The following is a 234,789-nucleotide window of genomic DNA, read 5'->3' as shown; positions in this document are numbered from 1 at the left end:
ACTGGTGGCCGCTTCAGGTTGCTATCTGGAAACTTAACAATTTTGACAGATGGGTCTTCTAAGGTGTCATCATTTGTGTAGAGGGAGAAGACTTATTGCAGCGTAACTAAGGGAATCCTTCCTCATGCTGCTGGGAGATTCCCATGATGCACTGGGTGTTTCTCCTTCAGTCACCTTTCTTGCTATGTGTTAACAGACCTCTCTGCAGTGAATCATACTTGTTATTAATCTCTGTCTCTCTTCCACAGCATGTCTTTTGTCCTGTCTTCCTTCTCTCACCCCAACTGGTCGCAGCAGATGGCCCCGCCCCTCCCTGAGCCTGGTCCTGCTCCAGGTTTCTTCCTGTTAAAAGTGATTTTTTCCTTCCCACTATCACCAAAGCGATTGCTCGTAGGGGGTCATATGATTGTTGGGGTTTTCTCGGTTTTCTTTGTATTATTGTAGGGCCTTTACAATATAAAGCATTTTAAAGGCAACTCTTGTTGTGATTTGTTGCTATAGAAATAACAACGAATTAAACTGAATAGAAGAGACGAGGAGGGAGGACACAGTCCTGAAATGTGATTCTCCCCAGTCTCACCTGCTGCTTCCTGTCATTCAGAAAGTTTGTGATCCACTGACAGACGGAGGCTGGGACAATGAGCCGAGTGAGTTTGGAGCGGAGGACTCCAGGACATGTAACAGTGCAGTCGAGGTGTTGCAGTGTTGAGGTGCACTCTATGTTGACACCATCATCCACTGAACTATTTGACCAGTAGGTAAACTAAAGGAGTGGAGCAGGGGACATGTGATGTCTTGCAGGTAGGTCAACATCAATCTCTCAAAGGATTTCATGACTACAGACGTGAGGGGCACAGGCCTGTAGTCATTAACCCAGTGATAGAGGGTTCCTTGGGGACTGGGATAATTGTGGATCGTTTGAAACAGCAGGGGACTTCACACAGCTCCAGGGATCTGTCGAAGATCAGTGTGAAGATGGGAGGCAGCTGATCAGCACAGCCTGGTAATATCATGATCTTCTGTCTCCTGAAGAGTTGCCTCACATCTTTTTCACAGAAAGTGGGGTGTGGGTGGGTGTGGACTTGGCTATGTCTTGTGGCTGGAGAGGCTGAAGGGTGTGAAATAATAAGAGTAATAAATAAAAACAATATGATATTTGGTTTTATACAAGTGTTTAGCGCTATTTAGTGTTTGGCTTGCACTCACGTTTATTCAAGAAATCTGTCATTTCAGAAATCTTTGACTGAATTTATAGTTTAGGAAATAATCAAACTGATGTTTAGCTACAGTCTTACTTCAGATTTCCTCTTAATCACATTTGGAGGCCATAATAATGTGCAGGAAAATAATAAACTGTATGCAACAGTGTGCAGCTCAGGCACTAAAACACTGTTTTGCACTCATCATGCATCATGCATGGAGTGAAGGAGCTGATTATTCCAGAGAAAAACACCTTCAGCCCCACATTCAGCCCAACAGGCTGCTGTGAGCTGTTATCCTGCTTGGGTAATTATGGCACATTATCCTGCTCACGTGTGATATTCTTCTTGCTTTTAGCCATAATTAGACTCATTCATCTGCAGCAGAAGATTTGTTCTGTAGCTTCACAGGAGAAAACTGCTGCTCTTGGGATCACTTCAGAAAAAAAGAAGAAGAAGATTAAAACAATATCCTGCAGGTGTGTTTATTGTTTTTGTTGACAGCTAATTAAAAATTCTAGCCTGAAGCAATATGTCCCAAACTGGCAAATGTGGACTGTATTAAATGTGGAGAAGTGTTTTCCCCACGAGTCTGACCTCAAACATGATTGTTTTTGGCAGCAAATATTTTCAGATAGATTTTCAAATGATCTTTTTATGTGTGTGGGTTGTTCAGCAGCAGCTAAAGCTAAAGATCCATATCGTTACACATCTCTAATGCGCAATAACTTTGTGTATAAACCTCACAGAGCAACAGCTGAGGCAGACACATGTAGTAAAATACAAATATTAAATGCGTTCATTTAAATGACATCAGAGGACAGTAAATAAATATTTTTAAAGTTAAACCATGGCTCCGATTCCTGATGTTCATGCACAGAAAAAAGGAAATAGAGGAAGTTTGGATTATATTTTATATTTTTATTGATAATAACAAAGCTACAGTAGCACTTCCGACCTTTCTGCACTGCATTAAAATGCCTCCACACCAGGGGGCGCTGCAGGCTCAACTACAGTAGGGTGAAAGGAGTTTGCAAGCTCCTTTGACTACGATGACCTGGATGACTGAGAACCTTCACAGACATACAGTAGGGTGATTTGAACTCAAAACATTATTTATTTATTTACGTATTTATTAATTTATGTATTTATTGTGACAACAATAATAAAGCTTATACAAATGGATTTAATATAAATGCAGTAGTCATGTAGTTAAGAAAGAAAGACAGAAACATTGTTTTATGGTCTTGATGTTTTCGTACTGGCGACAGTTACACCCATAAACCGTTTGAAAGCACCATTCGATGAAGACATTTTATAGCAATACAGCTGAGTTTTACTGCATTATTATTTACCGCTTGCTGGCACACAAACTTCCTCTCATGGCTGTCCACATGAGGCCACATCATGGTTAGTGATGAAAGTTCATTACAAGAATATGTGGCCCTTAAATGTGCCAAAAAGCGGACTCTGTAAAAACACGATGTCTGAGCAATAAAAAAGAAAACGTTTTTTTTTAATGTTTATGAAAACGCCTAAAAATCTTTCCATTCAAAGACGGAGAGGTGGATCGATGCTTCCTCGGATGTTTTTCTATACAGGAAGATAAATATATCAAAGATGGTGCACACTTTGAAACAGGGCTCACATCCTGTTTCTTTGTATTTTCTTCACTTCGTTGTAAAACACATGCAGTGGATATAATGCATCGCTCTGTTTCTTTAACCGCTTATCCACCTTTCGATCATAGAGAGAGCTGGAGCCTTTCCCAGCTGTCACACCCCGGACAGGTCACCAGTCCATCGTGCACTCACACCCACACTCACGGTTTAGAAACATTTAACCTGGCACGCATGTCTCCGGATTGAGGGAGGAAGTCCGGAGAGAATCCACGCAGGGACAGGCAGAAAATGCAAACCATGCAGAAAGGCCCCGGCTCGCCAGGATGTTCCAAAGAAAAACCTCGCTGTGAGAGGACAGTGTTAACCTCTGCACCATGTGCACTGATATAATGCACCACATCTAAAGCACTGTCAGTGATTGCTCTTTCTTTACGCTATCAGAAATGTGCATCTTTTAAAATGTAAAAAATAATTCAGACTGACACATCAAAAAGCTATTTTCCTTTTATTTTAGTCCAAAATGGGTGAGGGATAGAAGCGAGGGCTGAGGTTGTCACACACTTAAATGCCAAACCTATAAAACATCCACTTTCAGTAACGACACACTCAATCATTCAACTCGTAAAAAAGAGAGAAAATAAAATTGTTCCTCAGTTAGCTTCTAAATATTCAGTCAAGGACTTTTTAAAAGTTATTTTTGTGTGTACTTTGTCTCTGTACTGCACCACGATGGTCCTGTGTGGTCATTTTTGTTACTCAGCTGGGGCTGCTGGGGCTCAGGAGGTAGAGCGGCTTGTCCACTAATTGGAAGGTCCACTTTATCCCCTGATGCCTGGAAGGTAGATGGTTGAATGAAGCTTACAGTATGAAAGTGCTTTGAGTGCTCAAATAGAGTAGTGTTAAGTACCAGTCCACTTTACCAGCCCATGTTGGAGGGCCTGATGGAACCACTGTATTAAATCAATATCGTAGTAATTTATGCTTAACACATGTCATCTACACATACATGTTAACATTAAGTGTGCGCTAAAGACGCGGGTCTGTCTGTCATTCTCCTTTAAGAGCGCAGCCACATTTTTACGCCACACGTTTAATGTAAATGTTGGAGGATTACAGATGAACATTCCTTCCACCTCATGCGGGATCTGCAGGAACGTTCGGCTTCCCTGGAATGTGACATCACCTGCATCGCCCGCACCACCTGCGTCCGTGAGCCGTGGGATCGCTAACATCTGTGATAAGTGATGCTGAAAAAAGACACTGAAGCAGGAAGTTGTTGAATGATAAGCTCTGCAGAGATCTTTCTCTGTCTTGTGTCATTCATGTAAAACAGGACAGACACAATAACAGAAACAGCTTGGTGTAACATTTTATACTTTCTACTACTTTCTTTCTGCAGTTATCTGACAGCTGTTGCCACTTTTTAGTTAAAAAACACATACAGAACACAAACAAACATAAACACATAAAGAACCCACAAACACAAAGATATGAGCTGTACTCTTTTCTTTTTTATCAATTCAACATGCCATCATGCTATTCCAATACAACCCCAACGCAACAATCTTATCAGCTTTCAGTTTTCAGTTGTATTTGTCACATGCAGGTTAGCACACGGTCAGCATTGCAATGAAATGTATTTGACGAGCAGAAGACAGTCACTCAGCAGAATGCTACAGTAGAAAAGAAAATAGTAAAGAGCAAAATATTAATAAAATATAGTAAAAGAAATCTACCGATATACAAGTGTTTGATATCCAGTCAACAACATGTGAAAACTGTAAGCAGACGTGCTGCAGCGGCAGACGACCACAGTGGGTGCCACTCCTGTCAGCTGAGAACAGGAGCTGAGGCTGCAGCTCACACGGGTTCACCAAACGTTCACAACAGAGGGCTGGAAAATGTCTCCTGGACTGATGAGTCTCAAGTTCTGCTGCAAGTCCAGATTTTAGGGTCAGAATTTGGTGCATGAAAGCATGAATCCATCATTTCTTGTATCAGCAGTTCAGACTGTTGGAGGTGTAATGGTGTGGGATTATTTTCTTGGCACTCTTTGGGCCCTTCCTGCATCTTTTTGAGTCTATGGCAAGTTCAGGGACTTCTGAGGGAAAACGATTCCTTTCCTGTCGTAGGAGCTGTGGTGTACAGGCTGTGATCAGCTGAGCTGCGCAGCTGCTTCTGCTCCCTTCCTTGATCATTGTGGATTTAGCCAACTGAATTCAATATGAGCAGAAGTGACACGAGCTGTCACAGCTGCTGCCTGCAGACAGTAGAAAGCTAGTTTAAAGACAGAAATCAGTGAGTGAATGAGCATCATCACATTAAGTTTCATTTGATTTCTGCTTCTACTGAGCATGATCCGCACAGCTGCTCTGCACCAGCCCAACATTACCGTAAACTATATCACAGTACTGCACAGTAACCAGCTTATCCTGCACTAAACTCACCAGTTTTTAATGCAACCTTTGAATACCACAAAGTTAATATACCTGTATTTGTCACGGTCCTGGGTCATTTTGACCCAGCATTTTCAGTTCTTATATTCCTTTGTGTTATGGTTTGTATTCTGATCACTTTGTCATGCTTTGTTTATTAGTATTATTCTATGTTTCAGTTATTCTTTGTGAGGGATTAGTTCTTAGGTTGTGTCTCTCGTTTAGTACAAGTTCAGTTCAGTGTCAAGTCTGTGTCTGTTTCTTGTTTCCCATTTTATTGTGAAAGGTTGTGCCTCATCTCAGTGTGTCTAGCGTTGCTCCCCGTGTCTCGTTAGCCTGAACCCTCCCAGCTGTGTCTCCCTCCTGTTTTCCATTCCAATTTTCATCCAATTGGTTCACCCCAGCGCAAAGCTTCTTGAAGCTTCATTTGCTCTAGTAGGACACCTACTGGACGTAAAAATATTAGTTGGCATGAATTTGAAGAGTGTGGCATTTTGCACACAGCCTGTAAATGTCAACAACAAAAGGAGTGTGTAAAACATGTATATTGTAGTGATGGCAGTATACTGTGTATATTTATACTGGCAGTATGGAAAATGATTATTTGGAAATGCTTAAAATGGAAATGATCATTTACTGTGAGGTGAGGTGTGGTTGGGGTGTGGACAGTAGTTGTGCTTTTGTAACGTTGAGGTATGGACAGCTACACACTGAGGCTTTAGTCCTGCCTGTTCACATTTTATTCTGTAAAAACTAAATTTTCACTGCTTTTATAACCTTTAGTGGGGAGAACATAGCTAGGATTTAATGATTTAACAACTCTTTTAAATCCTTTGTCCTCCACAATGCTAAATGGCTGGGAGTCCTCAATCACCATGCTGACCAGGTCTTCATCTATTTGAGATTGTTCTGCTGAGGAGAGCTCACCTGGTCTTGCTCCATAATCGGTGTCCCCCTTATTCTCATGCAAAGCTCTGTAGTGCCTAAGCATGGATGAGGTGTTGTTGTTATATCCCAGCTCCCTGGCACATAGCAAACACTTCACCTTGTACAAAAGTAAAGACAGCTTAACATAAATTGTATTGCACCATCAGTATTATGAAAATACATCTTCTGTAGAAATTTACATACCTTGTTGGGAGGAATAAGATCAAAATGTTCCCACACAGGGGAGGACATCCTCCTCTTCTTAGCTGGCTCCATTCTCTCCTGACTTTCTCTCCTCACTCTCATAAACCTCCAAACTGTCTCCAAACTCTCACTAACCGCAACTCTCCATCAAACACCCACATTTTGATTGAAGTCTGAGGGGTTTATATCGCTGTCATATCTCGCGGCAAAGTTCGAACCACTTCCTGAACCAGTCACGTGGTACAGCCGAGTTCTGCATTTTGGGTCCGTCACTCCTGCTTGCCTGCCTGCCACACAGCCAACCATGACAATATTTGCTTTGCAAGACGTTTCACAATATGAACGTTCATGTAAGCAATAGATCGAATGTAAGGAAAACAACAACTCTAAAAAAAGTGGGGATATTAAAATGAATGAGGATATTACATGCAAACTTTACATTTCTAGTTAATCAGACATCACTGAGCAGTCCTTACCTTTGAATAAAATCTTCTTCCTCTTCCTCTCCTGTCCTTCCTTTCTTACATCATTCTCTATCTCTATTTTGACTTAAATATGAATATGAAAGATAGAAATTGTAAACTCTTCAGTTAAAAAAGGTCCTCGAGATCACCTCGCTAGGTTAGGAAAAGTCATGCATGGGAGATATTACACTTTACAATAGTCCAGGAGGAGATAGCATCCTGTTTTATGTGTTACTGTTGCCTCCAGTTTATGTTCAAATTAGTTTGATGTCCAGGAGGTGAACAGTGATATGAAATAACTCTCCTCAAATTGATCGTCAGAAAAAGAAAGACTCAAGCAAAGCACACATGCCTAAAAGCTCTACTCAAGTAAACAATAAAGTAATTGACAAAATATTTATGAAAGGCAAAAGGAAAAGAAGAAACTGCTCGTGGTGGAGAATAAACGTCTTTCCAGTAACAAGATACATTCAGGCTGTCTTAGAGATAATGTTCTTCATTTGATGTGAATGTTAATGCAGTTAGAAAATGATAGTTGCCTAGCAGGTGAGTGTCCATTTGGCAAAATCAATTTCCTCAACTGGAGGAATGAATAAGTGATAATTATTGATCTCTACGTGCAGCAGATAGACGAGTCGGTCAGTCTCATTTTGATCTGACTGACGCTTCTCTCTTAACAATTCAGTTCAAAGTTTTCTTGTATCATCACTGCAAAGCACTCAAAATGTATTTATCAGCTACACACGATGTACAGTGGAGGTAAGTGTGCCTAGAAGGTAACCAACTTAAATAACAGCATGAGTAGGAAAATGTAATTTGCATTATTTGATGGGTTATCAGTCCCTGCAGTTGCGGTGTTTGAGTTGCAAATGCGAACGAGGGACTCGAGTGAGGCTGGACACGAAAGAGAAATATTTCAGCAGCTGGTCCAGAAATCATGACACTGTCCGGTAAATAAACACAGCACAGGCTCGCTATGAAGGAAGAATCCAATGTGCTTTAATTCACTGTGTGTTTGCATGAGCCTGTGCATAACAGGCCCCGGTGTTTGCACAGCACAGCAAATAAACGCCTTCAGGTCAATGTGTGTGTTATTAATGAGCACACAGAGGGAGAGTTTGAATGTGAGATAGCTCAGGGTTTATAGTGCAGCCATAACAGTGGCTTTGTGTGAGACAGGAGGCTGCTGATGTGGAGCCATGTGGCAGGTCTGTCCACAGACCGCAGGGCTGGAACCAGGATTTTATAGACGCAGAGGCTGGGAATCCTGCTGCAGTGGGAAGAGGAAGCAGTGTTTGAATATTACAGTGCAAATAGATACACGCCTATTGTTTCCAGGGTTTGTTGTTATGGAGATCAGATTGGGATCTAAGACCAACTTGCAGAGTCTTCTAATAAATAAGGATCTGAGGAATTTCTTTTCAGGGGGAGCCCGGCATCTTTTCAGAAGGGACAAGACTACCTCCCTGCACAGACTGCCGAACAAGCCGGTCCTCGCCTGCACACAGAAACGAGATCATGTAACAGCATTGTTTGCAGTCTGGAGCATAAACAGAAGAGGCAGGAAGCACAATAAAACACACCTGCCATCAGTTATCCTGATCCAAGCACAGCACCAGAGCCACTGGCTCACTGCAACCCTACTCTCAAACCAGTGCAAATGAATCCAAAGAGATGTAGAGGTGAGCTTTTACCAAACTCCTCTATTACTAACAAATACGCAGGCATCAACGGGACAAACTGTCTGACAGGCTGGAAAACCAGTTTAGAAATCAGAGGAAAGAATAAATGGGCACACAAGGACCGGCAAAGAAACGTTAAGACAACGGCTCCAGTCAGTAGTCGAGAAATCACCTCCTGGGTCTCCTCCTAATCGCTTTAGCTCACATCATGAGGTCAAGGACAGACTCCTCTTACACCAGGCTCCTCATTCACCCGAGCTCTAAATCAGCACTGGTGTTAATCTTACATTGTTATATTTCGGAGAGTAGCAAAAGGATGTTTTGGATGAAAGTGTAATGTTAGTTAGAGTCATGGTTAGGACCTACCACACAGACCTCAGAAGGTTAAGAATGTGACGGAGGGTTGAAGCTGCGTACAGTTTTTTTCCTGTCACATGGTCATTGTTTTTCAAGCTGGGCAACTTTTCTTCTTCAGAGCAAAGAGCTGCAAAGGTTCAGATGTGGTTTTGCAGAGGAAGCCACTCAACTACATCAAAGCAGAGACAGAAAATATCCTGATCAGAAGCTGTGCAGCCTGCATTTGAGATACATGAATTTGAATTATTGTCATGTGCATAAATAATAGAATTAAAGAATGTTACCAACTTGGCTCAAGAAGAGGAGGCTACACAGAGGAGACTTAGCTTGCTCAGTCAATGCAAAGTGGCTTGCAGCCCACTACCACTTGAGGTCCTTATGCTCTTTTCTGTGACTCAAGCAATGTCACACCTTTATGCCAAAACTTAATTATGATGATTCCCCCCCCCCCCCCCCCCCCCCCGGAAATATGAGGTTGATAGATGAAATCTATTTTAGTCAGACTGTGATATATATTAAAACAGCTTAGAAAGGGAAACAAATGGAAAACAACTGTACAGTGGGCACAGTTGTTGTGAATTCTTGCTGTGTTATTTCATGCAGTTCATAACACAGAGCACCACTGAAAAATATAAATTCACAACCAAATTGGTCAAACCAAATATGAGACTTACTTTAAGCATTTTTTAAAATAGCTAATAATCTTTATTCACACAAAACAACACTGAGAAGCTGATTTCAAAGTTCATCCATCTAAAGTTCAGCAGCAGGTCAATGCATGAAATGGGAAACAGATGGTTAATTAACATTTTATTGATCCGTGTGACTTATCAGGTGTGGGTCGATCCAGTCTGTCCTCTGCTAAAGGAGGTAATAAAAAAAGCACTGACCTGCCCATCTGTAGTAATTAGAGAAGTCAACCGGCTCCTATTTTGACTGCAGATACTACATTTCATTAGCAAACTCCCCGTGCAGAAGCGACTGACATACTCAGAGATGACTGACAGGGAAACAGAGGTGGAAAAGCAGGCAAAAACAAAACAGGAAATGAAGAGTAACAAAGGTCAACTTCATGACAGAAACAATGCAGGAAGCATCCAAACTGTGAACGGATCCAGCATAGCCTTAGTCAGGAGGGCAAATGGTCTGTATTTGTATAGCACTTTACTAGTCCCTAAGGACCCCAAAGCGCTTTACACATCCAGTCATCCACCCATTCACGCACTGGTGAAGCTACATTGTAGCCACCCTGGGGCCCACTGACAGAGGCGAGGCTGCCGGACACTGGCGCCACCGGGCCTTGGACACAACGACCCAGACTGTCGGAGCCGGGGCTCAAACCGGCAACCTTCCGATTACAAGGCGAACTCCCAACTCTTGAGCCACGATCGCCGAGCCAAATCTCATATGGGTACAATATTTCAGGTGCTTTAGCCTACACCTACCATTGCTCCACACATTTCAGCCATTTATTAAGTCACCTCCACCCGAGCTCCTCCTTCATAAACAGTTTCTGGCTGAGCCTGCGCTCCCTTTGTTATTTTACTCCAGTTTTCTGATGTTAATCAGTTAATCGCTTTCCATGATATCTACGCCCCTGTTTGCCCCCCCAAACACCTACGGGAGTTTTCAGGCATTTCCTTAAGTTTGCCTATTTTCTTACTTTTTGTTTGTTCGTGTTTCTGGAGGTTTTTCTCCTGCCTTGTTTTGGGGCCTCGTCTTGTGGCCCGTTAATGATCTTTTATGTTTGTGGTATTATCTGTAAACAGAATCAATGAGGTTAAATATAAGATGAATGATAAATATGAGATTTGTCATCTGAATGTGTAGAAAGATTTGACGTGTGCAGATGCACGTAGGCACCTTGACATCACCATGGAAGAGTTTACTGAGATCACAGAACAGGTGAAGAGTAGCTCCAGCCCACCATAGAGTGAAATCTAACTTTTACTTGAATCCAGCAGAGTTTCCACAGCTGGGCTTTAGAAAGAATACATGTCCAAATTTTAATTACAGTATACACATTTTTATGCCTCTCCCATGTCGGATGGGAGCACTTTCAGGGGAACAGTGGCCCCTTAAATGCTTTCTTCCCTTATGCAATATAAAGGGGTCCAGGGCTTTCTCCAGAATGAGGACCATCTGATGTGGTCTGGACATATTAACAAAACACATCAGATGTTTTGGTCAGATAATACCGCTGGCCAGAAAGCTGAGGGGAGCACGAGAGGGTTTTCAGGGACACCCTCAGGTCTGAGGGTGCGTCTCTCGGCTGGGTTGGAGTTCCCCTGGAGGAGCTGGAGGAAGTGGTCAGGGAAAGTCCAGTTTCTGCTTAGACTTCTGCCCCCTGTGGCCATGTATAAACAGACATGTTTATGATTCTTTTAATTTGGTTCTACACTTAGTAAAACTGTAAACATCTGTCCAAATCTTTGCCCCCAACTACATATGAGTGCAACAAATGTGGCATTGCACCACAAAATGATGATATCAGTTTCTTTTTTACCCAGAAACTCTGGTCTCAAACCCTCTAATTAGGTGCAGTAATCTCTCACTTTCCCGTGGGAGTATTTGCATATTTGATTACCATCAGAGACTGAACTTCTCCCATATCCTACAGATAAAGGGACGTAACCAAAAAAGGGAAGGAACGACACAGTTACCCAGAAATGAGTACTGTGTTTCTGTGCTATCCTCCTCCTCTTCTCCCACATAAACACAGATCATGTGGCCCAGCTGCAGAGTGCATGTGTGGCAATCAGCCTGAATAAGTCAGCATTTCAGTTTGTGAGTAACTCTTCATTGTTTCTATATTTCAGTCTTTACATGAAGTTTGTCTGTTTTTTTTCTAAATTCATGGCAAGTAACTTTTGTTCTTGAGTGCAATGAGCTACAGAGGTTTTCAGGCGTGGTTTCACAGAGGAAGCCACTGTGTCTTATCAACTTCATCAAGGTAAAGACAGAAAAACTGTGTGATCCGGAAGTATCGCAGTGTGCTCTTCAAAGTAAAGTCAGAAATAAATTTGAACGTTGTTTCCTTGACGTCATTCCACAAAACTGAAAACACAAAAAAGGGAACAACTCGACATATTCTTATTTTAAGCAGGAAAATCTCATATAGGATATGCTAATTAATTTCCTTTAGCCTTTGTTATAATTTGTGCACACTTGCAAGCCACCTAAACCCAAAGTCCCTTTTAATGCTCTCTCTGACTGAGTCTGTGCCACTCCTGTTGCCAAAAAATGTATTTCTCAATCATAAACACCAGACTGGCATTTTAAAACAGCACAAACTGAAATATAGAAGTGAATGGATGGATGGATGAATGTGACCCAAACATACTCATCAGTACGCAGACATATGTCTGAGTATATTTAGGTAACCTTTGTAAATTCAGTTTAATAGAGTGATTTAAATTAAGTAAAGTTCTTGTAAACACCTTCAGTGTGGCACTTTAAATTGTGTCTATTACTGTTTACACTGTTTTACTCCAGTGTCTTCAGAGATCTTAATACGTGCTGACAAACTGAAGACTGGAAGTTGAGTGAAAGGCAACACTGTGTGTAGCTTTTTAAAATACTCAACAATTGGAGATAAAATGACATTATTCTTAATTACTAACTACTTTTAAAAGGAAAAGAAAGTAATCAAAATGACAGCACACTGGTGTTTTGTCCTTCTTTCCTGCCAGTGGGTCATCTCAGGACTCACATTTACCTTCTTACCTTTTTACATTCAATACCGGCTGTAAAGTATGCAGACTGACAAACAGTCAGATTCATGTGTGATGAGTCAAAACAAACCCCTCAGCTTGATCATGTTACTGTTTATTTTATTTTATTTTTAATAAAACATAATCGATTATTCATTTAATTATAGTCTTTTAATTGTGCTTTGCTAATTATTTTTTTTTATTTGTATTTATTTGAAATGTTATTAAAACAAGCTTTAGTTGTATTCTGTGAGTTCGTATTTTATTTTAGATGTATTTATTTTTTAATAGAACTACCATAGTAGCTTTATGTCACCAAGTTGGAAATACATGGAAGAAAGCTCACCGTCCTGCCTGTGCGGATTTTATTTTGACAGGAACTGAACAGGAAGTCTTGTAAGTCTTTGCACTTTGGTGGTTTTTGGTCACCGGCTCGCGGCACCACAGCAGATCTCCGGCTGCCGTCGCTTCACATCACATCACATCACATCAGGAGGTAAGACGAACACTCAGCCTTCGTTTTGGGGTCCAGCTGTGCCGTTTGTGGCTCATCCAGATGTTTGTGTGTAAGATTAAATCTGTGACTGTCGGCAAAGTTTACTCCTGATGTGGTCGCGCAGGTGCGTAAACGCGTAAAGACTGGAACCGTGGCTTTGCGCGTAAAATGTGATGTGGTGGAAGCGCGGGGTAGACGTGGGTGGATGCGCTGTTTTGTTTTGGGATTTTTTGGCATGTCTTGGCATCCGTCCTCCTCACCGCAGTGCCCGTGCACATCATCAGCAGTTTGCCCTGGGAGGCAGCGAGCACTTATGAGCCATGTGTTGCTCTCAGTGTCGCTTGAATCGAATGAGGAGATCCACAGAGCGTAACGTTGGCCCGGAGGAGGGCTCAGGCAACGTTTTCAGGGAAGCACGGGGAACGGGTCAGACCAGTACCGAGGAGCGACTCAGCTGCTGCAGCTGCGGCGTGTCGGTGCGTCACTCCGCCGACCTGTCACTGCGCACTTCTTCCTTTTTCAGCCGTCGATCTATTTTGCAGCGAAACACTTCCTCCATACCAGTCAGTGTGTAACACAACTCACCATCCTCACCCAGCACCTTGTAATAAGCAAAATTACCTTTCAGTCGCCTTTAGGGCCAATTTTCCTGGTTAAAGCGCGACAGTTTACGCTCTCTGCTTCTTGTTTGCGTGTCTGTTTCCACAGCTTATGTGGCACTGTAACACAACATTACACACACACTCAGCCGGTGCTTCAGGTACCCTAAGGGACAGCTTCCACACTTTAAACACACATGCTCAGAGAAATCAAACCGGTTAGGTTGTGTAAACTTAGAGATTTCTTTTTCTTTTTGGGGTTGAGCCAGCCTCTGTCGTGTTAGATAACGCCTGCTTAAATGTGAGTATCTGCTTGTTAACATTTTAACCATTTCCAGTCCAAATGCTCAATTAGCCCTCAAAATCTATCAAACGCTGAGGTGCCTGAGCGTTAAAAATGTTCAGCTATAATAAAATAATGAGTGTGGCTTTGCTCCCTGGTGTTTAACATCCAGAGATGCATGAAAACGAGGATTTATGAGCTTTAGCTAAGCAAGAAGGTCGATTTTAAAGATGATATGCTGTGTTCTGACTGAAGTATGTAACGCTGGATGGACACAGAGGCAGAAGGGCTCTGGGTATGGTAGTTGGCAGATTATGATGTGTGCGTGATGCAGCTAACAGGGCTACATTTAGGCTTAGATAAACATATTAGCACAGCTAAGGCAGAGGAGGTTAAAGGTCCCTGAAAAATGACCAAACTCGAGTCAAGAGAGTGTCTGAGTGTCTGCAACATGAGCTCAGACATTAATATGTTGCTGCATGATTTGAATTATGAAAAAGTCCTGATCCTAAGCTTAATGTCCACACTGAAAGCGTTCAAACATTTGATGCTGTCATATAAACGATGAGTTTTTAGAAACTTAAAGACATCCTGCTCATAAATAATCCCATCCCATAATAATCATAAAAAATGCTTAAAACACAGAGAATAGCTAAACAGGTTTTGGAAGTTCATGTTTGCTCAGAAAAATGAGACACACGACGAAAGGCTCATCCAAAGCAGGAAACGGGGTCGATACGTCATCACTTTACAGATTGCATGTCTGATATAGTCCGCACTTTTTCAGCAGTGTTGCTGTGTCCAGAGTGAGTGTGTCACAGCATTGTGAGTGTATAGTATCTAAACTAAGCAGAATATCAGGTGAAACCATTTGAGTTGAGATAATAAGCTTTTTTCTCTTTAACCTGCAAGTGGGTTAATATATGAGGCCAGCTGTAAGGTACTTTTATAGGGAATTGGATCATTAGTGTTCCAAAAATATCTATATGTAAAGAAGTTTGACATTATACACTCAGATTGCTTTAAAGTTTCCACTTTTCACGACTGCATTGTGATAGTTTGCTGTGACCTGTGGATCAGAGGTGTGGACTCGAGTCACATGACTTGGACTCGAGTCAGACTCGAGTCATTAATTTTATGACTTTAGACTTGACTTGAAAAAATGTTCTAAGACTTGTGACTTGACTTGGACTTTTACACCAATGACTTGGGACTTGAATTGGACTTGAACCGGTTTACTTGAAAAGACTTGATATTTCACCCCAAATATAAAATTTAACATGCATATTATATAGAGATTGAAAATGTGACGTCATTCACGGGTAGAACCGCAAAGGATTCTGGGAACTCGTGGCAAGAAGTACTAGCGCACGCAGGCTTTCAATTAAAATCAGTTACACAGCGATAAAAAGAAACACAAAAATGTCAAGAAGCTGTTGTATTATTAACTGCAATAGCCGGTCGCATGACAGCCACGGGAAGCCGACGGGTAAAGAGATCGGTTGTTATCGGATTATGACGTTGAAGAGAAATTGTTCGAGCCATGTTTCCGAAGTGACAAAGAGGCGACGGGTGGCCTGGATTGCAGCCATTCAAAGACCAAATATAACGTCCCAGAACCCTCCAGCTCACAGGTTAGTCTGCTCCAAGCATTTACACAAAGGTCAGTCTGCTGTTGTAGTTAATGCGTCATTTTCATAACATAATTAGTGATATAGGTTACAAGCAAGTCTGGCGCTGAACAGAAATGGTCGCGCTATGCTCCTTTGTTTATTGTGCATAAATAGTGAATTGTCCTGACACAATATTGCGTTTCGCCTCTGTTATTATGGTACATTGACAAAAACATATACTTTTATTCACAGGATAAAACAGGTTTTTTGTATCACTAATTGCCCAGTACGATTACAGCATACAATATTGTTGTCACTGCTACATTTCTGTGATGCTACCAGAAATTATTTCCACTGCTAATTAATTACCGTTGAGCTCAAAGGTCCTATTAATAAACGGTTAACGAATGTGTATTTATGACAACGATTTGTGAGACTGGTAAACTTATGATACGTACGATGGTCTTTCGTTCTACACGGTGCATTTCAAGGTCCTGCACCCATCCGTCGGTAAACTGTACCTGGGCTTGTTGCAGTGACCTGAAGTTACTAAACTTCATGAGTGTATGCACTCACTCCAAGAACCGTATGATTATTAATATGCATATAAATATGCTACGATGAGATAGCTGACTTCATCTAACTAGCAAATGTTTTCCAGGCTACGTTGGTGATGCAGTTTTTTTTAATGTGTATGATATTTTTGTCATGCGGTTTTAAAGCCGGTCCTACAACCGCATCCAAGAATAACATGCAGCTTATCTCAGAACTGTCGGTGAAAATTATTCTTGGAGCTAGGTTTAATTGAGCTGCATTCTAAAGAGGTGCAATTTCACAATTTGTGTATATTTTCTAAGTTCACTATTTTGTCATGTGTTGAGAAAAACACAGATTTAAAAATTACATGGTCTAATATTTACATTTAGCATAACTGCAACATTCTTTTTTTCGTTTTTTTTAATGACTCGAAAGGACTTGAAATTCAAAATTTCAGACTTGTGACTTGACTCGGACTTTTACACCAGTGACTTGAGACTCGACTCTGACTTGCCTGACATTACTTGAGACTTGACTTGAGACTTGAGGATAAAGACTTGAGACTTACTTGAGACTTGCAAAACAATGACTTGGTCCCACCTCTGCTGTGGATGATGGACCTGGAATAGAAAGATTTACTGCTGCAGAACGTGACTGATGCATAAATGACCTTCAGTGTTAAACAAACAGAACCATCAAAAAGTCACAAATGACTCCACCTGGTTATTTAAGCGTATTTAAACAGTACCTGTAGTTCGTAATCAAAATAGTTAATTCAACGTTTAAGTTCACCATCACCTTCCTGTTTTTAAAAGATTCCAGTGTTTAAGGTTTCACAGTTCAGAAAGCCTGCAGAGAGTTCCTTTTAACAGAGTTGCATCATCGCTGCTGCTGCAAGATTGTTGTGGGGCAACAAAATTACAGTTCAGGTCAGTGATGAAGTTTGTTGAGACACTGCTAGGATGCGATGAGATGGACAGGAAGTGTAAGCAGGAAGTCTGAAGACAAGTGCGGGAAAAGTGACACGTGGTGTCTGTTCTTGTGTTGTTTCACACAGACCTGCTTCTCCAGTGTGTCGGAGGGTTTTATTTTTGTTGGTCTGATTTAAACGGAGCAGAGTTGACTCGCTCGCTTCCATGGAGACTGTCGAGGCTGATTAATAGGACCGGCTTGTACGCAGGTAGGATATGCTGTGTTTATTGGCGCTTCCAGCAAAACACAGGCCACAGCGTGGGGAGTGCTTAATTGACTTTGTGGGCGTGGGCGTGTGTGCTTTTCCAGCCAACACACACACATGCTGATAGAGAGCTCAAGGGGCACTGGGAGCGGTGGGTTTGGTCCAGCCTTTAATCAATATTATCAGTAGCTAAATGTCATGACTTTGCAGAACTGAAGACCGATACAGTAAAGTGCAGTAAGATACAGCTGCTGAAGTTCAAATACATCTGGCTCATAAAACAACTGATAACACGGAGCAAAATATACACACATGGATCAGCTGATTAGCCAATAAACAATCTTTCTCATTTTTCAGTTTATTAAATGTTTTGTATTATTTTGTTAATACAACCCCCCAGGTGTGTTTTAAAGGGAGGCTTTGTATTATGTTTTTCTTTTTAGTTTATTCAATGAAACCCACAACTTAACAATATTCTGATTTATTTCTAATTAAATGAAAAAATGTACATTTATTTTTAAAATTCTGTCTTTAATTATTTTTTTTAGATAAATTAAAATAATTTTAATTTAATTTTATGCTTTTCTTTAAATATCTTGCAAAATAGCTGACAAACCTTTGAGTGTAATTTAAATATTTGAAAAATCCATCAGTGATATTAAAAAATGAGTTTGTGCTGCTGCAACGTGTCGGCTCCTCTGTTTGCAAAAAGAAGTCAGATCCTATAGAAGTCAATGATAAAATGACCCGACTTCTCACTTGATTTATGACACCAGGACACATGTTCCTTATGGGTTTATGGCCTCAGTTGCTATTTTAAAGTCTTATTAAGATATCGTGATGCTTGTTTTGGTAGTTAAGGTCTCCTTAGAGTTATGGAGCAGGATAAAGCGGGGTATGATTTACAGCGTGGCTGCCCTGTGAGCCCTTTCTCAGCACATTTGGTTTGAGAACAACCACATGACAAAGCTCAAAGTGATCCAAGGCTTCAGTATAAGATATGATGGTGGGTAAAGTGACAGTGGCTGCAGCCATCTATTATATACAGTCTTTGGTCACAGCTCTACTACACTCCTTCGCACCAAACTGGGCAAAGCCTTTCTTTAAGGAGCTGGCTGTGCGCTTGATGGCCGCACAGGGCAGACTGTCGATGCAGAGCTGGAAGCACTCTTGTCTCAAGTAACGTCATGTTGTCTCTTCACTGGAACAAAAGGCCCTGAACAAATACAGAAGTGAATATGCTTCAAGTATTAAAATCCCCGGATTTATGTCAGTACTGCTGCATCTGTTTGAGGTAGAGCTAGTTTAGTCTTTGTGTCTTTGTTACGGATATGATAATGAGGAAAGACGATTCATTTAGATCGAAGCTTCAAATAGCCGCCCAGAGATGTTTTAAACAAGTGTTGAGACTTTCATCTAGAGGGACTTGGCGATCAGTCAAGATATCCCTGAAGGAGAGCTGCCCGTCAAGTCACAGTTAGTCACGTCTCTTTTTGAATAAAGCACACTGAATTTGCTGAGACGGGAGCAAAACAAATTCTGATTTATTAATGTGACTTGACTGTGTCTCGGAGTTAAAGAGATGATCTTGTAGCTGAAAGGTCGCAAGCTTGAGCTTCACCTCAGGAGCACGTCAACTTGAATTAAGTCTGCTCCCATCAGTGCCATCGAGTCGAATCTGAATAGCCAGGAGTCGCACAAACTGCAGTTATTTGGTGTTTTCAGGAGAATCTAATCACCGTGAAGGAAAATGTGGCCTGTGTCTGTTTGCAGTCGAGACAGCCATCAGAGGAAGATTTAATCAACGCCGTGAGCAAACCTGTTAGAAATCAGAGACTCGCCTGAAGCTCCTGACATTAATCTGCTGCTGAGCTTTTCGGTAAAGCTGAAGGTGTTAAACAAACCAGCAGCAGTCTATGATTCTGGAAACGAGAGGAAAGTGGGACAGGGCCATTAAAACATTTAAAATCCCTTCTTTATATTAATGTGTTTAAGCCGTATGAGTTTAAAAAAGCAGTATAAGTTACACTAGCATATATTTAACAGATTAATTTAAAGGGACTTTATTTCAGAATCAATTGAACCCTTTTTTAATCTTCTGGCCTGTAAGCAACGAACATGCAGAAAACCTTCTAACCTACCATTGAGTTAGACTGGGAGAGGAGGCTAACACAAAGGTCACCCGGAGGATCTCCTTTTAAAAAGGTTCACTCCTTAATGAGTACTTTTATTTTAGATGCATATCATACAGAAAATAAAAGATTTGGGGTTATTGGCAGCAGTTCGTCTTGTAATCGGAAGGTTGCCGGTTCGAGTCCCAGCTCGGAAATTGTGTCTGAGCAACAGACGGGTGGAGCGTTACAGCCTGAGTTTACCATATACAGGATAACCTCCCTCGCTGACATCATTCAGAGCTCAGACAAGGAAAAAGTTTTCAGAGGATGCTGAAAAATGAGCTTTTGGCTCCCAGGGAGTATTTGTACATGCACTGACCTCGTTATTAGAAACTGTAGCTGTTGGCTGACTAAAAGAATAACTCAAGCTGGGAATCTGACTCCATCCCAGGCAGACCAACAGATTGTTGATTTTGTGTTCATGTTGTATCTGCAGGTGTAACAGTAAACCTCACTCTGACTATTTACCTATACAAAGACAAGACGCACAAACTAACTGGTCCATGCTAAGCAGCTAGTTCTTCATATGTGCCCGAACCAGCTCGCTGAAGAGTCCAATCTGAGCCACTAGATTAAAAACATTTTTTTCACTGTATTCTGTTCTTCAGAAAGGACGAAGTAATGCTTAAACCATTAAATAACAAAGTGAGATATATTTTCATCGTCAGTATTCAATTACTTGACTGAAAAGTTCCTGCACAGCAAATCCAGCATGTCCAAATTAACACTGTCGGATTTGATTTCAACACTATTAAAGTGTCTATATGGGTCCACACCAGAGAGTGTTAATTTAACTCTTTTTGGAGAGTTGGTACGTTAACTCTGATTTAGTGTTAAACACCAAATCTGTCTGGAGTTGATAATTTAACACTTGGTGTTAAGAGTTTATATATTAACTCTCAAAGAGTATTTTAGTTTAACTACGTAAGAGTTATCTTCTAATTCATTCTAAAAAGCGGGAATTTTACTGTTCTGAACTTCTAGAAATTTCTTTTGGAAATAAACATTTACTAAAAAGATGCAATGGTTTTTGAAAAACATTTATTCTGAACTGTGCACCACAATTTCAAAACATTTTCTGAAAGATGTAACAGTATACATGTTCTCACTTTCATTAGAATTTTGTTTATCAAAAGGTCTGACATGGTAAATGCAAATAACAGCATTCTCATCACTTATTTCTTCAATACAATATGCATGTCCTTCATTCATCCCTTTGTGGAACTTCAACGCACTTCTGCTCTCCCCCATATTCCATCTTCACAAGCATATCCTGTGCGGAGATTGAATAAAAATTAGTTGACACTAATTAATGGCACAAATAATCCAGTAAACAATTGCAGCACAGTAAAAGAAAAAAAAAAAAAGGAATCCTCTTTGAGCCATTACTTGTGTAAAGTATTTTCCCAAAAGACAAGGACACAGGCAACAGGTAATACTGAACTAAATGTAAAACCTCAACCTTTTTTATTTTTACCTAAACCGTGTGCACAAAACTCTGGAGGGATCTAAATGCTACCGTAGAATCGAGTCAGGACGCCTGCTACTGCTGTTTGCTCGTTTTTTTTTTATGGGCGATCGTTTTCAGGCTTCAAGTAGCACCATTATACCAACATTTCACATTCTAGACATTGTTTTAGGTGTATTTGACCAAACGTTTGACTGAAAATTCACATGCAAGCTTTTTTTCAAGGCTGTGGTATTTGCCCGCAAACAATACCTTTCAGCTAGCTAAAACAGAATATTATGCTATCAGCGAGCAACATGGCTAATGCCTTTCACACAGCTTTGTCTCAACTCCAAAGAGCCACAGAAGTAAAAGCTAATAACAATTGAAACAATCTTTGAAAAAATGACTTACCAAGCATGGCAAACAACTCAAATATGTAGAGCAAAATGTTCTGAAACAGCTTCACTTCAGCTTCGATTGGAGCCGTGCTGGGGGCGGAGTCTGCGAATTTACTCTGTTGGTGTCATAGCCCCTGTAGGAGTTCAGAGTTAAGAGGTCAAGAGTTAATGTTTCCATTGTAACACCTCCAGATTTGAAATAGAAACACTCATTTTTAACACTCGATTTTAACTACTATCATTTTACACCTCAGAGTTTAATTAAAAGAATGTGACTCTGCTTAGAGTAAAATTAACTCTACTTTTGCAAGGAGACTATTAACACCAAAACATTTAACACTTTTGAATTTGCTGTGTGTTTTTCCATCTACAGATGCAGCATTAAATCTCCATTTATTTATTTTCATTTTTTTAAATAATGCAAGACATTTGCTGTGGTGCAACAAATAACTTCTGCTTTTACTTGTTCTGTGCTTGTTCTCTAATTTCACTGATTGATTCTTTGCTGAGTGTGAGGTGAAAGAAAGGTGCAGCAGGATTTCTTTGTAATGGGACAAAACTGTGAGATCTTTTAGGCTTTTGATTTATAAAATGATGGGTTAGAGGATGAGCTTGGGCCACATGTGTTTTACTAACATGACTTTAACTCCTGTGAATCAAGCCAAACTCAGAAACTGCACACGTTTCCTGAACCTGCACATGCATCAAGCGTTTCATTGCGCAAACAGGAAAAGTATGCATGTTTCAGCTGGTGCTTTTTGTTGGCCTGGTGATTTCTTTCTATTTTTGGACCTTTATCTTCGACATCACTCCTTCTATAGCTAACTAAAAATAACTGGAGAAGCTTGAAGACGTTACACGCATCTGTTAACTATTATTCTATTGCTGATTTTATAGTCTCGCTGCTCTTAACCGGCATTTTAATATGAGCATCTGTAACAGTGCAACAGAAAATGCAGAATAAGTCCTCTTTAAATGTTTGGTGGTGTCATAAAAAGAATCACTGGCCTCAAAAAATTACTCAGGCTTGTAGTTTCTGAGCAGTTTTCTGTCAAATGGATACATTTGCTGGATATCCTGATGAAATCCAGTTATTTCACTTCAGTTCTGACTGGAAATGTGTTTTTTTTTTTTTATCCTTTTCATGACGGTGACTCAGTTTGCTGTGGGAGTGTCAGCTGGATGCCTGACATCTCTTAGTAAATCGAGTTGTACACAGAGTCCGTTGTGCCACTGGTTTGGCTGGTGAGCTCTCATGATCTGTGTCAGGAGATTATGATCATGTGATAGTGGTGAAAGATGGCGTCAAGAAATGTTATCGAGAACGAAATGCTGAGTGTTCTGATGCTGAAAGAGACGGATACAAATCGGGCGTCTTTCCTACTCGTTCTTACTTCAGCGATAAGACTCACACACACACAAACACACACACTCTCAGCGACACATTTCTACTGCGAGAAAAAGGAAGTGTGTTGCAACCTTGAGCCCAGATGCAGTTCGTCTTCATCTGAGCTCTCCAATGTTGCTCAAACAATCTACGCTACAGTTCAAAAAATATTTACTCCACCCATCCAAATAGTTGAATTCAGGTGTTCCCATTACTCTCATGGCCACAGGTGTATAAAAGCCAGCATGTAGGCGTGCAGACTGCTTCTACAAACATCTGGGACAGAAGTCACGAAGTGCTGGGCTACGTGAAATCACAGAGTGGGGTCGAGGTCGCCAACTTTCTGCAGTCAACCACTACAGACCTCCAAGCTTCACAATTAGCTCAAGAGTTTCCACGACCGAGCAGCTGCACCCAAGTCTTACATCACCAACGGCAACGCAAAGTGTCCGATGCAGTGATGTAAAACGTGCTGCTACAGGACTCTGGAGCAGCGGAGACGCGTTCTCTGACGTGATGAATCACACTTTTCTGTCTGGCAGTCTGATGGATGAGTCTGGGTTTGGCGGTTGCCAGGAGACCGGTACATGTAAAGTTTGGTTGAGGGGGGAGTTTAGCGTGAGGGGTTTGTTTTCACATGTTGGGCTTAGCCCCTTAGATTCAGCCAAACAAACTCTTAATGCTTCAGCATATCAAGACAATTTGGACAGTTCCACGCTCCCAACTTTGTAGGAGATAAAGAAAGAGAAATCACTTTCTATATATCAAGTCCTCGGTTGGAGATGTTCAAAAATCAGACTTCAGTAGAGCGAGCTGGATCTGATGCTGCGTGCTGTGAAGCATGCCCTGCTTTAACATGCTTTTTGCATCTAATGGGACCACATTTTGCAAAATAAACAACACGCTGATTAATAAGACTCAAATCTAGTGACAGCGATCATAAACTCACCAGGAAATAGTTTAGTGAGGTCGTAAACCAGCCCAGAGGAAACGCTAAACCAGACAGTCTGCTGTTTGTTTGTGTGTTTGTTTTCTGGCTCTAAGCATTTAGCATTTATCAAACAGTGATAGTTATTTAAGTAATAATGGTGATCAGATGGTGCACACCTTCCAGTGTGTTCTGTTAAATCAGCTCAAACAGGCGCACGTTCACTCGTTTTTTAGCGTTTAGCAGGAAAAGAGGACGACCCGTGATAAATAAAAGGGAGCGACGTGTTAATAAAACTAGTCGACTGATGGACTCTGGCTCTGTGCTGCTGTTTAACTCAACTCTATCAGAAGATTAACAGGTTATCCTGCTTTATATGTGAGTGTTGTCTTCCTTGTCCAATTTGATTGACTTTAGTTTACAGAAGAACGACAGGACTGACACGTTTCTAAAGTCTGGCTTTTAGCCGATGGCTGTGAAGAAAGCAGGGTTAACATGTCGCTGTCTTTGGCTGCCTAAGAGGGGGAATTGAGTCAGCAGACAGTCATAAGCTGCGCAGATTTCTGTGGAAAATGATGGAAACTACAGACGGATAGAAAAAAAGGACTCTCTTCACCTAGAGAGAGAGATTGGACAGATAACCTGTAACCTGCATAGTTTGTGGTTTTAAATCTGACCTCCTTTGAGACAAACGTCCACAATATCACTTCCTCCTATTCTGTCAAGCCCGGTTAAAACAGTCTGTTATTCTGATAAAAGCTGCAACATTTAAGGGTCATTAAGATAATCGGAGAATTCAGATCCATTATTTCATGCTGGCTGCAGGCTAATAAGACATGTTTCTTTTCCCAGCGATGTTTTCCAGCTCCTCCCAGGGATCCCGAGTTGTTCCTTTCAGACCAAAAAAGAAGAGCATAGAAACTCATGCATGGGTGGCAGATAAAAATGAGTGAAGTGCTCAGTGGGGGACTTGATGAGAGTTCATCAACAGTCTGAACCTATAGGAGAATTACTAAGGGTTAAAGTCACCTGACCCAGGCCTAACTTGAAGAGGAAAACCTAATCTTTAAAGGTGTCTGTCTCCTGATTGACGAAGAGTTTAAATTCAGTTCTGAGTCTAATGGGAGGCAGTGAAGAGAAGCTTATATGGAAGAAATTCGATCTCTCTTTGTAGTTCCTGTTAATACTCTTTACGCTTTGTAGAACTACTGACGGGTTTTCATGCCGTGTTTGGAACATGCTGATAATAACAGAGCAGTGCAGTCCTGGACATGTGAGCAATGATGTGCGGCCCCGTGTTTATGCCATCTTTGCCTCTTTGTCCTTCCAGAAGGAAATGTTGCCCAGGTGTGTGTGCAGACCTGATCGGTGTGACAGGTGATGCAGCTGTCAGAGCTGACCACTAAGTGTCACTGTCGTGTTGTCTTCATTGTCATCGCATTTAGTGAACAGTTATGTTTCTCCTGCACTTTAAAGGCTTTCAGTAAAGTGTAATTATCACCATGTCCTGGGTCTGTGTATGTTAACAGTGTGATTTTATTACCTTGTGTGTTTTGTGTCTGAGTCATGGAGGAGCTGAGCTTCCTGCAACAGCTCTACCCAGTAATTACAGGATGACATGTGCATTGTGGAAGGAAATCACTTAAGCAGGTCATTGTTTTAGACCGCTGAGAGGCTCTGATTCCTAAAACGGAACTTTCCACATGCATGCTGGGAAGTCAGTGAAAGAACCGCTGCCTTATTTCAACATTTTGTTCTTTAAAACCATTAAAAGCAATAAAAAACAAAGAGAGAAATACAGAAACCAAAGGCAGCTGCAGCACATGAAATACCGTTATTGTCTTATTGTTAATTCAAAAGGAGTGACAAACCAAACCCTGCATGGTACACAGCCGTGAATTATTAAAGCCCCGTTGGAATTATCATTATTATTACATGCCCATGCATATGTGATGAGTTTTCCGGATTTTGGATATAAAAGAGATTTTATTGTCTTTAAATTAAAATAATATGATCCTTAAAAAAAAATGTAGGGTCATTGTAGCCTGTTGGTAGTCTTGATGGCCGTCTGTGCTTCCTAATATCTGTCAAAGTTAACCCCGGCCTGTTCGTACAGTTGCTGGTGGGAATTATGAGAGTGTGACACATTAATGGCTCTATGTGACAGTGAACATGTTAATAAGGGGAAAATGTGTAACTTCCTTGTGTGTAGCTAACCACCAGTGCAGACTGTCCACCACCTAAAAAACAAACAAGAACTGCCTTATTGTCTGGAAACCCCACATGCTGACATTTCTTTCATCTTGCAATAACAAATTGAACTGTCAAATTAGAAGCGGCTGTTTTTGCTCAGATATGAATTCAGGTATGCTTTGGCCTCTCTACAAGTTAAGGCTGTGTTTCATCAAAGTGTTTCAGGGCGGAGCTGGGTGTCTTTAATGGCCTGTAAGATCAGCCAGGAACATCATCACCGTGTCAGCTAAGAGGAATAGTGGAGCCGGTTGTCGCCTAATGATCGTCTTTTACAAGGACGAGCTGTCAGAGCATTGAGCTGCATCAGAAAATAGCAGCATGCGGTGCAGGGGCTGCTCTACACGCAGACCTGTTATCGTGCCAGGTGTTTGCCTTTGATGTAACTTGTTAATGACCTTTTTAAGGCAGATTGTGTTCAGTCGGTTTCTTATTTTAGGACCTTGTAGTTGGTTCATAAACATTCAAACATTCTTCTGTTTTCAGAGGCCTGGGTTTCACAAGATCATTTCACAGGATCCTGTGACTTTTCTCACTTTCTTCTTCTTCTTCTTTTTTCAGCAGCTGACATGACACCTCTGCAAGAGAGTGTTTCAGTGCAACGGCCGCCCTACATGCTTATTAAAAAGACGAGATTAAAATAGCTGCACGCTTTCCAGCGTTCAACATCATCCTATTAATACTGCAGCTGATTTTCTTTTTTTTTTAAAATTAATTTCAAAGCTACTTTCATAAGAATGTTTTTATCTGTCACCAAAATTACAATTCATGAAAAACAGATGGTTTGACTTTGAAGTCATGGTTTACTAATTCAGGGCTTAAAGTCAACATTTTCTGTTTAAAATACTTTGCTAAATCTACATTACCTAAAATACCATTAGAGTGTGAAGAAACAGCGGCTGTGATGTTATGTGTTGCTGAGATATCGACTAAAGTTGAACTGGGACGGGGCTGTAATCTCATGTAATACCATTTTAATCCACAAGATGGTACAGCGAGTCAGTGTAGCGTCCATCTTGCCCTGAGTTCAACCTGAGATATTCAAACATGGATATGGACCACGTTTGTTATTCATGTTAGCTGTGTTTTCATAGCGTTGTAACTTAAAAACTCCCCAAAAACAAACAGAATAATTAGAGACTGCAATAATCAACCTTGTGTGCAGCTGGTGGCGTCCTTCATAATCATTCTGCGATGGAAAATGCTTATCGGGCTGCACAGGAATCATTTTGTTGCAGTACCACTTAGGGCAGGGCGATATGGCCAAAAATATTTATCACGATGTACATTTGAAAATTTGCGATAACGATATAACTGACGATATAATTGACCAGACAAAATGCTTTACAACTCCACAACTTTATTAGTGCAAGAAAAACCCCATCAATGTATTTTCACTTAAACAAGCAGCTTTTTTATGTTCATTAAAGTTATATAAAAACGTAACAGTGCAAATTCCTCGCTGACAGTTTAACCAAAAGGCATTTCCAGTGGAAACTGGCCGACATATCCTCAACATAACCATGTAGAATATCCACAAAACGTATCCACACACAGTACGGTAATATTATGTTGAAGCACGTATCACTCCACGAGGCTCCCGACTACGGCAGCCATAATGTTTCAACAATCCATCAAGCGGTGCGGGTTCGTAGCTTAGCAAAGTCGTACGAAAACATTTTTTGGCAGATTTTTGAGCGCAGTGTGCCACATAAAATCGGTTTGGTAATAATGACGGCCGCTTGCATGCTCTACCAAAAATAGTGCTTTGTTGTGTATCTGAGGGACGAAAGCTAAACCGGCTCCACATCACTGAAGTTGCAGCATTTTTACAAACCAGTTCTGGTTCATCTGTTTCATTCAACGATCTGCTTTCGCTCTTCTCATACTGCGTCACCGAAATGCTTTTTCCACCATGTGCGTATGAAAACAAAGGCACTGCGCATGCGCGTTTTACCCACATTCTTTCGCGATATTTCATTCTCTTATCATTGCCTAACATTATACTGATATTACCTGAATGGTATGATATGGCCCAGCCCTAGTACCACTACTTTTAGATTACCTCTATGTCACTGTATAAACTCAGAATATTGTGTCATTGAGTCATTAGTTTGCTGTCAGCTATGTTTTATGTGCCCTTGATTCTCTAATTCTCTTAAGATAATCTATGAATGTCTTTTGGGTTATAAACTCTTAATCATTAACTTTAATCTGGATAAAACATTGTTTCTCATTCGGGCTTAAATAAATATTGATCAGCTCATAAAAAAACTCAGGACTAAAATATATTAATTAGTGATGTGAGATTATAAAATACAGCGGGCAGGAAATGAATAACAAGCACCGTAATTTTAAGGACTAGTTTGTACATTTGGGGGTGGAAGTGACAGGCACCAGACTCCATAGAGAAATGCTGCAATTTAGGCTCAGGCTTCATACATCTTCCTGCCCAGCTTTGTGTGTGTGTGTGTGCGTCTGCGTGCGTGCGTGTGTTGCAGTGGCTCACATGTGGGTGGGAGTCTGAATGTTTTGGTCCTTTTCTGGAATGTCAAAAATGAGTCACTGCTTGTTCCGGTTGAAAGCTGCTCCGGCTTTCAACTTTACTCTCACTTAGTTCAAGAATTTTTATTATTTTTTAGCCTGAAACAATTTCTCATTCACTCAGAGAAAAATGTGACCGTGCAGGTGTCTGTGCTATCTTCTGAAGATGTCAAAAAAACAGATTTTTTTACAAACTCACACACATATTTCATTCACAATGGAAGAATACAGTGAAGCTGGTGTCATCCAAAAAATACTAGCATGTCCTACTAATGCACGCTCATTGACTGGCAGAGGTTTTGGAAAAGGACACACACACTACCCTAAGATGTATTTACAGCACAAACATCCACGTGTGTTGTGTAGCCATCGCCTTTAACATGACAGTTAATGCTTTGTAAAGCAGCAGAACTACAGCTTCAACCTAAACTGGTTCATTTCTCTGAAAGCTCAGTGTTCTGGTATAAACTGGGTTTTTCAGGTCAAAAGGGTGGAGCTGGATGTTATATTATAACCTGTGTTAACAAGGTGTGTCTTAACACAATAATAGGCTGTGCAGTGCAGATTTAGGTGTGGTGATTTTAGGCGTTCAGACTTTAAAGAACTACATATGACAAAGAAAACCTTCATAAGCACCCTTCCTGGTTCAGGGGTGTCGAACTACAGGCCTCGAGAGCCGGTGTCCTGCAGGTTTTAGATGACACCCTGGTTCAACACACCTGAATCAAATGATTAGTTCATTACCAGGCCTCTGGAGAACTTCAAGAAATGTTGAGGAGGTAATTTCGCCATTTATCAGCTGTGATGGATCAAGGACACATCTAGAACCTGCAGGACACCGGCTCTCGAGGCCTGGAGTTCAACACCTGCACTGGTTCATTTTCATTACCACTCATGTGAGAAGAGTACAGAGAGTTGGCTCTCATCAAACGCTGCGTTGTTGAATTATGATTGAATTTTGTTTTTCTTTTAAAAAAGGCTTAGAGAGCTAACAATTAATTAATTGTCAACGATTTAAAACTTTCTGATTAAAAACTGATGGGCTTTTTCAGCTGTAGCCTGAATTGAAAAGGCAAAACGTGAAAATTATGTAATTTGGTTCTCATGTTAACTGTTTGGCCCTTTAATGCAAACTGGAATAAGAGCAGCCCTCTCATTGGCTACCAAGTGTCCCCCTGGCCAATACGATCTCTTCCCTCCCCCCTTTGTCCCACCCTCTTGAATCTCTCCCTTGTCCGTCTGCCTGGTTGTGGCACTCTGCTCTCAACCTGCAGACTGGCTGTCAGGATCGTGTGGAGGTGTGTGTGTGTGTGTGTGTGTGTACTGCACACCGCAGCGAGCGTGTGCATGAACGTGTGAACAGATTTAGAAGTGAAGTGGCAGCTTCTTTTTTCTTCTTCTGAGAGGAAGTGTATTTTCTCGCTGGGAAGAAAAGACATGATGATGATGATGGTTATAAAGACGTTAAAGATGATGATGGGTGTCCCTCGACCTCCGCGGGCTCAGGTCAGTGGATGCTGATACTCTGTAGAGCTGTTTTGTGGCATTTATGTGTGCGTGCTCCTCAGGATCCTCCTATTGTCACAAACAGCCTGTTTCTGGTTCCCAGTTTCCTCTCCATTTTTTGTTTGTTGCATGTTTTGTATGAGTTTTACACCCGGATGCAGCAGTGTTGTACTTCACTTCTAGTGCACCAGATTTGGTTGAGTAGCAGCTGAGGTTAAATGGCATCAGTGTATGTGTGCATCTGCGCTGTAAGAGGCTGCCAAACAGTCAATCCAAGAGTTTTTCATAGAGATCCACTCACATGTTGGCCGAATGTCAATAACTGGCTCATAAAGCTTTGTTAACTAATATCAGAGGCTAAAGTCTTCTTAGAATGTCGTTTCCTAATCGGAAAGTCAACAGTTCAGTGTTCGGCTTCTTTAGTCTGCATGGAGATGTATCCTTTAACAAGATACTGAACTGAATGCATTCATTAGAGTGTGTGAATGTTACAGAAGGTGCTTAATCAGGGAATAAAGTGCAGTATGAATGTGTGTGTGAACTTAAAGTGTGTATGCAAAATTACCACTGGGTTTATGAACCAGCAGGCTTCTGCAGCTCCATTTCTCTATTTAAGGAGACACGTTTACTTCCAGGTGAAGCAGTGAAAGTAGTGATGAGCTTGCACAAGCAGGAGAAAGTCAGACTGAAGAAGCTGAAACAATTGTGTCCAAAGAGGAAACCAGGTGCAGCTTCTGAAATGTTTCTACCGGTGTGATGATATATTTGGGTTTATCTTTAGTCTGTGCAGCTGTGCTTTTTGGGCTGACAGAGACATCAATCTAAATAGAAAGAAAAAATGTGGAGGGACTGGACTTGTGATAGAAAAGTGAGAAAAGCTGTGAAGTTCGTGTTGGTGTTTGAATCCAGTTTGATCAGCAGTGTGACTCTGGTGGATAATTAGTGTATCCAGACCACCCAGCTCATCACTTACTGAACAGGCAGTTGACTCCTTGTCTTCTCCAACATATAATCTAAAAATAATATCATCCCCAATTACCTGCATTCATTTTACATTTAAGGTCCTTATTTTATACTATTTAGTTATTGAATCGTTTTCTCATTATTAAGTGTTTTTCTTCTCTTCTGACTTTAAGATAAGGTGAGCAATCACTCATTTCATTAAACTGAGTTTGTGAAAGCAGGATTAAAGCACATTTAAACTCCCCAGAGACTATTGTTTATCATGACTTGGCACAACAGAAACATGCTGTGTTTGTTTAGATTTGGTCCGATGGCTTATTTTCATCCTAATGCAAACCGTGATGAAGGTTAGGACTGAACTCAGTCCCTGCCTTTGTACAGACATCATGCATCTCACTGTCTGAAGCTGTCAGTCTACCAACTTTGTATTCATTCAACTTAAAGTAACTTTATTTGAATTGTTATGAAATTCCTTTAAGTTCAGGCTAGTTTCTGAGTGCAGATAACAAATATTTTAGGCAATCCTGACATTATTTTTTTCTTTAGCATAAGAGCTCTGATACATTCTAATATCATTTTAAATAACAAAGAACACTCTTATATTATCTGAGTAAAGTGTGTTTGTGTGAGAGAGGGCTCAGCATCCTGCCACCTGGCTGGCGAGTGATGCTGTGTGGGGGTAATGGGCCACACTGTACCCAATTAATGTGAGTGCTCAGTGGGCCAGACATAATGTATACACACATCCACACACACACTGTCTGCATTAATCAATTTAAAATACTCTTTTGTTATTTCCAAGGTCAACAGTGGGCCTTCAAGCCCAGTTTCCTCCCCTGATTCTGAGATTTATTACAATGCAGCTCCGGGCATGTCCTCACAAAACAGCCTTAAATGGAGAGGATTTATTCTGCAAGCCCCATTAATCTATAGTCTTATATTAACACAGAGCTCACTTTTAGTTCTAACCTACAGAGAGAAAACCTATAAATCTGCAGGTGGAGGCAGGTACAGACAAGCTGGGGAAGAAAGCAGCCAGTCTTATTGGTAATGTTGTTTTTAGGAGGTGGAGGAGACCAAAATTGGAGCAAAAACTGAGGAATTATAATAGTCAGATGGCCATAACTAGCACTACATATTAAAGATAAGATTGCTCTCGAACTGCTGAATATGTTTGCATGAAATAAAATACTCAGATCTTTTTAAAGTATTAATACAAAGAAAATGTAATGTGTCACTTCTTCAATAAACTGTATTTAAAACATTAAAATTTTATGAAAAACAAAGAGGTTAAGGTGGGTCTTCTTAGATATATTAATATCATAGGAATCATTATTAAAAGTAATCTGATACTTGTCTTTAATTTAGAAATGATCTAATATCTAAAAAATTATCCATCCATTCGTTTCCACTTATCCTTTTCAGGGTCGCGGGGGGCGCTGGAGCCTATCCCAGCTGTCATAGGGCGAAAGGCGGGGTACACCCTGGACAGGTCGCCAGTCTGTCGCAGGGCTAACACACAGGGACAGACAACCATTCACACTCACATTCACACCTAGTGACAATTTGGATTAATCAATTAACCTATCCCCACAAGCTGCATGTCTTTGGACGGTGGGAGGAAGCCGGAGTACCCGGAGAGAACCCACGCAAACACGGGGAGAACATGTAAACTCCACACAGAAAGACCCCGGCCTGATGGTGGAATTGAACTCAGGACCTTCTTGCTGTGAGGCAACAGTGCTAACCACCGTGCCACCGTGCTGCCCCTGTTCAAGTTTATTTCAAGTATATTTCAACAGATTTGCCGTAACTTTTTCCTTGTGTGCTGAGTATTATTTTCAGATGAAGATTGTTAAATGGCTCCATAGTCAAAGTTGAACCAAAACTTTTTAAAATTCTGATATGGAAAAATTAGGGTTTAAACATCATAAAATAAAACGTTTTAATATTCTTGAAACCAGCGCAGCGAGTTAATTAGATGTTGATTGTTTTACTGGATATTTCAAACCCAGAACATGTCAGATTCAGTTCATATAGAAACTGAAAAGAAATGGCACACAGTACAAGTTTCAGCTCCTCTTTAATTTTTAGAAGTGAAGATTGTGTTATTCCTGCACAGACATGAGAGTGGATGAAAAATTTAGCAGAACTGAAGCCATTTCTGATTTTATTAAGTGTAAAAACTCTAGGCTAAAATTTTCTTTTATGCTATCACACCTCAGATTATTGATTTAATCTGACTGTAGGCCACTTTTCCTCACTTTAGTTAACCTCTCCTTTATTTCTTCCCCTCTTGTTCCATCCCTGCACCACCGGTTCCACCAGCAGCTATTGTTATTGAGACACACCTCAGATACACACTTTCAATCCGACTCTGATGGAGGAAAAAAACCCAGAAACACTCACGATCTTTGTTCCGTAGCTAGTTTGCATAATACATGCAGTGTACTGCGCGTGTGTATCTTTCTGTGAGGACTGTGTAACTTTCTTTGTTTGTGGTGTTATGGTTCAGTAAAGGCCACAGTATTTGCGTGAAATTTGCTTTTAGTTTGCAACTGAACATATAATCAAGCGTGTGTACTTTTTAACTCAGTAGTGTACTAAGGGGAAAGTCTAATATGCAGGATGTACTAGTAGAATCATGATGCTCTACCTTCTTAAGCTTTTTAAATTATTGGGGTGAAAGGTTAGTATCTAATAGCTAAATATAAGTGGTGACAAGGAAACATTGTATATGGACGTTTTGTTTACGTTGGTTTTAAACCAGTTTATCAAACAGCTCAGAGGCCTACTGATTGGTTGTCAACCCTCTGGCAACCTCTGTTGTCTGTAGGTATTCCCTAAGCAGTTGACAAGTTGTTGCTGTAGTCTGCTGGGTGAATTTAGCAGGGTCCTGTGGTTGGTAGTTTGCTTGGAAGATGTTGACTTGTCTGCTTGTCGGCATCTTCCACTTAAAAAGATTGTAAGAAGATTTTTGGGGCAGCACCTTTTTGCAACCCAGCGACTGCTAAACCCCCAGGTACACTTTCTCTACTAACCCATGGTTGCCAAATGGTTGCAGACCAGTCTCCAGGCCTGTGTGACTGGTGCTAAATGAATAGGGATGGGTATCGTTTAGGTTTTATCCGATACCGGTGCCAAATCGGTATTTTTGAAACAGTGCTCGTGCTTAACGAATGGAGAACACAAACGTTGTCGTCTTATGTTTTTTTTTTTTTTTTTTTTTTTAGCCGTCTTTTTTCTTTTTTTTTGACTCCACCGTTGAAAATGGATGGAGATCTTTGACTTTAAATTTTGTCACTGCCCTATGAATTTCGACCACTTTTTCTTTGGTCATTTTAGCCTTTTTGGCCAGAGTGAAGGATGTATCTGCCATCAAACATGAAGACAGCCGCATATAACTGCGACGGTGTTTGCTAGTTCACCCTACATGCATTAATTTAATAACATAGTTGGCCTACTCAACGTAAATTACACACGAACAACATTAAGCTACTCGCCCGAGAAGAATGACGGCCCGGATACCGGTACCCATTCCTATAAATGAACCAAGCTTTTCAGCCTGTGCAAGCTGTGCGTGAGCTTTTTATGGCTCCTGAAGTGGGGCTTCAGGGGGGTAAGGGTAAACAAAAGATTTGAGAACCATTGCTTTAAATGAGCAAAATTAAATACTTATTTTGGGGCTGAGTAAACAAAGTTTTTCAGCATCTTTTTAATGAGATTTGACAAGTGAGAGGTGATTCTGTACATGACTGCTAAAGGGAAAGCTAATTAACTTATTAGTACATAATTAGTACATAATATCTCAACATGCATACAGTTTATTAGACGTCTTCTCTTGAGACGGAAGTCACTGATTGCATTTCCATGTTCATAAAATTTGACTTCTGACTTCGTGTTGGAAGCCATTAGACGATAGTAAACTGTGGCAATAAAGAAAACTGTACAGAGTCGGCAGAAACACTCATGTCGTGGCAGTCAAACCACGATTTACTGGTAAATTAAGTGTTCAAAGTGTGCCAAGAAAACATTCCCCAGTCTATCTGTATTGTTGGCAACAGCATGGAGTCATCTTTTTAAAGCCCAATGACCCTGAAGTTTTTCTGTCCAGATTTAGTGAACTGATGCTCTTCACAACCTCCAGTTTCAGAAACCTGACACGGCCCTTTATTGTAGTCCATCCACCTCAAAGTTGGTGTGTTTGTGTGACGTGAATCAGTCAGGATTGTTTGATAACTATATAACGCTATAATATTTTTTTCTTTACAACATATTTTCAAACTGGAGATGAAATGTTTGGGTGGATGAAACCGACAAATTAGAAACAAAAATCTGCAACTACAGTAGAAATTCACAGCAGCAGAGGACCATAAACACCCACAAAACTCCATTCAATCTTAGTAATTAGAAAAAAGCTATTTTCACATTGAGAATGCACTGATGATCCACGATGATCTCAGTGTCCTTAAAAACTTTATGTGGGCGATCATAAATGCTCCAATAGTGGATCTTTATTTACCTCAGAGATCGACTGGAGACATGTTTATAACAAACATTATTGACAATATTTCTTTTTATATTTGCTCAGTTTCATTAATAATGGTTAATATCTGTCAGTTAAGCTGTTTTGACGGCTCTAACTGTGCAGCTGGTTGTTGTTCAGCGATATTAGTAAGTTACTGCTCAACATGTTGCATTTACAAAACATACTCTGGAAGCAGAAAAAATAGGATTTCGCTCAAATTTGGCACTTTGGGGTGATTTTTAAACCAAAATCAAATGAAACCTGCTCCAGTCTGGGATATGTGTACAGCATAAGTTACCATAGTGATCTAGCTCGATAAAAACAGAGCCAGCAACTTTGTGACACTAACCAGTCTGACTGTAAACTGGACATATCTCATTAACCCATAAATCTAGCTTTATAGTTGCACCCCTCCAGGCTCATGCATGACCCAACTTGGTAACTTCAAAGTTGGTTACTTAATCTGCACTTCTCCTTTAGTAAGTTAGTGCTTAGTGACGGACAGTACAGTTTTTTCTGTTTGTGTGTGTGTGTGTGTTCGTGTTCGTGTTCCTTCTGACTCTGCAAATGACACTTCAGTGAGTCGTCGTCTTTCCTTCCCTTTCCTACTAGACTTTCAGTATGAAACAAGAAGCTTTGCTCATATTTCTCCTAATATTGCAAAGCAGCTGTTCAGACAGTTTTTCTAACTAAAAATGCAAAGGTCAGGGCTGGAGTGATAATTCCAACGTACTGATGGAGTTTGAATAGCAAATCATTATGTAACTCCTTCATGCTTTAGTTCTGTACTTGGCTGCTGTTTATTTTTTGTTATTGTTTATTTGTGGATAGTTTAATAGGGGGCTTTGTGTGAAATCCTCAAATTTAATAAAAAAGGATTTGGATTAAATCATTTATTTTAAAATGCATGATTTGTGTGTGTGTGTGTGTGTGTGTGTGTGTGCGTGTGTGTGTGTGCGTGTGTGTGTGTAAACTGTGATGGCTTGCGTGGCTGTGGGAGAGTTGGATTAACGGTTATTTAGCCAGATTTTTTATCTGTGAATAAACATTGCAAGCAAAGAAATGCTCTTTGGGGTTCAGCGGGGTGCGGTTTTCCTGCTTGTGTGGTTGTTCTTGGTGTTTTGTTGGCGCAGGAAGTGAAAGCAGACAGACCACAGTGAAACCAGTTCTGACTAAACCCAAACATAACCCATGTTCTTCCTAAGAATGAGCTGTTAGACTTTGTCCGGCAGGAATTGCATCATAATGTCAGAAATCTGACTCCTGCGTGGTTTATTTTTTTAAATAGAGAACAGTAATGAAGCACAATCTTATTATCGACTGTATTTCTGCTGCCTCTTAGAATGTGCTACCTTTAGATAGACGTGTTTTTAGTCAAACATGATGACAGTTTTACAAATAAGCTTCACACCAGAGACCTTGACGGACCTAAATGTGTGATATCACTGGTTTAATGTTTCTGTTAAAATATAAGCAGAGATGAGGTGAAAGTGAATTAAAAATATTTTTCTTTCTTTGGGTTAAATTTAAAAGGGGAAGTCCTCTGCAATCTGAAGGTATCCAATTAATAAACATATCGTAAATCTAAGATCAATCTTTGTTAGATTTGACTATTAAAATTGTTGTTTATGAACAGAGAAAAAAGAAGAAAGAAAAAAGAAGGAAATCATGGACCCGGAATTCTTTGCAGTTTATTTAATGTTTTGTTTTGTTTTGTTTTTTGTTTTTTTTGTTTTTTTTTGAAGGCCAGCCAGGAAGTTGGTTAGCATTGCCTTGGTTCCTTTGATTGAAAGAAAATACCTTTTTTGCAATAATAAAGAAGTTTATCAGTAACATATTATTTGCAACTTAACTGAGATCTTCCTAAAAGCAAAGCACTAACGTTAAACTATAAACTACACCGCATGATGTCAGCATAACCACGAATAACTTCCTATTTTTAGCGTGATGACACTGAAAATGTCTCACAATATAAAAGCTTCATAATTGACAGCTGAGATTTTTACTTAAGCTTCATATTTTTAAGCTCGTCTTAACCCCAGACCTTATTTCAGATGAGTCGGCGTCAAACTTGTCCATTAAAACACATTAAAAACAAGGAAGCTGTGTAGTTATTTCCTGCTTTTAAGCCTCCTCTGCATCACCCTGGAGATGCCCACAAAATGTAATGACGTACAGCATTGAGTTTGAAGTAGAAGCTGGTTCAGGATGATCAATAAAAATGATGGACAGTAAATCAAGCCGTCCATTTTCTTCAAGTTATCTATTTAACAGCCACATTTAACAGGGTGAGAGGTTGGCTGCACCCTGGGCACGTCTGTAGCCTGTCACAGGGCCACCACAGAGACGACTATTCATGCTGAGAAAACAGGAAAATATAAATCAATGAATCTCCAAAAAGTTGATTCTGTTCATCTGGACGCAGCGTTCTGTGGGAGAAACGTTTCGTCACTCATCCAAGTGACTTCTTCAGTCTCAGCTGACTGCAGGTTTCCCCAACCTTATAAACAGTACATTTGCATAATGACTTAAACCAGCCCACTGAGGGAACAATGGACCGGGAGGTCAGTTCCTTAATCATAATTATGCAAACACCGGGTCTCTGTGGCTTTTAAACCCCAAAACACGCTGCGCCAAAAACTCTGTTACTCTGTTAAGTACCAGGAGAATTGCCAGGATTTATACATCGGGGAAACCAAACAACCTCTGGCGAAGCGGATGGCACAACACAGAAGAGCTACCTCGTCAGGCCAGGACTCTGCAGTCTATTCACACCTACAGGCCAGTGGACACTAGAGCTGGGCGATATGAGATTTTTTCATATCACGATATGTTTTTTTCATTTCAGGCGATAACGATATCTATCACGATATAAGCCAAATAACTATATTTGTAAGATTTAAATGTGCCGTTGCTCACAAGTAAAATGTGAAATAATCAGCAGCTTGTTTTTATTTAAATATTTATTTCCCATAATAAGTTCAACAGGGTAGATGTACTTAAGGAACATGAGACTTTTTCAGATAAATAAGGGCAAATATTGCAAACTACACAAAAGGTAGCCGCTAAAGCGTTTAAGTTTCAAAATAGAACAAACGAAACAGACTAAATTGTCAATTCCACTTAGAAACAAAATATTAATTCTAAAAATAAATCTTAGTTTGTTTTACAGAAGAACAGACAAAACTGACTAACCTTTGTCAATATCAAATAAACTGAGAACTAAAAGGAAATTCTCAATCTCTCCTTGTTGTATAGCTTAGCTTTTCAAACAGTTTTAACAGTTACTTTAGTCTGACAAAAGCCGAATGACGAATTAGCGCTTCCAGTCAGAGACTGAGGCTACGTCCACACGTACACGGGTATTATTGAAAACGGAGATTTTCCGTTTTCGTTTTAAAAAATAATCCCGTCCACACATAAAGGCAGAAATGAAGGAAACGCTGCTATGAACATGCCAAAGCAGCAGGTGGCGCTAGATTCCTAACCGTGCAGAAATGTTGGCCAATCAGAAGTCTAGAAGCCTCGGTGGGAAAAAGTAAACAAAGCTGGGGCATAGAAGCAGAACCGAGTCGTATGTGTGGAGGGACAGTAACTGTGTGTATATGTAAGCATTTAAACACTGCAGAGAGTAGAATTAACAGTAACAGTATTGTAGAAATTCATTTCACCGAAACAATAACGTGGCGCACAGTGTGACGCATGCACCAGTTTATTGTATTTCCAGACTTGCTTTCGGCACAATTTACAGTGCACGCTACTCTGTTTTTGTCAGACTTGAAATAGCCGAAATACCTTCACACTACGGAACTTCTATGGCTCTTCCGTTCGACAATCTCTCCGGCATTGGAACCATCATCTGTTTTCTCTTCGGTCACGCTCGGTTGATTTTTCTAGTAGGCACACTCATTTCCTCCATTACCCGCTGGCTCCATTACCCGCTGGCTGTTTCCCAAACAAACACACGTGCGGCTTGGCACTTGTGCTGTACGTAACAAGTCACGCGACGTGACGCTGCGGCTGTGATTGGTTCGGCTCTGCGCTGCTTAATTTGGATTGGCTGACCTTTTTTTTTTTTTTTTTTTTTTTAAGAGGACAAGAGCGGCGAGGTCTATCGCGATAGCTTAATTTCTCTATCGAGTAAAAGTTATATCGCGATACATATCGTTATCGTTCTATCGCCCAGCTCTAGTGGACACTCAAGGATGAGGATGTACACATCCTGGGAGGGAGCCTAAGGGTACATCTTTCGCCATCTTACAATGCTGTGATTGCAGCCATTCCCCAACTCTCTGTGAATGGTACTCATGGCCATTGATCAGTGAGTTTTGGTCAGTGATTGTTGATCAATGGTCATGAGAATTTGCATAATTATGATTAAGGAACTGACCCCCCAGCCCATTGTTCCCTCAGTGGGCTGGTTTCAGTCATTATGCAAATGTAGTGTTTATAATATTTGGGGAAACCTGCAGTCAGCTGAGACTGAAGAAGTCACTTGGATGAGTGACGAAACGTTTCTCCCACAGAACGCTACGTCCAGATGAACAGAATCAACTTTTGGAGATTCCTGGATGATTGAGAATGCATCAAGATGATAAATCAATGAAAGCATATAAAGAGCTAACTTGAGTTTTTTGAGCCCGTTTTCGCCGTCTGACTAAGATGTGTCCGGGACACCACCTTGTTATTTCAGGAGGCACCGGGGCAGACCCAGAACACACGGGGAGATCATGTTTCTCTGCTGCCTTGGGAACACCTCTGCCTCCTCCCCTCCCCCCCCGCCTGGAAGAGCTGGAGGAGGGGCTGGTAATAGGGAGGTCTTGGCATCTCTGCTTGGACTGCTGCCTCCAAAACCTGGACCCATTAAGCATCAGAAAATGGATGGATGTCATATGTATCATAGTAAAGCAAGGTGCTGGGTATATTAAAAGCTATGGAGACTGTGAGAATTCATTAGGGGCTCCTGTGGTGGTTCTGGAGGTCAATGTCAACTAGTGTTTAATTCTTATTTGCTCACATGAAAACTGTATACAATTCAGCACACATCAAGATATTTATAGAATTACAGCATGCTGAAAGATTTACGGCATCTTTCAGTTCAATGTTTGAGTTTTATAGCCCACAACGATACTATTTTTCATTCTTATTGAACAAATCTCATTTTAGGCAGCAAGCAGACACAGTTGGAACATGAGTTGGGGGTCAGTGTTCAGCCTGAGGATGTGGTGGAGACCAAAAGTTGAGCTAAAAGAGAGAAAATATCTGATTTTGATTCGTGTGACCTAAACCCAACAGTTAATCTGTCATCATTGCTAAAATGTTTGCAAAAAAATCTGTGGGACAATCCCAAAAGGTTGATTCTGTTCATCTGGACGTAGCATTACATCCAAATGCACAGAATCAACTTTTCGGGATGTCCTTCCCTGGATAATTGAGCATGCATCAAGACTGTGGAACAATCCTCTGACCACAGGCTGATCACCTGATAAAATAAAGTTCACACTTCACCTGAAAGATCTTTAAACATTACAGCTTTAATCTAAGTGGGCTTTACTCAGCTCCAAACGGCAGATAGATGGAACCTGGATATGATAATGTGGATGTTTATATCAGTGATGTCAGTCAGGATTTCAGGATTGCCACACGGTAAAGCATTGCTTTACTTCAGAAACCTTTTCTCGTGCTTTCTTATAAGCGCTCTTATCCATTTTTTAACCTCTATACACATCTTTTCTTTTCCTGGATTCCTCTTTAATCCCCTTTCTTGTACTACAGCCTACCGGTCCATTCTCCTCCTCCTTTATTCTCCCGCAGCGGCAGTTAACCTCACATAAGACACTAATCCAAAGATCAGGATTAACAGAGGAGAAGCACAGGAAGCACATATTCCCCTGTACAATTGTATGTCTTAGCATGCGGAGCAAGAGTTGGGGAAAAAAAGGAAAAACAAACAAAAAGGGGTCAGTGGTGTTCACGTGTGCACTCATGAATGAAGAGGATTCACTGGAGAGGATTTTCACACAAACTGACCCAGAAACATGAATGTGAAGAGAAATGCTGTGCGTGGGTGAAACACACCAGTGAGCTTGTCATGTTGGCTGGATGACTCATCCAAAATTTGGGATGTGGACCGGGAATTTTGCATAATTCCAATTAAGAAATTCACCTGAAGTTCTTTTCAGGCAACATGAAATGATCCATTTAATGAACTGAACTGACCGTCAGACAGGAACTGTAATGGGTTTAGAGCGCTCTGATGTTGGTCGCTGTGCTGCCGTTAATGATACCCTGACATTTCTTTTCAGTGCACAAGCAGCGAGTGGTTACATGTTGACTCTGAGATCAAATGTTTCTCTGTTGGTTTAGACCAGACTCAAGGCTTCCTGATTATTTTTCCCCCCACAGCAACTGAACCTGAAGTCTGTAATAAGCAATTAATGTCAGATAAAGAGTTTTAAAAACACATCAGAACAGGATTCTTAGAGCTAGTTTTATCCACAGAGACGGTTGCTTTTAAAATCTAAAAGTTTAATTGGCACATTCTGATCTGTTTTACTCTAGATGACCACATCCAGTTTTGTTCCTTATCTTTGACTTAACCACCATATTCCCTCATTACCTGCCAGGTGAGCCCCGGGCTCCAGACTGAGTGCTAGCCATGCTGCAGCAGATTGAGCCATCGTCCAGCACCCTGCAGCTGGTTGCCAGTGATATGAGCGACATCATGGACAATCTGGACACCCGCGATCTCGATTTAGGCGATGGAGATTATGACACCACAGACACCAATGCACCTGGTACCTGCCATCACTGCACTCTGTACAGGTGTTTCTCTACTTGTTGTGTAAGCGATTTGTTTGTGTAACTGTTTATATTTTTTCAATAGCAGAGGGTTTGCCTTTTAAAGAGATTTACAACACAGTGGGTTTCAAGGAGACAGAGGCCAAAGTCTACCTTTCCTCTCCCATCACTGTCAAAATCCTGGAGGTGGAGCGTTTCACCTCAGTTCAGGACCGCTTCAACCTCACCACGCAGAGGAGCGTCAACAAGGTGAAGAGCTTTTTGTCACTGTAGGGAAGAAAATGCATTTAGCCGTACACTATACATGAAACATGGAGGTAGCCACTGTGACGTCACAGTTTGAGCCAGAAGGGACTATATTTGTAGAAGAGGATGGGGTGCTAAGCTGCAGCTAGATGGTTAGCAAGCTGCATCTGTATATTGTGTGGATGCAACACAGGCACAGATACCTGCTGATTAGGGCTAAGCAAGAAACTGGGTACCAGAGTTTTACTTACCAATACTGTAACATAGGTGATGGGTGAATATCTGTCCATTAAAATGCTCTTAAAAGCACCAGCAGTAAAAATGCACTGAAAAGGTCCATTTTAGTAACTTGATGTAGCTGAGGTTGGGTGTAGCAGCAGCTGAGATGGCATCTACAGTCATGGATAAAGCAGAAGAAGTCATTATTCCAGTTCCAGGGAAACTTTTAGCTGCTTAGGAAAACCAGGTGACTCGATTACTTAAAGATTCCAACAACGTAGTAAAAGTTGGCAGTTTATCAACCAGAAACAAAAGAAATGATGTCAAAATTTTAGACTAAATCCCAAACTTTATTCTAATCCCATTTATTTGATGAGCTTTTTGAAATGATAAACACTGAATGTAAATAACTGGAGGCCCTGCTGTGTGTGCAGTCAATGCCAGCTGTGTATAAAATTGAGATGAAACATGGAGAGTTTACATGGTTGGTGAAGAGGAAGGAGAAGCACTTCATCGATCTCCACAGAGAACTGAGAACATACAAGACCTTCATGAAGATTCCACTTCCACGCAGGTACCTCAGTGCCTCCTGTGCCTATTCACAGTTCATATTTTATCTTCACTGTGCTTTGCAGAGCTCATTTTTCTGCCTGTATTTCCACTGCATGTTCTTGGATTTGAACACACAGCCTCCTAACAAAACTTTATTTTATTTCTCTCTCTGCAGTCACACGGTGAAGAGGAACATACCGTTGAGGAGTGAGGTGAGCCAGATCCCAGAACTCCCCAGAGGAGGCGATGGCGAACTGGACAGAGGAGTTTCCAGTCGAAGGGTAAATTGCTCCTGATGGCCGATATTTAATTTTATGGTACCAGATTTATGTACTACGTATATTAAATTGTACTGAATATTTCTCATTGTTTCCTTGATCTAGAAACAACTGGAAGATTACTTGAATACTGTGCTAGCGATGCAGATGTATAGGAACTACCACGCTACGGTAAGGACACAAAAGTTACAAAGTAACTACATTCTGCTCATTTTCAGCTCCATGTTTTTGTTTTTGGATTCTATCAGAGTCACTTTGCATAATTCACAGTTCCAAATAATCCTTCTTACCTTAAACTTGGCCCCTCAGTTTTAGGTCCAACCCCCTCTAAGCCAACTTCTGATTGGCTACATCTTGCAAACAGGTTTAAGTAAGAAGTGGGCAGGGCTTCTTTATCTAACATGACCGGGTTAAAAAAGAGAGAAAGAAACTGAGTGTTTAGAGTATTCTGGAATCCGAGCTTCATTTTTAAAAACTTTGGCAATGCTTAATATGAACATCCACTGTAGTAACACTGTACATAATAGAGAAAAGCATAACAGTTAACCTTGAAAGGTTTCAATATATTTTGGAAAACACTGACGACCTTTTCAGGTCAACTTAGAAGATGATAAGTAGACAACAATCTTGTGAAAGTGAGTTTATAAATATTTTTGCTTGATTTTCAGATGGAGTTCATTGATGTTAGTCAATTGTCTTTCATTCACGACCTGGGACCAAAAGGACTGTAAGAATCATTTGTTATCAATGTGTCAATTTTTCACTGAAATCTTGCACTTTAAGAAATATATCCAGTGAAATTCTGAAATTTCTACTCAAAGATGGTGTAGGTGGGGAGTGCAGGTTAAAGTTGATGGCAAAATATTTAATCTTGTCTTGCTTTGTATAATAAGGTTCTCCTAACCAGTCCTTTCTAAGTATTTTTCTATATTATGAACTGTCCTTTTGTCTTTTAGAGAGGGAATGGTGCTGAAGAGATCCGGCGGCCATCGGATCCCCGGCATGAACTGCTGTGGTCGCAGCAGAATGTGCTACCGCTGGTCCAAACGGTCAGTAAATAATCAGGATTCTTACAGGATGTTTGCTTAGCCTTAATAGTCTTGGTCATTTTCAATGTGAGCTTGTGATATGTCACAAATACACAGCAGCTTGGGTAAAACAGGAAATGACGGGGAAGCTTAGAGACATCTTACCGGTGCATCACCTCGTCTATGCAGAAGATGCAATGCTGTATTTATTGGCTGTTTAATCTGAGGAAAGGGTTCAATTCTTGGGGGTTCTGAAGTGAAAAGTTAGTACTCGATTTAAGAAAAACATTTGAATCTATCTATGTAGCTGACAAACCAAACGTCCTGAAGATGAGATTTAAATATAAAGCATTTAAAGCAATGTTTTATGTTATGCTATCTTATCTGGAACCTTATCTGTACAAACCTTCCTTAGATTTATACTTGAAATTAGTGTTAAAATCACTGTAACGGTCTGCAAATTGTACAACTGCAGTTCAGAATCGTTAACGCCTTGGATACGGAGTAAAATGCTGACACGTCATTTTAACAGAGCCTCTTATTAATGGCAGGAAAGAAGGGTTAACAGGTAAGTCCACTAAACAACAAGAGGAAACTTTGATTAGGATCGTCAGTGTTGCCACAGCTGACTGACTCAAAAACAGTAAAGTTCTTTCCATTTAGCTTTAGATTCATTTTCTTTAGCAAACAGTAGAATTCACCTTTTGATTCTTTTTATTTAAATCCTTCATCTTATTCCCAGGATGTGCATCATAAGTTAAATGCAAATCCACACTCAATCACGCAAGGATAGGAACTAATTGCATGAACTCCTGGGTGTGAAATGGTGAACAGAAGAATATTAATATTAGAAACATTGCTCTGTGTATTTGTTGCGCTTCATAGGGGGTTTCCTGAACCATCCTGCTTGGTTCATTACAAGTAGGAAGAGTTGACATTTAACCAGTTAAATATGTGGCACGCCAAATGGGGTATTTAACCTTTTTAAAATGCCGTGATCCATCATAACAGATAAACATTTTGAATCTAAGAAGCTCGTCAGCTTTATTTATTTATGTATTTATTTTAAAGGGGAGCCATTATGTTTACATAAGCCAAATGGTGTTTAAGGAAGTATATGACAATAAAAAACTTTTACTTAAAATACTGCCTGTGTGTGTGTGTGTGTGTGTGCAGCTGGTTGGTGGTGAAGGACTCGTTTCTGCTGTACATGAAGATGGATTCAGGCGCCATCTCCTTTGTAATGCTGTTTGACAAAGAGTTTGGCATCAAGATGGACTCCAAGGACACGGATACCAAACACGGCGTCCGTGTGGACAGTCTCTCCAGGTCTGCGATGGCTATTTTTACTGCTTATGTTCAATATTTTAAGGCTTGAAGAAAATCAGAAACTGAAGTAGTGTTTGTGCAGGTCTTTGGTGCTCAAGTGCAACAGCTACAGACATGCCCGCTGGTGGGGTCAGTCCATTGAAGGCTTTGTCCAGAAGAATGGCTCAGCCTTCCTCAAAGATCACCGCTTTGGATCTTTCGCTAGAGTGGAAGTGAACATCCCTGCCAAATGGTAACCACACTTACTCTTTCTGCTGTAGTTACACTCACATTTGACATCTTAAAACCCGTTATTTAACATTCAGATCACTTCTAGTCAAAGTAGTTTCAGTTCCTGAGTCACATTAGACCGAGTTAGGGATACACCGATCTACATTTGTGGACTGTGCATCGGGCCGATCTTGTTGACAGACTCTTAGACGATTTCTTTATTTCAGTTCTTTGTTGTTCTGTGTTTACTTCAGTTTAAAAGCAGCAAAACAATATAAGAGAACCTCAGTAATGGATACCTCCAAAACACACATCACTATTCTGCTGCAATAGGTAAATGCATCATAACTGGAAAGCTCTCAGCGCCTGATACAGAAAGTGAATGCAGAGCTGTTAAAATGCTATTTAATGATGCTCTCAAGTGAAAGAGTGAGTGAAGGCTGCAAAGTTCAGCTGCAAGTGAACACATCACCATTTAAACTGAACTTCTGGATAACAGCGGGTAAAATCCACTGCCATTATAAAGCATTACAGTACAGTTTCCATAAAAGCAAGCGAACAAGATGTGGATACAGGTCAGTTTTTTCTTCACTGCTGTGACGCTGATGCTTCAGGCAACTTAAAACTCGGCAGCAAGCAGACACAGTTGGAACTTAGAGATTTAAACTTAAATGGATACGAGCTGATCTGTGTATGAACTGAGCTTCTTTTATTTATTAACAAGCAGTAAAAAACAGCCTCACATCTTCCTCTTAACCTTAAACTGAAGCACTTTAGTGCCAATCACCAGACCCAGGATCACTTTAAAAAAAAAGTCTAGACAATACCCGGTCCAGCTGGCACAGTGTGCAGGTTAGTGTGTGTTTGTGTACTTCTGCCTTTGTGGGAACTGCTTTGAGGTTTAGACTTTAAACATGAGGACATTTATAGAAAGTGATGAGCCACTTTTAGAGATTTAAAGACTGTAGCTGCGAGGTTACACAAAGAAAAAGCATTATGTAAGAGGCAATCCTCACAAGGTAGATGCACAAATGTGTGTCTCGCGCTGGAGTAACCCGACACAAAGCAAGGGAAAGTGAGACTCACCTGCTCATCACCTGTCCTCCCGCTGGGGAACCCTATACCATCTGTGAGACACACTGTGAGTGAGTGTGTGCCTGCTGTCAAGAGCATAAGGATTCAACAGGCAATGGACAGATTGAAAAGTGAGAGGAGAAGTGTTCGTTTCATTTTTCTTTCTGTCCAAACAAGAGCAAAAAGCATCAAACACTGCAATGAAACCAGAGGACGGCTAAAGCTGAAACCTCGGAGGCTGAAAAATGAACCTAGTGCTCAAGTTCCAATAACTGCAGGTCCTCTAATGTCCACTGGGGCTGGCTTCAAAAGTGAGTCAGTTCCCTACAGACTCCCATGTTAAAATGCCTAATTTTACAGCAGAAGTAAACATGTTTACAGCCTCCTGCAGAAACTGTTTTGTCTCTTAGACAGGATCAAAGGTCAGGGAAAGCTGGAACAGCTGGGTTTGAGGAGGGATGAGAACACGCTCCCATTCTCTGTTAAACAGAAGACAGAGCAATCAGCAAGTTTTCCCACCTGGTGCACGAGAGAGAGAAAAACGAAGAAGTGAAGGTGGAGGAAGGACATGAGGAAGGGTGTGACAGGGAGAGGGAACAAAGAGGAGGGAGGGCAAGAAGTGCACGTCAGGCTACGTCGCAGGTTATAATTCAAATAGCACAAGAAAAAACTATTCCTACTCTGATTCACTCCTCCTACATAAATAAAAAAGTTAGCACTCCACTCACGAGTCAAATAGAAATAAAAGCAACTTAAATAAGAGTCAATCTCAGCGAGTTAAAGCAGCAGACACATCACAACCTCCGCAGCTGTGTCTTTGTCAGAGAAGGTGGACAGATGGTAATTACATGCAGGAGGAGATGTGAGGATAGTGTTGCAGTTTAATTCAGCATGCATGGCTTCCACAACATCCTACAGCAGGGGTGGGGAACTCCAGGCCTCGAGGGCCAGCGTCCTGCAGGTTTTAGATGTGTCCTTGATCCCACACAGCTGATCTAAATGGCTAAATTACCTCTTCACCATGTCTTGAAGTTCTCCAGAGGCCGGATAATGAACTAATCATTTGATTCAGGTGTGCTGACCCAGGCTGATATCTAAAACCTGCAGGACACCGGCCCTCGAGGCCTGGAGTTGCCCCACCCCTGTCCTACAGCAACATGATGACCAGTCAGGTTATAGATAAGTGGGACCCTTCATCAGGACCCTGATTAGAAACCCCTCCAGGCTCGACTCATAACTCATAATCCCCCAGGTTAAAATCAGCTGAGACAGTTTGGAATGAGTTGGAGTGCAAAGTAAAGGAAGGACAATTCCGTTTATGAAGGGCACACCTTCAAAATAAAAGAATCCAGAATATTTTATAATTTTATATGTGGTGAACTAGTTCTGATGCCTTCTGTGTTGTTGTTCACAGTAGGAAAGAAAATAAACAAAGTGTTGAATGGGAGAAAAAAAACAGATTTCATGGACGTCTTGTCTTGTGCTCCTTCGATTATTTCTTTTTTTTGTACTTTTTAATATGAAATTGAAAAAAAAAACTGTTTTGGACTGATTTTCCCATTTTGAGAAGGCGATGATTGAAGTGTAATTTGTGGGTTTGTTTGTGGTTCTTCTGAAGGTACGTGAACGGGAAAACATACATGGAGGATGTGGCCAATGCTCTCGAAGAAGCCAAGGAGGAAATCTTTATCACCGACTGGTGGTGAGTGTTCAGCGCACACAGAGCTGTGAGTGTGTCTGTGTGTGTGTTTCATAGTGCACTGAGTGCATGTGGCGGTCACCTCTAAGAGAGGTTTCTGGTCAAATAGATCAGTTACAGTCTAGCTACTGTTACTTACACACACACACACACACACACACACACACACGTATTTGTTTTTATAAATCAGTCTTACCACTAAACAAAAATACTACATTTTACTTGCATATATATATATATATTAGGGGTGCAACAATATTGAACCGTTCGATACAGTGCTTTCGGTTCGGTACGCATATGTATCGAACAATACAACATTTGTAATTTATTTTATCAATTTTCCTTCTGACGATGCTGTCTGTGTTGAGCGCTCAGTGAATCTGTGTTCGACTACTCCGCCTAGGCTGCACTGTCGAGCGCAGATCCACTGAGCGCTCCACACAGACAGCATAGTCAGAAGGAAGAGCGCAGGGCAAGCTAGCGAGACAGAAGTTAAGCTCTCAGCAACATGGACCTCCCCCACTCTCATTCAGATCTGGCGTTTGGAATTATTTTGGTTTTCATGTGATGTATGACCCTGAAGGTAAGCGAGTCATGGACTAAAGTAAAACAGTATGTTGGATGTGCCACACAATGCTTAATTACATGGGTGGGAACTAGTGTGTTAGCGCAGTTAGCTCGTTAACGTGTTGGCCGTCTAGCCCCATGCACGGAGCGATTGGCGGTAGCTCGTTAACGGAGATTTGCCGTGTTGTGGCGTTAAGGTCATTTCAACGAGATTAACCTGAAAGCACTAGTGGGAACACAACGAATATGACTGCACATTTACGCCGACATCATCCTAGTGCAAAGACAAAAACAACAAGCATGCTACTAACTTTAGCCGAGTCATTTAGACAGCTGTTAGCACATGATTCTCCTTATGCTGCTGAGAATATAGCCCAGAAGAAGCGGATAGTATAGCTTTTATTTTGGAAAGAGACATTTCTCTGTAATAAACTCTCTTTTCCAAAGATGAGTGATAGCCCGACGTCCCGGAGCTAGCGATTTTTTCAGTCGGGCTACCAAAATCTATCTCTTCCCTGCCCGTCGGGCTATTGTAGGAAAAATATATGTCAATGCTTTTGCATTCTTTCGGAAATGTAGCTGGGTAATTATGTCATTGGCATCGGTGAGCCACTGTCAATATGTGACATATTGAAATCGCGTTTGAATTTGCGCTTGTTTTTTTGCTTTCACTTTGCAATCGTGCGAACTGTGTATAGAGAGCGACAGCACTGATCTGTGAGTGATGATAATTTGCGCACCAATTCCTCTGACATCGTCTTATTAATCGTTAGCTTACTATGCAAACATGACAAGTGAAATCTCCCGCAGCTTAAACATGTGAGAGGTTGATCGCGCAGAGAATCGCTGAGCTTATGTGAGTGCGTGTGTAAAAGCAGCAGGAGAAGTTATGACAAATCAGACTATAAGGCAAAAAGAAAGTGCAGCTTTATGGTTTCATGGACAAAATAATTTCTGTGGCTGCAATATGACGAGCTAAATAACCAGGGCTGCACATAAGTGGTCCGCAGGTGCGCATTCGCTGTCAAAATAAAAAACACGCACAAGGGTTAGCGTTAAATTTAAAAACTGTACTTTTGAGTTAAAATATATATTTATAATTTTAATAAATGACAAATTAAAAAGGCATGAACATTTTTTTTGTATCGAAAAAATATCGAACCGTGACACCAAAGTATCGAACCGAACCGAACCGTGAATTTTGTGTATCGTTGCACCCCTAATATATATGTGTATATAAAAAAATAAGTGTGTGTAAGTGTAATCAAGTATCCTGGAGGCCGGAGTCCGCAGTTTTAAGTCTACTGGTATGCTTCCGGATTAGCTAGAGAGGAAGTAAAGGGAAAGAGAAAAGGGAAACCAGAAAACAAGCAAAGTAAGGAACAGAAAATATGAATGAAAGGAAAGGAGGAGGAAGCGTAACAGTGAGAGTGAACTGAGGGGAAAAACCTTTTTGGCCTGTTTCGTCCCGCAGGCTGAGTCCAGAGATCTTTTTGAAAAGGCCAGTTGTTGAAGGAAACCGATGGCGTCTCGACTGCATACTAAAACGCAAAGCGGTAAGAAGGACGTTTTTCTTAGTTTTTATAGCAAAAGTAAAGCTGTCATGTCAATTTCTCCATATTGATATAATACAAAGTATTTTTCCCTCTTATTTCATCCGAAAGCTAAATTTAAGGTTGTGTCCTGATTCATTGTTTCCCTGCTCTCCTCCACAGCAACAAGGAGTTCGAATCTTTGTGATGCTCTACAAGGAGGTGGAGTTAGCTCTGGGCATTAACTCAGGATACAGCAAGAGAACACTGCTGCGCCTCCACCCCAACATCAAGGCAAGTACACAAGTGTAAAGGCCTTCTGCAGGTTCATAATGGCTGAAACGTTGCATTTCTTCTCTAAATTTTGGGATATTTTGTTCACCAGGTGATGCGCCACCCAGACCACGTCTCCTCCGCTGTGTACCTGTGGGCACATCATGAGAAGATCATCGTCATTGATCAGTCGGTGGCCTTTGTGGGTGGGATTGACCTTGCTTATGGACGTTGGGATGACAGGGAACACCGGCTCACCGATGTTGGGAGTGTGACGCTCTCTCACTTGGAGCAGGTTACTTCTTCAATTTAGTGTCACTTTGTGCAAGAATCAAAACATTTTATAGACCTATTTTCCCATCATCACTCTCCACAGATACTTATCTCGTTTCTTTCAAATAGACTAAAGGATTTAATGCTCTGCTCACATTGAGAAAACCCTGCACAGAAACATACCCAGACAGGTGTTTAGAACCCTCCTCCCATGTTCTGATATTAGGTGCTAACTAACCTCCTTATAACCAAGGGTGTTCCCCAGGGAACCATTCTAGGGCCTCTCAAATTAATAACACTCTTAGCCACAATATCACAAATGCCTACTCCAACTTTTATGTTTCTGATAGAGTGATCTGCTGCTCAAAGTCTTCTTCTAACCAAGCTTTCTATCAACTGAATAACTTTTTAAAAACTTTTCTTAGTAAAAAATATTAAAAACCCAAAAAGAACAGAGGGAAAATGATCTAAAAATGAACCCAATAGTCATAATTAATATAAATTAACTGAATTAACTGGATCAGACTTACATTAAAGAAAGCAGCACAAGAGTGATAATACATCTGTTTTATTACTGTTTATTAGGCTGCAGCTGCCTCTCCCAGCATGGCTGCCCAAGCCAACAGCAGTGGTACGTTTTCCCAGAGCAACGGAAAAGGCGTATTCACTGTGGCAGACTCGATGGACCAGCCAAGGCTAAAGAGTCACGGGAGGTTGAGGAGGACCAGGATGAGCATCAGAAGACACCTGCAGAAACACGGGCTGGCCCATCCCGATAGCGACAGTGACCTGGAGCACGAAGAGTGTGAGTTTTGCAAAAGTGCATGCACAACACAGCAGATGCACAGAACACGCTTATGTCAGGGTGCATGGGTGTACTTTCACTTTAAAAAAACAAAAACTGCTTAGTCGACTTTATGTGCAGAGTGTGTGTCTCTGCAAAAATAAAAGATTTTTGCTCACCGGCGCTTAAATTATGTTGTGTTTTCATCCTTGCCTTCAGTATTTTCACATGGTTTTGATGAAACAGATGCAATTTGTTTAGGTTAGCTTAGGCATGGTAAGACAGACTGTGAGCCACATGGGACTCTATCGGCTAATGATATTGGTATCTGCTGCCTCCATGTCTCCATCACATGCTGCTCTTTTTAAATGTAGTTTCATAGGATGATCTAAAGTGGCTCTTTTGATGTTGGAGGTTGCCGACACATGGGTTAGGTAAACAGTACTGTGTGTTACTGGTGTACGATTCATGCCATTTTGGGAATGACAGTGCTATGGAAGATGATAGGTGACAGAGTGAGGTAATCATCAATAATCAAAGCATCAGCTTTGCCCCCATAAAACTTTGCAAAGATTAATGAAATAGAAAACAGGAATTAAAGACAAATGAATCTAAAACTATTAGTTTAGGTTGTTTTTTGTCTTTCTATGTTAATCTCTCTTAAATACATTTCATCTTAAAATGTAAATTTTTACTAGGTTTATTTATTCCTTGCTTTTATTTTATTTATTTTTTTATTTCCTTTCTTTCTATTACTTTAATAAGAACATTTATTATTATCTGTTTATCTTTATTAAATCAATACATGCATTCTTTCTTGTTAGCTATTTCTTTACTCTCTTTTTGTTAAATTAAAACATTTCTTCCATTGTTTTCATCATATTTGATGGTGGCGTTCGTGCTGATGCTTTTTTATCTGCCTCGGTCTCGTCAGTCTCTCGTATTATGTGGCCGTCAGAACTGCATCAAGAACAGCTGAAATGAACCTGTAATTAATGAGGTGTTATTAATTAACATGAACTCAAATGCTCCTGCTTAGAGGGAAGAAGGTGATTTGATGTGTGTTTTCATGGGCGCTGCGTTTAGGTTGGTCTGACAGCATCAGCAGCCATCAGGCTCTGATCCCCGGCAGGCTGTCAGAGCCGAGGGTGGCCATACCGCTCGGCCTGTGCCAGGCTGGTGAGTTGGAGGCAGGGTGGCTGCTAGATCGCCTGTTTTGCAGTGTGCTTTGCTGTGGTTTCAGCTTGACTGACATTTGATTCTGTTTGTCAAAGGTCAATCTAAGCTTCTATTTTTTTATTTAACTTTAATTAAGACACGACATTTAATCAAAAGAATAAATGTTATACCAGGAAAACAATTAGTAGAAATTTTTGTGTGCCAATGCAGTCGCTACTGTATGAGTTATCACTAACAAGCAAGCATTAACAGACCTGATTTAATGCTTCCACCTAACGGGCCTCTATGTGAACCATAAGTCCCGTTGATTTTCTAAACAAAACTAAAATCTCACTCAAAAGTCACAGTTTAATGTTCCCGATCGACTGACTTAGAGAGACTTGGAGCTTTTTATTGTCACTGTGCAGTTTCTTGCACAGCGAAATTGGGTAGCTGGACTACAAAGGTGCAAAAGTAAAAAAAAAAAAAAAGAGAAAACAATATACAACGAGGGAAAAATAAAAAGCAATATGTATGTGTACATATATACATATATGTGAGTGAACTATATACATGGTGTATGCATTGGAGACATTGAAACAGAAACATTGTGGGGCTGTATACAAGGGCATGCAATAACACGTTTTGATCAAACGACCAAAGGTTCTCGGTGCTGTTATCTAGTCCATTGCACCTGCACACGCAGTGAGCTGAGAGCATGAATACATTCATAAACGTCAAAAAAAGCTAAGAAATGGGGGAGTAAGGGGAAAAAACGCACACACAGAGGGTGAAAACGTGTATTTGTGAGTTTAATGATAAGGAATCAACCAGCCTTCTCTTAAATAACTCACAGCTCAGTCTGATTGTGGCCTGTTTCAGATTTTCCCTTTAATGATATACCACAGCCTGTAATCACTTTCACTCCATTTATTTATTTTTTTAAACAAACACGTTTCTGAGCGTGTTTCGTTCCTGCAGTAAAACAGCTGCTGCAGGCTTTGTGTTTTTAGCTGCAGGAGGCATTTTGTTTGTTTGCCACGTTCATCTACGTTAATCCTGCTGATGTCATATCACAGGGAACGTGATGCAAATTAAACAATAAGGGCAGAAAAATCACCCCTGCTGTTGCTTCTTCTCTTTGTTTGCACATCTGATACAGTTGACCGTATGAATATGTTTTTGAAATGAGCCTCCAGCCTGGCGGGTAGGTGAAGTGATTGTAGTGCAAACAGGGTGAGTGGAGTTCAGTCTGCTTGCAGCCTCTATGTCCTGTCCTCCTTCCAGCTGCTGTTTCATGTCTTTAAAATGGCTGTTGAAGCATTTTCAACACCCATATATCACTGACAGAGTCTCCATGGCTCTCTAAGATAAGCTGCACTGTAAAATTGAATTAGTTCCCAGAACTTAAAAAGACTATGCAAACTCATTGCCTCAAAAAACAAAGTGAAGTTTACTTAAGATAACGTTCATTGCAGGTATACAGTACTAAGAATAGCCAGGTGTTTCTGGCACAATACTAAATGTTTACCCTCTGATAATCATTTCAAGTTCTACTAAATTAAAAAATAATTTGTGCTAACTTACTTAAAAAAATCACATTATTTTTTTATCATCCTTGAAATTTCTAGTACAGCATTTATATTAATATAACACTGAATACAAGTATCATTCAAAAAGAACTCATTTGCTTTCTTAAACATTTTTTTTCCTGCATTTGCTGTAGAACAGACCTCAAAGTAGACAATCTCAGGCTCCCTCCCCACCGGAGAGGTGACATTCAATGTCCCACCTGTCAGTCTGGATAGCCCTGACCACCACCCAACACACATTAATGTCAGGAAAGCATATTTTTAAAAAGAGCTATGTTCAAGAACTTTTCATTGTGATTATTTGTATAATAATTTGGACACAAAGCAAATTTAACTGTTCAAAAACTTGCAGACTTCATTATATATTGTGCAGACAGTGTGGACCCTCTAAACCAGGGCTGGGTAACTCCAGGCCTCGAGGGCCGGTGTCCTGCAGGTTTTAGATCTCACCCAGAGTCAACACACCTGAATCCAGTGATTAGTTCATTATCAGGCCTCTGGTGTAGACACCTCTGCTCTAAACTAAGTTTGTGCGATATGATTTTTCAAGAAATGCAGATTAAACTGTCGTTGTTTGTATTTACTTACACAGGATGTCTTGTGGAATTAACTCATCAGTGACTGCATAGTGCAGTCATAACGCAACTCTAATATCAGAAGGCAGGAAACGATCAATAAAGAAACAAGTTCCCCAAAGCAAAGAACAAATGAAACAAGAAGTAAAACGGGTTGATCTGCAGTATAATTACAGTTGCAGTTATTAGCAATTGTCACTGACAATTACTAATATATTGGAAAACCAAAATACTTCCCACTCAGGTTATGTCTCTCTGTCCAGCAGCTGCTTTTCTAGACTCAGTTTGATAAGTAAGAGTTTGATGTAATGTGTGCTGTGCTGGTCCTGAGCCTCAAAGACTGTAAGAAGCAAGCAGAGGGAGAAAAACCATTTAGAAGCTGATTTGATCCTTAATAGCTGTGCAGACCCCATACAACCACATTAGACTAACACATTTAGTATTAAAAACATCATCTATTGCTGTGTCTGAATGTGTGTTATTGGCACTGTCAGTTTAGGCCTAAAGAGATATGTGTGTTAAATTAGGTGGTTTTATTTTTTAATGTAATGATTACATGCTTGTTAAAAGAGTCCATGTCCAACTTGTGGGATCTTTATCCCACATAAAAATGTATAAAACGACTTCAGGTGACTGTTGTCTAAGGAGCTTGGAAAGAACTGTTGTTGTTAATTGGCGCTACATAAACAACATTTAATAATTTAATAAAAAGCCAATGCTCATGTAAAGGTATTAAACCTATTTTTAAATGGCAGGCTTTTTTTTTGTTTGATTGTATGAAAGTGTACTTTTCATTTGATCTATGACCTCAGTAAACACTTTCCAGATCAGTTTATGGCCTCTATTGATCCACGGCCACTATTAAAATATGGTCCTTATTTGTATCACTTTGGACAATAAATCTCACGTACCGTGCTGACTCCATCCATCTCTGATATACAGTTTAACTGTGGTGTGTGCTTGGATGTGTATTTTTGTCAGCAGCAGTATCTTTGAAAATCCCACCATGAAAATGGTGCGTTGTTTAAACAGCACAGGTGCAACATCAGGAAAACTGAAATGCTCAAAGAAGAGACCGTTGTTATCATTGTATATTGACCATATAATGGTTTCAAATAAGTATAATAAGAACTGGTCAAAAATGAACTCCCCAGGTTGGGTGAACTCACTGAAATAGCTTTTATAAGAATAGTTCATTGTCTTCTTTTGATGATAGATAATTGATCAATATCAATTGTTTTTTAGCCTCTGACCCAGTGCAAAATGAGCCTGCGGGGGTCAGAGAGTTGCATGGGAACACGCGATTCTGGCACGGGAAAGACTACTGCAACTTTGTGCACAAGGACTGGATTCAGCTAGATAAGCCTTTCGATGGTAAGCACATCATTGATGGTCTCACTCTTGATGCAGGATGCTTTTCTTTAGGTCTGAACTTCCTGTTTCTGCTTCTTTAGATTTCATAGACAGGCACAAAACTCCCAGAATGCCTTGGCATGACATCGCCTCAGTGGTTCATGGGAAAGCAGCTCGGGATGTGGCCAGACACTTCATCCAGCGGTGGAATTTCACTAAGGTTGGGGGTCATGCTGCTGCTGCTTCAGTCTGAATAAAAATGACAGAACTGGGAAAGTTGTGATCAAAAATTATGTGATCCCTGGTTGAACTGACTTGCACTAAACAAAGTCTGCTTGATTTTCATGACTGTAGAAGAAAAAGTTGATGAGATCTCTTTTCTGTTGCATTACCAGCTTGTGAAGCCAAAGTACCGCTCCCTGTCATACCCATATCTGCTGCCCAAGTCTCACACCACTGCTGGAGAACAGCGATACCAAGTCCCCAACTGCATCCCCACCAAAGTACAGGTTAGTAGAGGTACTAACCCCCAAGTAGGCTATTTTGGGGTTGTTGTTATTTTTGCTGGCTTAGCTAATAGTCATCTGGTGTCAGTTATGTGCCTTAATCTTCGGTGAATTAATTAGTTTTACATTAATTGTAAAAAGTTGAAGCTACAAACATTGGTTTATATACTGTAATATACATTATTATGTAGTTTGTTGTGTCCGGATCAGCCGGTTTCTCACTTTTCAGACAGGAGCTTTATAATTATTAGGCCAGAACTTTGCCACTTGAACTGACGTGGCGTCCCCCAGAGCTCTGCCTTAGGTCCAATTATGTTTCTATTCAAGTCAATTCAGTTTTATGTATATAGCGCCAAATCACAACAGCAGTCGCCTCAAAGCGCTTCATATTGTACAGTAGATCGTACAATTGTACACGATTCCTTTTGCACACACATCCTTTCATTTCCATGAAGATAATATTCAGTGATTCATATCAAATAACCTTCGTAGAGTTTGACTGCATTGTCTTGTGGTCAGTTTAGGATCACATCAGTTGTGAATAAGATCTTTATTGTCCTTGCTTGGGGTTCTTCCCCAACTCAGAGGTAGAAATCCACTGTTTTCTGGCAGAGAACCAAGACCTCGTACTTGGAAACTGTACAAGGTCAGACTTGGAGGTGCTGACTCTCATTCCAGCTGCTTCACGTTCAACTGCAAAATACCTGCTGAAGATCACACTGAAATCAAACCAACAAAACATCATCTGAGATACAGTTCAGAGGTTCCCAAAACATAAAAAAGGAATGTTAAAAATGTTATAAATTTTCTACATAGTTATTTGTTTGTAATTTATTTGCTAACCCACATCAGGTTATTCAGCATGGAAAAATTGAGCAGAATAAAATCAAAATATGGGAATAAATGGGAATGCCAACTAGCTGATAACCAAATATAGAAACATGTTCACAAGGAACAGTTTCCAACTTTTTTGTAAAAGCTGAAATAAACATAAAAAGGTAATAAATCTTGTCTGTGAAGTTTCCTCTGAGTGACAGGAAACAGAGTCTGTGACTTATTCCCATCGCTAATCTGTGTTCCCTCAGATCCTGCGCTCAGCTTCAGATTGGTCTGCTGGCATCAAATACCATGAAGAGTCCATCCACAATGCCTACGTCCACGTCATCAAGAACAGCCAGCACTTCATCTACATAGAGGTTTTCATTTTTACACATATAACACCTTCCTGTAGTAGAAGTATACAACAAAAGTAGAAATTGTTTCTAAACGCTGCAACATAGAAAGATACCAACTTGATTTTTAAAGCTTCAGCCTTATTTTGGCTTCATGTTCTTGCAGAATCAGGTCTGCGTATGCAGCATGAAGCTTTGATATCCATAGGAGCACTTCGCTTTTCTTCACTGTGCAGAAAATATTTGTGACCTTTGTACAGGATATAAGAATGTTTCTGTTTTTATCTCCCAGAATCAGTTCTTCATCAGCTGTGCCGACAACAAATATGTTTTCAACCAGATAGGAGACGCGATTGCAGAGCGCATCATTCGTGCGTACAGGTAAAACACAGATGCACACGCACACAGCGTAACGCTGAAAGAACACACAGTTTGTCGATGTTTGTGTGGCTGCTGTGTGTTTAGAGTAAAAACACTCCAATGGACTCGACACTCGCTCTGGTTTATTGTGACATTATTTCCTAGAAACACAGTGTTTGTGTTGCTCTGTGTACCTTCCACATGTTTAACAGATGAACTCGGTCTGACACAGTCAAAGAGCTCTTTGGATACTTTCCTTTTGGTTCTCCTCTCTGTGATGTTTTGCTGGCGGGAAGTTTATTCTATCCTGCAGAAACACAAACCTGCCCCGACGTCTCTGTGGCTTCAGTTTATAAACAGTCCAGGATGGGTTTTTGATGAACCTTCCAGCTTTAGTGGATGCATACGCAGGAAAACATGTGTAGCATAATTAATGCATAATTCATTTAAAGATCTTTAAAATGGCCACACTCTGAAGTTCAAATTCTTAATCAAATCTTTTTATTTACACTATAGCAGATGTGGTTTTTTTTACCCGCATAGATACGTTTTTATCTGAGTTTATGCTTCACATCCGTTTTTGCACCAACTTCCTGGGCTCAAAGTCAAAGTTGTGCACAAGAACAATGTCCATTCTGGAAAATTCACGGACTGCTTGTTGTTGTTCAGTTATTTAGAGGATTGTTTTGATTTTATAGTCATGTTTAGAAGGACTGAAGTACCTCTTCCTCCTCTCAAGTTACTGAGCTCGTTAAAATAGCCTTTAATGAGTGAAGCGCGAATATAACCCTCTACCAAACTATTGGATATTTCGGATGTTCTGGTCCTGGAGGCACTGATCTTTGTTTGATGGCATCTTGGATAAGGTTGCCAAACGGATGGACAGTTAATGGATGTTTAATCACCACCTGAAGTGTCAAGCCTGGTAGTGAACTCTGCAGTTGAGGGAAAAGCTGCCAATCATTGGATGTCATCAAATAAAGACAAACGAGTCTAAAATATTGTGAAAAGCTTCATAAATACACTGAAATGTTGTGATTTTCTATGTGTGATTTTTAGGGCGGGTAAAACGTATCGTGTTTATGTGGTGACGCCGCTGTTGCCGGGCTTTGAAGGAGACATCAACACTGGAGGCGGCAGCGCCATCCAGGCTGTCATGCACTTCAACTACAGGTGTGTGTGTGTTTGTAAGTAACAAAGAATGAGCCACGTTAAACCACTGCCACACCTTACCTTTTAACACACACACCTGTTAGATCTGCCGTGTGTGTGGGTGCTGTGTGCCTTCACTCCGTTCCTTTTTTTGTTGAAGCATTTTTTTCTCGCCCACATTCTTGAGTAAACAGGCAGCGCTTCCTGTTCAAACATGCTGACACACACAGAGCCTTGTGTTGTGTGGAATGTGGACTTGCTGCTAATCCTCCTCTGTCTCTCTGTCCCTGCAGGACCATGAACAGAGGAGACCACTCCATCATTTCCCAGCTCAAGAAAGAGAGTAAGTCAGCACTAACTGCAACACCCTGATGGTTACAGGGTGTCACGTAGCCGCTCTGGTTGGGACTATGAGCTCTCTTTGCACTGTATGCACTGTATTTTCCATCATTGTGTCACAGCCTTTAACATATGTAGGGTTAAGTTAATAAATTAGTTCTGAAAAAAGCAGTTTATTTACAGTCAGCTGAATCTTAGATAGACTTTTAATCTCAAATCCTGTTTATCGTGTATATTTGTGCAGTAATGCCTAAAGCTTGGTTTATACTTCTGCGGGAAATCTACGTCCTAACTTGTGTAGTAACCAGAAACTCCTTTTATCCCTAAAATGACACCGTCCATGCCATTCAAGTCATTGCAGCGCAGTGTTAAAATGGGATTCCAGTTACAGTGTAGATTGTTACAGTAACTTCAGCAATGTTTTCCTGTAAATTGTAGTTGTAGCAATGAAGCTCTTACCTGAGTCGGTTTGAACATTTTATTCGTAGTTCCCTCGCTCACTTCGGTTTCATTTGTATATCACCAACTCACACTTTTATATTGTAAGATAAATAATCGATAGTATTAGCCAGAGAAGCGCATCAGTCAGTTCCTTATGAGCAAACACTAGGTGACGGTGTGGATTTTCTGCTCTTTCTATACAATTTCAATGATCAAAACCCCCAAACTGCTAAAATACTGATGTGATTGTAACTGTGTGGTGTTTGCTTGCAGTGGGAGATAACTGGATAAACTACATCTCCATCGCTGGTCTGAGGACTCACACTGATCTGGAGGGGAAGCTCGTCACTGAGCTCATCTATGTCCACAGCAAGATGCTCATCGCGGACGACAACACCGTCGTCATCGGTGAGCAGCTTCAACTGAGTATAGGAATTAAATTCCACCCTGAACATGTATAATAGAGAAGCGAGAAATGAGAGCTGCAGAGTGAGACGTGTCAGAAGATTTTAGATGTTTTTAAAATGGTTCAAAACAAAGTCACGACTCAGTTTCCACAAGATAAGACCGTTTTCAAAGATGGAGAGAGATGAAATCAAACACCTGTTTCTGATGAGAGTTTGTCTTTTGTGCAGATTAGTGGAAGATGCTGTGCTTTACAGGAAGCTGATGATCTATTCGGTTTATAAGTTCATTTAAAGACGCGTGCTTCCACAACTCTGGTTTTATTTGGAAATTGCTATAAGAGTTTTAATAATTTAATTCAGAATTACAGAATTTCCAATAAATAGTATAATTTATACATTATTTTGATCACTGATGTCATAGTAGCTGTAAAAGACAATAAGTTTTCTTATTTTTGCAAATAAATGTTTGAAGTAAAAGACAAAAATGAGTGAATCTAAGGAAATTACTGAAGTGGATTCCTTAGATTTGACTTCTTGGTTTGTGTGTTATAAAATCATCAGGATCATTTCATGTAAACAACCAAACGCAGGGTATTACATTTTTGTTTGTTTGTTTTAATATTAAATGATGCTGTTTAAAAATGTTACCTTCTTACTGTGGACAGTTTCAGAGTTTCAGGCGCTTGAATTAAAATCTCGAGGTTTTTAGTTCAGGTTTTAAACCCACTGTGGGAGGGCACCACTTGTGGCCACAAGTGGCGTCATCTAAAGCCACTTTTTTATATATCGAGATATAAAATGAGACTGATGGGTTAATTTGGGAGGCAATGATTGAGTTTCTCAGATGTTTTCATAAGAAAGGCCCAGAGTGTTGTGTACGGATAATCTGAGAGTCGTTGACACCCGGACGGATGTGGTGGTGATGGGGAGGAGAGTTAGTACAGTAGATTTCAAAGGCAGAATTATCTGATAATGTGGTGACATCAGTATTATAAATATTGGTTGACAATGTGGGGAAGTGATGGTTAAAATAACAAAAATACTCGGCCAGAATAAAGAGATAATCTGAGGGAGCAGAACTTCCTCCTCCAAACTTCATCTCAAGATCTCTTTTCTGTGAATCATCTCTAAGCTTAGGTGATAGTTGGCAGTAACTCTTGACCACTGAACAGTGTCAGCATCCTATAATACTGTCAGGATATGTTGCTGATGTCTTGACTGTTTTGTTGCTGTTTGCATCGTAAGTAAATTTAGGAATAAATGCGTTTTTCTCTGTTTTTAAATGGAAAGTTGGTGCTTTTATTTTGCCCGCACCCACAAAGACAAGTTTAAAAGAAAAACATTTCCCTAAAAAGCTGAATTAGCACAAGAAAGTAAAAGTAAACTTTTATTTAACAAAAACTCTCCTGTTGAATTAATTGTAATTAAGTCTTTTAGTGTCTCGTGGTAGTTTTAGTGAAATGTATTTGTTTAGCTGCAGGTCTTATGATTAGGATGTGATTCTAACATAAAGTGAAGTGAAAACCTCCAGTACACTCAAACTGGCTGTGAGAGAGCTGCAAACAGCCTGAACAGCAGAAACCTAAACAGTCTAAAATCCAGTGTTGCAGCGCCCCCTGCTGGTGCTTTCTGTCCCCTGACGCCTGGTTTGATCCTCGGTTTCTTCAGGTTCTGCCAACATCAACGACCGGAGCATGCTGGGAAAGCGGGACAGTGAGGTGGCGGTGATCGTGGAGGACTCGGAGATGGTGGACTCGGTGATGGACGGAGAGCCGTACAAGGCGGGAAAATACGCCCTGCAGCTCCGGCTCGAGTGCTTCAAGTACTGAAAAATGTGCAATTACACATTAGAAAGGCTTATTTGATTATTTAATGATGATGATAACTGGAAACATACATTCTCAAATCAGCTGTCCAACGCTAACGTGGTGAAAGAATGGGAGGTTCAGTCCCAGCCTGAAGGAGCGTGTTTGAGGCAAAACCCTTCTTTCAGATTCATTTAATATTAGTGCATTACTGCTCTCTTAACCTCCTTGTTTTCTGACATGGATTCTGCTCTTCACCACCTCTCACTGGGTGCAGATTTCAAACTTCTCAGACTTTCAAACAGTCTCAGACTGCACACCTCTGCCAGTTTGGAAATTTCCCTTCACATCACGCACGACTTGAGTTTCTGCATCCATACTGACATCTAGATCCTGATTAGTTAGTTACATTGTTGTCTTTCAAAAAGAAAAAAAGAAACCAGAGAACAGATAAAAAGAGGTGTGATAGTGCAAACATCCACACAGTCACTGCTTCTTAATATGTGGTTCAATCCATGAAATTAAACAATCCAGATGTGACTGAAGTGCAGCCTTTAAGCTTTAAGTTATGCTATATTGTATCCATTTTTATACATAGTCCTTATTTGCCTTTTAAATTCTTTTCAAGTTTGTCTCGAAGTAAATGTGTAATTTTTGTATGACTATTATATTCATTTTCTACCCTTTAAGTCTCTTGGTTGTTTAATGTTATGATGAAATGTAAAGATTTTAAAGCAGGTTGTTGCTCTGTTTTTACTTATTATATTGTTCAGTATATCTTTGTGTGTCTCACCCTCCTCCTGTGTCCATCAGGACGATCCTCGGCACTTACACAGATCCCACCATCGATGTTTCGGATCCAATCAGCGATCACTTCTACAAGGAGGTCTGGATGTCCACCAGCGCTCGCAACGCCTCCATCTACCAGCGAGTGAGTGTACTCCTTTGTATTCAGCTCAACTTTTTCTTTCTTTTTCTAAAATATATTTTTTACATGAGTTTTCTATTATTTAATGGATGATTTAGTCAATATTAAAACTACAAGCATATCAGCTGAAGGTAAAGCTGAACTTTTCCACTTGCTGTCACACAGTCATGGAGGAATACTATAACTACATAATCAGTCATAGATCCTGAATAATGACATGAAAAAATTGCTCCAAGCTCCTGTTTCTCTCCTGCTCCTCCAGGTTTTCCGCTGTCTGCCATCCAGCGACGTCCGTAACATAATGGAGTTGGAGGGCTACCTGGCCAAGGCCGGCCTGGACAAGGAGGACCCGGCTCGGGCTCAGGAGGAGCTGAAGAAGATCCGTGGCTTCCTCGTTCAGTTTCCTCTTCAGTTCCTGTCTGAACAAAACCTGCTTCCACCCATCGGCTCCAAGGAGGCTATGGTGCCCATGGAGGTCTGGACCTGAGGCAGAGGGGGCACGTTTGTGTTCGTTGAGTGGAAGGTGGATAGAAAACACTCTGACGCCATTCTGGAGGTCTGACGGGGCTCTGACCAAAAACAGATGAGGTCATGCTGGAGCTTTTTAAATGTTATGATCTCTGTTTCACATCATAGATTATAGCTCATGATTGCATGTTAAGAAGACAGCATCTCCCTGAGTTGAGACTCTCCACAAACACACAGACCGATGTCAAAAATGCTGACATGTTCACAGAGAGCAGAGACTGGAAAAATGAAGTAATCATAGATAAAATCATACATGAAGTTTAAATGATAAATAAATGATTTGACAACAGGCAATTTATGTGATTTAAATAGATTACCTGGCAGCCTCAACAGGCGTGCCACAGGAAAACAGGTGTGGTCAAAACCGTTTAAAATGGTTGTGTCACACAAGGAAATCACAGAAATCGGAGATTATTTAGAAACACCTACTAATTACTGTGATGAGCTTTAAGCTGCAGCTTTAGAGGAATGTCTGCCCTTAAGGCAGAAATATTTCTGGATACTCATGTCAATAAAGCAGGAACTAAAATGCGGTCAGTTCCCCAAATTTTGTCCAAGCAGGCTTTTGTGTGTTTGTTCAAACCCACATTTGTTTGAGTTACACTAATCTGAAAAAACTCTAATAAGCTCCAGTTTCTAAACGAATATACGAGACCACACCTGAACATACATCAAGCAGCCACAACATTAAACCTTCTGACAGGTCTTGTGAAAAAACAGTGCTTTGCTGAGAAGCTTTGAGTCCTGGCATCCCATCAAAAGATAGTTGCAGACTAAATGCATACACCCTTTTATGTTACCAACACTCCCTGACAGCAGCGGTCTCGTCCCAGCATGATGAAACATGACGCAAAACCTTCCCGGGAACACGATCTCCACCTAGAGGCCAAAACTTCTAAACTCCACTAAAATCTGGTCGACCATCAGCAGGATGAGCCAGAGCAGGCAGAGCAATCAATGCAGCCCACATTATTAAAGGACAGTCATTAGGGTCGGGCATGGACCTCAAGTCCTGGGCAGTTTTTGCTTTGTGGAGGAGACCACTGCTGTTGCAACGGGTGGTAGCATGTAGATGTGCATGAGCTTGGTCTGCAGAAATCGTGATACATACCAGGGCCCTGGGGCAGAATCTTTAATTGCATCAAAATTACAAATGTTATTCATTTAAACTGCCAGGACTTCTGTTCTCACAGCCTGGGGTGACCACATTATGACTGTCCCCACTTTGTGACATCATACAGAGCCAATAGTGGAAACATTTTTATAAACGGAGGGTTTGGAGCAGTGTGAGTTTTGGGCTCAGCCATGTTTAACATGACTATCCACCATCTGATTTATGACAGAAGGTGGACAGACCTAAATGTTGTGGCTCTTTGGTGTGTGTTACTTTCTGTGTTTAGTAGCTCCAAAAACCAGAATTGACTCTTTGTTACAGACATACAGCAGTTTTGATTACAGCCTTGTAAACGTCACCTCCAGCATGGCGTCAGCTGTGATGTAACATCTATGAACCTAACCTTACAATGTTCAAAGACTGAGAGAGACTCCACAGCTTCCCAGAGCTCATATGTGCACACAGGTTGCTTCTGAACAGAAGCAACAGACATGGGCGTACAAACCAGCAACAGAGGGAGCGATGGACTCTACAGTGCCTGAAAATCTAGGCCTCGTGTTTACAGGAAAAAATGAAATTCCCCTGTCACCGTGAAGCTATTACTCTACCTTTTTTGTTTGTTTTTTAAGTACAGCTTGAGCCTCCGTTCTCTAACAACACTATGCAACGTCCAGCTCTGACTCTTCTGCTTTCAAAAGACACTAAATCGTTAAATCCAGCAGAGCAGAGGCGGGGATGAAGAGCCGGATCGAGCTGTCGGGCGTCTCTGCACATGTTTTCCTTTTAAACTTGTCTCATGTGGCTGCTTTTAATATTTATGTCAAACAGGAAATCAAACGTGCCAAAGATGACGGACTGTACGCTGATGTTAACACACATTCCTCATACTGTGGATTCTGCATGACTTAAGCCTCAAGTGACCTACGTTTATACCAGCTGTACTGATATAGCTCTATGTTGCTGGTTTCTAATTTCCTAATAATAATTTTCTGGAAACCACTACTGTAACTTGGTGATTGGGGGATTTAAATAATAATAAATATTTATTTATTACTTGTGTGTAATTGGGAACATTTTTCTAGATGTAATAAATTATTTTCATTGGTTGACTTTTAGAAAGACTCCAGTTATTGAGATCAATTCATACAACGTGTCACTATTTCCAGGAAACTATTAGGAAATTATAGACTTGTACAAAGCTATTTTATTTTGGAGAAGCATGCATGAAGAGTTTATTAAATTGCTGCATTTTCTTTTGTGTCAGAAAGCGGAAATTTCCCACAATGGCTAACTTTGCATTAAAAGGTAATACTGGTTTGTCACTGGTATAATGGATGTTTTATGTCCACCAGGGGGCGGTAGAACATGTTACCACTTTAGTAAGTTGTTGTGATGACTGTGTCTGCAAACTGTTGCCAGTTTAGACAAGCAGCAGGAATAAAGACACGTGACTGTCCATTACTGCGTTCACCTGCTGAATATCCATCAAATCTAATTCGGAAAGTTATGATGCCAAAGTCTGTCACTGTTCCAGATGGTGATTCCCAATGTTTGGTTGACTGAACGATTGAACTGTGGTGCTTGGATAGATCTCCCCTTGGTGAACTTGTGTGTGCAGCGTTGCTACCATGAGACACTGCAGTCACATGTTTTTGCTACCATGAAGTCAATCAAAGCTCTCTTATCTTAGATCAGGACGTCTGCCTGTGATACTTGTGATACTATTTGCATTCTGCCTTTTAGTCATTTTAAATTATCCGGTGTTAACAGTCATGGGGGATCTAAAAGAGTAGCTTCTGTCACATTTTCACAATCCTGAATCAACTATTCACCCCAAAAGTCAAACTTTCACTCTTTCAGCTGCATATTTGGTCTCCACCTACTCTAAGAATTGCCTCTTACAGTTCAGCTGCTACATGTAACACTATACTGATCGGCTACTTGGATAGTCTGTGTAGAGTTGAGGAGAATCAAACAAACAAAAGCCTTCAATGCTTGTGGCGTTCCTTTGAAATTGGATTAAGTGTTGGTCCTATTTGGAACAGAACTGCACTTTGGTGTAAAGTGCGACGAAGTCAGACCACAAGACTTTCATGATTTCATATTGACTTTGTGGACTTTGACTGATTTATGTCAAAATTTGGGTAAATATCACCGTGACCATGTCCATGTCAAAATAGACAATTTCAGTTTTAACCTTTTTATTGCTCAAATCAGCCCTAACTTCTGGTGATTAAAAGAGGACTTTTGTGGATGCAAACATGGCTTCACCTTGTGGAAAATATGTCTTTAAGTGCGTTATCAAGAAGATATTACACCAGCTTTGTCTTTGTACTTTGTTTCTGCTCCCCTCAAGTTGCCAAAAGATATTATTGCAGGTTTGGAATATTTACAGTTAAATACCTTCTGATTAACCAGATTCTGATGCATGAAGCCTCATGCATCAGAATCTTCTGATCTTCTAACACATCTGGAACGCAGCATCACTATTAGTGTCTTCCTCGTTGGTCTGTTCCTCTGCATGATGCTGTTTTGTGCTGTAAATTTGAAATGTAAGGATCTTTACTGACTGCAGATGACAGCAGCTCGTTGCCATTAAACCGTCACGGACAAACGTGTGAACTTTATAAGCTGAACAGTTTTCTTTAAAGCCATTGTTGAAGCTAATCGTGTGTCTGTCTGTAAGATAGACCTGATACTTTAATGTTGTTGGAAATTGGACCTTAAGTGTGCTCTTTCTGTTTAGTCTTCCTCTCTACCTCCCTGTGTTTCTACCTCCTGGTCCAGCGCTTTCTCAGCTCCTCACCTTTTCAGCTTTTGTGATATCAGATTAAATCTAAATCAGAAGCTTAAAATATAAAAGGCTGAGCTCAAATCAATCAACTTAAACACAGAAATATATCTGAAATCTGACTGTTTGCTCGTGTTCTTTGAATCTCAGCTTTTCTCTCGTCTGCCTTTGTTTTTGCTGTATCTCTATAAAAATGCACTATTTGCACAGTTTGTTTCTTTGTGGCAGCCCCTTAAAGTGATCTGCACATCATGTGTTGCTTTTTGAAATGATGGATTAAATAAATGAGGTGTTAACAAGTCATTGAAAAGCATCTGATCATGTTGTTCAGTGATTCCTTAGTTCAGTTCAACTCAGACTTATACTGAGACGCTCAGTAGCATCTTCTTTAGAGTTTTCTGTCAATCTACACAGAGGCACAAGCACTCACTGTGCTGGATCTATATGGGCTGTTCAGCACCTACGATGTTAAATATTAAAATGTTTTCATTATCAAAGTCTAATTCTTTAGGATTTAAACCCTTGTATGGAAATACATATTTTTTCATGATATCACAATTGTTCTTTTTTGTTGAATGAAATTCAAAATTTCTTTTTATTCATAAAAGATTAACATTTTTTTTCCTGTAATTAAAATGGAAAGTTTAAAGTTTGTGAAATAGGAACGTCCAGCTAAGAATCCACTGTAGAAAAATACATTTTAAATAAATTTTAAAAACACCTTTTATTTCTTAATAACATGGTATACATTTTTAAATTCTCATCATCTATTTCTCAAAGTTATAAAATGCATAAATGTCTTTAAAACTGACAAAAATGCTAAATTCATAACATGAAATGCTGAAATTAATGTGATTAATGTGAGTAGTTTTATGGCTTCATTTATTGGTAAATGTTTGGAAACTTGTTTAAATATTAATCATTTCATTCTGTTTCCCTGCCTTTCTTTTGTCACATGATGGAAGTGTTACTTAAAAAAAAAAATCCTTTCTTTCAAACCAGGGGTCTGAAACTCCAGCTAGACGCCGGTTAGCTTAGCATTGCACAAAATTTGAAAGCACCAGGAAAACACACAAGTTCAGTTCAGTACAGGTTTATTTATACAGCACTAAATCACAACAGGACTTTCTACTGAAAGGTAATTTATCCTAAAGAAAATCACCCCTACTTGTGGCTCGTGTATGTGAAGGAATACAATGCAATCTGGCCCTTGAAGCTGCTTTTTTTGTTAGGGGGATTTGTTTGTTGTTCTTCTTTAAAAAGCAAAAAATGATTTAATATGAAGGCAAAATACAAGTTTACATTTGCAGTTTAAAATGAAAGAAACGGCGAAAAGAAAAAAACAAACACTACATTTTTGGATTTCTGGATGTTTTCTTATTTATTTGTACTACTTTAGCACTAAAGTGGCCAGCAGGGACCCACAGCTCATTTAAGATTGAGTCCCTGTTACAAACCAATGCTTTAGTTTCTTTTTACTCAAATCTACTGTGACACACACCAGTTTAAATGTTTTTATTTACACGACTACTTTTTAAAAATCTCCCGTCAAATGGAACAAAACTGTGATGCGCAATACAAACATCAGTTGAACTGAATCCACAACAAGAACAAACAAACTCTATGAAAGAAAAACGGCATATCAGTGAAATCGAGTGGAAACGTTCAGATGGCTACAATTTAAATTCCATAAGAAGCCCATAAACACAGTCACTCCTCTGTGACGCTGGGCTGATCATTGTCAAAAAACTCAGATGTGGATTACTCCAGATGTGAAAGTGAGCACTGACAAATTCTCCCTGTTTGATAAAACTCACAGCAATCACCTGAAGTATTAAAGAAATCTTCTTATGGAATTTGTTGACATGAAATGAAAAACACATAACAAACAAACATCCAACACTGCCTTATAAGGAAAGATGATGGAAATCAATCTGTTGGTAGGAAACCGTGACCCTGGTATCAAAGACTATCCACCATAAAGAGACACCTGCAGTACTTCACAGGTTTTTACATATTTTATGGAAATAAACCACAGAGGCTTTAAATAACCACAGGTCATCTGCATGTTGGTCCAGTTCTATCTTTGCATTCGCAGTGTTAAATAAACCTTTAAGGCCCAATTCTTGGATGTGTTTCAAATGCACGTTTGACACTTGAGAATACAGATGTAGAAAAATACAATCTACACAATCAAAACTGAACAGCATCACCTCTGTTTTTGTTGGCATTTACGTCTTTTTCTAGTTACTTTTTACAGCAACTGTAACGGCAGTCTCGCTTTTCATGCCCCTCTGAGTTTGGCAGGAGATTTACAAGAATCGATCGAGCTTCTCAAGGATTTCATTCCTCATCTTAGGCATGACCTGTGAAATATATTTCCATTATGCATATATGATTAAAAAGACAACATGGTTTAATGTGATCAGGAGGAAGTAAACTTACGTGTCTTTTCAAAGGTTCAGGTTGGACTCTATAAATCGGGGGGAAAACATCTACTGTTTGTCCTCACACACGGAGTTCTGTAAAAAGAAGAAGTCATGCATTTATAAACAGTGCACTGAAACTGTTACACAACTCAGTTTGTCAATATGACGTTCCAGCTAGAAGCCGGTTAGCTTAGCATTGCACAAAATCTGAAAACAACAGGGAAACACGTGAACTAAGCAAACAGTGAAGAAAGTTCAGTTCAGTACAGGTTTATTTATACAGCGCTAAATCACAACAGGACTTTCTACTAAAAGGTAATTTATCCTAAAGAAAATCACAGCAAGCACTTGGCGACAGCGGGGAAGGAAAAACTGCCTTTTAACAGGAAGAAACCTCCAATAGAACCAGGCTCAGGGAGGAGCAGCCATCAGCACTGAGTTGTTGTATTAGTTAAGAGTGGTTGAGATTTGTATTTATATCTCTTTCTTTGTATTATGTTTTAGTCTCCCCACAGAGTCACACTGAATCTTGTCCTCAAACCCTTTTTAGGTCACGTCCTATTTTACTTTGACTTTGTGCCTGTTTGATCCTGGTGTTTGCTGGAGTTTGGTTGTTGTTTTGCTTCATGAACTTTGTACACTTGGAGTTACCTCTAATTTTAGACCAGCTAGCATTTTCTTAATAAAGGTATCAGAAAGCAAGACAAAGACAGGGAATTAAGGCACCTTTAATCATGCTTACTTCACATTTTCATTCTCCAATTTAGATCCGATCAGCTCCTGGTTGCAGTTGTGTTTCATCAGCAGAAACTTGGCTGTGGGAAACTTCGGTGCGTCCATCTGTAGCTCATCACTGAAAGACAGATTCACTCAGTCACTTTGGCTAAAAGAGAAAAATGTAGCCTGGCTGCAGTAAAAGTACAGAAGATCAATAAAGTCAGTCATTCGAGGGTTGAGGATTTAGCAGCTGCCCTCGGAGTGTGCTGAACTGAAACAAGTTTGTGTTTTATTACTTAGAAGTTATAAGCTATATTTAACAGTTTGCACCATGTTACTTCTTTGGGACATTTTCTACATACAGCTGGCATCAATCTATAGTCAGTTGCAGATAGTTTCAAATAGAAAGTCAAGAATATCGTTCACGGGCACTGTGACCACCAGCTCTTAATCATCCTTTACATTTAGTGCATTTATTCTCAAGACTGGTTGGTATTAAGTGATTTTACACATGTACGGATCCACGTTCGGAACAGCCAGCTTCTCGTGTCACTGTAACAGCTGAATGTTAAATGTTGTCTCACTCTGTATGTTTGTGGTAATAACTGAAGCACCGACTGATGGGACGCTTTGTGAATGTGGACCAGCTGGTCGCTCCAGTCTCTGCTATGTGCTTCTCTGCGATGTTTCCATCCTGGTATCCTTCACGGGGCGCCATTTTGACTGGTTCAAAACACCTGAATGAGATCAGGAAGATAAACAACTGAGCAAAACTGTTCACTGTTAGAGAAAGTAGGCAGATGGTTTAGTCTGTAAGAATGTGGAACCACTTCAAACATTCATTACATCTTATGAGCTCCACGAATAATTATAGTTACAGCATAGCATCTAAGTATTTCTGAGATAAAGCTGCGTCCGTCGCATAGAAAGAGACAACCATTCATTCTCATCCATGTAGTTATTCATTTAAAAAAAATACATTTTGTTGGTTTATTAATAATATTTTTTATATGCATGCCCTTTCATTATTATTTAGAATCACCAATTAACCTAACCCCACTAAATGCATGTTTTTGGACACATGGGGAGAACATGCCATCTCCACACAGGAGGACCCAGCCAGTGGAGTCACACTCAGGACATTCCTGCTGTGAGACAACAGTGCTAACCACCACAGCACTGTGCTGCCTGCCGAAACAACAACTGTATTTTTTATCTTCTTTTTTCTTCTTCTATTTTTTGCATTTAACATATTAAATGTAAAAAATAGAAAAAAAACAGAGGAGTAACTGAGTAAAGGCAGCTAAGTACTTCACACTGATAGCGTCACACTCACTGACTGCAATGATTCAGAGCAGGGGTGTTAAATATGGGCTGCGGAGGCCAGAACTGCTCTACGAGAGACTACAAGCAAACTAAACAAACAAACGAAAAAAACATTAAAAAAAAAAGTCAACACACAAAATGTCCGTTTCATTTTACACAGATGAATGAAGAGCAGAGTTCTTTGGTCATGCATCAGGTAGAAACAAGTAGAAACTGTTTCATTTTCACTGACAGCACAATTAAGTTCCCACACCTGCTTTCACCCTGGACAACGTTTTCTTCAGACACAAAATTTAAACAGGTGGTCGGAAACATGACTGTCAGTAAACACGAGCCCATACAAAAGCAATTTTATATTCATTTGATATTTTTATATTTATACTTTTATATTTTCATCAGTTGCAAATTGTTATTTCTTAGATGCTCCATTTTTCTCCGTTACATTTATAATTAAAGCTGCAAGAGGCGTTATGAGGGCCCTCGCACCCCGGCGCATCGAGCCACACCCAACACCTACACCCATCACGTCTGATCTGATGTCACATTGATGGAATTCATGCGTAGAACCACGAGCTAAAATTTCATCTTGTTCAATGATGATTATAGTCGTCCCACTAGGTGGCGCTCTAACTATTACTGAGAAATCGAGAAATCAGCCTGCGATGTCTGGGAGATACTGGGCATTGTGTTTTTGAGTGACAGCAGATTACTGCTCTTTGGCGAGTGATTGAAACTCCACGTGCCGCCATGACCACCCCGTTTCCCTAAACGTAAAAAGCGTCGCAATTTAATATCACAAAGGTCTTTAGAGTCCCTGCACCGGAGATCACGTCATTTTGATGAAATCCCTTGGAGGAGTTCGTCTAAGTATGAGGCCTGAAAAGAGGGGAAAATGTCGCGAAAATGACACTTTAATTTTAAAATGGCTGACTTCCTGTTGGATTTGGGATATTGCTCCAAGAGACTTTTTTGTACATCTTGATATCTTCAATAAGCTTACCAGGTCTCAGACTCATAGATGAAACACAGAGCAGGGGCTGATGTTTTGAAATTTTGTAAGGGGCGCTGTGGAGCCATTTTCCAATATTCCATGAAAATGATCACATAACAAGGAAGACTTCATCACATTGGAGGTGTGCGTCAAATTTCAAGAGCTTTTAAACTTTCCAAGCCCCTCTAAAGCTACTTCATCTTTCATCATGAACCGCGTTGCCACCAGGGTGCGTTGTTCAGTTTAAAGTCACAATTTTCTCACTGAAGCATCACGAGGAACTGATGTTAATATCCACCGCTTTTGAGGTGGACCTGATGAACCTGTAAAAATCAGTGCAACAAAATAAAAGACATGATATTTCCTGTTGCCACTAGGTGGCGTTCTGCGTATTCCTGACAATGGGCACATCAATCTGTTCAGGGCGGGTCTGACATCATGCCTGTAAAGTCTGGTACTGATCAGACTGGATTTTATTGAGTTATACTAATTTGTTTTTCATGGCGTGACATCAAAGTTCGCCATGCTGCAGGGTTCACACCCTTTCACAAAAACTCACAGTTTTCATTGTAACCCAAGACCAACTCCTTAAGGCTTTCCTGGAAAAATTTGAGGCTGCAGATGTTACCCATCAATATACTGTACCCCAAAGTGTAAAACATGACACTTCCTGTTCCCAATAGGTGGCGCTCTACTTGATGTCAAATATGGCAGTTGAAATTTGTTCAGGGCTGGAGCCTTATCATATGTGTGCTCTTTGGTCCAGATCGCACAATGTATGAAAGAATGAGAGGCAATAAGATTTTGATGGCAAATCATCGAAATTCGCTGTGGCGCCACGATCACGCCGTATCCCAAAAACTCAAAAGCTCCGCAATTTAACATGGCCCAGGTGTGTAGTTGACACTGACCAAATATGAAGCTTATACGAACAAATCCCAAGGAGGAGTTCGCAAAAGTACGAGACGTGGAAATGGGAAAAACGGAGCCAAAATGTCACCTTCAATCCAACATGGCGGACTTCCTGTTGTGTTTGCGTCAGTGGTCCCACTGACTTTTTGTCCGTCACAGCATGATACACGTGTGTGCCAAAATACATTCATGTAGCTCAATCAATGTTTTCGTAGGGCTGCATTTAACAATGCATAGGTGGCGCTCCAGAGCCATTTTCCAATGCTCATATGTAAAACCATTAAAATACAAAATATTTCACCAGACCTGACATGTGTGCAAAATTCGCACTCTCACTGCTCGGGCCCTAATAAACTAAAAGATCACATTAAAAAGGTGCCAGTCCAGGTCTGGTTAGGACAAGTGTTAATCCAATTGGCCACGCCCCTAACTTCACTTTCCAGACAGAGAAGTAAAAAAAAAAGAACAAAACAAAACAAATAATACTCTTAAAGCGAAGGCTGTCACGGAAACTCAAGCCTAAACTGTCACATAAATTCCATCCATCCAATTCGTGCTTCTTCTAGATAAGATCATTATTTTCCACCTCAGGTTATGTAAAGAATGTCGAGCTCGTGTCTGAAAGGTGCTGAATAATTAAGCGCAGCTTGCCTTTCTTTCCTCTGCTCTCATTTGAATTCCTCATGTTTGTCCAGCTTTAGAAATCAATAATGATTTTCCTATAGCCACAAGAATTTCTACTTTTTTCCCAGCATTTATATTTTCCAATCGCATTGCTGGAAAAAGTTGTCGTCACCATCTTTTGCACAGGTAACACGAACGCCTGGTTGTAGGTTTTTGTCTTTCACCGATACAAAACTCTCTTAGAAGCAACTTTATTCCTAAGTACAAATTTTGAGTGGATGTGCACCTGTGTAGGTTTTACTTTTAAAGAAATAAGAGAAGCGTGGGAGTGCACCACAGGTCACGAAAAGCTCGTTGAACTGCTGTAATTTAGTGTTCCCACTGAGCAGCAGACAAAACTGAGTTAGCTAGATTACAAAAGGAGCTGCACAGCAAAACTAAGGTAGGTCAGTAAAGCCATCTATGGAAAAGTGGTTCAGGGGTTGATATGCTCCTCTTGTAACCAGAATGTTGCTGGTTCGATCCCCAGCTGTGTTTGTCTTGGTTGTTGTGTCCTTGGGCAAGACATTTCACCTACTACCCACTGGTGTTGGCCAGAGGGGCTGATGGTGTGATATGGCAGCCTCGCTTCTGTCAATTTGTCCTGTGGCAACTGTAACTTACCTCCACCAGTGTGTGAATGAATAGTGCAACTGTAAAGTGCTTTTAGGGTCTCGAAAAGTGCTATATAAATGCAATCCATTATTATTATTAAAAGAAACCTTGGAAAAGTTGAATTTGCTTCATTGTACTCTGGACTCTGAAAGTGGGATCAGGCTATAAAGAGCCAGAGATAAAGAGATTTGATCTTATTTAAGCAAAGAGGGCAGGTGCTGATCCACAATGCCCAACACAAATAACGGCAAAACAGACAAAGCAAAACTGTGGTTCACAAACTTCACCCATTTGTTGCACCACAGAAACTGATGCACATTAGTGCGTAAGATGTTAAAAGTCACAGATTTAGCTGGAAAACATGAGATTTGCAGAAATTATTACTTTCTTTCTTCCTCACACCATCCAGCTCACCCTCTGCTCCGACACAAAAACGGCACATACAACGTGAGACACAACAGATCGGTCAGCATTGTCACACACAGAACAAGGTTTTTCAGCTTCCTCCCCGGCACTGTACGACTGATGGCAAAACAAAAAACACTGAACACTTAAAATAACACAACACTACCTCACTTCAAATGTACATTGGGATTAAGTCACTGACTGATGTTGCAGTATACTCACTGAAACAGATTTGTGTAAATGTGCAATGTTATGTTTGCAGTACTAAGAAGTGCATTACCATCCTCTCTGTACAGTGTTTTTGTCTATAGTAAACATGATGATTGATATGATTGATCCATTAGTTGCTTTGTTTTTATCTTGTAAAAATGTAACTTGACCCGGAGAGCTCTGCGCAAATGGCAAATAAAAATCTTGAATCTCTGATCCTGTAATTTAACTATAGAACATTTTGATACTCCAAAGTCTGTTTCAGTAGGTTTGAACTTTGCCAGTTTCAAATTGTGTAACATAAACCATCTCATACATACTTATGAGCTCAGGCTTTTGGGCCTTTCTGGGATTTGAAGTGTGGCTGATGATAGAGTTTTAGTAAATCTGGCAATAAAACTAATAATAACAGTTTCATTCTTCTTTCAAAAATGGTTCCTGATAAAGAAGAGAATCACAGGAAGCAAACTTTACACAAACACACTGTGATACCGCTCTGACTGCACTATTGTCAGCACTTACCCTCAGTTGTAGTTTGGATTTCAGCTTCTCCTCCGACATCCCAAAGCCAAATCAGAAATGTCCTCAGTTTTCTGCTCTTTTCAACTGGTTCTTTGACACTTGAGATTTTTGATCATTTGCCAAGTTAACTTTGCCACTCCTATAGAACACCTGCACGAAGAGGAATTTCAATCTGGAAAATAGCCAAGTCGCCTCATTTGATAAACCTCACCCTGCGTCACTGAAAACAGGTATGCTGAGTTAGGTAACGAAGTTGTTTGCATCTAATCCTTCAGGCTCATAATAGTGGTGGAAAATGTTACAAATTCTGTTATTTGATATTTAAGCAGTGGAAAATTCATTGTGCACACCAAAATAAATCACAGTTATGATGCAAGCAACTCTATAATATAGTAAATTATTATAATAGATGATAAGGTTATGGCATGGTACTGAGGGTGACCCAGTGTTTGTACTTATTTAGAAGTTACAAACTACATAAATTACTTACATTTACAATGTAATTTAATGTGTTTTTATAAGGTGCTGTCAATTTTTTTTTAGCTTCTTTGCCTCTGAAACACTTTTTAATGAGACGACCTTACAAAGATTTTAAAATGCAATTGAAGGCCCAATTTTCAGGATTTGAACCTCAAAACAAAACTGGTATGAACAACAAAATATCAATTTATGCTGTTAAGTAATGGAAAACTATAAAGAAATTATGTTCCTACATGCATATGTATACATGCATGTATGGAGTATACAAGCATTCAAATGTATGCATTAGAGATGGACCGATGCGATATTACGTATCGGTATCGGTCCGATACTGACCTAAATTACTGGATCGGATATCGGAGAAAAATAAAAAATGTAATCCGATCCATTAAATATCACGAAAGCACCTCACAAAACTTGCAACACGCCGTAACTCACCTCAGAACGTTAGCACGTCGGAGCAGTATGCATCACGTGATAGAGCGGCTGTGGCATGCGGGACCTGTCGGTGGTCTGGATAGCATTTGGAGCTTCGCTAGCAACCCGGCATTTCATCTCCGACAAAGTTATCCCCGAGAGAAGTAAAGCAAGTGTGTAAGTCCATCTCTGAATGTTTGTAAAGCATTCCTGCGTTAAGCTTAACCCTATTAGTTAGGTTGCTTAATATTTACGCTAAGTGCTCTTTAAAATTCCAGAATAGGGAGGATGGTGTAGGTTTAAGTTTATTAGATTGATCAGTATTGCTGAACTATGAAATATTTTTTTTTGCATACAGGTATAACAGAATAGCTTTAGTGTTGTTGTTGTTTTAAACTTGAGTATGAACTTATACAAAATGCAGCAAGATATTTAAAAAAACAGTTTTGTTGATTAAAAAACACTATATCGGATTCATATCGGTATCGGTAGATATCCAAATTTATGATATCGGTATCGGACATAAAAAAGTGGTATCGTGCCATCTCTAGTTTGAACCAAGACTTACAAGTTTAAGTACAATAATGGCAACATTTAACAATTTGACTGCAACAGTGTATAGCTGTTAAATCAGAGATTAAGTTACTGAAATTTTGTTTGCTCAGTGTGTATGAGCATTACCTTTTTTCTTTGTTCTATAGTCTAAAACTAAATTAAAAAGTGATGATTTTAAAGATCTTATTTTAGGTCAGATTTTTAATAAGCTGCAGGAACCCTGTTCAGTGCGAGTAGAGAACAGCCAAGTCTCCTCTAATAAACCTCCATCTGTGCTAGTGAAAACAGTTCATCTGACTGTAAACATGTTTCCATTTGTCAATTCAGTCTTCACTCTGAAATACAGGAAGTGAAATCACGGCTCAAACAGTTTATTTTAATTTTTTATTTTACCGTTCCAGAATTTCAGAGCACAGCCTGAACAAGAAAACATCTGCAGAACATGTTTTAAAACACATGCAATAAAAACTTGATAACATGACAACAGTTTTGTTCATCCAACTGCTGGAACAAAGCTAACCATTCGCCACGAACACTGACGCAGAACAGTGTAGAAAGCTTAAAATTTAAGTAGCAGAACATTTTCATTCAAAGTTACCTGATTAGATCTTTACAGGAGATTCCATCTGAACTCTGTGGAGCCTGATCTCAAGGGTTTTGAGTCTGACCCTGAAACCAGAGGATCTTTCTGTCTTTGCAGATTCATTGTGATCCAGTGATGGGAGTGATTTCAGCCCTGAGTGATCACGCTGATGTTTGCACAGAGCAGATAATGAAGTGAATGTTTTGGCACATTGGTAACAGTGAAACAGTTTATTAGTAACGTGGGATCGTTTGTGTTTGGAGTATGAACTGAGATTCCTGAAGCTCTTGTCACACTGGTCACAGCTGTAGTTTCCTTCCATGTGTGTACGTTCATGATAGTTACAAGCAGATGAACATGAGAAGCTTCTGTCACAGTGTCTGCACTTGTATGGTTTCTCTCCTGTGTGGACACGTTTGTGTATTTTAAGGCTACTGGCACTAATGAAGGATGACCCACACTGATCACAGAGGTGATTTTTAACCCCACTGTGAATCAGTTCATGTTGTTTTAAGTCACTTGGTTTGGGGAAGCCTCTCCCACATTCTTTGCAGTAGTTCAGTTTTTCTCCAGTGTGTCTACGTTGATGTAGTATTAGGCTTCGCTGAAGAATGAAAGTTCTCCCACAAAGGTCACAGAGGAAGTCTTTCCCACCACCACAGTGATGACAGGGTTGAGAACTGGATCCACCTGTGTCGCTCTGCTTCTAAACAAAGACACAAAGACAGTGTAAGTCAGTACGAAGCCACATCCTTGATGGATTGTTGGAGCACTACGGGCTACTGTAGTCAGGAGCCTTGCAGAGTGATACGTACAGTGCTTTAACATAATATTGCCATATGTTGTGTGTATAAGGACCCCAAAATGGCACCTGTTAAGAGACATGCTTATGAAACTGATTTCAAAGTCAAGGCTGTCAGCCACGCATTAGAACATGGGAATAGAGCAGCTGCAAGAGAATTCAACATTAATGAATCAATGGTACGGAAGTGGAGGAAGCAAGAAGAATGAGTTGAGTAAAGCTTGACTTATCTGACCGTTTTGTTTTGCTTAATGCACCTTATGGTCCAGAGAATACGGGACACTTCAGTTTTATGATACAAAGTTTTGTGGATATTATACATGGTTATGCTGAGGATATGTCAGCCAATTTCCACTAGAAATGCCATTTGGTTAAAATGTTAGCAAGGAATTTGCATTTGCACTGTTAAATTTTTATATACAAAATAAATTCATGTCTTTTTTTTTCACTAATAATGTTGTGGAGTTGTAAAGTATTTTGTCTCACGTCAATTATATCATCAGTTATGTTGCTATTAGAGATGGACCGATCCGATATTACGTATCGGTCCAATACTGACCTAAATTACTGGATCGGATATCGGAGAAAAATAAAAAATGTAATCCGATCCATTAAATATCATGAAAGCACCTCACAAAACTTGCAACACGCCGTAACTCACCTCAGAACGTTAGCACTCGGAGCAGTATGCATCACGTGATAGAGCGGCTGTGGCATGCGGGACCTGTCGGTGGTCTGGATAGCATTTGGAGCTTCGCTAGCAACCCGGCATTTCATCTCCGACAAAGTTATCCCGAGAGAAGTAAAGCAAGTGTGTAAGTCCATCTCTGAATGTTTGTAAAGCATTCCCACGTTAAGCTTAACAAGCGACTGCCTCTTCTTGCTGCTACTTCAATCATGAAACTGCTTAATGATCAGCTGATTGGCTTTTCTGTCGCGAGTCCGTGTCTCTAGTTTGCTTTTGGCCCACTTTGCACCAGAAAGAGGAAACCAGCGGCTGAACAACAGCAGCACGTTTAAGCTTGATCAGCTGTTGTTTGAATGTATTTAATATTACTTTCTACACCAGGATCTTTTTCTACATAGCTGACGCTGGTAACTGTGCAGGGGCGGATCTAGCAAAGTTTAGCCAGGGGGGCCGATAGGGCATTAACAGGGAAAAGGGGGCACAAAGACATACTTTTCTTTCTTATTCTCATTTAAAATGTCTAGCTTTTAATAAATAATTATCTGACACCCAAAGTTTTAATTTGATGCAAAATGAATAGAAGTCCATTACTGTATAGAGTAACTATTAAGTCTAATATATATACTCTAGTAAGCTATAGTACTTTTTCCTTTGGGAAGGTACCATCTGTGCAGTCTGCAATTTTGTTGAAGAAAGATGTTGAATCTATTTAATATTTCTTGAAAAATAATTGATTTCTGTGTATTTTTTTTCACACTGCATCAAATTAAGGTTGATTACGTTGATTAAGCATCATGAGGTGGAGCGTGAGAGGTGGTTCCCTATTTTTTATTTATTTATTTTTGTTGTTGCTGGGAGTTGGAACCCTATTAGTTAGGTTGCTTAATATTTATGCTAAGTACTCTTTAAAATTCCAGAATAGGGAGGATGGTGTAGGTTTAAGTTTATTAGATTGATCAGTATTGCTGAACTATGAAATTTTTTTTTTTTGCATACAGGTATAACAGAATAGCTTTAGTGTAGTTGTTGTTTTAAACTTGAGTATGAACTTATACAAAATGCAGCAAGATATTTAAAAAACAGTTTTGTTGATTAAAAAACACTATATCGGATTCATATCGGTATCGGCAGATATCCAAATTTATGATATCGGTATCGGACATAAAAAAGTGGTATCGTGCCATCTCTAGTTGCTATTGCAAATTTTCAAATATATATATATATATATATATCGTGAAAAATATTTTTGGGCCATATTGTCCCGCCCTAATGCCACGATAAGGCACGAAACTACCTGAACATTAAATAACGCCATCATATCAATTTTCAGCACTTTTAGTTTTTCATGATCGTGTAAACAAAAATCATAACTGAAATGAAAATCTGAATAATCACTCAGAGCTGCTTTTCCATGCAGTAGAATTGCTAACATGCTAACACAGTTTAATGAGCAGAGTTGTTCCAAACAGTCAGGCTAAAATGACAAGACAACAATATAAATACATACCTCACAGTAACTGCACTTGGAGAGTCTCTTTCTGGTGTGGATCTGTTGGTGTCGTCTCAGGTAATGTATAGTTTTAAAAGTCTTCGCACACAGGTCACATTTATGAGGTCTCTCCTCAGTGTGGGTAAACATGTGGCCATGTAATTGTGTGTCTGTTATAAACTGTTTGCCACACTGATCACACCAGTACACATCATGTCTGGTGTGAATGCGTAGGTGTATGGTTCGGCTGAACGGCCGGCTGAAGGTTTTTCCACAAATCTCACAGCTGTATACCTTAATTCCAGAGTGACTAACTAGATGCCGCTGTAAGCTGCTCTTGCGAGAAAAAGCTCTGCCACACTGATCACAGCTGTACGCTTTAACTCCACTGTGGATGAGTTGGTGATTTTTCAGGGAACGCTTCCAGGAAAAAGACTTTCCACACAACTCACAGCTGAACGGTTTCTCTCCAGTGTGGATGACCTGATGACGTTTTAGTGTAGACTTCTCAGTAAAATCCTTCCCACACTCGTCACAGGTGTATGTTTTCTCTCCCTTTCTTCTGTGAGGTTTGTCGGCCTCCTGAGAGCGCTGACTTCTCGCTCCATGTTGGTCCTGCAGTGACAGAGATACAAACAGAGGCAGTGAGTGAAATGCAGTCGTGGAACAAACTCAACCTTCAAACTCCCTCCATTAACACTAGTTTTAAACCTGTGGCACCAAACACCTTAAAGGCATCTTATCCCCACCTGCTGGTAGTTCTAACACATTACATCCAACCTGGTGTTAAAAATAATTAAGACCAGGTTGGATGACTGTTCAAACAGTAAAATCATCCCCATCCCTCCTACTTATACACAAATATTAATGCTAACATGCTAAAACACTCATAATAGTAAAAAATGTTTACAGGTCTATGCTTTTTTTTAATATTTCCCGTTCCTGATATTAGTTTGTTCAATGACAACAGATCCATTGTAATAGTTAACAGGTTCTTAGTCATTCAGGTCATCGTACTCTAAGGAGCTTGGAAGGCAAGCATGTTCAAGCTTGCTTGAAGACGTTTCATCTCTCATCCCAGAATCTTCTTCAGTGCTAGGGTCAAATGGTGGAGAGTCCCAGATTTTAAACTTAATGGGAGTTTCCCCCAAAAAGGGTCATGGACCCCTATTGATCCTCTACCTGATCACACCAGCCATGGTGTAAAAACAGGTGTGGGTCACAGTCAGCCAAGGTTTCAGGTGAATCTATTATGAAACTTAACTCCACCCTATCATGTGATTTCCTGAGGGTTTTTTCCCCCTGTCCAGTTTGGCACCGTAACAATAAGATTTATTGTCTGAAGGCCAAAGAAAATGTTTGGAAGGGGCTCGACTGAGCCACAGGTGCCAGGCACCACCAAGCAGCCACCAGGAGTGAGCCAGTACACAGCTGAGCGCCTAAACCGCCACACCTGGGGGGGGTCTGAGATGTTCCCAGAGAGGTGGAGTTAAGACCAGACTTGAAATATAAGCATAGACAAACAGGCACAATCATGCATCCCCACCTTCATGCACACCCATAAAAATACTCAGCACTCGCCCAACGTGGAGACAAACACAAATATACACTGTGCACACACTAACACTCCCCCACTCTGTATCCCCAGGTCCAGGTGCCATCACCCACGGAGGGGCAATCTGCTCCCAGACCCAGGAGATGCTGCCCTGTGCTCTGGGGTGGAGACAAGCAGACCGTCCCCAGTCCTGCAGCAGCAGAGAGGCCCAGCATCCCAGACCCCGACTAGATGGGCGACTCCTCCTGGCCCCTCATGGTGAACAGAGAACAGGAGTGTGAAGACCCCATACCTCTCGCCACCCACTCATATGTAGTGTTTCTGTGTGCTGTTCATTAAAATCATGGGAGGGGCTGTGATTCTTTTCCCCACGCTGAGCCACTACAGCTGATTTTAGGGTTCCCACCTGCTCAATCCCACTTTAACCTCTTCCCTGCTCATGTTCCTGTTTAGAGGCAAAGTCACCCTCTACAGTGTAGGCAACAGAAAATACACATATGTTTTATTTTCCTTCATTTTCTACTTAACTGATTCAAACAGAGAACCTTTATTAGAAATAAATAGTTCTTATTTCATCTACTAATCTTATTTTATTATTACATTAATGTAGCACATGGTTCAGTTAGCTTTGGAGAAAAACAGGTGGTAAAAATGTTCTTCAAGGAGCTACTTTTACTTTCTTACTCTGATTACATTTCAGAGCCTGTACTTTTTCACTTTATCTTGAGTAAAGAAGTTAAATCAGTACTTCAACTTTTACTAATAAACTTATATGTGTTCTTTAGGCGAGAAGACATCACATATTTACAAAAGTGCTCAGATGTTTTCGAACACGTCTGTTACCCACCAGCTCGATAGCAGACGAGGATCATTTGAGCCCGGCAAGAACAGCGGACTCCCACAAACCATTTTCAGACCCCCGCAGGTTAAACATAATATATAAGTGTCTAGATTTATTTCATTGTTTTATTGTTCCTGAGTAAATCAGTTTGGCTGAGATTAAAGTTAAGCCTCATAACATATTATAGCACAGTTACATAATAGGGGACCTATTATTATGTATTATGTAATAGGGGACCTATTATGTAACTGCTATAATGGTAAAAACTCAGTAAAAATCGCATCAAGTACACTGGTGTTCCAATTGTACAAATCATACTTGAGATTTGAGAAAGGGCCATAGATTCCTCACCTTCTGTGTTGAGCTCATTGTTTCCTCTGTAGTGACTCAGCTGAGTCCAGATGGCTGAAAATGTTCCTCTGCTGCTCCGTCAGACTCTTCTCCTCCTGCTGATCAGCTGGGACACAAAACAGATCTTTGTTAGGCTCCACACTGCACTGAAGAGTCAAAGTGTCTCATATGTTCATCTGACAACACAAAGTACAAATTTCACTCTGATTGCTTGTAGAAATCTTGTGAGACGTGTTGTGCTGCAAAGTGAGGAAACTCTCTCACTCACTTATACTTCAGGAGGAACTTTGTGACATTGGCTCTAATATTCTAAGCAGCCCTTTACTATGACAGGGCCAGAAAGTCCTATTCTTCTACCAAATCACCAGGAGCTGCACATTAACCACCACAATATATTTTATTCTCTGTGCTTTCAAATATGAACACTGTTTACTTTCATCTGTTTCATTAGTTTTTGTTAACATCTTCCTGTGCATCACTTTACAGCAGCCAGACTCATTAAAATGAGACTTTGTAGGAGTTCACTTCCTCTCATGTGTTCATCCACAGCAGCTGGACAATAAAGTTTATTGTGACCCTGATACTGCAGCAGATCGCTCTCATCCATTTCCTGTTATCACTTCAAATAGAAATGAGGCTGTAGAGGTTTGGTGCAGGCAGAAAAACAGCTGCAGGGACAATGAAAAGACTTTTCTGCTCCAACTTCTCCCAGCATGCTGAGCTAATGATTAGCTGGTGTTTTTCTCCAAACACTCTCTCACTCTTCTCTCAACGTGTTCACAATAAACTGTGAACAGACACCGAGGAGAGCAGCAGAAGACCTCATTCAGGAGCTAAACTCAACATGAACTGAACTCACAGTAAAGTTAGCTCGGTGCTTACCTTTAGATGAGCCCACAAACCGAGAGAAACTCCGCGATGAAGCTGCAACTCTTTCCAAACACAGGAAACAGATCAGGGAGCAGAGACCCACGTGGTTCACGCTGATCTCAGCTACGATCCAGGAGACAAGGGTGGGCAGATCGATGCAGATATCGATCCAAACGTTGGTTTAGTTTGTTTTATCATCCAAAATCAGGATTTTACTCGCTTAGGATGAAACGGTAACTCCGTCTGCGTAAACTGTGTCCAGCATGTGATCCCGGAACAGACTTCTTCTTCTTTTTATTGGTTATTGGCGGTTGTCAAACACCAAAATGGTGCCTTACCGCCACCAACTGGTGTGGAGTGAAACGTCGATACCAGAATCCTCCCTCAATGTATACTCTGTTTTAAAAACTGGAATAAGGCCTGACAACTTTCACTTCTTGAACCCTTTTGCAGTAAACTTACGTTTTGAACAGCGGGCGCGTCAACATTATCCCCCTATTCAGCTTCTCGGCGACTCAAAGGTTTGACAGTCACCAATAGTGGTGATCAAACCAGTATGTCCAAATCTTATTCCAGATATGACCACCTCCTCTCTCCTACTCCTTCCTGTGCTTCTCATTTCTCCTACCCTCCTTAAATTTTTATACAACCATCGTCCCCTCCTTTCTTCCTCCCACTGTTTTTGTCATGTTTCCTTTATTTCTTGCCTTATTATACTCATTATCTCTGTCTGACAGAAGTTAATAGCCAGTTCAGTTAACCCATGTTTTGTGGCTTTTTTCACAACTCTGTCGTTTCATTTCCTCTGACTCCATAGTGAGCTGGAATCCATAAAAAGCCAACTATAAGTCCCATCATGTGTATTTCGTTAAATGTTTGCTGAACCTCTGTTAGTACATCTGCTCTACTTTCTGAGTGGCTACACTGTAAACTGGCCAATGAAGAGCTTCAGTCTGAACAAATGCCTGATTGTAACGGTCACATGTCTTCTACCCACTGAACAGCTGACAGTACTGGAAGCATTTCTCCAGTGTGTACTGACGGTCCACCATTGATCCTTTTCAGGGACCACAAATGCTACCCCGGTTTGACTGGCTGTATTCTTTGATGCCAGCCCCCAGGCCTCTGGTAGAGGATCTGAGCTTGAATGATGACCGTGGCTCAGGGGGTTGGGAAGCGTATCTGTAACCGGAAGGTCGCCGGTTCGATCCCTGGGCTCTCTGTCCTGGTCGTTGTGTCCTTGGGCAAGGCACTCTACCCTACTGGTGTTGGCCAGAGGGGCCGATGGCGCAATATGGCAACCTCGCTTCTGCCAGTCTGCCCCAGGGCAGCTGTGGCTACAACCGTAGCTTGCCTCCACCAGTGTGTGAATGTGAGAGTGAATGAATAGTGGCATTGTAAAGCGCTTTGGGTGCCTTGAAAAGCGCTATATAAATCCAATCCATTATTATTAAAAACCACCTGTACGGGCGAGAGGGGAATTTATCATCTTTCTGTCTGGTTGGGTTTTTTTTTTAGCATCTATTTTTTTATTATTTGGTAAGAGTGAATTCTGGTCCACACTAGTTAGTGGTGGCAATGCCCCACCTCCTTATTTGCAAACCACCAAAAAAAGTGAGCATGCACCAGGAGAGGAAGACTGTGTCCAAATTCAGGGGATTGATACTTCAAATGCCGTATTTGTAGGCAGCGTGTTGGGCGACCCAGGCAGTGGCGAAGTTTTACCATGAGGCGGGGATGCAGTCTTAGCAGCAAGCCGCAAGTTTGACTGAGAGGTGTTTGCGCTCTTATTAACCTTACGCGACATTCTAAACGCAAAAAGCAAAAACATTCTTGTCTCGGAACTATACAAAACAGTTGATATATATTAAAAAAAAAAACACGTCAAAAATGTGCTTGGAAATACTCGTTAATAACTAGACTCTGTAGGAACTACTAGGGGAGGTAGGATCTAGATTCTGTGTTTTTAACAGAGGGGTTACCTCAGCATGTTTAAAATAGGACGGAACACAGCCTTGCCTCAGTGAATTGTTGATGATGGATAGTAGTGTGGGACCATTGCTGGTGAGAGTCCCAGACAGGACAGAGGGAGGTAATATATCTAAGGAGCATGATGAGGATTTCATTTTACCTATTACTGCAATTAAGTCATTGAGTGTGATTGGAGAAAAAGAAGTAAATGACCCGGGACAACAAGGGGCATCTTCATAAGGGGAGGCACTTGAGGAGATTTTGGATCTCAAGTCCATCACCTTATTTACAAAGTAATTGAGGAAAGTGCTACAGTCTTCGTCAGAAAGAAACACAGCATGCTGAGTTGGAGGAGAAACAATACAATTGATAGTATCAAATAGAATTCTTGGGTTATTTTTAATGACGATTTATGAGATTATTGAAGTAAGTGGATCTGGCCTCTTTAACTGACTCATTATATAAGTGAAGAAGTTCTTTGAAGTGTTCCCGATGGACAACCAGCCCAGTGGACTTCCAGAGACGCTCTGCTTTTCGACAGGAGCATCGAAGACCACGGGTTTGATTATTTAACCATGGTGTGCAGGAACTAACAGTGCAATGACTAGTTTTCAAAGGAGCAATCTGATTAAGAATGGCAAGACAGTGTTCATTAAAAGAATTAATAAGAATGTCAACCTCGTCAGAAGAAGGTTTAAAATTAAAAAAGGTCTCTACATTTCTGGTTTATGACTTCCAATCGCTACTAAATATCAGAGCCACTGTTGTAGAGCAATCCCGACTGGCCCAAGGACGTGAAGATTTTCATATCCCACCTGTGTTCGAGACTGTACCACTGTTCCTCCGGTGCGATCCACAATGCCATCCCACCAGGAAGAAATGCCAAAGAAGGCGAGAGAAACGGGGCAGTGTATTGGTAAAATTCAAAAATTTCATGGCTGCTTCACCAACGGCTAATCCTTACGCTCTTCTGAACAAATTTGCCCATGAAGTTGTTCATCTCCGGGCGATCCCTGGAATTGGTGCACCTATTGGAATTGGCCAGCAACCCTGTGTTAGCTAGATTGGCTCTGGTTAATGCGAGGTGCTAAAAAATATAAAACCTTTATTTTGAATGACTTCTTCACCACTCGTCGCTTTAATTTTCTTCTTATGACAGCAACTTGGCTAAACTTGGGTGAGTTAAGCTCGCTATAGACCATCTCTCCCTTCTGTAATCATTGGAAACATAAGATCTTCACGCAATAAGATAGATGAGTTCACGTCGCTAACCTGGTCACAGAGGGGATACCAGCAATGTAGTATCATGATTCTAATGGATTCTTGGCTAACACCGCTAACTCCAGACACGAGCGTGACGTTACCGAGATTCCAGCTACTGCGAGTGGACAGGACAAGAGACAACGGTAAGAGGAAAGGACGGGGGCTGGCAGTGTTTGTGAATGACAGATGGTGTAAACCCGGGCACATCACTGTAAAAGAACCACTCTGCAGCAGAGACATTGAGCCTTTAGCCGTTTAATATCAGGAGACTTTAATCATGTCTCTCTGAACTCCACACTGCCCACCTTCACACAGTATGTGACATGCTCAACCAGAGACAATAAAACACTGGACTTACTGTACGTCAGTGCAGAAGAGGCATACAGTTCATCACTTCTCCCTTCCCTGGGTAGATCTGATCACAACCTGGTGCACCTTGTCCCTGTGTATAAGCCCTTAGTGCACAGGGAGCCACCAGCCACCCGCACAGTGCAGAGATGGTCAGAGGAAAGCGAGGAGGCTCTTAATGACTGTTTTGAGTCTACTGTGTGGGAGGTGGTCTGTGAAACCACGGAGAGGACATCGACAGCCTGGGGACATGCATTACAACAAAACAATGTTGGCAAAGTCTGGAGAGGCCTCAGAACCATCTCAGGGCACAAACGTCAGAACTCTCTGCCTGGCAGGGATGTGAGGTGGGCAAATGAACTGCATCATTTCTTCAACAGGTTTGATTCATCCATGAGGCAGTCTCCCAACATCGGCTGCAGACTCACCCACACCCACTGCTGCTGTTCCACCTCTGACACCTCAGATACTTAACACCTCCTCTACTCACCCTGGTCACTCCTCCCCACCCCCAACAACAGCATCCAATACACACTTAACACAAGGCTCCAGCCTGCCTCTCTCAACCACCCAGCTTAGGAGGGAAGTGAGGAGGATTAAAGCCAGGAAAGCTGCAGGTCTAGATGGCATCAGCTCAAGGGTTGTCATGTCCTGCGCAGACCAACTGTGTGGGGTGATGGAGCACCTCCTCAACCAGAGCCTGAGGCAGCTCTGGAAAACCTCCTGTGTTGTACCAGTGCCAAAGACCTCAACAGCTATGGGCCGGTGGCTCTGACATCCCACTTGATGAAGACCCTGGAGCGGCTGGTCCTGGCTCAGCTTCGGCGCCTGGTGAGCTCATCACTGGACCCACTTCAGTTTGCCTAGCAGCAAAAACTGGTTTGCAAAAAGGCTGCAACTTCAGTGGTGTGGCTTTGTTCCGTCAGATACACAACAAAGCACTATTTTTGGTAGCACATGCTAGCAGGCCGTCGTTATTACCGTGTTTTTTTGGAAAATACGGCACACTTAAAATCAATCCTTTGATTTTTCTGAAAATCAACAGTGCCACTTATAATCCTGTGTGTCTTATGTATGAATTCTGGTTGTGTTTACTGACCTGGAAACGATTTTATGTAGTACACGGCGCTCGAAAAGGTTTTAGTATGACTTTTCTAAGCTACGAATCCGCACCGCTTGATGGATTGTTGGAGCATTACGGCTATCGTAGGCAGGAGCCTCGCGGGGTGATAAAAACTGTGCTTCAACATAATATTACCGTATTGTGTGTGTATAACCTCCTTTTAAGTTTTGTGGATATTCTACATGGTTATGCTGAAGATATGTTGGCCATTTTCCACTGGAAATGCCTTTTGGTTAAACTGTCAGCAAGGAATTAGCATTTGCACTGTTAATTTTTATATAACTGTAATGCACATAAAAACAGCTGCTTGTTTATGTGAAAATACATTGATGGGGTTTTTTGCACTAATAAAGTTGTAAAGTATTTTGTCTCGTGTCAATGATATCGTCAGTCACCTGGATTTTAGACTACCTCACTGACCGACCACAGTATGTGAGAACTCAGGGCTGTGTGTCGGAGAGGGTCGTCTGCAGTACGGGGGCCCCACAGGGAACCGTTCTGGCTCTGTTCCTCTTCACCATCTACACTGCAGACTTCTCCCACAACTCCACCCAGTGCTTCCTGCAGAAGTTCTCTGACGACTCTGCAATAGTCGGCCTCATCACTGATGGGGACGACAAGGAGTACAGTACAAAAGTGCATCACCCCATCACTAGGAGTCCCAGGCTTCTACCTTTCTACCTTTAAAACCCGCCTTCCAGCCAAATGGCTGGTAGGCTTTTAGCTAAGCTTTAGCTTCAGCCAAGTGGAAGCTAAATTGGCTAGTCATTCATATGTAAATTAGGTTGTTACCTGGGAATTCTGGAGGGAGGGGAGTGGGGGTGTGTGATTGAGGGGGTGGGGGAGCTGCTAAAAGCTGTGAACTTCCTTTTGTGTTCGCTTTGATGCATTCTCAATCATCCAGGGAAATAAATCTCCAAAAGTCACCAACTTGGAGTGTTTCAGTTTGCCATCTTAGGGAGAAATCAACACACATGGGTGTATTTCCTTTGTTGCTGCGATTTATTGATAAAAACAGTACCAAAAACCAACCATTTGTACACATATTTACAAATAATAATAAAAAGTGAGTGAGTACATTTCAACATTTTCAACATTATACCAGTGGTCTGATTGATGCCACAATGGATTGCCCTGAAGAATTCTGTGGTGTACGGACCTCCTCTCCAAGGAAAGAAAATGCAGAGAAGACTCACCACTCAGCAGGCCTTGGAAATGATCCTGAGGGAAGTCGACCCTTGTGACTCGGATGGAGAAGACCTAGAAGTTCAGCCGGATTCGGACTCAGAGCTGTCTGATCAGTCTTCCGGTTAGTTTCATTTCATGTTATTTCCTAATACATTTCAAACAAGTAAGTGGATGTAGTTAGTAAGTAAGATATTTCAGACATTATTCTGATACAGAGGAGGAGGAGATCATGCAACACCTACGCTTTGATGACAAGTCCACCCGCAGTGATCGAGCAAAGACTGATAAGTTCGCTGCAATTTCCAGTGTGTGGGGATCATTTGTCACCAACAGCATCACGTGCTGCAACCCTGGTCTACATATCACTGTTGATGAACAGCTTTTCCCATCAAAGACCTGGTGCTGTTTCCTGCAGTATATTGCAAGTAAACCTGACAAGTTTGGGATCAAGTTTTGGGTGGCTTGCGACCTAAAATCCAAGTACATTTGCAATGTCTTCCCATATCTTGGCAAGGACCCCAATCGTCCCACTGGGGAGAGACTTTCTGAAAATGTAGTAATGAGGCTGATGGAACTATTCCTAGACAAGGGCAGAAATGTTACCACGCACAATTTCTTCACATCGCTTTCACTTGCGCAAAAACTTCTTAGACGGAAAACCACCATCCTCGGCACAGTCAACAAGATTCGCAGGGAAATTCCTCAATCCACTAGACAGACAGATCGCAATGAATTCCCCACTCAGGTATGTTGCAGGTCTTTTGTGGTTCTATGTTTATGTGTTTCATTGTGTGTAAAAGGGCTATGGAAATAACAATTTATCTTATTTCTTAGGTGTTTTCAACCTCTGCTGCCACGCTGACGGCGTATGCGGCCAAACGGAAGAAGACAGTCTATATTCTTAGCAGCATGCACAGCGTGGTTCAGACTGATAACACTACCAAAAGGAAGCCAAACACTGTCACCCTTTACAACAAAACAAAGTGTGGCGTGGATGTGATGGACCAGATGGTTCGGGAGTACACTGTCCGCAGAGGAACACGGCGCTGGCCAGTTGCCGTGTTTTATAACATGATTGACATGGCAGCACTGAATGCACATGTGCTGTATCAAGCATGCACCGGGACGAAGGAAAGACGGGTGGACTTCCTGGTGGAGCTTGCAAGAGAGTTGGCTCACTCTCATGTAGCTGAGAAGAAGGCAAGAAAAGAACAGTTGCTTTGGACACAACCCTCCACACCTAGCCCTGGAAAAACTATCTCTATCTCTACTTTTAAGATTAGGCTTAAAACTTTCCTTTTTGCTAAAGCATATAGTTAGGGCTGGACCTGGTGACCCTGAATCCTCCCTTAGTTATGCTGCAATAGATGTAGGCTGCCGGGGGATTCCCATGATGCATTGAGTGTTTCCTTTCCAGTCACCTTTCTCACTCACTATGTATTAACAGACCTCTCTGCATTGAATCATATCTGTTATTAACCTCTGTCTCTCTTCCACAGCATGTCTTTATCCTGTCTTCCTTCTCTCACCCCAACCGGTCGCAGCAGATGGCCCCGCCCCTCCCTGAGCCTGGTTCTGCCGGAGGTTTCTTCCTGTTAAAAGGGAGTTTTTCCTTCCCACTGTCGCCAAAGTGCTTGCTCATAGGGGGTCATATGATTTTTGGGTTTTTCTCTGTATCTATGAAGCGCCTTGAGGCGACTTTTGTTGTGATTTGGCGCTATATAAATAAAATTGAATTGAATTGAAAAAGAGCCATGTGTCAGGTCAAACACAAATGCAAGAATAGTCATGCCACTGTGCGATGTGTTCACTGCTACAGATACACATGTGGTAAATGCAGACTACAGATACCATGGCAGTGCCAGAATTGTGAGTGATTGCTGAAAATGTTGAAATGTACTCACTCACTTTTTATTATTATTTGTAAATATGTGTACAAATGGTTGGTTTTTTGTACTGTTTTTATCAATAAATCTCAGCAACAAAGGAAATACACCCATGTGTGTTGATTTCTCCCTAAGATGGCAAACTGAAACACTCCAAGTTGGTGACTTTTGGAGATTTATTTCCCTGGATGATTGAGAATGCATCAAAGTGAACACAAAAGGAAGTTCACAGCTTTTAGCAGCTCCCCCACCCCCTCATTCACACACCCCCACTCCCCTCCCTCCAGAATTCCCAGGTAACAACCTAATTTACATATGAATGACTAGCCAATTTAGCTTCCACTTGGCTGAAGCTAAAGCCTAGCTAAAAGCCATTTGGCTGGTAGGAGGGTTTTAAAGGTAGAAAAGCCAACTGGCTGCTCTTCGGGGCCCTAGTGAAGGGCCCACTCCTGAAGACCTTCTATGACTCTATGGTCGCCTCAGCCATCTTTTACAGTGTGATCTGCTGGGGCGGCAGCATCTCTGCTGGGGACAGGAAGAGACTGAACAGGTTGATCAGAAGGGCCAGCTCTGTTCTAGGATGCCCTCTGGACCCAGTGGAGGTGGTGAGTGACAGGAGAATGGTGGCTAAGCTGTCATCCCTGTTGGACAACATCTCCCACCCAATGCAGGAGACTCTGACGGCACTGAGGAGCTCCTTCAGTGGCTGCGGCACCTACGATGTGGGACGGAGAGATTTCGCAGGTCTTTCCTCCCCACTGCTGTCAGACTCCACAACAAAGACTTCAACTGACTAAGCACACACATCCACACATGTGCAATACTCTTTCTGGCATCGTTGTATTATACTCAATTGTAAATAGTATTTGTATTCTATTTTATTCAATTGCATGTATTATTTCATTCTATTCTATTGTGTACAGTATCTCATGGATATATTATTCCAGTGTTTTTTCTTAAAATTTTCTATGCAACTTTGCACTGTCTACTGCTGTAACAAAACAAATTTCCTTTTTTTTTTTTTTTTTTTTTTTTAATAAATAGGACAGGGGGAATGAATGAGAGAGAGGGGGAGAGAAAGAAAGAAAACCAAAGGGGAGAAGAGACGGTGAGAAGGGGGGAAGAGAGACAAAAAAAAAACAAAAACTCCTGGGTCACCTGTATGGAGAAAAAAAACAAACAAACAAACAAACAAAAACAAACAGAGGAGACAGCAAACAACAAAGAGCAACATAATAATAGAGAAAACAAAGCACCATCACAATAAACTAGCTAGTCATAGATATCAGTATTTACTAAGTAATAAACGATATTGTGCAGCACGCAAGATAGACAGCGCACAGTGTGCTTTGAGGCAGCAGCCAAGAAAGCTTTAGTCCGCGTCTGTGAATACCCATGTGTGCATACCTGTGTGGATCAGCATGCTTGCATTCCAAAGGTTTCTCCATGTAATGATCTGCTAGGGAGTGTGGGGGGGCCACAGCCCCGTCCTCCAGGGTGTGAAGCGGGTATGGAGGAGATCAAAACTCCAGACATCCAGAGGCCCCCAGAACACAAGAGACCATGGAAGACCAACAGAGGGGCAGCCGCGCCACTGTCCCAGTAAGAGCTGAGGAGAGTCCCAGATGAGGGCTCGCCCAGCAGCCGCGGAGCAGAAGTCAGGGGGAGTTGCAGTGACGCGCCCGTGAGCTCCGCCGGCCCCCAGCTGCGCCTGAGTGACCGAGCCCTAGGCCGAGAGGCCGGGGGCACCCCACCTCCAAAGGGGCCCGAGCGAGCCCCAGGCCCCAGGCCCCGACAAGCGGCCGCCAAGGAGTGAGCCAGTGTGTACCCGGACGCCCACCCCCAGACACAAAGAACCACCAACACACCGACACCTGAGGGAGTCCGCCACCGGCAGGGGAAGTGGTGGTGGGTGGAGATAGGCCTCCAAACCTTGGAGGGCCTGAGGTGTCCCCAGAGAGGTGGCGTCTGATACCCAACCTGACATATAGACACAGACATACAGGCACACACAGACACAAACATCCATTCCCACCCTCATGCTCTCATATGCACTTACTCCACACTCAACCAACGTGGAGACAGACATAAAGAGACGCTGTACACACAATCACACTCCCCAAGCGTACTCTACAAACCGGGTCTAGGTACCCTTGCCCCTGGAGGGGGGAATTGCACCCAGACCCAGGTGGTGTTACCCTTTTCCCTGCGGTGGGGAGAGGCAGACCACCCCGACTCCGCAGCAGCAGGGAGGCCCCACACCCCAGACCGCAGTCGGACGGCCAACTCCTCCTACTAGCCCTCCCGCTCCAGCAGGCCGCAGAGAATGGGGGTGGGAGAAGACTCCAAACCTCCCTCCACCCGCTCATTGTAGTGTTGATGCATATGTGTTCTAAGGTGCAATTAAAACCCAGGAGGGCATGGAGCTACCTGCCAAGGAGCAGCAGGTAAGCGCATAGTCCCTCCTGATAGCCCTCAATGACTAAGTGTATTTAAAATTGAGAGGTGGGCAACGACGTCAGGGGTGAGGTATACACCCTGATGGTGATTTGGACTCCGTGATTGTGCCCACCCCCAAGATCCTATATGTATGTGTAATGAGAGTGTGAATAATGTGAATGTCTAAGTTGTGGGATAAAATTGAGGCAGAGGCAGCCAGAAGGGGACAGGGGGGGGGGGGGGTTAGCCTCCTCTGCACCCTGGTGACATACCCCCACTCCAAGGCCCTGCATGTGTGGGTGGTTGTGGAGGAGCGGGAAGAGGGAGGCAGCTGGAGATGGGGAGGGAAGGAAGGGAGGGGCAGGTAACCCCTCCCTGGGGCCAGCTCCCCCGCTGACCCCAGTAGGCACTCCCACCCTCCGCGACCCGCCAGGGAAGGGGGGCCCAGGCCCATCAGACCGGGGCCCAGTGCAGTAGCGCCCCCCGGCTCCACAGAGCCCTGGACAGTCCACCCAACCCCACCACAGAGAAAACTGCACCCACCCCACCAACCACACATCTTCCAGACTACATAAGACGGTAAACGCCCAGGCTGAGATCTTCCTCCACCTCTCCTGTATCTCCCCCTCCTGCAGAGAGTTCCTGAGAGAAGAAAGCTCCTGCAAGATGTGACCATCCCCCCCACCAGTTGAAGAGCCCCCCAGGCGGCTCGATGCACCGGCGGCACCCTGCTCCAGGGGCGGGCCCCCATGCACCCACCCGCCCACAACCCCGGCAACACACCAACCAGGACCCGAGCCCCCGAGGCCCGGCCCGGGCCCCAGCCCAGAGACGGAGCGCCCCCAGAACCTCACGCCCATCCCGGACCCACCCAGGGGCAGCCAGGTTGCCAGGTCAGTAACCCGCGTCCGTCAGCACAGACCCTCCCCTAGCCCCGCTGCACGCAGCCGCGAGGAAACAGTCACCTGAGAGCCAACAGAGCCCTCAACCGGACGTGACCGCTACCCCGGGTTGAGCCCCCCAAGGAAGATGCCTCCGGGGAACCCCCCGACGCCCTAAGCCTGTCCCTACCCTACAAAACAAATTTCCTACGCTCGGGACTAATAAAGGTTAGAGATGGCACGATACCACTTTTTTATGTCCAATACCGATACCGATATCATAAATTTGGATATCTGCCGATACCGATATGAATCCGATATAGTGTTTTTTAATCAACAAAACTGTTTTTTAAAATATCTTGCTGCATTTTGCAAGTCTGCAAGTTCATACTCAAGTTTAAAACAACAACTACACTAAAGCTATTCTGTTATACCTGTATACAAAAAAAATATTTCATAGTTCAGCAATACTGATCAATCTAATAAACTTAGACCTACACCATCCTCCCTATTCTGGTATTTTAAAGAGTACTTAGCATAAATATTAAGCAACCTAACTAATAGGGTTCCAACTCCCAGCAACAACAAAAATAAATAAATAAAAAATAGGGAACCACCCCTCACGCGCCACCTCATGATGCTTAATCGACGTAATCAACCTTAATTTGATGCAGTGTGAAAAAAAATGCACGGAAATCAATTATTTTTCAAGAAATATTAAATAGATTCAACATCTTTCTTCAACAAAATTGCAGACTGCACAGATGGTACCTTCCCAAAGTAAAAAGTACTATAGCTTACTAGGGTATATATTAGACTTAATAGTCACTATATACAGTAATTGACTTCTATTCATTTTACATCAGATTAAAACTTTGGGTGTCAGATAATTATTTATTAAAAGCTTGACATTTTAAATGAGAATAAGAAAGAAAAGTATGTCTTTGTGCCCCCTTTTCCCTGTTCATGCCCTATCGGCCCCCCTGGCTAAACTTTGCTAGATCCGCCCCTGCACAGTTACCAGCGTCAGCTACGTAGAAAAAGATCCTGGTGTAGAAAGAAATATTAAATAAATTCTAACAACAGCTTATCAAGCTTAAACGTTCTGCTGTTGTTCAGCCGCTGGTTTCCTCTTTCTGGTGCAAAGTGGGCCAAAAACAAACAAGAGAGACGGACTCGCGACAGAAAAGCCGATCAGCTGATCATTTAAGCAGTTTCATGATTGAAGTAGCAGCCGGAGAGCGAGAGGCAGTCGCTTGTTAAGCTTAACGCAGGAATGCTTTACAAACATTCAGAGATGGACTTACACACTTGCTTTACTTCTCTCGGGGATAACTTTGTCGGAGATGAAATGCCGGGTTGCTAGCGAAGCTCCACATGCTATCCAGACCACCAACAGGTCCGGCATGCCACAGCTGCTCTATCATGTGATGCATACTGCTCCGACTGCTAACGTTCTGAGGTGAGTTACGGCGTGTTGCAAGTTTTGTGTGGTGCTTTCGTGATATTTAATGGATCGGATTACATTTTTTATTTTTCTCCGATATCCGATCCAGTAATTTAGGTCATTATCGGACCGATACCGATACGTAATATCGGATCGGTCCATCTCTAATAAAGGTTATCTTATTTTATGCAACCAAGACTATATATCTCCCGTACTGGCATCCTTACACTGGCTGCGAGTTAGGTTTTGAATTCATTTTAAGATTTTATTATGTGTTTTTAAGGCGTTGCATGGGTTAGGACCCTCAAACCTTTCTGATCTTTTAAATTTGTTCACTCCTATAAGATCACTGAAGTCTGTGGTTTAAAAGCTCTTAGCTGTCCCAAGGTCCAGATTAAACACAGAGGATAAGAAAGGTCTGGCCTCTCTTATCTGGAAACAAAATTAACAAAATTGATTGAAAAACCTGTTGCAAAAATTCCTTTTTATTTTGTTTTGTGAAGCTACAAACTGATGAACTAGATTACTGGTAGAATGATGTATAAATAAAACATGATTTGCCGTCTTATGCATATTGTATTGATGTATCATGACCAGTGATGTGCAATACCACTGATTTCCTTTCTGATCCAATACCAAGTAAAATTCAGGGTGGTATCGACGATACTGAACCAATACCTAGTAGAAAAATGTATATATTTTTTATTGTATCTCAAATTTTAGCGTCATCATGATTACAGGACATCAGACTACTTGTTCTTAGCACATAATAAAGCTGAATTCATCATGGCTCCTTTAAGTTCAGTAATTACTATGTCCTCTGCCTCATGTAATTAGGAGTTGGTGTGTAGGAGCCATTTTTCTTATTTCCCTGTCTTTAACACTACTAGAAGGTTGTATTTCATTTTATGTACTGGTTATGGCAGTGGTAGGTACAGGGTTATTTAAGGACAGGTAATTCTGTCCAGGTGTTGCTGATGAGAAGGGGAAAACCATTTCCTACTGTGCTTAGTCCAGTTACTTGTCTGTGTTTAAATGGATGTTGCAAAGGAAATAAAAGTCCCCTTAGGCCCCCTCCTTGATTCAGTCTTTCCCTTTTGACGTAAATGGTCTCCTTGACTCTGGTCTCAAACAGGCGTTCCTCCCTGTCCAGGATGTGTACCTGTGTTCCTGGAGGACAGGCGGGTCCATGGACCAGTCCACAGCTGGACACCGTACTTGGGTTAAACTTCCAGTGAAACTGAGGCCACAGCTCAGGACAATAGAAGATTGAAAAATGCTGCCTGGTCTAATGGGTCTCAATCTCTGCAACGTTCAGCTTTCAGAATTTGTCTTAAACAGCATAAAAGCATGGATCCATCCCACCTTGCATCAGGAAAACATTGATGAACTTTGAGCAAATGAAACCACAACTTTAAAAAATGAATTCACAAAATTAATTGTTTCGACATCTTAAACACAAAATCATAAGTTTTAATACCTACAACAAGTTTAAGGAAAAATAAAAGATTTTAAAGATGTTTCAACCTTTTTTCTCAAATATAAAACAGCTGATGACACTGACATGCATCTTACTATGATGGGAGTGATTTCAGCCCTGAGTGATCACGCTGATGTTTGCACAGAGCAGACAATGAAGTGAATGTTTTGGCACATTGGTAACAGTGAAAGAGTTTATTAGTAACGTGGGATCGTTTGTGGTCGGAGTATGAACTGAGATTCCTGAAGCTCTTGTCACACTGGTCACAGCTGTAGTTTCCTTCCATGTGTGTACGTTCATGCTTATTTTGATTACCTGATTGTGAGAAGCTTTTGTCACAGTGTCTGCACTTGTATGGTTTCTCTCCTGTGTGGACTCGTTTGTGTCTTTTAAGGTCGACTGCAGTAATGAAAGATGACCCACACTGATCACAGAGGTGCTTTTTTGTCCCACTGTGAATCCGTTCATGTTGTTTTAATCCACTTAATGTGGGGAAGCTTCTCCCACATTCTTTGCAGTATTTCAGTTCCTCTCCAGTGTGTCTACGTTGATGTGTTTTTAGGGTGTATTGGTGACTGAAAGTTTTTCCACAAAGGTCACAAACAAAGTCTTTCCCACCACCACAGTGATGACAGGGTTGAGAACTGGATCCATCTGTGTCGCTCTGCTTCTAAACAAAGACACAAAGACGGTGTAAGTCAGTCCTTCAACATTTTTATCCTGAACGTCGCCTGAAATAAAGAGCAAATAAAAAACAAACAAAAATCATAACTGAAATGAAAATCTGAATAATCACTCAGAGCTGCTTTTTCATGCAGTAGAATTGCCAAAACATCAGAATCAGTGAGCTGCAAACTTTCAGCCCCGACTGTGTCCGTGCTGTCAGGTGAGAAAGGCGACAACTCACTGATTCTAATCGGCAGGTCTGCGGTTTGTGCATAATCCGTGTACCTCCTCTAGTTTACTGTTTGAGCTGTTTGGTGGTTGTCAAAATTTTGTGAGGTTTCACCTGAGATTCGGGCGTTTTGGGAAAAATAAAATTATATTAAAAAACTCAATTCAGGATTTTAATGAATTGATGTCACGTTATCCAAGCCAGACTCGATTTTAATCGGTAAATCGATTATCAAAACCCACCTCTAGCTGAGACAGTTTAACCCTTTAAGACCTACCATAGAACCAAGTCCGCCAGAGCTTATATTATATTTTTACATGCTGTGGAGCCATTTTTGGGAGCATTTCAAGTTGCTATACATCAATACAACCATTATAGCCCAGATTTTAATAATATGTATTCATTAAGTGCATAGTAATTACATAAATTGCAAAAAAGTGCAATAAACTACAAAAAAATTGAAAATTGTTTTTGATTTTTTAACATATATTTGTAGTTAGAGAAATTTAAGAGGCTTATCCCTCAAAACTGTAAATACAAAAAAGTTGCACAAAATAGTTTCCCACCACAGGAAATTTATTTTGAGTGTCTTCATAGTTTTATTTTTGAAATACACCAATTTTTATACACTGCAGGAAAAACGAAAATAAATATTATAGTGCAAATTTGCAAAAAAGCAGCATATGCATCAAAATAAACTATTTCCAGCAGTGCAATATGAGTCCTAAGCATCCCAGAAACGACACAGAAAGCCATAAAGTCAAAGATAACTTTTAAAAAGAGCAGTATAGGCCCTGAGGCCCTGATCGCAAAAAAGACTACATTTCCGTGAAAATGATGTCACTTCCGGTTTCGGCCAGGTAATGGCGGAAATGCAAAAGTTCGCGCTGACGTCTATTCCAACGTAGGAAGTGTTTTGAATAGCTGATCGGACCGGCAAAGCGTGTTTCTGGAATATTATGTTTTTGTTCCTGCAAGCGCTTTTTATGCAGTTTTTGCAAAGCTTTATGTGGAAGGAAACCGTGACCTAGGACAAGCTGATGGCATCAGATGTAAGTACAACTCCTCCGGTTTCATATGCAAAAAAAATTTTTGCTCCGATCGGCTCTAAAGGGTTAATGAGCAGAGTTCTTCCAAACAGTCAGGCTAAAATGACAAGATAAAAATATAAACACATACCTCACAGTAACTGCACTTGGAGAGTCTCTTTCTGGTGTGGATCTGTTGGTGTCGTCTCAGGTGATATGGAGATTTAAAAGTCTTCTCACACAGGTCACATTTATAAGGTCTCTCCTCAGTGTGGGTCAACATGTGTTGTTGTAACTGCGTGTTGGTTATAAACTGTTTGCCACACTGTTCACAGCAGTATACATCATGTCTGGTGTGAATGCGTAGGTGTGTATTTCTGCTCTCAATCCGGCTGAAAGTTTTCCCACAGATGTCACAGCTGTATGCCTTAATTCCAGAGTGGGTAACTAGATGCCTCTGTAAGTTGCTACTGTGAGTAAAAGCTCTGCCACACTGATCACAGTTGTACACTTTAACTCCACTGTGGATGAGTTGGTGTCTTTTTAGAGCATCCTTCCAGGAAAAAGTCTTTCCACACAAGTCACAGCTGAACGGTCTCTCTCCAGTGTGGATGACCTGATGATGTTTTAGTGACTCCTTCAGAGTAAACTTCTTCCCACACTTGTCACAGCTGTATGTTTTCTCTCCCTTTCTTCTGTGAGGTTTGTCGGCCTCCTGAGAGTGCTGACTTCTCGCTCCATGTTGGTCCTGCAGTGACAGAGATACAAACAGAGGCAGTGAGTGAAATGCAGTCGTGGAACAAACTCAACCTTCAAACTCCCTCCATTAACACTAGTTTTAAACATGAAGGTGGAGTGTGGCACCAAACACCTTAAAGGTCTCTTATCACCACCTGCTGGTAGTTCTAACACATTACATCCAACCTGCTGTTAAAAATAATTCATGACTGTTCAAACACTCTAAAATATTTTTCCTTTTTTTCCTTACTTTTACTCCCCACAGAAAAAAAAGACTTTCTACTCATTACATTTTCAAAACAGACTTTTTACTTTTGGTTTGAGGAATTTGAGGGGAGTTATTTCATCACTAAAGGCATCAAACTGATTTGAGCCTGAAAAGTAACACATGAAAGAATCCTGATCGTGTACTAATCACCAGGGTATGAAACATAAAAAGAGATGAAAGAGGCAAAACTGTGAGTCATAGTCAGGAGTTAAAGTGAGACGTTGTTCTTCTTTCTTTTTTGCACAGCACCTGAACAAACAGGTAATTTCAAATGCAGCGTTTCTATCAACAAACATCAGCAAACACACAAACTGTTTGTGTGCAGTTTGTCTCACAGTGTGTTGCTGGCTAAAGGTCCAGCTGCTGTACATCACAGGGAGAGAAAAGAAAGAGAGCTAACTTCACTCAGAGATGGAGAAAGATAAGACACACAGGACAGGAGAGGAAGAAGAGAGGTTAGATTTAAAGGGAAGGACTGCTCAGTGGGATTTGATCAACTGGAGATTAAAGCTTACATGCAAGTCCTCATGTGTTGAAATCAGATATTGGGTCTGTACATGTGACATTGTGTTTTTCCAGATAGTGAAAGATGCTGCAAAACAATCTGAGGCAGATTAACTGTGTTATTTAAAGACTGCATGAAGATCCTCTGCAGGTTAGTGCAGGATAAACAGGTTAGTTTGCTGAACTGTGATGGATTTAAAGTAAAGAACAGTGTGTGACTGGTGCACAGTGACTGTGGTGCTCATGTCACAGTTAGATTACATCAAGTGTAGCAGAGATTCATTTAAACTGAAGCTCATGATGCTGACATTCATTCACTGAGTTCCACCTTCATACCAACAGTATAGTGTCTAATATAAAGACAGTGTACTGTCAGTGTAGAGGATGGAAATCAGCCAGGACAGCTCATGAAACATCTGCTGACATCTGGTTGAATTCAGTTGTGTACATCCACAGAGAGCAGGAGCCTGTACTTTAACAGGGCTCTAGAGTGCGACCAATTTGGTCGCAAATGCGACCAAATTTTTCAGTGGTGCGACTAAAAAAAAAAAATTTGGTTGCACCTGTGCGACCAACTGTTCGGGTAACAAAAATAAAATAAAAATCTCTGCAACCTTCCCTGTGGTCAACAACAGACACATTATGCCCCTATCGTGGACTAAACCAATCAGAGATAGTAAGGGGCGGGACCTCTCTGATTGGCCATGGTCCAGTTGAAAGTGCAGGTGGAAGTGGGAGGTGAGTAGCTTGAATAAAGCGATATCAATTCATTAAATCCTGAATCGACTTTTAAATATAACTGTGTTTTGCCAGAAACACCAGATTCTCAGATTAAAGCTCACAAAACCATTTCAACAACAACCAAACAGCAAATGAGAGCAGGTACACGGATTCCACACAAAGACGTAAACACAGAGCGGACCGACGCATCAGAATCAGCTTTGTCTTTCTCAGCTTTCTCACCCGACGACCCGTAGATGGACACGCTGTCAGAGCTCTGTGTTTACGTCTTTTGCGCCGATTCTGAGCTGCAGGTTTTGTCTCTCTCCAACCAAAATTCACCGAGCCAGCAGCAAAAGAAGCAGCAAACTGCGCTTCACATTTGATCAATGTCGTCATGAATTTTGCTGTTTTGCTTCCACGACTAGGGATGGGTATTGATAAGATTTTAACGATTCCGATTCCATTTTCGATTCTGTTTAACGATTCGATTCCTTATCGATTCTTATTTTTAAAAAGGAGAACACTAAAGTCGATTAGCTTAGAACTGTGTTTTATATGTTCTCTTTGAACAAGATAGAAATTTAGGAGTAACATGGCCTTACAAACCCAACAGTGAGATCTTAAGAGATCCAGCCTACGGCTCTTCAATGGGGTGTCACAGGGTCCCCAGGAAAAAAAATGTATATGTAAAATAATAAAATAAATATTCTCCTGTAGCAATAACAAAGTTTAACATAAATTATTCTGTAGCAATTACACAAGAATATCCAGTAATGTCCCTGCCTACAATTAAACACATTCACTTACCAAAGTGAAATCGGGGGCATCTGCTGTGGCAAATGGGTTAAAGCCTTTGACCACAAACTTAGTCACTGCTCGGTGACATTCGTCTATCCTGGCCTGAAAGGAGACGCTACCGGTAGACTGCAGCGAGAACTGCCAGCATCTGAGCCAGCCAGACTCTGTCTGTATCATCATGGTTATCTAAATGCAACGCACAGTAATAGCAGGTTTTGTAATAAGGTAAATCGCGCTAACATAATATGCAATCCTAATTGATTAGTTACCTGCAGTATTAACGGGAGAGGACGTGGAAACGCTACCGCTGCTGCTGGGTTGAGCTTCGCTAGTCCGGAGCGGATCAAAAACACGACATTCGTTGAACGCAATCGCGTGTTTTTTGAGCAAATGCTTTTGCATATTCGTAGTGTTTCCTCCCTTTGATGAAATCTCTACTTTGCAAGTATTGCACGTTGCCCTGTTGTCATCCTTTCTCATAAAGTGTAACCAAACTTTTGAGCGTTTGTGCCGCTCAGGCGCCGTGTTTCCTACTGGGTAAAAGACGCTACTCAACGTGATGACGTCATTCGGGGCGACTGGAATCGATAAGGGAATCGTTTATAAAAGTGGCAAACGATTCCAAGGAATTGAAACAGTGGGAACCGGTTCTCAACAAGAACCGGTTTTCGATACCCATCCCTATCCACGTCTATTAAAATCACACTTCATGCACAGCTCTCTCTCTCTCTCTCTCTCTGTACTTCAAGAACAGTTTCCCGTCTCCAATCTCTGTTTTCTGTATTATTCATTCGTTTATTACCCAGCAGTCTACCGTTGTTTACAGCGCTGTCTTTTTCTTTTTTTTCACTTAAATGACCTCGGACAAGAAAGCCTAATTTTTCTGTTGTTCAATACTGAAGTAATTTAAACTTTATATGCAGAATATTGCAGAATGTTTTTAAGGTTATCTGCTATAAAAAGCCAGACCAGAAAAATCTCCTTCATGTTTTTCTGTGTTTTATTCTCAGTTACTTTGACACAAAGGCATCTGCTGTGATGTTCACAATTCTGATGAAGTCTCACATGTATCAGTACTGATAAATGATCAGAATTATAATATTTCTGACTGTCTGAGGCTAAGTTGAACCGAATCGGGACTTTGAAAACCGGAATCGATTGGATTATAGAAATCAGTGATGATACCCAGCCATAGTGAGCAGCCTAGGCACGACAGAAGTGGATGTAGCTGTAATAGGAAAAGAACTATTGATAACTCTTCTGTGAAGTTAAGGCCTGATCCTTCTGAAATTCATAGCCAGTGCTCTGACACGGTGTCATCAATCTTTGAAAGCTGAAAAAGCACAGTGTATCCAGAAAAACACATTATATTATATCAATTATTATAAAATTTGTGTGCGCCTAACTTTTGTGCCGGTACGCCTAACTTTTTAAAGTTAGGCGTACCGGTACGCCCATGGCAAAAAGTTAGTCTAGAGCCTGTACTTGAAGAAAATCTACTGGAGCTCTCAACAGAAATTATTGTGAGCTGTGATTCTTTTCCCCACGCTGAGCCACTACAGCTGATTTTAGGGTTCCCACCTGCTCAATCCCACTTTAACCTCTTCCCTGCTCATGTTCCTGTTTAGAGGCAAAGTCACCCTCTACAGTGTAGGCAACAGAAAATACACATATGTTTTATTTTCCTTCATTTTCTAATTAACTGATTCAAACAGAGAACCTTTATTAGAAATAAATAGTTTGTACTTCATTTACTAATCTTATTTTATTATTACATTAATAAAGCACAAGGTTCAGTTAACTTTGGATAAAAACATGTGGTTAAAAAGTTCTTCAAGGAGCAATTTTACTTTTTTACTCTGATTACATTTCAGAGCCTGTACTTTTTCACTGTTACTTAAGTAAAGAAGGTGAATGAATACTTTTACTGAAGTATTTATAACACTAATATCTGTACTTCTACTTAAGTATAGAGTAAATGTACGTTTGCCTCCTCTGATCATTTCTATAATATTATTTATATCAGTGATGGCCAAATGAAGCTTTCTGAAACACTGAAGCTTGTATTGAAAAAAGGTTCATTACTCGAAGCTTTTCAACACAGTCCTCTTTGGTGACATCTGCTGGCCAAAAATGTGAAGAGCAGCTTGAATCTACAAATTATAATATAGAGCTTCATAATAATTTCCCACTCTACAGAGCTCAGCTGACAGCTTCTGTCTGATGTTGGGCTGCTGTTGTGGTGCTTTGAACGTGTATTTTTGGGGATGATGAAAAAAATGTTTTGTCTATTTGATTATTAATAATTTTGATGAATAAACCTTCCTTATTTTAACATGTGCTGTGGTCTGTAAAAAACAACATAATATACAACACAGTCATATAACAGGTTGGGAGGATGAGAGTTTTAGACGTGACTGATTATTTGGTGAAACTGTGATATTTTCCTCACCTCCTGTGTTGAGCTCATTGTTTCCTCTGTAGTGACTCAGCTGAGTCCAGATGGCTGAAAATGTTCCTCTGCTGCTCCGTCAGACTCTTCTCCTCCTGCTGATCAGCTGGGACACAAAACAGATCTTTGTTAGGCTCCACACTGCACTGAAGAGTCAAAGTGTCTCATATGTTCATCTGACAACACAAAGTACAAATTTCACTCTGATTGCTTGTAGAAATCTTGTGAGACGTGTTGTGCTGCAAAGTGAGGAAACTCTCTCACTCACTTATACTTCAGGAGGAACTTTGTGACATTGGCTCTAATATTCTAAGCAGCCCTTTACTATGACAGGGCCAGAAAGTCCTATTTGAAGGTTTGGGAGAAGGACCATGTTAAAGGTGGATTGGGGTTTATACACTTTGTTATGATACAGGTAAGGCTGTAAGAGCCTGAGAAGGTGTCCTGAATGAAGCTCTAAAACCAGTTTTCAGCTAACGACTCTGCTTCAGTCTGGAAAACAGCAACTACAAGTTTAAAGACTCCATCAACAATTCACACCCAGCAACAGCCTGAACAGCTCCTCCTGTGGTTTCCACAAACAGGGACAGACCTGTTACTCCCCCACCCCACACTTTCAACTCCTTCAGCCCCCCAGTCCCACCACCTCCACCATTCCCCAAACTTTGATTCTGTTCATCTTGACGTAGCTTTTGCAGTAGGAAAAACGTTTCGGCCCTCATCTACGTGACTTCTTCAGTTTCAGCTGACTGCAGCTTTCCCCAATCTTCAACAGTGCATTTGCATAATGACTGAAACGAGCACCACTGAAGGAACAATGGGCTGGGAGGTCAGTTATTGAGCATTAATATGCAAATTCTCATGATCATTGATCAACAACCACTGATCAAATGCTGTGATTGCAGCGACTCCCCAACTCTCTGAATGGTACTCATGGCCATTGATCAGCGGTCTTTGATTAATGAGCTTTGATCAGTGGTTTCAGTGCTTTCCTTCCTGCTTTGACTGCAGCTGTGTTTGACACAGGAAGACATTATTACATTCTTCACACTCTCCTGCACATTAACCACCACAATATATTTTTAGTCTCTGTGCTTTCAAATATGAACACTGTTTACTTTCATCTGTTTCATTAGTTTTTGTTAACATCTTCCTGTGCATCACTTTACAGCAGCCAGACTCATTAAAATGAGACTTTGTAGGAGTTCATTTCCTCTCATGTGTTCATCCACAGCAGCTGGACAATAAAGTTTATTGTGACCCTGATACTGCAGCAGATCGCTCTCATCCATTTCCTGTTATCACTTCAAATAGAAATGAGGCTGTAGAGGTTTGGTGCAGGCAGAAAAACAGCTGCAGGGACAATGAAAAGACTTTTCTGCTCCAACTTCTCCCAGCATGCTGAGCTAATGATTAGTTGGTGTTTTTCTCCAAACACTCTCTCACTCTTCTCTCAACGTGTTCACAATAAACTGTGAACAGACACCGAGGAGAGCAGCAGAAGACCTCATTCAGGAGCTAAACTCAACATGAACTGAACTCACAGTAAAGTTAGCTCGGTGCTTACCTTTAGATGAGCCCACAAACCGAGAGAAACTCCGCGATGAAGCTGCAACTCTTTCCAAACACAGGAAACAGATCAGGGAGCAGAGACCCACGTGGTTCACGCTGATCTCAGCTACGATCCAGGAGACAAGGGTGGGCAGATCGATGCAGATATCGATCCAAACGTTGGTTTAGTTTGTTTTATCATCCAAATTCACTCTTTTACTCGCTTAGGAAGAAACGGTAACTCCGTCTGAGTTATCACTACCCGATCCGTACCGGAAACCCGATCGGTAGTGATGGGACGTTCTGTATCGAGGCTTCGGAGCGTGTGTCGAGTAATGGAGGGGGCGTTTCCGTGATGCGCGTATCGAGGCTTGCTTCATTTATGGGAGGAGCTGAAAATGATGACGTCCGAAGCCTCGCTGCCCGGCTGTACCACGTGACTGGTTCATGAAGTGGTTCGAACTTTGCCGCGAGATATGACAGCGATATAAACCCCTCAGACTTCATTCAAAATGTGGGTGTTTGATGGAGAGTTGCGGTTAGTGAGAGTTTGGAGACAGTTTGGAGGTTTATGAGAGTGAGGAGAGAAAGTCAGGAGAGAATGGAGCCAGCTAAGAAGAGGAGGATGTCCTCCCCTGTGTGGGAACATTTTGATCTTATTCCTCCCAACAAGGTATGTAAATTTCTACAGAAGATGTATTGTCATGATACTGATGGTGCAATACAATTTATGTTGAGCTGTCTTGACTTTTGTACAAGGTGAAGTGTTTGCTATGTGCCAGGGAGCTGGGATATAACAACAACACCTCATCCATGCTTAGGCACTACAGAGCTTTGCATGAGAATAAGGGGAACACCGATTGTGGAGCAAGACCAGGTGAGCCATCAAATGCAATGATAATATAGCATGCAGTAATGTTACTAAATGATATAACAATATTATACAACTGTTATAAGTTACGTGTGTGATATTTATATTTGTGCTTTATCTTTATTGTCTTTCCTCAGGAGAACAATCTCAAATAGATGAAGACCTGGTCAGCATGGTGATTGAGGACTCACAGCCATTTAGCATTGTGGAGGACAAAGGATTTAAAAGATTTGTTAAATCATTAAATCCCAGCTATGTTCTCCCCACTAAAAAGGTCGTAAAAGCAGTGAAAATTTAGTTTTTACAGAATAAAATGTGAACAGGCAGGACTGAGGCCTCAGTGTGTAGCTGTCCATACCTCAACGTTACAAAAGCACAACTACTGTCCACACCCCAACCACACCTCACCTCACAGTAAATGATCATTTCCATTTCAAGCATTTCCAAATAATCATTTCCCATACTGCCACTATAAATATACACAGTATACTGCCATCACTACAATATACATGTTTTACACACTCCTTTTGTTGTTGACATTTACAGGCTGTGTGCAAAATGCCACACTCTTCAAATTCATGCCAGCTATTATTTTTTACGTCCAGTAGGTGTCCTACTAGAGCAAATGAAGCTTCATGAAGCTTCGCGTTGGGGTGAACCAATTGGATGAAAAGCTTCAGTGCTTCATGGGGCTTCATCTGCCCATCACTACCGATCGGTACCCCGCATGCGCGAAAGGTGTCTACTTCCGGTCGAAGCGTTTTACGATAGTTACGGGTCAGAGTATCTTTTTTTTAAAACTTTATTTAACAAACAATGAGTATACAACATACGAACAGATGAAGTATACAAAACAACAGAACATGAACACACAAAGCCAGGGGTAAAAGACGAAGGTAACAATTATAAGAATACACGCAAAAATTCACATACATATATTGTTTTGAGAGCCTTTTTGTTGGTGGAGTCTGATATTGATTGTATGTACAGTTCCACATCCTTAAAATAATGACAGAAATATGGTGTTTTGTTAGTAAACTTACATTTATGGATAAAGAATTTCGCTAAAGGTATTAACAAATTTATCATAAAAAAAACATTTATCATACTTCTTGGGGAACTTAAAGAAACAGAATAAAACATTTTCCCATCGTAAAGAAAACTCCCTTAAAATATGGACAATAACAAAGCTGCTAAATTCCTTCCAGAATCTCTGTGTAAAAGAACAGCACCAAAAAAGATGTGTCACAGTTTCTGGATGATCCCCACAGAAGTACAATTAGTATTTATGTCCCTTTTAAATTTTACCATGTAGTGACTGGCTGGATAACATTTATGTAGAATTTTAAATGAGACTTCTTTCACCTTATTTACAATCAAATATTTATGGGGGACCATCCAGACTGTCTTCCACTTGATATCTGGAACAAATCGGTTCCAATAAGATATTATATATGGGAGAGAGACGATATCTTCTTGGAATAAACTACGTATTCTCTTATTGCTGTTACCAAGTTCCTGTGAAAAGCAGATTTTTCCTATTGGTGACTCAGCTGGATCAGGGAGAGTGACTGAGGTAGAGATCGAGCTGTCAGTGTTTTTATATAACATTAAAGTCCCTGAGGGTATGGCACCAAGCACCATTGAGAATTCCTGAACACTGATTGGAAAATTATATAGTGCAAGAAAGTCGTCGTATGTAAGTAGTTGTCCCTCTTTACTAACCAGCTGAGCCACCAATAGGATCCCATTTTGGACCCAAGTTTCCAGGAAAAGTGATTTATTTTTTTATAAAATATCTCTGTTGTTCCAGATGAGGTATTTGTGAGGTGAGAAGTTGTGTTTATAAATGAGGGTCCACGCTAAGAGGACCTGCTTATGGAAGGATGAAAGCTTTACAGGGAGTTTCTCAACATTGTAATTACAATTTAAAATAAAATTAAAGCCACCAAAACGAGAGAAAATATGATATGGTATAAAGTTCCAGATAGAGATAGGGTTTTAAGAAAATGTTTAGCCCAGTTAATTTTGAAAGTGTTATTTAAAGTAGAAAAGTCTAAGACGTTAAGCCCACCTGATTCGTACGTATTCATCACAACAGTTTTTCTAATATAGTGCGTACGGTTTTTCCATATAAAATTAAAGAGCATACGGTCAACATCTTTACTAATTTTCTTATCCAGATGTAAGGAGAGAGCAGCATATGTTCATCGGGATATCCCTTCAGCTTTAGTAAGTAACACTCTACCTTTCAAAGACAAGTCCCTTTGCAGCCACTGGTTGAACCTTTTTAGGGTTAATTGGAGTGAAGTTTGACGAGCATCTTGATTTTTGGTCTTTGGATATTAACAGTCCCAAGTATGTGACTTCTTGTTTAACAGAGATATTACAGATAGTATTTGCAGGACAGTCTTTAATTGCTAGTAACTCACACTTTTTAAGATTTAGGCATAAACCAGAGGCCTCAGAGAAATCACTAATCACAGTAAGAGCTGGTGGGATTTGGTTTGCATTCTTCAAGAAGAGTGTGGTGTCATCGGCTAACTGGCTGATGACGAGCTCCTTATCAGCTATGGTGATTCCTTGTACAACACTGTTTGAAATATTAGTTGCAAGAATTTGTGTACAAAGTAAAAATAAATATGGTGAAATAGGACATCCTTGGCGAATACCACGTTTCAGGTCAAATCTCGGGGTGGAGCCGTTAATCATTTTAATAGAACTATTGCCATTTGTGTATAAGGTTTTGACAGCTTTACAGAAAAACTTGCCGAAGCCAAATTTTTCCAAAGAGTGGAAAATAAATTGATGTTCAATTGTATCAAAAGCCTTATAAAAATCCAGGAAGAGAATGAAGCTATTGTCAGGTACCAAATCAGAGTAATCAAGTAAATCCAAAACCAGTCTAATGTTATTAGAAATGTGTCTGTTTCTCATAAAGCCTGATTGTGTCTCATCAATAATTGTTTCCAAGACCTCTTTAATTCTGTTAGCAAGTATTAAAGCCATAACCTTATAGTCATTATTAAGCAGGGAGATGGGTCTCCAATTATCAATAAAGAGTAAGTCTTTGTTTGGTTTTGGAATAAGTGTTATGAGACCCTGAGTAAGAGTAGGAGGGAGGATGTTATTCTCTATACTTTCTGTAAAAACCTGCAGTAAAAATGGAGCCAGGAGATTAGAAAATGATTTATAAAACTCTGCAGTCAAACCATCTGTGCCGGGAGATTTATTGGCCTTAAGTGCAGAAATGGAATTACAAACTTCCTCCACAGTCAGAGGGCTGTCACAATAACTTCTATCTTCCACAACAATAGATTTTAGGTTTTTAATATTATTGAAAAATCCTGTTGAGACAGCCTCATTATATTTTGAGTCGTATAGTTTAGTATAGAATTCGGCACAGAAATGTGAAATTTCTCTAGGATTGTCAGAGACAATGCCATTAATATTTAGTTGATGAATAGAGTTTGTTTTTGATCTGTATTTTTCAAGTCTGAAAAAGTAAGCAGAATTTTGTTCGCCCTCCTCCAGCCACCTCTTCCTGGATCTTATGAAAGCACCCTCAGCCTTGCGTCGATATAAACCGTCCAGTTTATTTTGAAGTTCTAGTAAACTTAATTTATCTTCCTCTGAGATTTCTTCTGGGGACTTCTAGTAATAAGAGGCAATTCTGCTTATTACTTCTTGTTCTTCAGCTTTCCTTAATTTAGCAATTTGACTCCCGTATCTTCTCAAGAATTTGCATGCTTCAAATTTAAAAAGTTCCCAATTGGTACAAAAGGACTTCTCTCTGTTAGCTTTGTTCCAATAATAAACAATTACTTTATTAATCTGCATGTTAACTATTTTATCTTTTAGTAAAGAATTATTTAACTTCCAATAAGAGAATTTATGAGGTATATTATCCAGTGTAAACATTTGGACGTTAATGTGAATTGCTCTATGATCAGTGAGGGGGGTGGCAAGTATATTAACGGTAATATTATCTTTATCAATACAGTCAGAAACAAGCCAAAAGTCAACACGTGATTGCCTGGATCCTGTCTTATTGCTCCAAGTAAAGAGTCTATCATCTGGAAATTTTTCTCTCCAAATATCCACAAGATTAAAGTTTGCACTGTATGAAGACTGCTGCCCTGGAGGCCACCTATCAACCGTATTGTCTAAAGCAATGTTAAAGTCTCCACCAATTAAGAGGACTGAATTTGGGTATTTGGAGAGCCAGAAATTAATTCTTTCTTCTAAGGAGTCAAGTAATTTATCATTTTCAGTTTTATTATTGTAACCATATATATTTACTGCAATGAAAGTACTGTTATTGTGTCTGATTAGTGAGCAGAGGTAGTGTCCTAAGGTGTCACAGTCAGAGTGTAACACATCTCCAGAAAAATAATTTTTAAGCGTGGCAACTCCAGCAGAACGCTCAGAGCCATGGGACAACCAGACTTCATTACCCCATTGTGATTTCCAAAAATTTGTATCAGCAGGTGTGGAATGACTCTCTTGGAAAAAGCAAAAATCTGTTTTAAATTGTTTGGCAAATAAAAACAAAGCTTTGCGTTTACATGTTTGTCTTAAACCCCTGGTATTAAGAGAAACAAATGAAAAAGACAAAGTTATTAGAAAAAAGAAAGAGAAAAAGTAAGTTCTAAACTTCTACAGCTAAGAACAGATCTATAGGATAAGGGGACCGGGTGCTGCACAATTTAGGTAGTAGAACAGTAAAAACCCTGAGTGACTAAGCTTATAAAAACACAGTATTTAACTATCTACTGTACTATGGTTTAAATATAGCTTTTCATAGATAAACACACTCTTCAACACAAAATAAAGCTTTAACCTGAGGGTGAAAATATCAAGTTCACCATGTAAACAAGCTTACAGAAATGTCATTTCGGAGACTGAATAAGCGTCTCTATGAAGGAGGGAAAACTTCTGATCCACTGATGAATCCTCGGCCTCCCACGAAATAAGCCGGCTTACCCTCCTTACGGGCTTTGTCTATCCATCAGCCACAGTTTGTCACGACGTTCTCTGTCCTCCCTGGACAGATCTTCAGCGAACCTCAAATGATTGTCCTGCAGGTAGGAGGATGTCTTGGCTGCTTTCCATACAGCATCTCTGTAGATTCGGGAGGTGAACTGCACGATGATGCCTCTAGGTCTGGTGCTACCTTGTCGCTTGGCTCCGAGTCGGTGTACGGTGTCGATGACGTCAGGCAGCCTATGATTTTGTTCTGGCAGAACAGACTGGCATATCACAGTCACCTTTCCCCTTACGTCTTCTTTCTCAGCCTGCCAACTGTGGCACGCGTGCCTAGGGTTGCCGACCCCTGGTGTACAGTATCTTATGGATATATTACTCCAGTGTTTTTTCTCAAAGTTTTCTATGAAACTTTGCTGTTGAGGAGTACTTGGTGAGGGCTAGTTCTTTTAGGTTCAGCAGCTAACAAGATGGTGTATCGGTCAGGATACAGGAGGACAACAGGCTTCCACTTTGCTGGATTGTCACCGCCAGCTATTTTATTGCCACACAATATTGCAGAACATAGACATAAAACCCCAGAGCCTTTTATACATTTGCACTGTCTACTGCTGTAACAAAATAAATTTCCCACGCTCGGGACTAATAAAGGTTATCTTATCTTATGCAACCGAGTCTCCCATACTGGCATCCTTACACTGGCTGCGAGTTAGGTTTTGAATTCATTTTAAGATTTTATTATGTGTTTTTAAGGCGTTGCATGGGTTAGGACCCTCAAACCTTTCTGATCTTTTAAATTGGTTCGCTCCTGCAAGATCACTGAAGTCTGTGGTTTAAAAGCTCTTAGCTGTCCCAACGTCCAGATTAAACACAGAGGATAAGAAAGGTCTGGCCTCTCTTATCTGGAAACAAAATTAACAAAATTGATTGAAAAACCTGTTGCAAAAATTCCTTTTTGTTTAGTTTTGTGAAGCTACTAACTGATGAACTAGATTACTGGTAGAATGATGTATAAATTAAACATGGTTTGCCCTCTTATGCATATTGTATTGATGTATCATGACTAGTGATGTGCAATACCACTGATTTCCTTTCTGATCCGATACCAAGTAAAATTCAGGGTGGTATTGACGATACCTAGTACAAAAACTTATTTTATTTATTGTATCTCAAATTTTAGTGTCATCATGATAACAGGACATCAGACTACTTGTTCTTATCACATAATAAAGCTGAATTCATCATGGCACCTTTAAGTTCAAGAATTGCTATAATCTCTGCAACGTTCAGCTTTCAGAATTTGTCTTAAACAGCATAAAAGCATGGATCCATCACACCTTGTATCAGGAAAACGTTGATGAACTCTGAACAAATGAAACCACAACTTTAAAAAAATGAGCTCCCAAAATTAATTGTTTCGACATCTTAAACACAAAATCATAAGTTTTAATACCTACAGCAAGTTTAAGGAAAAATAAAAGATTTTAAAGATGTTTCAAATTTTTCTCAAATATAAAACAGCAGATGGAACTTACATGCATCTTCTATGGGATTGTCTAAAAATATCTAAATTCTGGCTCTGCATCAACAAGAAAATGAACTTGATACTAAACTTTAAGATATATAAACATCCGGGTCAATTCTTACCACAGTTGCTGCCTCTGAATAAAAATCTGGACAAAAAGGGATCCACATTATTAAATAAGCTTATGTTTAATGTCAGGAGATGTGTTATTGAACTGGATTATGGAGCAGCCCCCCTACTGTAACTCAGTGTTACAAGGAAACTTCATAACTTTCAGGTCAGATTTTTAATAAGCTGCAGGAACCCTGTTCAGTGTGAGTGGAGAGCAGCCAAGTCTCCTCCTCTGATAAACCTCCATCTGTGCCACTGAAAATAGTTCATCTGACTTTGACTGTAAACATGTTTCCATTTGTCACTTCAGCCTTTACTCTGAAATACAGGAAATGAAATCACAGCTCAAACTTCTTCATCCAACTGCTGGAACAAAGCGAACCACTCGACATGAACACTGAAGCAGAACAGTTTAGAAAGCTTAAAATGAGACTAGGGAACCATTTTCATTCATAATTGCCTCATCAGATCTTTATAGGAGATTCACTCTGAACTCTGTGGAGCCTGATCTCAAGAGTTTTGAGTCTGACCCTGAAACCAGAAGAGGATCTTTCTGTCTCTTCATATTCACTGTGATGGGAGTGATTTCAGCCCTGAGTGATCACGCTGATGTTTGCACAGAGCAGATAATTTAGTGAATGTTTTGGGACATTGGTAACAGTGAAACAGTTTATTAGTAACGTGGGATCGTTTGTGTTTGGAGTATGAACTGAGATTCCTGAAGCTCTTGTCACACTGGTCACAGCTGTAGTTTCCTTCCATGTGTGCACATTCATGCTTGTTACGATTAGCTGATTGTGAGAATCTTTTGTCACAGTGTCTGCACTTGTATGGTTTCTCCCCTGTGTGGACTCGTTTGTGTCTTTTAAGCTCACCTGCAGTAATGAAAGATGACCCACACTGATCACAGAGGTGCTTTTTTGTCCCACTGTGAATGAGTTCATGTCGTTTTAATCCCCTTAATGTGGTGAAGCTTCTCCCACATTCTTTGCAGTATTTCAGTTCTTCTCCAGTGTGTCTACGTTGATGTGTTTTTAGGTCAGCTTTCCAACTGAAAGTTTTTCCAGAGAGGTCACAATGAAAGTCTTTCCCACCACCACAGTGATGACAGGGTTGAGAACTGGATCCATCTGTGTCGCTCTGCTTCTAAACAAAGACACAAAGACAGTGTAAGTCAGTCCTTCACCATTTTTATCCTGAATGTCGCCTGAAATAAAGAGCAAATAAAAAACAAACAAAATCATAACTGAAATGAAAATCTGAATAATCACTCAGAGCTGCTGAGATTCGGGCATTTCGAGCAAAATAAAATTATATTAAAAAACTCGATTCAGGATTTTAATGAATTGATGTCATGTTATCCAAGCCAGAATCGATTTTAATCGTAAATCGATTATCAAAACCCACCCCTAGCTGAGACAATTTAATGAGCAGAGTTGTTCCAAACAGTCAGGCTAAAATGACAAGATAACAATATAAATACATACCTCACAGTAACTGCACTTGTTGAGTCTCTTTCTGGTGTGGATCTGTTGGTGTCGTCTCAGGTAACGTGGAGATTTAAAAGTCTTCTCACACAGGTCACATTTATAAGGTCTCTCCTCAGTGTGGGTAAACATGTGTTCTTGTAAGTCTCTGTCTGTGACAAACTGTTTGCCACACTGATCACAGCAGTACACATCATGTCCGGTGTGAATGCGTAGGTGTGTATTTCGGTTAACTAACCGGCTGAAGGTTTTCCCACAGATGTCACAGCTGTATGCCTTAATTCCAGAGTGGGTAACTAGATGATTCTGTAAGCTGCTACTGTGAGTAAAAGCTTTGTCACACTGATCACAGCTGTACGCTTTAACTCCACTGTGGATGAGTTGGTGTGTTTTTAGGGAACGCTTCCAGGAAAAAGTCTTTTCACACAAGTCACAGCTGTACGGTTTCTCTCCAGTGTGGATGACCTGATGACATTTTAGTGTAGACTTAGCAGGAAAATCCTTCCCACAATCATCACAGGTGTGTGTTTTCTCTCCCTTTCTTGGTTGAGGTTTGTCGGCCTCCTGAGAGCGCTGACTTCTCGCTCCATGTTGGTCCTGCAGTGACAGAGATACAAACAGAGGCAGTGAGTGAAATGCAGTCGTGGAACAAACTCAACCTTCAAACTCCCTCCATTAACACTAGTTTTAAACCTGAAGGTGGAGTGTGGCACTGAACACCTTAAAGGTCTCTTATCCCCACCTGCTGGTAGTTCTGACACATTACATTCAACCTGGTGTTAAAAATAATTCATGACTTTTCAAACACTCTAAAATATTTTTTCCTTATTTTCCTTACTTTTACTCCCCACACAAAAAGGACTTTCTACTCATTGTATTTTCAAAACAGACTTTTTTACTTTTGGTTTGAGAAATTTGAGGGGAGTTATTTCATCACTAAGGGCATCAAACATCAAACCAATTTGAGCCTGAAAAGTAACACATGAAAGACAATCCTGATCGTGTACTAATCACCAGGGTATGAAACATAAAAAGAGATGAAAGAGGCAAAACTGTGAGTCATAGTCAGGAGTTAAAGTGAGACGTTAGGGCTGCACAATTAATCGTTAGAAAATCGCGATCTCAATTCATACTTATGTGCGATCTCATTTACAAATGACAACGATTAAAAAAAAAGAAGAAACAAAAGATGACGATTGTACCGCATTTTGATCCGGGACATGAAAACAAGCGCTCACTCTTCCTGCTCAACAAATGACATGGGCGGAGCCTTATACCACGTGATACAGAAGCCAGCTTGCTGATGCAGGGGAAAAAACAACGGAGAGCATGTGAGAGATGACGAAGCTGTAAAGGTCAAGAAAGTGACAGGAGAAAATCCGTCCCGGTCAACCACCCAAACATCAATAACGGGAACCTTATACAGCGCTGTCGAACTCCCGCAGGCACAAAGAAATTATGGAGGCTTTCACTTATCACCTGGCTAAAGATATGGCTCCCATCAACACTGTGCAAAACGAGGGATTTAGGAAAATGATCAACACCCTAGACCAGGGGTCGGCAACCTGCGGCTCCGGAGCCGCATGTGGCTCTTTAGTCCTTACCGTGGTTTGGGAAATAAATTAGAAGTATTTAGCTGAAGTGTATTTTATTTATGTTAGTTCTTTGTTAACTTGTAGTTCTAAATTGGAAGATTATTGTGATTGAACTATAAAATAAAATTATATTCTATTTTTTTTCCCCGCTCAAAATAAGCGTCACACTGGCGGAAGCCGATATACCCCCCGAAACGCCGTGCAATTTATCGAGACTTTCAACCCCATGTAGGACAATTATGGATCTTCGGATCCACATTATGTCAGCAGCTGTTCTCCACCGTGAACTATGTTAAAAACAAACACCGCTCATGCCTCACAGATGACAGCTTATAGTCCTGCGAGAAGATGAAAGTGACTTCGTACAACCCCGATCTGCAGACGCTGTGCGCAGAGGTTCAGGAGCAGAAGTCCCATTGTAAACATATCAGGGCAGACCCGACGATGTTTGTACACTCAACAAAAATATAAACGCAACACTTTTGTCTTTGCTCCCATTCCCCATGGGATGGACGTAGAGACCTAAAATTCATTCCAGATACACAATATAACCATCCCTCCCAAACAGTGGTCAAAAATCAGTCCAAATATGTGGTAGTGGGCACATCTGCCATATTGAGATAATCCATCCCACCTCACAGGTGTGCCACATCAGGATGCTGATCTGACATCATGAGTAGCGCACAGGTGTACCTCAGACTGCCCACAACAAAAGGCCACCCTGGAATGTGCAGTTCTTTGCGCTATTGGGGGTCTGGGGACCCAGAACCGGTCAGTCTCTGGTGTGACCACCATTTGCCTCATGCAGTGCAACACATCGTCGCATGGAGTCTATCAGATTGTCAATTGTGGCCTGTGGAATGTTGGTCCACTCCACTTCAATGGCTGTGCGAGGTTGTTGGATATTCGTGGGAACTGGTACACGCTGTCGTATACGCCGGTCAAGCACATCCCGAACATGCTCAATGGGTGACATGTCCGGTGAGTATGCTGGCCATGCAAGAACTGGGACATTCTCAGCTGCCATCTGCCCTGAACAATGTGAACCATGATTCATCCGTGAAGCGCACACCTCTCCAACGTGCCAGACGCCATCGGATGTGAGCATTTGCCCACACAAGTCTGTTACGGCGACGAGCTGGAGTCAGGTCAAGACCCCGATGAGGACGACGGGCATGCAGTTGAGCGTCCCTGAGACGGTTTCTGACAGTTTGTGCAGAAATTGTTTGGTTGTGCAAACCAATTGTTCCAGCAGCTGTCTGGGTGGCTGGTCTCAGACGATCTTGGAGGTGAACCTGCTGGATGTGGAGGTCCTGGGCTGGTGTGGTTACACGAGGTCTGCGGTTGTGAGGCCGGTTGGATGTGCTGCCATATTCTCTGAAACGCCTGTGGAGACGGCTTATGGTTGAGAAATGAACATTCAATGCACGGGCGACAGATCTGGTTGACATTCCTGCTGTCAGCATGCCAATTGCACGCTCCCTCATTGCTTGTGGCATCTGTGGCATTTTGCTGTGAGACAAAACTGCACATTCCAGGGTGGCCTTTTGTTGTGGGCAGTCTGAGGTACACCTGTGCACTACTCATGATGTCAGATCAGCATCCTGATGTGGCACACCTGTGAGGTGGGATGGATTATCTCAATATAGCAGATGTGCCCACTACCACACATTTGGACTGATTTGTGACCACTGTTTGGGAGGGATGGTTATATTGTGTATCTGGAATGAATTTTAGGTCTCTACGTCCATCCCATGGGGAATGGGAGCAGTAACAAAGGTGTTGCGTTTATATTTTTGTTCAGTGTATGAACATACTTTTCAGCATCTCTTTATTGACCACTTTTCACACACGGTTGCTGTACGTATACAGCCGGCTGTAGCTTTTCAGCTCACAGCCCGACACACACCAACACAACAGCATAGAGAGCACAGACTTTAAGGCGGCGAGGCGTGATTGCGGGTCCCGCTCAGATGCATCTGCCTCCCCTGCAGCAGCGCTGCAGACCACGCCCCGCCACACACATTAACCAGGTAAAATACATATTTAGGCAGAATTTTGCAAATATCTATTTTTCATCTTTTAGCAGCATAGTGCTTTTTTCCAGTTATTTTTTTTTAAAGTCAGGTCAAGGCTCCAAAAGCCCAAAGGCGATATAAGGGTGGCGGCTCACAACAGTTTTTCTTTGCTACCTGGATCATTTTAGTTCAGCTGGGTGTCTTTCCTTTTGTTATATTTCTTTAAGAGTTCAAAATGTGTTAATTACAGAAATAAAATGTAATTTTCTCTGTAGCACTTCATGGACTTCATAAGCAACACACCTTAGTTGTTCACACAAAGCATAAAGGTAAAAACAATATATACAGTGTTATCTTCATTTGAGATGTCAAAAAGTATTTGCGCCCCCAGTGTTTTCTTTTGCGTGGAACCCGGGTCCAAATGGCTCTTTGGGTGTTAAAGGTTGCTGACCCCTACCCTAGACAAACACTACACAGTGCCATCCTGCAACTATTTTTCAAATGTTGCACTACCTGCTGTATACACGCAGTGTCGAGCAACGGTGGAGACGAAATTGTTCTTATGTTCAGTCTCAACTATTACGAAGTTGATGTGCAGTTAATAAGTGTAATAAATATTTATATTAGAAAAGAAAATCGTGAGAGAATCGTAATCTCAATTCTAAGCAAAAAAATTGTGATTCTCATTTTATGCAAAATCGTGCAGCCCTATGAGACGTTGTTCTTCTTTCTTTTTTGCACAGCACCTGAACAAACAGGTAATTTCAAATGCAGCGTTTCTATCAACAAACATCAGCAAACACACAAACTGTTTGTGTGCAGTTTGTCTCACAGTGTGTTGCTGGCTAAAGGTCCAGCTGCTGTACATCACAGGGAGAGAAAAGAAAGAGAGCTAACTTCACTCAGAGATGGAGAAAGATAAGACACACAGGACAGGAGAGGAAGAAGAGAGGTTAGATTTAAAGGGAAGGACTGCTCAGTGGGATGTGATCAACTGGAGATTAAAGCTTACATGTAAGTCCTCATGTGTTGAAATCAGATATTGGGTCTGTACTAGAGATGGCACGATACCACTTTGTTATGTCCGATACCAATATCATAAATTTGGATATCTGCCAATACCAATATGAATCTGATACTGTGTGTTTTTAATCAATAAAACTGACCACCACTGGTGGTGGTCAGAGGGCCCGGTGGCGCCAGTGTCCGGCAGCCTCGCCTCTGTCAGTGCGCCCCAGGGTGGCTGTGGCTACAATGTAGCTTGCCATCGCCAGTGTGTGAATGTGTGTGTGAATGGGTGAATGACTGAATGTAGTGTAAAGCGCTTTGGGGTCCTATGGACTAGAAAAGCGCTATACAAATACAGACCATTTACCATTTACATTTTTTAATATCATGCTCAAGTAAAAAAAAAAACAAAAAAACCACTAAATGTATTCTGTTATACCTGTATGCAAAAAATACACTGCACCCAAAATATTTCATAGTTCAGCAATACTGACCAATCTAATGAATGTAAACCTACTCCATCCTCCCTATTCTGGTATTTTAAAGAGTAAGCAACCTAACTAATAGGGCTCTAAAACTCCCAGCAAAAAAAAACAAAAGGCAACCACCCACCCTCCACCTCATGATACTTGCAAGGAAATCAATTATTTTTCAAGAACATTTAAATAGATTCAACATCTTCAACAGATTTGCAGACTGCACAGATGGGACCTTCCCAAAGGAAAAAGTAGTATAGCTTACTAGGGTATATTAGACTTGATAGTTACGATATACAGTAATGAACTTCTATACATTTTACATCAGATTAAAACTTTGGGTGTAAGCTTCGTATAATTATTTATTAAAAGATAGACATTTTAAATGAGAATAAGAAAGAAAAGCATGTAAGTCCTCATGTGTTGAAATCAGACCTTGGGTCTGTACATGTGTCATTATGTCTTTTTTTTCAGATTATGAAACATGCTGCAAAACAATCTGAGGCAGATTAACTGTGCCGCCTCAGATGCAGCCTTTTCCATGCAGTAGAATTGCTAACATGCTAACACAGTTTAATGAGCAGAGTTGTTCCAAACAGTCAGGCTAAAATGACAAGATAACAATATAAATACATACCTCACAGTAACTGCACTTGTAGAGTCTCTTTCTGGTGTGGATCTGTTGGTGTAGTCTCAGGTAATGTGGAGATTTAAAAGTCTTCTCACACAGGTCACATTTATAAGGTCTCTCCTTGGTGTGGGTAAACATGTGTTGTTGTAACTGTGAGCCTGTTGTAAACTGTTTGCCACACTGATCACAGCAGTACACATCTTCTCTGGTGTGAATGCGTAGGTGTGTATTTCGGTACCCTTTCCGGCTGAAAGTTTTCCCACAGATGTCACAGCTGTATGCCTTAATTCCAGAGTGGGTAACTAGATGATTCTGTAAGCTGCTACTGTGAGTAAAAGCTCTGCCACACTGATCACAGCTGTACGCTTTAACTCCACTGTGGATGAGTTGGTGTCTTTTTAGAGCAACCTTCCAGGAAAAAGTCTTTCCACACAAGTCACAGCTGAACGGTTTCTCTCCAGTGTGGATGACCTGATGATATTTTAGTGACTCCTTCAGAGTAAACTTCTTCCCACACTCGTCACAGGTGTATGTTTTCTCTCTCTTTCTTCTGTGAGGTTTGTCGGCCTCCTGAGAGCGCTGACTTCTCGCTCCATGTTGGTCCTGCAGTGACAGAGATACAAACAGAGGCAGTGAGTGAAATGCAGTCGTGGAACAAACTCAACCTTCAAACTCCCTCCATTAACACTAGTTTTAAACCTGAAGGTGGAGTGTGGCACCAAACACATTAAAGGTCTCTTATCCCCACCTGCTGGTAGTAGAAACACATTACATCCAACCTGGTGTTAAAAATAATTCATGACTGTTCAAACAGTAAAATAATTTTTTCCTTACTTTTACTCCCCACATTAAAAAAAGGACTTTCTACTCATTGTATTTTCAAAACAGTCTTTTTACTTTTGGTTGGAGGAATTTGAGGAGAGTTATTTCAGAATCAGAATCAGAATACTTTATTTATCCCTGGGGGAAATTATTTTTTGTTACAGTGCTCCATTATAAACCAACATTAAGACAAGACAGACAATATGCTAACTAAGAATAGTACAATATATACATATACATACATACATACATACATAAGTCACTCATAAATAAATAGCTGGAAAAGAAGCGTGTAGTTGTAGCAGTAACCAGTGTGTTAAGTGGATGCGTTGTACAGGGAGATGGCCACAGGCAGGAAAGATTTCCTGTGTCGTTCAGTGGTGCTTTTCGGTAATCTCAGTCTCTCACTGAACGAGCTCCTGTGACTGACCAGCATGTCATGGAGTGGGTGGGAGGTGTTATCCAACATTGTCTTTATCTTGGACAGCATCCGCCTCTCCGACACCACCTTGAGGGAGTCCAGCTCCATCCCCACAACATTGCTGGCCTTACGGATCAGTTTATTAAGTCTGTTGGCATCTGCGACCCTCAGCCTGCTCCCCCAGCATGCAACAGCATAGAGGATCGCACTGGCCACAACAGACTCATAGAAAATCCTCAGCATTTTCTGGCAGATGTTGAAGGACCTCAGTCGCCTCAAAAAACTAGAGACGACTCTGGCCCTTCCTGTAAAGTGCTGTGGTGTTTTTAGCCCAGTCCAGTTTATTGTCAATGTTTACTCCAAGGTATTTATAGTCCTCCACAATGTCAACACTGACCCCCTGGATTGAAACAGGGGTCAAGTGTTTCCTGGTCTTCCTGAAGTCCACGATCAGTTCCTTGGTCTTTGCCACGTTGAGCTGCAGATGATTCTGCTCACACCACGTGACAAAGGAGTCGATCACAGCCCGGTACTCTGTCTCATCATCCCTGCTGATGCATCCAACCACCGCAGAGTCATCAGAAGACTTCTGAAGATGGCAGGTCTCTGTGCAGTGGCTGAAGTCTGTGGTGTAGAGGGTGAAGAGGAAGGGGGAGAGGACAGTCCCCTGTGGTGCCCCTGTGTTGCTGATCACCTTGTCAGACACACACTGTGGGAGACGTACATATTGTGGTCTTCCTGTCAGGTAATCAACAATCCAGGACACCAGAGAAGCATCCATTTAATCACTAACTGTGTTATTTAAAGACTGCATGAAGATCCTCTGCAGGTTAGTGCAGGATAAACAGGTTCGTTTGCTGAACTGTGATGGATTTAAAGTAAAGAACAGTGTGTGACTGGTGCACAGTGACTGTGGTGCTCATGTCACAGTTAGATTACATCAAGTGTAGCAGAGATTCATTTAAACTGAAGCTCATGATGCTGACATTCATTCACTGAGTTCCACCTTCATACCAACAGTATAGTGTCTAATATAAAGACAGTGTACTGTCAGTGTAGAGGATGGAAATCAGCCAGGACAGCTCATGAAACATCTGCTGACATCTGGTTGAATTCAGTTGTGTACATCCACAGAGAGCAGCAGGTCAGCTGATCACAGCCTGTACTTTAAGAAAATCTACTGGAGCTCTCAACAGAAATTATTGTGAGCTGTGATTCTTTTCCCCACGCTGAGCCACTACAGCTGATTTTAGGGTTCCCACCTGCTCAATCCCACTTTAACCTCTTCCCTGCTCATGTTCCTGTTTAGAGGCAAAGTCACGCTCTACAGTGTAGGCAACAGAAAATACACATATGTTTTATTTTCCTTCATTTTCTACTTAACTGATTCAAACAGAGAACCTTTATTAGAAATAAATAGTTTGTATTTGATCTACTAATCTTATTTTATTATTACATTAACAAAGCACAAGGTTCAGTTAACTTTGGATAAAAACATGTGGTTAAAAAGTTCTTCAAGGAGCTACTTTTACTTTTTTACTCTGATTACATTTCAGAGCATTTTTTCTTTTTCACTGTTACTTAAGTAAAGAAGGTGAATGAATATTTTTACTGAAGTATTTTTAACACTAATATCTGTACTTCTACTTAAGTATAGAGTAAATGTACTTTTGCCTCCTCTGATCATTTCTATAATATTATTTATATCAGTGATGGCCAAATGAAGCTTTCTGAAACACTGAAGCTTGTATTGAAAAAGGTTCATTACTCGAAGCTTTTCAACACAGTCCTCTTTGGTGACATCTGCTGGCCAAAAATGTGAAGAGCAGCTTGAATCTACAAATCCTAATGAAGCTTCATTATAATTGCCCACTCTACAGAGCTCAGCTGAGAGCTTCTGTCTGATATCGGGCTGCTGTTGTGGTGCTTTGAACGTGTATTTTTTGGGGTGATGAAAAAACTGTTAGGTTTAATGTATGTGTTGTAGGTTGCCATTTAGAAAGCTAGAATGCTTCTGTTTGCTATCTAGGTAACCCACGCATATGACTACATGCATGACATTGATAAGGGGAACAAGCAGCCTTGAGAAGAACAGATTCTACCAACAACAATCTGGGAGAGCTACACTCCCATCATATAACCACACACAATGTATAATCACGTTTGCACAGCACAATCACTTCGTAACCAGTTATAGTAGTTTCTCATAGGTAATACAGCAACAAGCTTTATGAATATTCATGTGTGTAACCAATAAAAACAACCTGCAGGGGGAAAAGCAAGTTGAAGTGGGTTGGAGACAACTGCTTCCCCCTCGCGAGTGAAAACTTGAGCTCTGTGTGACCTCGTTCCTGAGTGAGTTTCTGTTTATCCAGCAGTATCAGGGGTAAAACTCTGACAAATGTCCATTTGATTATTAATAATTTTGATGAATAAACCTTCCTTATTTTAACATGTGCTGTGGTCTCTAAAAAAACAACATAATATACAACACAGTCATATAACAGGTTGGGAGGATGAGAGTTTTAGACGTGACTGATTATTTGGTGAAACTGTGATATTTTCCTCACCTCCTGTGTTGAGCTCATTGTTTCCTCTGTAGTGACTCAGCTGAGTCCAGATGGCTGAAAATGTTCCTCTGCTGCTCCGTCAGACTCTTCTCCTCCTGCTGATCAGCTGGGACACAAAACAGATCTTTGTTAGGCTCCACACTGCACTGAAGAGTCAAAGTGTCTCATATGTTCATCTGACAACACAAAGTACAAATTTCACTCTGATTGCTTGTAGAAATCTTGTGAGACGTGTTGTGCTGCAAAGTGAGGAAACTCTCTCACTCACTTATACTTCAGGAGGAACTTTGTGACATTGGCTCTAATATTCTAAGCAGCCCTTTACTATGACAGGGCCAGAAAGTCCTATTTGAAGGTTTGGGAGAAGGACCATGTTAAAGGTGGATTGGGGTTTATACACTTTGTTATGATACAGGTAAGGCTGTAAGAGCCTGAGAAGGTGTCCTGAATGAACCTCTAAAACCAGTTTTCAGCTAACGACTCTGCTTCAGTCTGGAAAACAGCAACTACAAGTTTAAAGACTCCATCAACAATTCACACCCAGCAACAGCCTGAACAGCTCCTCCTGTGGTTTCCACAAACAGGGACAGACCTGTTACTCCCCCACCCCACACTTTCAACTCCTTCAGTCCCACCACCTCCACTATTCCCCAACAACCACTGATTAAAGCTCATTGATCAAATGCTGTGATTGCAGCGACTCACTCACTGTTGTCGGGATGAAATATTATTTACTGTTACTATTCATAATCATTAGTAAAGCGCTATATAAAAATACAGGCCATTTACCATTTACAGGCCATTATTATTATTGTTGCATCATTTATGATTTATCATTATCACTTCATTGACACATTTATTGAAACTGTTGATGTTATGTTAAAGTCTGTATTTCAGGTGTTAGTATAACTACATTATAATCTTATATACACATATAAGCTCGGTCAAGTTAATTAATGGTTTGAAGCTACAGCTGGCGCGAGTTCGACTGATCTATGGAGCAAAGTTCAAGTTGAAAGAATTGCCCTACATGTTTACAGTACAATTTACCACATATTGAAGGCTGGTGTGTATGCTCAGCAGCCTGCTGCATTGAAGTTTGCCTGGTAATAGATGACTCAAACGGAGTCAGGAAGTATCCGGTTGTTCAGTCTGACGTCACTAGCCGTGTCTGGGCCTAAACTCCGCTGCAGGTCCATATATCAAATGATCACTATGGCATTACTGAGAGTTGAAAAACTGTCTAAAGTCTTTCATCTTTAATAAAATGATCAGCGTTCTGCTCTACCAGGTGTAACAATTGAGTTTAACATCCAGGCATCCATGAAAATGGAATTTATGACATTTAACGGAGTTAGAAGTTAGCAGGGACTTAGCTCGCTAGCTTCTATCTAAATACAATATAGCATGTCCTGACTGCGGGGTTTTGGAAACAAATTAAAACGTACAGCTCTGTTATCACTTCCAGCATAAATGAAGACAGAAAACTAAACAGCAGTGACGTTTGTAGGGTTACTGAAGTTGGGCTAGCTGGTATATAATGATGTGCTACGTGACCGCTAGCGACACAGCTATGTTAGCATAATATAAACAAGCTAACTTTTTTTCCACTCGATAAAAGTTAACGTGAGTGTTCTCGGTGGTCAGGAACAAATGTAATCGCATGGCAGGATGCTGTAAAAGGACCAAACTTTTTTAGAATATGTCCTCGCTGGAGTTACTGGAACATGCATCTGCGGTGACGCATATTACAAGTATAAATATCACACCCACCTATTGTTCGCGGGAGATCGAGGCTGATGTTTTGCAGAGCCCATCTTCACCACATATATGTGTTTTAATAAAATCATTTGTGTTGACCCACTATGGACTTTCAGTCGTATGTCTCTTCTCAAATTCGAACCACAACACTGAACGGTAATCATGGCCATTGATTAATGAGCTTTGATCAGTGGTTTAAGTGCTTTCCTTCCTGCTTTGACTGCAGCTGTGTTTGACACAGGAAGACATTTTTACATTCTTCATGATTATACTTTATTCTTTTTGGGGGAAGTGCAGCTTTAAACCTTCACATGATTCAAGTCAACCCAACAAATCAATCTGAACGATCACAAGTGGGAAAAACTTCTGTAGACAAAATGAAATCAAACCCAACATTCAATCCACAACATGATTAAAAACATGATTCTCCCAAATCACCAAGAGCTGCACATTAACCAACACAATATATTTTTATTCTCTGTGCTTTCAAATATGAACACTGTTTACTTTCATCTCTGTTTCATTAGTTTTTGTTAACATCTTCCTGTGCATCACTTTACAGCAGCCACACTCATTAAAATGAGACTTTGTAGGAGTTCACTTCCTCTCATGTGTTCATCCACAGCAGCTGGACTCTTCTCTCAACGTGTTCACAATAAACTGTGAACAGACACCGAGGAGAGCAGCAGAAGACCTCATTCAGGAGCTAAACTCAACATGAACTGAACTCACAGTAAAGTTAGCTCGGTGCTTACCTTTAGATGAGCCCACAAACCGAGAGAAACTCCGCGATGAAGCTGCAACTCTTTCCAAACACAGGAAACAGATCAGGGAGCAGAGACCCACGTGGTTCACGCTGATCTCAGCTACGATCCAGGAGACAAGGGTGGGCAGATCGATGCAGATATCGATCCAAACGTTGGTTTAGTTTGTTTTATCATCCAAATTCCCTACTTTACTCGCTTAGGACGAAACGGTAGCTCCGTCTGTGCAAACTGTGTACGGCATATGATCCCGGAACAGGCTTCTTCTTCTTTATATTGTTTGCACCATTTTGTTGTTTGGCGGTTGTTAAACAACAAAATGGTGCATTACCGCCACCAACTGCTGTGGAGTGGAACGTCGACACACAAATCCTCCCTAAATGTATACTCTGTTTTAAAAACTGGAATAAGACCTTAAAACGTTCACTTCTTGAACCCTTTTGCAGTAAACTTACATTTTGAACAGCAGGCGCGTCAACATTATCCCCCTATTCAGCTTCTCGGCGACTCAAAGGTTTGACAGTCACCAATACTAGTGATCAAACCAATATTTCCAAATCTTATTCCAGATATGACCACCTCCTCTCTCCTACTCGTTCCTGTGCTTCTCATTTCTCCTACCCTCCTTAAATTTCTTTCTCCCTCCCACTGTTTTTGTTATGTTTCCTTTATTTCTTGCCTTATTATACTCGTTATCTGTCTGACAGAAGTTAATAGCCAGTTCAGTTAACCCCATGTTTTGTGGCTTTCTTCACAACTCTGTCGTTTCATTTCCTCTGACTCCATAGTGAGCTGGATCCATAAAAAGCCAACTATAAGTCCCATCATGTGTATTTCGTTAAATGTTTGCTGAACCTCTGTTAGTACATCTGCTCTACTTTCTGAGTGGCTACACTGTAAACTGGCCAATGAAGAGCTTCAGTCTGAACAAATGCCTGATTGTAACGGTCACATGTCTTCTACCCACTGAACAGCTGACAGTACTGGAAGCATTTCTCCAGTGTGTACTGACGGTCCACCATTGATCCTTTTCAGGGACTACAAATGCTACCCCGGTTTGACTGGCTGTATTCTTTGATGCCAGCCCCCAGGCCTCTGGTAGAGGACCTGAGCTTGAATGATAAACCACCTGCACGGGCGAGAGGGGAATTTATCATCTTTCTGTCTGGTTGGGTTTTTTTTTAGCATCTATTTTTTATTATTTGGTAAGAGTGAATTCTGGTCCACACTAGTTAGTGGTGGCAATGCCCCACCTCCTTATTTGCAAACCGTCAAAAAAAGTGAGCATGCACCAGGAGAGGAAGACTGTGTCCAAATTCAGGGGATTGATACTTGAAATGCCGTATTTGTAGGCAATTATGTCACAGTGATGCGATGAAGGCTTTCCAAAGTCGAAGAGTCCTCCAAATGTGGTGACGAACGTGTCCTACTTTTCCACACATTTCAAGGATGGGTCTGGTGTATCCTTTGTGGCCCACCATATCCCAGGATTCACTGCGAGTCATACAGGAGAATTTTTCCTCATAAGAATAGCAGACAAAGTAGGAGTTACTGCTGGAGAGGAATACACTATTAAATGAAGTATACGAAAATCTGGTCGTATAAAAGTTACATTTTTGTAGTGGTTGTGTTGTTAGACTTTGGGCATTTGCATATGGTTTTTTTTAAAAATTAATATAATCTTTGTAAAAACTGCTCGTAGACTCGCTTGTATGGTGGGTCCTGTGATTTTTCATGTATTGCCGCTAACACACAGCTGATTTAGATTTTTAGAATTAACCTTTTTGTGATATGCTTTGGTACCAAAGAGCAAACGGCTCAATTTATTAAAATCAGGCAATAACAATAACCTCTTCACTGGGGTGAAGAATCCAGCCACTGTGGCATGGAGGTAAAAGAATAAATCAATTTACACATCATATTGATTTGGGTACGGTTTATTAACCCTCATGCTGTACAGAACCTGTGGTGTCCAGATTGTAGATGGATTTAGGGATAGATATTTGATGGCACCTGTGTGTGAAGTCCAATAGACTTGGACATAGAGGATTGGGTCAGGGTCCGAGGATTCGTGCGATCTAAGGCAGGATCAATAACACAGTTTAAGTAACCACCCAATATTAAAAGATGGCGAAGGACCTCATTGAAAGCCACACGGGCCCGCGCTGTCTTAGCAGTGTGGTTGGTGAACACAGAAATGGTCATATTATTTATCTGAACCGTCTGCAGCTCCCTGGCCTTCTGGAGAATCCTAGCACAGTCCGCGTAATAGTGCAGCTTCACAATCATAGCGCGGGGACTGTTCCATCTCCGTAACTGTGCTTCTGAGGCCAGCGAATTCCTGCTGCATGGTCATTATGTCTGAGGAAAGGTCAGTTTTTAGTTGCTGTATGTTGGACCTGATAGACGTGAGATTCTCTGCAAATGCTGCCGTCAGTTCCTTTTTAAACAGTGCTGAAATTTCTTTACGAAGTTCAGAGAAGAGTTCAGCCTTCGTGAACGTCTCCGTATCGACGAGCAGCGTGTTGGGCGACCCAGGCAGTGGCAAAGTTTTACCATGAGGCGGGGATGCAGTGTTAGCAGCAAGCCGCAAGTTTGACTGAGAGGTGTTTGCGCTCTTATTAACCTTACGCGACATTCTAAACGCAAAAAGCAAAAACATTCTTGTCTCGGAACTATACAAAACAGTTGATATATCAAAAAAACCAAAAAAACGTCAAAATGTGCTTGGAAATACTCGATAATAACTAGACTCTGTAGGAACTACTAGGGGAGGTAGGATCTAGATTCTGTGTTTTTAACAGAGGGGTTACCTCAGCATGTTTAAAATAGGACGGAACACAGCCTTGCCTCAGTGAATTGTTGATGATGGATAGTAGTGTGGGACCATTGCTGGTGAGAGTCCCAGACAGGACAGAGGGAGGTAATATATCTAAGGAGCATGATGAGGATTTCATTTTACCTATTACTGCAATTAAGTCATTGAGTGTGTTTGGAGAAAAAGAAGTAAATGACCCGGGACAACAAGGGGCATCTTCATAAGGGGAGGCACTTGAGGAGATTTTGGATCTCAAGTCCATCAACTTATTTACAAAGTAATTGAGGAAAGTGAGGTTGATCTGATCACAACCTGGTGCACCTTGTCCCTGTGTATAAGCCCTTAGTGCACAGGGAGCCACCAGCCACCCGCACAGTGCAGAGATGGTCAGAGGAAAGCGAGGAGGCTCTTAATGACTGTTTTGAGTCTACTGTGTGGGAGGTGGTCTGTGAAACCACGGAGAGGACATCGACAGCCTGGGGACATGCATTACAACAAAACAATGTTGGCAAAGTCTGGAGAGGCCTCAGAACCATCTCAGGGTACAAACGTCAGAACTCTCTGCCTGGCAGGGATGTGAGGTGGGCAAATGAACTGCATCATTTCTTCAACAGGTTTGATTCATCCATGAGGCAGTCTCCAACATCGGCTGCAGACTCACCCACACCCACTGCTGCTGTTCCACCTCTGACACCTCAGATACTTAACACCTCCTCTACTCACCCTGGTCACTCCTCCCCACCCCCAACAACAGCATCCAATACACACTTAACACAAGGCTCCAGCCTGCCTCTCTCAACCACCCAGCTTAGGAGGGAAGTGAGGAGGATTAAAGCCAGGAAAGCTGCAGGTCTAGATGGCATCAGCTCAAGGGTTGTCATGTCCTGCGCAGACCAACTGTGTGGGGTGATGGAGCACCTCCTCAACCAGAGCCTGAGGCAGCTCTGGAAAACCTCCTGTGTTGTACCAGTGCCAAAGACCTCAACAGCTATGGGCCGGTGGCTCTGACATCCCACTTGATGAAGACCCTGGAGCGGCTGGTCCTGGCTCAGCTTCGGCGCCTGGTGAGCTCATCACTGGACCCACTTCAGTTTGCCTAGCAGCAAAAACTGGTTTGCAAAAAGGCTGCAACTTCAGTGGTGTGGCTTTGTTCCGTCAGATACACAACAAAGCACTATTTTTGGTAGCACATGCTAGCGGGCCGTCGTTATTACCGTGTTTTTTTGGAAAATACGGCACACTTAAAATCAATCCTTTGATTTTTCTGAAAATCAACAGTGCCACTTATAATCCTGTGTGTCTTATGTATGAATTCTGGTTGTGTTTACTGACCTGGAAACGATTTTATGTAGTACACGGCGCTCGAAAAGGTTTTAGTATGACTTTTCTAAGCTACGAATCCGCACCGCTTGATGGATTGTTGGAGCATTACGGCTATCGTAGGCAGGAGCCTCGCGGGGTGATAAAAACTGTGCTTCAACATAATATTACCGTATTGTGTGTGTATAACCTCCTTTTAAGTTTTGTGGATATTCTACATGGTTATGCTGAAGATATGTTGGCCATTTTCCACTGGAAATGCCTTTTGGTTAAACTGTCAGCAAGGAATTTGCATTTGCACTGTTAATTTTTATATAACTGTAATGCACATAAAAACAGCTGCTTGTTTATGTGAAAATACATTGATGGGGTTTTTTGCACTAATAAAGTTGTAAAGTATTTTGTCTCGTGTCAATGATATCGTCAGTCACCTGGATTTTGGACTACCTCACTGACCGACCACAGTATGTGAGAACTCAGGGCTGTGTGTCGGAGAGGGTCGTCTGCAGTACGGGGGCCCCACAGGGAACCGTTCTGGCTCCGTTCCTCTTCACCATCTACACTGCAGACTTCTCCCACAACTCCACCCAGTGCTTCCTGCAGAAGTTCTCTGACGACTCTGCAATAGTCGGCCTCATCACTGATGGGGACGACAAGGAGTACAGTACAAAAGTGCATCACCCCATCACTAGGAGTCCCAGGCTTCTACCTTTCTACCTTTAAAACCCGCCTTCCAGCCAAATGAAGCTTTAGCTTCAGCCAAGTGGGAGCTAAATTGGCTAGTCATTCATATGTAAATTAGGTTGTTACCTGGGAATTCTGGAGGGAGGGGAGTGGGGGTGTGTGATTGAGGGGGTGGGGGAGCTGCTAAAAGCTGTGAACTTCCTTTTGTGTTCGCTTTGATGCATTCTCAATCATCCAGGGAAATAAATCTCCAAAAGTCACCAACTTGGAGTGTTTCAGTTTGCCATCTTAGGGAGAAATCAACACACATGGGTGTATTTCCTTTGTTGCTGAGATTTATTGATAAAAACAGTACAAAAAACCAACCATTTATACACATATTTACAAATAATAATAAAAGGTGAGTGAGTACATTTCAACATTTTCAACATTATACCAGTGGTCTGATTGATGCCACAATGGATTGCCCTGAAGAATTCTGTGGTGTACGGACCTCCTCTCCAAGGAAAGAAAATGCAGAGAAGACTCACCACTCAGCAGGCCTTGGAAATGATCCTGAGGGAAGTCGACCCTTGTGACTCGGATGGAGAAGACCTAGAAGTTCAGCCGGATTCGGACTCAGAGCTGTCTGATCAGTCTTCCGGTTAGTTTCATTTCATGTTATTTCCTAATACATTTCAAACAAGTAAGTGGATGTAGTTAGTAAGTAAGATATTTCAGACATTATTCTGATACAGAGGAGGAGGAGATACTGGAATTATAATTAGTATCTATTAGGGATGGGTATCGAAAACCGGTTCTTGTTGAGAACCGGTTCCCACTGTTTCAATTCCTTGGAATTGTTTGCCATTTTTGCAAACGATTCCCTTATTGATTCCAGTCGCCCCGAATGACATGACCACGTTGCGGAGCGTCATTTACCTGGCAGGAAACAAGGCGGCTCAAACGCTAAAAAGTTTGATTATACTTTACGAGAACGGATGACAACAGGGCAACTTGCAATACTTGCAAAGTAGATATTTCATTTAAGGGAGGAAACACTACGAATATGCAAAAGCATTTCCTCACAAAACACGCGATGACCTTAAATGAATGTCGTGTTTTTAATTCCGCTCCGGACTCGTGAATCTCAACCCAGCAGCAGCGGTAACGTTTGCACGTCCTCTCCCGTTAATGCGGCAGGTAAATAATCAACTAACAGTGCATATTATGTTAGCGCGATCTGCCTTATTACAAAACCTGCCATTACTGTGCATTTAGGTGACCGTGATGAGAGAGACAGACAGAGTCTGGCTCAGATGCTGCCAGTTCTCGCTGCAGTCTACCGGTAGCGTCTCCTTTCAGGCCAGGATAGACGAATGTCACCAAGCAGTGACTAAGTTTGTGGTAAAAGGCTTGCACCCATTTGCCACAGCAGATGCCCCCGATTAACGGTAAGTGAATGTGTTTAATTGTAGGCAGGGACCTGATCTGCTCAGTTCTTATATTTGCTTTTATACTTTTATGACTGTTTATGTCTAAATTTTATCTGCCATGTTTGCTATATATACATTTTTCTTATGTTTTTTTATGGTATTGTTTACATGTTACTGTAAGTTGACCTTGATGGTCTGAAAGGCGCCTATAAATGAAATGTATTATTATTATTATTATTATAAAAGAGGAGTGACTCAAGGCTTTGTGGACTGGTGCCAGCAGAACTACCTCCAGATCAACACTAGTAAAACCAAAGAGCTGCTGGTAGACTTCCGCAGGCACTAACATCCCCCACTGCAACCACTGAGGTCCAAGGTATGGACATTGAGACTGGACATCTACAGGTACCTTGGTGTTCATCTGAACAATAAACTGGACTGGACTCATAACTCAGACGCCCTCTACAGGAAAGGGCAGAGCAGGCTGTACCTGCTGCAGAGACTCAGGTCTTTTGGAGTGAAGGGCCCACTCCTGAAGACCTTCTATGACTCTGTGGTCGCCTCAGCCATCTTTTACGGTGTGGTCTGCTGGGGCGGCAGCATCTCTGCTGGGGACAGGAAGAGACTGAACAGGTTGATCAGAAGGGCCAGCTCTGTTCTAGGATGCCCTCTGGACCCAGTGGAGGTGGTGAGTGACAGGAGAATGGTGGCTAAGCTGTCATCCCTGTTGGACAACATCTCCCACCCCATGCAGGAGACTCTGACGGCACTGAGGAGCTCCTTCAGTGGCTGCGGCACCTACGATGTGGGACGGAGAGATTTCGCAGGTCTTTCCTCCCCACTGCTGTCAGACTCCACAACAAAGACTTCAACTGACTAAGCACACACATCCACACATGTGCAATACTCTTTCTGGCATCGTTGTATTATACTCAATTGTAAATAGTATTTGTATTCTATTTTATTCAATTGCATGTAGTATTTCATTCTATTCTATTGTGTACAGTATCTCATGGATATATTATTCCAGTGTTTTTTCTTAAAATTTTCTATGCAACTTTGCACTGTCCACTGCTGTAACAAAACAAATTTCCTACGCTCGGGACTAATAAAGGTTATCTTATTTTATGCAACCAAGACTATATATCTCCCGTACTGGCATCCTTACACTGGCTGCGAGTTAGGTTTTGAATTCATTTTAAGATTTTATTATGTGTTTTTAAGGCGTTGCATGGGTTAGGACCCTCAAACCTTTCTGATCTTTTAAATTTGTTCACTCCTGTAAGATCACTGAAGTCTGTGGATCAGATGCTCTTAGCTGTCCCAAGGTCCAGATTAAACACAGAGGATAAGAAAGCTCTGGCCTCTCTTATCTGGAAACAAAATTAACAAAATTGATTGAAAAACCTGTTGCAAAAATTCCTTTTTATTTTGTTTTGTGAAGCTACAAACTGATGAACTAGATTACTGGTAGAATGATGTATAAATTAAACATGATTTGCCGTCTTATGCATATTGTATTGATGTATCATGACCAGTGATGTGCAATACCACTGATTTCCTTTCTGATCCAATACCAAGTAAAATTCAGGGTGGTATCGACGATACTGAACCAATACCTAGTAGAAAAATGTATATTTTTTTTATTGTATCTCAAATTTTAGCGTCATCATGATTACAGGACATCAGACTACTTGTTCTTATCACATAATAAAGCTGAATTCATCATGGCTCCTTTAAGTTCAGTAATTACTATGTCCTCTGCCTCATGTAATTAGGAGCTGGTGTGTAGGAGCCATTTTTCTTATTTCCCTGTCTTTAACACTACTAGAAGGTTGTATTTCATTTTATGTACTGGTTATGGCAGTGGTAGGTACGGGGTTATTTAAGGTCAAGGGTAATTCTGTCCAGGTGTTGCTGATGAGAAGGGGAAAACCATTTCCTACTGTGCTTAGTCCAGTTACTTGTCTGTGTTTAAATGGATGTTGCAAAGGAAATAAAAGTCCCCTTAGGCCCCCTCCTTGATTCAGTCTTTCCCTTTTGACGTAAATGGTCTCCTTGACTCTGGTCTCAAACCGGCGTTCCTCCCTGTCCAGGATGTGTACCTGTGTTCCTGGAGGACAGGCGGGTCCATGGACCAGTCCACAGCTGGACACCGTACTTGGGTTAAACTTCCAGTGAAACTGAGGCCACAGCTCAGGACAATAGAAGATTGAAAAATGCTGCCTGGTCTAATGGGTCTCAATCTCTGCAACGTTCAGCTTTCAGAATTTTAAAGTCTTAAACAGCATAAAAGCATGGATCCATCCCACCTTGCATCAGGAAAACATTGATGAACTTTGAGCAAATGAAACCACAACTTTAAAAAATGAATTCACAAAATTAATTGTTTCGACATCTTAAACACAAAATCCTAAGTTTTAATACCTACAACAAGTTTAAGGAAAACTAAAAGATTTTAAAGATCTTTCAACCTTTTTTCTCAAATATAAAACAGCTGATGACACTGACATGCATCTTACTATGATGGGAGTGATTTCAGCCCTGAGTGATCACGCTGATGTTTGCACAGAGCAGACAATGAGGTGAATGTTTTGGCACATTGGTAACAGTGAAAGAGTTTATTAGTAACGTGGGATCGTTTGTGGTCGGAGTATGAACTGAGATTCCTGAAGCTCTTGTCACACTGGTCACAGCTGTAGTTTCCTTCCATGTGTGTACGTTCATGCTTGTTTTGATTACCTGATTGTGAGAAGCTTTTGTCACAGTGTCTGCACTTGTATGGTTTCTCTCCTGTGTGGACTCGTTTGTGTCTTTTAAGGTCGACTGCAGTAATGAAAGATGACCCACACTGATCACAGAGGTGCTTTTTTGTCCCACTGTGAATCCGTTCATGTTGTTTTAATCCACTTAATGTGGGGAAGCTTCTCCCACATTCTTTGCAGTATTTCAGTTCCTCTCCAGTGTGTCTACGTTGATGTGTTTTTAGGGTGTATTGGTGACTGAAAGTTTTTCCACAAAGGTCACAACGAAAGTCTTTCCCACCACCACAGTGATGACAGGGTTGAGAACTGGATCCATCTGTGTCGCTCTGCTTCTAAACAAAGACACAAAGACGGTGTAAGTCAGTCCTTCAACATTTTTATCCTGAACATCGCCTGAAATAAAGAGCAAATAAAAAACAAACAAAATCATAACTGAAATGAAAATCTGAATAATCACTCAGAGCTGCTTTTTCATGCAGTAGAATTGACGAAACATCAGAATCAGTGAGCTGCAAACTTTCAGCCCCGACTGTGTCTGTGCTGTCAGGTGAGAAAGGCGACAACTCACTGATTCTAATCCGCAGGTCTGCGGTTTGTGCATAATCCGTGTACCTCCTCTAGTTTACTGTTTGAGCTGTTTGGTGGTTGTCAAAATTTTGTGAGGTTTCACCTGAGATTCGGGCGTTTTGGGAAAAATAAAATTATATTAAAAAACTCAATTCAGGATTTTAATGAATTGATGTCACGTTATCCAAGCCAGACTCGATTTTAATCGGTAAATCGATTATCAAAACCCACCTCTAGCTGAGACAGTTTAACCCTTTAAGACCTACCATAGAACCAAGTCCGCCAGAGCTTATATTATATTTTTACATGCTGTGGAGCCATTTTTGGGAGCATTTCAAGTTGCTATACATCAATACAACCATTATAGCCCAGATTTTAATAATATGTATTCATTAAGTGCATAGTAATTACATAAATTGCAAAAAAGTGCAATAAACTACAAAAAAATTGAAAATCGTTTTTGATTTTTTAACATATATTTGTAGTTAGAGAAATTTAAGAGGCTTATCCCTCAAAACTGTAAATACAAAAAAGTTGCACAAAATAGTTTCCCACCACAGGAAATTTATTTTGAGTGTCTTCATAGTTTTATTTTTGAAATACACCAATTTTTATACACTGCAGGAAAAACGAAAATAAATATTATACTGCAAATTTGCAAAAAAGCAGCATATGCATCAAAATAAACTATTTCCAGCAGTGCAATATGAGTCCTAAGCATCCCAGAAACGACACAGAAAGTCATAAAGTCAAAGATAACTTTTAAAAAGAGCAGTATAGGCCCTGAGGCCCTGATCGCAAAAAAGACTACATTTCCGCGAAAATGATGTCACTTCCGGTTTCGGCCAGGTAATGGCGGAAATGCAAAAGTTCGCGCTGACGTCTATTCCAACGTAAGAAGTGTTACAAACAGCTGATCGGACCGGCAAAGCGTGTTTCTGGAATATTATGTTTTTGTTCCTGCAAGCGCTTTTTATGCAGTTTTTGCAAAGCTTTATGTGGAAGGAAACCGTGACCTAGGACAAGCTGATGGCATCAGATGTAAGTACAACTCCTCCGGTTTCATATGCAAAAAAATTTTTTGCGCTAGCTTACGTGGTTGCAGTGCTACCGGGATTTAAAAATAGTTACGCATAACAGAGCGTTCCCGCTCCGATCGGCTCTAAAGGGTTAATGAGCAGAGTTCTTCCAAACAGTCAGGCTAAAATGACAAGATAAAAATATAATATAAAAACATACCTCACAGTAACTGCACTTGGAGAGTCTCTTTCTGGTGTGGATCTGTTGGTGTCGTCTCAGGTGATATGGAGATTTAAAAGTCTTCTCACACAGGTCACATTTATAAGGTCTCTCCTCAGTGTGGGTAAACATGTGTTGTTGTAACTGCGTGTTGGTTATAAACTGTTTGCCACACTGTTCACAGCAGTACACATCATGTCTGGTGTGAATGCGTAGGTGTGTATTTCTGCTCTCAATCCGGCTGAAGGTTTTCCCACAGATGTCACAGCTGTATGCCTTAATTCCAGAGTGGGTAACTAGATGACTCTGTAAGTGGCTACTGTGAGTAAAAGCTCTGCCACACTGATCACAGGTGTACGCTTTAACTCCACTGTGGATGAGTTTGTGTGTTTTTAGGGAATCCTTCCAGGAAAAAGACTTTCCACACAAGTCACAGGTGAACGGTCTCTCTCCAGTGTGGATGACCTGATGATGTTTTAGTGACTCCTTCAGAGTAAACTTCTTCCCACACTTGTCACAGGTGTATGTTTTCTCTCCCTTTCTTCTGTGAGGTTTGTCGGCCTCCTGAGAGCGCTGACTTCTCGCTCCATGTTGGTCCTGCAGTGACAGAGATACAAACAGAGGCAGTGAGTGAAATGCAGTCGTGGAACAAACTCAACCTTCAAGCTCCCTCCATTAACACTAGTTTTAAACATGAAGGTGGAGTGTGGCACCAAACACCTTAAAGGTCTCTTATCCCCACCTGCTGGTAGTTCTAACACATTACATCCAACCTGGTGTTAAAAATAATTCATGACTGTTCAAACACTCTAAAATATTTTTCCTTTTTTTCCTTACTTTTACTCCCCACAGAAAAAAAAGACTTTCTACTCATTACATTTTCAAAACAGACTTTTTACTTTTGGTTTGAGGAATTGAGGGGTGTTATTTCATCACTGCAGGCATCAAACATCAAACCAATTAGAGCCTGAAAAGTAACACATGAAAGACAATCCTGATCGTGTACTAATCACCAGGGTTTGAAACATAAAAAGAGATGAAAGAGGCAAAACTGTGAGTCATAGTCAGGAGTTAAAGTGAGACGTTGTTCTTCTTTCTTTTTTGCACAGCACCTGAACAAACAGGTAATTTCAAATGCAGCGTTTCTATCAAAAAACATCAGCAAACACACAAACTGTTTGTGTGCAGTTTGTCTCACAGTGTGTTGCTGGCTAAAGGTCCAGCTGCTGTACATCACAGGGAGAGAAAAGGAAGAGAGCTAACTTCACTCAGAGATGGAGAAAGATAAGACACACAGGACAGGAGAGGAAGAAGAGAGGTTAGATTTAAAGGGAAGGACTGCTCAGTGGGATTTGATCAACTGGAGATTAAAGTTTACATGTAAGTCCTCATGTGTTGAAATCAGATATTGGGTCTGTACATGTGACATTGTGTTTTTCCACATAGTGAAAGATGCTGCAAAACAATCTGAGGCAGATTAACTGTGTTATTTAAAGACTGCATGAAGATCCTCTGCAGGTTAGTGCAGGATAAACAGGTTAGTTTGCTGAACTGTGATGGATTTAAAGTAAAGAACAGTGTGTGACTGGTGCACAGTGACTGTGGTGCTCATGTCACAGTTAGATTACATCAAGTGTAGCAGAGATTCATTTAAACTGAAGCTCATGATGCTGACATTCATTCACTGAGTTCCACCTTCATACCAACAGTATAGTGTCTAATATAAAGACAGTGTACTGTCAGTGTAGAGGATGGAAATCAGCCAGGACAGCTCATGAAACATCTGCTGACATCTGGTTGAATTCAGTTGTGTACATCCACAGAGAGCAGCAGCCTGTACTTTAACAGGGCTCTAGAGTGCGACCAATTTGGTCGCAAATGCGACCAAATTTTTCAGTGGTGCGACTAAAAAAAAAAAAATTTGGTTGCACCTGTGCGACCAACTGTTCGGGTAACAAAAATAAAATAAAAATCTCTGCAACCTTCCCTGTGGTCAACAACAGACACATTATGCCCCTATCGTGGACTAAACCAATCAGAGATAGTAAGGGGCGGGACCTCTCTGATTGGCCATGGTCCAGTTGAAAGTGCAGGTGGAAGTGGGAGGTGAGTAGCTTGAATAAAGCGATATCAATTCATTAAATCCTGAATCGACTTTTAAATATAACTGTGTTTTGCCAGAAACACCAGATTCTCAGATTAAAGCTCACAAAACCATTTCAACAACAACCAAACAGCAAATGAGAGCAGGTACACGGATTCCACACAAAGACGTAAACACAGAGCGGACCGACGCATCAGAATCAGCTTTGTCTTTCTCGGCTTTCTCACCCGACGACCCGTAGATGGACACGCTGTCAGAGCTCTGTGTTTACGTCTTTTGCGCCGATTCTGAGCTGCAGGTTTTGTCTCTCTCCAACCAAAATTCACCGAGCCAGCAGCAAAAGAAGCAGCAAACTGCGCTTCACATTTGATCAATGTCGTCATGAATTTTGCTGTTTTGCTTCCACGACTAGGGATGGGTATTGATAAGATTTTAACGATTCCGATTCCATTTTCGATTCTGTTTAACGATTCGATTCCTTATCGATTCTTTTTTTTTTAAAAAGGAGAACACTAAAGTCGATTAGCTTAGAACTGTGTTTTATATGTTCTCTTTGAACAAGATAGAAATTTAGGAGTAACATGGCCTTACAAACCCAACAGTGAGCTCTTAAGAGATCCAGCCTACGGCTCTTCAATGGGGTGTCACAGGGTCCCCAGGAAAAAAAATGTATATGTAAAATAATAAAATAAATATTCTCCTGTAGCAATAACAAAGTTTAACATAAATTATTCTGTAGCAATTACACAAGAATATCCAGTAATGTCCTGCCTACAATTAAACACATTCACTTACCAAAGTGAAATCGGGGGCATCTGCTGTGGCAAATGGGTGCAAGCCTTTGACCACAAACTTAGACACTGCTCGGTGACATTCGTCTATCCTGGCCTGAAAGGAGACGCTACCGGTAGACTGCAGCGAGAACTGCCAGCATCTGAGCCAGACTCTGTCTCTCTCATAATGGTTATCTAAATGCAACGCACAGTAATAGCAGGTTTTGTAATAAGGTAAATCGCGCTAACATAATATGCAATGCTAATTGATTAGTTACCTGCAGTATTAACGGGAGAGGACGTGGAAACGCTACCGCTGCTGCTGGGTTGAGCTTCGCTAGTCCGGAGCGGATCAAAAACATGACATTCGTTGAACGCAATCGCGTGTTTTTTGAGCAAATGCTTTTGCATGTTCGTAGTGTTTCCTCCCTTTGATGAAATCTCTACTTTGCAAGTATTGCACGTTGCCCTGTTGTCATCCTTTCTCATAAAGTGTAACCAAACTTTTGAGCGTTTGTGCCGCTCAGGCGCCGTGTTTCCTACTGGGTAAAAGACGCTACTCAACGTGATGACGTCATTCGGGGCGACTGGAATCGATAATGGAATCGTTTATAAAAGTGGCGAACGATTCCAAGGAATTGAAACAGTGGGAACCGGTTCTCAACAAGAACCGGTTTTCGATACCCATCCCTATCCACGACTATTAAAATCACACTTCATGCACAGCTCTCTCTCTCTCTCTCTCTGTACTTCAAGAACAGTTTCCCGTCTCCAATCTCTGTTTTCTGTATTATTCATTCGTTTATTACCCAGCAGTCTACCGTTGTTTACAGCGCTGTCTTTTTCTTTTTTTTCACTTAAATGACCTCGGACAAGAAAGCCTAATTTTTCTGTTGTTCAATACTGAAGTAATTTAAACTTTATATGCAGAATATTGCAGAATGTTTTTAAGGTTATCTGCTATAAAAAGCCAGACCAGAAAAATCTCCTTCATGTTTTTCTGTGTTTTATTCTCAGTTACTTTGACACAAAGGCATCTGCTGTGATGTTCCCAATTCTGATGAAGTCTCACATGTATCAGTACTGATAAATGATCAGAATTATAATATTTCTGACTGTCTGAGGCTAAGTTGAACCGAATCGGGACTTTGAAAACCGGAATCGAATGGATTATAGAAATCAGTGATGATACCCAGCCATAGTGAGCAGCCTAGGCCCGACAGAAGTGGATGTAGCTGTAATAGGAAAAGAACTATTGATAACTCTTCTGTGAAGTTAAGGCCTGATCCTTCTGAAATTCATAGCCAGTGCTCTGACACGGTGTCATCAATCTTTGAAAGCTGAAAAAGCACAGTGTATCCAGAAAAACACATTATATTATGTCAATTATTATAAAATTTGTGTGCGCCTAACTTTTGTGCCGGTACGCCTAACTTTTTAAAGTTAGGCGTACCGGTACGCCCATGGCAAAAAGTTAGTCTAGAGCCTGTACTTTAAGAAAATCTACTGGAGCTCTCAACAGAAATTATTGTGAGCTGTGATTCTTTTCCCCACGCTGAGCCACTACAGCTGATTTTAGGGTTCCCACCTGCTCAATCCCACTTTAACCTCTTCCCTGCTCATGTTCCTGTTTAGAGGCAAAGTCACCCTCTACAATGTAGGCAACAGAAAATACACATATGTTTTATTTTCCTTCATTTTCTAATTAACTGATTCAAACAGAGAACCTTTATTAGAAATAAATAGTTCTTATTTCATTTACTAATCTTATTTTATTATTACATTAATAAAGCACAAGGTTCAGTTAACTTTGGATAAAAACATGTGGTTAAAAAGTTCTTCAAGGAGCAATTTTACTTTTTTACTCTGATTACATTTCAGAGCCTGTACTTTTTCACTGTTACTTAAGTAAAGAAGGTGAATGAATATTTTTACTGAAGTATTTATAACACTAATATCTGTACTTCTACTTAAGTATAGAGTAAATGTACTTTTGCCTCCTCTGATCATTTCTATAATATTATTTATATCAGTGATGGCCAAATGAAGCTTTCTGAAACACTGAAGCTTGTATTGAAAAAGGTTCATTACCCAAAGCTTTTCAACACAGTCCTCTTTGGTGACATCTGCTGGCCAAAAATATGAAGAGCAGCTTGAATCTACAAATTATAATATAGAGTTTCATAATAATTTCCCACTCTACAGAGCTCAGCTGAGAGCTTCTGTCTGATATCGGGCTGCTGTTGTGGTGCTTTGAACGTGTATTTTTGGGGATGATGAAAAAAATGTTTTGTCTATTTGATTATTAATAATTTTGATGAATAAACCTTCCTTATTTTAACATGTGCTGTGGTCTCTAAAAAACAACATAATATACAACACAGTCATATAACAGGTTGGGAGGATGAGAGTTTTAGACGTGACTGATTATTTGGTGAAACTGTGATATTTTTCTCACCTCCTGTGTTGAGCTCATTGTTTCCTCTGTAGTGACTCAGCTGAGTCCAGATGGCTGAAAATGTTCCTCTGCTGCTCCGTCAGACTCTTCTCCTCCTGCTGATCAGCTGGGACACAAAACAGATCTTTGTTAGGCTCCACACTGCACTGAAGAGTCAAAGTGTCTCATATGTTCATCTGACAACACAAAGTACAAATTTCACTCTGATTGCTTGTAGAAATCTTGTGAGACGTGTTGTGCTGCAAAGTGAGGAAACTCTCTCACTCACTTATACTTCAGGAGGAACTTTGTGACATTGGCTCTAATATTCTAAGCAGCCCTTTACTATGACAGGGCCAGAAAGTCCTATTTGAAGGTTTGGGAGAAGGACCATGTTAAAGGTGGATTGGGGTTTATACACTTTGTTATGATACAGGTATGGCTGTAAGAGCCTGAGAAGGTGTCCTGAATGAACCTCTAAAACCAGTTTTCAGCTAACGACTCTGCTTCAGTCTGGAAAACAGCAACTACAAGTTTAAAGACTCCATCAACAATTCACACCCAGCAACAGCCTGAACAGCTCCTCCTGTGGTTTCCACAAACAGGGACAGACCTGTTACTCCCCCACCCCACACTTTCAACTCCTTCAGCCCCCCAGTCCCACCACCTCCACCATTCCCCAAACTTTGATTCTGTTCATCTTGACGTAGCTTTTGCAGTAGGAAAAACGTTTCGGCCCTCATCTACGTGACTTCTTCAGTTTCAGCTGACTGCAGCTTTCCCCAATCTTCAACAGTGCACTTGCATAATGACTGAAACGAGCACCACTGAAGGAACAATGGGCTGGGAGGTCAGTTATTGAGCATTAATATGCAAATTCTCATGATCATTGATCAACAACCACTGATCAAATGCTGTGATTGCAGCGACTCCCCAACTTTCTGAATGGTACTCATGGCCATTGATCAGCGGTCTTTGATTAATGGGCTTTGATCAGTGGTTTCAGTGCTTTCCTTCCTGCTTTGACTGCAGCTGTGTTTGACACAGGAAGACATTATTACATTCTTCACACTCTCCTGCACATTAACCACCACAATATATTTTTATTCTCTGTGCTTTCAAATATGAACACTGTTTACTTTCATCTGTTTCATTAGTTTTTGTTAACATCTTCCTGTGCATCACTTTACAGCAGCCAGACTCATTAAAATGAGACTTTGTAGGAGTTCATTTCCTCTCATGTGTTCATCCACAGCAGCTGGACAATAAAGTTTATTGTGACCCTGATACTGCAGCAGATCGCTCTCATCCATTTCCTGTTATCACTTCAAATAGAAACGAGGCTGTAGAGGTTTGGTGCAGGCAGAAAAACAGCTGCAGGGACAATGAAAAGACTTTTCTGCTCCAACTTCTCCCAGCATGCTGAGCTAATGATTAGTTGGTGTTTTTCTCCAAACACTCTCTCACTCTTCTCTCAACGTGTTCACAATAAACTGTGAACAGACACCGAGGAGAGCAGCAGAAGACCTCATTCAGGAGCTAAACTCAACATGAACTGAACTCACAGTAAAGTTAGCTCGGTGCTTACCTTTAGATGAGCCCACAAACCGAGAGAAACTCCGCGATGAAGCTGCAACTCTTTCCAAACACAGGAAACAGATCAGGGAGCAGAGACCCACGTGGTTCACGCTGATCTCAGCTACGATCCAGGAGACAAGGGTGGGCAGATCGATGCAGATATCGATCCAAACGCTGGTTTAGTTTGTTTTATCATCCAAATTCACTCTTTTACTCGCTTAGGAAGAAACGGTAGCTCCGTCTGAGTTATCACTACCCGATCCGTACCGGAAACCCGATCGGTAGTGATGGGACGTTCTGTATCGAGGCTTCGGAGCGTGTGTCGAGTAATGGAGGGGGCGTTTCCGTGATGCGCGTATCGAGGCTTGCTTCATTTATGGGAGGAGCTGAAAATGATGACGTCCGAAGCCTCGCTGCCCGGCTGTACCACGTGACTGGTTCATGAAGTGGTTCGAACTTTGCCGCGAGATATGACAGCGATATAAACCCCTCAGACTTCATTCAAAAATGTGGGTGTTTGATGGAGAGTTGCGGTTAGTGAGAGTTTGGAGACAGTTTGGAGGTTTATGAGAGTGAGGAGAGAAAGTCAGGAGAGAATGGAGCCAGCTAAGAAGAGGAGGATGTCCTCCCCTGTGTGGGAACATTTTGATCTTATTCCTCCCAACAAGGTATGTAAATTTCTACAGAAGATGTATTTTCATAATACTGATGGTGCAATACAATTTATGTTAAGCTGTCTGTACTTTTGTACAAGGTGAAGTGTTTGCTATGTGCCAGGGAGCTGGGATATAACAACACCTCATCCATGCTTAGGCACTACAGAGCTTTGCATGAGAATAAGAGGAACACCGATTGTGGAGCAAGACCAGGTGAGCCATCAAATGCAATGATAATATAGCATGCAGTAATGTTACTAAATGATATAACAATATTATACAACTGTTATAAGTTACGTGTGTGATATTTATATTTGTGCTTTATCTTTATTGTCTTTCCTCAGGAGAACAATCTCAAATAGATGAAGACCTGGTCAGCATGGTGATTGAGGACTCACAGCTATTTAGCATTGTGGAGGACAAAGGATTTAAAAGATTTGTTAAATCATTAAATCCCAGCTATGTTCTCCCCACTAAAAAGGCCATAAAAGCAGTGAAAATTTAGTTTTTACAGAATAAAATGTGAACAGGCAGGACTGAGGCCTCAGTGTGTAGCTGTCCACACCTCAACGTTACAAAAGCACAACTACTGTCCACACCCCAACCACACCTCACCTCACAGTAAATGATCGTTTCCATTTCAAGCATTTCCAAATAATCATTTCCCATACTGCCAGTATAAATATACACAGTATACTGCCATCACTACAATATACATGTTTTACACACTCCTTTTGTTGTTGACATTTACAGGCTGTGTGCAAAATGCCACACTCTTCAAATTCATGCCAGCTATTATTTTTTACGTCCAGTAGGTGTCCTACTAGAGCAAATGAAGCTTCATGAAGCTTCGCGTTGGGGTGAACCAATTGGAAGAAAAGCTTCAGTGCTTCATGGGGCTTCATCTGCCCATCACTACCGATCGGTACCCCGCATGCGCGAAAGGTGTCTACTTCCGGTCGAAGCGTTTTACGATAGTTACGGGTCAGAGTATCTTTTTTTTAAAACTTTATTTAACAAACAATGAGTATACAACATACGAACAGATGAAGTATACAAAACAACAGAACATGAACACACAAAGCCAGGGGTAAAAGACGAAGGTAACAATTATAAGAATACACGCAAAAATTCACATACATATATTGTTTTGAGAGCCTTTTTGTTGGTGGAGTCTGATATTGATTGTATGTACAGTTCCACATCCTTAAAATAATGACAGAAATATGGTGTTTTGTTAGTAAACTTACATTTATGGATAAAGAATTTCGCTAAAGGTATTAACAAATTTATCATAAAAAAAACATTTATCATACTTCTTGGGGAACTTAAAGAAACAGAATAAAACATTTTCCCATCGTAAAGAAAACTCCCTTAAAATATGGACAATAACAAAGCTGCTAAATTCCTTCCAGAATCTCTGTGTAAAAGAACAGTACCAAAAAAGATGTGTCACAGTTTCTGGATGATCCCCACAGAAGTACAATTAGTATTTATGTCCCTTTTAAATTTTACCATGTAGTGACTGGCTGGATAACATTTATGTAGAATTTTAAATGAGACTTCTTTCACCTTATTTACAATCAAATATTTATGGGGGACCATCCAGACTGTCTTCCACTTGATATCTGGAACAAATCGGTTCCAATAAGATATTATATATGGGAGAGAGACGATATCTTCTTGGAATAAACTACGTATTCTCTTATTGCTGTTACCAAGTTCCTGTGAAAAGCAGATTTTTCCTATTGGTGACTCAGCTGGATCAGGGAGAGTGACTGAGGTAGAGATCGAGCTGTCAGTGTTTTTATATAACATTAAAGTCCCTGAGGGTATGGCACCAAGCACCATTGAGAATTCCTGAACACTGATTGGAAAATTATATAGTGCAAGAAAGTCGTCGTATGTAAGTAGTTGTCCCTCTTTACTAACCAGCTGAGCCACCAATAGGATCCCATTTTGGATCCAAGTTTCCAGGAAAAGTGATTTATTTTTCTATAAAATATCTCTGTTGTTCCAGATGAGGTATTTGTGAGGTGAGAAGTTGTGTTTATAAATGAGGGTCCACGCTAAGAGGACCTGCTTATGGAAGGATGAAAGCTTTACAGGGAGTTTCTCAACATTGTAATTACAATTTAAAATAAAATTAAAGCCACCAAAACGAGAGAAAATATGATATGGTATAAAGTTCCAGATAGAGATAGGGTTTTAAGAAAATGTTTAGCCCAGTTAATTTTGAAAGTGTTATTTAAAGTAGAAAAGTCTAAGACGTTAAGCCCACCTGATTCGTACGTATTCATCACAACAGTTTTTCTAATATAGTGCGTACGGTTTTTCCATATAAAATTAAAGAGCATACGGTCAACATCTTTACTAATTTTCTTATCCAGATGTAAGGAGAGAGCAGCATATGTTCATCGGGATATCCCTTCAGCTTTAGTAAGTAACACTCTACCTTTCAAAGACAAGTCCCTTTGCAGCCACTGGTTGAACCTTTTTAGGGTTAATTGGAGTGAAGTTTGACGAGCATCTTGATTTTTGGTCTTTGGATATTAACAGTCCCAAGTATGTGACTTCTTGTTTAACAGAGATATTACAGATAGTATTTGCAGGACAGTCTTTAATTGCTAGTAACTCACACTTTTTAAGATTTAGGCATAAACCAGAGGCCTCAGAGAAATCACTAATCACAGTAAGAGCTGGTGGGATTTGGTTTGCATTCTTCAAGAAGAGTGTGGTGTCATCGGCTAACTGGCTGATGACGAGCTCCTTATCAGCTATGGTGATTCCTTGTACAACACTGTTTGAAATATTAGTTGCAAGAATTTGTGTACAAAGTAAAAATAAATATGGTGAAATAGGACATCCTTGGCGAATACCACGTTTCAGGTCAAATCTCGGGGTGGAGCCGTTAATCATTTTAATAGAACTATTGCCATTTGTGTATAAGGTTTTGACAGCTTTACAGAAAAACTTGCCGAAGCCAAATTTTTCCAAAGAGTGGAAAATAAATTGATGTTCAATTGTATCAAAAGCCTTATAAAAATCCAGGAAGAGAATGAAGCTATTGTCAGATACCAAATCAGAGTAATCAAGTAAATCCAAAACCAGTCTAATGTTATTAGAAATGTGTCTGTTTCTCATAAAGCCTGATTGTGTCTCATCAATAATTGTTTCCAAGACCTCTTTAATTCTGTTAGCAAGTATTAAAGCCATAACCTTATAGTCATTATTAAGCAGGGAGATGGGTCTCCAATTATCAATAAAGAGTAAGTCTTTGTTTGGTTTTGGAATAAGTGTTATGAGACCTTGAGTAAGAGAAGGAGGGAGGATGTTATTCTCTATACTTTCTGTAAAAACCTGCAGTAAAAATGGAGCCAGGAGATTAGAAAATGATTTATAAAACTCTGCAGTCAAACCATCTGTGCCGGGAGATTTATTGGCCTTAAGTGCAGAAATGGAATTACAAACTTCCTCCACAGTCAGAGGGCTGTCACAATAACTTCTATCTTCCACAACAATAGATTTTAGGTTTTTAATATTATTGAAAAATCCTGTTGAGACAGCCTCATTATATTTTGAGTCGTATAGTTTAGTATAGAATTTGGCACAGAAATGTGAAATTTCTCTAGGATTGTCAGAGACAATGCCATTAATATTTAGTTGATGAATAGAGTTTGTTTTTGATCTGTATTTTTCAAGTCTGAAAAAGTAAGCAGAATTTTGTTCGCCCTCCTCCAGCCACCTCTTCCTGGATCTTATGAAAGCACCCTCAGCCTTGCGTCGATATAAACCGTCCAGTTTATTTTGAAGTTCTAGTAAACTTAATTTATCTTCCTCTGAGATTTCTTCTGGGGACTTCTAGTAATAAGAGGCAATTCTGCTTATTACTTCTTGTTCTTCAGCTTTCCTTAATTTAGCAATTTGACTCCCGTATCTTCTCAAGAATTTGCATGCTTCAAATTTAAAAAGTTCCCAATTGGTACAAAAGGACTTCTCTCTGTTAGCTTTGTTCCAATAATAAACAATTACTTTATTAATCTGCATGTTAACTATTTTATCTTTTAGTAAAGAATTATTTAACTTCCAGTAAGAGAATTTATGAGGTATAGTATCCAGTGTAAACATTTGGACGTTAATGTGAATTGGTCTATGATCAGTGAGGGGGGTGGCAAGTATATTAATGGTAATATTATCTTTATCAATACAGTCAGAAACAAGCCAAAAGTCAACACGTGATTGCCTGGATCCTGTCTTATTGCTCCAAGTAAAGAGTCTATCATCTGGAAATTTTTCTCTCCAAATATCCACAAGATTAAAGTTTGCACTGTATGAAGACTGCTGCCCTGGAGGCCACCTATCAACCGTATTGTCTAAAGCAATGTTAAAGTCTCCACCAATTAAGAGGACTGAATTTGGGTATTTGGAGAGCCAGAAATTAATTCTTTCTTCTAAGGAGTCAAGTAATTTATCATTTTCAGTTTTATTATTGTAACCATATATATTTACTGCAATGAAAGTACTGTTATTGTGTCTGATTAGTGAGCAGAGGTAGTGTCCTAAGGTGTCACAGTCAGAGTGTAACACATCTCCAGAAAAATAATTTTTAAGCGTGGCAACTCCAGCAGAACGCTCAGAGCCATGGGACAACCAGACTTCATTACCCCATTGTGATTTCCAAAAATTTGTATCAGCAGGTGTGGAATGACTCTCTTGGAAAAAGCAAAAATCTGTTTTAAATTGTTTGGCAAATAAAAACAAAGCTTTGCGTTTACATGTTTGTCTTAAACCCCTGGTATTAAGAGAAACAAATGAAAAAGACAAAGTTATTAGAAAAAAGAAAGAGAAAAAGTAAGTTCTAAACTTCTACAGCTAAGAACAGATCTATAGGATAAGGGGACCGGGTGCTGCACAATTTAGGTAGTAGAACAGTAAAAACCCTGAGTGACTAAGCTTATAAAAACACAGTATTTAACTATCTACTGTACTATGGTTTAAATATAGCTTTTCATAGATAAACACACTCTTCAACACAAAATAAAGCTTTAACCTGAGGGTGAAAATATCAAGTTCACCATGTAAACAAGCTTACAGAAATGTCATTTCGGAGACTGAATAAGCGTCTCTATGAAGGAGGGAAAACTTCTGATCCACTGATGAATCCTCGGCCTCCCACGAAATAAGCCGGCTTACCCTCCTTACGAGCTTTGTCTATCATCGGCCACAGTTTGTCACGACGTTCTCTGTCCTCCCTGGACAGATCTTCAGCGAACCTCAAATGATTGTCCTGCAGGTAGGAGGATGTCTTGGCTGCTTTCCATACAGCATCTCTGTAGATTCGGGAGGTGAACTGCACGATGATGCCTCTAGGTCTGGTGCTACCTTGTCGCTTGGCTCCGAGTCGGTGTACGGTGTCGATGACGTCAGGCAGCCTATGATTTTGTTCTGGCAGAACAGACTGGCATATCACAGTCACCTTTCCCCTTACGTCTTCTTTCTCAGCCTGCCAACTGTGGCATGCGTGCCTAGGGTTGCCGACCCCTGGTGTACAGTATCTTATGGATATATTACTCCAGTGTTTTTTCTCAAAGTTTTCTATGAAACTTTGCTGTTGAGGAGTACTTGGTGAGGGCTAGTTCTTTTAGGTTCAGCAGCTAACAAGATGGTGTATCGGTCAGGATACAGGAGGACAACAGGCTTCCACTTTGCTGGATTGTCACCGCCAGCTGTTTTATTGCCACACAATATTGCAGAACATAGACATAAAACCCCAGAGCCTTTTATACATTTGCACTGTCTACTGCTGTAACAAAATAAATTTCCCACGCTCGGGACTAATAAAGGTTATCTTATCTTATGCAACCGAGTCTCCCATACTGGCATCCTTACACTGGCTGCGAGTTAGGTTTTGAATTCATTTTAAGATTTTATTATGTGTTTTTAAGGCGTTGCATGGGTTAGGACCCTCAAACCTTTCTGATCTTTTAAATTGGTTCGCTCCTGCAAGATCACTGAAGTCTGTGGTTTAAAAGCTCTTAGCTGTCCCAAGGTCCAGATTAAACACAGAGGATAAGAAAGGTCTGGCCTCTCTTATCTGGAAACAAAATTAACAAAATTGATTGAAAAACCTGTTGCAAAAATTCCTTTTTGTTTAGTTTTGTGAAGCTACAAACTGATGAACTAGATTACTGGTAGAATGATGTATAAATTAAACATGGTTTGCCCTCTTATGCATATTGTATTGATGTATCATGACTAGTGATGTGCAATACCACTGATTTACTTTCGGATCCGATACCAAGTAAACTTCAGGGTGGTATCGACGATACCTAGTACAAAAACTTATTTTATTTATTGTATCTCAAATTTTAGTGTCATCATGATAACAGGACATCAGACTACTTGTTCTTATCACATAATAAAGCTGAATTCATCATGGCACCTTTAAGTTCAAGAATTGCTATAATCTCTGCAACGTTCAGCTTTCAGAATTTGTCTTAAACAGCATAAAAGCATGGATCCATCACACCTTGTATCAGGAAAACGTTGATGAACTCTGAACAAATGAAACCACAACTTTAAAAAAATGAGCTCCCAAAATTAATTGTTTCGACATCTTAAACACAAAATCATAAGTTTTAATACCTACAGCAAGTTTAAGGAAAAATAAAAGATTTTAAAGATGTTTCAAATTTTTCTCAAATATAAAACAGCAGATGGAACTTACATGCATCTTCTATGGGATTGTCTAAAAATATCTAAATTCTGGCTCTGCATCAACAAGAAAATGAACTTGATACTAAACTTTAAGATATATAAACATCCGGGTCAATTCTTACCACAGTTGCTGCCTCTGAATAAAAATCTGGACAAAAAGGGATCCACATTATTAAATAAGCTTATGTTTAATGTCAGGAGATGTGTTATTGAACTGGATTATGGAGCAGCCCCCCTACTGTAACTCAGTGTTACAAGGAAACTTCATAACTTTCAGGTCAGATTTTTAATAAGCTGCAGGAACCCTGTTCAGTGTGAGTGGAGAGCAGCCAAGTCTCCTCCTCTGATAAACCTCCATCTGTGCCACTGAAAATAGTTCATCTGACTTTGACTGTAAACATGTTTCCATTTGTCACTTCAGCCTTTACTCTGAAATACAGGAAATGAAATCACAGCTCAAACTTCTTCATCCAACTGCTGGAACAAAGCGAACCACTCGACATGAACACTGAAGCAGAACAGTTTAGAAAGCTTAAAATGAGACTAGGGAACCATTTTCATTCATAATTGCCTCATCAGATCTTTATAGGAGATTCACTCTGAACTCTGTGGAGCCTGATCTCAAGAGTTTTGAGTCTGACCCTGAAACCAGAAGAGGATCTTTCTGTCTCTTCATATTCACTGTGATGGGAGTGATTTCAGCCCTGAGTGATCACGCTGATGTTTGCACAGAGCAGATAATTTAGTGAATGTTTTGGGACATTGGTAACAGTGAAACAGTTTATTAGTAACGTGGGATCGTTTGTGTTTGGAGTATGAACTGAGATTCCTGAAGCTCTTGTCACACTGGTCACAGCTGTAGTTTCCTTCCATGTGTGCACATTCATGCTTGTTACGATTAGCTGATTGTGAGAATCTTTTGTCACAGTGTCTGCACTTGTATGGTTTCTCCCCTGTGTGGACTCGTTTGTGTCTTTTAAGCTCACCTGCAGTAATGAAAGATGACCCACACTGATCACAGAGGTGCTTTTTTGTCCCACTGTGAATGAGTTCATGTCGTTTTAATCCCCTTAATGTGGTGAAGCTTCTCCCACATTCTTTGCAGTATTTCAGTTCTTCTCCAGTGTGTCTACGTTGATGTGTTTTTAGGTCAGCTTTCCAACTGAAAGTTTTTCCAGAGAGGTCACAATGAAAGTCTTTCCCACCACCACAGTGATGACAGGGTTGAGAACTGGATCCATCTGTGTCGCTCTGCTTCTAAACAAAGACACAAAGACAGTGTAAGTCAGTCCTTCACCATTTTTATCCTGAATGTCGCCTGAAATAAAGAGCAAATAAAAAACAAACAAAATCATAACTGAAATGAAAATCTGAATAATCACTCAGAGCTGCTGAGATTCGGGCATTTCGAGCAAAATAAAATTATATTAAAAAACTCGATTCAGGATTTTAATGAATTGATGTCATGTTATCCAAGCCAGAATCGATTTTAATCGTAAATCGATTATCAAAACCCACCCCTAGCTGAGACAATTTAATGAGCAGAGTTGTTCCAAACAGTCAGGCTAAAATGACAAGATAACAATATAAATACATACCTCACAGTAACTGCACTTGTTGAGTCTCTTTCTGGTGTGGATCTGTTGGTGTCGTCTCAGGTAACGTGGAGATTTAAAAGTCTTCTCACACAGGTCACATTTATAAGGTCTCTCCTCAGTGTGGGTAAACATGTGTTCTTGTAAGTCTCTGTCTGTGACAAACTGTTTGCCACACTGATCACAGCAGTACACATCATGTCCGGTGTGAATGCGTAGGTGTGTATTTCGGTTAACTAACCGGCTGAAGGTTTTCCCACAGATGTCACAGCTGTATGCCTTAATTCCAGAGTGGGTAACTAGATGATTCTGTAAGCTGCTACTGTGAGTAAAAGCTTTGTCACACTGATCACAGCTGTACGCTTTAACTCCACTGTGGATGAGTTGGTGTGTTTTTAGGGAACGCTTCCAGGAAAAAGTCTTTTCACACAAGTCACAGCTGTACGGTTTCTCTCCAGTGTGGATGACCTGATGACATTTTAGTGTAGACTTAGCAGGAAAATCCTTCCCACAATCATCACAGGTGTGTGTTTTCTCTCCCTTTCTTGGTTGAGGTTTGTCGGCCTCCTGAGAGCGCTGACTTCTCGCTCCATGTTGGTCCTGCAGTGACAGAGATACAAACAGAGGCAGTGAGTGAAATGCAGTCGTGGAACAAACTCAACCTTCAAACTCCCTCCATTAACACTAGTTTTAAACCTGAAGGTGGAGTGTGGCACTGAACACCTTAAAGGTCTCTTATCCCCACCTGCTGGTAGTTCTGACACATTACATTCAACCTGGTGTTAAAAATAATTCATGACTTTTCAAACACTCTAAAATATTTTTTCCTTATTTTCCTTACTTTTACTCCCCACACAAAAAGGACTTTCTACTCATTGTATTTTCAAAACAGACTTTTTTACTTTTGGTTTGAGAAATTTGAGGGGAGTTATTTCATCACTAAGGGCATCAAACATCAAACCAATTTGAGCCTGAAAAGTAACACATGAAAGACAATCCTGATCGTGTACTAATCACCAGGGTATGAAACATAAAAAGAGATGAAAGAGGCAAAACTGTGAGTCATAGTCAGGAGTTAAAGTGAGACGTTAGGGCTGCACAATTAATCGTTAGAAAATCGCGATCTCAATTCATACTTATGTGCGATCTCATTTACAAATGACAACGATTAAAAAAAAAGAAGAAACAAAAGATGACGATTGTACCGCATTTTGATCCGGGACATGAAAACAAGCGCTCACTCTTCCTGCTCAACAAATGACATGGGCGGAGCCTTATACCACGTGATACAGAAGCCAGCTTGCTGATGCAGGGGAAAAAACAACGGAGAGCATGTGAGAGATGACGAAGCTGTAAAGGTCAAGAAAGTGACAGGAGAAAATCCGTCCCGGTCAACCACCCAAACATCAATAACGGGAACCTTATACAGCGCTGTCGAACTCCCGCAGGCACAAAGAAATTATGGAGGCTTTCACTTATCACCTGGCTAAAGATATGGCTCCCATCAACACTGTGCAAAACGAGGGATTTAGGAAAATGATCAACACCCTAGACCAGGGGTCGGCAACCTGCGGCTCCGGAGCCGCATGTGGCTCTTTAGTCCTTACAGTGCTGCTCCGCGTGGTTTGGGAAATAAATTAGAAGTATTTAGCTGAAGTGTATTTTATTTATGTTAGTTCTTTGTTAACTTGTAGTTCTAAATTGGAAGATTATTGTGATTGAACTATAAAATAAAATTATATTCTATTTTTTTTCCCCGCTCAAAATAAGCGTCACACTGGCGGAAGCCGATATACCCCCCGAAACGCCGTGCAATTTATCGAGACTTTCAACCCCATGTAGGACAATTATGGATCTTCGGATCCACATTATGTCAGCAGCTGTTCTCCACCGTGAACTATGTTAAAAACAAACACCGCTCATGCCTCACAGATGACAGCTTATAGTCCTGCGAGAAGATGAAAGTGACTTCGTACAACCCCGATCTGCAGACGCTGTGCGCAGAGGTTCAGGAGCAGAAGTCCCATTGTAAACATATCAGGGCAGACCCGACGATGTTTGTACACTCAACAAAAATATAAACGCAACACTTTTGTCTTTGCTCCCATTCCCCATGGGATGGACGTAGAGACCTAAAATTCATTCCAGATACACAATATAACCATCCCTCCCAAACAGTGGTCAAAAATCAGTCCAAATATGTGGTAGTGGGCACATCTGCCATATTGAGATAATCCATCCCACCTCACAGGTGTGCCACATCAGGATGCTGATCTGACATCATGAGTAGCGCACAGGTGTACCTCAGACTGCCCACAACAAAAGGCCACCCTGGAATGTGCAGTTCTTTGCGCTATTGGGGGTCTGGGGACCCAGAACCGGTCAGTCTCTGGTGTGACCACCATTTGCCTCATGCAGTGCAACACATCGTCGCATGGAGTCTATCAGATTGTCAATTGTGGCCTGTGGAATGTTGGTCCACTCCACTTCAATGGCTGTGCGAGGTTGTTGGATATTCGTGGGAACTGGTACACGCTGTCGTATACGCCGGTCAAGCACATCCCGAACATGCTCAATGGGTGACATGTCCGGTGAGTATGCTGGCCATGCAAGAACTGGGACATTCTCAGCTGCCATCTGCCCTGAACAATGTGAACCATGATTCATCCGTGAAGCGCACACCTCTCCAACGTGCCAGACGCCATCGGATGTGAGCATTTGCCCACACAAGTCTGTTACGGCGACGAGCTGGAGTCAGGTCAAGACCCCGATGAGGACGACGGGCATGCAGTTGAGCGTCCCTGAGACGGTTTCTGACAGTTTGTGCAGAAATTGTTTGGTTGTGCAAACCAATTGTTCCAGCAGCTGTCTGGGTGGCTGGTCTCAGACGATCTTGGAGGTGAACCTGCTGGATGTGGAGGTCCTGGGCTGGTGTGGTTACACGAGGTCTGCGGTTGTGAGGCCGGTTGGATGTGCTGCCATATTCTCTGAAACGCCTGTGGAGACGGCTTATGGTTGAGAAATGAACATTCAATGCACGGGCGACAGATCTGGTTGACATTCCTGCTGTCAGCATGCCAATTGCACGCTCCCTCATTGCTTGTGGCATCTGTGGCATTTTGCTGTGAGACAAAACTGCACATTCCAGGGTGGCCTTTTGTTGTGGGCAGTCTGAGGTACACCTGTGCACTACTCATGATGTCAGATCAGCATCCTGATGTGGCACACCTGTAAGGTGGGATGGATTATCTCAATATAGCAGATGTGCCCACTACCACACATTTGGACTGATTTGTGACCACTGTTTGGGAGGGATGGTTATATTGTGTATCTGGAATGAATTTTAGGTCTCTACGTCCATCCCATGGGGAATGGGAGCAGTAACAAAGGTGTTGCGTTTATATTTTTGTTCAGTGTATGAACATACTTTTCAGCATCTCTTTATTGACCACTTTTCACACACGGTTGCTGTACGTATACAGCCGGCTGTAGCTTTTCAGCTCATAGCCCGACACACACCAACACAACAGCATAGAGAGCACAGACTTTAAGGCGGCGAGGCGTGATTGCGGGTCCCGCTCAGATGCATCTGCCTCCCCTGCAGCAGCGCTGCAGACCACGCCCCGCCACACACATTAACCAGGTAAAATACATATTTAGGCAGAATTTTGCAAATATCTATTTTTCATCTTTTAGCAGCATAGTGCTTTTTTCCAGTTATTTTTTTTTAAAGTCAGGTCAAGGCTCCAAAAGCCCAAAGGCGATATAAGGGTGGCGGCTCACAACAGTTTTTCTTTGCTACATGGATCATTTTAGTTCAGCTGGGTGTCTTTCCTTTTGTTATATTTCTTTAAGAGTTCAAAATGTGTTAATTACAGAAATAAAATGTAATTTTCTCTGTAGCACTTCATGGACTTCATAAGCAACACACCTTAGTTGTTCACACAAAGCATAAAGGTAAAAACAATATATACAGTGTTATCTTCATTTGAGATGTCAAAAAGTATTTGCGCCCCCATCGTTTTCTTTTGCGTGGAACCCGGGTCCAAATGGCTCTTTGGGTGTTAAAGGTTGCTGACCCCTACCCTAGTCAAACGCTACACAGTGCCATCCTGCAACTATTTTTCAAATGTTGCACTACCTGCTGTATACACGCAGTGTCGAGCAACGGTGGAGACGAAATTGTTCTTATGTTCAGTCTCAACTATTACGAAGTTGATGTGCAGTTAATAAGTGTAATAAATATTTATATTAGAAAAGAAAATCGTGAGAGAATCGTGATCTCAATTCTAAGCAAAAAAATTGTGATTCTCATTTTATGCAAAATCGTGCAGCCCTATGAGACGTTGTTCTTCTTTCTTTTTTGCACAGCACCTGAACAAACAGGTAATTTCAAATGCAGCGTTTCTATCAACAAACATCAGCAAACACACAAACTGTTTGTGTGCAGTTTGTCTCACAGTGTGTTGCTGGCTAAAGGTCCAGCTGCTGTACATCACAGGGAGAGAAAAGAAAGAGAGCTAACTTCACTCAGAGATGGAGAAAGATAAGACACACAGGACAGGAGAGGAAGAAGAGAGGTTAGATTTAAAGGGAAGGACTGCTCAGTGGGATTTGATCAACTGGAGATTAAAGCTTACATGTAAGTCCTCATGTGTTGAAATCAGATATTGGGTCTGTACTAGAGATGGCACGATACCACTTTGTTATGTCCGATACCAATATCATAAATTTGGATATCTGCCAATACCAATATGAATCTGATACTGTGTGTTTTTAATCAATAAAACTGACCACCACTGGTGGTGGTCAGAGGGCCCGGTGGCGCCAGTGTCCGGCAGCCTCGCCTCTGTCAGTGCGCCCCAGGGTGGCTGTGGCTACAATGTAGCTGCCATCGCCAGTGTGTGAATGTGTGTGTGAATGGGTGAATGACTGAATGTAGTGTAAAGCGCTTAAGATTATAGTTTCACTTCTGTAAAAAACATGCTCTGCAAACCTGCAGTTTCCTGTCTACACTTTGTACAGAGTGTACTAAAAGCAACGGGTTCTTTCCCTTTTCTACATTTGTACTCAAAAAACAGGAAATGGTTCAGTAGCTGGATAAATTCATCACAAGGTTATTGGGTGAAAAGTCACATAGACGTTTAGCACATTTCATGAAGCTTATCAAATTATATGAAAACAAACATCTCTTGACATATAGTGTGTTTTTAATCAATAAAGCTGTTTTTTTAAATATCTTGCTGCTTTTTGTATAAGTTCATGCTCAAGTAAAAACAAAAAAAAAAACAAAAAAAAAAAACTAAAGCTATTCTGTTATACCTGTATGCAAAAAATACACTGCACCCAAAATATTTCATAGTTCAGCAATACTGACCAATCTAATGAATGTAAACCTACTCCATCCTCCCTATTCTGGTATTTTAAAGAGTAAGCAACCTAACTAATAGGGCTCTAAAACTCCCAGCAAAAAAAAACAAAAACAAAAGGCAACCACCCACCCTCCACCTCATGATACTTGCAAGGAAATCAATTATTTTTCAAGAACATTTAAATAGATTCAACATCTTCAACAGATTTGCAGACTGCACAGATGGGACCTTCCCAAAGGAAAAAGTAGTATAGCTTACTAGGGTATATTAGACTTGATAGTTACGATATACAGTAATGAACTTCTATACATTTTACATCAGATTAAAACTTTGGGTGTAAGCTTCGTATAATTATTTATTAAAAGATAGACATTTTAAATGAGAATAAGAAAGAAAAGCATGTAAGTCCTCATGTGTTGAAATCAGATCTTGGGTCTGTACATGTGTCATTATGTCTTTTTTTTCAGATTATGAAACATGCTGCAAAACAATCTGAGGCAGATTAACTGTGCCGCCTCAGATGCAGCCTTTTCCAGGCAGTAGAATTGCTAACATGCTAACACAGTTTAATGAGCAGAGTTGTTCCAAACAGTCAGGCTAAAATGACAAGATAACAATATAAATACATACCTCACAGTAACTGCACTTGTAGAGTCTCTTTCTGGTGTGGATCTGTTGGTGTCGTCTCAGGTAATGTGGAGATTTAAAAGTCTTCTCACACAGGTCACATTTATAAGGTCTCTCCTCAGTGTGGGTAAACATGTGTTGTTGTAACTGTGAGCCTGTTATAAACTGTTTGCCACACTGATCACAGCAGTACACATCTTCTCTGGTGTGAATGCGTAGGTGTGTATTTCGGTACCCTTTCCGGCTGAAAGTTTTCCCACAGATGTCACAGCTGTATGCCTTAATTCCAGAGTGGGTAACTAGATGATTCTGTAAGCTGCTACTGTGAGTAAAAGCTCTGCCACACTGATCACAGCTGTACGCTTTAACTCCACTGTGGATGAGTTGGTGTCTTTTTAGAGCAACCTTCCAGGAAAAAGTCTTTCCACACAAGTCACAGCTGAACGGTTTCTCTCCAGTGTGGATGACCTGATGATATTTTAGTGACTCCTTCAGAGTAAACTTCTTCCCACACTTGTCACAGCTGTATGTTTTCTCTCCCTTTCTTCTGTGAGGTTTGTCGGCCTCCTGAGAGCGCTGACTTCTCGCTCCATGTTGGTCCTGCAGTGACAGAGATACAAACAGAGGCAGTGAGTGAAATGCAGTCGTGGAACAAACTCAACCTTCAAACTCCCTCCATTAACACTAGTTTTAAACCTGAAGGTGGAGTGTGGCACCAAACACATTAAAGGTCTCTTATCCCCACCTGCTGGTAGTAGAAACACATTACATCCAACCTGGTGTTAAAAATAATTCATGACTGTTCAAACAGTAAAATAATTTTTTCCTTACTTTTACTCCCCACATTAAAAAAAAAAGGACTTTCTACTCATTGTATTTTCAAAACAGTCTTTTTACTTTTGGTTGGAGGAATTTGAGGAGAGTTATTTCAGAATCAGAATCAGAATACTTTATTGATCCCTGGGGGAAATTATTTGTTGTTACAGTGCTCCATTATAAACCAACATTAAGACAAGACAGACAATATGCTAACTAAGAATAGTACAATATATACATATATATACATACATACATACATAAGTCACTCATAAATAAATAGCTGGAAAAGAAACATGTGTAGTTGTAGCAGTAACCAGTGTGTTAAGTGGATGCGTTGTACAGGGAGATGGCCACAGGCAGGAATGATTTCCTGTGTCGTTCAGTGGTGCTTTTCGGTAATCTCAGTCTCTCACTGAACGAGCTCCTGTGACTGACCAGCATGTCATGGAGTGGGTGGGAGGTGTTATCCAACATTGTCTTTATCTGGACAGCATCCGCCTCTCCGACACCACCTTGAGGGAGTCCAGCTCCATCCCCACAACATTGCTGGCCTTACGGATTAGTTTATTAAGTCTGTTGGCATCTGCGACCCTCAGCCTGCTCCCCCAGCATGCAACAGCATAGAGGATCGCAATGGCCACAACAGACTCATAGAAAATCCTCAGCATTTTCTGGCAGATGTTGAAGGACCTCAGTCGCCTCAAAAAATAGAGACGACTCTGGCCATTCCTGTAAAGTGCTGTGGTGTTTTTAGCCCAGTCCAGTTTATTGTCAATGTGAACTCCAAGGTATTTATAGTCCTCCACAATGTCAACACTGACCCCCTGGATTGAAACGGGGGTCAAGTGTTTCCTGGTCTTCCTGAAGTCCACGATCAGTTCCTTGGTCTTTGCCACGTTGAGCTGCAGATGATTCTGCTCACACCACGTGACAAAGGAGTCGACCACAGCCCGGTACTCTGTCTCATCATCCCTGCTGATGCATCCAACCACCGCAGAGTCATCAGAAGACTTCTGAAGATGGCAGGTCTCCGTGCAGTGGCTGAAGTCTGTGGTGTAGAGGGTGAAGAGGAAGGGGGAGAGGACAGTCCCCTGTGGTGCCCCTGTGTTGCTGATCACCTTGTCAGACACACACTGTGGGAGACGTACATATTGTGGTCTTCCTGTCAGGTAATCAACAATCCAGGACACCAGAGAAGCATCCATTTCATCCCTAACTGTGTTATTTAAAGACTGCATGAAGATCCTCTGCAGGTTAGTGCAGGATAAACAGGTTCGTTTGCTGAACTGTGATGGATTTAAAGTAAAGAACAGTGTGTGACTGGTGCACAGTGACTGTGGTGCTCATGTCAGAGTTAGATCACATCAAGTGTAGCAGAGATTCATTTAAACTGAAGCTCATGATGCTGACATCCATTCACTGAGTTCCACCTTCATACCAACAGTATAGTGTCTAATATAAAGACAGTGTACTGTCAGTGTAGAGGATGGAAATCAGCCAGGACAGCTCATGAAACATCTGCTGACATCTGGTTGAATTCAGTTGTGTACATCCACAGAGAGCAGCAGGTCAGCTGATCACAGCCTGTACTTTAAGAAAATCTACTGGAGCTCTCAACAGAAATTATTGTGAGCTGTGATTCTTTTCCCCACGCTGAGCCACTACAGCTGATTTTAGGGTTCCCACCTGCTCAATCCCACTTTAACCTCTTCCCTGCTCATGTTCCTGTTTAGAGGCAAAGTCACCCTCTACAATGTAGGCAACAGAAAATACACACGTGTTTTATTTTCCTTCATTTTCTACTTAACTGATTCAGAGAACCTTTATTAGAAATAAATAGTTTGTACTTCATTTACTAATATTATTTTATTATTACATTAATAAAGCACAAGGTTCAGTTAACTTTGGATAAAAACGTGTGGTTAAAATGTTCTTCAAGAAGCTACTTTTACTTTTTTACTCTGATTACATTTCAGAGCCTGTACTTTTTCACTGTTACTTAAGTAAAGAAGTTGAATGAATACTTTTACTGAAGTATTTATAACACTAATATCTGTACTTCTACTTAAGTATAGAGTAAATGTACTTTTGCCTCCTCTGATCATTTCTATAATATTATTTATATCAGTGATGGCCAAATGAAGCTTTCTGAAACACTGAAGCTTGTATTGAAAAAGGTTCATTACTCAAAGCTTTTCAACACAGTCCTCTTTGGTGACATCTGCTGGCCAAAAATATGAAGAGCAGCTTGAATCTACAAATCCTAATGAAGCTTCATTATAATTGCCCACTCTACAGAGCTCAGCTGACAGCTTCTGTCTGATATCGGGCTGCTGTTGAGGTGCTTTGAACGTGTATTTTTTGGGGTCATGAAAAAACTGTTAGGTTTAATGTATGTGTTGTAGGTTGCCATTTAAAAAGCTACACAATGCCATTTAGAAAGCTAGAATGCTTCTGTTTGCTATCTAGGTAACCTACGCATATGACTACATGCATGACATTGATAAGGGGAACAAGCAGCCTTGAAAAGAACAGATTCTACCAACAACAATCTGGGAGAGCTGCACTCCCATCATATAACCACACACAATGTATAATCACGCTTGCACAGCACAATCACTTTATAACCAGTTATAGTAGTTTCTCATAGGTAATACAGCAACAAGCTTTATGCTTCATGTGTGTAACCAATAAAAACAACCTGCAGGGGGAAAGCAAGTTGAAGTGGGTTGGAGACAATTGCTTCCCCCTTGCAAGTGAAAACTTGAGCTCTGTGTGACCTCGTTCCTGAGTGAGTTTCTGTTTATCCAGCAGTATCAGGGGTAAAACTCTGACAAATGTCCATTTGATTATTAATAATGTTGATGAATAAACCTTCCTTATTTTAACATGTGCTGTGGTCTGTAAAAAACAACATAATATACAACACAGTCATATAACAGGTTGGGAGGATGAGAGTTTTAGACGTGACTGATTATTTGGTGAAACTGTGATATTTTCCTCACCTCCTGTGTTGAGCTCATTGTTTCCTCTGTAGTGACTCAGCTGAGTCCAGATGGCTGAAAATGTTCCTCTGCTGCTCCGTCAGACTCTTCTCCTCCTGCTGATCAGCTGGGACACAAAACAGATCTTTGTTAGGCTCCACACTGCACTGAAGAGTCAAAGTGTCTCATATGTTCATCTGACAACACAAAGTACAAGTTTCACTCTGATTGCTTGTAGAAATCTTGTGAGACGTGTTGTGCTGCAAAGTGAGGAAACTCTCTCACTCACTTATACTTCAGGAGGAACTTTGTGACATTGGCTCTAATATTCTAAGCAGCCCTTTACTATGACAGGGCCAGAAAGTCCTATTTGAAGGTTTGGGAGAAGGACCATGTTAAAGGTGGATTGGGGTTTATACACTTTGTTATGATACAGGTAAGGCTGTAAGAGCCTGAGAAGGTGTCCTGAATGAACCTCTAAAACCAGTTTTCAGCTAACGACTCTGCTTCAGTCTGGAAAACAGCAACTACAAGTTTAAAGACTCCATCAACAATTCACACCCAGCAACAGCCTGAACAGCTCCTCCTGTGGTTTCCACAAACAGGGACAGACATGTTACTCCCCCACCCCACACTTTCCACACCTTCAGTCCCACCACCTCCACTATTCCCCAACAACCACTGATTAAAGCTCATTGATCAAATGCTGTGATTGCAGCGACTCACTCACTGTTGTCGGGATGAAATATTATTTACTGTTACTATTCATAATCATTAGTAAAGCGCTATATAAAAATACAGGCCATTTACCATTTACAGGCCATTATTATTATTGTTGCATCATTTATGATTTATCATTATCACTTCATTGACACATTTATTGAAACTGTTGATGTTATATTAAAGTCTGTATTTCAGGTGTTAGTATAACTACATTATAATCTTATATACACATATAAGCTCGGTCAAGTTAATTAATGGTTTGAAGCTACAGCTGGCCCGAGTTCGACTGATCTATGGAGCAAAGTTCAAGTTGAAAGAATTGCCCTACATGTTTACAGTACAATTTACCACATATTGAAGGCTGGTGTGTATGCTCAGCAGCCTGCTGCATTGAAGTTTGCCTGGTAATAGATGACTCAAACGGAGTCAGGAAGTATCCGGTTGTTCAGTCTGACGTCACTAGCCGTGTCTGGGCCTAAACTCCGCTGCAGGTCCATATATCAAACGATCACTATGGCATTACTGAGAGTTGAAAAACTGTCTACAGTCTTTCATCTTTAATAAAATGATCAGCGTTCTGCTCTACCAGGTGTAACAATTGAGTTTAACATCCAGGCATCCATGAAAATGGAATTTATGACATTTAACGGAGTTAGAAGTTAGCAGGGAGTTAGCTCGCTAGCTTCTATCTAAATACAATATAGCATGTCCTGACTGCGGGGTTTTGGAAACAAATTAAAACGTACAGCTCTGTTATCACTTCCAGCATAAATGAAGACAGAAAACTAAACAGCAGTGACGTTTGTAGGGTTACTGAAGTTGGGCTAGCTGGTATATAATGACGTGCTACGTGACCGCTAGCAACACAGCTATGTTAGCATAATATAAACAAGCTAACTTTTTTTCCACTCGATAAAAGTTAACGTGAGTGTTCTCGGTGGTCAGGAACAAATGTAATCGCATGGCAGGATGCTGTAAAAGGACCAAACTTTTTTAGAATATGTCCTCGCTGGAGTTACTGGAACATGCATCTGCGGTGACGCATATTACAAGCAAGGCTGGACTGGGACAAAAAATCGGCCCGGGCATTTTGACTAGAGACCGGCCCACCAGGATAAAGATTGAAATGTGACGTCATTCAGGGATAAAACCGCAAAGGATTCTGGGAACTTGTGGCAAGAGGTACTAGCGCACGCAGGCTTTCAATTGAACTCAGTTACACAGCGATAAAAAGAAACCCAAAAAATGGCAAGAAGCTGTTGTATTATTAACTGCAATAGCCGGTCGCATGACAGCCACGGGAAGCCGATGGGTAAAGAGATCGTTTTTTTTTTATCGGATTACTTCGTTGAAGTGAAAAATTTTAAGCCATGTTTCCGAAGTAAGAGCCCACGGATGGTCTGGATATACCAAATATAACATCTCAGAACACTCCAGCTCACATGTTAGTCTGATCCAAGCATTCCCACAAAGGTCAGAGTTTTGTAGTAGTTAATGCGTCATTTTTCTTAACATAATTGGTGATATAGGTTACAAGCAAGTCTGGCGCTGAACAGAAATTGTCGCGCTATGCTCCTTTGTTTATTGTGCATAAATAGTGAATTGTCCTGACACAATATTGCGTTTCGCTTCTGTTATAACCATGGTACACTGACAAAACCATATACTTTTATTCACAAGATAAAACAGTTGTTTTGTATCACTAATTGTCCATTGCGATTACAACATACAATATTATTGTCACTGCTACATTTCTGTAATGCTACTGTAACCGGTTTCTGCTTCATCCCGCTGCAACAGTTCGGCCCAAACAGACTCCTCGACTCTGCGTTGTGTAGTGTTTTTAAAAAGACAAGGAGTCTCTGATCGATCGTTGCCACTTTATTTCCTGAATGGAAACAACGGTGCATTATCAGTGCACAGGCTCGCCACACACCACTCCGCACAGCACACTACGGCAGAACATCTCATTAGCATTCCGCTTTAGCATGCAGTTTCACACATTAATAAACAAATGAAAAGTACATAAAACTGGTGTTGGACATGTGTCCACTAAGCACTTATTACACTCGGTGCTCGTCAGCTAATCAAACATGTTTTATGTGTCTGTACTACTTAGCTATATTGTGTGCGGAACAATACAACTCACCTCTCGTATGGCTATGGCAGACTGGCAGCGATTACTGCAGCCAGCCACACCGAGAGGGGGGGCGCTGTTTCCCCATTACACTGATATTTGTGGCAAGTGGAATAATACCACATAAACACTGTTACACTACCAGAAATTATTTCCACTACTAATTAATTACCGTTGAGCTCAAAGGTCCTATTAATAAACTGTTAATGAATGTGTATTTATGAAGACGATTTGTGAGACTGGTAAACTTATGATATGTACAATAGTCTTTCGTTCTACACGGTGCGTTTCAAGGTCCTGTACCCATCCGTCGGTAAACTGTACCTGGGCTTGTTGCAGTGACCTGAAGTTACTAAACTTCATGAGTGTATGCACTCACTCCAAGAAGCGTATAATTATAAATCTGAGCGTGGTGAAAGTTGGGCAGCACGCTGACGTCTTTTGTCCACTCTTTCACTCCTTTGATTTTTTCCTCGTATCTTTTCTTTGTCTTTTCGTCGAGTCTGTCTTTGTACGGACCGGCATTGTTCTCCTTTTGTTTTGTACATTCCTTTTTTGTGCGGCAAAGAAAAAAAAGAAGGTATTGGAACCGGAGAATGAACGTTTTGCGGTGCTGCAAATGTTTGCATTTGATGCGGTACTTGGATTGTTTTGCCACGAGTTCCCGGCATGCAATGCGCGAAAATCACGTGATTGCTAAACAAGGGGGAGGGTGCATCCAGCCTCCTCGGCTGTAATTGGTCCAGCCCAGAGTCGATCATGACCAATTGGCCAATCCAACACCTTCCATTATATATACCCTTCCTAAAAAAAAAAATAAATAAATAAAAAAAAATCCATCGGCCCATAAAAACAAAAAATCGCCAGCGGCCCACCGGGCAAATGCCCGGTATGCCCGATGGCCAGTCCAGCTATGATTACAAGTATAAATATCACACCCACCTCTTGTTCGCGGGAGATCGAGGCTGATGTTTTGCAGAGCCCATCTTCACCACATATATGTGTTTTAATAAAATCATTTGTGTTGACCCACTATGGACTTTCAGTCGTATGTCTCTTCTCAAATTCGAACCACAACACTGAACGGTAATCATGGCCATTGATTAATGAGCTTTGATCAGTGGTTTCAGTGCTTTCCTTCCTGCTTTGACTGCAGCTGTGTTTGACACAGGAAGACATTTTTACATTCTTCATGATTATACTTTATTCTTTTTGGGGGAAGTGCAGCTTTAAACCTTCACATGATTCAAGTCAACCCAACAAATCAATCTGAACGATCACAAGTGGGAAAAACTTCTGTAGACAAAATGAAATCAAACCCAACATTCAATCCACAACATGATTAAAAACATGATTCTCCCAAATCACCAAGAGCTGCACATTAACCAACACAATATATTTTATTCTCTGTGCTTTCAAATATGAACACTGTTTACTTTCATCTCTGTTTCATTAGTTTTTGTTAACATCTTCCTGTGCATCACTTTACAGCAGCCACACTCATTAAAATGAGACTTTGTAGGAGTTCACTTCCTCTCATGTGTTCATCCACAGCAGCTGGACTCTTCTCTCAACGTGTTCACAATAAACTGTGAACAGACACCGAGGAGAGCAGCAGAAGACCTCATTCAGGAGCTAAACTCAACATGAACTGAACTCACAGTAAAGTTAGCTCGGTGCTTACCTTTAGATGAGCCCACAAACCGAGAGAAACTCCGCGATGAAGCTGCAACTCTTTCCAAACACAGGAAACAGATCAGGGAGCAGAGACCCACGTGGTTCACGCTGATCTCAGCTACGATGCAGGAGACAAGGGTGGGCAGATCGATGCAGATATCGATCCAAACGCTGGTTTAGTTTGTTTTATCATCCAAATTCCCTACTTTACTCGCTTAGGACGAAACGGTAGCTCCGTCTGTGCAAACTGTGTACGGCATATGATCCCGGAACAGGCTTCTTCTTCTTTATATTGTTTGCACCATTTTGTTGTTTGGCGGTTGTTAAACAACAAAATGGTGCATTACCGCCACCAACTGCTGTGGAGTGGAACGTCGACACACAAATCCTCCCTAAATGTATACTCTGTTTTAAAAACTGGAATAAGACCTGAAAACGTTCACTTCTTGAACCCTTTTGCAGTAAACTTACATTTTGAACAGCAGGCGCGTCAACATTATCCCCCTATTCAGCTTCTCGGCGACTCAAAGGTTTGACAGTCACCAATAGTAGTGATCAAACCAGTATGTCCAAATCTTATTCCAGATATGACCACCTCCTCTCTCCTACTCCTTCCTGTGCTTCTCATTTCTCCTACCCTCCTTAAATTTCTTTCTCCCTCCCACTGTTTTTTTCATGTTTCCTTTATTTCTTGCCTTATTATACTCATTATCTCTGTCTGACAGAAGTTAATAGCCAGTTCAGTTAACCCATGTTTTGTGGCTTTCTTCACAACTCTGTCGTTTCATTTCCTCTGACTCCATAGTGAGCTGGAATCCATAAAAAGCCAACTATAAGTCCCATCATGTGTATTTCGTTAAATATTTGCTGAACCTCTGTTAGTACATCTGCTCTACTTTCTGAGTGGCTACACTGTAAACTGGCCAATGAAGAGCTTCAGTCTGAACAAATGCCTGATTGTAACGGTCACATGTCTTCTACCCACTGAACAGCTGACAGTACTGGAAGCATTTCTCCAGTGTGTACTGACGGTCCACCACTGATCCTTTTCAGGGACCACAAATGCTACCCCGGTTTGACTGGCTGTATTCTTTGATGCCAGCCCCCAGGCCTCTGGTAGAGGACCTGAGCTTGAATGATAAACCACCTGCACGGGCGAGAGGGGAATTTATCATCTTTCTGTCTGGTTGGGGTTTTTTTTAGCATCTATTTTTTATTATTTGGTAAGAGTGAATTCTGGTCCACACTAGTTAGTGGTGGCAATGCCCCACCTCCTTATTTGCAAACCGTCAAAAAAAGTGAGCATGCACCAGGAGAGGAAGACTGTGTCCAAATTCAGGGGATTGATACTTCAAATGCCGTATTTGTAGGCAATTATGTCACAGCGATGCGATGAAGGCTTTCCAAAGTCGAAGAGTCCTCCGAATGTGGTGACGAACGTGTCCTACTTTTCCACACATTTCAAGGATGGGTCTGGTGTATCCTTTGTGGCCCACCATATCCGAGGATTCACTGCGAGTCATACAGGAGAATTTTTCTCATAAGAATACCAAACGAAGTAGGAGTTAATGCTGGAGAGGAATACACTATTAAATTAAGTATATGAAAATCTGGTCGTATAAAAGTTACATTTTTGTAGTGGTTGTGTTGTTAGACTTTGGGCATTTGCATATGGTTTTTACAAAATTAATATAATCTTTGTAAAAACTGCTCGTAAACTAGCTTGTATGGTGGGTCCTGTGATTTTTCATGTATTGCCGCTAACACACAGCTGATTTTGATTTTTAGAATTAACCTTTTTGTGATATGCTTTGGTACCAAAGAGCAAACGGCTCAATTTATTAAAATCAGGCAATAACAATCACCTCTTCACTGGGGTGAAGAATCCAGCCACTGTGGCATGGAGGTACAAGAATAAATCAATTTACACATCATATTGATTTGGGTACAATTTATTAACCCTCATGCTGTACAGAACCTGTGGTGTTGTTAAGGTTCAAAATTGAGGAAGGAGAGTACAAACCACCCTTGGTCCAGAAGCTCTTGGTCAAACAATGATTTTTAATTCACACGTGGGAAGATCACTAGAAACAGCAATTGATCTTCAACTTAATCAAAGCATAAACAGATATTTATACCGTCAGGGTTTAAATTTAATGACGCCCCTTCAACGTCACAGATACATTTTATACATAGATCAAATCAAAACCACAATGACTTTTGACACCGTTTAAAAGAACAATTGTCTTCTATCTTCATAACAGGTGCTTCCTGTCACTGCCGGATGCTCGCCTGTCATCCTGACACCTCAGCAGCAGTTCTGCGACAAACTGCTCTTTTTGCAACCCCAAGCAAAACATGATTAAACTTTCACCTATAAATGATTCTCTAACTGAGTGTGTGTGTGTGTGTGTGTCTGTGTGCTAACCACAATTGCACCCTGTTTCACCTCGCGACTAGCTCCTGACCTCTAACCAGACAGAGAGACAGAAGCCGCTCTGATATGTAACAACTGAAACTATGTATGTGTCCTCTACTAAATAAATGTTTTAATCAAGAACCCCTACTAAAAGCTTAATACAAGAATATGAACATATAAAAGATATTAAAATGAACTGTTGTGTAAGCATGTATTGCAATTCCTTCTATGTTCTAGTTTTCCCTCAGCATGGATCATCTAGACACTCTCACTAGGTGAAGCTTTAGACCATTAATGAACCTCAAATAAGCACAGATATGCATTGTGTATAAAATAGTTAGAACTGCACCTGGAATACAAAGTTAACATTATCATAAACATCTTAAGGCCATCTTAAAGCTATCTGTTACATTGTTAAAGCAATGATCAATTTGAATAACCTAGTAATTCAAATGGCCTCGTCTGGCCTAAACTACAGATTATATTATTAATGCAATGGTAATAATGATGATTATTTAACAATAGCAGTAAAATAATTTCCCTGCTCCACAGTGTCCAGATTGTAGATGGATTTAGGGATAGATATTTGATGGCACCTGTGTGTGCTGCTTGCCGTCAGCTGTTACCTGCTTTGTTTTTGCTAGCTTTGTTTACATCTGTTTTCTTCAAAAATGTCTGTACACTTCTGGTTTATGACTTCCAATCGCTACTAAATATCAGAGCCACTGAGGTAGAGCAATTCCGACTGGCCCAAGGACGTGAAGATTTTCATATCCCACCTGTGTTCGAGACTGTACCACTGTTCCTCCGGTGCGATCCACAATGCCATCCCACCAGGAAGAAATGTCAAAGAGGGCGAGGGCAACAGGGCAGTGTATTGGTAAAATTCAAAAATTGCATGGCTGCTTCACCAACGGCTAATCCTTACGCTCTTCTGAACAAATTTGCCCCGGAGATCAAGTTGTTCATCTACGGGCGATCCCTGGAATTGGTGCACCTATTGGAATTGGCCAGCAACCCTGTATTAGCTAGATTGACTCTGGTTAATGCGAGGTGCTAAAAAAAGATAAAACCTTTATTTTGAACGACTTCTTCACCACTCATCGCTTAAATCTTCTTCTGGTGACGGAAACTTGGCTAAACTTGGGTGAGTTAAGCTCGCTTTCGGATGTTGTCCCTCCAGGCTGTGAATATCTGAAGTCGCCATGAACTACTGGCCAGGCTGGAGGGCTCGCCATAGTTAATAAAACTATTTCAACTGTCAGCATTGGAATGCTCTTCTGCTAGATTAGGGGATACATTGTCCTCAAAAACCTAAATTTTTTGTGGGGTTCCCCAGGGGTCCATTCTTGGCACAGTTCTCTTTTCAATTTATATCCTCTCTATGCGCTCAATTTTTTAAAAAAACATGGCATCTCACACCATTGTTATGCAGACAACTCACGGATTTACCTGCCACTGAAACATAAATCTGTGAGTCCTTTGAAGGGATTGCTGGATTGTTTGGAGGATGTTAAGGCGTGGATGGCTTTAAATGTTCTCAGTTTAAACGAACAGAAAACAAAGATCATTGTGTTTGGTCCCTGTGACCACTACGACTTTGGGCCCATAGGAATTTATTTTGAAAGAGCCCTTGGGAGGAACCTAGGAGTGAGCTTTGGTAGTAATCTAACATTTGATAAACATATTAATGCTGTCATCAAGACCAGTTTCTTTCATCTTCAGCTACTTGCAAAGTGAAGCCAATTCTCTGTTTTAGAGACTTTGAGATAGCTATTCATGCCTTCATTTCATCTCACCTCGACTTATGTAATAGTCTTTACTCTGGTGTTAGTCTGTCATCAGTTAGCCGACTGCAGCTAGTCCAAACGCTGCAGCACAGTTACTAACTGGCACATGGAACTACTTTGAACACCGGCGCCCCCGTGCGTGGCAGCTTGTTACAGCAGCTCCGCTCATTCTCAGCTTCTTTCTTATCTCCTCTTTACTTTTGCCATTTTTTTTTTGTATCTAAAGTTTCAGCTGTTAGATTCTGCAGTCATGGACTACCGTTTTGTGCTAGTCTTGGTTGTCTTTCTCTGTTTTTTTTTTCAACTTTTGTTGGCCGTGTTTGGGAACCCGGCACATGGATATGGATCCTTTGTTTAGTGTAGGTATCAGCTGTTACCGCTGCGTCCCGCAGCAGAGCTGCCGGTGGACAAACACGACATTCCCAGCAAGCTGAGAAGGACACAACGTGGGTGTCGTGCTGGGAGGGAGCGCTGTCGGCAGAGAAGGAGACGCTACAGACCATCTGCCCCTTCTGTAATCACTGGAAACGTAAGATCTTTACCAGGCACGTTCAGAGGGGGGGCGCAAGGGGCTTGAGCACCCGTCCCTTTCCTGATGGGAGCCCAAAGTGCCCGTTTGTTGAGGCATTTTTTTTTATGTGTGTGTACTTGTGGAGTCCTGTCTGTGCCCCTCAAAAATAATATTTAACTATCAATCATAGTTTTTGCTAAATAAAAGGATCTGACTTGCATCAGTCACATGATCGCCATTAACCAATGATTGCCCTTGATGGCAAAACGCTCTGGTTACGAGCGTTCTGCTACATGGACCAGTTGTTGGAGAGGTATTCCAGTATAAAAATAATAATAAGCACAATTGGAATGTTTTGCTGCTGTCAGAAATTTATTATAGATTAAGTGCAGGAGTTGTTAGGTGTGGATAATTACATAATAGTTTATTGCAATAGCAAGTTGTGCCTTGTTCTCAAATGGACACCAAGTGGAGAGTGATAGATGAGATGAGGGGATGTCATATACTGGCATGAATTCAAAATTCTGCTCCTCACATACAAGGTCTTAAATAATCAGGCCCCGTCTTATCTTAATGACCTTGTAGTACCATATCACCTTATTAGAGCACTTTGCTCTCGCACTGCAGGCTTACTTGTTGTTCCTAGAGTATTTAAAAGTAGAATGGGAGGGAGAGCCTTCAGTTTTCAGGCCCCTCTTCTGTGGAACCAGCTTCCAGTTTGGATTCGGGAGACAGACACTATCTCTACTTTCAGTTCTGTTCTAGGATGCCCTCTGGACCTAGAGGTGGTGAGTGACAGGAGAATGGTGGCTAAGCTGTCATCCCTGTTGGACAACATCTCCAACCCCATGCAGGAGACTCTGACAGCTCTGAGCAGCTCCTTCAGTGGCTGCGGCACCTACGATGTGGGACGGAGAGATTTCGCAGGTCTTTCCTCCCCACTGCTGTCAGACTCCACAAGAAAGACTTCAACTGACCAAGCACACACATCCACACATGTGGATTCGATTGTATGTAGTATTTTATTTCATTCTATTCTATTGTGTACAGTATCTCATGGATGTATTATTCCAGTGTTTTTTCTCAAAATTTTCTATGCAACTTTGCACTGTCCACTGCTGTAACAAAACAAATTTCCCACACGTAGGATTAATAAAGGTTATCTTATTTTATGCAACCAAGACTACATATCTCCCGTACTGGCAACCTTACACTGGCTGCCAGTTAGGTTTTGAATTAATTTTAAGATTTTATTATGTGTTTTTAAGGCGTTGCATGGGTTAGCACCCTCATACCTATCTGATCTTTTAAATTGGTTCGCTCCTATAAGATCACTGAAGTCTGTGGATCAGATGCTCTTAGCTGTCCCAAGGTCCAGATTAAACATAGAGGATAAGAAAGGTCTGGCCTCTCTTATCTGGAAACAAAATTAACAAAATTGATTGAAAAACCTGTTGCAAAAATTCATTTTCGTTTTGTTTTGTGAAGCTACAAACTGATGAACTAGATTACTGGTAGAATGATGTATAGAATGATTTAGAATGATGTTTTTTCTACAGTTGACAGGCTAACAAACCCTCCTGTGTCAGTGGCAGCTGAACTTCATTCGACCATGACCTGTAATGACTTTGCCAAATTCTTCACAGAAAAAATCCAAAAGATTAGACAAGCAATTGGTACATCAACAGCAGATTCAGGATATGTACTGTGTCCACTGAAAAACTGTTTAAACACTAGAGGTGGGAATCACCATACATCCCGCGATACGATATTATCACAATACTTAACGCACGATACGATATTATTGCAATTTTTTAAAATATTTTGCGATATTCAGATTCTGTACATAAAGGTAAACTTTATCAATATTCATTTTATCTAATATCAAAGTCTCACACTCAGTCTTTCTCTCATTTCAGTCAGTTTTATTGTTGACAAACTGAACGGTTTGTATTACAGTCTAGTCCAACTTAACTGAATGCAACAATCTGGTACAATTATAGCTATTCTGAACTATGCAATTTATGAAAACTATGCAGCCCATTCAGCAACTGAAGAATTAGAAAGTAAATTAAAACAAAATATAATTTTACATTAAGTAAAAAAGTTTTAAACTTAATTAAAATAAAACATGTCTTAAATTAAAATAAGTAAACTGTCATGTTTATTGCTGCCAAAAAAAAAAGTTAAACACATTTGGACAGTGAAGGAATGTCAGGATTCTTGCTCAGAAAAAGGATCAACATGCTCTGAAGTAAGAGCATGTTCCAGTCCACAAAAACTTTTTTTGTAACAAAATATCGATTTCTGCTGTCCCTGTATCGATACATTATTAGCAAACAAAATATCACGATGCTACACAGTATCGATTTTTTCCCCCACCCCTATTAAATACCATCAAACAGTTTCACCCTATTAACAGCAAAGACCTGGAGGACATCTTAGGTCAACTGAACTCCTCCTCCTGCTGTTTAGATGTCCTGCCAACAGGTTTTTTCAAAAAGGTCTCAAAGAGTCAGATGTGTTACAGATCGTCAACTTTTCTTTAATGTCAGGTGTGTTTCCAGAACCACTAAAAACTGCTGTAATTAAACCTATACTAAAAAAGGACAATCTTGACAAGACACAAATGAACAACTACAGGCCGATCTCAAATCTCCCATTTTTAAGTAAAATCATTGAAAAGCAGTTTCTCAACAGCTCAATTACTTCTTAAAACAGAATAACTGCTATGATGCCTTCCAGTCAGGTTTTAGACAGAACCACAGCACTGAAACCGCTCTGACCAAAGTGTTCAATGACATATGTCTGAATACAGACAGTGGAAAAATGTCAGTCTTAGTTTTACTGGATCTCAGTGCAGCATTTGATACAGTTGACCACAACATATTACTCAAACGACTGGAGAACTGGGCAGGTCTTTCAGGACTGTACTAAACTGGTTCAAAACATACTTAGAAAACAGGAAATACTTTGTATCAATAGGTAACTTCACATCTGAGCAGACAAGTATCACATGTGGAGTTCCCCAAGGTTCCCTCTTGGGACCCCTTCTGTTTAACATTTACATGCTCCCACTGGCACAGATTATAAAGCACAACAAAATAAACTGTCATAGCTATGCAGATGACACACAAATATATATCACAATGTCACCAGGAGACCGAGGCCCTGTACAGGCTCTTGGTAAATGCATTGAGGAAATTAATGACTGGTTGTGCCACAATTTTCTCCAGCTAAACAAAAACAAAAGTGAGGTAATAGTCTTTGGTGCCAAAGAAAAACGATTACAGGTCACCAGAGAACTTCAATCTATACACCTAAAAACCACAAACCAGGTGAGAAATTTGGTTGTAGTGATGGATGCAGCCCTACACTTAGAAAAACACATTAAGACAATAACAAAATCAGCTTACTATCACCTCAAGAATATTTCAAGGATAAAAGATCTAATGTCCCAACAGTGCATGGAAAAACTAGTCCATGCATTCATCTTTAGTATGCTTGATTACTGTAACAGCATCTTTACAGGTCTACCTAAAAAATTCAGTCAGACATCTACAGCTCATTCAGAACTCTGCTGCTCGAGTCCTCACTAAGACCAAAAAAGTGGACCACATCAGTCCAGCTCTGAGGTCTTTACACTGGCTGCCTGTCCGTCAGAGGATAGACTTTAAAGTCCTGATGCTGGTCTATAAAGCTCTGAATGGTTTAGGACCAAAATACATCAGTGACCTCCTGACCCAGTATGAACCTTCCAGATCCCTCAGGTCATCTGGATCCGGCTTTTTATCAGTTCCCAGAGTCAGAACCAGACACGGAGAAGCTGCATTCAGCTTTTATGCTCCATATATCTGGAACAAACTCCCAGAAAGCCTCAGATCAGCTGAAACACTCAGTTTATTTAAATCCAGGTTGAAGACTCACCTGTTCTCAGCTGCATTTGAATAAAACACCAAATCCACACTTTTAAGCTTAAATTTCAAAACTTACATTTTAACTACTGATTTTATCTACTGTTCTGATTTTATCGACTGTTTTTTAATCAATTTTAAATCGTGCTTTTTATTTGTTTTTGTTTTTGAATGTCTCTGTAAAGCACTTTGAATCACCTTGTTGTGGAATTGTGCTATATAAATAAACTTGCCTTGCCTATAAATGAAACATGGTTTGCCCTCTTATGCATATTGTAAAGATGTATCATGACTAGTAATGTGGGATACCACTGATTTCATTTCTGATTCGATACCAAGTAAAATTCAGGCTGGTATCGATGATACTGAACCGATACTGATACTTTGTACAAAAAATTATTTTATTTATTGTATCTTCTATTGTATCTCCAATTTTAGCGTCATCATGATTACAGGACATCAGACTACTTGTTCTTATCACTTAATAATGCAGAAGTCATCATATAATAAAAAAACTTAAGTGGTGCGCTATTTGAACACTTTGCCTGCCTGCAGCATTAAAGGACTCCGCGAGAGACGTCTGTCTCGCCCTAGCAGCACCTGTCCTCTCCACTTCAGTTCGCCTCAACATACACTCATCATATCCTGCGATATGATTTACTCTCAGGTGTTTGACGAGGTTAGTGGAGCTGCCATGACACCTCACTTTCTTACCACATGAATCGCAAACCATGTCTCGGCTGTTTGTGGAGATAAAATACGTCCGCAGATGACCCCAGTTATGCTCAGCCATTGTTGTGAGTGCGCACGCCAGGCTCTGCGACACATTTATACAGCCGTATTTCAAACATGACTATGAAAGGCGGAAGAGGAAGTAGTTCCTTCCAGTGTAGACGATCCAAATGGTATTTCTTTATTTTCTTTCCACTGTGTTCCTCTTAATGATGAACTACAAATTTACCCTAAATTACTAAAATATCGATATTTTAATATGAGAATCGATTCTAGAACATAAGTTACTGGTATTTGAGGAATCAATATTTCAGTATCGATCCACGCATCACTAATAATGATTTATTATGCCTCCTTTAAGTTCAATAATTACTATGGCTGTGTCCCAATTAAGAGACTGCACGTTTGAAGTACGCGCACTACGTACGGTGCGTACTATAGGTACGAGAAGTGCGGAAGTGAGAGGCTTGTGAAATGGGACGGTATACGCTTCGTCGCGCTGTTCAGGTTGCCTAGCAACCATAATACTAACCGCGAGACACGTTACATACAGCTTTGTTTGACAGAAATGAAGGAGAAAAATGTTTTGTTGGTCATTCATTTTTGTCATGACATCACTTTGATTAGTTGAGTATCTGAGGCTGAGACCACAGGACTGTAAAACATGATAGTTGGGCTTCATTTCTGTGCTGAATAGTCATTTAAGATTAGTTAGTAAATAACAATTAGTTAATGTTGTTCATGAGACTAAAGTCATCTCACTGCGGTAATGTAAATATAATATGGCCAATATTATAGTATTGTCAGATTATTATATATATATATATATATATATATATATATATATATATATATACACACACACACACACACACATATACATATATCACTGACTTTCAGGTTGTTGTGTTTGTGGATATATGACTTACTTTACTTATTAAACATTCGCACATAAATAAGTGACGTCATATTCAGTACTTTTGACAGTTCACTCTTCGGCCACTCCATCTTATTAGGGAAATTCCACATACATAAATGTAAATTTCAAAACTCAACCCCATCATTTAATTTGTTTTTGATTGAAATTGAATATTACTTAAACTCTCTTAAATTAACTTCCAATAAAAAAGGTTTATCACTGATTGAAATTCATTCAGAAATGTTTAACGAATGAGCTGTCACAACTTTCAAGTACAAAGTTGTTATGAAGTCTGTCACATTCCCCCCCTTTTTTTCTTTTCTATCCTTTATTTATTTATCCTTATTTCATTGTACTGTATATTGTTACTCTTATTTGCCTTGCATGTCTACTGTACAAACTGAACTGGAATGCCTGACTGTTCGCTTTATGATTTCAATGAAGTTTGGAAAAAAAAAAACCACCTCTTCGGCCACTCCCTTCTGCCGTATTTTGCGGCACACTTCTCCACACCCACCGCCGCGCTATGAATTGTGGGATATATGGGACCACGAAGCGTGCACCGGACCACGCTTGATATTTGGGGAAATCGACGGCGCATTTGGAGTATGCATTTGAAGTACACTTCAAATTGGGACAGCCGTCGTCGCGTGGCGGTGACGTAACTGCACTTAAAATGCGTACTTCAAGCGTGCAGTCTCTTAATTGGGACACAGCCTATGTCCTCTGCCTCATGTAATTAGGAGCTGGTGTGTAGGAGCCATTTTTCTTGTTTCCCTGTCCTTATCACCACTAGAGGGTTGTATTTCATTTTATGTACTGGTTATGGCAGAGGTAGGTACGGGGTTATTTAAGGTCAAGGGTAATTCTGTCCAGGTGTTGCTGATGAGAAGGGGCAAACCATTTCCTACTGTGCTTAGTCTAGTTACTTGTTGTCTGTGTTTAAATGGAAATTCAAATGGATGTTGCAAAGGAAATAAAAGTCCCCTTAGGACCCTTCCTTGATTCAGTCTTTCCCTTGTCATGTAAATGGTCTCCTTGACTCTGCTCTCAAACCGGCGTTCCTCCCTGTCCAGGATGTGTACTTGTGTTCCTGGAGGACAGGCGGGTCCATGGACCAGTCCACAGCTGAACACCGTACTTGGGTTCAACTTCCAGTGAAACTGAGGCCACAGCTCAGGACAATAGAAGATTGAAAAATGCTGCCTGGTCTAATGGGTCTCAATCTCTGCAACGTTCAGCTTTCAGAATTTGTCTTAAACAGCATAAAAGCATGGATCCATCCCACCTTGCATCAGGAAAACGTTGATGAACTTTGAGCAAATGAAACCACAACTTTAAAAAAATGAATTCCCAAAATTAATTGTTTCGACATCTTAAACACAAAATCATAAGTTTTAATACCTACAGCAAGTTTAAGGAAAAATACAAGATTTTAAAGATGTTTCAAATTTTTCTCAAATGTAAAACAGCAGATGGAACTTACATGCATCTTCTATGGGATTGTCTAAAAATATCTAAATTCTGGCTCTGCATCAACAAGGAAATGAACTTGATACTAAACTGTAAGATCTGTAAAGATCCGGGTCAATTCTTACCACAGTTGCTGCCTCTGAATAAAAATCTGGACAAAAGAGATCCACATTATTAAATAAGCTTATGTTTAATGTCAGGAGATGTGTTATTGAACTGGATTATGGAGCAGCCCCGCTACTGTAACTCAAGTGTTACAAGGAAATTTTTCATAACTTTCAGGTCAGATTTTTAATAAGCTGCAGGAACCCTGTTCAGTGTGAGTGGAGAGCAGCCAAGTCTCCTCCTCTGATAAACCTCCATCTGTGCCACTGAAAACAGTTCATCTGACTGACTGTAAACATGTTTCCATTTGTCACTTCAGCCTTTACTCTGAAATACAGGAAATGAAATCACAGCTCAAAATTCTTCATCCAACTGCTGGAACAAAGCGAACCACTCGACATGAACACTGAAGCAGAACACTTTAGAAAGCTTAAAATGAGACTAGGGAACCATTTTCATTCATAGTTGCCTCATCAGATCTTTACAGGAGATTCACTCTGAACTCTGTGGAGCCTGATCTCAAGGGTTTTGAGTCTGACCCTGAAACCAGAAGAGGATCTTTCTGTCTCTTTAGATTCACTGTGATGGGAGTGATTTCAGCCCTGAGTGATCACGCTGATGTTTGCACAGAGCAGACAATGAGGTGAATGTTTTGGCACATTGGTAACAGTGAAACAGTTTATTAGTAACGTGGGATCGTTTGTGTTCGGAGTATGAACTGAGATTCCTGAAGCTCTTGTCACACTGGTCACAGCTGTAGTTTCCTTCCATGTGTGTATGTTCATGATAGTTACGATTAGCTGATTGTGAGAATCTTTTGTCACAGTGTCTGCACTTGTATGGTTTCTCTCCTGTGTGGACTTGTTTGTGTGTTTTAAGCCCACTTGCAGTAATGAAAGATGACCCACACTGATCACAGATGTGCTTTTTAACCCCACTGTGAATGAGTTCATGGCGTTTTAATCCACTTGATGTGGTGAAGCTTCTTCCACATTCTTTGCAGTATTTCAGTTTGTCTCCAGTGTGTTTACGTTGATGTGTTTTTAGGGTGTATTGGTGACTGAAATTTTTTCCACAGAGGTCACAACGAAAGTCTTTCCCACCAACACAGTGATGACAGGGTTGAGAACTGGATCCATCTGTGTCGCTCTGCTTCTAAACAAAGACACAAAGACAGTGTAAGTCAGTCCTTCACCATTTTTATCCTGAACGTCGCCTGAAATAAAGAGCGAATAAAAAACAAAATCATAACTGAAATGAAAATCTGAATAATCACTCAGAGCTGCTTTTTCAAGGCATCTTCCTTGGGGGGCTCAACCCGGGGTAGCGGTCATGTCCGGTTGGGGGCTCTGTTGGCTCTCAGATGACTGTTTCCTCGCGGCTGCGTGCAGCGGGGCTAGGGGAGGGTCTGTGCTGACGGACGTGGGTTACTGACCTGGTGGCCTGGCTGCCCCTGGGTGGGTCCGGGATGGGCGTGAGGTTCTGGGGGCGCTCCGTCTCCGGGCTGGGGCCCGGGCCGGGCCTCGGGGGCTTGGGTCCTGGTTGGTGTTTTGCCGGGGTTGTGGGCGGGTGGGTGCATGGGGGCCCAGCCCTGGAGCAGGGTGCCGCCGGTGCGTCGAGCCACCTGGGGGGCTCTTCAACTGGTGGGGGAGATGGTCACATCTGCAGGAGCTTTCCTCTCTTCAGGGACTCTCTCTGCAGGAGGGGGAGATACAGGAGAGGTGGAGGAAGATCTCAGCCTGGGCGTTTACTGTCTTATGTAGTCTGGAAGATGAGTGGATGGTGGGGTGGGTGCAGCTTTTTCTGTGGTGGGGTTGGGTGAACTGTCCCGGGCTCTGTGGGGCCGGGAGGCGCTGCTGCACTGGGCCCCGGTCTGGATGGGCCTGGGCCCTCTTTCTCTGGCGGGTCGCGGAGTGTGGGAGTGCCTACTGGGGTCAGCGGGGGAGCTGGCCCCAGGGAGGGGTTACCTGCCCCTCCCTTCCTTCCCTCCCCATCTCCAGCTGCCTCCCTCTTCCCGCTCCACCACAACCACCCACACATGCAGGGCCTTGGAGTAGGGGTATGTCACCAGGGTGCAGAGGAGGCTACCCCCCCCCTCTGTCCCCTTCCGGCTGCCTCTGCCTCAATTTTATCCCACAACTTAGACATTCACATTATTCACACTCTCATTACACATACATATAGGATCTTAGGGGTGGGCACAATCACGGAGTCCATATTACCATCAGGGTGTACACCTCACCCCTGGCGTCGTTGCCCACCTCTCAATTTTAAATACACTTAGACATTGAGGGCTATCAGGAGGGACTATGCGCTTACCTGCTGCTCTCTGGCAGGTAGCTCCATGCCCTCCTGGGTTTTAATTGCACCTTAGAACACACATGCATCAACACTACAATGAGCGGGTGGAGGGAGGTTTGGAGTCTTCTCCCACCCCCATTCTCTGCGGCCTGCTGGAGCGGGAGGGCTAGGAGGAGGAGTTGGCCGTCCGACTGCGGTCTGGAGTGTGGGGCCTCCCTGCTGCTACGGAGTCGGGGTGGTCTGCCTCTCCCCACCGCAGGGAAAAGGGTAACACCACCTGGGTCTGGGTGCAGTTCCCCCCTCCAGGGGCAAGGGTACCTAGACCCGGTTTGTAGAGTACGCTTGGGGAGTGTGATCGTGTGTACAGCGTCTCTTTATGTCTGTCTCCACGTTGGTTGAGTGTGGAGTGAGTGCATATGAGAGCATGAGGGGGGGAATGGATGTTTGTGTCTATATGTCAGGTTGGGTATCAGACACCACCTCTCTGGGGACACCTCAGGCCCTCCAAGGTTTGGAGGCATATCTCCACCCACCACCACTTCCCCTGCCGGTGGCGGACTCCCTCAGGTGTCAGTGCGTTGGTGGTTCTTTGTGTCTGGGGGTGGGCGCCCAGGTACACACCGGCTCACTCCTTGGCGGCCGCTTATCGGGGCCTGGAACCTGGGGCTCGCTTGGACCACTTCGGAGGTGGGGTGCCCCCGGCCTCTCGGCCTGGGGCTCGGTCACTCAGGCACAGCTGGCTGCCGGCGGAGCTCACGGGCGCGTCACTGCAACTCCCCCTGGCTTCTGCTCCGCGGCTGCTGAGTGAACCCTCATCTGGGACTCTCCTCAGCTCTTGCTGGGACAGTGGCGCGGCTGCCCCTCTGTTGGTCTTCCATGGTTTCTTGTGTTCTGGGGGCCTCTGGATGTCTGGAGTTTTGATCTCCTCCATACCTGCTTCATACCCTGGAGGACGGGGCTGTGGCCCCCCCCACACTCCCTAGCAGATCGTTACATGGAGAAACCTTTGGAATACAAGCATGCTGATCCACACAGGTATGCACACGGGTGTTCACTGCTCGTAGACTTAAATTACACCTTTCTTGGCTACTACTTCGAAGCACATCTGTGCTGCGTGCTGCACAACAACATTGAATATTTAGTATTTACTGCTGTTTACACTTAGCTAGATTAATGCGATGGTGTTGTGTTTAGTATGTTGCTTTGTTTTTTTTGTCTTTTTTTGCTTGTTTTCTATTCTTCTCTCAACAGGTGATCCAGGAGATTTTTATTTTTTTTCTCCCCCCCTTTCTCACTGTCCCTCTCCCCTTCTGTTTTTCCTTTCCTTCCTCTTTCTTTCTCCCTTTCCTATCCCTCACTGATGTCTGTCCCGTCTGTAACATCTGAAAATAAAATATAATAAATAATAAAAACAAAGATCGACCAAATGGACCAATACGGCAATGCCACGAAGATCCATTTGGCAAAGTAAATCCACTGGGTATCCTTGTTGGTCTTCAGACAACAATTCTGATGGCTAAAGAACCAAATGGGACAGGCAAAAAAAAAAAAAAGAAGAAAAAAAAAAAGAGCTGCTTTTTCATGCAGTAGAATTGACGAAACATCAGAATCAGTGAGCTGCAAGCTTTCAGCCCCGACCGTGTCCGTGCTGTCAGGTGAGAAGGGCGACAACCCACTGATTCTGATCCGCGGGTCGGCGCTTTGTGTTTACGTCTTTGTGCAGAATCCGTGTACCTGCTCTCATTTACTGTTTGGTGGTTGTCAAAATTTTGTAAGGTTTCAACTGAGATTCGGGGCTTTTCGAGCAAAATAAAATTATATTAAAAAAATCGATTCAGGATTTTAATGAATTGATGTCACGTTATCCAGGCCAGAATTGATTTTAATCAGTAAATTGATTATCAAAACCCACCCCTAGCTGAGACAGTTTAATGAGCAGAGTTGTTCCAAACAGTCAGGCTAAAATGACAAGATAAAAATATAAATACATACCTCAGAGTAACTGCACTTGGAGAGTCTCTTTCTAGTGTGGATCTGTTGGTGTAGTCTCAGGTAATGTGGAGCTTTAAAAGCCTTCTCACACAGGTCACATTTATAAGGTCTCTCCTCAGTGTGGGTAAACATGTGGCGTTGTAACTGCTTGTTGGTTATAAACTGTTTGCCTAACTGATCACAGCAGTACACATCATGTCCGGTGTGAATGCGTAGATGTGTATTTCGGTTCCCTAACCGGCTGAAGGTTTTCCCACAGATGTCACAGCTGTATGCCTTAATTCCAGAGTGGGTAACTAGATGACTCTGTAGGTGGCCACTTTGAGTAAAAGCTCTTCCACACTGATCACAGCTGTACGCTTTAACTCCACTGTGGATGAGTTGGTGGTTTTTTAGGGAATCCTTCCTGGAAAAAGACTTTCCACACAACTCACAGCTGAACGGTCTCTCTCCAGTGTGGCTGACCTGATGAAGTTTCAGGTGACATTTGGAAATAAAACCCTTCCCACACTCGTCACAGGTGTATGTTTTCTCTCCCTTTCTTCTGTGAGGTTTGTCAGCCTCCTAAGAGCGCTGACTTCTCGCTCCATGTTGGTCCTGCAGTGACAGAGATACAAACAGAGGCAGTGAGTGAAATGCAGTCGTGGAACAAACTCAACCTTCAAACTCCCTCCATTAACACTAGTTTTAAACCTGAAGGTGGAGTGTGGCACCAAACACCTTAAAGGTCTCTTATCCCCACCTGCTGGTAGTTCTAACACATTACATCCAACCTGCTGTTAAAAATAATTCATGACTGTTCAAACACTCTAAAATCATTTTTTCCTTGTTTTCCTTACTTTTACTCCCCACAGAAAAAAAAGACTTTCTACTCATTATATTTTCAAAACAGACTTTTTACTTTTGGTTTCAAACATCAAACTGATTTGAGCCTGAAAAGTAACACATGAAAGACAATCCTGATCGTGTACTAATCACCAGGGTTTGAAACATAAAAAGAGATGAAAGAGGCAAAACTGTGAGTCATAGTCAGGAGTTAAAGTGAGACGTTGTTCTTCTTTCTTTTTTGCACAGCACCTGAACAAACAGGTAATTTCAAATGCAGCGTTTCTATCAACAAACATCAGCAAACACACAAACTGTTTGTGTGCAGTTTGTCTCACAGTGTGTTGCTGGCTAAAGGTCCAGCTGCTGCACATCACAGGGAGAGAAAAGAAAGAGAGCTAACTTCACTCAGAGATGGAGAAAGATAAGACACACAGGACAGGAGAGGAAGAAGAGAGGTTAGATTTAAAGGGAAGGACTGCTCAGTGGGATTTGATCAACTGGAGATTAAAGCTTACATGTAAGTCCTCATGTGTTGAAATCAGATATTGGGTCTGTACATGTGACATTATGTTTTTTCTTTCAGATTATGAAACATGCTGCAAAACAATCTGAGGGAGATTGACTGTGCCGCCTCAGATGCAGCCTTTTCCATGCAGTAGAATTGCTAACATGCTAACACAGTTTAATTTGCAGAGTTGTTCCAAACAGTCAGGCTAAAATGACAAGATAAAAATAAAAATACATACCTCACAGTAACTGCACTTGGAGAGTCTCTTTCTGGTGTGGATCTGTTGGTGTCGTCTCAGGTAATGTGGAGATTTAAAAGTCTTCTCACACAGGTCACATTTATAAGGTCTCTCCTCCGAGTGGGTCAACATGTGGCGTTGTAACTGCGTGTTGGTTATAAACTGTTTGCCACACTGATCACAGCAGTACACAAAATGTCTGGTGTGAATGCGTATGTGTGTATTTAGAGTTTCTTTCAGGCTGAAAGTTTTTCCACAAATGTCACAGCTGTATGCCTTAATTCCAGAGTGGGTAACTAGATGCCTCTGTAAGCTGCTACTGTCAGTAAAAGCTCTGCCACACTGATCACAGCTGTACGCTTTAACTCCACTGTGGATGAGTTGGTGTGCTTTTAGGCCACTCTTCCAGGAAAAAGACTTTCCACACAAGTCACAGCTGAACGGTCTCTCTCCAGTGTGGATGACCTGATGACGTTTTAGTAAACACTTCTCAGTAAAATCCTTCCCACACTCGTCACAGGTGTGTTTTTTCTCTCCCTTTCTTCTGTGAGGTTTGTCGGCCTCCTGAGAGCGCTGACTTCTCGCTCCATGTTGGTCCTGCAGTGACAGAGATACAAACAGAGGCAGTGAGTGAAATGCAGTCGTGGAACAAACTCAACCTTCAAACTCCCTCCATTAACACTAGTTTTAAACCTGAAGGTGGAGTGTGGCACCAAACACCTTAAAGGTCTCTTATCCCCACCTGCTGGAAGTTCTAACACATTACATCCAACCTGGTGTTAAAATAATTAATCACTGTTTAAACACTCTAGAATATTTTTTCTTTACTTTTACTCCCCACAGAAAAAAAGACTTTCTACTCATTATATTTTCAAAACAGACTTTTTACTTTTGGTTTGAGAAATTTGAGAGGAGTCATTTCATCACTAAGGGCATCAAACAAACTGATTTGAGCCTGAAAAGTAAGACATGAAAGACAATCCTGATCGTGTACTAATCACCAGGGTATGAAACATAAAAAGAGATGAAAGAGGCAAAACTGTGAGTCATAGTCAGGAGTTAAAGTGAGACGTTGTTCTTCTTTCTTTTTTGCACAGCACCTGAACAAACAGGTAATTTCAAATGCAGCGTTTCTATCAACAAACATCAGCAAACACACAAACTGTTTGTGTGCAGTTTGTCTCACAGTGTGTTGCTGGCTAAAGGTCCAGCTGCTGTACATCACAGGGAGAGAAAAGAAAGAGAGCTAACTTCACTCAGAGATGGAGAAAGATAAGACACACAGGACAGGAGAGGAAGAAGAGAGGTTAGATTTAAAGGGAAGGACTGCTCAGTGGGATTTGATCAACTGCAGATTAAAGCTTACATGTAAGTCCTCATGTGTTGAAATCAGATATTGGGTCTGTACATGTGACATTATGTTTTTTCATAAACTGAAAGATGCTGCAAAACAATCTGAGACAAACTAACTGTGTGATTGTATATATACTAAAATACAACACAGTCATATAACAGGTTGGGAGGATGAGAGTTTTAGACGTGACTGATTATTTGGTGAAACTGTGATATTTTCCTCACCTCCTGTGTTGAGCTCATTGTTTCCTCTGTAGTGACTCAGCTGAGTCCAGATGGCTGAAAATGTTCCTCTGCTGCTCCGTCAGACTCTTCTCCTCCTGCTGATCAGCTGGGACACAAAACAGATCTTTGTTAGGCTCCACACTGCACTGAAGAGTCAAAGTGTCTCATATGTTCATCTGACAACACAAAGTACAAATTTCACTCTGATTGCTTGTAGAAATCTTGTGAGACGTGTTGTGCTGCAAAGTGAGGAAACTCTCTCACTCACTTATACTTCAGGAAGAACTTTGTGACATTGGCTCTAATATTCTAAGCAGCCCTTTACTATGACAGGGCCAGAAAGTCCTATTTGATGGTGAGTTACAGTTGTCTGCAACTCCTTTTATTGTATTGATGTTCGTTCCTCACTAACGGTTTCAACACTCTCTCATCCCCATCTGTTTCCTGTTTCTCGTTGTGAGGCCCCATGATCGTATATGACACATCCTCAGTAGGGCCGGGCCATATCATACCGTTCACGGTAATACCGGTGTAATTTTGGGCAACGATAGGAAAATGAAATATTGCGATAGAATATGGGTAAAATGCGCATGCGCAGTGCCTGTGATTACATACGCACATGGCGGCGACGCAGAATGAGAAGAGCGAAAGCAGATCGTTAAATGAAATGGATGAACCAGAATTGGTTTGTAAAAATGCTGCAACTTCAGTGGTGTGGAACTGGTTTAGCTTTCGTCCGTCAGATACACAACAAAGCACTATTTTTGGTAGCGCATGCTAGCGGGCCGCCGTTATTACAGTGTTGTTTGGAAAATACGGCACACTTAAAATCAATCCTTTGATTTTTCTGAAAATCGACAGTGTCCATTATAATCCCGTGTGCCTTATGTAGGAATTCTGGTTGTGTTTACTGACCTGGAAACGATTTTATGTACACGGTGCTCAAAAATCTGTCAAATGTTTCAGTACGACTTTGCTAAGCTACCACCGCTTGATGGATTGTCGGAGCAATACGGCTGTCGTAGGCAGGAGCCTCGCGGAGTGATACGTACTGTGCTTCAACATAATATTACCGTATTGTGTGTGTATAACCTCTTTTTAAGTTTTGTGGATATTATACATGGTTATGCTGAGGATATGTCGGCCAGTTTCCACTGGAAATGCCTTTTGGTTAAACTGTCAACAAGGAATTTGCATTTGCACTGTTACATTTTTATATAACTTTAATGCACATAAAAAAAAAAAAAAAACAGCTGCTTGTTTAAGTGAAAATACATTGATGTTTTTTTTGCACTAATTAAGTCGTGGAGTTGTAAAGCATTTTGTCTAGTGTCAATTATATTGTCAGTTATATCGTTATCGCAAATTTTCAAATGTATATCGTGATAAATATTTTTGGTCATATCGCCCTGCTCTAATCCTGAGTACATCCTGTTCTAATCTGCGCAGGCACGTATGCAGTTACAAGCAAAACACTACTTTAAATGACTTCCAGTTTAAACCTTCTATCGCCTCTTGATTAATATGGCACTTATTTAAATATTGCAACATTTATATTTCCCACAGTACTGATGGTCTTTGATTAATGAGCTTTGATCAGTGGTTTCAGTGCTTTCCTTCCTGCTTTGACTGCAGCTGTGTTTGACACAGGAAGACATTTTTACATTCTTCACGATTATACTTTATTCTTTTTGGGGGAAGTGCAGCTTTAAACCTTCACATGATTCAAGTCAACCCAACAAATCAATCTGAACGATCACAAGTGGGAAAAACTTCTGTAGATAAAATAAAACCCAACATTCAATCCACAACATGATTAAAACATGATTTCACCAAATCACAAAGAGCTGCACATTAACCACCACAATATATTTTATTCTCTGTGCTTTCAAATATGAACACTGTTTACTTTCATCTCTGTTTCATTAGTTTTTGTTAACATCTTCCTGTGCATCACTTTACAGCAGCCACTCATTAAAATGAGACTTTGTAGGAGTTCACTTCCTCTCATGTGTTCATCCACAGCAGCTGACTAAAGACTAAATAATATTTTTTATGTTCTTGACAAATTTGTTAATTCAGTCGAAGCTGGTCTCTACTTTGGAATCAGGTTTCACGACCTTTTACTTTGAAATCAGGTGTCCGCGCATCCTGCCGTAATACTTAGAATACAAAGGAAACACAAAACATGGTGGAGGCTGACTTGACTGTAATTCTCAAACTGGAGGCTGGGTTGACACCAGTAGCATGTTGAGCTAATGATTAGCAGGTGTTTTTCTCCAAACACTCTCTCACTCTTCTCTCAACGTGTTCACAATAAACTGTGAACAGACACCGAGGAGAGCAGCAGAAGACCTCATTCAGGAGCTAAACTCAACATGAACTGAACTCACAGTAAAGTTAGCTCGGTGCTTACCTTTAGATGAGCCCACAAACCGAGAGAAACTCCGCGATGAAGCTGCAACTCTTTCCAAACACAGGAAACAGATCAGGGAGCAGAGACCCACGTGGTTCACGCTGATCTCAGCTACGATCCAGGAGACAAGGGTGGGCAGATCGATGCAGATATCGATCCAAACGCTGGTAGTGGTTTATGATCGATACTTTAGTTTGTTTTCTCCTCTAAGTTCACTAGTTTACTCGCTTTGGATGAAAAAGTAGCTCCGTCTGTGCAAACTGCGTACGGCATGTCACCACGGAGCATGCTTCTTCTTCTTTATATTGTTGGCAAATAACAAAATGGTGCATTACCGCCACCAACTGGTATGGAGATTGAATTGAAACGTCGACTAGCAAAGCAAAGCATGTCAGGGTGGCGTAAAGCCGCAATGCCCACCCGCTCAACACAGGCAACCCAGTATATGACTGTCCCCTCCTTTCTTACTCCCACTGTTTTTGCCATCTTTTCTTGATTTCTTGCCTTATGATACTCTTTGTTTCTGTCTGACAGAAGTTAATAGCCAGGTCAACTACCCCATGTGTTGTGGCTTCCTTCGCAGCTCTCTCTGTTGTTTCATTTGCTCTGACTCCATAATGAGCTGGAATCCATAAAAAGGCAACTATAAGTCCCATCATGTGTATCTTGTAAAATGTTTGCTGAACCTCTGTTAGTACTTCTGCTCTACTTTCTGAGTGGTGTTACGCAGGGCTGTGCAGAGAGGTTTAAAGGGGCGGGTGCTCAAAGTTAAAAAGGGGCACATTGAACCAGGCTGAATAACAGCAACACACATTCATCAAGAATCTAATATGGGAAGGGCAGGGCTGTGTTGATCTGAGACTGTAGACATTAAAAAGTCCACAGGAGAGATGGTAGCTGATTAAACAAGTGTCATGAGATAATAACAAAATGCAAAGATTGGTGACAGCGCTTTGAACCATAAGGCAACAAAAAACTGTGAGAAATAAACTAGACTCTGCCTGTGAATCACTCTTTGCTTCTCTTCTTCCTTCCATCCCATCTTTTCATATATCACTCTCCACTTGCTATGTGAGAACAAGGCACAACTTTCTATTGCAATAAACTATAAGCTAATTATCCACACCTAACAACTCTTGCACTTAATCTATAATAAAATGATGACAGAAAAATGTTATAGCACTGCCTTTAGTAGCCTCACACAGCTCTGCTGTTTCCTCCTCATGTCCTTACCAGCCATGTCTGGACAATGTTATATCATGAGTAATATTTTTTTTAAAAATCCATCAAAATAAAACACACACAGTGACATTTTAGACCTTCTTCAGAATACTGTATATACTATGGGCATCATGGTGCTGATCCAGAATCCTTACATTATTATTTATTACTAGAGCTACAATAATAAAGCAATGAGGAGGGGGAAGTAATAAATATGAAATAATGTCATTATGATGATTCCATTTGTTTCACTATCCACTCTGTGCAGGGGCAAAGCTTATTACATGTTTAAACTGTAGAGATACAATCATTTTACTGCTGTAAAATCCAAATTTTGTCTTATTTAAAATATAAATCTAATATAATCTTCTTCTTAATGTATGTTCTTTAAAATACAGCGTGTGTTTTTTTAATGTATTATAATTATTATAATGCATAATTATGTGGACATGCATATTAGATCGTTTTTAGTGAAATATAATCCCTCCAGAAAGGCAGCAAAAGCCCGGAAACTTACTTTAAAACTAAATATGTTCCCTAAAACGGTGACAGAGCTACAGACCCATGACAGCCTTACACAGGTAGCCAGCAGCTGTGACCAGCACTACTTGTGCAGTTAATAAAAGGACAGGTAATGTTTGTCGCGCTGTTGCACACACAGCACGCTCGTTTGTTTCAGTTCGTCAGTTGCAACAAGACAACTTACCAACATGTATGTAATAAGCTAATACTCCTGGGTGCTACACACTACAGTGTGCGCTGTGCACCTACTTACTGGTTTTGTCGCATCAGTTTGTGTCTCTGAGTTAACTTGTGTTTCTCCTACAGCTCCGGACCGCTAAAAATGCGCGTGCAAACTCTGTGTCTGTGTGCGTATGCACGAGCATGTGAGTGCCTGTGTGTGCACGTACCTGTGTGTATGTGTGAGTGCAAGTGAGTGAGTGTGCGTGTAGGTGTGGGTGCGTCGTAACAGTCAAAGCACTGTGTGTGTGTCTGTATCTGTGACTTCCTGCCGGTCATATGAGTAATCTCCTCAGCCAAGCTACACCAAATTCCTTTAGACAACACACAAAACACAGTTAAGATATTACATACACTGAGACCCCCACTCTGCATCCACTGGGCCATTGGCCTCTTGTTGTCTTACATTTACAGATAAGGTGGAGAGTCTCCTGCAAACCTACTTCTAAGTTTATAACAATTATGACCGTTTATTAGATTCAGGTTAAAGCATCAGATTCCGCATCCCCCACTGTAGCTTCCTGTCTCCTTTTATGACAGGCAGACCCCCAGTTTCAATAAATTCCTTTGCCTCTACAAAATTACACACACTCTCAGGCCTATAGCTAAGCCAAACTAAAACACACAGACAAATCCTTCCCTATTTCTCTGATCTACTGGTGGACACTCTCATCTAAGCAAATTTAACACATTATATTGTAATAATTGTTTTCTTGTACTCACAGTGGCTACACTGTAAACTGTCCATCATTGATCCTTTTCAGGGACAACAAATGCTACCCCGGTTTGACTGGCTGTATTCTTTGATGCATCTGTGTATATTTGTACATAATTATAATACTGATCAATGTAAGTCTGTACTTTATGTGAGTTTGAATTAAATGCCCTATCCCTGTTATTCTTTTCATGTAATGTGAAATCTACTGTGGCATCAGTAGATTTGGCTCCAGCAGATCCCAGGAACAACATCGGAGATCTCTGCCCAAGGAGCGCAGTCCTAGGAACAGCTAGGATGTGCAGGACCCTCAAGCTCCCAGGCCTCTGGTAGAGGACCTGAGCTTGAAGGATAGACCACCCGCAGGAGCGAGAGGGGAATTTATTATCTTTTTGTTTGGTTTGGTTTTTAACATTTTTGATTGTTTGATAAGCTCAAATTCTGATCCACACTCCAAGCCAGATGGTTGGTGGCAGCAAAGCACCACATCCTTGTTTGCCAAATGCCAAAAAAGATAATGATGGAGAAGAAGGGGGCGGAGCAAAGTGAGCTGCTCCAGGAGAGGAGGGCTGTGTCCAAATTCAGGGGGAATGATGCTTCAATGCACTATTTGTAGGCAATTATGTCACAGCGACGTGATGAAGGCTTTCCAAATTCATCGTCTAAATGTGGCAACAAATGCGTCCTACTTTTCCCCAGATTTGAAGGATGGGTCGGGTGTATCCTTCGTGGCCCACCATATCCCAGGATTCATTTCCAGTCATCCAGGAGAATTTTTTGTACACTTTTAAATGCAATTATATGAACATCTGGTGGTACTAATATACATTTTTGTAGTGTTTGTGTTGTTAGGGTTTGGGCATCTGCGTATGTTTATCTTTAAATTAATGTAATCTTTGTAAAAAGTGCCAGTAAACTAGCTTTCGTGTGTCTTGTGGTTTTCATGTATTGCCGCTTACATATGTCGTTGATTTTATTTCCAGATTATGACAAACAGAATTCCAATGAGTTATAGTGATATTGTTGCCAGATGCAGATGAAGTTCTTTTAGACTGTGCCATGTGTTGTGTTGTGTCATGTCAAATGTGTATTCATACCAAGTGGCAGTCCTAGCCTGTTTGGCGCGAACACTCCCTCTGCCCCCCCCCCCCACCCCCCCCCCCCCCACACACAGACACAAAACATATTAAGGATTATACATTAACATAAAACTGTTGTCGGAACCATACTGAATTTCGCCAGAGAAACACACACACACACAGACACACATATGAAGAGAGAGAGAGAATGCATTGTATGCAAACGGCTACCAAACAGCCATCATAATTCGTCATACAATGAGAACTGGACGAATCAACGATTGACAACGACTAATTAATATTAAAATCTGTAACATAATGTATTGTTTGGAGTTTAGTCTGTTACTGTTGATATTTTTACCATTTCTTTTTGGAGCAACTGTAACCCACATTATTTCCTTAGGGATTAATAAAGTATTCTGACTCTGATTGTTTCAGGATGACCTGCCATCATCCAATCACACATCTGCTTACCTGTATCTTTTGCTCGTTTCTCTTCTTCTTTTCTATTTTTTCTAAACTGAGCACCTGATGGCTTTGAACTTTTCTTGTACATCTTCCATTGGTTTTAATTTTGCACTAGTATGAACACAAATCCCCCAACCCGAGGATCACCACAACATAACCTAACAGACCTACACCTTAGTTCTCAGATTCACTTTGTGTAGGCTTTATTTCTGGGATTTCACACAACCCAGGATTCAAATCATGAATACATAATGGGCTTGGATTTGCATCATTATGAATGAAATGTGCTCTATCTGGAAGCAGCCGGCCCCCCTCCCCTGTCGACAGGTTGTGTGTGAGATCATAAAACTGTAAATTATAAATTTTAAATTGTTATTGATCCCTTTACCCCGAGTCCTAAAGTGCATATTTATTTTCTTACTCTTCTTATATTTGTTGTTTGTTTACTTGCACTGCTGTAACTGGAGCCTCGTCGTCTCGTCTCTCTATATACTGGACTGTATGTAGCGGAGCTGTCAATAAAGTTTACTTTGACTTCAGCAGCAAGCAGGCGCACCGAGGGCTCTCGCGCTCACTTTTCGCCTATAGAATTTCGAAAAAACATCGGTGCAAATTATAAGTCTGTATCATAATGTCTCGTGTTTTCGTGTTTGTTGGTTTTTTTTATTGTTTTATTTTGCCAGTTGGTTATTAAATGCCGCTCTAGCCAGCCAGAGACTCCCCCGCCGCCCCGCCCTCTCCTCCCTGTGCCGCAAGCAGCAGGCGCACCTCGCAAACGGAGGGCGCCCTTACTCCCAGCAAATGGGCGATAGAAAACCGATCGGTGCCTGTGACATTCCCCATATGCGCTGTCTGATGTCGGGGCAACATGAGCACGAGCAATTTATTATTATTTTTTTTTAATCCGCCCCCACCACGATGCCGCCCCGGGCAACCGCCCGTGTCGTCCGTATAAAAAACCGCTACTGTTCATGCCTCCAGTGTAGGTTGAACCTCAGTATTTGTCCAGCTCCTCCATATTTCTGTTGACCAACACTTTGGCTTGTTCCGGTGTTCCATTGAGTTTAATGAATACTTTACAGTTGGTGGTCCATGTATTCTGAATTTTTCCCTATTTCTTCAAGTAACGTGCTTTCCTGGCAATGTCCGCATTTCTTTTTATCAGATGTTCATTCATGAAGACATCGGCTCCTTTCAGTTTCTTTCCTTGTTTTAACAGTGCTGTTTTGTGTTTTCTGTTAGCAAATCTCACAATGATGGCTGGTTTGTCACCGTCATTTTTTCGGGGTAGAGGGTGGCAAGCCTCAATGTTGTTATAATTCACTTCCACACATTTGTTTGTTTTTTTTTTGTTTTTTTTGCCTGTCCCGTTTGGCTCTTTTGCCATCAGAATTATTGTCTAAAGGCAAAGAAAGATGCCCAACGGATTTACTTTACCAAATTGACCATCCCAGCCTTGCCATAATGGTCCATTTGATTCACCTTTTATTGTTTATTTTATTTTCACTTGCTGAATATGGGACAGACTTGACTGGAGGAAAGAAGGGGAGAAAGAAAGAGGGAAAGAGAAACAGCTGAGAAGAGGGACGGGGGAGAAGGGCAAAAAACAAAAACCAACAGAATGGGCAGAGAAAAAAAAAGAAAAAGAAAATGCATATATCGATCACCTGGATCACCTGTTGAGAAAGAAAAAAGAAAACAAGCAGAAGAGAACAAGAGTAATAGAATAAACAACATCACAATGATATATGGGAATATGACAGTAAATACTAAATATTAAACATTATTGTGCAGCACATAAGATCAACAGAACACAGTGTGCTTTGAGGTAGGAGCCAAAAGGGGTGTAGTTTGTGGGTGTGATCACCCGTGTGTACACCTGTGAGCATGGACGCGCTTGTTTTTAAAAGGTTCCTTCATGTAATGATCTGCTAGAGGGTGTGGGGGGGCCACAGCCCCGTCCTCCAGGGTATGAAGCAGGTATGGAGGAGATCAAAACTCCAGACATCCAGAGGCCCCCAGAACACAAGAGACCAAGGAAGACTAACAGAGGGGCAGCCGCGCCACTGTCCCAGAAAGAGCTGAGGAGAGTCCCAGATGAGGGCTCACTCAGCAGCCGCGGAGCAGAAGCCAGGGGGAGTTGCAGTGACGCGCCCGTGAGCTCCGCCGGCAGCCAGCTGTGCCTGAGTGACCAAGCCCCAGGCCGAGAGGCTGGGGGCACCCCACCTCCGAAGTGGCCCGAGCGAGCCCCAGGATCCAGGCCCCGATAAGCGGCCGCCAAGGAGTGAGCCGGCGTGTACCTGGACGCCCATCCCCAGACACAAAGAACCACCAACGCACCGATGTCTGAGGGAGTCGCCACTGGCAGGGGAAGTGGTGGTGGGGGGAGATAGGCCTCCAAACCTTGGAGGGCCTGAGATGTCCCCAGAGAGGTGGCGTCTGATACCCAACCTGACATATAGACACAGACATACAGGCACACACAGATACAAACATCCATTCCCACCCTCATGCTCTCATATGCACTTACTCCACACTCAACCAACGTGCAGACAGACATAAAGAGACGCTGTACACACGATCACACTCCCCAAGCGTACTCTACGAACCGGGTCTAGGTACCCTTGCCCCTGGAGGGGGGAACTGCACCCAGACCCAGGTGGTGTTACCCTTTTCCCTGCGGTGGGGAGAGGCAGACCGCCCCGACTCCGCAGCAGCAGGGAGGCCCCACACTCTAGACCGCAGTCGGACGGCCAACTCCTCCTCCTAGCCCCCCCGCTCCAGCAGGTCGCAGAGAATGGGGGTGAGAGAAGACTCCAAACCTCCCTCCACCCGCTCATTGTAGTGTTGATGCATGTGTGTTCTAAGGTGCATTTAAAACCCAGGAGGGCATGGAGCTACCTGCCAGAGAGCAGCAGGTAAGCGCATAGTCCCTCCTGCTAGCCCTCAATGTCTACGTGTATTTAAAATTGAGAGGTGGGCAATGACGCCAGGGGTGAGGTGTACACCCTGATGGTAACTTGGATTCCGTGTATCGTGCACACCCCCAAGATCCTATATGTATGTGTAATGAGAGTGTGAGTGATGTGAATGTCTAAGTTGTGGGATAAAATTGAGGCAGAGGCAGCCAGAAGGGGACAGAGGGGACGGGGGGGGGTTAGCCTCCTCTGCACCCTGGTGATATACCCCTACTCCAAGGCCCTGCATGTGTGGGTGGTTGTGGTGGAGCGGGAAGAGGGAGGCAGCTGGAGATGGGGAGGGAAGGAAGGGAGGGGCAAGTGACCCCTCCCTGGGGCCAGCTCCCCCGCTGACCCCAGTAGGCACCCCCATACTCCGCGACCCGCCAGGGAAATGGGGCCCAGGCCCATCCAGACCGGGGCCCAGTGCAGCAGCGCCTCCCGGCCCCACAGAGCCCGGGACAGTCCACCCAACCCCACCACAGAGAAAACTGCACCCACCCCACCAACCACACATCTTCCAGACTACATAAGACAATAGACGCCCAGGCTGAGATCTTCCTCCACCTCTCCTATATCTCCCCCTCCTGCAGAGAGTTCCTGAAGAGAGGAAAGCTCCTGCAAGATGTGACAACCTCCCCCACCAGTTGAAGAGCCCCCCAGGTGGCTCGACGCACCGGCGGCACCCTGTGCCAGGGCTGGGCCCCCATGCACCCGCCCGCCCACAACCCCGGCAACACACCAACCAGGACCCAAGCCCCCGAGGCCCGGCCAGGGCCCCAGCCCAGAGACGGAGCGCCCCCAGAACCTCACGCCCATCCCGGACCCACCCAGGGGCAGCCAGGCTACCAGGTCAGTAACCCACGTCCGTCAGCACAGATCCTCCCCTAGCCCTGCTGCATACAGCCACGAGGAAACAGTCACCTGAGAGCCAACAGAGCCCTTAACCGGACATGACCGCTACCCCGCGTTGAACCCCCCAAGGAAGATGCCTCCGGGGAACCCCCCGACGCCCTAGGCCTGTCCCTACCCCCACACCAATCACAACAGTGAAGGCGGGACCAAACTATGACCCCCCCACCCCCACTAGGTGATGGAGCTGATCAAAGGAGCCCAGAGCAATTGATCTGATGTGGTGGCAGAGGCTGTATCAAGACTAATGTAATCTAATAGATAATTTCTATATTGGTTAGAATTAAGATTATTTTTATTTTTCCAGTTCATGAGGACTGTTTTCTTGGCTATGCATAGGGCAGTGAAAACCATATGGGCTATATTCTTTTCTGAAGTGACATTATCTAAGCTGCCCAACAAACACACTAAGGGGGAAGTTGGAATGTTACATTTCAGACACTTTGATAAGTCTTCACATATCTCGCGCCAAAACTTCTGAACTGGTGGACAGAACCAAAGAGCGTGGATATAATTGTCCGGTGAATTGTATACACCGGTTTTAAAATGTTAATGACAGGCCACTAAAACCAGAGTTATGATTAAAAAAAAATATTAGCCAAGCTTTTTCTAAATACTTTCGTCACATGTTTTTTAAAAAAGTATTTTCTAAGGACAGCAGAAAAACAGTAAAGAAAGAAAAAGGCCACCTCTTTCCTATTGGTTGAAAAATGTACTATGTCGACCAATTTTTTATAGATTTGGGATTTGGTTGTTTAGGAAGAGGGGAACATTTTGGGAGTGACACCAGAGAGACAGAGAAATTGAGTTTGTACTACGTGGTTTGAGATGTGGGAGATTTGTGACGTTTAGTGTGGAGTGTGTAGTTGGTGTGTTGTGTTGTGTAGTTTTGGCAGATGGCAATGTAAACACAGTCTGCAGGTGGAAAAGAGAAGTGATGAAGCTCCTGTTGTCAGACCTGCAAGTTTATCCCTGTGGTGTTCTCTTCTTTGTTGTGGCGGACAGACACAGATAATTTGTGGGGCATCTTATTGTGACACCAGGGGCCCGTTCTTCGTACGTCGCTTACTACATCCAAGATCAAATGACACATCCAAGACCGAATCATCGCGCTAACCGTGAGCTCGCTAATCCGGTTCTCCGAACACACCTGCTGTTGACGATTAGTACAGCTGGATGAAGTAATGTGAGATCACTGGGTGTCGTAAAAGGGGCTACGCATCGATAGTAGAAACATTGATCGGCAACCCTCTGATTGGTCGGCGAAAATGTCGAAGGAGAGCGCTCGGTATTTTTCGGCAGCAGAGCAAGAACTCTTGAGTGAGGGATTTCAGGAGTTTCAGAGTTTAATCAGAACGCAAGGGAACACTGCAAAGGCTGCAAAAGCAAGGAGAGAGGGCTGGCAGAAAGTTGCTGACAAATTAAACTCGTAAGTGATTTAATAATAACAATAATAATGGAGTGGATTGATATAGCGCTTTTCAAGGCACCCAAAGCGCTTTACAATGCCACTATTCAGTCACTCTCACATTCACACACTGGTGGAGGCAGCTACAGTTGTAGCCACAGCTGCCCTGGGGCAGACTGACAGAAGCCAGGCTGCCATATTGCGCCATTGGCCCCTCTGGCCAACACCAGTAGGCGGTAGGGTAGATTTATTATATTACACTATATTATCCAATATTATATTACATTATATTATATTATGTTATATTATATCCCCTTACACATTAGAGCCACAACAGGACCCACTAGAACATGGGAACAAGTAAAAGTGAAATATAAGAATATTCTACAGAATGGTAATATTTATCACTTATATTGCTTGTAGTCTCTTGAAAAGAGACCCTGGAATAATCTGTTTGTTTGTTCATAACAGCAACCAAGAAAAGGGCAGAGCAAAAAAAAGACAGGTGGTGGTCCTGCACCCCCTCGTCAACAAGTTGGTTAAGTAAATAATACCCTCACGGGAATATCGATATCTCTCAATGAGCACACTGTCGCGCTGAGCTAAAGGATCCTGTCTGTCCCACAATATACGCTGAATTCTGAGGACTCTCCTTATCAATCTTGCACCTTCCGCAATGGGTGGCTCGCGTATACGGACAGGACATGGCTGCGACAGGCTTCCCAAATCCACCTTCGCTTTTATAGCCGTGGTCTCTCATCTTGATTACACAAAGTAATTTGCAATTGCTACTCTGAAATATGAATTACATCTGTAATAATCAAATACATGTAATAGAATGTTAATAGTACATTTCCCTTTTTTAGGAATTGACCTGTATGTATCTGTGTGAAATCAATAAATGGATCAGGTGCTGCACTATCTTTAGTTACATTGATGTTATTTATTTATGGTGAAACAGTGGTGGGATATCGCTGTTGCTTTCGTATAAATGAAGCGGACATACCTGCGTGGCCGCGATCTAATCCTGTTTGCTCCCGAGCAGGTTTACGCTTACGGCTCTGTTGCTATGGCAGCAAGTCCCGGATGAGCTTCGGGGAACCGAACGATCCAAGATCACGCGAAATCGTCAACAATCTAATCCAGCTAACCTACTTAGCGAGGTACGAAGAACGGGCCCCTGTTTGTTCTCTCATTTTAGTTATACTAATATTTTTAAATGGTTGTACAAAATAAAATAAAAAAATGCCAGGTGTGCATTGGCTGCATTTTTAGATAAATAACTGTATATATTTACACAATGTGTGCATAAGTTTTAAAAGTGTACAATTTATATTTGCATTTCAAGTTCTAAAATAATTTACTGAACATGTCTGTGGTTTTTACAGTAAAAAAAAAATACTGCTAGGTTTTATGTTTTTTTTATGTGATTTCAGGAATCTTGTGTTAGTACAACAATAACTATATTTAGACACGTGAGTTTGAACTAAAAACAATGATACCAAACAAGGCAGGAAAAAAACAACCTTTCTGATCTTTTAAATTGGTACACTCCTGTAAGATCACTGAGGTCTGTGGATGCTCTCAGCTGTCCCGAGGTCCAGATTAAACACAGAGGAGACCGGGCCGTTGCTGTGACTGCTTTTAAATTGTGGAACAAATTTCACATCAGGACCTCTCCAACACTGGACACTTTTTAAACCCATCTAAAAAACCCACTTTTATTCCTTGGCTTTTAAATCAGGATGAGTTTGTACTACTTTTATCTTACTTCTTACTCAAATCTTCTAATTTTATGATTCCTTTTAACTTTTATCATGTCGTCCTATGTTTTTATCTCTTTTGATGATCTTAAATGTACAGCCCCTTGGTCAACAGTTGCTGTTTTCAATGTGCTATATAAATACATTTGACTTGACTGGACTTGACTATATAGTCAGGAGTGTTGCAATGCTATGGAGGAACTGCAGTATTTGCAGGAGTTAATAATGCCAGCTAACATTAAATTTCTGATTCAAACTTTTTCATTTAAACTGAGAGAAAAATAGAGAACAAAGGCAAATGAGATTCTCGAGAAGAATGGCCAAAGAGCATGTTTCCCAGATATTGTTTTAGAAAGAAAGTTTCGGATAACAAATGGAGTTTCAACTGTGCAAAATGTTTATTCTGTAAACTGAATGGAGGAAAACCCAGCCAACAACAGATGGCAGACCTGCCAGAGGAAAGAGTGGTTCCAGATCTGCAACCTTTCAGAAACGTTTCAACAAAAGTTGAATTCCAACAATGGCAGCAGCTACTTAGTTGTAATATTACTCTTTCTGGGTCAGAAAATACACTTTTAAGATATTTTGAGGCGTGAATGTAGTTGTGCAAACGTCAGATATCTGCTCGGTTTACAAGACATCACATACTTGCAAAAGTGCTCCGATGTTTTCGGAGATGTATGAAACTTTTGCGAGATCCCGAGTTAGTTTTGTTCATGATCCTACACAGGTCATGAACAAAATGGTTTTTTTTTTTCATTGTGGGCTAAAGCAGTTAATTAAAAGTAGTCTAACATGAATGTAAATGCTGTAATGTGATTATTTTAATAAACCATGTAACTTGGATAGCTTTGATGAACTCTTTGGAGCCTGATCTCAAGGGTTTTAACTCTGACACTGAAACTAGAAGAGGATCTTTCTGTCTCTGCAGATTCACAGTGATGGGAGTGATTTCAGCCCTGAGTGATCACGCTGATGTTTGCACAGAGCAGATAATTTAGTGAATGTGGTGGCACATTGGTAACAGTGAAACAGTTTATTAGTAACGTGGGATCGTTTGTGTCTGGAGTATGAACTGAGATTCCTGAAGCTCTTGTCACACTGGTCACAGCTGTAGTTTCCTTCCATGTGTGCACGTTCAGGATAGTTACGATTAGCTGATTGTGAGAAGCTTTTGTCACAGTATCTGCACTTGTACGGTTTCTCTCCTGTGTGGACTCGTTTGTGTGTCTTAAGGTTGCCTGCAGTGATGAAGGATGACCCACACTGATCACAGAGGTGCTTTTTAACCCCACTGTGAATCAGTTCATGATGTTTTAAGTCCCTTAATCTGGTGAAGCTTCTCCCACATTCTTTGCATTTTATCATTTTATCTCCAGTGTGTTTACGCTGATGTTCTTGAAGCCCGTCTTTTCGAATGTAAGTTTTTCCACAAAGGTCGCAAAAAAGTCTTTCCCACCACCACAGTGATGACAGGGTTGAGAACTGGATCCATCTGTGTCGCTCTGCTTCTAAACAAAGACACAAAGACAGTGTAAGTCAGTCCTTCAACATTTTTATCCTGAACGTCGCCTGAACTAAAGAACATCTCTGCAGACGTCCAATTACTGTTTCAGTTAACATGCTCAGTTTACTGGGCTGCAATAACTACAATACTACCACCATAATACTACAGTAATACTTATTTCATGTTACAGTAACATCTGAGTTACACTGAAGTACTACCACACTAATATTTTCAGGGTAATTTAAAGGCTACCAACACAGTGCTAAACTACTAATGTAACACTGCAATAATACTAATTTAAAATTAAAAAAAAAAAAAATTGTGTGCATGCGCCAACCAGCGCATGTTACAGTTGCTGCAAGGCCAGCAATGTTGTTGGGATGGAGCTGGACTCCCTTAGGGTAGTGTCGGAGAGGTGAATGTTATCCAGGATAAAGACAATGTTGGATTCCCATAATGCATTGCGTTTTCCCCTTCCAGTCCCCTTTCTCACTCACTATATATTAATAGACCTCTCTGCACTGAATCATATGTGTTATTAATATCTGATTAATCTAATTGAAATTGAATTGATAATTCCTCCCACCCACTCCATGACATGCTTGCTAGCCACAGGAGCACGTTCAATGAGAGACTGACATTACCAAAGAGCACCCCTGAATGGCACAGAAAGTCATTCCTGCTTGTGGCAATAGTGTGTGTGTGTGTGTATATTGTGCTATTTCTTTCTTCTTGTGTTGTCTGTTTTTGCTACTGCTTGTACTGGAGCACTGTAACCAACATAATTTCCCGTAGGATCAATAAATTCTGATTCTGACAATACTGCATTAATGACACTGTAACTGTGCATTTAAAGCACTCAGCTGACTGGGACAACAAAAACACTACTACCCCCATGACACTGCAATTATAACATTAAATTAGTATTTTAACACTAGTGTCTAAAAGTACTAAAGTTAAAAACAAGCAATGATACTACTGCTACAATATTACAAAACCGATACAACTTTGTTAACCATAATAGAAGATTACTGAATGTTTGGTTTTGTACTTATTTTCATTTGTGTTTTATTTTATTCCATGTACACCTGACAGAGGAACGAGCCGCTGTAAACAAAATGCCATCTATGCGGAAATAAAAACCATGTTATGATATACCAGGAAACGTTAAATAACACATGAATTATCAATTTTCAGCACTTTTAGTTTTTCATGATCGTGTAAACAAAAATCATAACTGAAATGTAAATCTGAATAATCACTCAGAGCTGCTTTTCCATGCAGTAGAATTGCTAACATGCTAACACAGTTTAATGAGCAGAGTTGTTCCAAACAGTCAGGCTAAAATGACAAGATAACAATATAAATACATACCTCACAGTAACTGCACTTGGAGAGTCTCTTTCTGGTGTGGATCTGTTGGTGTCGTCTCAGGTGATGTGGAGCTTTAAAAGTCTTCTCACACAGGTCACATTTATAAGGTCTCTCCTCCGAGTGGGTCAACATGTGTTGTTGTAAATGCATGTTGGTTATAAACTGTTTGCCACACTGATCACAGCAGTACACATCATGTCCAGTGTGAATGCGTAGGTGTATATTTCGGCTCCCTATCTGGCTGAAGGTTTTTCCACAAATGTCACAGCTGTATGCCTTAATTCCAGAGTGGGTAACTAGATGATTCTGTAAGCTGCTACTGTGAGTAAAAGCTCTGCCACACTGATCACAGCTGTACGCTTTAACTCCACTGTGGATGAGTTGGTGATTTTTCAGGGAACGCTTCCAGGAAAAAGTCTTTCCACACAACTCACAGCTGAACGGTTTCTCTCCAGTGTGGATGACCTGATGACGTTTTAGTGTAGACTTCTCAGTAAAATCCTTCCCACACTCATCACAGGTGTATGTTTTCTCTCCCTTTCTTCTGTGAGGTTTGTCGGCCTCCTGAGAGCGCTGACTTCTCGCTCCATGTTGGTCCTGCAGTGACAGAGATACAAACAGAGGCAGTGAGTGAAATGCAGTCGTGGAACAAACTCAACCTTCAAACTCCCTCCATTAACACTAGTTTTAATCCTGAAGGTGGAGTGTGGCACCAAACACCTTAAAGGTCTCTTATCCCCACCTGCTGGTAGTTCTAACACATTACATCCAACCTGGTGTTAAAAATAATTTATGAATGTTTAAACACTTTAAAATATTTTTTCCTTATTTTCCTTACTTTTACTCCCCACATTACAAAACAAATCTGTATTTTGTTGCATTTACAAAACAGATTTTTTACTTTTGTTTTTAGGAATTTGAGGGGAGTTATTTCATCACTAAGGGCATCAAACATCAAACTGATTTGAGCCTGAAAAGTAACACATGAAAGACAATCCTGATCGTGTACTAATCACCAGGGTATGAAACATAAAAAGAGATGAAAGAGGCAAAACTGTGAGTCATAGTCAGGAGTTAAAGTGAGACGTTGTTCTTCTTTCTTTTTTGCACAGCACCTGAACAAACAGGTAATTTCAAATGCAGCGTTTCTATCAACAAACATCAGCAAACACACAAACTGTTTGTGTGCAGTTTGTCTCACAGTGTGTTGCTGGCTAAAGGTCCAGCTGCTGTACATCACAGGGAGAGAAAAGAAAGAGAGCTAACTTCACTCAGAGATGGAGAAAGATAAGACACACAGGACAGGAGAGGAAGAAGAGAGGTTAGATTTAAAGGGAAGGACTGCTCAGTGGGATTTGATCAACTGGAGATTAAAGCTTACATGTAAGTCCTCATGTGTTGAAATCAGATATTGGGTCTGTACATGTGACATTATGTTTTTTCAGGTTGTGAAAGATGCTGCAAAACAATCTGAGGCAGATTAACTGTGTTATTTAAAGACTGCATGAAGATCCTCTGCAGGTTAGTGCAGGATAAACAGGTTAGTTTGCTGAACTGTGATGGATTTAAAGTAAAGAACAGTGTGTGACAGGTGCACAGTGACTGTGGTGCTCATGTCACAGTTAGATAAGATAAGATGACCTTTATTAGTCCCACAGGTGGGAAATTTGTTTCGTTACAGCAAAAGTGCAAAGTTATGTAGCAGAAATTAGAAAACACTGGAATGCAATAAAATGAAATAAAATACAATAGAATAATAGAATAGAATAAAATAGAATACAAATGCTATATACAACTGAATAAGAAAATACAAAAGTACAACTGCTGCAAATCAGCTGCAAAAGTCTTTCTTGTGGAGTCTGACAGCAGTGGGGAGGAAAGACCTGCGAAATCTCTCCGTCCCACATCGTAGGTGCCGCAGCCACTGAAGGAGCTGCTCAGTGCCGTCAGAGTCTCCTGCATGGGGTGGGAGATGTTGTCCAACAGGAATGACAGCTTAGCCACCATTCTCCTGTCACTCACCACCACTACTGGGTCCAGAGGGCATCCTAGAACAGAGCTCTGCCCTTTCCTGTAGAGGGCGTCTGAATTATGAGACCTGTCCAGTTTATTGTTCAGATGAACACCAAGGTACCCGTAGCTGTCCACAGTCTCAATGTCCATACCTTGAATGTTGAGTGGTTGCAGTGGGGGATGTTTGTGCCTGCGGAAGTCTACCACCAGCTCCTTGGTTTTACTAGTGTTGATCTGGAGGTAGTTCTGCTGGCACCAGTCAACAAAACCTTTGGTCAGTTCTCTGTACTCCTTGTCATCCCCATCAGTGATGAGACCGACTATTGCAGAGTCGTCAATAGAGCATCTGTACTTCTACTTAAGTATAGAGTAAATGTACTTTTGCCTCCTCTGATCATTTCTATAATATTATTTATATCAGTGATGGCCAAATGAAGCTTTCTGAAACACTGAAGCTTGTATTGAAAAAGGTTCATTACTCGAAGCTTTTCAACACAGTCCTCTTTGGTGACATCTGGTGGCCAAAAATGTGAAGAGCAGCTTGAATCTACAAATTATAATGAAGCTTCATTAAAATTGCCCACTCTACAGAGCTCAGCTGAGAGCTTCTGTCTGATATCGGGCTGCTGTTGTGGTGCTTTGAACGTGTATTTTTTGGGGTGATGAAAAAACTGTTAGGTTTAATGTATGTGTTGTAGGTTGCCCTTTAAAAAGCTACACAATGCCATTTAGAAAGCTAGAATGCTTCTGTTTGCTATCTAGGTAACCCACGCATATGACTACGTGCATGACATTGATAAGGGGAACAAGCAGCCTTGAGAAGAACAGATTCTACCAACAACAATCTGGGAGAGCTGCACTCTCATCATATAACCACACACAATGTATAATCACGTTTGCACAGCACAATCACTTCGTAACCAGTTATAGTAGTTTCTCATAGGTAAAACAGCAACAAGCTTTATGAATATTCATGTGTGTAACCAATAAAAACAACCTGCAGGGGGAAAAGCAAGTTGAAGTGGGTTGGAGACAACTGCTTCCCCCTCGCGAGTGAAAACTTGAGCTCTGTGTGACCTCGTTCCTGAGTGAGTTTCTGTTTATCCAGCAGTATCAGGGGTAAAACTCTGACAAATGTCCATTTGATTATTAATAATGTTGATGAATAAACCTTCCTTATTTTAACATGTGCTGTGGTCTGTAAAAAACAACATAATATACAACACAGTCATATAACAGGTTGGGAGGATGAGAGTTTTAGACGTGACTGATTATTTGGTGAAACTGTGATATTTTCCTCACCTTCTGTGTTGAGCTCATTGTTTCCTCTGTAGTGACTCAGCTGAGTCCAGATGGCTGAAAATGTTCCTCTGCTGCTCCGTCAGACTCTTCTCCTCCTGCTGATCAGCTGGGACACAAAACAGATCTTTGTTAGGCTCCACACTGCACTGAAGAGTCAAAGTGTCTCATATGTTCATCTGACAACACAAAGTACAAATTTCACTCTGATTGCTTGTAGAAATCTTGTGAGACGTGTTGTGCTGCAAAGTGAGGAAACTCTCTCACTCACTTATACTTCAGGAGGAACTTTGTGACATTGGCTCTAATATTCTAAGCAGCCCTTTACTATGACAGGGCCAGAAAGTCCTATTTGAAGGTTTGGGAGAAGGACCATGTTAAAGGTGGATTGGGGTTTATACACTTTGTTATGATACAGGTAAGGCTGTAAGAGCCTGAGAAGGTGTCCTGAATGAACCTCTAAAACCAGTTTTCAGCTAACGACTCTGCTTCAGTCTGGAAAACAGCAACTACAAGTTTAAAGACTCCATCAACAATTCACACCCAGCAACAGCCTGAACAGCTCCTCCTGTGGTTTCCACAAACAGGGACAGACCTGTTACTCCCCCACCCCACACTTTCAACTCCTTCAGCCCCCCAGTCCCACCACCTCCACCATTCCCCAAAAACCACTAATTAAAGCTCATTGATCAAATGCTGTGATTGCAGTGACTCACTCTCTGTGAATGGTACTCATGGCCATTGATCAGCAGTCTTTGATTAATGAGCTTTGATCAGCGGTTTCAGTGCTTTCCTTCCTGCTTTGACTGCAGCTGTGTTTGACACAGGAAGACATTTTTACATTCTTCACGATTATACTTTATTCTTTTTGGGGGAAGTGCAGCTTTAAACCTTCACATGATTCAAGTCAACCCAACAAATCAATCTGAACGATCACAGGTGGGAAAAACTTCTGTAGACAAAATAAAACAAAACCCAACATTCAATCCACAACATGATTAAAAACATGATTCTCCCAAATCACCAAGAGCTGCACATTAACCACTGTGAGATTATTATTCTATCATATGTTATCCTATGCCTGTAATCGAAATGAGTGAATCATTATACTGCTGTAAGCAGCATCATACTTCTTATTATAGAGAGTATAATTAGTATGTAGCTGTAGTTCTAGTTTGCATTATACTGCTGAATTAAAAAGAATGTGAGAATCACTAGATTTATCAGATAGGTTTGTATTATCCTATACTGTTGATTTACTGTGAATGAGCTACACTGTCTCATGACATTTCATACTGCTGAGTTAAGAAGAGAATACCTTGTGCAGAGAGCACAAAGCACATTCCACAGGAGCTTCACCCCTTGTTGGAAGCAGATAAACAGGTCATAACTCACTGAGAGAGAGAAAGAATGTGAATGTTTAGGCTTTTACGACTTGGTGGGGGCCACTAGAGGCTATAAGAGCTTGAGTAACCCTCCACCAGTTGGAGATTTGCTGTGACCCTCTGCATGCATGTCTCCCCATCCGGATGGTTTGTGCTCAAAGGTGTTGAACTGTATGTAATAAAGTAATTGTTGATTGAGCATTTATACACCGAGTATTGTCCTTCCTTCAGCCCAAAGATCGAAAGAATTGGGAGAAATTAACACCACCACAATATATTTTTATTCTCTGTGCTTTCAAATATGAACACTGTTTACTTTCATCTCTGTTTCATTAGTTTTTGTTAACATCTTCCTGTGCATCACTTTACAGCAGCCACACTCATTAAAATGAGACTTTGTAGGAGTTCACTTCCTCTCATGTGTTCATCCACAGCAGCTGGACAATAAAGTTTATTGTGACCCTGATACTGCAGCAGATCGCTCTCATCCATTTCCTGTTATCACTTCAAATAGAAATGAGGCTGTAGAGGTTTGGTGCAGGCAGAAAAACAGCTGCAGGGACAATGAAAAGACTTTTCTGCTCCAACTTCTCCCAGCATGCTGAGCTAATGATTAGTTGGTGTTTTTCTCCAAACACTCTCTCACTCTTCTCTCAACGTGTTCACAATAAACTGTGAACAGACACCGAGGAGAGCAGCAGAAGACCTCATTCAGGAGCTAAACTCAACATGAACTGAACTCACAGTAAAGTTAGCTCGGTGCTTACCTTTAGATGAGCCCACAAACCGAGAGAAACTCCGCGATGAAGCTGCAACTCTTTCCAAACACAGGAAACAGATCAGGGAGCAGAGACCCACGTGGTTCACGCTGATCTCAGCTACGATCCAGGAGACAAGGGTGGGCAGATCGATGCAGATATCGATCCAAACGGTGGTTTAGTTTGTTTTATCATCCAAATTCACTCTTTTACTCGCTTAGGAAGAAACGGTAGCTCCGTCTGAGTTGTCACTGTCACTACCCGATTCGTACCGTTCACTTTAAAATCATTAATGAGGTTTATCCAACCAATGAATTCTTAAGACGGAAATTTAATTTAGATGTGAACGCCTGCACATTTTGTGAAAATGATATTGAAAGTCTGGATCACTTGTTTTTCAACTGTGAATCAGTGCACTCCTTCTGGACTGACATGTGGAGCTGGCTGCAGTCCAGGAGAATTCAGTTACCACATTTGACGGTGACAGTAATAAAATTTGGAATACTTGCTGAGAATGCAGATTTTGACCTGTTGATTAGGACGATTTTGTTAATGGGAAAAATTTTTATTCACAAATGCAGATACTTTAAAGCTAAACCATGTATAAACAGATGGCTGAATGACTTTAGACTCTGGGCTAAATCGCTGAAACTTGTGAATAACAAGAAAGCCCATAAACTTGTTTTATTTAAAGAGTTTAACCTATGTTAAAAAAACCAAAAAACTCCCTATTTTATAATCACGACTGCCCTTTTTTTGCACGTTAATTTTTGCCTTTGGTTCGAATCCTTCAATGACTGTTCTTTATTTTTGTGCTAACTCTTTTAACTTTGTGCTTATTGTTGTTGTTTTTGGGGGTTTTTTTGTTCGTTTTGTTTGTTTGTTTGTTTTGCTATAATGCTCAACCGAGGATGTAACATAATCGGATTAATGATGGTGCCTTGTATGTTAAACTGTTGTTTGTAAATAAAGTTTAATTTAAAAAACAAAAACAAAAAACAAAAAACCCGATCCGTACCGGAAACCCGATCGGTACCCCGCATGCGCAAAAGGTTTCTACTTCCGGTCGTAGCGTTTTTCGATAGTTATGGGTCAGAGTATCTGTTAAGATGTTAAGAATAACAAGTATATCTTAAAATGTTTGCAATAATGAAGCATTTCAGTACAATGTAGACAAAAACGAAAAATAAAAAGAACGTTACGGATCAGGACTCTCCGATCCTTACTGCGCATGTGTAAAGTCTGACCGTACAAATCGGGTCTACCCGATCCGTACCGCTCATGTGCAGATGTTTTCTTCTTCTTTTGTTCGTTTAATGGCAGTTTACTCCCCAGTGTACGAGGATACCGCCACCTGCTGACCGTGCGAATAAACCCTATTATAAACTGAATTATCGTCATTACAAACGTGTGTTAAATCTGATTTAGTGATAGTCGAGTGTGTTTATGCTTGTCTGTGAGGAGAGGATTGCTGGAATAGTGATGATGATGTGCGCTATCACTGTCAATTGTCAGTAAACACTTCATCTGGCTGATGAATCTACACGTGTTTTTTTTTTTCATACTTTAATTAAATTTATGCACATATTACAATCTCTCGTTGGGAGACAAAATTAGTGCAACAACATCTTGAAAAGGTTGAATAAGAAACCAAACGAAATAGGAAAAAAAAAACCCCACATATATACATATACATAAATATATGAAGGCCATTTTTATGACATATAACAGTTTCCTTTCTGCGAACACTTTAACATACATGTGGCTTACTTAGTACACCAAAAACACAATCATTAAAAGGATAGAGATTGAGTCCCATTGTCGCATATCAAAGCAGCCTCTTTACATGAATCCCTCAGTAATTCTAAAGATGACAAAAAAGATTTTAATTCAATTTTCAATACAGTTAGGGAAGGTCTTTTACTTTGCCATTTGCATTTGTGTATGTGGTATTTGCCCATAATTATCACCACCTTGTGTAGCATGGACAGTTCCTTAGATGGATCACCATTATTATATAAAACTTGTGTTAGAGTCAGTGGGGTCATCCCATCTATTCTTATACTCAACCAGTCTACTAGATCTTGCCAAAAGTCAGTTGTTACTGAGCAGGAAAAAAACAAATGATCAATACTTTCCACATTTTGTGAACAAAATCCACATGGCTCTACCTCAAACCCAAACCTTTTTCTAAGCATTTCAGCTGCTGGGTAATATCCATTAATTATTTTAAATTGCATTTCTTTAACTTTGGGGGGGATAGGCCAACTTAAAACATGTGTATATTTGTTCGTTATTTTAACGTTACTCCCTTTTAATTTTGTGTTACTGTTAAAATCGTGAAATAATTCATTTTTAAATATTTTGTTCATGGTTTTATTATTACAGTTTTTATCAGTCAAAGGAATCTGATTTAGCTGTAGAGAAGGTAAACTAATTTGTCCCTTAGAGTAATATAAATAGCCTTGTATCAAACTCAACAGAGGTAAGGGGATCGCCTTACAAACCTTGTCATATTCTCTAAGGGAACACTGAATGTTAAACTTTGCATTAAAAACACCCACTGAGAGAAACTGTCCCTTTTCATCAAGTAAATCTGTTATAAAGATAATGTTTTTTTCATACCACTCTTTAATGAACAATGACTTCCTATTAATTGTAATGGTCCTGTTATTCCACAAGGTGGAGCAATGTGGTGAAAAGTTATGGGCAAAAACCTTCTTCCAATAAGACAAGACCTGCTTATGATATTCTGACAGTTTCACAGGCAACTTCAATATATCAAAATCACATTTCAGGAGAAAATCCAACCCTCCCACCTTTTTGAAAATATTTTTTGGGATATGGAACCATATGGAGTAAGGTTTCAAGAGGAAGGCTTTTATCCAGTTTATTTTAAATACTCCAACCATTAATTGAAAATCAATTGTCTTTATACCACCTTTAGCGTAATCTTTGACGAGTTGTGATTTTTTAATGTAATGTGTTTTATTGCGCCAAATGAATTGATAGATTATAGAGTTAATCTTTTTAATACTTTTCGGGGTAATGTATAATGAGTAAGCTGGATAAACCATCTTTGAGACGCCCTCTGATTTGGATAATAGATTGCGTCCAAAAATTGTGAGGAACGGATTTCAGCATGAACGATCAGTTCCCCAGAGAGATCCTGGAACGACGCAGGGTCCTCTTCCCAGTCCGACGTAGTTTTATCCAGAAAGGCTCCCGGGCTGTCATCGCCGTGGACCGGCTCTACGTGGACGGACAACTCTACCGCGACCCCGGCACCACTCCATGGCTGTATTGACTGCACACCAAATAAGAATCCGCTGCACTATTCTCTTCACTCACACTCTCTTGTATTAACTTTTGCTTAACTATGTAATATCAGCTTGCTAATTTAGTATAACGTCACTCTCCGCCAATGCCTTAATTGGAATGTTTCCGTTTCTATTTCTTTTTCCCTCTCTCTCTCTTGCTCTTTGGTTTATTTGCTTCTCTTTTCTATCACTATGTCGATCACCTGTTTCCCTATCCATCCACAAACAACACTGTCTATTTCTACATGCTCACTCTGCACGATCACGCACACACATGCGTTTAAAGGCAACACATTTACAACAGCCACACAGCGCACACAGATATAGGACACACGCACACATTTGCTCATTTTAGTTATTATGCACACACATAGTCAGACCTATGGAGCTTCTCGCCGCGCATTTTCTTCTCTTTATTTACAAAAAAATTATGTCTTTCCATTTTCCTCACCCGTCTAAGCGAGACACACAGCGTACATCATTAGCCACAAACACACAACTATGGGCATGCTAAGATTTGTCACATGTAATGTGCATGGAGCTGGCTCTAGGGAAAAAAGGTTAAAAATACTTAACCAACTTAAAAAATTACAGGCAGACGTTTTTTTATTACAAGAGACCCACATGCCTGTCCCAGGTTTGAATAAACTTAAAACGCCTGAGTTTCCTAATCTGTTCTCAGCCTGTTATAATTCTAGACAAAGAGGAGTAGCAATTCTAATGCATAAAAATATTAATTTCACAGTACTCGATACAGTTATAGATCCAGAGGGCAGATTCCTAATCGTCAAACTATCTATACTTAACCAAAAGCTAGGTATTGTAAGTATATATGGTCCAAATGTTGATAACCCCTCATTCTTCCACGTTTTTTTTTTTAGTACACTCTCCGAACACCTAGATTGCACAATTGTTCTTGGGGGAGACCTCAACCTGGGACTAAATGAAGAAATGGATAGGCTCAATACAGCAGGAACTCAGCGTAATTGGCAGTCCACAAATATAATCAAACAGTATATGAGCGACTTTGGTCTTTGTGATGCATGGCGCTCCCTTCACCCCAACAGTAAGGAATATTCTTTCTTCTCACATGTCCATCACTCCTACTCTCGTCTGGATTATTTTCTAGTCAGCAGCTCACTGCTGAGTAACATTTCAGACACTGAGATTCGTCCTATAGCTGTCAGTGATCATGGTCCTGTATCTTTAACACTAATACAGATGAATAATACTACGCCAAGTAAAAACTGGAGATTTAATACATCACTGCTCAAAGACAAAGAGTTTATCAAATACTTTAAAAAGGAGTGGACTCTATATTTAGGCTTTAATGACATACCTGGAACATCAGCATCTGTCCTCTGGGAAGCAGGGAAAGCCGTGATGAGAGGTAAAACAATCTCTTTCTCATCACATAAGAAGAAAGAAGAAAACAAAAATATTCAGGAACTAGAAAAAAAACATCAAATTCTTAGAAAAAGCCTATGTGTCACACCAAGATCAAGAAATATTAAACAAAATACGCAAGACAAAACTAGAATTAAATGAAATTATTAATAAAAAGACTAAATTCTTAGTACAAAGACTTCGCCTGCAAAATTATGAACACGGTAACAAATCCGGACAATTTCTTGCTAACCAGTTAAAAATCAATAAAGAAAAAAACACTATATGTGCTGTTAAAGATTTATCTGGGAATACAATATATGATCTTAAAAAAATAAACAAATTTTTTAGGGATTTCTATGAAACTTTATATACACCACAAATAAACCCATCTAAAAATGAAATTGATCAAGTTCTCGACAACATAACTCTTCCAAAATTATTAGACACCCAAACAATGGCACTGGACTCGCCACTGACACCAGGTGAACTCCAGGAAGCTCTGATAAGTATGCCCAATAATAAGGCTCCAGGTCCAGACGGCTTTTCAACAGATTTTTACAAAGAATTCTGGACGATTCTGGCACCAGTTTTTCACAAGATGTTGCAGGAAATCAAAGAAAATGGTAGACTACCACCAAATATGAACTCTGCAAATATCAGTCTCTTACTAAAACCAGGCAAAGACCCTGTATTTCCTTCAAGCTATCGTCCAATATCCCTTATTAATGTAGACCTTAAAATAATCTGCAAAGCTCTCTCAAAAAGATTAGAGAAAATAACCCCCCTTTTAATTCATCCTGACCAAACTGGTTTTATAAAAGGTAGGCACTCATCAACAAATACACGTAGATTACTTAATTTAATAGACTACTCATACAGTAAAAACATTGAAACCGTAATATTTTCTTTAGATGCAGAAAAAGCATTTGACAGAGTTAACTGGAAATTTCTATTTGCAACTTTACACAAATTTGGGTTTGGATCCTCTTTCATAAACTGGTTAAAAATATTATATAATTCCCCAACAGCTTGTGTCAGAACAAATGACCAAACATCCTCCAGCTTCTGTCTCCTGAGGGGCACCAGGCAGGGATGCCCACTCTCCCCTTCACTGTTTGCTATTTTTATTGAGCCACTAGCAGCAGCAATTAGACAGGCTACAACAATTTAGGGCAGAAAATGTAAGAATGTAGAACATAAAATCAGCCTTTATGCAGATGATGTGTTACTTTTTCTCCAAAATTCACAAACCAATCTCTCTGGGGTAATTGCATTAATAAATTCTTCCTCAAGTGTCTCAGATTATTCAATTAACTGGTCAAAATCTACAGTTCTTCCGATTAATTGCTCCTTCCATAATTCCTCTCCTTCCCCACTGCAATCTGGAAATATAAAATATTTAGGTATTAATGTCTCTCCTAAGCTTTCAGAATTAACTAAATTAAACCACATCCCACTTTTAAAGACAGTAGAAGGCAATCTGGCTAGATGGAAATCTTTACCCATATTACTCATGGGAAGGGTCGCTGCTATAAAAATGATGGTCTTGCCAAAAATAAACTATTTATTTTCAATGATCCCAAATAAGCCATCACAAGATTGGTTCAGATCTCTAGACTCGTATATTTCTAAATTCCTTTGGAAAGATAAACCCCCACGTATCATCTTAAAAACACTGAAAAAGACCAAGGATAAAGGAGGATTAGATCTGCCTAACTTTAATCACTAGTTTTTAGCCAACAGGCTTCAGTTCATCTCTAGATGGTTTAAACACACCCTCTTAGATGAACCTTGGATAGATGTAGAACACTGTAATAACCTAGAAATCTCAAACATCCAACGACATGAATGCTTCAAAAGCGTCAGCATCAGCTCTTCTCTGACAGCATGGTGGGAGTTTCTAAAAATGACAGAGTCTTCATTAATCCCATGCAAACGTACACCTATCTGGAACAATCCGGACATATTACAAAACAATAATATGATAAACTTTCCAGATTGGAGTTGCAAAGGAATTAAATACTTGGAACATATATTGGAAGGAACAGACTTTATTTCGTTTGACAGACAAAATATGGGATCAACAAGAAACGATTTTTGGATTATCAACAAATTAAACCCATAGTAAAAAAGAAATTTAATCCCAGTGAAGCTGAATTACAAACACCACCAAGTGTGGTACAATTTTTTTAGTCTAAAACCCCCCAAATTATTGTCTAAAATATACAGAACACTTTCTAAAATAGATGAATCAATATCCCTTCCTATTGCAAAATGGGAAGCAGATTTATCGATCAGCTTAGACCCAAACCTTTGGTCTCAGATATGCTTAAAAACCTTTCAATGGATCAGAAATCCCAGTTTGCAATTAATACAATACAAAATATTACACAGAGTGCACTATACTGGTCATAGGATGTTCAAGATGGGCTATACGCCTTCCAACAACTGCTCACACTGCACAGCAAATACACCGGACAATTACATCCACGCTCTTTGGTTCTGTCCACCAGTTCAGAAGTTTTGGCGTGAGATATGTGAAGACTTATCAAAGTGTCTGAAATGTAACATTCCAGCCTCCCCTTTAGTGTGCTTGCTGGGCAACTTGGATGAGGTCACTGCAGAAATAAACACGTTGTTTTTATGGCCCTATGCATTGCAAAGAAAATGGTCCTCATTAACTGGAAAAATAAAAATAATCTTAATTGTAACCAATATAAAAACCCTCTAATAGATCACATTCGTCTTGATACAGCCTCTGCCATCACATTTGATCAATCCCTTTGGGCTCCATCACCTAGTGGGGGTGGGGTGTCATGGTTTGGTCCTGCCTTCGCTATTGTAGTTGATATGGGGGTAGGGACGGCCTTAGGACGTCTGGGGAGTCCCTAGGGACGTTTTCCCTGGAGGGCCTAACCCGGGGGATGTGGCCATGACCTGGTTAGGGGCTCTGGTGGCTCTTAGATGGTGTTTTTCTTGTGGCTGCGTACAGCGGAGATGGGGCAGGGTCTGTGCTGGCGGACGTTGGTTACTGGCCTGGTAGCCTGGCTGCCCCTGGGTGGGTCCGGGATGTGCTCTCCTGTGTTTTAAAGGCACTTTAGAACAGCACACAGCAACACTACATATGAGCGGGCGTAGGGAGGTTTTGGGGTCTTCACTCACCCCGCTTCTGTTAGCCATCAGGGCTGGGGGGCTGGGAGGAGGTGCTGGCCGTCAGATTGGGGTCTGGGATGCGGGCCCTCCCTGCTACTGCAGATAAGGAGGTGGTCCGCTTGCCTCCACCCCAGAGACAAGGGTAACATCTCCTGGGTCTAGGTGCGGCTTGCCCCTCTGGGGGCACCTGGACCTGGGATATAGAGTATGTTTGGGGAGTGTGACTGTCTGTGCAGTGTCTACTTGTGTCTGTCTACACGTTGGGTGAGTGCCGAGTATTTGGTTGTGTATATGGGGGTAGGAATGCATGTTTGTGTCCGCGTGCGCCTGTTCGTCTGTGTCTATATGTCAGGTTGGGTCTTAGACTCAACCTCTCTGGGTACATCTCGGGCCCTCTAAAGGACGGAGGCCTATCTCCCCTCACCACACTCCTTGCCGGTGGATGATGCCCTCAGATGTTGGTGTGTTGGTGGTTCTTGTCGACTGGGGCTGGGCACTCATGTATGTACCGGCTCACTCCTGGTGGCCGATTGGCGGAGCCTGGCGCCTGTGGCCCGGCTGGGCTCCTACCGGGGGGTGGGGTGCCCTCAGTCCTCTGGCCTCTGGGCCTGAAGCTCTGTCCTCTCTGGCACAGCTGGCTGCCGGCAGAGCTCGCGGGCACGCCACTGCAACCCCCTCTGGCCTCTGCTCCGTAGCTGCTGGGTGACCTCTCGTTTGGGACTCTACTCGGCTCTTCCCAGGAGGGTGGCACGGTTCCCCCCCCTTTTGGTGGTCCTCCTCGGGTCCTCGTACTCTGGGGCCTCTGGCTTGTTTTTCTTTCTTTCTTCCCCCTTTCTCACCGTCTCTTCTCCCCTTTGGTTTTCTTTCTCTCCCTCTCTTTCTTTCACTCTTTCTCCCTGTCCTATCCCCCAGTCATGCCTGTCCTGTTTGTAGCAACCGAAATTAAAATAAATACATAATTATAATAAAGGTCAATCAAATGGACCAATATGGCAAGGCCATGATGATCCACTTGGTAAAATAAATCCGCTTGGCATCTTTCTTGGCCTTAAGACAACAATTCTGATGGCTAAAGATCCAAATGGGACAAAAAAAAGAAAAAAAAAGAAAAAATTGTAATATCTCTTGTTAACCAATGATTTAGCGTTTTGGACATACCATCAATTTTGTCTTTTAGGTTTTTTGATTCTCTAGTGTTGATGTCTTTGTTTAAATAAATGCCTAAATATTTGACTTTATTTTTCACTGGAATCGTCCTCATGCTATTTTCCAAACAATCATAAAGTGGCAAAAGTTCACACTTCTTTAGATTCAGACACAAGCCTGAAGCTTTAGAAAAAATTTTAATTACATTCAGTTTCTGGAACTTAATCTAACAATAACAGCTTGTTTTCACAACTCATTGTGGTGTTGTGATGTGACTGTTCAGAGAGTTCATGATAGAAAGACGTTTGCATAAGCAGAAATAGTAAACACTTATCAGTACAACTCAGTTGCATTTCATGACAATAAAACTTAAAAATCCTCTAACAAGTTCAATATCAAAAATATTTATTCCTTCGATGTCTGAATGGTTCACAATGAGGTAAGCCATTAATTGAGTGCAAAGAATAAATAATTTTGGAGAAATTGGGCAACCCCGTCGAATTCCACGGAATACGTCTATCCTAGGTGTTATGCCTGGATTGAGCGAAACATAACTATAAATCTGCTTGTAGAACAGTTTGATCACTTTGCAAAATTTGTTTCCAAATCCAAAAAGTTCTAAAGATCTAAATTAAAAATTATGGTCTATTGAATCAAATGCTTTAAAAAAAACAGTCAATAAATAATATTAAACTTTCTGAATTAATAACGGATCGGTAGTCAATCATATCTAATATTAATCTTATGCTATTATGAATCTGCCTTCCTTTAATAAACGCTGATTGGCACTCATCAATTAATTTGTTTAAGATGCTCTTAATCCTATTTGCATATACTAAGGCTAATAATTTGTAATCATTACATAAAAGTGTTATGGGTCTCCAATTGTGTAGCACTTGTAAATTTTTGTTTGGTTTGGGCAATAAGGTTATTAATCCTGTTTTCATTGTTGGGGATAGTTCTTCATTTTTTAAACAATCCAAAAAGCCATTAAATAACAAATCTTTCATCTCTAGACTATAGAAATAAAATTTATTTTTTCCCCCATGCTCAATCCACTTGGCTTTAGGCCTTAATCAACTACACCTTATCTAGCTGGTGTTACAAAGATTGTAAGTGTTCTGACTCGTCTGCAGTCATACAAGGCTTACCACATAATACAGTGGGGCAAAAAAGTATTTAGTCAGCCACCGATTGTGCAAGTTCCCCCACTTAAAATGATGACAGAGGTCAGTAATTTGCACCAGAGGTAGACTTCAACTGTGAGAGACAGAATGTGAAAAAAAATTCCATGAATTCACATGGTAGGATTTGTAAAGAATTTATTTGTAAATTAGGGTGGAAAATAAGTATTTGGTCACCTCAAACAAGGAAAATCTCTGGCTCTCACAGACCTGTAACGTCTTCTGTAAGAAGCTTTTCTGTCCCCCACTCGTTACCTGTATGAATGGCACCTGTTTGAACTCATCATCTGTATAAAAGACACCTGTCCACAGCCTCAAACAGTCAGACTCCAAACTCCGCCATGGCCAAGACCAAAGAGCTTTCGAAGGACACCAGGAAAAGTATTGTAGACCTGCACCAGACTGGGAAGAGTGAATCTACAATAGGCAAGCAGCTTGGTGTGAAAAAATCAACTGTGGGAGCAATCATCAGAAAATGGAAGACATACAAGACCACTGATAATCTCCCTCGATCTGGGGCTCCACGCAAGATCTCATCCCGTGGGGTCAAAATGATCATGAGAACGGTGAGCAAAGATCCCAGAACCACACGGGGGGACCTGGTGAATGACCTGCAGAGAGCTGGGACCAAAGTAACAAAGGTCACCATCAGTAACACACTACAACGGCAGGGAATCAAATCCCGCAGTGCCAGACGTGTTCCGCTGCTGAAGCCAGTGCATGTCCAGGCCCGTCTGAAGTTTGCCAGAGAGCACATGGATGATACAGCAGAGGATTGGGAGAATGTCATGTGGTCAGATGAAACCAAAGTAGAACTTTTTGGTATAAACGCAACTCGTCGTGTTTGGAGGAAGACGAATACTGAGTTGTATCCCAAGAACACCATACCTACTGTGAAGCATGGGGGTGGAAACATCATGCTATGGGGCTGTTTTTCTGCCAAGGGGACAGGACGACTGATCCGTGTTAAGGACAGAATGAGTGGGGCCGTGTATCGTGAGATTTTGAGCCAAAACCTCCTTCCATCAGTGAGAACTTTGAAGATGAAATGAGGCTGGGTGTTCCAACATGACAATGATCCAAAACACACCGCCCGGGCAACAAAGGAGTGGCTCCGTAAGAAGCATTTGAAAGTCCTGGAGTGGCCTAGCCAGTCTCCAGACCTCAACCCCATAGAAAATCTGTGGCGGGAGTTGAAAGTCCGTGTTGCAAACATCACTGCTCTCGAGAAGATCACTATCTCTACTTTCAGTTCTGTTCTAGGATGCCCTCTGGACCTAGAGGTGGTGAGTGACAGGAGAATGGTGGCTAAGCTGTCATCCCTGTTGGACAACATCTCCCACCCCATGCAGGAGACTCTGACAGCTCTGAGCAGCTCCTTCAGTGGCTGCGGCACCTATGATGTGGGACGGAGAGATTTCGCAGGTCTTTCCTCCCCACTGCCATCAGACTCCACAGCACAAGAAAGACTTCAACTGACTAAGCACACACATCCACACATGTGCAATACTCTTTCTGGCATCGTTGTATTATACTCAATTCTATATAGCATTTGTAGCCTATTTTATTCGATTGTATGTAGTATTTTATTTCATTCTATTCTGATCCGTCTTAAGGACAGAATGAATGGGGCCATGTATCGTGAGATTTTGAGCCACAACCTCCTTCCATCAGTGAGAACTTTGAAGATGAAACGAGGCTGGGTCTTCCAACATGACAATGATCCAAAACACACCGCCCGGGCAACAAAGGAGTGGCTCCGTAAGAAGCATTTGAAAGTCCTGGAGTGGCCTAGCCAGTCTCCAGACCTCAACCCCATAGAAAATCTGTGGCGGGAGTTGAAAGTCCGTGTTGCTCGGCGACAGCCCCAAAACATCACTGCTCTCGAGAAGATCTGCATGGAGGAATGGGCCAAAATACCAGCTACTGTGTGTGCAAACCTGGTAAAGACCTATAGTAAACGTTTGACCTCTGTTATTGCCAACAAAGGTTATGTTACAAAGTGTTGAGTTGTATTTTTGTTATTGACCAAATACTTATTTTCCACCCTGATTTACCAATAAATTCTTTACAAATCCTACCATGTGGATTCATGGATTTTTTTTTTTTCACATTCTGTCTCTCACAGTTGAAGTGTACCTCTGGTGCAAATTACTGACCTCTGTCATCATTTTAGGTGGGGGAACTTGCACAATCGGTGGCTGACTAAATACTTTTTTGCCCCACTGTATGTATGTATGTATGTATATATATGTGTATGTATATATATGTACCGTATTTTCACGACCATAAGGCGCACTTAAAAGTCTTAGATTTTCTTCAAAAAGTACGGCGCGCCCTATAGCGCAGTGCGCCCTGTGTGTTGTAATGAGGACGTAGTAGAGAACACCATGAGAACGCTAAAGGGTGAAGTGTGGCCGAGTTGGAGGAAAGACTCGAGCGGTGGATCATCGAGCAAAGAACGAGCGGGAGAAGCGTTTCGACGGTCACCATTCGGCTAAAAGCAGTTTCACTTTCACTTTTTATGAAATGGTGCCATTTTTCCATCCGGACCAGGACTACGGTAGCGCAGCAACTTCCAGCGGATTATAAGGAAAAGCTGGCCATCTTCCGCTCCTATTGCAGCAAACACATCCAGCCCAGCCACATCACTAACATGGACGAGGTCCCGCTCACTTTTGACATCCCAGTGAGTCACACTGTGGAGAAGGGGACCAGCACGGTAGCGATACGCACAACGGGTATGAAAAGTCTTCTTTTACTGTTGTGCTTGGCACAAAGAGTGGAAGGCAGCGCCGGGCGAGTTACGCCACAATTTGCGAATGGATTGTAGATGCTTGGGCTAACATGTCTGCTGGCACTGTTGTTCGAGCTTTCGCAAAAGCCGGCATCATTTCCGAGGAGCCGCACGGCACGGAAAGTGACTCTGACAGTGAAGAAAGTGAACCTGGCATGTTTGATGGAGATTTAGCGCAGCTGTTCAATTCAGACACAGAGGATGAGGACTTCGATGGGTTTGATTGATGATAAAAATGTGAGTACCAAACTTTGTTTTGCTCCAGCTTTATTTTTAAATACGCACACTTGTATGCTTGTGTGTTGTTGATGATGATGATTACTGGTAATAAAAATGTGAGTACCGAACTCAGGTTTGCTCCCGCTTTATTTTTAAATACGCATACGGTACTTGTATGCGCCCTATGATCCAGTGCGCCTTATGTGTGTGTTAAATACAGTAACGGCACACATAACTGAGACTGCGCCTTTTAGCACAGTGCGTCTTATGGTCGTGAAAATACGGTATATATATATATATACACTGAACAAAAATATAAACGCAACACTTTTGTTTTTGCTCCCATTCCCCATGGGATGGACGTAGAGACCTAAAATTCATTCTAGATACACAATATAACCATCCCTCCCAAACAGTGGTCACAAATCAGTCCAAATGTGTGGTAGTGGGCACATCTGCTATATTGAGATAATCCATCCCACCTCACAGGTGTGCCACATCAGGATGCTGATCTGACATCATGAGTAGTGCACAGGTGTACCTCAGACTGCCCACAACAAAAGGCCACCCTGGAATGTGCAGTTTTTTGCGCTATTGGGGGTCTGGGGACCCAGAACCGGTCAGTATCTGGTGTGACCACCATTTGCCTCATGCAGTGCAACATATCGTCGCATGGAGTCTATCAGATTGTCAATTGTGGCCTGTGGAATGTTGGTCCACTCCACTTCAATGGCTGTGCGAGGTTGTTGGATATTCGTGGGAACTGGTACACGCTGTCGTATACGCCGGTCAAGCACATCCCGAACATGCTCAATGGGTGACATGTCCGGTGAGTATGCTGGCCATGCAAGAACTGGGACATTCTCAGCTGCCATCTGCCCTGAACAATGTGAACCATGATTCATCCGTGAAGCGCACACCTCTCCAACGTGCCAGACGCCATCGAATGTGAGCATTTGCCCACACAAGTCTGTTACGGCGACGAGCTGGAGTCAGGTCAAGACCCCGATGAGGACGACGGGCATGCAGTTGAGCGTCCCTGAGACGGTTTCTGACAGTTTGTGCAGAAATTGTTTGGTTGTGCAAACCAATTGTTCCAGCAGCTGTCTGGGTGGCTGGTCTCAGACGATCTTGGAGGTGAACCTGCTGGATGTGGAGGTCCTGGGCTGGTGTGGTTACATGAGGTCTGCGGTTGTGAGGCCGGTTGGATGTGCTGCCATATTCTCTGAAACGCCTGTGGAGACAGCTTATGGTTGAGAAATGAACATTCAATGCACGGGCGACAGATCTGGTTGACATTCCTGCTGTCAGCATGCCAATTGCACGCTCCCTCATTGCTTGTGGCATCTGTGGCATTTTGCTGTGAGACAAAACTGCACATTCCAGGGTGGCCTTTTGTTGTGGGCAGTCTGAGGTACACCTGTGCACTACTCATGATGTCAGATCAGCATCCTGATGTGGCACACCTGTGAGGTGGGATTGATTATCTCAATATGGCAGATGTGCCCACTACCACACATTTGGACTGATTTGTGACCACTGTTTGGGAGGGATGGTTATATTGTGTATCTGGGATGAATTTTAGGTCTCTACGTCCATCCTATGGGGAATGGGAGCAAAAACAAAAGTGTTGCGTTTATATTTTTGTTGAGTGTATATCTATGTGTGTATATATAATCACTGACTTTCAGCTTGTTGTGTTTGTGGATATATGACTGACTTTACTTATTAAACATTCGCACATAAATAAGTGACGTCATATTCAGTACTTTTGACAGTTCACTCTTCGGCCGCTCCATCTTATTAGAGAAATTCCACATACATAAATGTAAATTTCAAAACTCAACCCCATCATTTAATTTGTTTTTGATTGAAATTGAATATTACTTAAACTCTCTTAAATTAACTTCCAATAAAAAAGGTTTATCACTGATTGAAATTCATTCAGAAATGTTTAACGAATGAGCTGTCACAACTTTCAAGTACAAAGTTGTTATGAAGTCTGTCACATATCCCCCCTTTTTTTCTTTTCTATCCTTTATTTATTCATCCTTCTTATTTCATTGTACTGTATATTGTTACTCTTATTTGCCTTGTATGTCTACTGTACAAACTGAACTGGAATGCCTGACTGTTTGCTTTATGATTTCAATAAAGTTTGGAAATAAATAAGAAACCTCTTCGGCCGCTCCCTTCTGCCGTATTTTGCGGCACACTTCTCCACACCCACCGCCGCGCTATGAATTGTGGGATATATGGGACCACGAAGCGTGCACCGGACCACGCTTGATATTTGGGGAAATCGACAGCGCATTTGGAGTATGCATTTGAAGTACACTTCAAATTGGGACAGCCGTTGTCGCGTGGCGGTGACATAACCGCACTTAAAATGCGTACTTCAAGCGTGCAGTCTCTTAATTGGGACACAGCCTATGTCCTCTGCCTCAGCCATTTTTCTTATTTCCCTGTCCTTATCACCACTAGAGGGTTGTATTTCATTTTATGTACTGGTTATGGCAGAGGTAGGTACGGGGTTATTTAAGGTCAAGGGTAATTCTGTCCAGGTGTTGCTGATGAGAAGGGGCAAACCATTTCCTACTGTGCTTAGTCCAGTTACTTGTTGTCTGTGTTTAAATGGAAATTTAAATGGATGTTGCAAAGGAAATAAAAGTCCCCTTAGGCCCCCTCCTTGATTCAGAGTCTTTCCCTTGTCATGTAAATGGTCTCCTTGACTCTGGTCTCAAACAGGCGTTCCTCCCTGTCCAGGATGTGTACCTGTGTTCCTGGAGGACAGGCGGGTCCACGGACCAGTCCACAGCTGAACACCGTACTTGGGTTCAACTTCCAGTGAAACTGAGGCCACAGCTCAGGACAATAGAAGATTGAAAAATGCTGCCTGGTCTAATGGGTCTCAATCTCTGCAACGTTCGGCTTTCAGAATTTGTCTTAAACAGCATAAAAGCATGGATCCATCCCACCTTGTATCAGAAAAACGTTGATGAACTCTGAGCAAATGAAACCACAACTTTAAAAAAATGAATTCACAAAATTAATTGTTTCGACATCTTAAACACAAAATCATAAGTTTTAATACCTACAGCAAGTTTAAGAAAAAATAAAAGATTTTAAAGATCTTTCAAACTTTTTTCTCAAATGTAAAACAGCAGATGGAACTTACATGCATCTTTTATGGAATTGTCTAAAAATATCTAAATTCTGGCTCTGCATCAACAAGAAAATGAACTTGATACTAAACTGTAAGATCTGTAAAGATCCGGGTCAATTCTTACCACAGTTGCTGCCTCTGAATAAAAATCTGGACAAAAGAGATCCACATTATTAAATAAGCTTACGTTTAATGTCAGGAGATGTGTTATTGAACTGGATTACGGAGCAGTCCCGCTACTGTAACTCAAGTGTTACAAGGAAATTTTTCATAACTTTCAGGTCAGATTTTAAATAAGCTGCAGGAACCCTGTTCAGTGTGAGTGGAGAGCAGCCAAGTCTCCTCCTCTGATAAACCTCCATCTGTGCCACTGAAAACAGTTCATCTGACTGACTGTAAACATGTTTCCATTTGTCACTTCAGCCTTTACTCTGAAATACAGGAAATGAAATCACAGCTCAAACTTCTTCTTCCAACTGCTGGAACAAAGCGAACCACTCGACATGAACACTGAAGCAGAACAGTTTAGAAACCTTAAAATGAGACTAGGGAACCATTTTCATTCATAGTTGCCTCATCAGATCTTTATAGGAGATTCACTCTGAACTCTGTGGAGCCTGATCTCAAGGGTTTTAAGTCTGACCCTGAAACCAGAGGATCTTTCTGTCTCTTCATATTCACTGTGATCCAGTGATGGAAGTGATTTCAGCCCTGAGTGATCACGCTGATGTTTGCACAGAGCAGACAATGAGGTGAATGTTTGGGCACATTGGTAACAGTGAAACAGTTTTTTAGTAACGTGGGATCGTTTGTGTTCGGAGTATGAACTGAGATTCCTGAAGCTCTTGTCACACTGGTCACAGCTGTAGTTTCCTTCCATGTGTGTATGTTCATGATAGTTACGATTAGCTGATTGTGAGAAGCTTTTGTCACAGTATCTGCACTTGTATGGTTTCTCTCCTGTGTGGACTTGTGTGTTTTAAGCCCACTTGCAGTAATGAAAGATGACCCACACTGATCACAGATGTGCTTTTTTGTCCCACTGTGAATGAGTTCATGTCGTTTTAATCCACTTGATGTGGTGAAGCTTCTCCCACATTCTTTGCAGTATTTCAGTTCTTCTCCAGTGTGTCTACGTTGATGTCTTTTTAAGGTGTATTGGTGCCCCTCAGGGGTGTGTTCTGAGCCCTCTGCTATACACCCTCTTCACCCATGACTGTATTTCCTCCTGCGCGTCCAATCTCATTGTTAAGTTTGCCGATGACACCACAGTGCTCGGACTTATATCCAACAACGATGAGACAAACTACAGGACAGAGGTGCAACAACTAGAGTCATGGTGCCACGACAATAACTTGGTCTTAAACACCAAAAAGACCAAGGAGATCATTGTAGATTTCCGGAGGAAGGGTCATAACAACCATCTGCCTCTCTTCATTGGCAGTGAGGCGGTGGAGAGGGTGAGCAGTTTTAAATTCTTGGGGGTAACTGTGACCGAGGACCTGTCCTGGGGCAACCATATCACCTCAGTTGCACGGAAGGCCCAACAGCGCCTCTACTACCTGAGGAGACTACGGAGCGCACACATTCCCAGATCTCTGATGTTGAACTTCTACAACTGTGCCATCAGCAGCGTCCTGACGCATGGATTTCTAGTGTGGCTCCCCAGCTGCACCAAGGCCAACCAGCAAGCACTCCAGCGGGTGGTGAAAGAAGCTGGCAGAATTATTGGAACAATTCTGCCAGAGATTAGTAATATCTTCCCCACTCGCTGTCTGAAGGTGCACAGTATCCTGCGGGACCAACATCACCCTGCGCGCCACCTTTTCCACCTGCTGCCCTCAGGGAGAAGGTACAGGTCTATACAGGCCAGAACATCCAGACTGGCCAACAGCCTGTATCCACAGGCTGTGAGGCTCCTGAATTCTGCCCCCCTCCCCTCTCTGCCCCCCTCTCACGGACAATAACCATATCCAACTTCTTAATAGCACTGAACTGGTTTGCATTGGTGCATTATATCTTTATTCTCTCTTCCCCCCCCCCCCCTCCCCTTCTTTCTTAAATAGACAACCATCATATCTCACAGTACAATAATATTGAACGGGTTGCATTGTTGCATTTTGTCATGTTTCTCAGTTCTTTGTCTGAATGTCCTATGAACATTACCTGTCTTGTTCTCATGTTGTTGCTAAGGATTGTCTCATTGCACTGAAGTTACACTGGGTTAAATATTTACACTTGGGTTTTAACCCTTTAAGACCTACCATAGAACCAAGTCCGCCAGAGCTTATATTATATTTTTACATACTGTGGAGCCATTTTTGGGAGCATTTCAAGTTGCTATATATCAATACAACCATTATAGCCCAGATTTTAATAATATGTATTCATTAAGTGCATAGTAATTACATAAATTGCAAAAAAAGTGCAATAAACTACAAAAAAATTGAAAATCGTTTTTGATTTTTTAACATATATTTGTAGTTAGAGAAATTTAAGAGGCTTATCCCTCAAAACTGTAAATACAAAAAAGTTGCACAAAATAGTTTCCCACCACAGGAAATTTATTTTGAGTGTCTTCATAGTTTTATTTTTGAAATACACCAATTTTTATACACTGCAGGAAAAACGAAAATAAATATTATAGTGCAAATTTGCAAAAAAGCAGCATATGCATCAAAATAAACTATTTCCAGCAGTGCAATATGAGTCCTAAGCATCCCAGAAACGACACAGAAAGTCATAAAGTCAAAGATAACTTTTAAAAAGAGCAGTATAGGCCCTGAGGCCCTGATCGCAAAAAAGACTACATTTCCGCGAAAATGACGTCACTTCCGGTTTCGGCCAGGTAATGGCGGAAATGCAAAAGTTCGCGCTGACGTCTATTCCAACGTAGGAAGTGTTTTGAACAGCTGATCGGACCGGCAAAGCGTGTTTCTGGAATATTATGTTTTTGTTCCTGCAAGCGCTTTTTATGCAGTTTTTGCTAAGCTTTATGTGGAAGGAAACTGTGACCTAGGACAAGCTGATGGCACAATATGTAAGTACAACTCCTCCGGTTTCATATGCAAAAAAAAATTTTGCGCTAGCTTACGTGGTTGCAGAGCTACTGGGATTTAAAAATAGTTACGCATAACAGAGCGTTCCCGCTCCGATCGGCTCTAAAGGGTTAAGGGGTTTTTTTTGTTTTTTTTTTAGTTTTTTTTTTACGGGTGTACGGAAGCCCCAAACGCAATTTCATTGTTCTTTGACAATGACAATAAATAAATACTTGACTACTTGACTTGACTTGACTGCAATTTTTTCCACAAAGGTCACAACGAAAGTCTTTCCCACCACCACAGTGATGACAGGGTTGAGAACTGGATCCATCTGTGTCGCTCTGCTTCTAAACAAAGACACAAAGACAGTGTAAGTCAGTCCTTCAACACTTTTATCCTGAACATCGCCTGAAATAAAGAGCAAATAAAAAACAAACAAAAATCATAACTGAAATGAAAATCTGAATAATCACTCAGAGCTGCTTTTTCATGTAGTAGAATTGACGAAACATCAGAATCAGTGAGCTGCAAGCCTTCAGCCCCGACCGTGTCCGTGCTGTCGGGTGAGAAAGGCGACATCTCACTGATTCTGATCTGCGGGTCGGCGCTTTGTGTTTACGTCTTTGTGCAGAATCCGTGTACCTGCTCTCATTTACTGTTTGGTGGTTGTCAAAATTTTGTGAGGTTTCACCTGAGATTCGGGCATGTCGAGCAAAATAAAATTATATTAAAAAAATCGATTCAGAATTTTAATGAATTGATGTCACATTATCCAAGCCAGAATTGATTTTAATCAGTAAATTGATTATCAAAACCCACCCCTAGCTGAGACAGTTTAATGAGCATAATTGTTCCAAACAGTCAGGCTAAAATGACAAGTTAAAAATATAAATACATACCTCACAGTAACTGCACTTGGAGAGTCTCTTTCTGGTGTGGATCTGTTGGTGTACTCTCGGGTAATGTGGAGCTTTATAAGGTCTCTCCTCAGTGTGGGTAAACATGTGGCGTTGGAACTGTTTGTTGGTTATAAACTGTTTGCCACATTGATCACAGCAGTACACATCATGTCTGGTGTGAATGCGTAGGTGTGTATTTCGGTTCCCTAACCGGCTGAAGGTTTTCCCACAGATGTCACAGCTGTATGCCTTAATTCCAGAGTGGGTAACTAGATGACTCTGTAAGTGGCCACTTTGAGCAAAAGCTCTTCCACACTGATCACAGGTGTACGCTTTAACTCCACTGTGGATGAGTTGGTGGTTTTTTAGGGAATCCTTCCTGGAAAAAGACTTTCCACACAAGTCACAGCTGAACGGTCTCTCTCCAGTGTGGATGACCTGATGATGTTTCAGGTGACACTTGGAAATAAAACCCTTCCCACACTCATCACAGGTGTATGTTTTCTCTCTCTTTCTTCTGTGAGGTTTGTCGGCCTCCTGAGAGCGCTGACTTCTCGCTCCATGTTGGTCCTGCAGTGACAGAGATACAAACAGAGGCAGTGAGTGAAATGCAGTCGTGGAACAAACTCAACCTTCAAACTCCCTCCATTAACACTAGTTTTAAACCTGAAGGTGGAGTGTGGCACCAAACACCTTAAAGGCATCTTATCCCCACCTGCTGGTAGTTCTAACACATTACATCCAACCTGCTGTTAAAAATAATTCATGACTGTTCAAACACTCTAAAATAATCTTTTCCTTATTTTCCTTACTTTTACTCCCCACAGAAAAAAAGACTTTCTACTCATTATATTTTCAAAATAGACTTTTTACTTTTGGTTTCAAACTCAAACTGATTTGAGCCTGAAAAGTAACACATGAAATAATCCTGATCGTGTACTAATCACCAGGGTATGAAACATAAAAAGAGATGAAAGAGGCAAAACTGTGAGTCATAGTCAGGAGTTAAAGTGAGACGTTGTTCTTCTTTCTTTTTTGCACAGCACCTGAACAAACAGGTAATTTCAAATGCAGCGTTTCTATCAACAAACATCAGCAAACACACAAACTGTTTGTGTGCAGTTTGTCTCACAGTGTATTGCTGGCTAAAGGTCCAGCTGCTGCACATCACAGGGAGAGAAAAGAAAGAGAGCTAACTTCACTCAGAGATGGAGAAAGATAAGACACACAGGACAGGAGAGGAAGAAGAGAGGTTAGATTTAAAGGGAAGGACTGCTCAGTGGGATTTGATCAACTGGAGATTAAAGCTTACATGTAAGTCCTCATGTGTTGAAATCAGATATTGGGTCTGTACTAGAGATGGCACGATACCACTTTGTTATGTCCGATACCGATATCATAAATTTGGATATCTGTCGATATGAATCTGATATAGTGACAGGGGATTTCTTTAAATCACCCTGTAATTCTTCAGCTAAGACACCTGAGTTAGAAAACACAAAGACTGCAGTCGTATTTACATGCGTGGGCAGTCACTTCTGAGATCTGCGAATCTGCGATCTGCCTGCGTGGTACATTTATACATGTCTGTGTGTGTGTGTGTGTGTGTGTGTGTGTGTGTGTGTACAAAAATAACAACGTCACTCAGAGCAACAGAATCAGCACATACACACTTAAGATTATAGTTTCACTTCTGTAAAAAACATGCTCTGCAAACCTGCAGTTTCCTGTCTACACTTTGTACAGAGTGTACTAAAAGCAACGGGTTCTTTCCCTTTTCTACATTTGTACTCAAAAAACAGGAAATGGTTCAGTAGCTGGATAAATTCATCACAAGGTTATTGGGTGAAAAGTCACATAGACGTTTAGCACATTTCATGAAGCTTATCAAATTATATGAAAACAAACATCTCTTGACATATAGTGTGTTTTTAATCAATAAAGCTGTTTTTTTAAATATCTTGCTGCTTTTTGTATAAGTTCATGCTCAAGTAAAAACAAAAAAAAAAACAAAAAAAAAAAACTAAAGCTATTCTGTTATACCTGTATGCAAAAAATACACTGCACCCAAAATATTTCATAGTTCAGCAATACTGACCAATCTAATGAATGTAAACCTACTCCATCCTCCCTATTCTGGTATTTTAAAGAGTAAGCAACCTAACTAATAGG

The 234,789-nt window shown here is 41.2% G+C and overlaps 6 protein-coding genes and 1 long non-coding RNA gene across 9 annotated transcripts in view; 1 reads left to right on the top strand and 6 right to left on the bottom strand.

The window, feature by feature from the left end:
- Nucleotides 1–13,077: 13,077 nt before the first annotated feature.
- On the top strand, nucleotides 13,078–65,316 carry LOC146702209 (phospholipase D1-like). Of its 2 annotated transcripts, XM_085468927.1 has the most exons (27): nucleotides 29,712–29,945; nucleotides 42,063–42,233; nucleotides 42,323–42,486; nucleotides 43,137–43,276; nucleotides 43,430–43,535; nucleotides 43,638–43,703; nucleotides 44,201–44,259; nucleotides 44,489–44,581; nucleotides 45,737–45,889; nucleotides 45,972–46,121; nucleotides 48,792–48,875; nucleotides 50,914–50,995; nucleotides 51,155–51,265; nucleotides 51,357–51,539; nucleotides 52,103–52,322; nucleotides 53,388–53,480; nucleotides 56,872–57,000; nucleotides 57,081–57,199; nucleotides 57,375–57,488; nucleotides 58,571–58,681; nucleotides 58,950–59,038; nucleotides 60,077–60,190; nucleotides 60,463–60,512; nucleotides 61,223–61,357; nucleotides 63,025–63,178; nucleotides 63,975–64,092; nucleotides 64,352–65,316. In XM_085468927.1, exons 2-27 carry the CDS (start codon nucleotides 42,095–42,097, stop codon nucleotides 64,574–64,576), a joined length of 3,201 nt encoding a protein of 1,066 aa, XP_085325053.1. In that variant the 5' UTR covers nucleotides 29,712–29,945; nucleotides 42,063–42,094; the 3' UTR covers nucleotides 64,577–65,316. The 2 variants fall into 2 exon arrangements, with proteins under 2 accessions (XP_085325052.1, XP_085325053.1); XM_085468926.1 differs by lacking the exons at nucleotides 29,712–29,945; nucleotides 53,388–53,480 and adding an exon at nucleotides 13,078–13,099.
- Nucleotides 65,317–69,599: 4,283 nt separating this feature from the next.
- On the bottom strand, nucleotides 69,600–77,370 carry LOC146702208 (uncharacterized). The gene is made up of 5 exons (XR_014922323.1): nucleotides 77,313–77,370; nucleotides 72,253–72,405; nucleotides 71,694–71,804; nucleotides 70,968–71,044; nucleotides 69,600–70,888 (listed from the first exon to the last, which is right to left on the bottom strand). It is a non-coding gene; the product is annotated as an uncharacterized LOC146702208 (long non-coding RNA).
- Nucleotides 77,371–79,147: 1,777 nt separating this feature from the next.
- On the bottom strand, nucleotides 79,148–86,239 carry LOC146702207 (uncharacterized). Its single transcript, XM_085468986.1, has 4 exons — nucleotides 85,956–86,239; nucleotides 85,074–85,179; nucleotides 82,345–82,941; nucleotides 79,148–80,053 (listed from the first exon to the last, which is right to left on the bottom strand). Exons 2-4 carry the CDS (start codon nucleotides 85,089–85,091, stop codon nucleotides 79,367–79,369), a joined length of 1,302 nt encoding a protein of 433 aa, XP_085325112.1. The 5' UTR covers nucleotides 85,092–85,179; nucleotides 85,956–86,239; the 3' UTR covers nucleotides 79,148–79,366.
- Nucleotides 86,240–99,424: 13,185 nt separating this feature from the next.
- LOC146702206 (uncharacterized) lies at nucleotides 99,425–145,667 on the bottom strand. The gene is made up of 6 exons (XM_085468915.1): nucleotides 145,649–145,667; nucleotides 140,781–141,433; nucleotides 123,917–124,237; nucleotides 117,907–118,182; nucleotides 102,044–102,640; nucleotides 99,425–100,639 (listed from the first exon to the last, which is right to left on the bottom strand). Exons 1-6 carry the CDS (start codon nucleotides 145,665–145,667, stop codon nucleotides 100,064–100,066), a joined length of 2,442 nt encoding a protein of 813 aa, XP_085325041.1. The 3' UTR covers nucleotides 99,425–100,063.
- A 9,991-nt stretch (nucleotides 145,668–155,658) lies between these two features.
- LOC146702205 (uncharacterized) lies at nucleotides 155,659–166,031 on the bottom strand. Its single transcript, XM_085468914.1, has 4 exons — nucleotides 166,001–166,031; nucleotides 162,643–163,295; nucleotides 156,644–157,240; nucleotides 155,659–156,302 (listed from the first exon to the last, which is right to left on the bottom strand). The coding sequence occupies exons 1-4, from the start codon at nucleotides 166,029–166,031 to the stop codon at nucleotides 155,724–155,726; spliced, it is 1,860 nt and encodes a 619-aa protein (XP_085325040.1). The 3' UTR covers nucleotides 155,659–155,723.
- Nucleotides 166,032–183,352: 17,321 nt separating this feature from the next.
- Nucleotides 183,353–213,274, bottom strand: LOC146702204 (uncharacterized). 2 transcript variants are annotated; one of them, XM_085469022.1, is made up of 5 exons: nucleotides 212,313–213,274; nucleotides 210,164–210,269; nucleotides 207,146–207,445; nucleotides 188,710–189,174; nucleotides 183,353–183,997 (listed from the first exon to the last, which is right to left on the bottom strand). In XM_085469022.1, the coding sequence occupies exons 2-5, from the start codon at nucleotides 210,179–210,181 to the stop codon at nucleotides 183,419–183,421; spliced, it is 1,362 nt and encodes a 453-aa protein (XP_085325148.1). In that variant the 5' UTR covers nucleotides 210,182–210,269; nucleotides 212,313–213,274; the 3' UTR covers nucleotides 183,353–183,418. The 2 variants fall into 2 exon arrangements, with proteins under 2 accessions (XP_085325148.1, XP_085325147.1); XM_085469021.1 differs by lacking the exons at nucleotides 183,353–183,997; nucleotides 188,710–189,174 and adding an exon at nucleotides 204,696–205,478 and having other exon boundaries at nucleotides 206,849–207,445.
- Nucleotides 213,275–231,817: 18,543 nt separating this feature from the next.
- Nucleotides 231,818–234,789, bottom strand: part of LOC146702203 (uncharacterized) — a 10,016-nt gene continuing 7,044 nt past the window's right edge. Inside the window, exons 5-6 of the mRNA XM_085468949.1 lie at nucleotides 232,618–233,187; nucleotides 231,818–232,065 (exon numbers count right to left, since the gene is read on the bottom strand). Coding sequence (XP_085325075.1) covers nucleotides 231,847–232,065; nucleotides 232,618–233,187 — 789 coding nt within the window. The 3' untranslated portion in view covers nucleotides 231,818–231,846. The remainder of the gene's footprint in view (nucleotides 232,066–232,617; nucleotides 233,188–234,789) is intronic.

Source organism: Copadichromis virginalis, linkage group LG9 (genome assembly GCF_057382275.1).
Source record: "Copadichromis virginalis isolate Kocher_CV1m ecotype Utaka linkage group LG9, C_Virginalis_male_GT1.1, whole genome shotgun sequence".
Classification (NCBI taxonomy): Eukaryota; Metazoa; Chordata; class Actinopteri; order Cichliformes; family Cichlidae; genus Copadichromis; species Copadichromis virginalis.
This window is presented reverse-complemented; position numbering and strand designations above follow the sequence as displayed.

What these genes read in the sequence shown, in the direction of transcription:
- LOC146702209 (XM_085468927.1), top strand. Translation starts at nt 42,095, where the DNA reads ATGCTGCAGCAGATTGAGCCATCGTCCAGCACCCTGCAGCTGGTTGCC. An exon ending in CACAGACACCAATGCACCTG is followed by an intron (nt 42,234 to 42,322) that starts GTACCTGCCATC and finishes TTTTTTCAATAG; the next exon opens with CAGAGGGTTTGCCTTTTAAA. An exon ending in ATAGGAACTACCACGCTACG is followed by an intron (nt 43,704 to 44,200) that starts GTAAGGACACAA and finishes CTTGATTTTCAG; the next exon opens with ATGGAGTTCATTGATGTTAG.
- LOC146702207 (XM_085468986.1), bottom strand. An exon ending in CCAAGTGCAGTTACTGTGAG is followed by an intron (nt 80,054 to 82,344) that starts GTATGTATTTAT and finishes GTCTTTGTTTAG; the next exon opens with AAGCAGAGCGACACAGGTGG.
- LOC146702206 (XM_085468915.1), bottom strand. An exon ending in CCAAGTGCAGTTACTGTGAG is followed by an intron (nt 124,238 to 140,780) that starts GTATGTTTTTAT and finishes CTGTCACTGCAG; the next exon opens with GACCAACATGGAGCGAGAAG. An exon ending in ACAAGTGCAGTTACTGTGAG is followed by an intron (nt 102,641 to 117,906) that starts GTATGTATTTAT and finishes CTGTCACTGCAG; the next exon opens with GACCAACATGGAGCGAGAAG.
- LOC146702205 (XM_085468914.1), bottom strand. Translation starts at nt 166,031, where the DNA reads ATGGGAGTGCAGCTCTCCCAGATTGTTGTTG. An exon ending in GCTCTCCCAGATTGTTGTTG is followed by an intron (nt 163,296 to 166,000) that starts GTAGAATCTGTT and finishes TTGAAGGTTGAG; the next exon opens with TTTGTTCCACGACTGCATTT. An exon ending in ACAAGTGCAGTTACTGTGAG is followed by an intron (nt 157,241 to 162,642) that starts GTATGTATTTAT and finishes CTGTCACTGCAG; the next exon opens with GACCAACATGGAGCGAGAAG.
- LOC146702204 (XM_085469022.1), bottom strand. An exon ending in GCAGCTTACAGAATCATCTA is followed by an intron (nt 189,175 to 207,145) that starts GTTACCCACTCT and finishes AAACGTCATCAG; the next exon opens with GTCATCCACACTGGAGAGAG. An exon ending in CCAAGTGCAGTTACTGTGAG is followed by an intron (nt 183,998 to 188,709) that starts GTATGTATTTTT and finishes GTCTTTGTTTAG; the next exon opens with AAGCAGAGCGACACAGATGG.